Source organism: Bombina bombina, chromosome 2 (genome assembly GCF_027579735.1).
Source record: "Bombina bombina isolate aBomBom1 chromosome 2, aBomBom1.pri, whole genome shotgun sequence".
Taxonomy (NCBI): domain Eukaryota; kingdom Metazoa; phylum Chordata; class Amphibia; order Anura; family Bombinatoridae; genus Bombina; species Bombina bombina.
The window spans coordinates 147,716,906-148,000,652 of NC_069500.1; the positions used below are offsets into that span (position 1 = coordinate 147,716,906).

The window sequence follows — 283,747 nt, forward strand, 5'->3', positions numbered from 1 at the left end:
AATACTATCATGATCATACTTACATTATATACTTTACAGACATGTAGAGACCAACCAAAGTTACTCACGAGTCACGACACGATTACTGATGCACAGGTTGTTTCCGCTCGGTTCCCAAGAGGTACTTTAACTATGTGTTAAAGATATTTGGCTGTTGGAGCATGACAATGTCTATTTCTGCTTCTGTGTCTGGTACAAACCATCAGAAAGTTGTTCTAAAATACTGCAATATCAAGTACAAAGGGTTGGAGGACAAAACCTTCTGTCATGCTCTTTTCAGCCAATATTGATAAACAAAAATCATTTTTGGAATTGTACTGATTTTTGTATGTGGATAATACATGATTTAACTTGCAACAAATTGAGAAATACATAAAAAAAATTGTGTTTACCAAATATATATAAAAATGATTTAATCCTTATATAACTAAAGTCTTTTTTTGTAAAGACATAATACCTGAATGTGTGAGTACTATCTGAACTAGGGATGCACCGATACCGATACTAGTATCGGTATCGGTGCCGATACTGAGCATTTTCACAAGTACTTGTACTTGTTTACAATGCTCCGATGCCTCAGCCGATACTTTTTGAACCCTGTGGGGGAAGGAGGGAGCCTTGCGTGAGGAAGCTCCTGCTGTGCTAATACTGTACAATCAGAGAGAGCTACAGTAGAGACTGAGGGGCGGGACCGCGCTATTGCAGCAGGGAGCTAACACCTAACAAGGTAGACACTCAGAGATCGACGGCGTGTGGAGGAGTCAGACTGTATCAAGGTTAGGGGATTTTGCTTATGTGTGCATTATTTTATTATTTAAATATTGCAGCCAGCAGCCGTTACTAAAAGATAGCAGCCAGGTTAGGGGATATTTTTGCTTAAGCCATTATGTCTTGCAGGTCCGTTATTAACTGGAAACAGGGTTGAAAAACACAAACAGCGTTTGAACTGTTAGCTTAAGTTCAAACGCTGTTTGTGTTTTTCAACCCTGTTTCCAGTTAATAACGGACCTGCAAGACATAATGGCTTAAGCAAAAATATCCCCTAACCTGGCTGCTATCTTTTCAGCCATCAATCAAAATAATATATAAATACCCCCAATGTCTCTCTGCAATACGTAGTCCCAGGCTCCAGCTCATGCAGACCAACTCCCAATCAAGACACACACGTAATGCATACGAGTTGCGTGATGTGAATCCCTTCGTTCTCCACCCTGGTGTCAGACATAGTTTCAGAGCACTTTAACATAGTCCCAGGAGTTGGAGGTACTTAGTCTTGTTTATTAATGATGCATTAAAAACGCCTAAGCAGCGTAGCAGACATAGCAATTTTCACTGATTCTAACACCGGAGTGTGCCAGTACTTGTGATGCTTCTGGCTGCACACTCCGGTGTTAGAATCAGTGAAAATTGCTATGTCTGCTACGCTGCTTAGGCGTTTTTAATGCATCATTAATAAACAAGACTAAGTACCTCCAACTCCTGGGACTATGTTAAAGTGCTCTGAAACTATGTCTGACACCAGGGTGGAGAACGTAGGGAAAGCATTTTTGAAAAACGTTATACATTAGTATTTTTATTGTTACAGTACACAGAGAAGGGCACAGTGCATTGAAGTCACATAGTACAATAAAAATACTAATGTTTAACCTTTTTTCAAAAATGCTTTCTTGCTTAAATAAAAAACGTTTTAGTGAGCTTATTTTTCACTGCCCAGTAACACACTGTGCAGCATCTTCTCCCCTCCGTATGTGCTCCTCCCCTGTGCCTCTGCCCCATGTGACTTACGTGTCATACTGTGAGCCCAGACTGACTAGGAAGTGGAACAGGAACACAGTGCTGCTGTCTGCTGTTTAGGATTTCAAGGTAGAAGCCCCAATGTGTCCCACTGCATAATGTCTTCCCCCAATGTTCCCATCCAAATGTCTCACTGACTGGTCTGATTAGCTGATACAAAAGTGGCCAGGCATTTCTTCTAGTTAGACAAGGAGTTGACTATTAAACTTCTTTTTTAGACATTTGCCACAATAGAAAATAACTTTCTCCTCTCATCTGCACCACATGCTAGGGGTAGAACTCATTGTCCTCCAAGACAGTTTCAAATAATCCAATTGTTAACCCATTGACCACCAGAGGACTGCAGTGAATTGCTTTACACTTTACAGTGCATAGCAGCTTTTCTGGCAGCTATTTGGTTAACTGTATTTGTGTGTGTATTACTTGGAGCTGTCTTGGAGGACAATGAGTGAGTTCTACCCCTAGCATGTAGCTCAGAGGTGGAAAGGAGCTGCTTGGTGCTCAGTGCTGATGCTGTGATTTGCAAAAGAAGTGAGTCTGCAAAAATATATTTCTACTACACTACTTGTGTAAATGGAATGGTGTTCCTCAATCTACAGCACTTCATCAACCCCTGCACTAGTATAAGTTAAATTATATGGAACTGATTGTCATGAGATGCAGGACATATGCAGGACACAGCAATGATGGTACAACTCTATTTTATTACAGAGCATAACAATACACATCCAGACAGGTTGATTGTACTAAACTAACTGCGACACAGACACCGGACCTAAGCCCCGCCCACATGCTAGTGACATCACATCCTGCTATCATCACATCTTCCCCTTTTTCAAAGACAAAGCATACATTCGCATATATTAACTAACAAGGTACACCAACAGGGTATACAACAACATTTTGTTTTAGAACATTATAAAAACAGATAAATTAGAAAACATGAACAAATAAATTACATCCTGACTTGGACATCGGGGTAGACTACCCTAGTCCACAGTGACCATGGGATTATTCTGCCCATACTTCCGGTCACTGTTCTAGCTAAAGTCAGTCCCTGTATCGGGCCGGAAGCCTCACCACTCTTCCGCTTGATGTAACTTTGCATGAACTGTCCTCTGATACAGAAGATGGTGAACAAGAGTCTGCTGGAGGCAAAGATATATCCCCGCTATGATCTTGCTGAGGGGAAGGCACCTCTCTTAGAACAGGGGATCCCACCGGCGGTGGTATTGAGGTATCCGGTTCCAGACTCTCAGGTACAGGCTGAAGATGTCTTCGGTTACGGCGTGTAACCGTCCCTCCCTCTGTAAGGACTGTGTAAGACCTTGGTTCTGGAGAGCGGCCCACTACCGTAGCAGGCGTCTTCCATTTCTTCTCATCATCCAGTTTAATTCTGACACTTTGGCCCGCTTTCAGTTCCTGTAAAGGCCTGACAGAATGTCTCCTGTCGTAGAAGAAACGATAACCCTTTTTGGCCTCTTCATCCCTCCTAAGGACTTCGTCCCGAGGAACAGGGCCAGGCGGCTTGAAGACACCCACTGAGGGTAAAGTGGTGCGAATCTGGCGTCCTAGCATCAGCTGTGCCGGGCTAAACCCGGTGGCTTGAATGGGCGTCGCCCTGTATGACAAGAGGGCTAGGTACGGTTCAGATTGCTTTAGAATGAATTTTGTTGTTTGAACTGCCCTTTCAGCCATTCCGTTGGCCTGCGGATAATGTGGACTTGACGTGGAATGTACAAAATCATATTCCCTGCTGAAAGCACTGAACTCTGTAGAAGCGAACTGCATGCCATTATCACTCACCAGCTCCATTGGAATGCCCCAGCGGGCGAACAAGCTCTTCAGGCGAATGATAACGGCCTGACTTGTGATATCATTCAGGGGTGCTATTTCCAAGTACCTGGAATAGTAGTCGATAACAACAAGAAACTTTTTCCCGTGCAGTTCGCACAAATCAGCAGCTATTTTCTGCCACGGCCCCGCAGGCAGCGGAGTAGACATTAAGGGCTCCCTTCTCTGAGTAGGCCGGCGTTCCCGGCAAAAGGCACATTTAGACACGTGATTTGCAATGTCGGAGCTGATCCCAGGCCACCACACAGCTGTAGCTGCTCTTTCTCTGCACTTTGTAATGCCTAAGTGGCCATCGTGAATCCTGTTTAACATCTCCTTCCTCATGCTGACAGGAATTACAATACGGTCTTGGAACAGCACCAACCCCTCCAGCTCCGTGAGCTGCGACCTCTCTGGCTGGTAAGCATTTAAAGACATCCAGGCTGCCCGGCTCTCGGGCCAGCCATCTCTTATGTACCTTATAACTTCTTGCAGATCTGTGTCCAAATATGTCTCTTTCTTTATCTCTTCCAGTTTCCTTGAAGAAATGGACTTAGAGGCCAGAACTGAATCAACATACACTTTTACATCCGATTCTGTGGAGGATTCTTCAGCAGCAGCCAGCGGGAGCCTGGACAGTGTATCTGCCACAAACAGCTGCTTCCCCGGCACATGCACTGCCTGAACATTGAACCTGAGTAGTCTCATTAAAAGTCTCTGGCATCTCAAGGGTGTTTTGTCGATGTCATAAGAATTGATAAGAGGGACTAGCGGTTTGTGGTCAGTTTCCAGACTAAATTTCTCCAAACCCACTAGATAACGCTGAAAGCGTTCACAGGCCCAAACTGCAGCCAGGCACTCTTTCTCAATTTGAGCGTATTTTGACTCCGCAGCCGTCAGTGTGCGGGAACAGTAGGCAATGGGCTGTAGTTTGTTGTCATTCAGCTGCAGGAGTGCAGCCCCCAACCCATAACTGCTTGCATCAGCACTAACCACAGTCTTTTTTGAAGGGTCGTAGAACCCCAGCACTGGGGCAGACCCCAGCAGGGACTTAGCATGCAGGAACGCTTTTTCTTGTGAGGGTCCCCAGACCCAGGCAACATCTTTCTTAAGCAACTCTGTGATAGGGTGCAAAACTGTAGATAAATCTGGAAGAAACTTGCCCACGTAATTTACAAGGCCCAATATCTGTCTCAGCTCATGTACATCCGAAGGGCTTTTCATCTGTTCGATAGCCCGAATTTTCTCGGGGTCCGGCTTGATGCCATCCCCGTTGATGATATGCCCAAAGTAGCATAATTCAGTTTTCCTAAAATGACATTTTTCTTTATTCAGCTTCAGCCCAGACTCTTTGATAGCCTGCAGCACACAACTCAAACGCTGATCATGCTCTTCCACTGTAGACCCATACACTAGAATGTCGTCCATGACGACTGCTGTGCCCACGTGGCCACTCAGGAGAGAACTCATTTCCCTCTGAAAGATCTCAGGAGCGGAGGATATCCCAAAGGGAAGTCTGCAGAAGCAGAACCGACCTACCGGAGTGATGAAGGTAGTCAGTTTGCGGCACTTTGGATCCAGGGGGATCTGCCAAAAGCCGCTAGAAGCGTCTAATGTGGAAAAGAACTTCGCCCCAGCCAACTTCGAGGCTATATCTTCCAATGTCGGCAGCACAAATCTCTCCCTCTTCACTGCCTCATTCAACCTTTTCAGGTCCACACAGATGCGCACCTTTCCGTTTTTCTTTGCAACAGGAACAATGGGGGCACACCAATCAGTTGCTTCAACAACCTCTTCAATAACCCCCATAGACTTCATGCGCATGAGCTCTTTCTCCACTTGAGGCATGAGCGGGAACGGAATTCTACGAGGAGTAGAAATACTGTACGGGACTGCGTCACTTTTAAGTGCTATACGGACAGGTTTGCAGCTCAGTAGGCCCAACTCGCCAAACATATCTTCAGAGATCTCATTCACTCTGGCCACGAGGCCCAAGTCACAGGCTGCTTTTCTGCTCAATAAACTGTTAACACACTGACCTCGGATCACATGCACCCACATGGTGAACTTTTTTTGTTTGTACTCACAGCTGGCAAGAAATTTCCCCACACAATCAATGCGGCCACCAGGACTATGAACATTTGTAGTAACCTTCGCCAGCTGGGGCTGTCTAGGCAGTTTCATAAATTCAGCAAAAGACATTACAGTGATATCTGCTCCTGTGTCAATCTTAAAATCAACTTTGGCTCCCATTACAGTAAAAGTAACTTTCCAATCTTCCTCTGAGCTTGTCCGTTCCACAACAGACCCCACAAAAGACACTTCCTGACCCTCCTGGTCACTGTCCACCTGCATCTCCTTAATGTATTCAGTTTTACACACCACTTCAAAATGGCCTATTCTGTTACATTTTCTGCATCTTTTATCTCTGGCCGGGCATATAGCACTCTGATCATGAGCCCGGTAGCACCGTGTGCATCGGCCATGTTGCGCCCATCCACTTCTAGGCCTTTCCAATACTTTTGATCTACCGCTCACACTGTGCCTTTCACCAGTAATTTTTCTAGACTGTTGCACTTCATCCACAATACTCTCAGACCTCAGATCAGCACTTTGCTTTTTCACCAGTTCACTCTGGCGGGCCATCCTAATAGCCCCTTCTAACGTTAAATCAGGTTCTAACTGCAGCTTCAGGGAGACTTCAGCATCTGCAATTCCAATAACTATTCTGTCTCTGATTTGCTCTTCTTTAGCAACACCAAACTCACAGAATTCAGCTAATTCATACAGGCTGCGCACAAATGACTCCACAGATTCTCCCACACGCTGATTACGTTTGTGAAAACAAGCTCTCTCATGAATCACATTTCTTTTGGGCACAAAGTGGGCACTGAGTTTATCCATAACTATATCAAAGTTAACTTCTTCCCCTTCTTGAAAAGTAAAAGCATTGAACACTGGCTCTACATCTTTCCCCATGGAGTATAAAAGAGAATTAACTTGTACTTCACCACTCTCCTTGTTCAGTTTGGATGCAATCCTGAAGCGCTGAAACCGCTGACGCCATGTGGGCCAAGCTGCAGGCTGAGAAAAGTCAAAAGGCTCAGGTGGGGTAAACTTTGACATTGCAATCGATCAGGAACAGAAGCGCAGTCCAGAACTTCTGACACCATGTCATGAGATGCAGGACATATGCAGGACACAGCAATGATGGTACAACTCTATTTTATTACAGAGCATAACAATACACATCCAGACAGGTTGATTGTACTAAACTAACTGCGACACAGATAATGAGGAGGGGCCCAGGCGCCAACTAACGGAGGCTAGGTGTACTAAAGGATCTAGATATGATTTGTTACAATCAATGTGAAATTTATTACTTTCAAATAAAAACTTTTAAAATTATTCTTAGAAATCAGTGAATACATATACTCATGGATCCATGGTTGGTGACATACATAATAATATATCAACATTAAAACATGATTTAAAAACAATTGTGGATTTGTATGCTGGCTTGTATGATGTGACCTCTAACTAATAGTCTGTTCCAATAAGGTCTGCTGCGACCAGGGGATATCGAGGATAAATGTGATGAGAAAAATTGAGTGTCTCTTAGAAAAAAGTGATCACAAATTTCGGTGCTCCTATTTAGATCAAAAAGAGACCCAAAAAATGAATTAGTAATATGGGTGAAAAAAAGGAGTGAAAAAATGAAAAAATCAAACAGACGAAAAACTAAGAAACTTTCTGGTGTTTCAGATGAAACAATATGAATCAAATAAGATTCCCAAGAGATAGGTGATTATACATTTTAAGTACAAAAAACATATAAAGAAATAGTTGTTGCATATAAGGAAACAATTGTTGCAAAAGACGATCTGATTCCCAAAAAATAAACAATGTTATAGTCTGAGTGCAATAAAGAAACAATTGGTGTTGAAAAGTCTAATTGTGGTAAATCCAAATGAAAGCTGGACTGCTGGCTCCTTAGTGCAGCTAGATGAACAAAATGAGACAACGGTCTCAGGTGATAAAGAAAAACTCCCAAGTGTATAAAAGAAAAACTCCAAAGTGTATAAAAGAAATCGTCAATCCAACCTGTGAAAAAAGTCTGTGCTTTTTTCACAGGTTGGATTGACGATTTCTTTTATACACTTTGGAGTTTTTCTTTTATACACTTGGGAGTTTTTCTTTATCACCTGAGACCGTTGTCTCATTTTGTTCATCTAGCTGCACTAAGGAGCCAGCAGTCCAGCTTTCATTTGGATTTACCACAATTAGACTTTTCAACACCAATTGTTTCTTTATTGCACTCAGACTATAACATTGTTTATTTTTTGGGAATCAGATCGTCTTTTGCAACAATTGTTTCCTTATATGCAACAACTATTTCTTTATATGTTTTTTGTACTTAAAATGTATAATCACCTATCTCTTGGGAATCTTATTTGATTCATATTGTTTCATCTGAAACACCAGAAAGTTTCTTAGTTTTTCGTCTGTTTGATTTTTTCATTTTTTCACTCCTTTTTTTCACCCATATTACTAATTCATTTTTTGGGTCTCTTTTTGATCTAAATAGGAGCACCGAAATTTGTGATCACTTTTTTCTAAGAGACACTCAATTTTTCTCATCACATTTATCCTCGATATCCCCTGGTCGCAGCAGACCTTATTGGAACAGACTATTAGTTAGAGGTCACATCATACAAGCCAGCATACAAATCCACAATTGTTTTTAAATCATGTTTTAATGTTGATATATTATTATGTATGTCACCAACCATGGATCCATGAGTATATGTATTCACTGATTTTTAAGAATAATTTTAAAAGTTTTTATTTGAAAGTAATAAATTTCACATTGATTGTAACAAATCATATCTAGATCCTTTAGTACACCTAGCCTCCGTTAGTTGGCGCCTGGGCCCCTCCTCATTATCTTAATTCTCTTCAGGTGAGAGCTAGGTCTCACCTCTCCCAGGCAAACAGGTGCTTTGCCGGCGCTTTGAGCAATACCAATCACACAACTTTAACTGCGACACAGACACCGGACCTAAGCCCCGCCCACATGCTAGTGACATCACATCCTGCTATCATCACACTGATCCCTTTATATTTGTGTTTTAAGTTAAAATACAAATATCAAGTGATCAGTTCCATATAATTTAGCTTATACTAGTGCAGGGGTTGATGAAGTGCTGTAGATTGAGAAACACCATTCCATTTACACAAGTAGTGTAGTAAGATTTTAACAGAGAAGGGAGGAAAGTTAAAAAAAAAAGTATATAACAAAAGGCTGTGGCTTGGCCATTCTTCTAATATAGTCTGGTGATTTGTTTGTGCTCCTTCCCAGTGCATTACTGTGCATGTTTTATATCTTCTTGAAGAATGCTGTGGCCATCACAGACATTTCAACCTGCAAAAGCTCATTTCAGGGAGGTGGCTCCACCCGCTACTGCGCCGCCGCTACCCCTAGTGTTGCCACCTCAGCCATGTTTTCCTGGGCCCTTATGAGTTACACATGCTGCAGGGTGTGCAGGGAGGAAAATGTATTGTGTTTCTGGACAGCACACCCTGCAGCATGTGTAACTTATAAGTGTTCTATATTTTAAGGGACAGGTGGCAACCCTAGCCACCCCCCTCCCAGTTATATATTGGACACCTTGAAACCCTAAATAAGATAGAGACTTATCATTAAAGTAGCTTCCCACTAAAGTCACATTAAAAAAAAAGTAGCTTTATTGCACAACCACATACAACAAACCTATTTTCCAGTGATCGTATACTTGTTGAATGCTTAAATATTTTAGAATACGAAGTTTAATTACGTGCAGTAAATAAGGTAGTATTTGTGTTTTATTTTATTAGAATCAATGGGGGCTTGTTATATATTTATTTTTATGTTTGTTCTGTGAAATTTACTTGAGTTGTTACAACAAGCCAATAAAGCTGCCTTTTTTTATATATTTCATAATGTATTTTGAGTTACAGTTCTTCATACTTATAAAGAAGCTATCTTAAAACATTAGTTAGTCTGACTCTGTTGTAATGTGCTTGGGAAACTGTCACATGACAATAGAAAAGTATCGGTACTTGGTATCGGTGAGTACTTGAGAAAAAGTATCGGTACTTGTACTCGGTCTTAAAAAAATGGTATCGGTGCAACCCTAATCTGAACTGAAAGAGTCTGAATTCTAACATTAAGTTTGCTGTATACAATTATAACAATAGTGATCTGTTATTATACATTGCGGTAAATACTTCTGTGGTTGAGCCAATGGCAGTTCTAGGTTGTGCTGATGTTGCTAAACACCCCCAATACTTATAATAATAATAATAATAATATTAATCTAAAATCTCATAACTATCAAGTGCCCTGAGTTTGTCAGGAGGTCTCTTTTTTTTGTACCCAGGACAATGAGAGTTAAAGAAACCCCCTAAAAATTCCACAACATTGTACCATTCCAAAGTATTCTCCTAGCTTTATCTTTTTACTATTAGTGCAGCTGTGAACCACACTACAAGCTTCAGAGCGGACCCCACAACCAGTATCAATACCTATTGTTTGTTATATTGACCCTTTTTATGTATGATAATTGCATGAATAAGTGTTATGTATTTATAAACTCATGCTTATGTATGTAGCGCTAAAGAATACAATTGCTCTTTACCAACAAATTGCCTGTGCAATAAGATCATCATCACAGCAAAAATATAACACTACAAAACTATTTTATATTTTACAAATAAGTGCATACATAATATGTATTTTTTTCAATATATTTGCTTTTTAAATGGTATATATTTACCATTTATTTTTTGTCCCTGATCCCCAGGATGCACCTACTTAATGCTCTCATTTTCAGAGAGGTCTAACCCATGAGAAGGCTTCTGCACACCTCTTACAATCCCTCTGGAGCGTGTTCATTAGCTTAGCTGTCCTTACCTTACATTTTCAATATTAGAAAAAGTTTTGCTTGATTGTTTGACAAGGGTTTTTGAGTTCTGCTGATAACAGACAGCTAACTGTGTCCAAAAAGTATCCAGTGAATTACGTCGCTATCCACTATTTATATTGCTGTGTTAGCTGTTTGAGTGCAGAGACGCTGCATGTGCTGGTGTGAGAATAACAGGTCAAGTATCAATATTTCAAAGTAATAAGTGTTATTAAAATGTATGTAATCATAATCACCATTAATACCATGTCTGAAGTATAAGGAACCTGTATGATTACAACGTTAATAAGAGATTTGTAATAAATGTCACAACGATGACACTATAGTTGTGACAACTCTATTTTATGAGTTATGAGAATGTGAAGATACAACAATTTATATATAATGAAAAACCTATTTTGATATTTCATCATTGGTGGTTTAGTGAATAATATCACATAAACTCTAGAAAAAGTATTAGAGCAAAAAAAAAAAAGTGTATGGTTATTTAGAGTGACATCGCAATATCTATTCCATAGAAATGACCAAAGACAGGATTTAATAGAATTTGCAAGGTAAGGATAATATTCCACAAAGTTCTTTGGTTATTCAGTAATGCATTACACAGAGGATCTGTCCTAGCATGCTAAATTCATATTACGTTGGTGCACATACCTTTTTTAAGGGCTGGATTAGGTTTAGCAGAAGTTGCTTGTCTCACTAGAAGCAAAGTGTACAAAGTGTCTATTGACAGAGCGGGAGAGCAGCGTTCAGGCCGACAGCAAAGCCTTCGACTCAGGCGTGGTGCGCAGTGAGAGCGGAGATGACGTCACTCACAGCGTGTGTCTCCGGACTGAGTTGATTCAGACTGAGCTGCAGGTACACGCATCTGAGGATTTTCGCTAGTATATTATCTCCAATTTATTAAGGAGAATAATAAAACAGCATCATCAGGAATTCCTTAGTAATAAAGGAGTATTAGAAATAAAGTCAAAGTTATACTTCAATGCAGCTTAACGTTAGGCTTATTTATCTGTAGAAGTTAGAGAGACTGGAAGTGGTCTCCTAATTCTCTTTCAATAATCAAGCAATGATTTCTGGGAGAAGAGGTGTTTAAATAGGATTGAGATTGGGAGGAGAACTTGACTTAAAGGTATAGTGAGAGGCCAAATGTTGACAGATCCCCCCATTCAAGAGCCCCTCCCAGCAGCCCGAGGACCCGGTTTAGTGGGAAAGCGAATATGAAATTCCCTCAACAACTCAGGTGCATTTAAGTCACGTAAAAGAACCCAGGAGTTCTCCTCATCTCCATAATCTTTCCAATGCACTAGGTATTCAAGCTTCCTCCTACGAACTCTAGAGTCCAGGATCTCATCAACTTCATAATCCTGAGGATCAGTTAAAGGGAGATGAGTGGTGTCAGTAGAAGGAATTGTGGTACCCTTAAATGGTTTTAATAAAGATACATGGAATGAGGGGTGAATTCTCATGGTGGGAGGTAATTTTAGAGTCACCGCATTCTCATTGATTATCTTAAGAATCGGGAATGGACCAATGTACTGATCTGCTAGTTTTTTACTCGGCACTGGCAATTTGAGATTCTTCGTAGATAACCATACCATATCCTGAGGTTTGTATTCCGGAGATGGTAATCTTTTCTTGTCAAAGTATTTTTTCTGAGTTTCTTTAGCAGTAACCAGATGGTCCTGTAATGATTCCAAAATGTCTTTCAAAGATTCAGTATAATTGGAAACTGATGGAGAATGAGAACATGTTAGTGAGTTTGGATAAGTTCTGGGATGAAAGCCATAAGTAGCGTAAAATGGAGAGATTTTGGTTGATGTGTTTACTGAATTATTGTAAGCGAATTCAGCGCTAGGTAACCAATCATACCAATCATCTTGTTGAGATGAGATAAAACATCTCAAGTATTGTTCGAGAGTCTGGTTTAGACGTTCCGTTAGACCATTAGACTGAGGATGGAAAGCAGTTGTCAGTCTTAATGTGATCTGTAAGGTCTTGCATAAGAATTTCCAAAATTTTGAAGTAAATTGACTTCCTCGATCTGTTACAATGGATGCTGGCAATCCATGTAATTTAACAATATGACTATGGAAGACTTTTGCAGTTGTGTAAGCAGTTGGTGTTCTCTTTAATGGAATAAAATGAGCCAATTTAGTTAAATGGTCTACCACAACCATTATGGTATTGTGACCATTTGAGAAGTATGGGTAAAGGCATCAAAAGTCCAAAAGGCTTATGGTGTTCCTTCTTTTTCTTAGCGCAGGTTTGACAATTTATTATATAAGTTTGAATGGCACTTTTCATCTGTGGCCACCAATATTCCCTACTGACAAGTTCAGTAGTTTTTTCAATGCCTGGATGACCGGCTAAAGGGGAATCATGATGTTGTTGGATGATCTGGTTCCTTAGAGTTGGTGGAACATATATCAATCCATTATTCAAATATAGTCCAGTTTCAGAATCTGGAGTACAAATTGGTGGAATATCTGGTTCCAAATGCTGTGCTTGGAAAATGTCAGATGTCTCTAGGACTGTTACAGCAATGATTTTAATAGGCGGAATAATATAGGCATTAATTTGAGTGTCTTCAGTTGAATCAAAAGATCGAGATAGAGCATCTGCTGTTACATTCTTTGTACCTGGTATATGGGTAAGTAAGAAATTAAACCTATCTAAAAATAGAGCCCACCGTACCTGTCTAGAAGACAGAGTTTTATTTTTCTTCAGATACTGAAGATTTTTATGGTCTGTATAAACCTGGAAAGGGATTGTGGTTCCCTCTAAGAGATGTCGCCAATGCTCCATTGCTGATTTCATCTCTAGTAATTCCTTATCTCCTATTGAGTAGTTAGTCTCTGCAGGAGTTAGTCTTCGAGAAAAATAGGCGATAGGATGGAGATGATTATCTTGATTTCCAGGTTGTAAGAGTATAGCGCCAATTCCAACATTGGAAGCATCTACCTGTAAGGTGTAAGGCAAGTCTGGATCAGGTAATTTTAAAATAGGAGCTGTTGTAAATTTCTCCTTTAAAGTGTGAAAGGCTTGTTCAGCCTTGGTATCCCAAACAAATTTTTGTTTCCCTGTAAGTCGAGTTAAAGGTTGAACAATGGTTGAGTAATGATTTGTGAATTTCCTGTAAAAATTTGAGAAACCTAGAAATCGTTGAAGAGATTTCAAGGTAGTGGGTGTTTGCCAATTGATTATGGCTGTGACCTTTTCTTGATCCATCTGGATACCTTTGGGAGAGATTATATATCCCAAAAATTTTATGGTATCTTTGTGGAACTGGCATTTTTCCATTTTGGCGTATAACTGATGATCACGTAGAGTAGAGAGAACCCATCTTACATGTTTCCTATGTTCTTCTAGAGATTTGGAATAAACTAGAATATCATCCAAATAAACAATTACGCACACATCCATTAGTTCTTTGAAGATTTCATTTATAAAGAACTGGAATGTGGCGGGAGCGTTAGTCAGACCAAAGGGCATAACGTTATATTGAAATAGCCCATATCTTGTTTTGAAAGCTGTTTTCCACTCATCTCCGGATCTCATACGTATTAAATTGTATGCACCTTTTAGATCTAGTTTAGTGAATATGGTTGCACCAGTAAGACGTTCAATTATTTCCGGGATGAGTGGCAATGGGTATCTATTTTTTATGGTAACAGCGTTTAGAGCACGGTAATCAATTATGGGTCTGAGTGTGCCATCTTTGTTGGTGACAAAGAAGATTGCAGAAGCAACTGGTGAAGATGATGGGGATATAAAACCTTTTCTTAGGTTTTCATCCAAATAATCTCTTAGATGTTTCAATTCTTTTTGTGAAAGTGGAATTTTTTTTCCTGATGGTATCTCTACCCCAGGTTTGGTGTCAATCGGACAATCGAAATGCCTATGAGGCGGCAATGATTCAGCATTTTTTAAGTTAAACACATCATTAAAATCATAATATTCATGTGGTAATGCTGATCCTATGTGTCCTATATTTACATATGGATAACATGTTTTTAAGCAATATTGTGATCTGAAGGTGACTTTATTTTGGGACCAATCTATGGATGGGTTATGTTTTTGTAACCATGGTAAGCCAAGAACTATGGGATGAATTGAACTAGGAATAATATCATAAGATAGAAATTCTTTGTGTCCATCTGGTGAGATGGTTAACAATGGTATTGTGTGGTGAGTGATAGGTCCCTTTAAGATCTGAGTACCATCTATTACCCTTACAAAGACAGGAGAAGTTTTCTGCAGAATTGGTATTTTATTTTGTTTTACAATTGACTCAACAAGAAATATACCATCAGCACCGGAATCAATAATGGCTTCGTTCTGAAGTTGCTGATTGTCCCACTGTAAAGACAATGTTAATGATAAGTGTGAAGGGTGTTTTAGTTTTTCACATGCACAATTTAAAGTTAACTTACCCTTCTTCTGACGAGAAAGGACTGGACAGGAGGCAACATCGTGATCTTTGTTTGCGCAATAGAGGCATAGATTAGCTGATCTTCTCCTTTGTTTTTCTTCCTGAGTAAGAGGTCCGCGAATTGTGCCTATTTCCATTGGTATGGGATTTGAATAGGTTTTTTCTTGATAAGTATGATAAGATCTTTTGGGTGTTGTATCAAAAGTATGCTTTTCAGTCTTCCTTTCACGAAACCTCCTATCCATGGATATGCACAATTTAATTAATGCATCCAAGCTTTCAGGGAAATCGACTCTAGACAGTTAATCTTTTAAATATTCAGATAATCCTAGACGGAACTGAGTCTTCAAACTGACGGCGTTCCACTCTGAATCCGTGGCCCATAGCTGAAAATCCGCTATGTAATCTTATACTGGTCTTTTTCCCTGTTTAAGGGATCTTAATCTGTGTTCGGCAGTTTGTTGTTTGTTTATGTCATCGTAAAGTATGGCCATTGTTTGAAAGAAGTTCTCTAATGAATTCAAAATTGGATCCTCGCTCTCTAGGAATCTGTCTGCCCAAACTCTTGGCTCCCCAGATAGGTAGGAAAAAGCTGTGAAGACCTTGATCTTTTCTGTACGGTAGGTACGAGGTTTCAGAGTGAATAAAAGTATACAGGCATTCTTATATTCACGAAATTTCGTGTGGTCTCCTGCGAATGGAGTTGGGGGATTAACCTGTGGTTCAGGTGTCTCATTAGCCTTTTGGGTCACTAATTCATTTATAATTTGTTTTAAACTGCTATTCTCATTTTTTAATTCGGTTAAACCTTGAGCCAAAATTTCCACCTTTTGGTTTAATGTGGTGACTTGGTTTGCCATTTCTATGGGATCCATGTTGACCTATGAATATGTGTCTAGAATGAATATTAAATTTATTTTTTATGGCTTGATTATTCTGTGAGAATAACAGGTCAAGTATCAATATTTCAAAGTAATAAGTGTTATTAAAATGTATGTAATCATAATCACCATTAATACCATGTCTGAAGTATAAGGAACCTGTATGATTACAAAGTTAATAAGAGATTTGTGATAAATGTCACAACTATGTGACAACTCTATTTTATGAGTTATGAGAATGTGAAGATACAACAATTTATATATAATGAAAAACCTATTTTGATATTTCATCATTGGTGGTTTAGTGAATAATATCACATAAACTCTAGAAAAAGTATTAGAGCAAAAAATAAAAAGTGTATGGTTATTTAGAGTGACATCGCAATATCTATTCCATAGAAATGACCAAAGACAGGATTTAATAGAATTTGCAAGGTAAGGATAATATTACACAAAGTTCTTTGGTTATTCAGTAATGCATTACACAGAGGATCTGTCCTAGCATGCTAAATTCATATTACGTTGGTGCACATACCTTTTTTAAGGGCTGGATTAGGTTTAGCAGAAGTTGCTTGTCTCACTAGAAGCAAAGTGTTCAAAGTGTCTATTGACAGAGCGGGAGAGCAGCGTTCAGGCCGACAGCAAAGCCTTCGACTCAGGCGTGGTGCGCAGTGAGAGCGGAGATGACGTCACTCACAGCGTGTGTCTCCGGACTGAGTTGATTCAGACTGAGCTGCAGGTACACGCAGCTGAGGATTTTCGCTAGTATATTATCTCCAATTTATTAAGGAGAATAATAAAAGAGCATCATCAGGAATTCCTTAGTAATAAAGGAGTATTAGAAATAAAGTCAAAGTTATACTTCAATGCAGCTTAACGTTAGGCTTATTTATCTGTAGAAGTTAGAGAGACTGGAAGTGGTCTCCTAATTCTCTTTCAATAATCAAGCAATGATTTCTGGGAGAAGAGGTGTTTAAATAGGATTGAGATTGGGAGGAGAACTTGACTTAAAGGTATAGTGAGAGGCCAAATGTTGACAGCTGGAGACCTGCTTGAGAAAGACCCCGAACTGCAGGACCACGCAATAAGCTTTCACTATGGTGCGGCTGGTAGCAGTTTTATTGGCTAATTTTGCTAAATTGCGTAAAATAATAAAAAAAAACTACAAGAACCAAGGGGATCAGCTGGCAGAGGAAACAATAACTGCTAATCAAAGGCAACATTTGTTAACACTGAATAACAGAATATGATATATGTGCATAGCATATATAATTTACATGTGGAACGTTTTAGTTTTAAAAAAGAGACTAACAATAATAATCATCCGCTCATGCTTGGTTATATATAACCATATATCCATTTTAGCACTCCCGCACGTGAACACCCAAATTAAAAGGGAAAAAAAGAAAGAAAATAATTTTTTTGGCTGAATAAATATAATTTCTCCTATTGGAAAAATTATATTTATTCAGCCAAAAAATTTCTAGTCTGGCAAGTTTTAGTTTTATTAAAAAAAAAATGTTCTAGTCTGGCAAGTTTTATTAAAAAAAAAACCTTTTATATACCTCTATACTTCTCTACCACACGTGCGGTAGAGAAGTATAGCCTGCCATATTAATTTGCATATTTTTCCTATGAGCCGGCAGTGCAGCCCGTAACTGAGCCTATACTTCTCTTAATCGCACAATATTTAGTGTGCGGGTTGGGCTATTTTTTTTTGCTGGCTGTGATGATCGACTTCACAAGCCAGACAGGAACAGGAAGCAAGCTCAGTACACATCCAATAGCCAGTCAGTGGGTGATCTGGGGATAGTAAGCCCATGCTGAAGCCTGCAGGAGTATCTAGTGTCCCACTGCATGACCCGGGGACAGTGGTGTTACAAGCAGCATTGAGAAGGTAATACCTTACTAAGTAAGCTGAGCCAGGTCTAGAAGACAAGGTAGGTTCGAACAACCACGGTCGCAACAGTGGAGGTTAAACTGCTGTAATGTGCAGCCACAGGGGTTACTATTACTATCTCTGTCCTGCTCTGTGTGTCCACACTGGTAAGCAAATGTTTTACAGCCTGCACTCTGGATCTGTAGAGAGGGGTAGGCGGTAGTTGCACATCTGAGCCACAACTTTAATTTCAATCCTCAGTTTTAAGCACACCTGGCCTGCTCTAACAGGCAGCTGATAAAGTCTGTTCCGGAAAAGTTTGAAATTAAAGTTGCAGGTCAGATTCTGCAACTACCACCTAACCCTCTCTACAGAAGCCGGTGTGCAGGTTGTAAATACCCCACGTGCTGCTGTTATGTCCTGTCTGCTAATGAGTCTCTGCACTTACCCTGCGTTGTACCACTTAGAGACTCTGTCAGTCAGAGAGAGCCAGACTGAGTAAGTAGACTCACTTAACACACCCATAATATTCATAATCTGCAGGGGTTCTTACTGGATTTTCTCTGATGTATAGTCACAAACATAATGACAGGCAGCTAACTCTGCAAAGGTTCTTTTTTTTTTTTTTTTTTTTAAACCTAACCAACTCGCTCTCTCCCCCCAGTGTCAAACTGTAATGCTTTATTTTTGGAAAGGTGGAAAAGTTTTGGAAGCTGATCTCTCTGCAAAGCAGTACTATACAAGTATAGCAAGCTAAAGCACCATGCCTGGCCCCTCTGTCACCCCCCCCATCTCTCGGCAGACTCACTGAAATTTATGAAGCAGGTCCTGTGTGGCACAGTATAGAAGAAGGTAGGATCACGGGTGGCTGGCTTCTTTCTTTAGCTGATTGCCAGATTAGATACTTAGCATTGTGTGTCAAGTTATGTGTGCGCACATTTTTCTATACAATACTGTCAGGCTGGCAGCAAGGACCATTGTGTGTAGAGCAGCAGAAAGCAATAAACTTTACTAACTGCTCTGCTGTCCCGTCCACATGTGAAAACGGGGGAAGGTTAGAAACAGCTTATCAGGAGAAATAAATGCTAGTCAGGGTGTCACACAGAAGCACATGATAATATGCAGCCTTTAGAATCTCAACCATAACACTGTCACTGCACATATAGCTCAGAATCCCTTGGGAGAATAGGGTCTCTATTGCCCTCAATGCTGAAGCCCACAGCAACATAAAGATATTTTTTTTTTGTTTTTTTACTTTTAATTAATTTGAAGTTTCTCAGAATGTTACCTTAATGCTTACATTTTGTTGTCCACATTTTCTCTCATTTCTAGATTTTTATACTTATGTAAATGTGTGTGTATATTATAATAAATATGATAGTGAAAGACAGCACCTATTTTCCTTGTGGGGCACGGGAAAAGGGTTAGCCAGACCCCAATGTGTATCCAAGAAGAAGTGTTTTTCCAGCCACCAGTTGAATTTTAAAAAGACCTTTATTCATTTCTTACAGGGTCCATCATATCAACAACGTTTCAAACCTATGCCAGGTTCTTAATCATGTCTACTGAATAGTATACAGGTGTGTCTTTTATACCTGTCCAATTTCTATAAGATTGCACAATAGTGCCATCTTGTGGTTAAAATTTAAAATTGCATGTGACAAATTATCTAAAGAAATTTACTATAAATTCTTATGTTTTGAGTTAGTCTCTTCATTGTTTATGTATGTTTGTCACATGAAAATTTAAAACCAAATTTATATACATATAATTAAAACCTATACACATTATAATATCAGAATCAAATTTGCTACTACAGGTATATGCTATCATAGTCAAAAAAATAATGACCATTCAAAATCTTTATTTAAGCCTTCAGGTATCATTGTGTTTAATCTATTTATCCAAAACATCTCCCTTCTTTTGAGCATCTGGTCTCTGTCACCTCCCCTCCTGGGTCTGTCAACTTGTTCAATAACTTGAAATCTAAGTTGACTGATGTTATGACCCATGGAGAGGAAGTGACAGGAAACAGGAGCCTCCATATTTTTGTTTCTAATGTTGGATTTGTGTTCAGTGATTCTTGTTCTTACCTCCCTGCTCGTTTCTCCTATATAAATCCTGGCACACGGACATTTGATGAGATAAATAGCATATGTGCTTCTACATGTTAGATATTTCTTTATAGGGTATTTAGTTCCCTTGATGGGGTGAAGAAAATCTTTCCCTTTAATTATTGAACTACAGTGACTGCAATGAAGGCAGGGATAACACCCTCTATTATCAGACCCCAATGTGGTTTGTAAAGTCTTCCTATTGCTACCTATATCTGCTCTTACTAGTTCATCTCTCAAATTTTTGGTCTTTTTATAAGCTACCATAGGAATATTTTTGAAGTCCTCCACTTGGGGATTACAGTCTCTCAATATATGCCAGTGTCTATTTATGATGTGTGATATTTTTGTTCCTAGGGAGTTGTATTGGGTAACAAATATCATTCTGTTTTCTTTGGTTTTTTTAGTGTTATTAGTTTCCTTATTTTTAAAGTATTCCAACTGTTTTGTAATTAGTTCTTCTGGGTACCCTCTTCTTTTAAATTTATCTGCCATTTCATTTAGTCTTATGTCACATCTCTTTTCGTCAGTCACTATTCTTTTTACTCTTTTAAATTGACCTTGGGGTATTGCTTCTATTGTTTTTTTTGAATGGAAACTGTTATATTGTAATACTTTATTTTTGTCTGTGGGTTTCACATATAAGTCAGTTTTTAAGAAGCCTTGTTCTTTATATACAAAAGTGTCTAAGAATGCAACTCCTGTTTCCTCCATGTTAAGTGTAAATTTGAGACCAGCTACTGATGTATTAAGATGTTGAACAAATTGCAGTAGGCTACCAGTGTCTCCCCACCATATGCCAAATATGTCATCCACAAATCTCCACCATGCTGCGCCATATTTTAAAAATAATGGTTGTGAATATATGAATTTCTCTTCTATGTGGGACATAAAAATATTGGCATATGTTGGGGCTACACTGGAGCCCATTGCAGTGCCTTGCTTTTGTAGAAAAAAAGTGTCTTGAAATAAAAAATAATTGTGGTATAATATGACCGATAATAGATCTATAAGGAATTGTATTTCTTCTTCGTTGTATTTGTTATTGGTTTTCAATGTGTTAGTTACTGCTTCAATGCCACTGGTGTGTTTGATTGATGTATATAAGCTAGTGACGTCTAATGTATACAATATGCATTTATCTCCAATTTGTCCAATGTCTTTTAATTTAGCAAGAAAGTCATTAGTGTCTTTCAAATATGAAGAAGTGTCTAATAGATAGGGCTGTAATACTTTGTCTAAAAATATTGCAATTTTTGAAAAAATAGAATTAACTCCTGCCACTATTGGGCGTCCTGGTGGTTGATATTTATCTTTGTGTATTTTTGGTGAAATGTATATGACTGGTCTTATTGGGTTTTTTTCAATGAGACATTCTTTGAATTCATTTGTAATAATACCATTTTTGACTGCTGCATTGGTGATATGTTCTATTTCTTTCCCTATTTGAATTGTGGGATCTCTAATCAAGGCTTCATATACTGTGGTGTCATTTAGTTGTCTCTGTATCTCTTTCACATAATCAATTTTATTTAATAGCACCACTGCTCCGCCCTTATCTGCTTCCTTTATTATGATTTCATTGTTATTTTTTAACTTGTTAATAGTATCTTGTTGCTTCCTATCAATGTGTACTAGTTCTCTCTTTTTGTTTCTCTTTAAGAGATTTTTTACTTCTTTTTGTACTAATTTTGCAAATGTAGCTACACTGTGTTGTGTTGGTGGGTTGAATTTACTTTTACCTTTAATACCAAATGTTTTAGGATCATTAAACTTAATGTCCTTTTTCTTAGCATCATTCTTGCTAATTACTGGTGTCTCTGTCATGTCTTTTAGTGTAGAGAAATGAACTTTAAGTTTCAATTTCCTAAAAAATCTCTCTAAGTCTTGTTCTATGATGAATTCATCATGTGTGTTAGGTAGGCAGTATGATAAACCTTTATTCAGTATGTTATGTTATGTTTCTGATAGACTGTAATTGGAGATGTTGTGGACTAAATCATCTTCTATGTTTTCTGTATTACAATGCAATTCAGTGATTTTGCTTACCAAGGTATTAGAATTAGTATGTATTTCATTGGATTGGAAATGGTTAGTTTTATGTGTGGTGTTTGTTGTTGATTTGCTTTCTTTTAAACTCAAGTTGGTGGTATTTTCTTTATTTAAAGTGCTAGTGTGATTCACTAAAGTGCTATTTGTTTCTAAAGTGCATGTGTTAGTGGCACTGTTTTTTTTGTAAGTGTCCTCATAAATCATCATAGTGTCCAATTGTAAAGTGTATAGGTGTTCAACATTTAAAGTGCTTTCTTTGTTTAATTCTAAAGTGCATGTGTTTTCTACTTCATTACTTCCCAAAGTGCTATAGTTTACAGTACTTATTTCATTACTTTCCAAAGTGCTATAGTTTGCAGTGCTTATTTCATTATTGACATTCAAGGGGAAATTTAGCATTTTGGTGCCCTTATTACTACTACTAGTTTTTAAAAGTGTACAATGCTGTGAATTTTTAGTGACATTGTCCATTTCGTTATTTTGTCCATCATCTCTCTGGTAAATTGTACCTTTTGAAAGTTTATGCATAGTCTGTTTAAGTACATTTACTTTACCCAGATTTGCTGCTTCATCTTGTGTTCTGTTAGTGCTGTGTCCTATTTGTTGTTTATCCATGGGTAACGTAAAAGGTCTTAAATTTTCGGATCCCGTTTCTCCACCATTGTTATGCTGTCTTGTGAGTTCTTCTTGCTCTTTTTCTTCATCCTCTTTCTCTGATGTGTTGTAAGGCTCCACTCCGCTCAATGGCGGTAATACCCCCGCTGGTATCCTCCCGTTCGTCGGGCTCTCTGGCGCTCTGGTTGTGACGTCGAATGACGTGCGCCTTTTCCGGTGCTTGCGCCCGGCGCGGTGTGATCTACGTCTGAATCCTCGGTTAAAAAACCGGCAGACGATTCTGAACCACTACCGCTGATGTCATCCTGAGCCGGGCGTTTCCTTGACTCTCTCCTCCGATCTTTGATCTCTACGTTAGGGGGTCTTTGGCTGCTGTTTCTCTGTCGCCATTTGTACACATTACCGGAAGAATAATCCTGCTCATCTCGTATGAATTTTGTTCTCTTGCGGATCTCCAGATGTTTACGGTATTCTTGTGTCGATTTTTCCACTTCTTTGATTAATTTGTTATATTCATCCAGTGAGATGTTGTGAATTAGTTGTTCTTTCTGTTCATTTATAATCTCTTTATATTTGTTTATTTCTCTTTGAGCATATTCTACAGTCCATGTTATTATATCGTATGAGCATTTGTTGAGAATATTTTCAAATTTTTCACAATAATCTTTTCTGTCTGAAAATAGTGTTGGACAGGTGGACATCCTCAATCCTCTGGGTATCCTTTGTACTTTATGATATTCACTCAATGTTATGGCATGTAGTTCCAAAATCATTTTTCTCTTGTTATTTTTTTCAAAGTTCCTGCTTGTTGCTTCCCCAGATGATATTTGTAAAAAGTCTCTATTACCTGATACTGTAGCATATACCTGTTGAGCTGATTCCTCATCGTATGCAAATGTTTTAGGAACCACTTCACTTGTCTTTTCAGCATTTTTTTCAGCCATTTTGTTTGATTGATTCTCTGTAAGTGCAGGTACTTTCTAGGCTCCAAAGTCTAGTAAATATGATAGTGAAAGACAGCACCTATTTTCCTTGTGGGGCACAGGAAAAGGGTTAGCCAGACCCCAATGTGTATCCAAGAAGAAGTGTTTTTCCAGCCACCAGTTGAATTTTAAAAAGACCTTTATTCATTTCTTACAGGGTCCATCATATCAACAACGTTTCAAACCTATGCCAGGTTCTTAATCATGTCTACTGAATAGTATACAGGTGTGTCTTTTATACCTGTCCAATTTCTATAAGATTGCACAATAGTGTATATTATAAATAATTAATGATTATCAGTGCATTCCTTGGATCTGCTGCTCCTAAGGTCATTTCACTTTAAATGCTGGTAACAAAGAGGGACATCTTTGTTAAATTTATTTCACAAGCTTTTTTAACCCCTTATGACCAAATGGCATTTACAGTGCATTGTAACCCCCACACTGCCTACTGCTAGCAGGGGCTGGTTGTGGCCCTTTCTAGTTTTCAGGAAGTGTGTGTATTTATATATATTGGAGAGCAATCTGGGGGGTGGGGCTTTATTTCAATGGGGTGTGGTCAGGGGCGGGCCATGTGCACCTCCATCTTCATAATTCACCAGCCGCCACTGGTCAGGAAATATACATTTTCCGTAGTCACAGATCTTTCAAGACCTGCTATAGTTAAGTAAACAGCTTCCTCTCAGCTGTAAATACCTCAATCATCTGTTGTTCATCAGCTGCATAGCAGCGAGGTCACGCTCCACTCTCCAGCATCGCACTTCTCAGCTCAACTTGTCAAGAACACACAGAGCTCCTTTCTGGCTGCATGCCAAAACCTGCAGCTGCAACTTGTGAGAACTGCTCCTCAATTCCTACTCGCTCCAGTACCGGTAAGCTTGCTAGCTACAGCCATGTCATCTGGAAAATTACACTCTTGCTTATAAATTCTTATATCTGTTTGTCATTTATTGTCCAGATCTAGTTTTATTAAACTAAGCTAAATATTCATATAATTTTCTTGTCCTGTTGCAACATTATATTCCTAACAATTCAGCTGATTAATATAATTATATCAGTCTAATATCTTTCTTGGTGTAATCCTTGTTGCTTACCACTTTATAACCTCCAATAGAAATTTTATTAGACTTTATTTTGGTGCTTTAGATTTGTAATATAATGTTACAAATTTAAAGCTACAGTACCTGCTAAGTTAAACACAGCTCTGATTTATCATACCAGTGCTGTTAATTCACTCAGCTACACACTATTTATACTAGGCAAGTTAACTAGTTCTTTATATATTACTAGTTAGACATTGCAACTACTGACTTTAGATGGCGTTACAGATCTTGTCGTTTTAGGCTGTAATGATCGCTTTTTAGCCAGAACGCAAAACTTATTTTGGAGGAGAGCGGGAAATAGAAAATAGAATATAAATATATATATAGTCGAACGTGAGCGGATGATATGATCTCAAAAACTCTTGAGAAAGTTTGGTTAAGTAGATATAAAAAACGCGCAGAGGAGAAGAAATCAAGAGGAATATGAGCACACAGTGAGAAAGCAGAGAGAATAAACTGGACAGACGCAGCATGACCGGAACCAATGTGTTATATGGAACATGCAAAGACTGATAGTTTTTTTTTTATATGCTTACACTTGATTTTATAATGTAAATTAATTTTAAGGTGTCTTGTGTGTAATAAATATTTTTATTACTTTGAATTGAGGTTGCGCTTTGTGCTTTTATCGTTATTAAAAACAAGTTTTATTATGCAACGTGTTTCTTACTACAGTGACAGTTTTATCAGGCATAAATATAAATATAAGTAACAAAAAATGTTCTATATATACATCATTTCTAAAATCACGTGTGTATGATTGACTTATAAACAGTCTCCTCTAGGGAAGACATTATTCAAGCACTTTGAAGATAGTCATACAAATAAGACAAAGATGTTGTTATGGTAACATAAAAAACACATTCACTCATCTGGCACTTAATAATGGTCAAGTCCGCCCGCAATTAGAACTTTCCCAACTCCTAGGTCCCCCGTTCCATCTCTGGTTCCCCTACTTGCAGTTAAGGCATGCCATACTAAGCAGTCCCTTTACAGACTCCCTGACTAGACCTCTGTACCCCTTTGAAAAATTGTGTACAAACCCAGCCATGAGCAGGTCTCATATCTCTATCATCTATAAACTACTCAGAGGCTCGTTCCCAACCAAACGACCCTCGTACATTTCTAAATGGGAGGGGGAACTAGGTATCGCCCTAACAGACTCACAATGGAACCATATCTTTGTAGAAACCAAAAAATCGTCCCTTTCATTGGTGTTCGCAGAAATGAACTATAAGTTGCTGTCTAGGTGGTATCTCACTCCACACCGTCTCCACGGCATTTACCCCGGTTCTTCACCTCAGTGCTGGAGGAGATGCGGTGGTGTTGGAACCCTCTCCCACATCTGGTGGTCCTGCCCTCTTCTCCAAAAATACTGGGAAGATATCATTAACTGCACTAACACAACATTAGGACTTTCTGTCACGCTCTCTCATAGTATGGTTTTGCTGAATGACTCCCCCCCAATCCCTTGCCTATACCGGAGAAAATTATTCCGCTGCCTACTCAACTGTGCCAAACGACTAATACCCCGGTTTTGGAAATCAACACAAACACCTAACCTTTCCATGTGGTTGAAAGAGGTAGATTTTTTGTTATCTCTAGAAAAAATACACTACACCTTTGTGGGCAAACAAGATTTTATTGCAGATGTTTTATACATTTGGGAACAAAGGTCTCTGCAGTGATGCATTGGAAAACTAGATTTAGTATTCTCTATACTACTCACTCCACGCTGCGATCTGAAAATATAAACACTAATATAGATGCCTGTAAAGATATCAAGGGTCTTGATGTTATATAACTCTTCCTTATAATGGTGCCACTGAATGGAATTGATCTAACAGCTGCTTGTCTATTTCGTGTATAACGCTAGTGCTAGATAGAATTAATTAATGTCGAAGGACTTAGTGTTATTTTACCCAATGACCACCCTTCCATATATATATGTATGTGTATATTTGGATATATACGTGTATATTAGCAATATCACTACTGGAATGTGTCAAATTAGTTGTATAATTGTATAATTTGTACAATTGCATACCCTGTATATTTGTATGAAAACTCAATAAAACAGTTGAATTAAAAAAAAAAAAAAAAAAAACACATTCAATTCGAGAACAACAAATATAGCGATGGCAATATAAAAAATTAACTTCCCTTGAGTGCTAACGACGGCTCTGAGCAGTCGCAAAGTTTCCCTCTCGTGAGCTAACGATGGCTCAGAGCCGTCACTAGCACTCCCCCACCTTCATGGAGTTCTGGGGACCTCCATCCACTTCCACCCCAGCGATCTGGCCTGTAAAGTGACAGGCATGGTCGGGGCTTCACGTTTTGCGCAGTGATGTCATGCGCAATGGCGTAATGATGTCACTGTGCAACTTTATTTAAATCTGACAATTGTCAGTTATAGGGAAATGGGGGCATGCTGCTTAGATGCCTGTACAGACTCCAAGACCCACCATTGGAAAGGTAATCGTCTACTCTTTCCAATGATATAAGTCCTGGGGGTGTACAGTAAAAAATAAAAAAGTAAAAAAAAAAATATTAAAAAAAGTGAATAAAAAGGATTTGGGGGTCTCTAAAGGCACATAAATAAAGATCAAAATTGCCTAGAGACCCCCAAAATACATGTTCTAAAAATAAACTCGTTTTTTTTGAAAAATAAATATTGGTTTAAGTATTATAGCTAAATGATCGCTGTGGTAACCAGCATTACCGCAGTGATCACGTAGCTGAGAAATTTCGCATTTCCCTTTTTACAATACGGACCGATATTATTTTCGTTATCCCATGATCACCTAGATAATGTGGTTACAAATGAATAAATGGTAGAGGAATGCTATTTAAAAAAAAAATAATAATAATAATATTTTTATAATCAGTCTTTTAGCGTGCGTGGAAGATGAGTAAAACACCCTCTTTTTACGCAGCTCTCTCTTTCAAAACTTCTGTATTTTTTTTGCAAAGAAGCTTATTTTTTTTTTCTATATATTTTCTAGAGACAATTGCTTTAAAAATATATATTTATCGATCAGAGCTATACAAAAATAAAATGCCCATTATTTTGTATATTCGAACAAACTAGATAGATACTTAGCCCATAAACTACGGGAGAAGGTTCAAAACTTCTCTATCCCTGTATTATTAAAATCGGACGACACACGCACATCTAACCCCCAAGAGATAGCGGATATCTTTGCAGACTACTACACTACACTTTACAATGGCAAAAAAGTAGAACACACTACTCATACACATGATTTTCTTAAGAAATTATTGGCAAATGCTAATCTTAATAAATTAAGCAAACAGGATAGTGAGGAATTGAATGTGGTCATCACAAGGGGGGAGATTCTTCTGGCACTCAAAGACCTGAAAGTGGGCAAAGCCCTGGGACCTGATGGTTTCCCCGGCAAGTATTACAAAATATTTAAAGCAGAGTTAATACCCCATTTGCAGAGCTTTTGCAATGACCTTATACAGGGCAGGGCTATCCCACTGGAAATGCTGAGCACCAAAATTGTAGTGATCCCTAAGGTGGGTAAGAATCCCGAGAGGTGCCAGAGCTACCGGCCTATCTCCTTGATAAACCAGGATGTTAAAATCCTCACTAAAATTCTGGCTAATATGCTTAAGAAGATAGCCCCAACACTGGTCCACCTGGACCAGGTCGGCTTTATATCAGTCAGGGAAGAGCCAGATAATGTGAGGAGGACGGTACCCCTGATTGATTATTTAAGGGGAAAATAATTGCCTTCACTGCTCCATTCTTTGGATGCAGAGAAGGCATTTAATAGAATAGACTGGAGGTATATGACCTCAGTCCTGACAGAGATGGGTTTTGGAGGGACCTTTATGACGGCAATAAGAGGACTATATATTTATCGATCAGAGCTATACAAAAATAAAATGCCCATTATTTTGTATATTAGAACAAACTAGATAGATACTTAGCCCATAAACTACGGGAGAAGGTTCAAAACTTCTCTATCCCTGTATTATTAAAATCGGACGACACACGCACATCTAACCCCCAAGAGATAGCGGATATCTTTGCAGACTACTACACTACACTTTACAATGGCAAAAAAGTAGAACACACTACTCATACACATGATTTTCTTAAGAAATTATTGGCAAATGCTAATCTTAATAAATTAAGCAAACAGGATAGTGAGGAATTGAATGTGGTCATCACAAGGGGGGAGATTCTTCTGGCACTCAAAGACCTGAAAGTGGGCAAAGCCCTGGGACCTGATGGTTTCCCCGGCAAGTATTACAAAATATTTAAAGCAGAGTTAATACCCCATTTGCAGAGCTTTTGCAATGACCTTATACAGGGCAGGGCTATCCCACTGGAAATGCTGAGCACCAAAATTGTAGTGATCCCTAAGGTGGGTAAGAATCCCGAGAGGTGCCAGAGCTACCGGCCTATCTCCTTGATAAACCAGGATGTTAAAATCCTCACTAAAATTCTGGCTAATATGCTTAAGAAGATAGCCCCAACACTGGTCCACCTGGACCAGGTCGGCTTTATATCAGTCAGGGAAGAGCCAGATAATGTGAGGAGGACGGTGCCCCTGATTGATTATTTAAGGGGAAAATAATTGCCTTCACTGCTCCATTCTTTGGATGCAGAGAAGGCATTTAATAGAATAGACTGGAGGTATATGACTTCAGTCCTGACAGAGATGGGTTTTGGAGGGACCTTTATGACGGCAATAAGAGGACTATATTCTACAATGACAGTGGTCATTAGGGCAGCGGGATTCTAATCCAAGACTATAGATGAGATGCCCCCTGTCGCCAATACTCTTTGCCCTGTGTATGGAGTCACTGGCGGCGTGTATAAGAAATAACCTGGATATCTTGGGTGTGGTAGTTAAGGATTCAGAATATAAATTGTCGCTTTTTGCTGCTGATGTTCTGCTGACCCTGACTAGACCTTTAATATATTTACCCAACCTATATAAGATCCTACAGGACTTATGGGAGCAGAACTAAGAACTTGACCTCCCAAAAAATAAATGGGATTTGATTCTATTTAACTCAAGTAAGGGACTGATCAGTGCTGACCTCAAAGAGAACTGCATTAAGACGGTTTTCAGGTGGTATCTTAACCCAGAGAGAACATGCCATTTTACCCCAAATGGCTCCAACCAATGCTATAGGGGATGTGGGGCTAGGGGGCGATATACACATGTGGTGGAAGTGCCCAGTGATCAGACCTACTTGGGAGCAGCTTCAAGGGCTTTTGAGTGGCGTTTTGAGCGAGTCAGTTGCCCTGACGGTGGCTCAGTTGCTCCTAAATCACAGACTTAAACCATATAATAAAGCAATAAACACGTTCATTCGGACGCTATGTACCGCTACTAGGGTCTGTATCGCAAGACGCTGAAAGACGGGGGCACCAGCCTGGGCTAAGGTGCTAGATAAGATAGAACATATATACACCATGTCAGAGCTTCGGACTACATTCAGGGGACAAGGGAGCAATTTACTACAATATGATTCTATTGGATAATGCAAAAAAACGACAGGCTAGAGTGGTTTGTTGGAGGTCAAGTTCTACGGCGGGAAATGGTTTATGAAAATTAGAGAAATACCCATTTCAGACAATCTGGACTCATTCGTTACCCTTCATTAGCCTCAAGGAGAGAGCTGAGACTAGACAGTAATAAAATAGGGCGTAGGGCCTGCCAATAAGTGCCACATAATTGTTTGTTTGTTTTTGAACGTTGGTTTTGTTTTATAAGATGTTTAAATTTTTTTGAAGAATATGGTGGTCAACATGATAAAGAATGTACGATACTGGGATTTCAATGTAGTGTCTTACATGAATGGATAATGGATGAAGCTAGAGCTTTCTTTTTATAAAATTGTCTTTGATTATTGCACCATTCTAACCCTATGGAGGATTATATGTGAAAAAGTTGCTCTGTTGTATCCTAAATTCTTTGACTCTAATAAAGAAATATTTCAAGTAAAAATATATATTTATTACGTAAAAAAAAAATAGTCTTTCAACTGTACCGGGTTATATCTGCAATTAGACAGCTGTAGCCACCTGGGAAATTAAGATATATTAAATAAAAGTACACATTTTTGGAAAGTACACCCTTTGGCGCATCAAATGGGCTACATGTATTGCTAGCACAAAAATAGACAATGTAATAATAAGTAGAATATGGCTCTTTGCTACAAAATAGAATATTTTTTATGCAAAGCACCATATTCCATTAATTGTTGAGCACCTCAATTATGTGCTAAAGATACATGTAGCCCCTCATTTGATGCTCCAAAGGGTGCATTTTCTACAAATATGTGCTTGGTGTACAATATTTTAAGTGTCCAAGTGCTAGAACTGTTTATTTGCAGACATGGCAATTAACTTTTATGTCTGCAATCAGACAGCTGTAGAAACCTGGGAAAGTAAGATACATTAAATAAAGTACACATTTTCGAAAAGTACACCCCTAGGCACATCAAATGAGGGGCTACATGTATTGCTAGCACAAAAATAGACAATGTAATAACAAGTGGAATATAGTTCTTTGCTTAGAATTTGTTTTTAAGCAATGCAACTTATTCCATTAATTGTTGCTAACCCCAAATTCATGCTAGAAATACTTGTAGCCCCTCATTTGATGCATCAAGGGGTGTACTTTCTGCAAATGTGTGCTTTGTGTACCCCATTTTATTTTCTCAGGTGGCTAGAACTGTTTAATTGCTAAAAACAGTACTGTAAATTCTAAGATGCTGTTTTTGATAATTTATCAAATTGACATGCCTGCAATAAAACAGTGGGGGAAAAAAACAGTGAAATGTTCTTAATTTCTGCTTATTTCAGACAGGTTACCTACTACAAATATTTATCCACACAGGTTTTGATGATAGAGTTTAGAAAAATAAAATTACATACTATTATTTATTGAGTCAGGAGTAAAAAAATACACGCTTTTCACATTTTACGTGCTATTTTTTAAACCTGATGATACATACACTTATAATAATGGTACATTTTGAATCTGCTGGGTCTGCTGAAAAAAACAATATAGAGTTTGTATAGTTTATTCGCACAAACTTTACTTCTAAAAGTGTTTAAATGTGAACTGCAACAAAAAGCTCAAAACCAGCTTAGCACACAGGTGGGAAATGGCTTAGCAGCCAAAGGGTTAAAAGAATATATAATATATATAGTCACCCCAAGATAACAAACAACAGCCCATCTATACAAGTCTGGTGTGTAATGAAGTTGTCAAGTGACTTGCAGTGGTCCACATGTTGCTATAGTAACATATAAACATTGAGAATAGGAAAGCTCAAGTACAACAATATCATTAGTAACAACTTGCATAAAATATAAAAATACAATATGTGTGTTGACCTCAAATATATCCGCCGATATGTACCATGATATTAAAATATGATATCAGTGAGCCAAGTACCTGGGAAAAAGCAGTCCCTATATATCATAACAGGGTCACATGTCTCCTATTTGGATGCACATTACAATAAAGGTGTACAATGAATAAATATCAAAGCCCACAAATACAACACTATAATTACTAAACATCTAATTATAATAAAGTAAATATGTAAACTACATATCCTTTAAGTGTTAAAGTTATATAATAGTATATCTCAAAGCGACAATATATTAGTAAATTTGAATATTATTGGTGTATTATTGAGAGAGAAAGGAAAAAAAAAACTCTCACAAAATATGAAATTAGGATCCTTGGCAAAGGGCTATCTTATAGTCAACCTAACAAACATAACATGTTTGATTTATTTAGACATTAATACATGCATAAGAAAATTATCTCTACATATTCATATTCTTTGAACTACAAGAGTTAAACTCACAACTTTTTGAGAATGCTCTCCACACAGATTTTAAAAGGAAATCTAATTTATTTTCTCAGAGAGAAACAAATAGTAAAATGGAACTTTTTCAGACACTTGTCTTGGAGTATTTAGATTAATTGCCCTTTTTTAAAAAGTGAGATATCCTTTATATCCTTTATATATAAGTAAAGATATCCTTTATATCCTTTATATATAAGTAAAGGAGAGAGATATGCATTATATCATGTTGATGACATTACACAAATTGTGATTTGAGATGCGGACAAGGGGGTGGTCTAGTAATTCAGGACCTAAAGGATCATATTGCAGAGGCAAACAGGATCCTAGGAGTTCAAGAGTATTACAATATCCTAACTGGAGATCCCAATTGTCCTTTACATCCAACATTCAAAAAGACTGAATAGAGTTTTTGGATCTTGTTTTGAGTTGGGACAGTCTAGGCCATTTATCATATTGTACATATTTCAAACGAGTAGACAGTAATTGTTATCTTGATTTCACTAGCCATCGTTCTCCTAGTTGTAAATGTAATATATCTTTCAGTCACTTCATGAGAATTTGTAGAAATTGCTCAGATAATAGGATCTTTGTACAGCAAAGTGAGATAATTTACAACAGATTTCTAGATAAAGGTTATCCAGATACCCTTTTGGATAATAAATTAAAATAACCCAGAAGTCTACATAGAAGTCATCTACTACAAACAGGTTCTCAATATCCCAAAAAGAAGGCTACCATATCTAGAAATAGGAATACAAATAAATACACCAATTTCCAAAAAGAACAAGATCAAAGAGAGTTTAACTTAGGTTTTTCTACTCAATATAATATTCATGCCAATAAGATAAAGAAAATTATATACAAACACTGTCATATCCTAATTAGAGATCCAGTGCTAAGTAATATAATTGGCAAAAAACTAAAATTGTATTTAGAAGAGCTTCTGCCCTTTGAAACCAACTTACATCAAGTAAGATTGTTAAAAAAGGTACATCAGGATACGAAGAAACCAAGACAAAATTATTTGAGTCTAAAGCTAAAAAGCGCATATACTGTAAGTGTGCCAAAAAACCTGTAATGCATGTAAATAAATTTGTTTAGAAGCTAAGCATTGTTGTTCCTCTGTTACATCTGAAACTTTCCACATTTAATTTTTTTTTAATTGTAGTTTAACTTTTATCATTTATTTGATTGATTTCAAATGTGAGGTTCAGTACAAAGGGAGGACTAGCTGCCCCCTACACACAAGATGGGGCGAACATTATAGAAATGGAAAAAAGGGATTTATGAAGCAAAGTCTATCTAGACACTATGCCCTGGATCATCATAGCAATCCAGAGACTCTTCATATTACTCCCTTAGAACAGATATCCAAAAGTCATATGGATAATAGATTTACACGCTTGAGACGCCGAGAGATGTTTTGGATTTAAAAGCTTAGGACATTATTTCCCACTGGTTTAAATGAATATATAGATCTAGCTGCGTTTAATTAATATAATAATCCTTTATTCGTTTTTTTTCTTTACACACATCATTATAATTACATCAGTATTCTCTTATTGTTAGTCACAAATCTTTACTACTTTTATGTTATTTTAATTATCATATTCCTTTACTCCATTTACACATTTATACATCTTATGTCTCTATTCATATAGTCACATTTACACATCACATTCTCACTTTACATATTTCTTTTCCATTTTCTCAACATCACATTCACATCACACTTATTATTACACAATTTTTAATTTTTTTCTGTCACGTTTATACATCACATGTGACATTTTCAATTGAGACTTACTTCTTTCTTACAACAACCTCATAATCACCATATTCCTTTCGTTTTCACTAATCTTACACACTTTATTTTAGAAGTTTGATCAATCCATACAATAACATTCCCCATTTTGTTTATTTCTTTCTCTCTCAATAATACACTTGATTCCAAATACATCAATCCTATTCAAATTTACTATTATATTGTCCCTTTGATATATCTATTTAAATGTACTATTATATTACTTTAACATAGGATATGTAGTTTACATATTTACTTAATTCTATTTATGGTTTTAGTAATTATAGTGTTGTATATGTGGGATTTGATATGTATTAATTGTACACCTTTAATTTAATGTGCATCCAAATAGGAGACATGTGACTCCACTATGATATACAATGACCGCTTTTTACCAGGAACTGTGCTTATCAATTTCAGGTCATCACATGTATTATATTTTTATATTTTAGACCAATTGTTAATAATGACATTGTTGTACTTGAGGTTTCCTATTCCCAATATGTTTAGATGTTACTATAGCAACATGTGAACCACTACGAGTCACGTGACAACTTATGACACACCACAGCCATTCTATATTACATACTAAGATGACTTACACATCACACAATCAATATGATACAGACTGGTATAGATTGGATGGATGTTATCTTGGAGAGACTATAACTATTATATAGTCTTTTACGTTGACTTTTGATATCGTCGTCATCTTAATATTTGTAGCTCTCGAATTTTAATGTGTTTTTAATGTTACCATAAGACCATCTTTCTCTCATTTGTATGATGTATCTTCCAAGCAATTGAATAATGTTTTTCCTACAGAAGGAGACTGTTTTTAAGCCAATCATATGCACATGTGATTTTAAAAATTACGTACATACAGAATGCTTTTTGTTACTTTTATTTACGCCTGATGAGACAGCCAGCGTACCAAGAAACAGGTTTCATAATAAAACTTGGGTTTAGTACAGTTTGTCTCTGTGGCTTTATACAGAGCACTTAAGCAGTAGATTTGGTAGCTTTTTAATTAAGTTTATTTAGCTCCAATTGACTATTGCAGCAGCTGTCTACTCCGTTCTTCTCTCCATACGTGGAATATAAAATTGTGAATCCTTCCAGTGAGAGCCCGACTGAGATACAAATGTGGAGTAGTCGACATTAGTTGAGTCAGCTCAGAGTACCAACCGGCTTGAAAGGCACAACACTTTAACACTTATTGTCAGCTTACAAGATTAGCTATGTGGCGCCCCTCTATTTTTTGTATATTTAAAAAAAATATATACCACTGTTTACTGTTCCCAGCATTCTATTGTGTTAATTCCTTAGAAATATGTATCAGCATTATCTGGTATATAAGAGGTTAAACACCTCAAATACATAGATTATGCCTGGTATTAAAAGTCTATGGTAAAACAGAATAACCAGACAATGTTTAGCGTGGTCAAATCTCTTTAGCTCGCCCTATATTTGGATAGTATACATATGTATGTGCAAACACACATACATACAGTACATAAACATATATAGACATATTGTAAAAAAGAGAGAGCAAAAGGGAACCTAACCCAGCTGCTGATCTTGATTCTAGAGCTATATATTTATTTCTTTTTTGTATATAGAATGTTTTGTTCTCTTTGTCTACCACTTGCAAAACTCACCATTTCAGTTTAAAAAGCGCCTGGAAGCATTGTTTTTTAATGTGTTATTATATAGTGATGTTTAATTTTTACACTGGATTAGTAGTACGTTCTTCTGAGTTAAATATAAAAAAGGCATAAAACTGGAGCCAGGGCATGCTTTCAACATCGATTATTAAAAAGATGGTATACAATAAATTTGGTAATAGCAAGGTGTTTACAAGATTTTAACTTAGTGTAGTACTGTAGTTGTAATAGTATTCAAAATTTAGTAATTTGTCCTGAGCGTGTATTTTTCACTGAGGATAATGACTCGAGAGACCTAGAATCTAGACTATTAAGCTTAGAACTATATATTGTTTTCTCACAAAAAAAGCTATTTTTTTAACTTCTTATTGCATTAAAAAAAAAATCTCTCTAAAAATTTTTTTGAAAGAAATATTTTCATTATGATCTATTACAATTTTAGTCACTTGATATGCCCAAGCCAGTAAACTCATCAAGAGATTTTTTACATTTACCAATCTGTTTAGTGAAATTAATTCAGTCAATTTAGCTTCTACAGGGAGTGCAGAATTATTAGGCAAATGAGTATTTTGACCACATCATCCTCTTTATGCATGTTGTCTTACTCCAAGCTGTATAGGCTCAAAAGCCTACTACCAATTAAGCATATTAGGTGATGTGCATCTCTGTAATGAGAAGGGGTGTGGTCTAATGACATCAACACCCTATATCAGGTGTGCATAATTATTAGGCAACTTCCTTTCCTTTGGCAAAATGGGTCAAAAGAAGGACTTGACAGGCTCAGAAAAGTCAAAAATAGTGAGATATCTTGCAGAGGGATGCAGCACTCTTAAAATTGCAAAGCTTCTGAAGCGTGATCATCGAACAATCAAGCATTTCATTCAAAATAGTCAACAGGGTCGCAAGAAGAGTGTGGAAAAACCAAGGCGCAAAATAACTGCCCATGAACTGAGAAAAGTCAAGCGTGCAGCTGCCAAGATGCCACTTGCCGCCAGTTTGGCCATATTTCAGAGCTGCAACATCACTGGAGTGCCTAAAAGCACAAGGCGTGCAATACTCAGAGACATGGCCAAGGTAAGAAAGGCTGAAAGACGACCACCACTGAACAAGACACACAAGCTGAAACGTCAAGATTGGGCCAAGAAATATCTCAAGACTGATTTTTCTAAGGTTTTATGGACTGATGAAATGAGAGTGAGTCTTGATGGGCCAGATGGATGGGCCCGTGGCTGGATTGGTAAAGGGCAAAGAGCTCCAGTCCGACTCAGACGCCAGCAAGGTGGAGGTGGAGTACTGGTTTGGGCTGGTATCATCAAAGATGAGCTTGTGGGGCCTTTTCGGGTTGAGGATGGAGTCAAGCTCAACTCCCAGTCCTACTGCCAGTTTCTGGAAGACACCTTCTTCAAGCAGTGGTACAGGAAGAAGTCTGCATCCTTCAAGAAAAACATGATTTTCATGCAGGACAATGCTCCATCACACGTGTCCAAGTACTCCACAGCGTGGCTGGCAAGAAAGGGTATAAAAGAAGAAAATCTAATGACATGGCCTCCTTGTTCACCTGATCTGAACCCCATTGAGAACCTGTGGTCCATCATCAAATGGGAGATTTACAAGGAGGGAAAACAGTACACCTCTCTGAACATTGTCTGGGAGGCTGTGGTTGCTGCTGCACGCAATGTTGATGGTGAACAGATCAAAACACTGACAGAATCCATGGATGGCAGGCTTTTGAGTGTCCTTGCAAAGAAAGGTGGCTATATTGGTCACTGATTTGTTTTTGTTTTGTTTTTGAATGTCAGAAATGTATATTTGTGAATGTTGAGATGTTATATTGGTTTCACTGGTAAAAATAAATAATTGAAATGGGTATATATTTGTTTTTTGTTAAGTTGCCTAATAATTATGCACAGTAATAGTCACCTGCACACACAGATATCCCCATAAAATAGCTATAACTAAAAACAAACTAAAAACTACTTCCAAAACTATTCAGCTTTGATATTAATGAGTTTTTTGGGTTCATTGAGAACATGGTTGTTGTTCAATAATAAAATGAATCCTCAAAAATACAACTTGCCTAATAATTCTGCACTCCCTGTATTGTGTATCAACAAGAACAAGGAATTGCATTTATTTTTATTTTTTTATTTGTATTAAAGGCATAAATTAAAATAAAAAACAGGAAAAAGTCAGTGCGCTTTTATATAGTTTGGATCAACCCATTTAATTTAAAAGGTAATTAGTAATTATTTCACATGTTTTTGGCATGGAAGATCACAAAATAATAACTTATAAAAAGGATTAGCTTTTAAAAATATAGTGAAAGCCTAAATAATGTTTCTACTCAATGCAGATACAAACTCTTTACATTTCTTTCTCACAGACCTTGGACTGATATACACACACAACACTGTAAAAACATCTGCACGTTAGTCATTAGTGTCTAATGTATTGGGAGATTTCATAAGGCTTTCTGTTGTACTGAGCTCCTTCTGGCTTGGAATAGCTGGCAAAACACGTGTTGTCCTCAGAGGTTCTCTTCGTAAAACAGGTAGGAAAGAGTATAATGAGTGGCTCTGAGACTTAGAGATAATTAAAGGTGACAGAGTAGTTCCACTAGTAATGGAATTTAAAGGCAGAGACATTGACTTTTTGACACCCTGACAGATTTGCCCAGATGGCAACTGAACTGGAAAAAAATACAGAAAAGTAAGATTAGTATTTTTTACATTGATTTAATATAGATAATTAATTATTTGATGAAAAAAAATTGTACTTATTCTAAATAACATAAATTAGAAAAAATAACGGCTAGATTTAGAGTTTTGTCGGTAACGACCCGCGTAGCTAACGCTGGCTTTTTTTTTCCCCGCACCTTTTAAATACCGCTGGTATTTAGAGTTCACAGAATGGCTGCGTTAGGCTCCAAAAAGGGAGCGTAGAGCATAATTTACTGCCACTGCAACTCTCAATACCAGCGGTGCTTACGGACGCGGCCAGCTTCAAAAACGTGCTTGTGCACGATTCCCCCATAGGAAACAATGGGGCAGTTTGAGCTGAAAAAAAAAGCAGCATTCTGCTCCTAACGCAGCCCCATTGTTTCCTATGGGGAAACACTTCCTAAGTCTGCACCTAACACCCTAACATGTACCCCGAGTCTAAACACCCCTAACCTTACACTTATTAACCCCTAATCTGCCGCCCCCGCTATCGCTAACCCCTGCATATTTTTTAACCCCTAATCTGCCGCTCTGTACACCGGCGCAACCTACATTATCCCTATGAACCCCTAATCTGCTGCCCCTAACACCGCCGACCCCTATATTATATTTATTAACCCCTAATCTGCCGCCCCCAATGTCGTCTCCACCTACCTACAATTATTAACCCCTAATCTGCCGACCGGACCTCGCCGCTACTCTAATAAAGTTATTAACCCCTAAAGGTAAATCTAACCCTAACACTAACACCCCCCTAAGTTAAATATAATTTAAATCTAACGAAATAAATTAACTCTTATTAAATAAATTATTCCTATTTAAAGCTAAATACTTACCTGTGAAATAAATCCTAATATAGCTACAATATAAATTATAATTATATTGTAGCTATTTTAGGATTTATATTTATTTTATAGGCAACTTTTATTTATTTTAACCAGGTACAATAGCTATTAAATAGTTAATAACTATTTAATAGCTACCTAGTTAAAATAATTACAAAATTACCTGTAAAATAAATCCTAACCTAAGTTACAATTAAACCTAACACTACACTATCAATAAATTCATTAAATACAATACCTACAAATAAATACAATTAAATAAACTAACTAAAGTACAAAAAATAAAAAAAGAACTAAGTTACAAAAAATAAAAAAATATTTACAAACATTATAAAAATATTACAACAATTTTAAGCTAATTACACCTACTCTAAGCCCCCTAATAAAATAACAAAGCCCCCCAAAATAAAAAAATGCCCTACCCTATTCTAAAATAAAAATAGAAAAGCTCTTTTACCTTACCAGCCCTTAAAAGGGCCTTTTGCGGGGCATGCCCCAAAGAATTCAGCTCTTTTGCCTGATTAGGGGTTAATAATTGTAGGTAGGTGGAGGCGACGTTGGGGGCGGCAGATTAGGGGTTAATAAATATAATATAGGGGTCGGCGGTGTTAGGGGCAGCAGATTAGGGGTACATAGGGATAACGTAGGTGGCGGCGGTGTGCGGTCGGCAGATTAGGGGTTAAAAAATGTAATTAGAGTGGCGGCGATGTGGGGGGGCCTCGGTTTAGGGGTACATAGGTAGTTTATGGGTGTTAGTGTACTTTAGAGCAAAGTAGTTAAGAGCTTTATGAACCGGCGTTAGCCCAGAAAGCTCTTAACTCCTGGTTTTTTTCTGCGGCTGGAGTCTTGTTGTTAGATTTCTAACGCTCACTTCAGCCAAGACTCTAAATACCAGCGTTAGAAAGATCCCATTGAAAAGATAGGATACGCAAATGGTGTAGGGGGATCTGCGGTATGGAAAAGTCGCGGCTGCAAAGTGAGCGTTATACCCTTTCCTGACTGACTCTAAATACCAGCGGGCGGCCAAAACCAGCGTTTGGAGCCTCTAACGCTGGTTTTGACGGCTAACGCCAAACTCTAAATCTAGGCGTAAATATCTAATAAATCTAGAAATAGTTTTCTTCAAGCTGAGGGAGAACATGCAGAATAATATAAAAATTGTTATAATTCAGTTGGTGGGAAATTTCCCTTAAATGTTGCACTAAAATTAAATGAAACAGCCATGAATTATTTATTTGATATTTGCAGTTGTATTTGCGTGCATCTCTGTTATATTTGTTGTGAATACATTTTACACTGGCAAGCAGAATATAGACCAATGAATACAGCACTAAAATATTTACATAAATAAATGTTTTGTGGTTCTTACTTATTTATAAAATAAATTAAAAAATGCTGCCTAGTCTGCAGATTTCTATTTATAGCTGCCATAAAAATATAATTTTTTCAGTATAGTCTTTGGTTTATGTCATTTTTTTTTCTAGATTTTTTTCCCTAGATTTTCCCCATAGATTTTTAGACACCCTGACAGATTTTGCCCAGATGGCAACTGAACTGGACAAAAAAATACAGAAAAGTAAGATTAGTATTTTTTACATTGATAATAATTAATTATTTGATGACAATAGCAATTCATTTTGCAGTTACCATATAGAAAATATTTACTTTGGTCCCAATATGACAGTGATTAAATAATAGAAAACAGATTTGACCATAAAGCGAAACACAAGGGCCTAGATTACGAGTTTTGCGTTAGGGTTAAAAAGCAGCATTGAGAGGTCCCAACGCTGCTTTTTTCCTAACGCTGGTATTACGAGTCTTGCAGTTACTGGTGTATCACTCACTTTTTTTCCGCGACTCGAACATATCGCAAATCCACTTATGTAAATTGCTTATCCCATATTTTCAATGGTACTTGCATAACGCCGGTATTACGAGTCTTGGAAAAAGTGAGCGGTACAGCCTCTCCTGTCAAGACTCGTACCGCATTTAAAAGTCAGTAGTTAAGAGTTTTATGGGCTAACGCTGTAACATAAAACTCTTAACTAAAGTGCTAAAAAGTACACTAACACCCATAAACTACCTATTAACCCCTAAACCGAGCCCCCCCCCACATCGCAAACACTTAAATAAAATTATTAACCCCTAATCTGATGACCGGACATCGCCGCCACTTTAATAAAAATATTAACCCCTAAACCACCGCACTCCCGCCTCACCAACACTAGTTAAATTTTATTAACCCCTAATCTGCCACCCCCAATGTCGCCGCCACTATATTAACCCCTAAACCTAAGTCTAACCCTAACCCTAACCCCCCTAACTTAAATATAATTTAAATAAATCTAAATAAAATTACTACAATTAAATAAATTATTCCTATTTAAAACTAAATACTTACCTATAAAATAAACCCTAAGCTAGCTAAAATATAACTAATAGTTACCTCGTAGCTAGTTTAGAGTTTATTTTTATTTCACAGGTAACTTTGTATTTATTTTAACTAGGTAGAATAGTTATTAAATAGTTATTAACTATTTAATAGCTACCTAACTAAAATAAATACAAATTGACCTGTAAAATAAAAATAAACTTAAGTTACAATTACACCTAACACTACACTATAATTACATTAATTCCCTAAACAAACTACAATTAAATACAATTAAATACAATTATCTAAATTACGAAAAACAAACACTAAATTACAGAAAATAATAAAAAAATTTCAATTTTTTAAAACTAATTACACCTAATCTAATCCCCCTAATAAAATAAAAAAGTCCCCCAAAATAATAAAAAACTGTAGTTAGTTTAAGGAATTTAATTATAGTGTAGTGTTGGGTGTAATTGTAATTTAGGTTTATTTTTATTTTACAGGTCAATTTGTATTTATTTTAGCTAGGTAGCTATTAAACAGTTGATAACTATTTAATAACTATTGTACCTAGTTAAAATAAATACAAAGTTGCCTGTAAAATAAAAATAACCCCTAAGCTAGATACAATGTAACTATTAGTTATATTGTAGCTAGCTTAGGGTTTATTTTATAGGTAAGTATTTAGTTTTAAATAGGAATAATTTAGTTAATTAAAGTTATTTTATTTAGATTATTTTAAATTATATTTAAGTTAGGGGGGTGTTAGGGTTAGACTTAGGTTTAGGGGTTAATATATTTATTATAATGGCGGCGACGTTGGCGGCGGCAGATTAGACTATAAAGACTATAAAGACTATAGTCTTTTATTTATGTCATTTTTTTCTAGATTTTTTTTCTAGATTTCCCCCCCTGAATAAAACATAATTTCTGTTTCTGTTACAATTATCTCATACTTATTCTTAGGCTGTTTATAAAAAAATAAATAAAAATTATTTATTGTAGCCTTTTAGCTACAATCAAATATTTCTGATGAAAAGTAAAATGAAGTTTTATTTTAATATTTCTACTGCTGACACACCATAGCCAAATGGTTAACTGCACTTGAATAACCAGATACATTTTGGACAAAAGGCTATTGGAAATATATGTCTTAAAACTGGTAAATTATTATTTAATTAAGCTAAAGATTGATTGAATGGAGCTTGATGCCCCTGTTTCCACACGAGCCTTCAGACTCGCCAAAAACAGCAGCTAAAGACCGCTGCTCTATAACTTCTACGCCTGCTCTGAGGCTGCGTACATCAATCCACCCAATCCCCTGCTAGCAGCCAAATGGGCACGAATCTGCAGGGGGCGGCATTGCACAAGCATGTCAGCGGACGGACATGATACACTACATCGTATATATGTCCGCTCACACTTTCATAAATCGGCCCCTAAGGGTAAAGTTGTACTTAGCATATAATTTATTTACAGAAAAAAGCTCTGTATACTCAAGAGACTTGTATTACAAGAACAGTTGATATGGTGCCAGAAAGACAGAATGATTTCCTAATCTTCCTTGGAAGCAAACTAGGGGAAAACCAATTTTATAAAAAAAGAGTCGGACTGCATAAGAAATAAGTCAAATTTTAAAGCTAAATGGGAATCATATATATTTTATCGTGTTACTGTTTTTTTGTTTTAGCTATTTTGGACCAGATTACAAGTGGTGCTCTATATACAGACATAGGTATATGCAGACATATATAGAAATATGTATTAAATAAAAATTCATAGAAAATATTCCCCTATGTGAACATTGGAATGTAAAATATTTTTAAATATTTATATGAATAATTTTTATTATATTGTGTATATATGGGTGTAACACTTTATTTTAATGTAATTATGTAGTTTTTAATGCAACTTTTAATTTTGCCCTAAACCTTTACGTGAGGACTTCAGTCACGCTAACCAAATGAGCACAAATTAACGTGGGTGCAATATTTTAATTTTACTTGTAATCTGGCCCTTAATCTTTTAATTTGTACTAATCTGAAATAATAACTATTTGCCATACAACAATTAATTTATACTGTTTAACATAACTCCACAAAGCATTACAATTTAAAGGGACACTGTACCCAAATTTTTTCTTTTGTGATTCAGATAGAGCATGCAATTTGAAGCAACTTTCTAATGTACTCCTATTATCAAATTTTCTTCATTCTCTTGGTATGTTTATTTGAAAAGCAAGAATTTAAGATTAGATGCCGGCCCATTTTTGGTGAACAACCTGGGTTGTCCTTGCTGATTGGGCAGCACCAATAAACAATTGCTGTCCATGGTTCTGAACCACAAATTTGCTGGCTCCTCAGCTTAGATGCCTTCTTTTTCAAATAAAGATATCAAGAGAACGAAGAAAATTTGATAATAGAAGTAAATTAGAAAGTTGCTTAAAATTGCATGCTCTATCTGAATCATAAAAGAAAATTTTTGGGTACAGTGACCCTTTAATGGGAAACTATTGGCCAGATTACAAGTGAGCACTAAATGCTGACTGCAGAAATTTAATGTACCTGTGGGTATGGGAGTGGCTGATTGAGTTACCAGGGTATATATACCCGTATGTTTGAAATCATTTGTTACCTTGACAAAGTCCCAGACTGGGGCCAAAATGTTAGAAACCAATTAAAGTTCTAAAACTGAAGAGCTGAGTCATATGATGTAATATATGATGTGCAGTCACTAGAGGCAGGTGAGGCAGAGCTTCACCTCTCATATGGGCAAAAATATATATTTTTTTATTGGCTTTTAAAAAAAAAAATTGCAATTTTTTTTCCCCAGCATTTTTTTTTTCACAGCTACATGTTGTGCAATGGAGAGGCACAAGCAGGTCTGCCCACCATTACACAACATGCTGCGCCACCTACTGGATGAAAGTGGTTAAGATCATTGCATGGCCCATAACTGCTTATTTGAGGCAGTCCTATTTGGGCTGACCCAATCCAGTGAGAGGAATTAGTAAGTGGAACTTAAGGTTGGGGCTGGATGTTAAATGATATAAAACAAAAAAAAAAAAACGAAAAAAAAACCCTTTAATTTATTTTGTTGCTGTCCTGTGAAGCTGCCAGCTTTGCTAAAGTGAAAAAGAGAGTTCTGTACTACCCCTCCAAGTGCAGTGGAATGTGCCACTGTCACTTCCTTACAGAGCAGCCAGGAAGAGATACAGTGAGCAGTGTTTTAGCCACATTTTATTGAAGTAAGTTCTGTAACCTTAGATTTTGCTGAAAGGGATTCTGTTAGTGAAAATGATAATTTAATGAATGTGGTTTAGTTTTTAGTTTTTTTACTCTTTTACAGCAGTTTAAGGATCGTTTTTGTATTTTGTTTACTCAAAATTTACTAACCCTCTGTGTGTGATTGTGTTGATCTCTCTTTCTCTCTCTCTCTCTCTAACCCTCTGTGTGTGATTGTGTCTCTCTCTTTCTCTCTCTCTAACCCTCTGTGTGTGATTGTGTCTCTCTCTCTTTCTCTCTCTCTCGCTCTCTCTCTAACCCTCTGTGTGTGATTGTGTCCCTCTCTCTTTCTCTCTCTCTCTCTAACCCTCTGTGTATGATTGTGTCTCTCTCTCTTTCTCTCTCTCTAACCCTCTGTGTGTGATTGTGTGTCTCTCTCTCTCTCTCTAACCATCTGTGTATGATTGTGTCTCTCTCTCTTTCTAACACTCTGTGTGTGATTGTGTCTCTCTCTCTTTCTCTCTCTCTAACCCTCTGTGTGTGATTGTGTCTCTCTCTCTTTCTCTCTAACCCTCTGTGTCTCTCTCCCCCGTCTCTCTCTACCCCCGAGTGCTTTTCTTTATTTCTGTCTACCTTTTATTTATTTAATTAATGAATTGGTAGTGCCATCTGATGGTGTGGTTTTATTTAAAGGGGTAGGGTCAAGCGCCCCACCATCTTTAAATTTCACCAGCCGCCACTGGATCAAGACATTTTTATATTTACTGAATAATGAAAGAATCTATAAGCATAATTTGCAGCATTAAAGTAAAAAGTATGTTTTAAACATATTTTAATGGGTTTGGATTTCTAAATCTCATAATCAGAGCAAGCATTTTGTTATCTGGCAAGAGTTTCTGTTACAATCCTTTAGACTAAAATCAGATGTTTACTAAGTTGACCAGTTTTCCAAGACACCATTTAAAGGGACATGAAATCCATATGTTTTCTTTCATGATTTAGAAAGAGCATGCAATTTTAAATAACTTTCCAATTTACATCTAATATCTAATTTTCTTCATTCTTTTGATATCCTTTGTTGAAAATCATATCTAAATATGCTCAGTAGCTGCTGATTGGTGGCTGCACATAGATACCTCATGTGATTGGCTCACCCATGTGCATTGCTATTTCTTCAACAAAGGATATCTAAAGAATGAAGGCGTATCCTAGCCACTGCCTCACCAGCCTCTGACGTCACTGCACGTCACTGCGTCACTGATATATATCACAGGAATACAATTCGGATAGGATTATAAAAGACCAGCATTTTTTTTACTTTTATACTTATATATATGTATATGTATATGTATATATATATATGTATACACATAAATAGACATGTATACATACAGACACATATATATATATAAAAGTAATACAGACCGCACTTGCTGGATTTCATAAAGTGTTCATCAATCCTTTATCCTTAAATGAGTGCAGTCTGTATTACTTTTTTTACTATTGCCTTGCCAATCACCCTGGTTGTTGTCTACAGGATGTCAGTGAGAGTGCAAATCCATATCCACTGTGTTTTTATATATATATATATATATATATATATATATATATATATATATATATATATATATATATATATATATATAATATATACTGTACACAGTGCTCAGCATAAATGAGTACACCCCAACATATTTGTCAGAAAACCTTTACTTACCTTTTAGAAACAATATATTCTATAGGACACTATACAACAAAATACTCCCACAAATGTGGGTCATTGATTGCAACCAAGATTTGTTAATTTGCACCCACAACAAAGTATTTTTCCTAACAAATTCATTCAAGACCATGTTGCAAAAATTGAATACATCGCAATGAAGGTCATAGGGGAAAAGCTAAATGTCTGACAACAAATTCCTAATTAACAAGAATTCAACTACAGGTGAGTCTAATTATTCATTAAACAGGTGTCCAGCAGACAGAAGATTATTAAAGGGCATTACTTACCAAATAAAACCCCTTCCCATGTCATGCTGTCAGCAATGGCACCACATGGAAGAGAATTGTCACAAGGCCTGAGAAAGAAAATAATTTCTTTACACAAGAGAGGTGAAGGCTTCAAGAATATCAGCAAAGCTTTACTTATTAGTCAGAATACTGTAGCAAAAGTGGTGATACAAAAATGTAACAAAGATGGAACTGCAACCATCTCAAAGAGATGTCCAGGCCATCCACGGAAGCTAAAACCTCAAAAGGAGTGTCTTCTGATGAGAAGGGTTAAAGAAAATCCCCATGCAAGTTCACTGCAGTTAGCTAAAGAAGTAGAAAGCCAAACTGGGGTGATTGTTTCCCGTGACACAATACGGCTTACACTGCAGAGGAATGGCATGGATGGGTGTCGTCCAGGAAGGAAGCCTCTCCTAAAGCCCATGCACAAAGAAGCCCACCTAGAATTTGCCAGGACACATGCTGAAAAAGAAGAAGTCTACTGGGACTCTGTACTCTGGAGTGATGAGACCAAGATAAATGTTTTTGGAACTGATGGCTTCAAACCCGTCGCAAGGTGAGGAGAACAATGAAAAATGCATGGTGCCTACAGTGAAACATGGTGGTGGCAGTGTCCTTCTGTGGTGCTGCATGAGTGCTGCTGGTGTCAGGGAGCTGCACTTCATTGATGGTATCATGAATTCACAGATGTACTGCTCTATATTGAAAGAGAAGATGCCATCATCACTCTGGGCCCTTGGTCGTCGTGCAGTTTTCCAACATGACAATGATCCAAAACATACATCTTAGGCCCGTGTTGCATTTCTGAAGAAGAACGTGATGCAGTGGCCAAGTATGTCTCCTGATCTGAACCCAATCGAACACCTATGAGGAATTCTGAAGAGACAAGTTGAGCATCACTCTCCATCCAGCATCCAGGCTCTAAAAGAGGTCGTTCTTGAATAATGGAAAAAGATATATTGCCAACTTGTTCATTCCATGCCTAGAAGACTTGGAGGCCTATTTATCAAAGGTCTGTCGGACCTGATCCGACAGTTCGGATCAGGTCCGACAGACCTCGCTGAATGCCATCCCTAACATTGCTGACACCTACCTACATTTATTAACCCCTAATCTGCCACCCCCAATGTCGCCGCCACTATATTAACCCCTAAACCTAAGTCTAACCCTAACCCTAACCCCCCTAACTTAAATATAATTTAAATAAATCTAAATAAAATTACTACAATTAAATAAATTATTCCTATTTAAAACTAAATACTTACCTATAAAATAAACCCTAAGCTAGCTAAAATATAACTAATAGTTACCTCGTAGCTAGTTTAGAGTTTATTTTTATTTCACAGGTAACTTTGTATTTATTTTAACTAGGTAGAATAGTTATTAAATAGTTATTAACTATTTAATAGCTACCTAACTAAAATAAATACAAATTGACCTGTAAAATAAAAATAAACTTAAGTTACAATTACACCTAACACTACACTATAATTACATTAATTCCCTAAACAAACTACAATTAAATACAATTAAATACAATTATCTAAATTACGAAAAACAAACACTAAATTACAGAAAATAATAAAAAAATTTCAATTTTTTAAAACTAATTACACCTAATCTAATCCCCCTAATAAAATAAAAAAGTCCCCCAAAATAATAAAAAACTGTAGTTAGTTTAAGGAATTTAATTATAGTGTAGTGTTGGGTGTAATTGTAATTTAGGTTTATTTTTATTTTACAGGTCAATTTGTATTTATTTTAGCTAGGTAGCTATTAAACAGTTGATAACTATTTAATAACTATTGTACCTAGTTAAAATAAATACAAAGTTGCCTGTAAAATAAAAATAACCCCTAAGCTAGATACAATGTAACTATTAGTTATATTGTAGCTAGCTTAGGGTTTATTTTATAGGTAAGTATTTAGTTTTAAATAGGAATAATTTAGTTAATTAAAGTTATTTTATTTAGATTATTTTAAATTATATTTAAGTTAGGGGGGTGTTAGGGTTAGACTTAGGTTTAGGGGTTAATATATTTATTATAATGGCGGCGACGTTGGCGGCGGCAGATTAGACTATAAAGACTATAAAGACTATAGTCTTTTATTTATGTCATTTTTTTCTAGATTTTTTTTCTAGATTTCCCCCCCTGAATAAAACATAATTTCTGTTTCTGTTACAATTATCTCATACTTATTCTTAGGCTGTTTATAAAAAAATAAATAAAAATTATTTATTGTAGCCTTTTAGCTACAATCAAATATTTCTGATGAAAAGTAAAATGAAGTTTTATTTTAATATTTCTACTGCTGACACACCATAGCCAAATGGTTAACTGCACTTGAATAACCAGATACATTTTGGACAAAAGGCTATTGGAAATATATGTCTTAAAACTGGTAAATTATTATTTAATTAAGCTAAAGATTGATTGAATGGAGCTTGATGCCCCTGTTTCCACACGAGCCTTCAGACTCGCCAAAAACAGCAGCTAAAGACCGCTGCTCTATAACTTCTACGCCTGCTCTGAGGCTGCGTACATCAATCCACCCAATCCCCTGCTAGCAGCCAAATGGGCACGAATCTGCAGGGGGCGGCATTGCACAAGCATGTCAGCGGACGGACATGATACACTACATCGTATATATGTCCGCTCACACTTTCATAAATCGGCCCCTAAGGGTAAAGTTGTACTTAGCATATAATTTATTTACAGAAAAAAGCTCTGTATACTCAAGAGACTTGTATTACAAGAACAGTTGATATGGTGCCAGAAAGACAGAATGATTTCCTAATCTTCCTTGGAAGCAAACTAGGGGAAAACCAATTTTATAAAAAAAGAGTCGGACTGCATAAGAAATAAGTCAAATTTTAAAGCTAAATGGGAATCATATATATTTTATCGTGTTACTGTTTTTTTGTTTTAGCTATTTTGGACCAGATTACAAGTGGTGCTCTATATACAGACATAGGTATATGCAGACATATATAGAAATATGTATTAAATAAAAATTCATAGAAAATATTCCCCTATGTGAACATTGGAATGTAAAATATTTTTAAATATTTATATGAATAATTTTTATTATATTGTGTATATATGGGTGTAACACTTTATTTTAATGTAATTATGTAGTTTTTAATGCAACTTTTAATTTTGCCCTAAACCTTTACGTGAGGACTTCAGTCACGCTAACCAAATGAGCACAAATTAACGTGGGTGCAATATTTTAATTTTACTTGTAATCTGGCCCTTAATCTTTTAATTTGTACTAATCTGAAATAATAACTATTTGCCATACAACAATTAATTTATACTGTTTAACATAACTCCACAAAGCATTACAATTTAAAGGGACACTGTACCCAAATTTTTTCTTTTGTGATTCAGATAGAGCATGCAATTTGAAGCAACTTTCTAATGTACTCCTATTATCAAATTTTCTTCATTCTCTTGGTATGTTTATTTGAAAAGCAAGAATTTAAGATTAGATGCCGGCCCATTTTTGGTGAACAACCTGGGTTGTCCTTGCTGATTGGGCAGCACCAATAAACAATTGCTGTCCATGGTTCTGAACCACAAATTTGCTGGCTCCTCAGCTTAGATGCCTTCTTTTTCAAATAAAGATATCAAGAGAACGAAGAAAATTTGATAATAGAAGTAAATTAGAAAGTTGCTTAAAATTGCATGCTCTATCTGAATCATAAAAGAAAATTTTTGGGTACAGTGACCCTTTAATGGGAAACTATTGGCCAGATTACAAGTGAGCACTAAATGCTGACTGCAGAAATTTAATGTACCTGTGGGTATGGGAGTGGCTGATTGAGTTACCAGGGTATATATACCCGTATGTTTGAAATCATTTGTTACCTTGACAAAGTCCCAGACTGGGGCCAAAATGTTAGAAACCAATTAAAGTTCTAAAACTGAAGAGCTGAGTCATATGATGTAATATATGATGTGCAGTCACTAGAGGCAGGTGAGGCAGAGCTTCACCTCTCATATGGGCAAAAATATATATTTTTTTATTGGCTTTTAAAAAAAAAAATTGCAATTTTTTTTCCCCAGCATTTTTTTTTTCACAGCTACATGTTGTGCAATGGAGAGGCACAAGCAGGTCTGCCCACCATTACACAACATGCTGCGCCACCTACTGGATGAAAGTGGTTAAGATCATTGCATGGCCCATAACTGCTTATTTGAGGCAGTCCTATTTGGGCTGACCCAATCCAGTGAGAGGAATTAGTAAGTGGAACTTAAGGTTGGGGCTGGATGTTAAATGATATAAAACAAAAAAAAAAAAACAAAAAAAAACCCTTTAATTTATTTTGTTGCTGTCCTGTGAAGCTGCCAGCTTTGCTAAAGTGAAAAAGAGAGTTCTGTACTACCCCTCCAAGTGCAGTGGAATGTGCCACTGTCACTTCCTTACAGAGCAGCCAGGAAGAGATACAGTGAGCAGTGTTTTAGCCACATTTTATTGAAGTAAGTTCTGTAACCTTAGATTTTGCTGAAAGGGATTCTGTTAGTGAAAATGATAATTTAATGAATGTGGTTTAGTTTTTAGTTTTTTTACTCTTTTACAGCAGTTTAAGGATCGTTTTTGTATTTTGTTTACTCAAAATTTACTAACCCTCTGTGTGTGATTGTGTTGATCTCTCTTTCTCTCTCTCTCTCTCTCTCTAACCCTCTGTGTGTGATTGTGTCTCTCTCTTTCTCTCTCTCTAACCCTCTGTGTGTGATTGTGTCTCTCTCTCTTTCTCTCTCTCTCGCTCTCTCTCTAACCCTCTGTGTGTGATTGTGTCCCTCTCTCTTTCTCTCTCTCTCTCTAACCCTCTGTGTATGATTGTGTCTCTCTCTCTTTCTCTCTCTCTAACCCTCTGTGTGTGATTGTGTGTCTCTCTCTCTCTCTCTAACCATCTGTGTATGATTGTGTCTCTCTCTCTTTCTAACACTCTGTGTGTGATTGTGTCTCTCTCTCTTTCTCTCTCTCTAACCCTCTGTGTGTGATTGTGTCTCTCTCTCTTTCTCTCTAACCCTCTGTGTCTCTCTCCCCCGTCTCTCTCTACCCCCGAGTGCTTTTCTTTATTTCTGTCTACCTTTTATTTATTTAATTAATGAATTGGTAGTGCCATCTGATGGTGTGGTTTTATTTAAAGGGGTAGGGTCAAGCGCCCCACCATCTTTAAATTTCACCAGCCGCCACTGGATCAAGACATTTTTATATTTACTGAATAATGAAAGAATCTATAAGCATAATTTGCAGCATTAAAGTAAAAAGTATATTTTAAACATATTTTAATGGGTTTGGATTTCTAAATCTCATAATCAGAGCAAGCATTTTGTTATCTGGCAAGAGTTTCTGTTACAATCCTTTAGACTAAAATCAGATGTTTACTAAGTTGACCAGTTTTCCAAGACACCATTTAAAGGGACATGAAATCCATATGTTTTCTTTCATGATTTAGAAAGAGCATGCAATTTTAAATAACTTTCCAATTTACATCTAATATCTAATTTTCTTCATTCTTTTGATATCCTTTGTTGAAAATCATATCTAAATATGCTCAGTAGCTGCTGATTGGTGGCTGCACATAGATACCTCATGTGATTGGCTCACCCATGTGCATTGCTATTTCTTCAACAAAGGATATCTAAAGAATGAAGGCGTATCCTAGCCACTGCCTCACCAGCCTCTGACGTCACTGCACGTCACTGCGTCACTGATATATATCACAGGAATACAATTCGGATAGGATTATAAAAGACCAGCATTTTTTTTACTTTTATACTTATATATATGTATATGTATATGTATATATATATATGTATACACATAAATAGACATGTATACATACAGACACATATATATATATAAAAGTAATACAGACCGCACTTGCTGGATTTCATAAAGTGTTCATCAATCCTTTATCCTTAAATGAGTGCAGTCTGTATTACTTTTTTTACTATTGCCTTGCCAATCACCCTGGTTGTTGTCTACAGGATGTCAGTGAGAGTGCAAATCCATATCCACTGTGTGTTTATATATATATATATATATATATATATATATATATATATATATATATATATATATATATATATATATATATATATATATATATATATATATAATATATACTGTACACAGTGCTCAGCATAAATGAGTACACCCCAACATATTTGTCAGAAAACCTTTACTTACCTTTTAGAAACAATATATTCTATAGGACACTATACAACAAAATACTCCCACAAATGTGGGTCATTGATTGCAACCAAGATTTGTTAATTTGCACCCACAACAAAGTATTTTTCCTAACAAATTCATTCAAGACCATGTTGCAAAAATTGAATACATCGCAATGAAGGTCATAGGGGAAAAGCTAAATTCCTAATTAACAAGAATTCAACTACAGGTGAGTCTAATTATTCATTAAACAGGTGTCCAGCAGACAGAAGATTATTAAAGGGCATTACTTACCAAATAAAACCCCTTCCCATGTCATGCTGTCAGCAATGGCACCACATGGAAGAGAATTGTCACAAGGCCTGAGAAAGAAAATAATTTCTTTACACAAGAGAGGTGAAGGCTTCAAGAATATCAGCAAAGCTTTACTTATTAGTCAGAATACTGTAGCAAAAGTGGTGATACAAAAATGTAACAAAGATGGAACTGCAACCATCTCAAAGAGATGTCCAGGCCATCCACAGAAGCTAAAACCTCAAAAGGAGTGTCTTCTGATGAGAAGGGTTAAAGAAAATCCCCATGCAAGTTCACTGCAGTTAGCTAAAGAAGTAGAAAGCCAAACTGGGGTGATTGTTTCCCGTGACACAATACGGCTTACACTGCAGAGGAATGGCATGGATGGGTGTCGTCCAGGAAGGAAGCCTCTCCTAAAGCCCATGCACAAAGAAGCCCACCTAGAATTTGCCAGGACACATGCTGAAAAAGAAGAAGTCTACTGGGACTCTGTACTCTGGAGTGATGAGACCAAGATAAATGTTTTTGGAACTGATGGCTTCAAACCCGTCGCAAGGTGAGGAGAACAATGAAAAATGCATGGTGCCTACAGTGAAACATGGTGGTGGCAGTGTCCTTCTGTGGTGCTGCATGAGTGCTGCTGGTGTCAGGGAGCTGCACTTCATTGATGGTATCATGAATTCACAGATGTACTGCTCTATATTGAAAGAGAAGATGCCATCATCACTCTGGGCCCTTGGTCGTCGTGCAGTTTTCCAACATGACAATGATCCAAAACATACATCTTAGGCCCGTGTTGCATTTCTGAAGAAGAACGTGATGCAGTGGCCAAGTATGTCTCCTGATCTGAACCCAATCGAACACCTATGAGGAATTCTGAAGAGACAAGTTGAGCATCACTCTCCATCCAGCATCCAGGCTCTAAAAGAGGTCGTTCTTGAATAATGGAAAAAGATATATTGCCAACTTGTTCATTCCATGCCTAGAAGACTTGGAGGCCTATTTATCAAAGGTCTGTCGGACCTGATCCGACAGTTCGGATCAGGTCCGACAGACCTCGCTGAATGCGGAGAGCAGTACGCTCTCCATATTCAGCATTGCACCAGCAGCTCACAAGAGCTGCTGGTGCAACGCCGCCCCCTGCAGACTCGCGGCCAATCGGCCGCCAGCAGGGAGGTGTCAATCAACCCGATCGTACTCAATCGGGTTGAATTGTGGCGATTCCTGTCCGACTGCTCAGAGCAGACTGACAGGTTGCTGCTTCATAACTGCTGTATCTGGCGAGTCTTCAGACTCGCCAGAAACATGGGCCCACAAGCACCATACGGAACTTGATAAATGGGCCTCTTGGTGCTGTCCTTACAAATCATGGAGGTCATACAAAATACTAGATGTAGTAGTTTTTGTTGTGGGGTGTATTATTATCCTTACTTTCATGTAATGAGCTAAACAAATTTTCTATAAAACTCAGTTTTGTCAAAATTCTGGAAATTGTTATTGTGTTCATTGAGATATTGATTAAAATCTTACTTTTCAAAAGTGGTGTACTCATTTATGCTGAACACTGTATATATACTGTATATATACACACACATACATACACATTGATTGGAGCCCTTTCCAGTCAAACACTTTGCCATATACTTTTTTAACCCTTTTTAAAATCTTTTTATCAATATTAAAATTATATTTGTTAATACAAAAGTGTATATATGAAGCTAAAAGTTTATTTTAATATGTTTTGGTGTATATATATGAAGGTAAAAGTTTATTTTAATATGTTTTGGATATGTTTTGTGATTTTTATTTTTAACCCTTTCACTTCACTTTACTTCAGGTCTCAAGTAAAGTGAAATATTCTAGCACGTTTCCAATATCCTTTGAAAGTATAGGTTTCAAGGATGGATTGTGAGCAGGATCATGAGCTTATCTATTTTTATCTAAAGGGCCAGTCAACACCGAACACAACATTTCATATTTTTAAAACTCAAATGAAGATCCGCCTGCACTGCCTCCCTTCTCTATTACCTCTATCCTTCTTCAAGTAATCCTTTACCATACAAGCGTTAATCTGCTCGAATTATGGCCGCCTAACTCCCCTCACCGTTACGTATCTCCCTTCCCTTTCAAGCCATCAGCCAATCATAATTCAATCCTGGGTCAGAATCTTCAAGCTCGTTCATGGATTTTCGCGCATGAGCGATGCAATAGGAACCAAATAAGCGGAACTTTATTCTGCACAATTTTTGCTGACACCAAGCACACGAATTAACTGCTGCAAGTCCGATTTTAGAGTATGATCTGAATTATTTACAAATGCGCATGCACAATGACGTATGAAGAGCGTCATCAATACCTACATGGACGAGCCTGAAATGGCATAGAGATAGGGAAGAAGGATGAGGTGGAGGAGTTTGGCAGCCATATTTAGCATAGATTAAACGATGTATCGTGAATCATTACTAGGACAAGGATATATGTAATACAGAAGGGAGGCAGTGCAAGCGGATCTTTGTTTGGGTTTTAAATATATGAAATCATGTTGCGTTGGGTGTTGACTGTCCCTTTAAGGATCATGAGCTTGTCTGGGAGGTTGGTGGGCATGTCTGAGCGGTTTATGTTTGTGTCTTGGTGGTCTATGGATGGGGCTAAGGGAAATTGTTGAAAATTGGGAAACATGGCTGTCTCAGAGGGACAGAGCTCAGAATTATGGACTGTCCCTCTCAAATAAGGACAGTTGGGAGATCTGGGGTTATATAGGCAAATGGTTACTGCAGATGGGTAAATGTGATTGTTTCCTCTATGGTCAATATATCATACAATCATTCAATAAAGAACTTGATAATAATAACAACTGAATATGATTGGCCCTGCAATGCAGCTTGCAATATTTTATCTTGACGTGGTTTTATGTAGTTAAAGCAAGATATAATTTATGCTGCACATTATAATGAGTATATGTTGCTATACCACATGAATAAATGTGTCAGTGTTACAGAGACAAGAAACACAATACAATTTTAAAGCTGCCATTTTGTTATTGATTTGCAGAAGTATCTTTCTGACTAGCTTTAAATGAGTGTGTGCACTGCTCTAAGCAAATACATAGTTGGTTTAGGCTATTTGCTGCATTTTGGCCTCTCTATGGAGGGTGGGACACATACAACTTTTACAACAAAAGCAAGAGGTGTTTAATAAACCTTTAAAGGGCCATAATAGTTGAAAAATTATATGCTCTAATTCGAGTATATAATTTAAGGAATATCGACCTTTTGTGAGGGTTAAACACACAGTAAAAGTACTGCTCGCACATTTGGTGGTCTTGCCCTAAGTTGAGGCCCATCTGGAACAGGTGCTTCTTGACCTTGTTGCATATGGGTATTTCTCTCCCCTGCACCCCAGAAGTTGCCTTACTCCACGTGGGTACTTGCAAACTCCCCAGACACTATGCTTCATTAAGCATCTATCTCCTCTCAGCTGTCAAACTTAACATAGCCAAAGCTTGGAAAAGAATTAACCCCCCATCTTGGTCTGACATTACCCAAACCATGGCCTATATCTACACCATGGAAAAGCCTATCTATTACTCCAAAGATAGAGTTGACTTCTTTGAACTAATTTGGGCAGAATGGAAGAATAGGATTGACACAACATGGCTCCCTAGCTTTGAGACTTAAGTCAGAGTATCTTTACCCAGTAGAATCGGTACGCCATCCCACACCTACTCAGTTTTAACTAGCGTCCATTGTAGGTTCATATCCGTCTCCTTAGGACCTGCTTTCCCTCCCCCCCCTCTCCCCTTGGATGATCCCCCCCCCCTTTTTATCCCTCATTACTCATCATAGACTCAAGTGAACAATCTTGTTACTCCCTTATATCAGATACGGAGGTGTTCATGTTATTAAGATTTCTTGTCGCATGTTGTGTGATTACCTATGTATCCATTACTTATGTTTATCACTGGAATAGTACGCTTTGGCCGTACTAATGCTGTACTTGTTTATTCTATTTGAAAAACTAATAAAATATATCTTAAAAAAAAAAAAAAAAAAAGTACTGCTCGGGATCTGAAGAGAACTGCTGGTCTAGAGCAGATACTGCAGCTGATCTAATCATCAGCGCTAGTTACACATCTGAGTCATGCGAATATTGCTGCTTATTGGATCAGCGGCTGTTGTAGCTTGGGACCAGATGTGCTCTGCGGTGCCTGAGCGGGACTTCTCCTGTGTGTTTAAAGTAATCGTGGGGGTTAAACATGTAGTAGTGTTGGGTCTATAGTCATAAAATTATGTAAGAATGTATTTTTTTCTATTATGGCCCTTAAAGGTGTTCTTTGTTAGATGCTCTATAGTTATTTTTATTAAACACAGAAATTAAAAAGGAACAGTTGCTAATAGTGGATGTGAGTCTTTATAATATGTATTATCAAGGGAATGAAACAACACTTACTTTTCTTAACACAGTGATCCGGTATTGGAGATAAGATATTCCTAGTTAGTTGTAGTTCTTTCATTCTTGGCTTTTCCTGGGAGAATTGATTTGAGAGATGACCTAATATATATATTAAAACAAATTATAAGTCACAATATAAAATACAACTGTCCACTATTTAGCTTAGTAGTTTGTCAAAAAACTAAAAGACATTTATTTAACTGGACATTAAAGACATTTTTATTTTTTTGCATCAAAAACAAAACAGATTTTCTATTGCTTATTAAAACAAGATTCTGTGTTCTTGCTTGTGGAGGCACGTCCCAATCCAGTAACACAGCTGTGTGTGTGAGCTTTTCTTTGCCAGACAGTAAGCTATCTGCCCCTAGGAATTTCTTCTGCACAAATATATCTTGCTTGTTTTATTATCAGTTCAAACAGCTTTATATGTTTCATATTTTTAATGAAAAAAATATTATAAAGATGTTGTTAGTCTTTCATATACATCAGGGATGGCAAATGTTGTTAGTCTTTCATATAAATCAGGAATGGCCAATTGGCAATAGTTTGTGCAGCCCCCCAGGGGAAAGCAAAACTAAGAATCTTTGCTATAGTTTTGTGTCCCCATGCAAAAGCAAAACTAAAAATATGAGCTTTAGAGAATTCCGGTAATAGGTAAACAAATTGGCCACAACTGAAAATAGCCCTCTAAAGGGAAGAACAGCAGATAGAGGGCACCCTTACCACTAACAACACAGCAAATAAACTGTGAGGACAGAAGCTGCCTAGCTTTGATAGGAGGACCTGGTGCGGTCGGAGGTTTGTTCAGTGGTTTCTCTTTCTAGCTGCACACATTTGATTGGTACCCAAGATAGGCTGGGCAGTGGGCTGATCTTTCATTGCACAGGGCATGTACACAGTAATAGGAGTGCAAGGAGAGCTAAATGTGAAGGCTGCCTGGTGATGTATATATTGCATTTAGACAATCTGGTCAAGTTAAATCCTTGCAGGCTTTTTATTTGGGTGGTGTCTTACTATTTTTTATTTTTTTTAAAATGGTTGTCTCTTACCACCCCAGAGGCAGTATCATTTAAGACAGAGTGGTACTTTTTATTGATTATATGTCTGGAACAGAGGCTGGAGTATATTACATTGGACATGAGTACTGCCAGTGGCGGCTGGTGAATTTTTAAGATGGTGGTGCACAAGACCACGCCCCTTTGAGAAAGCCCCACCCCTCAAATGGCCCCACCCATTTGAACCAAAGTAGACACAAATTCTAAACTCTTGAACACTCCAAGTGTAATATAAATCAGCAAAGTAAGGGAGTCACTCACAGGGTCTTGTAGTTAAGAACAAAGTCTTTATTAATAAAGACTTTGTTCTTAACTACAAGACCCTGTGAGTGACTCCCTAACTTTGCTGATATATATATATATATATATATATATATATATATATATATATATAAAATAAAAGTTTAAAGTCATCTCTGTAACACAGTTCCAGGTAGGCAGAAGACTCTAGAGTTCTATATGCTATTGAAAGCAGAGGGCACCATAAAGAAAATCATTTGTGTGTGTGTGGATATATATATATATATATATATATATATATATATACAGGGAGTGCAGAATTATTAGGCAAATGAGTATTTTGACCACATCATCCTCTTTATGCATGTTGTCTTACTCCAAGCTGTATAGGCTCGAAAGCCTACTACCAATTAAGCATATTAGGTGATGTGCATCTCTGTAATGAGAAGGGGTGTGGTCTAATGACATCAACACCCTATATCAGGTGTGCATAATTATTAGGCAACTTCCTTTCCTTTGGCAAAATGGGTCAAAAGAAGGACTTGACAGGCTCAGAAAAGTAAAAAATAGTGAGATATCTTGCAGAGGGATGCAGCACTCTTAAAATTGCAAAGCTTCTGAAGCGTGATCATCGAACAATCAAGCGTTTCATTCAAAATAGTCAACAGGGTCGCAAGAAGCGTGTGGAAAAACCAAGGCGCAAAATAACTGCCCATGAACTGAGAAAAGTCAAGCGTGCAGCTGCCAAGATGCCACTTGACACCAGTTTGGCCATATTTCAGAGCTGCAACATCAGCAAGAAAGACGACCACCACTGAACAAGATACACAAGCTGAAACGTCAAGACTGGGCCAAGAAATATCTCAAGACTGATTTTTCTAAGGTTTTATGGACTGATGAAATGAGAGTGAGTCTTGATGGGCCAGATGGATGGGCCCGTAGCTGGATTGGTAAAGGGCAGAGAGCTCCAGTCCGACTCAGATGCCAGCAAGGTGGAGGTGGAGTACTGGTTTGGGCTGGTATCATCAAAGATGAGCTTGTTGGGCCATTTCGGGTTGAGGATGGAGTCAAGCTCAACTCCCAGTCCTACTGCCAGTTTCTGGAAGACACCTTCTTCAAGCAGTGGTACAGGAAGAAGTCTGCATCCTTCAAGAAAAACATGATTTTCATGCAGGACAATGTTCCATCACACGCGTCCAAGTACTCCACAGTGTGGCTGGCAAGAAAGGGTATAAAAGAAGAAAATCTAATGACATGGCCTCTTTGTTCACCTGATCTGAACCCCATTGAGAACCTGTGGTCCATCATCAAATGTGAGATTTACAAGGAGGGAAAACAGTACACCTCTCTGAACAGTGTCTGGGAGGCTGTGGTTGCTGCTGCACGCAATGTTGATGGTGAACAGATCAAAACACTGACAGAATCCATGGATGGCAGGCTTTTGAGTGTCCTTGCAAAGAAAGGTGGCTATATTGGTCACTGATTTGTTTTTGTTTTGTTTTTGAATGTCAGAAATGTATATTTGTGAATGTTGAGATGTTATATTGGTTTCACTGGTAAAAATAAATAATTGAAATGGGTATATATTTGTTTTTTGTTAAGTTGCCTAATAATTATGCACAGTAATAGTCACCTGCACACACAGATATCCCCCTAAAATAGCTATAACTAAAAACAAACTAAAAACTACTTCCAAAACTATTCAGCTTTGATATTAATGAGTTTTTTGGGTTCATTGAGAACATGGTTGTTGTTCAATATTAAAATTAATCCTCAAAAATAAAACTTGCCTAATAATTCTGCACTCCCTGTATATATATATATATATATATATATATATATCACACACACACACACACACATATATATATATATATATATATATATATATATATATATATATATATATATATATATATATATATATATATACACATTTATTTTACACATCTTAGTTTATTTCATCTGTTATTTTTAAAATTGATAATTAAACAACCTTCAATGCTTAGGAATGTGAAAATACATCAGAGCTTACACTGACTACTGCAGACATCATTGCTAAGGGCTATAAATCAATAATACCAGACCATCCACATAACCTCCTCACCTCTTCAGAATTCTTAGGACAACATAACGTTTGGAGCACAGTTTAACCTCATGGCTGTTAAAAGGGCTGCAGTACACTACCCTGGAAAACACTGCAGCCCTCTCTTGCAGCCAAGGGGTTAAACTGAGATCTGGATGTTATCTTTTAACTCTCTGCAAGCAGTTGTTTGTATTGTTTCTGTTTCTCCAAGCGTAAACAAAGCTGCAGCTAATACGTAGCCTGCAAATTGTGTGCTTTTGTCTGTAAAGCAAGAAATAATTCAGAAAACCGGCAGCATCAAAGTTAAAGTGATCACAAATCACCCACACAAATATATTACCACAGCAGCTCGCTCTCACACTGTTGACCTCTCGGCAATATCAGATGTGTGAGTTATAGATTTGTGAGCACTTTAACTTTCATTTTGTGCTCTCTTTATCTGCCTGAGTGCCTGTTGCCCTGCAGCTAAACTTGAAATGACAGCCAGTAGTAGTACACAAGCTCCAAAATATGCAGCTAATTAAAAAAGCTCGTACTGGTCTGATAAACACTATTTATACATATCTTACTTACATATATAATATCTTTAAAACAGCAGCATGCTCTTACCTTACACCTCTTCTATTCTATTTCGATATTGCAAGTATGCGCAGAAAAAAGAGCAGTATGAGAGCGTGCTGCTGTAAAAAAATAGTGTGCATTACATTTTAATTTCCCAGTTAATGAGCCCACTTGCAGTTGCTAGTAACCCTGCTAGCAGTTTGGGGAGTTATCCGTTTTTACTGTACTTTTCTAATGTCCATTATTTCCAGCACAGACAGAGTGATAATTTTGTCCCATGTCTGCCTTCTTCAGAACTGCACCTGTCATATTGGTTAGTTGAGTAGTACTTACTGTGTAGTACTAGCAGAGCGCACAAACATTTTTTAAACTCCCTCCCCCTCAGGCAATCTAGCGCAAATTTTTTAAAAAAAAATTAAAAGAAAATACAACTATTGGGCTGTCAGCAGGCAGTGTACACTGAAAACTAAACTGTGCACTCAAAATAATAATAACACAAAAAATAAATAGATGGGCTTTTCTTTAGAACGAATGGTTCTTCTAGTGGTGCGGCAGTAGCGCCCCGGGTAATTGTTCGCCCCTAAAAACAGCCCTGCTATGCCTGCTGAGCAAAAGCTGCTTTTGTCTTCCTGATTGTGCTCAAAACAGGGCGGCCGCTCTGCTCCCTCACCTGCTCAGTCCCACTCTGTGCTGCTCAAGGCCCCAAGCAGGTCGCCGGCCTCTGCGCTCCATCACACTGTGACTGCCCAAAATGAGCTCATCTCAGCTCACGACTATCTCCACAATGAGATATTGTGCCATTGAGGATGAGCCTAGTGAAGTGTCATCACGTCACGTGGTATCCGGACTGGCTTAGCACACCACCTCACTGCTCACTCGCACAGGCTGAACTGTGCGATTAAGCCAGTATAGGGATGGGTTGGAGGGTGGGAGTGGCATCCAAAGTGTCTGCATTAAAAGCAATGACACAGGCATGTAGGCTCTACCGCATGCACGGTTCAATACAAAATTAATGGAAAAACTATTTTGCTTTAACTTTTTTAGGGGTATAACTTAAATATAATTTTTCCAATATGGGGGCTATTGGAAAAATTATATTTTCTTCAGAATTTTGTTTTCTTTTCTTCTTCTTTTGACTGGGGGTTTACGTGCGGGTGTGCACATATGGCGGAGCCTCCACTGAGTACTGCATCTGCTCTCTTATGTCCAGGTTTGGCAGTGAGGGATGAGTTGCATAGGTTTAACACCCACTTGATGGAGCAGAAGGGGTTAATCAGTCAAGTCTAGCTCAGGGGCAAGTCTGGATTTATTTGGAGCAGAGAGAGGCTTATGAATATTTAGGACACAAATCTCACATTCAGCCAACCCATCTAATTTAATATATAAATTCAATTAAAACTTTCCAGGATATCAGGTGCAAAGGAGGATTCACAAAAACAAAACTTCCTAAAATACAGCAAGAAGGCATTACCTATAGAACAACGCGGTCTTTTAGGTACATGAAACCAAACATTTTTCTTTTATGATTGAGATAGAGAATATACAATTTTTAAAAAGATTCCAATTTACTTCTAATATCGAATTTGCCTCGTTCTCATATTATTCTTTGTGGAAGACATATCTAAATTATGAAAGTGCTAAGTTACAAGGTTTACTCCATTGAAAGAATATAGATTACAATCTTGCCAAAAATTCACATTCTCACCTTACAGAATACGGTTTGTTTTTGCTGTATAACAACATTTTTCTTTTGTATTTAAAAAATAAAATAAAAAAAAATTAACAGCTTTGTAATATTTCTAGCACAACATGAGATTCTACATATGGGGGGAAAAATATATATATTTTTTAAAAATATGATTTTTGGACTTTTTAATAAAAATACCCTGTGTAAGAGATACTAAACTCCAACTAACAAAAAGGAATCCCATGATTAATATATCGGGGGATATGTATAAAGCTGTCAACTATGTTGCATTCGCCAGCATCAATACGCTCGCCTAACATTTTGACCGCGTATCTCAATATGCTCTCCTTATTTATGAAAAAAGCCAGCAAAAAGATGTGCATCAAGTACGGGGCAATGAGCATTGGGCTGTTATTAACTAGCAGTCATCGATCTTGCGTCTATTCGGCTTTTTCCCAACTTTATTTATACCCTGTCACTAAACGCCGCCACTATACTAAAATGTTTAACCCCTATCCCGCCGCTCCCCGACACTGCTGCTACCTAAATAAAGTTATTAACCCCTATCTTGCCACTCCCCAACACCGCCGCAACCTAAATAAAGTTATAATAAAGTAAACTATTTTAAACTATTAATTAACCTGCCCTAACTATTATCCTACAAATAGGGATGTTGTAATTTTAATTTAAAGTTAGCGGCTTGTTAGGTTTAGTGGTTAATAGCTTAATTTAGTTTATGGGGATGTGGGGGGCTGATGGTTTAGGGATTAATAGGTTTAGTTAGTGGTAGTGATGTGGGAGGCCAGAGGTTTAGGGGTTAATACATTTATTTAGTGGCTGCGGTGTCGGGGAGCAGTGGGATAGGGGTTAATACATTTTATTTAGGTTGCAGTGATGTCGGGGCGGCAGATTAGGGGTGTTTAGACTCAGGGTTTATGTTAGGTGTAAACGTTACTTGTTTTCTACCATAGAAATCAATGGGTTATATTTCTTTGTCTTGCAGCATCGAACATAAGCTTTCTCTGCTTTCAAACTCCCATTGATTTCTATGGCATCCGCGGCCTCCAGGGTGGCGGATTGAAAACCAGGTACGATGCGTCCGAATAGCCGCGAGCGTACCTGTTAAAAGTTTGATAATTTGGAAAAAGTGTCAGATAGAGCCAAATGTGTATTTGGAACATCTGTAATGACGTAAGCATTAATCTGCGTCAGATTGAGACCGGCGGATCATATGTTACGGTCTTGAGGCTTTGATAACTAGGTCGTGTCAATATATGGCCGGGTTATAACACAATATATTTAATAATTATTCTTTGAAATAAACCTACAATCAAATATGCATATACTAAGACAATAAAATTATTATAAATTCCTGAATTCTTTTTACTAGTTAATATCTATAGACACATTGAAATATATTTGTAGGAACAAGAATATGAATCAGTACTATACACTAAAACTATTAAAATATGCTATACAAATCTCATAAAAGTTGCCTTATTCAAGCCTCCCGAATCAGAATTGCATTTAAAGTATTACAATGAGACTAAGATATTAGCTACTACTGGTACAATCAACAGTGCTAAGTTAAACAATAGGACAATATACACTCTTGTTAAAACATCAGAAATTGTATATATTATCTGTGCAAACAACCAACTCCTATGTCTAAGTGGAAATACATTCTTAATTACCTTTAAAACTAATTCTAAGATATATATATATATATATATATATATATATATATATATATTTTTTTTTTTTTTTGCAAAGATAAACAACTTAAAATGTAGGATTAGTTTAAAATATACAGGCTATGAATATAAGCTAAAATACAAACTGCTCTCTTAAATCTATTACTTACAATTTGACTATGATCTTACCAATAACCTTTGTATACTTTACCCAGATAAAACAAATCGATATCCAATATTTCTCAACAGGTTCAATCTCACCTCAGAATACCAAAAATTGGAGTATTGTTGCATATGGAGAATAAAAGTAGCTGTTTGCTTATAATAACTGCAGCAGTTATTCGTCCAGGGTTCCAGCAGAACAGTTTACCAGCCAAAGTTAGCAATAGTTAGCCAGCAGCCTCCTTTCTCTCTCTATGCTTGGGGTTAAATCATCTGATCTCACCCCTCACCTTTTTTGATCAGTACCATCATTGGTGAGATTGGAAACGCCAAACGGAAGCTTGTCTCGGATTGGTTCTTTGAAACTGAACATGGATTGGTTCATCTGGGAAGTAACTTTTAACAGTCAAGTTTTCTTGGCTTTAATACCGGACCCCGGCCACCGGGGGGCAGCAGACAAACAAACAGACTCATTTAACCATTTCTAACATTTTTAACAATTTAATACATTTTTATAAAGTGATCATTTATCAGACCATAACTTTTTGCATCAATCACTTACAACCTAAATTACAGACAGGGTAGTATCATGTCAATTTCTTGATTACTTTAATATGAAACATCAAATTCTTTTTAATATAATATTACATCAAAATAATTTATACTGCTAACTATTCCAAAATTAATAGCATTTAAAATCCTGATATATATATTCATACAAATACAGCATGTTTTATATTTCATATTTCTAATAAATCCTGAATGCATGAATCTTGTCTATGGTCCATATTCATAGGACATCTTGTTATTATATGTCTGAAAAATATAGAGATACTGAGGTTATTATTCCATACAGATTAATATTTCATATCTGTATATATCTCTTTGAGAGGATAAAATACACAGGATATCATTTAAAATATCAATTAGATATGTACTTCTCAGATGCCTGGAATGAAAGAGATAATTGTTAGAATGCTCATTTTAAATCTTAAAACATTCTATGCTTCCATATATATATATATATATATATATATATATATATATATATATATATATATATATATATATATATATATATATATATATATATATATACAGGGAGTGCAGAATTATTAGGCAAGTTGTATTTTTGAGGATTAATTTTATTATTGAACAACAACCATGTTCTCAATGAACCCAAAAAACTCATTAATATCAAAGCTGAATAGTTTTGGAAGTAGTTTTTAGTTTGTTTTTAGTTATAGCTATTTTAGGGGGATATCCGTGTGTGCAGGTGACTATTACTGTGCATAATTATTAGGCAACTTAACAAAAAACAAATATATACCCATTTCAATTATTTATTTTTACCAGTGAAACCAATATAACATCTCAACATTCACAAATATACATTTCTGACATTCAAAAACAAAACAAAAACAAATCAGTGACCAATATAGCCACCTTTCTTTGCAAGGACACTTAAAAGCCTGCCATCCATGGATTCTGTCAGTGTTTTGATCTGTTCACCATCAACATTGCGTGCAGCAGCAACCACAGCCTCCCAGACACTGTTCAGAGAGGTGTACTGTTTTCCCTCCTTGTAAATCTCACATTTGATGATGGACCACAGGTTCTCAATGGGGTTCAGATCAGGTGAACAAGGAGGCCATGTCATTAGATTTTCTTCTTTTATACCCTTTCTTGCCAGCCACGCTGTGGAGTACTTGGACGCGTGTGATGGAGCATTGTCCTGCATGAAAATCATGTTTTTCTTGAAGGATGCAGACTTCTTCCTGTACCACTGCTTGAAGAAGGTGTCTTCCAGAAACTGGCAGTAGGACTGGGAGTTAAGATTGACTCCATCCTCAACCCGAAAAGGCCCCACAAGCTCATCTTTGATGATACCAGCCCAAACCAGTACTCCACCTCCACCTTGCTGGCGTCTGAGTCGGACTGAAGCTCTCTGCCCTTTACCAATCCAGCCACGGGCCCATCCATCTGGCCCATCAAGACTCACTCTCATTTCATCAGTCCATAAAACCTTAGAAAAATCAGTCTTGAGATATTTCTTGGCCCAATCTTGATGTTTCAGCTTGTGTGTCTTGTTCAGTCGTGGTCGTCTTTCAGCCTTTCTTACCTTGGCCATGTCTCTGAGTATTGCACACCTTGTGCTTTTGGGCACTCCAGTGATGTTACAGCTCTGAAATATGGCCAAACTGGTGGCAAGTGGCATCTTGGCAGCTGCACGCTTGACTTTTCTCAGTTCATGGGCAGTTATTTTGCGCCTTGGTTTTTCCACACGCTTCTTGCGACCCTGTTGACTATTTTGAATGAAACGCTTGATTGTTCGATGATCACGCTTCAGAAGCTTTGCAATTTTAAGAGTGCTGCATTCCTCTGCAAGATATCTCACTATTTTTGACATTTCTGAGCCTGTCAAGTCCTTCTTTTGACCCATTTTGCCAAAGGAAAGGAAGTTGCCTAATAATTATGCACACCTGATATAGGGTGTTGATGTCATTAGACCACACCCCTTCTCATTACAGAGATGCACATCACCTAATATGCTTAATTGGTAGTAGGCTTTCGAGCCTATACAGCTTGGAGTAAGACAACATGCATAAAGAGGATGATGTGGTCAAAATACTCATTTGCCTAATAATTCTGCACTCCCTTTATATATATATATATATATATATATATATATATATATATATATATATATATATATATATATATATATATATATATATATATACATACACACATTCATTTCTATGCAGTGTTTAAAATTATACAAAAATCCAACAGATTATACATTGTTATATAGTTATTTAAATTTTCATTAGATTTCTGGAAAACAGAGAGATTGTATTAATTTTGGAATAACTTAAACATTTTATATCTACTAATGCAGTTATTCATCTAATTCATTTCAATCTGAATTGCATTATAGACATGTAATACAGTCTAAGGTATATATATTAAATATTTTGTCTGAATATATGTACATACATATATATATATATACATGTATTAATTTCTATGCTGTCTTTTAACAGCGGGTTTAAGAGTATAATTTATAACGTGTTTTTAGCTGGTCAAACTTTTACTGCCTCAATACACAGGCAGGGACTAATTAACAAGTCTATGCTAATCACTATGTAGTCAGAATTGCACTTGTTTATCTTATTTTAGGCCCAGAATGTTGTCTCCATACATTCCAGGATGTGTTTGGCCATCGGTCCTTGTTTGCTAATTTGGTTGTTACCCCCTACAGGGCTGTGAGCTTCAAAAGCTATGTTAATCAGGAAAAAGTGTCTCCTATCTGATGTCAGATTCTGAGCATATAGCTAATATTATCTTTTGAGACAATTTGTCCTTCTTTGAAATGACTCAATGGTCCTATCCTATCTCAACAGTTTAAATATTTATAATTTTCTTTGAAATGACTGTTTAAATAGACCAAATGTCTCCTCTAAGATTACTTTGAAAACATTTCTTTGTTCTGCAAGTAATTTATTTGATGAGTGAAAGAGGGGGTTGGTTTACATACATTTTCCCTTTTGGTTCCCATAAACAAAATGAATTATTTGGTGTACACAGACATATTATTATTTCTAAGTATACATGTGTATATTATTTTATGATATTCTTATACCCTGACAGTCGGATCAATCTCGCAAAAATGTCGATGTGGAATTCCGGCGTATTTTAGGTTGACAGCTTGATAGATAGGCCCCAACAGGTTTAAAAACACAAAGTGCAGTAATTTAATATCACGACAATGCAAGTATGATTTTTTTATTTTATTTTAATAACATAATTGCTAAACAGTTGTAGGCTTCCTTGCTTTCCCTACAGATCTGGTTTGCTGTATGAGATATCACATTATATGTTGTGTATATATATATATATATATATATATATATTTTTTTTTTCTTCTTACATATGTAAATTTCAGGACTGCCCACTAGGGATAAAATACACAAGAGAGATGAAGAGGGGTTTAAGGATTCTAGACCATAAATTGATATTGCCAAATATGTCAAAAGGACAGTTTTGCATTTTATCAAGTGTCCTTAGCTTTTGAATTCAATAAGTGAAAAATGGTGTCAAAAAGCAGTTAAAAAGCATTGAGGTATTGAGACATTGGATTGTGATAAGAGTCTTTGGGGGGGTTGTAAAATGGCTGATTGTGTTTGGCTCAAATTAAACAAAATTGATTATAGGTGGCCAAAAACATGCAGAATAAGACTGGATGATAGAGTGTGATCAAAACCTTTGATGATTAGTTTGAGTTACTTATGAGGAATACATTTTTGCAATGACAGTATTCTACTTTGGATTACAAGATGATTTTGTTAAGGGTTGTGGTACTGTGCATATAAGGAGTACTGTTTTAAACAAGGAGTTTACTGTTGATCGAGTCCCACACATGTGATCAGAAGAATCAGTATAACACCTGAAGGTCTGTGAAGAACAAAGACGTTGACCTAATGTCACAGAATACCAGTATTGGAATTACTAATTTAATTAACTGATGATACCTAGCAATAATTAATTAGTTAGGAACCTGTATAGAATAATTTCTATACATAGAAGAATTTTAGAAAATGTGATTAATTACCTATTATTTGCATACAATCAGAAGCTATTTATTTAATCAGACATTTGCAATGAAATATAGATTGTTTCTGTAATACACAAAAAAAGAATGCATGCACAAAGAATAAATAGACATTAAACGCTGTTATTGTTTATCTGCATAGGTTAATTCTGTATTTTATGGAAATCAGTTTATCTTACCTGAATATGTATTTTCCATGTGAGGGGCATTTAGAGGACATAGAAGTTCTTTATGGTTAGTTTTTTTAGGTAGAACATGGTTGATGACCTTGTCTGGAGGAGGAGAAGTCCATGCTTTATGAGACAATATTTGGTTTGCAGCTATATTCCAAGGATTGTTTTTCAAAGCCTGACAACTAACTGGATGATCAAATAGATCATGCTCACTTTTACTTTTCTGAGATCTATGTGCAAAATGAAAAGAGTTATTTGGTGTGATGTTTGATGTGATGCTTTGTGATGCTGTTAAGAACGTATGTCCAAGAGTTATTGGTGGGAGACTTTGTGTTCTTATTGGTGGAAGACCTTTGCAGTTCTGCTTATTTTCTGGTAGCAAGTACTTTTGTGACTCCAAATTTCTTTTCTTGCAGTTCACTGAGGTCACTCTTTCATCTGTTAGATCTTTGCAATTTGTGTCCAGAATACAATCAAAAGTTGTGATAATGTCATCAACCTCTGAGGTCTCTTCTCTGTTATACCTGAGTTTGTCTTTTTGATGCATTTGTTCATCTATCTTTTTCTTCTTGCAAGAAAATATCTGATTTAGAACAGTGAGTCGCCCCTCTTTTCTCATTGCTTTAGTATCTGGTGATACAAATGGCTGGAATGGATCAGGCCTACTGGAAATATAGTAAATCAGTAAAAAGAAAAACAATTATATTTTTTGCCTTTTTTAAATCTAAATTGTTAGAACAAGACAAATACCCTTTAGAGGAAAATTGCTTTATAGATAAAATACAATTTAAATGAAATATAAATGTATAATATCCTCAAATTCTGACTTGTTGTGAGGCCGGGGACTGGATACCTTTGTCATAGATTGATTACATGATTCTTAAGTTTAACTAAGAAGAAGCATGATCATAGAAATGTCTCACAATAAAATAAAATGTATTGGACGGTAAAAGAGCTGAATGCCCTTTTAAGGGCAATGCACATACAAATGCTGTGGGTAGCAGGTTTTTTAGTGTTAGTTTTTTATTTTGGGGGGTTTGGTGGGTGGGGGTGTTTGCTGTTAGGGGGAACTTAGTTATTTAAAATGTAAAAGAGCTGTTTAACTTAGGGAAATGCCCTACAAAAGGCCCTCTTAAGGGCTAACGGTAGTTTAGTTTAGATTTGGCAAGGTTTTTATTTTGGGGGGCTTTTTTATTTTCATAGGGATTAGGTTTAATTTTTTTTATTTTTGATAATTTGGTTTATTGTTTTCTGTAATGTTAGACTTTTTTTTATTTTTTGTCATTTTCGATTAATTTAAACTTTATTTTTAAAATAATGTTAGGTTTTTTATTTTAATTGTAATTTAGGAATTTTTAATTTGAGGTAATTGGGGTTAATTTAGGGGATGTTAGGTTAGAGGGCTTAGTAATTTAATTAGTTATTTGTGTTGTTGGGGGTTGGCGATTTAGGAGTTAATAGCTTAATTAGGTTAATTGCGTTGTGGGGTGTTGGCGGCTTAGGGGTTAATATACTTTATTAGTTAGTTTGCGATGTGGGTGAATGGCAGATTAGGGGTTAATAGTTTAATTAGGCATATAGCGATGTGGGGGTTCGGCAGATTAGGGGTTAATATACTTTATTAGGTAGTTTGCGATGTGGGTGAATAGCGGATTAGGGGTTAATAGTTTAATTAGGCATATTGCGATGTGGGGTTTTGGCGGATTAGGGGTTAATATACTTTATTAGTTATTGCGGTGGGGGATTGCGGTTGACAGGTAGATATTGCGCATGCATTAGGTGTTAGTTTATATTTTCAGGGAGTTATGGGCATTAAGGTGCTCACATTTTCAGTGTAAGGCTTGCTGCACCTGCCTATGTGTGGCGAGGGGAAAATGGAGTAATATTTCTCCATTTTCACCACGTAAGTCCTTGCGCTGAATATGTGATACCAACTTGTGACGTGGTGGTTGTTAGCTTATGGGAGTAAAATTAGCGGGCAACGGGTGAAATATACTCGCTGCATTTAAATGCGGCGCCGTATATGTGATAGCAAAACCGGACTAAACACCGGCATCACCAACTTTTGCGGGCAAAGCTGCATATGTAATCTCACCCATAATACTTACTCAAAAGATTACAAATTGCTTTATTTTGAGCATACAGTCTCAGTATTGTCATGTGTTTAGTTACAATAATATGGACCTATTGTAATTCATGAGAATAAATGCACAAAGTTCTTCTAAGGTTGACATCAGTATTGGAGAGGATAGTCTGATTTTTAAGGCCGTAGAAAAAAATAAAATGTCTGTTTTTTCCTGTAGTACACTGCCTTTCAATAGTTCCTTGTGGCACATTCTACAGCTGCAAATGGGCATCAAAGTAAGGAGGGAAGGAAGGGAAGTTGTGTGGATGTTGTACTCAATTTTTGTTTAGCATGATTATCCCCTACACTTTAACAGAACAGCTTCAACTGTTTACTCAGCTGCATACTTGCTTAACTAAGAACCAGGTTGTGAGCCATAATATAGTTTCTTGTTTTTGTTATTTTCCCTGGCGACCTTGCTTAAACTATTTTTTTCAATTCTTGACAAGTGAGCTGTACAGCCAAAAGCAAACATACCACCCACACTATATATTGCTATAGCAACACCATCTCGTGTTGCAGATAACTTGACATATAGAACTACAACGATTATTCTATAGCCAGTTAGCACATTTAGGTAAGTATCCTTGCTTGACTTCCCTCAGAAGTGGCCTGTATATATTGTTCATGCAAGTGAAGCTTAATTCCAAGGAAAAACAATATTCATTTGTGTTATGGTATGGATACAACTGAGATTTATAAAAGTAAGAAACACAAAGATTTTTATATAGCTAATTAGCACATTTAGGCAATTCGATAAACAATGATCTTTGTGGTTCTTACTTTTATGAAATCGAGGCTTTGAATCTCAAAGTCTTATCTCCACCATAAATTTCAATAAATATTGCTTCCCCCCCCCTGGAAATAAGCTTCACTTAGCAGCAAATAAAAGCTTCTGCTAACGAGAGCTAATGAGCTTGAAACAGCTGCCGAAAATAGGTTTTGACTTTGCTGCCTTTACCTCATAAGGTGTGGTATTCTGAGCTTCGTATTTAAGTAAACAAGTATTTGCTCATTGGTTATAAAGGTTAGCTCTAAAATTAGAGCTTGTTGCTCTTTTTTGTAGTAATCAGAAAACAACTTCTATGTAGCCTGATTAAACAATATGAGACATTTAATATATGATGAATTTGTATATTAACTACTGACTTAAGTGTTAATAAATATAAGGAATATTTAATATAATATATATCTTATGTTCAAGATATATATATATAACCGGAGGCCACAGATGAAAAAGAAATACTGACAAGCTCAGAATCTGAATTGGTAGAAACAAATGATTCTTCTTACTTCACGCAATCACACACAGCCTAAAATATTTACAAGTTCAGACATTCCACAGATATACAATGTTTGTTCATATTGGATGTTGCAGGTAATAGGAGATGCCCAATAATTCAGTATGGTAACAAAAACAAGCAGGTAAGAAGTTTAAAGGCTTTAGCATTGTTCGTATACGTTACCACCTTGAGGACCGTGATATTTCTGTTACCGCATTGGAAGATCCGTGTTTGGAGAGGCAGCGTGTGTGAATGCGGCTTACTTCCGGGTAGCGGTGAAAAAGTAGATCCGGCCGTTGAATGATCCAAAGTCGGTAATGACAAAGTAACGATTTGAGCATAAGAGATTCAAGACGCAGCTAGAGTAAACAAAGTAAACCACCTTGCACAGGATACAAGCAATAGGAGACCTGAGATAAGGAAAGCTACACCAGAGTAGCTAAGACTTCAATAATCAGGCAGTAAATGAGTGTTACAGGTAGTCCTTATATAGGGTGGAGACCAAATAGGAGGGGTTATAGTTAAAGGTATACCACATCTCCCCCCCTTCAAGGAAGCACCCCAGGGGTTTCCAAACTAGGTTTCTCAGGATAGCGGCGATGAAAATTTCGTAGAAGACGGGGAGTGCGAAGATCAGAATGAAGCTGCCAAGAGTTATCCTCCGAACCATAACCTTTCCATTTCACAAGATACTCTAACCTCTTCCTACGGATCCTAGAATCCAATACAGCTTCAACTTCATACTCCTCTCGATCATCAACGAGTATTGGAGGTGGTCGAGACAAGGAGAGAGACTGAGGTGAAGGAAGATATGGCTTTAACAGAGAGACATGAAAAGAGGGGTGAATCTTAAAATCCTGGGGAAGCTCTAATCTCACAGCATTGAGGTTGATTATTTTAGAAATCTTAAAAGGACCCAAATATTGATTTGCCAACTTTTTGCTAGGAACTGACAGTTTGAGATTCTTTGTCGAGAGTAGTACCAAATCTCCAATCTGATAAGCCGGGCTAGCAGTGTGATGGGTATCATATAACCTTTTTTGATAATCTTTAGCTTCCGAAAGATGTTTTTTCAGGATGTTAAGTCTTTCTTGTAGGGTAGTTGCGAAATCCAATGCTGAGGGAGAGTTCACTTGTTGAGAGGACAATGAAATAGTAGTAGGATGATATCCATAAGTAACGAAGAATGGGGATAGTTTAGTAGATGTAGAAGTAGTATTGTTATAACAGAATTCAGCCAAAGGTAAATAGGATGACCAGTCATCCTGCAGATGAGATATATAACAACGAAGATATTGCTCAAGGGTTTGGTTGAGTCGTTCTGTAAGGCCATTTGTCTGAGGGTGAAAAGCAGTCGAGTATCTAGAATCAATTTTGATTAACTTACATAGGGATCTCCAAAAATTAGAGGTAAACTGTGTACCACGATCAGTTATTATAACTTTGGGCAGTCCATGTAAGTGAACTATGTTGTCTAGGAAAACGTGAGCTGTAGTGAAAGCTGTAGGGAGACCTTTTAGGGGAATGTAATGAGCCAGTCTTGTTAAATGATCAATGACAACTAAAATAGTATTGTAATGGTGGGATTCAGGTAACTCGACAATAAAGTCCATTGATATGGTACTCCAGGGTTTGTCAGGAATAGGCAGAGGAGATAAAAGACCTGATGGTCTTTTGTGTGTTAACTTGTTTCTGGCACAGGTATCACAATGTTTTACATAGTTTGTAATATAGGTATCCATGAGTGGCCACCAATAATTTCTCCTGGTTAGGTCTATAGTTTTAGAAATACCTGGATGGCCTGCTAGTGTCCCGTCATGGGTTTGTTTAAGAATAGAAGATCTAATTTGTTTGGGGATATATAGTTTAGAATTATGATAGAAAAGACCAGTCTTGGAATCTTTTTGACAGTCTATTCCATGTGGTGGTTCATGTTTTAATTCTTTTAAGATCTCCTCTTCTAAAGGTGTTAATAAACCTATAATTTTTTCTTTTGGAATGATTTGGTAAATTTGATTATGAGTGTCTTGTTCATGTAATCTAGAGAGGGCATCGGCTTTGGTATTTAAATGTCCTGGTCTGTAGGTTAAGAGAAAATCGAAACGATCAAAAAATATAGACCATCTTGCTTGTCTTGCAGACAAGGTCTTACTTGTTTTTAGAAATTCAAGATTTTTATGGTCAGTATAAATCTTAAAAGGTAGCTTAGAACCTTCTAATAAATGTCTCCAATGATCTAGAGCACGTTTTATAGCTAGAAGTTCTTTATCTCCTATGCTATAGTTTTTCTCAGCACTAGTTAACATTTTTGAATAGAAAGCAATAGGATGAATCTCAGTCTTGTTCTTATCTTGTTGTGATAAAACTGCACCGATACCTGAGTCGGATGCATCTACTTCAAGGATAAATTCTGAATCAAAATCTGGCATAACTAGAATGGGAGCTGTAGTAAAATTTTCTTTCAATTTATTAAAGGCAAGACTAGCGGATTCGGTCCACTTAAATCTTTGTTTTTCACTAGTGAGTGTTGTTAATGGTTTAACGATTGAAGAGAAATTTTTTATAAACTTCCTATAAAAATTCGCAAAACCAATGAATCGTTGTACAGATTTTGTGGAAGTAGGAGTAGGCCAATTTAGAATTGCTGATACCTTCTCCGGATCCATTTGAATTTTGTTGGGACTGATGATGTAACCCAAGAATTTTATTTCTGTGACATGAAAGGAACATTTTTCCAGTTTAGCATATAGTTTGTGTTCTTTTAAACGAGTTAATACCCAGCGTACATGTTTTTCATGCTCTTGAGGTGTTCTAGAATAAATTAATATGTCGTCAAGGTATATTATGACACAAACGTCTATCAGGTCACGAAAGATCTCATTTATAAAAAACTGAAAAGTTGCCGGAGCATTACTCAGACCAAAAGGCATTACATTATATTGGAAAAGGCCATATCTGGTCCTGAATGCCGTTTTCCATTCGTGACCTTCTTTAATTCTAATCAAATTATAAGCTCCCTTTAAATCTAATTTGGTGTAAATAGTTGCACCAGTTAGACGTTCCAAAAGTTCAGGTATTAAAGGTAACGGGTATCTGTTTTTTATTGTGATGTTATTTAAAGCTCTATAATCAATAATAGGTCTTATGGTACCATCCTTGTTTCTTACTAGAAACATACCTGCAGCTGCAGGGGATGTGGAGTGTGAAATAAATCCCTTACGTAAATTTTCGTCTAAGTAGTTTCTTATATACTGGAGTTCCTCTTGAGAGAGGGGATAGATCTTACCATGAGGGATTTTGGAACCAGGTATTATATCGATAGGACAGTCAAACTCCCTATGAGGTGGAAGGTTTTCTGCCTCTTTTAAATTAAATACATCTGCCAAATCCTGATAACACGAGGGTAAACCAATATCAAGTGACGCTATGGTTTGATGTGGATAACAAGTTTGGGAACAAAAAGCAGAATCTAATGTTACCTTATTTGAAACCCAATTTATGTGAGGGTTGTGTTTCTTCAACCAAGGATAGCCTAGGATGAGAGTATGCTGATGAATGGTTATGAGATCAAAAGATAAATATTCAGTGTGTCCCTGCAATGATGTTACAAGCAGGGGAATAGTATGATGTGTAATAGGTCCTTGTTCTATTAATGAACCATCTATCAGCTTAATAGATACAGGATTTTGTTTACAAATAGTAGGTATTCGATTTTTATTTACATAAGTGGAATCAATGTAATTTCCGGATGCTCCTGAATCAATTAATGCCTTGGTTTGGATATTTTTCTGGTCCCACTGTAAAGAAATAGACAAAGTCATGTGTGTATCATTAGCTATGCTGTAAATAAAGTCACTGGTTTTTTTCTTACCATTCTTTTGTTTTTTCAACAAAGGACAAGTAGATACTACATGTTCTTTTTGAGCACAATATAAACAGAGATTTTCCAACCTCCTTCTAATTTTTTCCTCTGGTGGCAGAGGTCCTCTAAGTACACCAATCTCCATAGGGGTAGCACTGCCATGATCTTTGTCATGACTTGTTGTGACTTGGTAAGGTCTTCTATATGAGGTATCATTAGAGGCCTTTTCTGCCCTCCTTTCTCTCAAACGACGATCTAAAGATGTACTTAATTTAATAAGACCATCAAGGGTATCTGGGATCTCAAGACGTGAAAGTTCATCTTTGAGTGTTTCAGATAAACCTAAACGATATTGATTTTTCAAACTGATTTCATTCCACTGAGAGTCCTCTGCCCACATCTGAAACTCAGTGGTATAATCCTCCACATTTCTCTTACCTTGTTTTAAAGACCTCAATCTCATTTCAGCATTTATTTGAGAATTTGAGTCTTGATATAGACTAGTTAAAGCAGAAAAAAAATCTTGTAATGAATCCAGGATATTGTTATTGTTTTCAAAAAACCTATTAGCCCAAGTCCTGGGTTCACCTTGTAGGAAAGATATTGTGGTACAAACTTTAATCCGCTCAGTATGATAAGTCTTAGGTCTAAGAGAAAATAATAAATTACAGGCATTCTTAAATTCCCTGAACTCAGAACGTTTCCCTGAAAAAGGTTGTGGATAATTAATATGAGGTTCAGGTGGGTCATGAGGCTTTTGTGTAACAAAATCTTTAACTATAGTTTTCAGTGCAGCATTTTCAGTCTGCACTTCTGTCACAGCTCTTGCTAAATAATCAAGTTTAAGGTAAACATTATTAAACTCCTTTTTTATTTCATTAGGATCCATAATGTTTAATTAATTCAAAATTCGGTTTTTTAGGCCTGATTATTATGTGGTATTCTGAGCTTCGTATTTAAGTAAACAAGTATTTGCTCATTGGTTATAAAGGTTAGCTCTAAAATTAGAGCTTGTTGCTCTTTTTTGTAGTAATCAGAAAACAACTTCTATGTAGCCTGATTAAACAATATGAGACATTTAATATATGATGAATTTGTATATTAACTACTGACTTAAGTGTTAATAAATATAAGGAATATTTAATATAATATATATCTTATGTTCAAGATATATATATATAACCGGAGGCCACAGATGAAAAAGAAATACTGACAAGCTCAGAATCTGAATTGGTAGAAACAAATGATTCTTCTTACTTCACGCAATCACACACAGCCTAAAATATTTACAAGTTCAGACATTCCACAGATATACAATGTTTGTTCATATTGGATGTTGCAGGTAATAGGAGATGCCCAATAATTCAGTATGGTAACAAAAACAAGCAGGTAAGAAGTTTAAAGGCTTTAGCATTGTTCGTATACGTTACCACCTTGAGGACCGTGATATTTCTGTTACCGCATTGGAAGATCCGTGTTTGGAGAGGCAGCGTGTGTGAATGCGGCTTACTTCCGGGTAGCGGTGAAAAAGTAGATCCGGCCGTTGAATGATCCAAAGTCGGTAATGACAAAGTAACGATTTGAGCATAAGAGATTCAAGACGCAGCTAGAGTAAACAAAGTAAACCACCTTGCACAGGATACAAGCAATAGGAGACCTGAGATAAGGAAAGCTACACCAGAGTAGCTAAGACTTCAATAATCAGGCAGTAAATGAGTGTTACAGGTAGTCCTTATATAGGGTGGAGACCAAATAGGAGGGGTTATAGTTAAAGGTATACCACATAAGGGGATTCTGTGGTTATATGGAGTATGGAATTATAAACTGTAAGATATAGTACATCTCATTTGCATATCGTACCCAGAGTTCACTGGTGCATTGGTAACATTATATACAGAACACTTCTGTGGGAGGGCAAGTGGGGATACTTGCCTGGGTGGGCTAATTGGCTGCACAATATTCTTTGTGATTCTTACTTTTATGAAATGGAGGATTTTAATCTCACAGTTTTATCTCCACCATAATTTAAATTACTATATTATTTGTAAGGCAGTCCCTTTTTACACACCCTTTTGTCATTTACCTGTTTTCCTGCGATAACAGTTTGATGCACAACGTATGTCCACAGTACATAGCATATGTTAGAGGTGTATTTTCATTGATGTCTCTAGGATTAAGATCAACACCTAGTTTCAGGAGTGTCTGAACACAATCAGATTTTCCTGCTGCTGCGGCCCAGTGTAAAGGAGTCCTGAAAAAAGATATAATACAAACAAACTAATGTAAAAGGATTTCCTACATTCAAACACAATTCTCAAACACTCGCTGGCATGGAGAGAAATCATCAGCTTATTTTACTGAGCATTATAATGTAAGTCTCCCTCCTTCCTATAAACAATATTAGGGATGAGATACACAATCTACAGAGTAAAAAATGCCTTTAAATAAAACCTGCATGTCCTTGTGGTACTGACAAGGCAAGCAGGGGCTAACTTACCATTGGTGCAGTGGCACCAGGGCTGAGTGCTGGAGGGCTGTTAGCAGCCAAACGTGCAGAATGTGAACAATAATATTGCAGGGGAGCCTTTTGTTAGTGCAGGGTGTCTGTCTGTCCATCTATCTAGCTGTCTGTCCATCTATCTATCTATCTATCTATCTATCTATCTATCTATCTATCTATCTATCTATCTATCGATCTATCCTCAAAATCATTATACAGAGCAGCATGTAAATTATTACTATTACTTACTACCATGGGGGGGCGGCATATATTTTATTCACCAAGGCCCTCTATTAAGTAAATCCGCTACTGAAGGCACGATATAGAATCTTGCTAGACCAAAAAGCTTTAGAGAATCGGGCTCATAGACTCAATTCTTAAAATGAATTACATTGCTGGTAAACACCTATTTGTCGGCTAGATTACGAGCTGTGCGTTAGGGTAAAAAATCAGCGTTAAGAGGTCCTAACACTGCTTTTATACGCCCACTGGTATTACGAGTCTTGAAGGTTTAGGGGCACCGCACACTTATTTGGCCTTACCGCAAAACGACTTACGTAAACTTCGTAAAGTCTTTTTTCTATGGGACTTCCATAGCGCCGGTATTACGAGTCTGTTCTGGGAGGCCAAAAAGTGAGCGGTACACCCTCTCCTGTCAAGATCCCTAACGCATTTAAAAGTCAGTAGTTAAGAGTTTTATGGTACAATGCCGTAGCATAAAACTCATAACTAAAGTGCTAAAAAGTATACTAACACCCATAAACTACCTATTAACCCCTAAACCGAGGCCCTCCCGCATAGCAAATACTAAAATAAAAATTTGAACCCCTAATCTGCTGCTCCGGACACCGCCACCACCTACATTACATTTATTAACCCCTAATCTGCCGCCCCCAACGTCGCGGACACTATATTAAAGTTATTAACCCCTAAACCTAAGTCTAACCCTAAACCTAACACCCACTAATTAAATATAATTTAAATAAATCTAAATTAATATTCCTATCATTAACTAAATTATTCCTATTTAAAACTAAATACTTACCTGGAAAATAAAACCTAAGCTAGCTACAATATAACTAATAGTTACATTGTAGCTAGCTTAGGATTTATTTTTATTTTACAGACAAGTTTGTATTTATTTTAACTAGGTAGATAGTTAACTATTTAATAACTACCTAGCTAAAATAAATACAAATTTACCTGTAAAATAAAACCTAACCTAAGTTACACTAACACCTAACACTATACTATAATTAAATAAATTAACTAAATTAAATACAATTGAATAAATTACATACAATTTGCTAAATTAAATTAGTACAAAAAAAACACTAAATCACAGAAAATAATAAACAAATTACAGAAATTTAAACTAATTACACCTAATCTAATAGCCCAATTAAAATAAAAAAGCCCCCCCAAAATAAAAAAACCCTAGCCTAAACTAAGCTACCAATGGCCCTTAAAAGGGCCTTTTGCTGGGCATTGCCCCAAAGTAATCAGCTCTTTTACCTGTAAAAAAAATACAAATAACCCCCCCAACAGTAAAACCCACCACCCACACAACCAACCCCCCAAATAAAATACTATCTAAAAAAACCTAAGCTCCCCATTGCCCTGAAAAGGGCATTTGGATGGGCATTGCCCTTAAAAGGGCAGTTAGCTCTTTTACCACCCAAACCCTAATTTAAAAAATAAAACCTTCCCAATACACCCTTAAAAAAACCTAACACTAACACCCTGAAGATCGACTTACCGGGAGACATCTTCATCCAAGCCGGGCGAAGTGGTCCTCCAGACGGTCAGAAGTCTTCATTCAAGCCGGGCAAAAGTGGTCCTCCAGACGGGCAGAAGTCTTCATCCAACCCGGGAAGATGTGGTCCTCCATATGGTCAGATTTCTGTAATTTAGTGTTTTTTTTTTTTTACTAATTGTATTTAGTTTAGTTAATTTATTTAATTATAGTGTAGTGTTAGGTGTTAGTGTAACTTAGGTTAGGTTTTATTTTACAGGTAAATTTGTATTTATTTTAGCTAGGTAGTTATTAAATAGTTAATAACTATTTAATAACTATTCTACCTAGTTAAAATAAATACAAACTTGCCTGTAAAATAAATATAAATCCTAAACTACATACAATGTAACTATTAGTTAAATTGTAGCTAGCTTAGGGTTTATTTTATAGGTAAGTATTTAATTTTAAATAGGAATTATTTAGTTAATGATAGGAATATTTATTTAGATTTATTTAAATTATATTTAAGTTAGTGGGTGTTAGGTTTAGGGTTAGACTTTAATATAGTGAGGGCGATGTTGGGGGCGGCAGATTAGAGGTTAATAAATGTAGGTAGGTGGCGGCGATGTTAGGGATGGCAGATTAGGGGTTAATAATATTTAACTAATGTTTGCAAGGCGGGAGTGCGGCGGTTTAGGGGTTAATATGTTTATTATAGTGGCGGCGATGTTGGGGGTGGCAGATTAGGGGTTAATAAGTGTAGGTAGGTGGCGGCAACATTGGGGGCGGCAGATTAGGGGTTAATAAATATAATGTAGGTGGCGGCGATGTTGGGGGCAGCAGATTCGGGGTTAATAAGTATAATATAGGTGTCTGCGATGTCGGGGGCGGCAGATTAGGGGTTAATAAGTGTAAGATTAGGGGTGTTTAGACTCGGGGTTCATGTTAGGGTGTTAGGTGTAAACATAAATTTTATTTCCCCATAGGAATCAATGGGGCTGCGTTAAGGAGTTTTACGCTGCTTTTTTGCAGGTTTTAGACTTTTTTTTCCAGCTGGCTCTTCCCGTTGATTCCTATGGGGATATCGTGCACGACCACTTTACACCAGCTCACCGCTGACTTAAGCAGCGTTGGTATTGGACTGCGGTAATGAGCAAAATTTTGCTCAACGCTCACTTCTTGTCTTTTAACGACGGGTTTGTAAAAACTTGTAATACCAGCGCTGTAGGTAAGTGAGCGGTGAGGGAAAACTGCTCGTTAGCACCGCACAGCCTCTAATGCAAATTATTGATTAAATGTCGAGTGAACATGATTCGCTGTAGGGAATCATGTCCGCTCGACATCGCTAAATGCATACAGCATACGCTAGTGAAATGCTTGTGCAATGTCGCCCGCTGCTCACTGGCGGCTAATTGGTCACTAGCAGGGGGTGTCAATCATTCCGATCGAATCGGATCAGGATCATTACGACCGCTGCTTCTTAACTTCCGTTTCAGGTGAGCCTGAAACAATGGGCCTGTGAAGCATCATCCGCTGGTTAATAAATTGAGTCCCTAATTCTATGTAGATCCGGAACATCGCTAATTTTGTTGGGATTTTATTTCTCTAATAAGATTTTGTCACCTTTTTAATTTTATTAGGGGGATTAGATTAGGTGTAATTAGTTTAATAAAATTGTAATTATTTTATTATTTTCTGTAATTTAGATTTTTTTTTTCATACTTTAGTTTATTTAATTTAATTGTAATTAATTGTAGTTAATTTCGTTAATTTATTTAATGATAGTGTAGTGTTAGGTGTAATTGTAACATAGGTTAGGTTTTATTTTACAGGTAAATTTGTACTTATTTTAGCTAGGTGGTTATTAAATAGCTAATAACTATTTAATAACTATTGTACCTAGTTAAAATAAATACAAAGTTGCCTGTAAAATAAAAATAAACCCTAAGATAGCTACATTGTAACTATTAGTTATATTGTAGCTAGCTTAGGGTTTATTTTATTGGTAAGTATTTAGTTTTAAATAGGAATAATTTAGTTAATTGTAGTAATTTTATTTAGATTATTTTAAATTATATTTAAATTAGGGGGGTGTTAGGGTTAGATTTAGGGGATAATACATTTAATATAGTTGTGGCGACGTTGGGGGCAGCAGATTAGGGGTTAATAAATGTAGGTAGGTGTCGGCGATGTTAGGGATGGCAGATTAGGGGTTAATAAAATTTAACTAATGTTTGGGAGGCGGGAGTGCGGCGGTTTAGGGGTTAATATATTTATTGAAGTGGCGGCGATGTCCGGTCGGCAGATTAGGGGTTAAAAAAATGTATTTAAGTGTTTGCGATGTGGGGGGGGGGGCTCGGTTTAGGGGTTAATAGGTAGTTTATGGGTGTTAGTGTACTTTTTAGCACTTTAGTTAAGAGTCTTATATTACAGCGTTAGCCCATAAAACGCTTAACTACTGACTTTTAAATGCGGTAGGAGTCTTGATAGGAGAGGGTCTACCGCTCACTTTTTCCAAGACTCATAATACCGGCGTTAGGCAAATCCCATTAAAAAGATAGGATATGCAATTTACGTAAGTGGATTTGCGGTATGCTCGAGTCGCAGAAAAAAAGTGAGCGGTACACCTGTACCTGCCAGACTCATAATACCAGCGGGCGTTAAAAAGCAGCGTTGGGACCTCTCAACGCTGCTTTTTAACCCTAACGCAAGACTCGTAATCTAGGCGATAGTGTGTGCAAAATTATATTTCAGCAAATTTAAAGAATATTTGGCATATGAAGATTAAATCGCATTGAATTTACTACAAGGTAATACAGATAGAAGGTTGCTTTGGCTACAGATTATGTACTGGAAATATTACATAAATTATCAGATTATATTTATGACCTTCTATAGGTAAAGGTATCATTACAAATTCATTATATAATTATTTGTGGAAAAAACATCCTAGGTACCGAATCGATATTCTCAGATATATCTACATTTCTTTAAATTATTTTAAATCCAGTAGTAAAAATCCAGAAATCTTTCTTGAAGGATACTAATTATTTTTAGAGAACATTAAATATGTAAAAATTCAGTGAGTTTATTTCCGTTTATTCTTCATAAATCAGGTTTGGAACCTGTAGAGGATTTGCTGAAGAGAAGTGACCAATATAATATACAGCAATATGATTTGTTGGATGATCTTTTAAGGATAATTCTCTGTCATGTATTTATTTTCTTTTGAAGGATACATTTTATATGCAAAAAAGAGGGTCAGCCATGGTCTCCAACAGAGCCCCCTCGCACACCAATTATTATATCAGCATTTCTGAAGAAAAAAATGTATCTATGTGAATGATATCTTCAAGACCAATTACTAGGTTTGGCTATGATACATAGATGATATTTTTGGTGTGTAGAGGGGCAAGTTGAAGTAATTAGTTTAATGTGTGGGTATGGTTAATTCAGAGACTATTATAAAAGTGATATTATTTTTTTGGATACAAAGGTCTATAAACAGAAAGATAGACACTTAACAGATTGTTATCTTAAACCAATTAATAGACAAATGTAACAATGTAAACGTTTTCACTCAGAAAATGTTTTTAGGTCCATACCTAAAAGTCAAATGTTACTCACTAGAAATATAATGCAGGACAGGAGGAAACTTCCACAGAGGTTGAAAAAAATGGGGAAGACATTTTTAGATAGGAGTTGTAATGAGATGCAGGACACAGCATAAAAGGTACAACACTATTTTATTGCAGAGCATAGAAGTATATATACATCTGGTACAATACATCTCACTTTCTAACTGCGACATAGACACTAACGGCCTCAGGCCACACCCCCATCCGGTGAAGTCACCTCCCACTCTCATCACATCTTCCCCCTTTTCAAAGGATAAAGCATACATTTTTTTTCGAATACATCAAATAACAAGGTGTACAACAAAGAACAAGTTAAAGAGAATATATATATATATAAACAATATGAAATACAATCCTGACTTGAACATCGGGGTAGACTACCCTAGTCCACAGTGACCATGGGATTATTCTGCCCATACTTCCAGTCACTGCTCTAACTAAAGCTAATCCCGATATCGGGCGGGAAGTTTCACCACCCTTCCACTTGATTTCATTTTACACGAACTGTCCTCTGATACAGAAGAAGGTGATTGAGAGTCTGCTGGAAGCAAAGAAGTATCGTGTATGAAGAAGAGGCTGCACAACATATCCTAATAAACAATATTTAGGTTTATTCTGTAGATACAACCTAGACAGACATGGACAAGTAAGATAGTCTGATGCGTTTCACGCCCTCTAGTGGCACTTCATCAGAGACTGAACTATTGTGTAAACAACCATCTTTAAATAGGGCTACCCTTGCCCTCACAATTTGCCCATACATGACAAAATAATAAGTATACAGGGAGTGCAGAATTATTAGGCAAATGAGTATTTTGACCACATCATCCTCTTTATGCATGTTGTCTTACTCCAAGCTGTATAGGCTCGAAAGCCTACTACAAATTAAGCATATTAGGTGATGTGCATCTCTGTAATGAGAAGGGGTGTGGTCTAATGACATCAACACCCTATATCAGGTGTGCATAATTATTAGGCAACTTCCTTTCCTTTGGCAAAATGGGTCAAAAGAAGGACTTGACAGGCTCAGAAAAGTCAAAAATAGTGAGATATCTTGCAGAGGGATGCAGCACTCTTAAAATTGCAAAGCTTCTGAAGCGTGATCATCGAACAATCAAGCGTTTCATTCAAAATAGTCAACAGGGTCGCAAGAAGCGTGTGGAAAAACCAAGGCGCAAAATAACTGCCCATGAACTGAGAAAAGTCAAGCGTGCAGCTGCCAAGATGCCACTTGCCACCAGTTTAGCCATATTTCAGAGCTGCAACATCACTGGAGTGCCCAAAAGCACAAGGTGTGCAATACTCAGAGACATGGCCAAGGTAAGAAAGGCTGAAAGACGACCACCACTGAACAAGACACACAAGCTGAAACGTCAAGACTGGGCCAAGAAATATCTCAAGACTGATTTTTCTAAGGTTTTATGGACTGATGAAATGAGAGTGAGTCTTGATGGGCCAGATGGATGGGCCCGTGGCTGGATTGGTAAAGGGCAGAGAGCTCCAGTCCGACTCAGACGCCAGCAAGGTGGAGGTGGAGTACTGGTTTGGGCTGGTATCATCAAAGATGAGCTTGTGGGGCCTTTTCGGGTTGAGGATGGAGTCAAGCTCAACTCCCAGTCCTACTGCCAGTTTCTGGAAGACACCTTCTTCAAGCAGTGGTACAGGAAGAAGTCTGCATCCTTCAAGAAAAACATGATTTTCATGCAGGACAATGCTCCATCACACGCGTCCAAGTACTCCACAGCGTGGCTGGCAAGAAAGGGTATAAAAGAAGAAAATCTAATGACATGGCCTCCTTGTTCACCTGATCTGAACCCCATTGAGAACCTGTGGTCCATCATCAAATGTGAGATTTACAAGGAGGGAAAACAGTACACCTCTCTGAACAGTGTCTGGGAGGCTGTGGTTGCTGCTGCACGCAATGTTGATGGTGAACAGATCAAAACACTGACAGAATCCATGATTGGCAGGCTTTTGAGTGTCCTTGCAAAGAAAGGTGGCTATATTGGTCACTGATTTGTTTTTGTTTTGTTTTTGAATGTCAGAAATGTATATTTGTGAATGTTGAGATGTTATATTGGTTTCACTGGTAAAAATAATTAATTGAAATGGGTATATATTTGTTTTTTGTTAAGTTGCCTAATAATTATGCACAGTAATAGTCACCTGCACACACAGATATCCCCCTAAAATAGCTATAACTAAAAACAAACTAAAAACTACTTCCAAAACGATTCGGCTTTGATATTAATGAGTTTTTTGGGTTCATTGAGAACATGGTTGTTGTTCAATAATAAAATGAATCATCAAAAATACAACTTGCCTAATAATTCTGCACTCCCTGTATACAGACAATTATTTAAAAACATTAAGTAATACACAACATGTACAGTGTCATCTGTTTCAATAATGCTGAAGGCTATGTTTAAAGTAATAAGGCAATCAATTACTCAACTCTTAGATATCTTAATTCAAGAAGGAAAAAGCTAGCTAAATTACGGGTGTGATAATTATGATAAGTTATTATAAATTTTAAAGGTTAGAACCTCTAAGGACTGTGTCCTATTATGTTTATATACACACTAGATATACATTCAATTAGTTAAACAATATTTATAATTTTCTCTCACATAATTCCGACTAAATGTCCCATTCCCACATTTTATATGGCAACTCTATACCTTAAAATTGAAAAAATTATGTTATACCAATCCAATATATTACCTCATAAAAGTTAGTGTGAAAATACATACCCTATGACGGTGTTTGCAATGGATATAAACACATGTACAAAATTCTCAATATGTTTTAACATATGAGTTATCTCAATATTCCAACTTAATAGACAATCCCATAAGATAGATCTAGACAAAATAACTTATGTCCCATTCTTTGTTCAAACCTAGTGGGACTCTCGTTTTTAATTTAAAGATCCAATAAAGTTCTTTTTTTTATCTAGTATCTTATATTTATTGCCTCGTCTGATCGGCATCTGTGCTACATCTATAGCTTTAATTGAGAATTTTCCCACATTAGTTAGGTGTACACTATTGAAGTGTTGAGCCACACTTGAATCCTTATTGCAATTTTTGACATAATTAAAGTGTTCACGTGCTCTCATGCCCAACTGTCTTGTTGTCTTACCAGCATACTGACTGTGGAAAATTATACACTCCAATAGGTACACCACAAAGGTGGTTTTGCAGTTTGCATAAAAATCTATACTATATGTATGATTATCCACTGACAATCTAAACTCACTACCTACTTCTATCATATTACAAGTAAGACAACCTCTGCCCCCAGATTTGAAATTGCCAATTGTATTTAACCAAGTCCTTGAATTTTTTTACCTTAATACCATACTGGGTGCTAATGTAGTAGCTAGATTGACTGATTTTTTAGATACAAACTTACAAGAACCTATAGATTCTTTTAATATGTCATCAGTAGATAGTATAGATAAGTTATTCTTGAGTATTTGTACAATTTGTGGGAATTGTTTAGTATATTCAGTTGTGAATAGTATATCACCTTGCTGTATCCCTTTACTCTTAGTTTTAATTTGGTGTGTGTATTCTTGTGAAAAAAGAAAGAAGAAGGTTGGCGCTTACCACTTCCAGGGTTCCGTGCCTTCAGGCTGCGTTCGCTTCAGCGTAGGCACATATCCTTCGTCCGGTGATGCTTCCTGGAGCTCTGGTCCTAACGCCTCCGCTTCCGGCATACACTTGTGACGTATATACAAAACAAAGGAACCTAGCTAACAGAAAGGAGACTCCACAAATCTTCACCAACCTCTCGGTCCAGGGACATCCATAAAGGGAGAACACACACCGGTCAGTAAACTTAAAACAGGATCTTTATTGGAGTGGATAAAAACAAAGTTGGAGACAAGGCTCCATTAAACAGGAAAAAAAGGCTACAGCGTAACTGACTGCAGACATGTTTCGCGTGTGTCCACACGCTTGTTCACTGCTGTCTGTCAGCTGTACAATTTGCCTCTATCTAAAGAGGCCTGTCTCAATTAAAATCAAATTTGCAGTTAACCCTTTCCTTTCTAATTTGATTGATGGTACACAAAATCAGATGAAAAACAAAGTCAGTTACTAAGATCATATACATATTAATATTAATAGTTAACACTGGAAAGACTAAGAAAACTCTATATAAATTGACATTTTATGTTTCAAAACTTTATGAGATAAGAAAGCTCTTTATATTTTCTACAGATATACCTTACTGTTGGTTTCTTACTTAGATTTATTAAATAAATAGATTAACATCGCTCTCCTTATTGATACCATTAGGGTGACTAGTTTTTAACTCAAAAATCCACTTTGCTTCTTTGAAATTGAGTCTATATTCTCTGTCTCCCCCTCTTTTATGTTTCATTACATAATCAATTGCCTGTATGCAAAGCAATGAGGCATCCCCCTGATGCATGTTTTTAAAGTGTCTTGAGACAGATGTATCCCTATCTGGGTCCTCAATGTCTCGTATATGTTCTAGAGCCCTATCTTTGACACAACGTTTTGTTCTACCAACATATTGGATCTGGCACCCCCTACAGGTCAAGAGATATATGACATGTGTTGATTTGCAATTTAGATTAAATTTAATGTCATATTCACGACCTGTTACTGTAGACTTAAATTTGGTTCCCTCTTTTACATGGTCGCATGTTTTGCATCTCTGTGCTTTGCATTTGAAGAACCCTAATCTGTTAGGTAACCATGTTTTCTTATGTACAAGGGGTAAATCAGACGGGGCTACCATGTTTCCAATGGTAAGACCCTTTCTTGATACAAATTTGCAACCTTCTCTTGTGATCTCTTCTAAACCTGAGTCTACAGCTAAGATAGGTAAACTTTCCTTTATAATGCTGCAAATTTTATTAAACTCCAGGCTGTAGGGGGTGCTAAAGACAATTTTATTTTTTGTAGGAATTTGATGGTGGTCTTGTTATACTCTGCTGTGAATTTTAAATTCATATCATTGGAATTAATATTCCCAATGAAGTTTTGTATGGATGTTTCATCTCCATTCCACACCACCAACAAGTCGTCAATGTACCTTCCATAGTATACAAAATGTTCTTTTAGGGGATTGCCATCTCCATAGACGTGGCAGGCCTCCCACCAACCCATAAACAGGTTGGCATAGGAGGGGGCAAATTTTGCCCCCATGGCAGTGCCACGCCTCTGGAGATAGCAGTCCCCCTCAAAGATAAAAAAATTATGTTGAAGCAAAAATTCTATAGCAGTAAGTAAAAAGTAAATAATATCTTTGCTATAGTTAGAAAAATTATTCAGAAAATAAGATACTGCCGTCAGACCTAGGTGGTGTGGAATGGATTTGTACAAAGATGTAACATCAATTGTAAGAAACCTATAGGATTCCTGCCACTTAATTTGATTTACTTTATTTAATACCTGGGTTGAGTCTCTGATGTAGCTCATTAATGTCCCCACTAATGGTTGTAGGTAACAATCAACCAATTCAGATAATGGTTCCAGAAGGGAGCCCACCCCCGATATGATGGGTCTACCGGGGGGATTTAAGTTGTCCTTATGTAATTTAGGAACAAAATAGAAAATGGGCGTAAGTGGAGTAGACGGAAGTAAAGTGTCAAAATAAGTTTCCCTGAATGCACCTACTTGTTTGCCTAGTTGTAAGATATCTTCCAATTTAGCTCTAAATTTTTGTGTGGGATTAAAGGTTAGTTTGGTATAAATTTGCCCCCTCCAATGCCAACCTGTTTATGGGTTGGTGGGAGGCCTGCCACGTCTATGGAGATGGCAATCCCCTAAAAGAACATTTTGTATACTATGGAAGGTACATTGACGACTTGTTGGTGGTGTGGAATGGAGATGAAACATCCATACAAAATTTCATTGGGAATATTAATTCCAATGATATGAATTTAAAATTCACAGCAGAGTATAACAAGACCACCATCAAATTCCTGGATTTGGAGTTGGTGGTGGATCCAGAAGTAAATGTAATAAATACTACAGTATATAGGAAACCCACAGGTGGCAATACAATTTTAAATTATAAATCGTGTCACCCTGGACACGTTAAGAAGGCAATTCCAAAAGGTCAGTTCCTGAGAACCAGACGAATATGTTCCAATGAACAAAACTATGATACTCAATGCAAAATCTTGGAAAATCGATTATTAGAAAGAGGGTACCCAGAGCCACTATTAAAAAGAACAAAAGAGGAGGTAGATTGTATACCTAGTGCAAATCTTTTAAAATATAAAAACCAGCATGGAGACAAATACAAAAAGGAAAAAACTACAAAAAATAAAATTGTCTTTAGCACCCCCTACAGCCTGGAGTTTAATAAAATTTGCAGCATTATAAAGGAAAGTTTACCTATCTTAGCTGTAGACTCAGGTTTAGAAGAGATCACAAGAGAAGGTTGCAAATTTGTATCAAGAAAGGGTCTTACCATTGGAAACATGGTAGCCCCGTCTGATTTACCCCTTGTACATAAGAAAACATGGTTACCTAACAGATTAGGGTTCTTCAAATGCAAAGGACAGAGATGCAAAACATGCGACCATGTAAAAGAGGGAACCAAATTTAAGTCTACAGTAACAGGTCGTGAATATGACATTAAATTTAATCTAAATTGCAAATCAACACATGTCATATATCTCTTGACCTGTAGGGGGTGCCAGATCCAATATGTTGGTAGAACAAAACGTTGTGTCAAAGATAGGGCTCTAGAACATATACGAGACCTTGAGGACCCAGATAGGGATACACCTGTCTCAAGACACTTTAAAAACATGCATCAGGGGGATGCCTCATTGCTTTGCATACAGGCAATTGATTATGTGATGAAACATAAAAGAGGGGGAGACAGAGAATATAGACTCAATTTCAAAGAAGCAAAGTGGATTTTTGAGTTAAAAACTAGTCACCCTAATGGTATCAATAAGGAGAGCGATGTTAATCTATTTATTTAATAAATCTAAGTAAGAAACCATCAGTAAGGTATATCTGTAGAAAATATAAAGAGCTTTCTTATCTCATAAAGTTTTGAAACATAAAATGTCAATTTATATAGAGTTTTCTTAGTCTTTCCAGTGTTAACTATTAATATTAATATGTATATGATCTTAGTAACTGACTTTGTTTTTCATCTGATTTTGTGTACCATCAATCAAATTAGAAAGGAAAGGGTTAACTGCAAATTTGATTTTAATTGAGACAGGCCTCTTTAGATAGAGGCAAATTGTACAGCTGACAGACAGCAGTGAACAAGCGTGTGGACACACGCGAAACATGTCTGCAGTCAGTTACGCTGTAGCCTTTTTTCCTGTTTAATGGAGCCTTGTCTCCAACTTTGTTTTTATCCACTCCAATAAAGATCCTGTTTTAAGTTTACTGACCGGTGTGTGTTCTCCCTTTATGGATGTCCCTGGACCGAGAGGTTGGTGAAGATTTGTGGAGTCTCCTTTCTGTTAGCCAGGTTCCTTTGTTTTGTGTATTCTTGTGACTGACCAATTTCTATTCTTGCCGAATTCAATAATTCTGGATTGTAGCCTCTGGCTTCCAACCTCATACATAATTCCAAGGACTGTTCCAAATAAACATCATGATTTTTAGTGTTCCTCTTTAACCTGATGAGCTGACCCCTGGGTATGGCACGGATTAGGTGACGTGGATGACAGGATTTTGCATGTAAAACGGTGTTCCCTGCACTTAATTTTCTAAAAGTACGTGATACAATCACATTATTCCCCACGTCACCCTCCAATGGCACATCCAAGAAATCAACCCCATGGTTACTATGTGTCTCCACAAATTTGAGTCTCATATCATTATTATTTAGAAATGCTGTGAATCTCTCAAATCCTTTATCCCCAAGAGGTCCACTGATGATTAAAATGACATCATCAATGAACCTCCTGTAGAATAATATGTTGGCTGAAAATGGATTATGGGCGTCATAAATATAATTAAGCTCCCAAAAACCAACATAAAGATTTGCAAAAGAGGGGGCATATTTTGCCCCCATTGCAGTTCCACAGCTTTGCAAATAATAAGAACCATCAAATAGAAAGAAATTGGGTGTTAAAAGGAATTCCAATGCTAAACCTATAAAGGAAATGATGTCAGTGCTAAAGCTTGTAAACTTAGTTAGGAAATACTTTACTGCTAAGATGCCATTAGAATGTGGGATAACTTTGTACAAAGACATGATATCCGCTACCACCCACGTGTGCTCCTCCATCCAAGTCACCCTATCCAGACATTCCAACAAGTGTTTAGAGTCCCTAAGGTAAGAATACAAGCCCTTTACTATCGGCTGTAATATATCATCCATCTACTCAGACATTGGCTCCAAAATCCTGTCATCCAAGTCACCTAATCCGTGCCATACCCAGGGGTCAGCTCCTCAGGTTAAAGAGGAACACTAAAAATCATGATGTTTATTTTGAACAGTCCTTGGAATTATGTAAGAGGTTGGAAGCCAGAGGCTACAATCCAGAATTATTGAATTCGGCAAGAATAGAAATTGATCAGTCACAAGAATACACACACCAAATTAAAACTAAGAGTAAAGGGGTACAGCAAGGGGATATACTATTCACAACTGAATATACAGAACAATTCCCACAAATTGTACAAATACTCAAGAATAACTTATCTATACTAACTACTGATGACATAGTAAAATAATCTATAGGTTCTTGTAAGTTTGTATCTAAAAAACAGGACTTGGTTAAATACAATTGGCAATTTCAAATGTGGGGGCAGAGGTTGTCTTACTTGTGATATGATAGAAGTAGGTAGTGAGTTTAGATCGTCAGTGGATAATCATACATATAGTATAGATTTTTATGCAAACTGCAAAACCACCTTTGTGGTGTACCTATTGGAGTGTATAATTTGCCACATTCAGTATGTTGGTAAGACAACAAGACAGTTGGGCACGAGAGCACGTGAACACTTTAATGATGTCAAAAATTTCAATAAGGATTCAAGTGTGGCTCAACACTTCAATAGTGTAACCTAACTAATGTGGGAACATTCACAATCAAAGCTATAGATGTAGCACAGATACCAATCAGAAGAGGCAATAAATATAAGATACTAGATAAAAAAGAATTTTATTGGATCTTTAAATTAAAAACGAGAGTCCCACTAGGTTTGAACAAAGAATGGGACATAAGTTATTTTGTGTAGATCTATCTTATGGGATTGTCTATTAAGTTGGAATATTGAGATAACTCATATGTTAAAACATATTGAGAATTTTGTACATGTGTTTATATCCATTACAAACACCGTCATAGGGTATCTATTTTCACACCAACTTTTATGAGGTAATATATTGGATTGGTTTAACATAATTTTTTCAATTTTAAGGTATAGAGTTGCCATATAAAATGTGGGAATGGGACATTTAGTCGCAATTATATGAGAGAAAATTATAAATATTGTTTAACTAATTTAATGTATATCTAGTGTGTATATAAACATAATAGGACTCAGTCCTTAGAGGTTCTAACCTTTAATATTTATAATAACTTACCATAATTATCACACCCGTAATTTAGCTAGCTTTTTCCTTCTTGAATTAAGATATCTAAGAGTTAAGTAATTGATTGCCTTATTACTTTAAACATAGCCTTCAGCATTATTGAATAACAGATGACACTGTACATGTGTATTACTTAATGTTTTTAAATAATTGTCTGTATGTACTTATTATTTTGTCATGAATGGGCAAATTGTGAGGGCAAGGGTAGCGCTATTTAAAGATGGTTGTTTTACACAATAGTTGAGTCTCTGATGAAGCGCCACTAGAGGGCGTGAAATGTGTCAGACTATCTTACTTGTCCATGTCTGTCTAGGTTGTATCTACAGAATAAACCTGAATATTGTTTATTTTGATACGTTGTGCAGCCTCTTTTTCATACACGTTGCTACCGGAGGTTGGTTCCCGCATCCATGGCTTTGCACCTTGCTCGAGGATTGCTTATTGACAGGTGACGTCATCACTCCTCAACAACGCATGTACCAAGTGACCGCAAGCAAAGAAGTATCCCCGCTGTGATCTTGCTGAGAAGAAGGCACCACTCTTAAAACAGGGGATCCCACTGGTGGTGGTACTGAGGCATCCAGTCCCAAACTCTCAGGTACTGGCAGTAGATGTTTTCGATTCTGACATGTGACTGTCTCTCCATCAGTAAGGACTACGTAAGACCTTGGTTCTGGAGAGCATCCAATTACCGTAGCAGACGTCTTCCATTTCTTCTCATCATGCAGTCTAACTCTGACACTTCTCCACACATTCAGCTCCTGCAAGGGCCTCACAGAGTGTTTCCTGTCGTAGAAGAATCGATAGCCTCTTTTAGCGCCTCTTCATCCCTCTTCATCCCTCCTAAGGACCTCGTCCCGAGGAACAGAGCTAGATGGCTGGAAGACACCCACAGAGGGTAAAGTGGTGCGAATCTGATGTCCTAGCATAAGCTGTGCCAGGCCAAAACCCGTGGCTTGAATGGGGGTCGCCCTTTAGGACAAGAGCACTAGGTACGGCTCAGATTGCTTCAACATGAACTTTGATATTTGAATTGCCGTTTCAGCCATTCCATTAGCCTCCGGCTAATGCAGACTCAATGTAGTATGGCCAAAATCATATTCTCTGCTGAAAGAATTGAACTCTGTGGAAGCAAACTGCATTCCGTTATCACTCACCAACTCCATTTGTATGCCCCACTGGGCGAACAAGCTCTTGAGACGAGTGATAACGGCTTGACTTGTGATTTCATTCAAGGGTGCAATCTCCGAATACCTGGAATAGTAGTCAATCACGACTAGGTACTTTTTCCCATGCAGTTCGCACAAATCAGCAGCTATTTTCTGCCATGGGCCTGCAGGCAGTGGAGTGGAAATCAAGGGCTCCCTTCTCTGAGTAGCCTGGCATTCCCTGGCAAAAGGCACATTTTGACACATGGCTTGCAATGTCGGAACTGATCCCAGGCCACCATACTGCCATAGCTGCCCTTTCTCTGCACTTTGTAATGCCCAAGTGGCCATCATGAATCCTAAAAAAGAAAAAATGGAAGCACCTGGTAGTGGCCGTTTCAAAGTATTTAATGAACAGGGTAACAAAATGTAGCATAAATTGTTACAAAGAATACACAGGGAAAAATCCCTTATTAAAATGCAAACCCAATACAGAGAAGGTGGAAGGACAAATATCAAGAGCTAGTGACAGAAACGATGGCTAACGCGTTTCAGCATGAGCCTTACTCATAGCCTCATCATCATGAATCCTGCTTAACATCTCCTGCCGCATGCTAACAGGAATAACAATGCTGTCCTGGAACAGCACCAACCCATCCAGCTTTGTGAGCTGCGACCTTTCTGACTGGTAAGAACTTAAAGACATCCAGGCTGCCCGGCTCTCGAGCCAACCTTCTTTTATGTACTGAATAACTTCTTGAAGATCGGTATCTAAATATGTCTCCTTTCTTATTTGCTCTAGCTTCCCTGACGAAATGGATTTGGATGCCAGAACTGAATCTACATACACTTTCACATCTGATTTTGTTGAAGATTCTTCAGCAGCAGCCAGCGGGAGCCTGGAAAGTGTATCTGCCACTACCAGTTGTTTCCCCGGCACATGCACTGCCTGAACATTGAACCGGAGCAGCCTCATCAGAAGTCTCTGGCATCTTAGGGGTGTTTTGTCAATATCATAGGAGTTGATTAGAGGGACTAGCGGTTTATGGTCAGTTTCCAGACTAAATTTCTCTAAACCTACTAGGTAACGCTGGAAGCGCTCACAGGCCCAAACTGCAGCCAGGCACTCTTTCTCAATTTGGGCGTATTTTGACTCAGCAGCCGTCAGTGTACGGAAACAGTAGGCAAAGGTCTGTAGTTTGTTCTCATTCATTTGCAGGAGGGCGGCCCCTAACCCATAACTGCTCACATCAGCACTGACCACAGTCTTTTTAGAAGGGTCGTAGAACTCCAACACTGGGGCAGACCCCAGCAGGGACTTGACCTGCACAAAAGATTCTTCCTGTAAAGGTCCCAAGACCCAAGCAACATCTTTCTTTAACAACTCTGTAATAGGGTGTAGTATTATGGATAAATCTGGAAGGAACCTGCCCACATAATTCACAAGGCCCAGTATTTGTCTCAGCTCATGTACATCGAAAGGACTTTTCATCTGTTCAATAGCAAGGATTTTGTCAGGGTCCGGCTTGATGCCATCCCTATTTATAATATGCCCGAAGTAGCATAACTCAGCTTTCCTAAAATGGCATTTCTCCTTATTTAATTTCAGCCTGGACTCTCTAATGGTCTGCAGCACACAGCTCAATCGCTGATCATGTTCTTCCAATGAAGACCCATACACTAAGATGTCATCCATCCGTTCCGTCGTGGTCCCTTAGGAGAGAATTCATCTCTCTTTGAAAGATTTCCGGAGCAGAGGATATCCCGAAGGGGAGTCTGCAGAAGCAAAACCAACCTACTGGTGTAATGAAGGTAGTCAGTTTGCGGCACTTTATATCTAGAGGTATCTGCCAGAAGCCGCTGGAAGCATCCAGTGTAGAGAAGAACTTTGCCCTAGCCAATTTCAGAGCTATGTCTTCAAGTGTCGGCAGCACATATCTCTCTCTCTTTACTGCCTCATTCAGCCTTTTCAAGTCTACACAGATGCGTACCTTCCCGTTTTTTCTTTGCAACAGGCACAATGGGGGCACACCAGTCACTTGCGTCAACAACCTCTTTAATAACTGCCCTATTCTTCATAAGCAGAAGTTCCTTCTCCACTTGAGGCATGAGTGGGAATGGAATTCTACGTGGAGTGGTAATGCTGTATGGGACTGCGTCACTTTTAAGTGATATTCGGATTGGGTTGCAATTCAGTAGGCCCAATTCACCAAACATATCTTCTGAAATCTCATTCACTCTGACTACTAGGCCCAAACCACAGGCTGCTTTTCTGCTCAGTAGGTTGTTAACACACTGTCCTCTAATCACATGCACCCACATGGTGAATTTCCTCTGCTTGTACTCACAGCTGGCAAGAAATTTCCCTGCACAATCAATGCGGCCACCGGGACTATGAACTTTTGTTGTAACTTTTGCCAGCTGAGGCTGTCGAGGCAGCTTTATGAATGCTGCAAGGGACATAACAGTGATGTCTGCTCCTGTGTCAATCTTAAAGCCAATTTTGGCTCCCATTACAGTAAGAGTAACTCTCCAATCTTCATCTGAACCAGGCTGTTCAACAACAGACCCTACAAAGGACACTTCTTGACCCTCCTGGTCGCTATCCACCTGCATCTCCTTAATGTATTCAATTTTACACACCACTTCAAAATGGCCCATTTGGTTGCATATTCTACATCTTTTGTCTTTAGCAGGGCATATGACACTCTGATCATGGGTACGGTTGCACCATGTGCAGCGAGCATGCTGCACCCATCCGCTTCTGGGCCTATCTGTTGCCCTTGGTCTACAGCTCACACTGTGCCTTTCACTAGCAGCTCTCCTGAACTGCTGCACTTCATCCACAATACTCTCAGACCTCAGATCAGCACTTTGCTTTTTCACCAGTTCACTCTGGCGAGCCATCCTAATAGCCCCATCCAAAGTTAAATCTGCCTCTAACTGTAGCTTCAGTGAGACTTCAGCATCTGCAATTCCTATGACTATTCTATAGATACACTAAAACACACAACAAGACTGTTCAGCGCTAGGTTTTGATTTTACACCCAAAAAAATGCAAAGTAGTGATATGTGAAATAACAAATTGAATCAAAAATAATTATAATGAATCAAAAATAATTATAATGAATCAAAAATAATTATAATATAAATAAAAATAAAATATAAATGATAAATGAATCTTCCAAAGTTAGAAGCGACAAAGTCCTCCACAGGAGTGGATATATTTATAGTCAATCTTTTGCCAAACAGTACCTTTAGCTCTCAAGTATAGAGCAGTATTGCTTCTGTTAAAATTTATGCTGTCAGCTTCCAATGCCTTTCTTTTTCTTCTCTCTGCTGCTCCTTTAAATCCCTTCTTTCTCAAGGGATTATTGTTCTCTCTCTTTGCGCTTTGTTTTCTTGGCAAATCCTATGACTATTCTGTCTCTGATTTGCTCCTCTTTAGCAACACCAAACTCACAGAATTCAGCTAGTTCATACAGGCTGCGCACAAATGACTCCACAGATTCTCCCACATGCTGGGCACGTTTGTGAAAACAAGCCCTCTCATGAATCACATTTCTTTTGGGCACAAAGTGGGCACTGAGTTTGTTCCTAACTGTTTCAAAGTCAAATTCTTCCCCTTCTTGGAAAGTAAAGGCATTGAACACTGGCTCCACATCTTTCCCCATAGAGTATAAAAGAGAATTAACTTGTACTTCACCACTCTCCTTGTCCAGCTTGGAAGCAATCCTGAAGCGCTGAAACCGCTGACACCATGTGGGCCAAACTGCAGGCTGAGAGAAATCAAAAGGCTCAGGTGGGGTGAACTTCGACATCATCATCAATCAGGAAACAGAAGCACAGTCAAGAACTTCTGACACCATGTCATGAGATGCAGGACACAACATAAAAGGTACATTGCTATTTTATTGCAGAGCATAGAAGTATACATCTGGTACAATACATCTCACTTACTAACTGCGACATAGACACTAACGGCCCCAGGCCATGCCCCCATCTGGTGACATCACCTCCCACTCTCATCACAGGGGTTACCTTGTGAGGGAGATTAATAATGCTTTAGAAAACGTCCTTAGAAATACTGAGGTAGAAGTTATTGAGAAGGGTGTTCTGACATGTGAAAGAGTTAATTTTACCTCAGAGAATAGTGACAAAAGTAAGGATATTTATTTATCATATTATATATAGTTATCAAAATATAATCCAGAGATGGACATTTTTAAAGACATAGCTCTTCCAGTAGCTGCACATTTTGTACAAATGGGATATTCGGTAAGTCAATTTAGGTTCCAGGGGATAGATCACACAAGCTTATGCAGGGTGGAGATAGAGAGTTAAAATTGAAACAAAAAGAAGTGTGGTGGATTAATACTTAAAGGGACATAATACTCATATGCTAAATCACTTGAAACTGATGCAGTATAACTGTAGAAAGCTGACAGGAAAATATCACCTGAGCATCTCTATGTAAAAAAAAAGAAGATATTTTACCTCACAATCTCCTCAGCTCAGCAGAGTAAGTTCTGTGTAAAAAGTTATACTTCACCTGCTCCCAGCTGCAGGTAAAAAAAAAAAAAAAAATGAAGAAATGAACAGCAGCCCATCAGCATTAGCAGTGCTGAGGTCATGAACTCTTACTGTGATCTCATGAGATTTGACTTAACTCTCATGAGATTTCTTAGTAAGCTTCCTTTACCTGATTGGTAAAATAATATGAGAGTTCACGAGGCTCATCCTTTCAGCTGTCCCAGGACAGACACACTAAAATGCTGCTTAGAAATCATTTACAATGGGAGGTGGCTACTGAGGAACTTTTGAGGTAAAATATCTTTCTTTTTTACATAGAGATGTTCAGGAGATATTTTCTAGTCAGCTTTTTACAGCTATGCTGCATCACTTTCAAGTGTTTAAACATTTGGGTATTATGGCCCTTTAATTACTTAATTAATACTTTTTATATACATGGTCTGAATAAGGATTATGATTTGCACGTTTAAAAGAAAAAATTTGCTTTGGAGAATTATTGTTGTAATGATGTTTTTGTACCACTAGATATCAGTATTATATTGTGTGTTTTTTTAGTAATGTAGGTGTGTTTGAGCAAATAGCTTGGTAATTTTAGGGTTACATTTCAGGGATTGAGAATGCAATGTGATTGGATAAGGCACAATATTTAAATATAAATATAACACCTGTTAATATAGGTTTGATTAAAGGGACAGTATACTATACAACTGTTTTTCCCTAAATGTGTTTCCAATTACTTTTTTTACGAACTGCACAGTATGAAATTTATGAGAATTAGCTTTTTAAGGTTTATTTGTGTATATGAATGAGCTGATTTTATGTTTTGAAGCCACAACCTAATAAAATGTGTTAAGGTATAATCAGATCTCATTACTGTATCACATTGTGTACATATACATGCTTTTTTTTTATCTTATATCTGTCCATAAACCAATCACCAATACTTAGACAGAACAATAGAAAATTAAAATGTTATTACCTTATCTCTTCTATACCCCACTGGAAGTGTAATTTCTTCTACTGGCTTAAGGCCAAAAACATTCAGGATAGGTGGGGATATCACACGCTAAATCAACTATTTCAAATGCCAATATAAGGGTAATGGAAACACTTGTAAACATTTTAATACTCTCCAGCAGGTAAAGTGGATCATTGGGAACAAATTAAAGGGGAGACAGTTTTTGAATTAATTGTCCCTTTAAGGACCATATAGGTCCAAAAAGTGTATTGTAGAAGTGCTGGCCTTTTTTTACCAAAATAAATTAGCCTAATTTGCTTTGGGAAATCGAAGTATACCAATTCAATTTTAATGCAATGAAATTAATCACATAAACTGTATATGAACTTTAATAAGCTATAGATTGGTGTTATGGGATATTTTTTTAAACATATAAGGCATATAATCACATTTATGCAGACACATACAAAACACGAAAGTTACCTTCTCTAACCATGGTCCAGATTACAAGTAGCGCACTAATGCTAGGGTGTTTTATATGTGTAAATATGTATGTGCACACATACATATACACACACATATATACAGTATATATACACATACACACACACACACATATATATATATATACACATATACACACAGTTATACACTTATGTATATACACACATAATTATAGCAATTGATTGTATGTTTTTTCTTGTTTTAATCAGATTAGACTATATAGTAAGAGTCTGTTTAATTGTCCTGTATGTTACATAATGTTTTTCTGATATGTTAAAAAGGCTGTTCTAAACAGACTTTCATTTCTTCATATACAGGGGTTAATAGTTAGTGCAAGATTATATAATTTATGCTATCTTATCGAACTGAGGTCTTACCTCAAGTAGCATACTGCTTATATGTTTTTGCCATACACTTACATTGATCAATGGCAATGCAGTTAATAGGCAATTGGAATATTACTGCAAATTGGTGTATAATACTATTTGTTTATAATTATGTGACGTACAGATACAGCTGCTGATACATATAACTTGTGTATTCTACATATAGGTTACCTATTTGTCAATAATAGGTTTAACAGTTCTGTCCAGATCTGCATAACTATATTTTGCCCCTTTTATAATCCATTTTCGAGGCTGGAGGATTGCTCTTATACTGCTTATACCCCTTACACATAAGAAAGCTATAATATGTGCCGTTAATTACTTATAGTACTTGAATTATTTTTTAATATTCTTTCTATAGGTATGGAATTGGTTAAGATATAGAATTTAGTTGTTTTGAGCATTATGCATATGTAGCCCTTTGCAAATGATTTGCCTGTATGATATGTATTATGGGAAATATATTTTAACAACCTCAAAGTTATATATCTTTGCTAGTGTTTAGGTGAGCATGGTGTCTTCAGGGGTGTTAAACTCTTTAGTGTGACAACTTTGTTATATGTATTCCAACTATTATCTGACTAATGCTGATCCTTTAAGCAATTGTGCTTCTTTATGTGTATATATGAAATCATACACCGAGATGACGAGTTTTGCAGTAACAGGGGTGCATTGCTAACGAGCCTTTTGTTCCCACCGCTCCCTTAAGATAACGCTGGTATTACAGGTTTTTTTAAACCTGGGGTTAGCCGCAAAAAGGTGAGCGTAGAGCAGAATTTAGCTCCACATCTCACCTCAGTACCAGCGTTGCTTACGGTAGCGGTAAGCTGGCTAAAAATGCTTGTGCGCGATTTCCCAATAGGAAACAATGGGGCTGAGCTGGCTGAAAAAAACCCTAATACCTGCAAAAAAGCAGCGTCCAGCTTCTAACGCAGCCCCATTGTTTCCTATGGGGAAAATAAATCTATGTCTACACCTAACATGAACCCCGAGTCTAAACACCCCTAATCTTACACTTATTAACCCCTAATCTGCCGACCCCGCTATCGCTGACAACTACATTATATTATTAACCCCTAATCTGCCGCTCCGGACACCGCTGCCACCTACATTATCCCTATGAACCCCTAATCTACTGCCCCCAACATCACCGCCACCTACATTATAGTTATTAACCCCTAATCTGCCCCCCAACGTCACCGCAACTATATTACATTTATTAACCCCTAATCTTCCGACCCCAACGTCGCCGCTACTATATTAAATTTATTAACCCCTAAACCTAAGTCTAACCCTAAGTCTAACACCTCCCTAACTTAAATATAATTTAAATTAAATTAAATACATTTTAACATAATTAAATAAATTAATCCTATTTAAAACTAAATACTTACCTATAAAATAAACCCTAAGCTAGCTACAATATAACTAATAGTTACATTGTAGGTACGTTTGGGATAGTGATTAGACTGTAAGTAAGGAGGGGATCAATGCACACCTTATAAAACTTTATCCCAATGTTTTATAGAAATGAGCTGAGGTGAGGGTAGGTGGCGCAAACCAATGCTGATTCCCTGCAATGATGTGTTACTATCTCAATGTTGGTTGGAAATATCTTTATATTCTTCGTTATGCGAGTGTCGCTGTGAATTCGATTTAGCCCAAATTGCTAAGCTTTAATTACTACAATTACTACTAATTGTGAGTATTCTATTTGCGTGACTATGTATTAATAATATACTCCTTACATAAATAAAAGCCAATATGCTGGTTATGTAAAAAACAATTTTATTTAATCATAAAATATATATATATATGTATACACTTTTCATACTATTGACACCGGTGTCTAATGATACTTTTGGATTCTTAAAAGAAAATATAAAGTTAAAAGTTAATAGAATGATGATAAAAAGATATTAAAACGTTAGGTATATACGTTAAGAGTTGCTTGTTTCCACAGTAAAGGCCAATTTACATTGGTAGGTTACAATATTATTGACATTCAATCTGTATATATTTTAGCAATGTGCTTCAAATAGTTCAGGTTTTCTAAATGCTTTAACCTTACAGTTTTGGCCGGGTATACGTGATGGTTCACTGTATTATATTAGTGCTGTTAGTGCTGTATTTATTGTGCTATAAAGTACCTTAAAGTGTATCCGTCTGATGACACTTTTTACGTTGGAGAATACTGCGGTTAAATATATGCCGCTGTTTGATTCCCTTTAGTGACTGAGTTTGCTAGGTGAGTCGTGATGTTAGATCTCTCTGGCGGTTAATAGTTACATTGTAGCTAGCTTAGGATTTATATTTATTTTACAGGCAACTTTGTATTTATTTTAACTAGGTACAATAGTTATTGACTATTTAATTTCTACCTAGCTAAAATAAGTACAAAATTACCTGTAAAATAAACCCTAACCTAAGTTACAATTACACCTAACACTACACTATCATTAAATAAATTACCTAAACTACCTACAATTAAATACAATTAAATTAAATAAACTAAATTAGGAAAAAAAAAACACTAAATTACAGAAAATAAAAAAAGAATTACAAGATTTTTAAACTAATTACACCTAATCTAGTCCCCCTAATAAAATAAAAAATCCCCCCAAAATAATAAAATTCCCTACCATATACTAAATTGCAAATAGCCCTTTAAAGGGCTTTTTGCGGGCCATTGCCCCAAAGTAATCAGCTCTTTCACCTGTAAAAAAAAATACAATACCCCCCCAACATTAAAACCCACCACCCACACACCAAAAACCCTACTCTAAAACCCCCCCAATCCCCCCTTCAAAAAACCTAACACTACCCCCTGAAGATCTCCCTACCTTGAGCCGTCTTCACCCAGCCGGGCACAAGTGGACCTCCAGAGGTGCAGAAGTCTTCATCCGATCCGGGCAGAAGAGGTCCTCCAAGCGGCAGAAGTCTTCATCCAAGCTGCATCTTCTATCTTCATCCATCCGGAGCGGAGCGGGTCCATCTTCAATCCAGCCGACGAGGAGCCATCCTCTTCAAATGACGTCCTAACACTGAATGAAGGTTCCTTTAAATGACGTCATCCAAAATGGCATCCCTTGAATTTCCGATTGGCTAATAGGATTCTATCAGCCAATCGGAATTAAGGTAGGAAAAATCCTACTGGCTGATCCAATCAGCCAATAGGATTGAGCTTGCATTCTATTGGCTGATTGGAACAGCCAATATAATGCGAGCTCAATCCTATTGGCTGCTGCTTGGAGGACCTCTTCTGTCCGGATCGGATGAAGACTTCTGCCCCTCTGGATGACCAATTGTGCCCGGCTGGGTGAAGACGGCTCAAGGTAGGGAGATCTTCCTTGCAAGTCTGTCAAAAGAACTGAAATAAGGGGTCAGTCTGCAGAGGCTTAGATAAAAAGTAATTACAGAAGTAAAAAGTATATTAATATAACCGTGTTGGTTGTGCAAAATCTGGGAATGGGTAATAAAGAGATTATCTTTTTTTTTTTTTTTTTAAATGATTTTTATTGAAGTCATAAACAAATACAGGATATAGGGTATGCCCCAAAACATTTACAGATCAATGTATACACAGTATAATTAGCAATGTAATGCATTCCAATGTCTCAAGCGTTGTTATAAAATGTGGGCTCTCTCATAAAGAGACTTCAGTTTTATTATAGAGATTTATAAATGCAATATAAACAAGAATGGTCCTCTCCCAGCTGTATAAGGAGAAGAGTAAGGTTTCTATTCAGATAAGGGTTGGGCTAGGGAGGAGGTAGCTCTATAGTTTTATGGGGAAGGGGGATGCAGCGGGCAAGAGCCGCTCAAAATAGAGTAGGGGGGGTGGAGGGCGGAGCTAGTTAGTATGTCAGATTTGTAAATGCGCTGAGAACTCAGATCTTTAAAGTACACTACTAGATATAATTACCCTCTATTTACATTGTGAGTAAAATTAAGCTGGGGTATGTAAAAATAAGGGTAATTTCCTAGGAAGGATACCAACAGGGGGGGGGGGATAACTGAGTATATGAAAAACAGAGACCAATAAAGCACCCACCTAATCAGATACCTTAAACACCATATATCCTGTTAGTTACTACATATATGCCCCAAACCAAGATCATTAATTTATCTGATTTGCCGAGCTGTGCTTTCCCAGTTAACACAGCCCAGCAGCAGCCGTTATAACATATATTGAGAGATCACAGTAGAACTAAAGTAGGCTCTCGAGCTGAAAAGTATTGTTTGGAAACATCTAAGTAGTGTGTTTTTCAACCAAGAACAAACAAACTCAACCTCAAAAATAGGTTTAAATATTTAGGATAGCCACAGGGTATATACTATAATAAAACTGATTTGTGTCTGTTAACAGGTTGTACTGTAACTAAGTTAAGGAATGCGTCATGGATCCATCCAGGACATTAAACCAAACACTAAAGATATAGCAAAGATAAGGAAACAGATTTAAACATGGCTATATTTCAAACATTGAGGGATGGAAGTAGAAACTGGTTGCTAGTCTCTTATATAGATAGGAGGGAGCAGTTATAATGTTCAGTTCTCTATTGGGGGCTATATGAGTACTCAAGAGGCAAGCTATGTAAGTCTAGGGGGTCTAGTATAATGGTTAAATTGTAACAGGTGCTCGTGTGATGGCATTCAAAATACCTTTAACTATAATCATAATCTAGTGCGAATGGAATTTAATTCTGTTCAGAACAGTATGAAATCTAAGCTCCTGAATTGGAACAGTTAGTATTAAAATGGGTAAATGAATCGTGGGTATCAAACTTATATATACAGTTCAGCCTACATCAAACATTGCAGAACAGTGAGCCCTGAACAAGGGGAACAATAGTAGTGTTCGTGTTTTATAAATGTTATGCGTAACCAAGAACAATAGCATGAACAGCCTAAATGTCTCTAGCTTTGCCTAATAAGGGGAATAGATGCTGTAATAAGGCAAAGATAAAGTAATATTAAGAGCACAACAAGTACTGGGTTCATGGTTAAAGACTCAGCCTGGCTAACTATGTTCCATTAGGACAAAATAAGCAGAAATACATAACCAGGAGCATTTGCACAATTTCAGACCCATAGTTAAATGTCTCCTAGAACGCACAGCTTCTAAAGTGTATATAAACATAAGTAGGAGTGTCTCTTGATAAACAGCTAAATATCTGTGACCTGGCCAGGGTCGCTAATATTGTGTTATATCTACCCAAATGTATGAACATTCAGGGTCAGCATACCTATTATAGTAGATCATATCTGTTACGTATGGGAAGAATAAGAGTACCCAAAGTATTATAGTAGGAGTCTAGCTTCAATTAAATATTGCCAGCAATGCTTTATGCATAATGTAAACCTAGATAGATATATAGGGTATATAGGGGAGGTAGATCTGCAAAATAAATTAAATAGGGGGGTAGTTATCTTACACTTCTGCAGATGGAGTTTGACATATAGAGGCATAGCATATACGCAAAGAGATATCACTGTGGCAAAAACATGCTGGGCAGTGCATTATACCCGGATAATTTGATGTAGCAAGTGACCCTAAATGAGAATGTTACTCAAAGTATTATAGTAGGAGTCTAGCTTCAATTAGATATTGCCAGCAATGCTTTGTGTAAAATCAACTCTAGGTTAAATTTCACTGAAAAGTGGAAAATTAGGAAGTGCTGGCAAAACTGTTAAATGGGACTGTTCTGTGTGTGGAAAAGTACTAAGCTATCTAGCTCATGTGAAGATTGTGGGGGATAAAAGCATCCTTAAGTTATCCAGCTAACTGAAGGCCCCAAGGAAAAAAGACAGTTTCACAATATTTAGAAAATGTGGGCTATCTACAGAGGGCTAACTATGAGCTTGAACGTCGCAAGTGGATACCTGCAGCTTTCAATTATAGATAGACAAGTATGTAACCAGTTATACCCGTGACCAGCTAAAAAGAGAACCCTGTCCCAATGCACACCACAAATTTAGACATCCACCATTACAATAACGGTATCATAAACATATGTGAGGCCTATTAGGAAACATAAATAATAATGGGCTAATCCTTTTTAACATGTACAATAAGGAGACCAACATACAGTGCAAACTGTTTTACAAACTTTTCTCTGGAATACACCATATGTCTATAACTGAACGGTCATGTCCAGTCCTGAAAGGTATCAGCATACCAATTGCAATTCAGCTGATCTCTTAGCCGACACCAGATCTTTTAGTTGCACTAGCTGTGAGGTAAACCGGAGAGTCTCCATGACAAATAGGGAAACAAGTCACCCTGTTAGGCTGAAAAAGTTAGGGCTACTGCAACCGGAGCTCCTCTTGAGTAATATCATAAACCTGGGAAAAACATAATACTAACACATTGTTCAGGAAACATCCAACTTTTTAGCTAGGGGTCATAAAACAGAAGCATATGAGGCCTATAGGTATATTTGCGCCTTCTATCCGACACCGATGACAGGGAGGCCAAAGTAGAGGACAGTGCTCTGGGTACAAGGAGAGCTCATTATGGTTGAAATACGCTCAGGAACTTGCAGAGGGGAGCAGACTAATAGGATTCCGCTAGCATGGAGCGACTCCCCCGATCTCAACAATCTGTCACCTCTAGTGCTACCTCTCTGCATATAACAGACGTACTCTGTAGCGATGTACTCTAGCCCCAACTCTGAAGCCTTAGATCTAGCAGCCGGGAAGAGATCCATGACACCTCCGCAATTACTGTGATCTGCAAGGTCGGCTGTAACCTTCAATATAGCAGGACGCTCTGTAGTGCTGTAGCAGGAGTTCAGCTTCCCCACCTCGGCTGAGTGCTGCAGAAACAAGATATCTCCTGTTAGGGTAGCCTGGTGATTGTCCCCTAAAGAGCAGTCAGTGTCGCATTCGGCTCCAGGGCTTTGTAATGGGGAGGAGGATGTATCGGTAGGAGTATGATCTATATATTGTACATCCCATGAGCCGGATCCAAGTTCCTCTTCAACAGGGTGTCGTTCAGGGTTGAGTTCTCCATGCAGTAAGAGGAAGTGGTAGTCCATCCTAGCCTCTAGTTGTCGCAGAAGTTGTAGTATCAGCACCATTTTAAGTAGGCATTAATTCTGCTCTGGTTCAGTGAGTCTCCTCAGTGCTTCTCCCTGAGATTCTCTATCTAACGTTTTATTGCTGTGCCAAATAGTATAAATACACAAAGATCAGGCCACTACTTCTCATGAGCTAAGATGTCGTTAGCCGCTCTAATCAATAATGTAGGATGCCTGGTGGTTGTCTCCCATCAGAGAAACTGAACCTTCTCAATATTTGTGTACCTCCATCAGTCCCTCAGCTCTGTGGTCACTGTTCTCCACTCCATAGCTTAAGTCTTGAGGTGTTTGGCTTGAAATTGTAGAAATAATAGCTGTAATAGAATGTATATAGCTAGGATCTTCACAGGGACACGTCTTGCTCCCTTGATGGCTAGCTCCGCCCCCCGAGATTATCTTTTTAAATAATAAAAATTCTGGAGTAGACTGTACCTTTAAGTTCACTTTTCGGCATCTGTTTAATTTCTATAATGTGACTCTTAAATCTATATGAGGGACCTCTGATGTTCATTTTTCTCAACACAATGGGGCCTAGTTATCAAGCCGTCAACCTCAAATACGCTGGAATTCCGCAGCGTATTTGTGGCGAGGCTGATACGCCTTAGTTATCAAAGGCTCGAGACCGGCAAAAGTAGAATTTTGTGACGTAAGCATCGATCCACCGGACTCAGTCCGACACAGATCGATTCTTACGTCACTCCAGATGTTCCGCACACAAGTGCGGCACATTCTCACTACTTTTGCTAGTTATCAAAAAACTAGCAGGTACTCTCTGCACTTTTACGGCCCAGCGTACCTGGTTTTCAATCCGCCACCCCTGGAGGCGGCGGATCCCATAGGAATCAATGGGAGTCTGACCATAGCGAAAGTACAAGTTCGCTGCTGACAGACATCCCATTGATTTCTATGGGAGCTGTCTACACCTAACACCCTAACATGTACCCCGAGTATAAACACCACTAATCTGTCCCCCCTACACCGCCGCAACTAAATAAATGTATTACCCCCTAAACCGCCGCTCCCGGAGCCCACCGCAACTATAATAAATGTATTAACCCCTAAACCGCCGCTCCGGGAGCCCACCGCAAGCTACTCTATACATATGAACCCCTAAACCGCCGCTCCCGGAGCCCACCGCAACTATAATAAATGTATTAACCCCTAAACCGTCGCTCCCTGAACCCGCCGCAACCTATATTAAATGTATTAACCCCTATCCTGCCCCCCCTACACCGTCGCCACCTATAATAAATTTATTAACCCCTAATCTGCCCCCCCTACACTGTCGCCACCTATAATAAATTTATTAACCCCTATCCTGCCCCCCACTACGCCGCCGCCACTGTAATAAAATTATTAACCCCTAAACCTAAGTCTAACCCTAACGCCCCCCTAACTTAAATATTAATTAATTAAATAAATCTAAATAAATTAACTCTTATTAACTAAATGAATCCTATTTAAAACTAAATACTTACCTTTAAAATAAACCCTAATATAGCTACAATATAAATAATAATTATATTCTAGCTGTCTTAGGATTTATTTGTATTTTACAGGCAACTTTCAATTTATTTTAACCAGGTACAATAGCTATTAAATAGTTATTAACTATTTAATAGCTTACCTAGCTAAAATAAAGAGAAATGTACCTGTTAAATAAATCCTAACCTAAGTTACAATTACACCTAACACTACACTATACTTACATAAACTAACTAAAGTACAAAAAATAAAAAAAGCTAAGTTACAAAAAATAAAAAAATAAGTTACAAACATGTTAAAAATATTACAACAATTTTAAGCTACTTACACCTAATCTAAGCCCCCTAATAAAATAATAAACCCCCCCAAAATAAAAAAATGCCCTACCCTATTCTAAATTAAATACATTTCAAAGCTCTTTTACCTTACCAGCCCTTAAAAGGGCCATTTGTGGGGGCATGCCCCAAAGAAAACAGCTCTTTTGCCTGTAAAAGAAAAATACAACCCCCCCAACATTAAAACCCACCACCCACATACCCCTAATCTAACCCAAACCCCCCTTACAAAAACGTAACACTAATCCCCTGAAGATCATCCTACCTTTAGTTGTCTTCACTCAGCCGAGCCACCGATGGAACTGAAGAGGACATCCGGAGCGGAAGAAGTTAATCCTCCAAGCGGCGCTGAAGAAATCTTCCATCCGATGAAGTCATCATCCAGGCGGCGCTGAAGAAAAGTCTTCGATCCGGCCGATGTCATCTTCAAAGAGGCGCTGAAGAGGTCTTCTATCCGGGCGAAGTCATCTTCCAAGCCGGGTCTTGAATCTTCCTTCCGCCGACGCGGAACCACCTTCTTCACCGACGGACTACGACGAATGACGGCTCCTTTAAGGGACGTCATCCAAGATGGCGTCCCCTCAATTCCGATTGGATGATAGGATTCTATCAGCCAATCGGAATTAAGGTAGGAAAAATCAATCAGATTGAGCTTGCATTCTATTGGCTTTTCCGATCAGCCAATAGAATGCAAGCTCAATCTGATTGGCTGATTGGATCAGCCAATCGGATTGAACTTGAATCTGATTGGCTGATTCCATCAGCCAATCAGAATTTTCCTACCTTAATTCCGATTGGCTGATAGAATCCTATCAGCCAATCGGAATTGAGGGGATGCCATCTTGGATGACGTCCCTTAAAGGAGCCGTCATTCGTCGTAGTCCGTCGGTGAAGAAGGTGGTTCCGCGTCGGCGGAAGGAAGATTCAAGACCCGGCTTGGAAGATGACTTCGCCCGGATAGAAGACCTCTTCAGCGCCTCTTTGAAGATGACATCGGCCGGATCGAAGACTTTTCTTCAGCGCCACCTGGATGATGACTTCATCGGATGGAAGATTTCTTCAGCGCCGCTTGGAGGATTAACTTCTTCCGCTCCGGATGTCCTCTTCAGTTCCATCGGTGGCTCGGCTGAGTGAAGACAACTAAAGGTAGGATGATCTTCAGGGGATTAGTGTTAGGTTTTTGTAAGGGGGGTTTGGGTTAGATTAGGGATATGTGGGTGGTGGGTTTTAATGTTGGGGGGGGGTTGTATTTTTCTTTTACAGGCAAAAGAGCTGTTTTCTTTGGGGCATGCCCCCACAAATGGCCCTTTTAAGGGCTGGTAAGGTAAAAGAGCTTTGAAATGTATTTAATTTAGAATAGGGTAGGGCATTTTTTTATTTTGGGGGGGTTTGTTATTTTATTAGGGGGCTTAGATTAGGTGTAAGTAGCTTAAAATTGTTGCAATATTTTTAACATGTTTGTAACTTATTTTTTTATTTTTTGTAACTTAGCTTTTTTTATTTTTTGTACTTTAGTTAGTTTATGTAATTGTATTTAATTGTAGTTATTTGTAGGTAGTTTATTTAATTAATTTAATGATAGTGTAGTATTAGGTTTAATTGTAACTTAAGTTAGGATTTATTTTACAGGTAATTTTGTATTTCTTTTAGCTAGGTAGTTATTAAATAGTTAATAACTATTTAATAACTATTCTAACTAGCTAAAATAAATACAAAGTTACTTGTAAAATAAATATAAATCCTAAGATAGCTATAATATAATTATTAATTATATTGTAGCTATCTTAGGGTTTATTTTACAGGTAAGTATTTATTTTTAAATAGGAATAATTTATTAAAGTATAGTGTAGTGTTAGGTGTAATTGTAACTTAGGTTAGGATTTATTTAACAGGTACATTTCTCTTTATTTTAGCTAGGTAAGCTATTAAATAGTTAATAACTATTTAATAGCTATTGTACCTGGTTAAAATAAATTGAAAGTTGCCTGTAAAATACAAATAAATCCTAAGATAGCTAGAATATAATTATTATTTATATTGTAGCTATATTAGGGTTTATTTTAAAGATAAGTATTTAGTTTTAAATAGGATTCATTTAGTTAATAAGAGTTAATTTATTTAGATTTATTTAATTAATATTTAAGTTAGGGGGGCGTTAGGGTTAGACTTAGGTTTAGGGGTTAATAATTTTATTACAGTGGCGGCGGTGTAGTGGGGGGCAGATTAGGGGTTAATAAATTTATTATAGGTGGCGACGGTGTAGGGGGGCAGATTAGGGGTTATTAAATTTATTATAGGTGGCGACGGTGTAGGGGGGGCAGGATAGGGGTTAATAGGTTTAATATAGGTTGCGGCGGGTTCAGGGAGCGGCGGTTTAGGGGTTAAACTATTTATTTAGTTGCGGAGAGGTGCGGGATCAGCAGGATAGGGGTTAATAATTTTATAATAGAGGGCGACGGTGTAGGGGGGGCAGGATAGGGGTTACTAGGTATACTGTAGGTGGCAGCGGTGTCCGGGAGCGGCGGTTTAGGGGTTAATACATTTATCAGAGTTGTGAGAGGGTCTAGGAGCGGCGGTTTAGGGGTTAATAACTTGATTTAGTTGCGGGGGCTCCGGGGGCGCCGGTATAGGGATAGAACAGTGTAGTTTAGTGTGAGTGCTTAGTGACAGGCTAGCAATAAAGCTGGGAAAAAGCCGAAGGGCAGCGAGATCGGATGAGTGATAACTGTCACAGTCCGCTGCTCATCGCCCCGCGGCTTTTTGACAGCTTTATTTGATAACTTAGGCGTACTTTTTCAGGTCCGCTGCGGCGATGTGAGGCGAGCTTAGGCGAGCGTATTGGGCCGGCGAAGCCAGAAAAGTAGACGGCTTGATAACTACCCCCCAATATGTGAATACTAATGTTTTTATTAATACTTTACTGTTGTTATTTTTGATATTTGAGGATAGGTAGTTCTTGTGAGACCCAAAACTTACTTGACAAAATACCTTCTGGCAGTGTGAATCTTTTATGAGAATTAGAGGTCTAAGAGTGGCCTCTCACTTAATGCAGGTCAATAGTGAATTACAAGTGAAAATGAGGCACATTATTTCTTACTATCTTGCTGCAAATAATCTGTTTTACGTTTGTTAAATGTGGTTTATTCTTACACTGTTAAGTGTTCTTTGTATTCTGTTTCTGATATGCTATGCTGTCTGTATATCTTTAATTTGACCTCCATAAAAATAATTTTAAAAAAAGACACTTTTCATAAATCCAACCATAACCAACGAGGTTCCCTTAGGGAACAACTAAGGGATATATTACAAGTAAATTGCTAATTTCTTTCATGTAATTGGCAAGAGCCCATCAGCTAGTAACGTATGGGATATACAATCCTACCAGGAGGGGCAAAGTTTCCCAAACCTCAAAATGCCTATAAATACACCCCTCACCACACCCACAATTCAGTTTTACAAACTTTGCCTCCTATGGAGGTGGGGAAGTAAATTTGTGCTTGATTTCTATGATTTTTTCTATGATAAGCGCTTCTAAGCATTTTGAAGCCCAGTTTTTCTCAGAGTACAGTGTTTGTCAGAGGAATGTGAAGAGAGTATCGCCTATTGATTTTATGGTTTTCCTCGCTGGAAATCTTTTCAAAGGTTCTCTGTTATCGGTCGTAGGAATTCATCTCCTACCTCCCTTTTCAGATCAACGATATACTCTTATATACCATTACCTCTGCTGATACTTTTTTAGTACTGGTTTGACTATCTGACTGCTATATGTGGATGGGTGTCTTTCGGTAAGTATGTTTTTCTTATTTAAGAAACTCTCAGCTATGGTTTGGTACTTTATGTATTAATATAAAGTTTTAAATATATGTATTTTACTTATATTTGCCATGAGTCAGGTCTATGTATATTTCCTTTTGCAGACTGTCAGTTTCAGTTTGGGAAGCATGTGTAGGAAGTTATTTGTCTTACCTGGGGTATAGTCTTTTTTTTTTTTTAATTGACTGTTTTTTTCTTTTAATTTCACAGGCAAAGGTAGGCTTGCAAGGGCGCAAAATACTGTTATTTATTGCGTCATTCTTCAGAGTAAGACCTCCTGTGAGAAGATTCTTTCTCTCTCACGTTCCAGCAAATCTGGTGAAGGCTCAGGCTTTTCAGAAGTGTGTTTCAGATCTAGAGCTTTCAGGGGTAATAATACCAGTTCCGTTTCAGGAACAGGGTCTGGGGTTTTATTCAAATCTATTCATTGTCCCAAAAAAGAAAATTCATTTAGGCCAGTTCTGGATCTGAAGTTTTTGAATCGTTTTGTAAGAGTCCCAACTTTCAAGATGGTGACTATGAGGACTATTTTGCCTTTTGTTCAGCAAGGTCATTATATGTCCATGATAGACTTACAGGATGCATATCTTCACATTCAGATTCATCCAGACCACTATCTATCTATCGGTTTCTGAGATTCTCTTTTCTAGACAAGCATTACCAATGTGTCGCTCTTCCATTTGGCCTAGCAACAGCTCCAAGGATCTTTTCAAAGGTTCTCAGTGCCCTTCTATCTGTAATCAGAGAACAGGGTATTGCAGTGTTTCCTTATTTGAACAATATCTTGGTACTAGCTCAGTCTTTACATTTAGCTGAATCTCACACAAATCAACCAGTGTTGTTTCTTCAAAGACATGGTTGGAGGATCAATTTACCAAAGAGTTTCTTGATTCCTCAGACAAGGGTCACCATTTTAGGTTTCCAGATAGATTCAGTGTCCATGACTCTGTCCTTAACAGACAAGAGTTGAATGAAATTGGTTTCAGTTTGTCGAAACCTTCAGTCTCAATCATTCCCTTCAGTGGCTATGTGAATGGAAGTTTTAGGTCTCATGACTGCAGCATCGGATGCGATCCCCTTTGCTTGTTTTCACATGAGACCTCTACAGCTTTGTATGCTGAATCAATGGTGCAGGGATTATACTCATATATCACAATTGATATACTTAAATCTCAACATTCAACTCTCTCTGACTTGGTGGTTAGACCATCATCGTTTAATTCAGGGGGCCTCTTTTGTTTGTCCTACCTGGACTGTGATCACAACAGATGCAAGTCTTTCAGGTTGGGGAGCTGTCTATGGATCTCTGACAGCCTAAGGGGTTTGGAAACCTCAAGAGGCGAGGTTACCAATCAATATTTTAGATTTTTGTGCTATTTTCAGGGCTCTTCAGGTTTGGCCTCTATTAAAGAGAGAACCATTCATTTTTTTTCAGACAGACAATATCACAACTGTGGCATATGTCAATCATCAGGGTGGGACTCACAGTCCCCTAGCTATGAAAGAAGTATCTCAGATACATTCTTGGGCAGAATCCAGCTCTTGTCTAATTTCTGCGGTGCATATCCCAGGAGTAGACAATTGGGAAGCGGATTACCTCAGCCGTCAGACCTTACAGCTGGGGGAGTGGTCTCTCCATTCAGATGTAATTTGTCAGATTGTACAGATGTGGGGTCTTCCAGAAACAGATCTGATGGCTTCTCATCTAAACAAGAAACTTCCCAGGTACCTGTCCAGGTCCAGGGATCCTCAGGCAGAGATGTTGGATGCTTTAGCAGTTCCTTGGTTTTACTAATCTGCTTATATCTTTCCGCTTCTAGTTCTTCTTCCAAGAGTGATCTCCAAGATCATTATGGAACAATCATATGTGTTTCTGATAGCACCATTGTGGCCTCACAGGTTTTGGTATGCCGATCTTGTTCGGATGTCCAGTTGCAAGCCTTGGCCACTTCCTCTAAGACCAGACCTTCTGTCTCAAGGGCCGTTTTTTCCATCAGAATCTTAAATCGTTAAATTTGAAGGTATGGAAATTGAATGCTCAGTGCTTAGTCATAGAGGTTTCTCTGACTCAGTGATTAATACTATGCTACAGGCTCGTAAGTCTGTTTCAAGGAAGATTTATTATCGAATTTGGAAGACCTATCATTCATGGTGTTCTTCTCATAAATTCTCCTGGCATTCTTTTAGAATTCCTAGAATTTTACAGTTTCTTCAGGATGGTTTGGATAAAGGTTTGTCTGCAAGTACTTTGAAGGGACAATCTCTTCTCTTTCTGTTTTATTTCATAGAAAGATTGCTAAGCTTCCTGATATTCACTGTTTTGTTCAGTCTTTTGTTGACATCAAGCCTGTTATTAAATCAGTCTCTCCTCCTTGGAGTCTTAATTTGGTTTTGAAGACTTTGCAGGCTCCTCCTTTTGAGCCTATGCATTATTTGGATATTAAACTTCTTTCTAGGAAAGTGTTGTTTCTTTTGCTATCTCTTCAGCTAGAAGAGTTTCCGAATTGTCTGCTCTCTCTTGTGAGTCTTCTTTTCTGATTTTCCATCAGGATAAGACTGTTTTGTGGACTTCCTTTAAATTTCTTCCTAAGGTTGTGAATTCTAACAACATTAGTAGGGAAATTGTTGTTCCTTCCTTGTGTCCTAATCCCAAGAATCCTCTTGAAAGATTTTTGCATTCTTTGGATGTTGTAAGAGCTTTGAAATATTATGTTGAAGCTACTAAAGATTTCAGGAAGACTTCTAGTCTATTTGTTGTCTTCTCTGGTTCTAGGAAAGGTCAGAAAGCTTCTGCCTTTTCTTTGGCATCTTGATTGAAGCTTTTGATTCATAAAGCTTATTTGGAGGTGGGACAGTCCCCACCTCAGAGGATCACAGCTCATTCTACTAGATCCCAAGAAGAGCACAGCACAGAGGAATGGGTGCACAGGAGACCAAGGGCACTGCCACGGCCCTCCAACAATCAGCAAACACAAAATGGAACTCCAGCACTCCAAAGGTTAAAAAGGCAATGTTTATTCAAAGAGCAACGTTTCGGGGTCACAGCCCCTTCCTCATGCTATATATCACGAGGAAGGGGCTGTGACCCCGAAACGTTGCTCTTTGAATAAGCAATGTCAACGCGAGGTTGCGTTCGCATTGCACCTAACTTGTAATACCAGCGCACATTTGCATGCGTTGGTATTACTAAGTGGAGCACAAATATTGTTTTCGCAAAAGCAATTTTTTGCACTCCACTTATAATCTAGCCCTAAATGGAATGCTTTTTTGAAGTCAAATGTCCTTTAAGTACCTGTTGTTTATGTGGCACCAAACATTTATTGAGACTTTTGGAACCTATAGTGCTGGAAGTCAGTTACCATCTTGTCTTGACATATGTAAATTCTTTGGGCCCGATCCGATATAAATCGTCGCCCGCAAAAGCCTGCAACGCCAAAATTTGCGCTGGTTTGGTATCACATATACGGCGTAACATAGAAGTTACGCTCGTATATTTCTGACTTCGGCCGTAGTTTTTTGGCCCATAGACAGGTATACCAAACCAGCGCAGTTTGGTATCCAATATACAGCGTAAGGACTTACGTGGCGAAAATGGAGAAATCTCACTCCATTTTCACCTCGCCACAAATTGCAGGCATAGTAAGCCTTTCGCTGTGTATTGGAGCCCCGTAGCTCCCTAAACTGGCTGCAAAACACCTAACGCATGCGCAATGTCTATCTACCTGTCAACCGCGATCCCCCGCCGCGTCCCTAATAAAGTGTTTAACCCCTAAACCGCCGCTCCCAGACCCCGCCGCCACCTACATTAAATGTCTAACCCCAATCAGCCAATAGAATTACAGTAGCTCTTATTCTATTGGCTATTCAAATCAGCCAATAGAATTAAAGTAGCTCGCATCCGATTGGCTGATTTGAATTTGAAAGCTCAAATCATCCAATAGGAATTCAAGGGACACCATTTTTAATCGCGTACCTTGAATTCCTATTCAGTGTACGGTGGCGATCGTATGAAGAGTATCCTCCACGCTCCGGCTCCGGTCTTCAGTTCCAGCGGTCTTCAGTTCCAGCGTCGCCGATCTTCAGTTCCAGCATTGCCGGTCTTCAGTTCCAGAAGGACGGTCTTCAGCTCCGCGATCATCGGTCTTCAACTCCTCCGCTCCGCGCCGGCTGGATCGTGGAAGAAGAAGAGGTTGCCGCCTGGAAGAAGACTTCTCCTCCTGGAACAGGACCTTCTCCGCCGGTCTTCAGGACAGGTAAGGAGCACTTGGGGGTTAGACTTAGGTGTTTTAAGGGGGGATTGGGTGGGTTAGAGTAGGGGTATGTGGGTTGCAATGGGGGTGTTGTTGTTTTTTTACAGGTAAAAGAGCTGATTACTTTGGGGCAATGCCCCACAAAAGGCCATTTTAAGGGCTGGTAATAGAGCTGATTACTTTTGTAATTTAGATTAGGGTAGGGAATTTTTTTTTATTTTGGGGGGCTTTGTTATTTTATTAGGGGGCTTAGAATAGGTGTAATTAGCTTAAAAATCTTGTAATCTTTTTTTATTTTTTGTAATCTAGTGTTTGTTTTTTGTAATTTAGTTTAGTGTATTTAATTGTATTTTAGTTTAGATATTTGTAGTTTATTTAATTAATTTATTGATAGTGTAGGTGTATTTGTAACTTAGGTTAGGATTTATTTTACAGTTAAATTGGTAATTATTTTAACTAGGTAGCTATTAAATAGTTATTAACTATTTAATAGCTATTGTACCTAGTTAAAATAAATACCAAGTTACCTGTAAAATAAATATAAACCCTAAAATAGCTACAATGTAATTATTAATTATATTGTAGCTATCTTAGGGTTTATTTTATAGGTAAGTATTTAGTTTTAAATAGGAATAATTTAGTTAATATTATTAATATTATTTAGATTTATTTTAATAATAATTAAGTTAGGGGTGTTAGAGTTAGATAGGGTTAATATAGTTAATATATATAATATAATAACTATATTAACCCTAATATAATTAGGGTTAATATAGTTAATATAGGTGGCGGCGGTGTAGGGGGGTCAGATTAGGGGTTAATATATTTAATATAGGTGGCAGCGGTGTAGGGGGATTAGATTAGGGGGTAATACATTTATTATAGATGGCGGCGGTGTAGGGGGATTAGATTACAGGCAAAAGAGCTGATTACTTTGTGTCAATGCCCCGCAAAAAGCCCTTTTAAGGGCTGGTAATAGAGCTGGTTACTTTGGGGCAATGCCCCGCAAAAGGCCCTTTTAAGGGCTGGTAATAGAGCTGGTTACTTTGGGGCAATGTCACACAAAAGGCCCTTTTGAGGGCTATTTGTAGGGTTAGATTTAGGTTTAGTGGTAGGGAAATTTTAGTATTTTAAGGGTTAATAAATTTAATATAGGTGGCGGCGGTGTAGGGGGATCATATTAGGGGGTAATATAGTTTAAATAGGTGGCGGCGGTGTAGGGGGATTAGATTACAGGCAAAAGAGCTGATTACTTTGTGTCAATGCCCCGCAAAAAGCCCTTTTAAGGGCTGGTAATACAGCTGGTTACTTTGGGGCAATGCTCCGCAAAAGGCCCTTTTAAGGGCTGGTAATAGAGCTGGTTACTTTGGGGCAATGTCACGCAAAAAGCCCTTTTCAGGGCTATTTTTAATTTAGTTTAGGGTAGGGACATTTTAGTATTTTAGGGGGTAATATATTTATTATAGGTGGCGGCGGTGTAGGGGGATTAAATTAGGGGTTAATAAATTTAATATATGTGGCGGCGGTGTAGGGGGATTAGATTAGGGGGTAATATAGTTAAAATAGATGGCGGCGGTGTAGGGGGCTCACATTTGGGGGTAATAATTTTAATATAGATGGCGGCGGTGTAAGGGGCTCACATTAGGGGGTAATAATTTTAATATAGATGGCAGCGGTGTAGGGGGATTACATTAGGGGTTAATATAGTTTAAATAGGTGGCGGCGGTGTAGGGGGATCACATTAGGGGGTTAATATAGTTTAAATAGGTGGCGGCGGTGTAGGGGGATCACATTAGGGGTTAATATAGTTTAAATAGGTGGCGGCGGTGTAGGGGGATCATATTAGGGGGTAAAACATTTAATGTAGCTAGCGGCGGTGTAGGGGGGGTCAGATTAGGGGGTAATACATATAATATAGGTGGCGGCGGGGTCCGGGAGCTGTGGTTTAGGGGTTAATATATTTATTATTAGGAGTGAGAGGGGGGATTGCGGATAGAGGGGTATACGTGTCGGGCTTTGTTTGGGAGGCGTGTTAGACAGTACGGGTGATTATATAACTTAGTCAGTTTTTTTATGCGGCGGCAGTTTCTGAAAGTGCCGTAAGTCACTGGCGACTCCAGAAATTTGTACTTATGCAGATTTCTGGACATCGCTAGTTTGTCAGACTTACGGCACTTTAGCATCTGACGGTGCCGTATATGAGATAGCTTGAGTTGCGAGCTGAAACTACAGGCGGCGCAGGTTTCCACGCTTGTACCGAAACCTGTGCCGTATATCGGATTGCGCCCTTTATATTAATGTAATCCCTTACCTAGCTATTATTATAACATACATTGTCATTCATAACAAGACTAAATACCAATGATGATAAGTTAATTATTTTTTATTGGATGCTGTTTCCTTTTTTACTCATTCATAACTATTTTTCTCACAGTGTGGAAAGTCAACTTCTAGTGTGCAGCTCTCTAAAATGGCGTCAATTCTTTACAACCCGGAGAAAAGACTCCTTACTTATTGTACTGCACCTGCCATCTGCATCTCTCTTGACAAGTGAAGTGTCTGGTAACTTATAGCAGACAGGAGAAAAGCCATCCCTTCTTAGCCAGAGGACTTTCTGTATCATTAAGTATTACGTAGTGTCGCCTCTCCCCATACAGAAAACCTCTGCATACCTTGTGAATCATGACGGCCAGAGCGACTATTGTTAATGAGCTATCAGCAATGCTGATGGCTGCACTGGATAATCGTATTCGTAAATGTGAGCTCCTGCAAGTGGAAGTAGGGGAGGCGGTAAACAGCACACTATGGAAGCTTACACAGGAACAATGTTTTCACCACATGTTACTACACTGCTCATTCCTGTACATTATTATATCAATGAGAAGCCAGCTTCCATTACTTTATGTGTTTCCCACCATTCTACCTCCTCCAGCATAGGGGATAGTGGATGGAGATCACTAACTGTTTGAATATGTGCTGATTAAAGAGGGTGTATGAGTGGAAGAAAGGGGAGCGAGCCATAGGGATCAAGTCAGTCTACAGTCCACGTGTTGACTTATAGTTTATTTATACTTTCTATTATACTATTACATTTATACTTTCTCAGAGTGCTAATGGTATGTGGACTTATCATTCTAAAAGAGAAGTCAGCTAAGAAACTTTTAATCTGTTTTAACGGGTTATCTGCCACAGACTTGTAAGCCCCGAAAGAATGATGGTTATGCACAAACAGTGTCTATACTGATTAGATCCTTTGTCCCATGTGGAGAAGGACTTCATTTTAAACAATGTGTTCAAATTAATATTGGTTGGAGGACAGATTATATGGACTCTAAAGTCTATTGCTCCCTCATTTATCCCTCATTTGATGGCTCACAGTTTTTAGCCATTGAACTTTTAGTTATTGTAAGTGTATTAAACCAGCCTATAACGGCATATATTTACCTTACCTTTGACTTTCCCTTCTTTGCTGTCTACACCTGAAAAAAAATCTCCTCATACAGAAAACAAAGTGAGTACTGATGCATGTTAATATGTGTAATCAGATTTGGCAGAGCCAGGATGAGCAGGTCATGGTCGGTCAATTGTTTAAGCTCTGCCGGTTCACATGTATTTAATAACGTGTGGCTTGGACAATATCCTCACTGATCTAGATGTTACTGCTCCCCTTGATCCATTTATGGAGATATGAAAATGTAAAACTCTACATAGAGTCACTGTAGATAAGTAGTATGATCTACACTAAAACATGATCTAAAGGGTTTATCGCAGGCGCTTGTGTGCATTAGAAGTAGCTCTCGTGTTACAAGCTGAAAGTAAACCCGTGTGCACAAGCGCAATTGAATTTAAGTGCTCTCAGTGCTTTGGTTAACTGTTACACTCAAATAAAATGTGTCACAAAAACATACACTTCACAGTACAGTTACACTCATGATAAAAATGATTAAAAACAATATTGCAATTAAAAGTTATAATGGCTCAAAGATATGAGGTCTTAGGTGTTATAAAAAAAAAGGCTGCAAAGGGCTTTAACATAGAGATACATACATTTAAATGTCTAAATATGTATATGTGTATATGTATATACAGTATATATATATATATATATATATATATATATATATATATATATATATCAGAGATAAAAGACTTTATAAAGCACAGTACTTGTAGAAACAGGCAACTGAGCTGGAGGCGCACAGTTGTGTAGGTAGTAGAGAGAAGCTGCTGGAATAAACAATATATAGTGTAAAGAGATTGCCCTCTAAACTCTAAACACAAGAGGAGAAATACGTGGAGAAGATTTGGTAAATTCTACAGCGCTAATCCCTGTTTTATTAAGGAATTTAGTTAAACCTATTTTAATAGGACCAATAATAACAACAGGTGTGTAGTGTTAAAATGCAGCCTATACACACATTCTGAATACAAGAAGTTTATATATAAAATTTCATTCCAATATTTAGAACAAAAATATATCAGTAGCACTTCTAATGGGGAATCCTTAAGCGGTCTCTTACTTCTGTGTCCTCAGAAAACCTCATCAACTTTTAAAGTTCCGTATTTTCTTTTTAATTGAAATGTTTAATTTTAGCTATTTTATCAATAAGCAAATTATGGCCTAGATTTAGAGTTTGGCGGCAGCCGTGAAAACCAGCGTTAGAGGCTCCTAACGCTGGTTTTAGGCTACCGCCAGTATTTGGAGTCAGTCAGGAAAGGGTCTAAAGCTCACTTTTCAGCCGCGACTTTTCCATACCGCAGATCCCCTTACGTCAATTGCGTATCCTATCTTTTCAATGGGATCTTTCTAACTCCGGTATTTAGAGTCGTGGCTGAAGTGAGCGTTAGAAATCTAACGACAAAACTCCAGCCGCAGAAAAAAGTCAGTAGTTAAGAGCTTTCTGGGCTAACGCCGGTTTATAAAGCTCCTAACTACTGTACTCTAAAGTACACTAACACCCATAAACTACCTATGTACCCCTAAACCGAGGCCCCCCCACATCGCCACCACTCGATTAAATTTTTTTAACCCCTAATCTGCCGACCGCCACCTACGTTATACTTATGTACCCCTAATCTGCTGCCCCTAACACCGCCGACCCCTATATTATATTTATTAACCCCTAACCTGCCCCCCACAATGTCGCCGCCAGCTACCTACAATAATTAACCCCTAATCTGCCGACCGCAAAGCGCCGCTACTTACGTTATCCTTATGTACCCCTAATCTGCTGCCCCTAACATCGCCGACCCCTATATTATATTTATTAACCCCTAACCTGCCCCCCTCAACGTCGCCTCCACCTGCCTACACTTATTAACCCCTAATCTGCCGAGCGGATCTCACCGCTACTATAATAAAGTTATTAACCCCTAATCCGCCTCACTCCCGCCTCAATAACCCTATAATAAATAGTATTAACCCCTAATCTGCCCTCCCTAACATCGCCGACACCTAACTTCAAGTATTAACCCCTAATCTGCCGATCGGAGCTCACCGATACTCTAATAAATTTTTTAACCCCTAAAACTAATTTTAACCCTAACCCTAACACCCCCCAAGTTAAATATAATTTTATTCTTACAAAATAAATTAACTCTTATTAAATAAATTATTCCTATTTAAAGCTAAATACTTACCTGTAAAATAAACCCTAATATAGCTACAACATAAATTATAATTATATTATAGCTATTTTAGGATTAATATTTATTTTACAGGCAACTTTGTATTTATTTTAACCAGGTACAATAGCTATTAAATAGTTAAGAACTATTTAATAGCTAAAATAGTTAAAATAATTACAAAATTACCTGTAAAATAAATCCTAACCTAAGTTACAATTAAACCTAACACTACACTATCAATAAATTAATTAAATAAACTACCTACAATTATCTACAATTAAACCTAACACTACACTATCAATAAATTAATTAAATACAATACCTACAATTATCTACAATTAAACCTAACACTACACTATCAATAAATTATTTAAATAAAATATCTACAAATAACTACAATAAAATAAACTAACTAAAGTACACAAAATAAAAAAGAACTAAGTTACAAAAAATGAAACAATATTTACAGACATTAGAAAAATATTGCAACAATTTTAAACTAATTACACCTACTCTAAGCCCCCTAATAAAATAACAAAGCCCCCCAAAATAAAAAATGCCCTACCCTATTCTAAATTAAAAAAGTTCAAAGCTCTTTTACCTTACCAGCCCTGAACAGGGCCCTTTGCGGGGCATGCTCCAAGAAATTCAGCTCTTTTGCCTGTAAAAAAAACACATACAATACCCCCCCCCCAACATTACAACCCACCACCCACATACTCCTAATTTAACCCAAACCCCCCTTAAATAAACCTAACACTAAGCCCCTGAAGATCTTCCTACCTTATCTTCACCATACCAGGTTCACCGATCGGTCCTCGGAAGTGTTGATCCAAGCCCAAGCGGGGGGCTGAAGAGTGACGTCCATCCTCGGGCTGAAGTCTGGATCCAAGCGGCGGCTGAAGAAATCCATCATCGGGCTGAAGTCGGAAGTCCATCATCGGGAAGAAGTCTTCTATCAAGCCACATCTTCAATCTTCTTTCTTCTGGAGCGGAGCGGAACCATCTTCTTCCAAGCCGACGCAGAACATCCTCTTCAACCGACGACTAGACGACGAATGACGGTTCCTTTAAATGACCTCATCCAAGATGGTGTCCCTCGAATTCCGATTGGCTGATAGGATTCTATCAGCCAATCAGAATTAAGGTAGGAATATTCTGATTGGCTGATGGAATCAGCCAATCAGAATCAAGTTCAATCCGATTGGCTGATCCAATCAGCCAATCAGATTGAGCTTGCATTCTATTGGCTGATCGGAACAGCCAATAGAATGTGAGCTCAATCTGATTGGCTGATTGGAGCTTTGTTTTATTAGGGGGCTTAGAGTATGTGTAATTAGTTTAAAATTGTTGTAATATTTTTCTAATGTTTGTAAATATTTTTTTATTTTTTGTAACTTAGTTCTTTTTTATTTTTTGTACTTTAGTTAGTTTATTTCATTGTAGTTATTTGTAGATATTGTATTTAAATAATTTATTGATAGTGTAGTGTTAGGTTTAATTGTAGATAATTGTTGGTATTTTATTTAATTAATTTATTGATAGTGTAGTGTTAGGTTTAATTGTAACTTAGGTTAGGATTTATTTTACAGGTAATTTTGTAATTATTATTTTTTTTTTTTTTTTAATATTTTTATTGAGGGAAAAATGTCGGCAAACAAGTCAAACAATTGAACAATATACAGTCACCTGCAAAGAGAAACAATAACAAGGTATCTTATATAGTATACATTATAGGCTGCAAAAACCAAGGTTAATAATATCAATTGTACTATTGAAAGACAAAGTAGGTAGATGCCAATGATAATCGAAACCTTCTCTGCAAAAATATGAGGCCTCTCTTGGGCCTCTAACCATGAAAAGAAAAAATAAACATTTGTAGAAGGCTACTTAAAATAGGAGAGATCACTTATGGATCCCTTAACATTCACCTCAGATTTTACATTTTCATGATGTTATAGCTGGTAACTAATAATATAGTAAAACAATTTTTAAGGGGTATGAATAGGATGAACTTTAAATTGAGTAGGTTTAAGACTGGGAGAGTTGTTAGATTTAAAACTTTTAACTCAATTTGTAAGTGAAGCTGATCATTTTGATTATGCTAAAAAAAAGAGGGATAAAGTCAACACTGTGGGAAAATGAAAAGCTGCAAGCATAAAGGTAGTGATGGTTGCGGTACTATGTCTAATGGAATTTATGATAAAGTATATTATTGTTATTAAGTATATGGAAATGCTATGTATAAAAATATGTGGTAGAACTGGTAACACCAACATAGTAAAATAATTAAGTAGGAATAAACAGGATACGACATAGGCAAGATAAGTCGTGTAGTTAGATCTCCTAAATTAGGAGGTACATTATTATGGGGTGGGGGGGGAGGTGGGCAGTTAGGTATGGGAGATATGATAGAAGGAACTCTATGCTATTGAAATAATTGGTTAGGGCAAATAACAATAAGGAAGTATGTCTCCGGTTATAATAAGGGCCTAGGAACACCTACTCTGGGCTGGGGCGAACCAAACTTCAAGGATATGTACCAGAGCAAGGTAAAGGAGACTGTCCGCAATAAAGGGATATAGCAAGCCCCTAGCGGGACAAGCTAAGCTTGATTATATAAATGGATGACTTCCATTTCTGTCAGGACATCCGGTATGGGGAGGGTAGATGAGTCAGTCATATGTAGTAGCTCTGTTTATATGACAATTACCAAAAGTTAATGGCAACATGTAGTTAAAACTAAAATACATCTATATAGCCACACACTTATAAGAAGCATGCGCCCACTGCTTCGGCCGCTAGCAGGGGAGCTTCCAAATCAAAGGCTGCACCATATTACTAGGAGTGTGTCTGTTACAATAGAGATTTCCCTAGAATTGGAGGGTACATGTAGGGGCTAAGGTCCAGCCTTAGCCAAACAGGCATGGGAATGAAATAAAGATATCACCATGTAATAGTGCTATTTATCCCTCAGAGTGTGTGACTAACATGAGAGGAGTTTGAGAGTGCAGAATGACCTACATACATACACCTACAGTGATCATACCAAATGTAATAGGAGCTTGCAATCATTGACTATATATAAATATACAATAAGACCGGACTTATCCTAACAAATAAATCTTTGGACTAAAGGGAACAACTTCTAAATGTTTAAAAAGTTATATCTAACATGAAAAGCAGTTAAACAAAGAAGCTGGAACCTCTATGAATTAAAGAAGCAGTAGACAGTTGGTTATCTCGGTAGAATATGTGACATCCTAGGTCATTAATATTTTAAGCAGAAATCTCACACCTAGCTAATTACACCTGTGGGAGCATAATCATGGGGAGCAACATACAGCTTGATATAAAAACTAGAGCGTTGTATAAGCGACAATTAGAAATACACATAAGGGCATCTCTCTTTGTAAATAATGCAAAACCAGCTTAGTAATTGTATACAGAGGTTACTTAAACTAAAACGCAATGAGGAAACTGCTCATAAGGTACATAAATAGACAGAGAATGTGTGGTTGGACATATTAATCTACAGTCATCTACATGGAGAAAAGTGACAATGTAATTAACAGTGACACACGCACGTAACTGAGTAAAATAGGCTCAACTAACAAACAGGCAAACATATATTAAACTGAGGTGAACCAGTATTTTCCAACTATCAAGCTGGGCTTATGACATCGATGGGTCTGAAACTCAGAAGTTGACAATAGGAAGTCCCAGAAATAAGAGGTTACAAAATATAAAATGTCCAGCCCGTATCTTAACGTGATAGTTAACACGGCTTGCAATGAAGTGCCTATTATAAAGCGTATCTGGCCTAACGTAAGAGGTCCACATATTATCGTATGTATAAGTGTTCCCCTTAGATGACAGCATAATCCAAAAAACAAGATCGCACATTCAGTCCTCTGATTCACCGGTAATTATCGCATGCCGTACCCCAGAGCAAGCTTAACAGTAGAATGATCCGGTAAGATGTAAACATGGCTGTCCCAGAGTATGTCTCAGACTATATTACCACTGTATAGGACCAGCCGGGAGAGTGTGTTCTAGCCGATACCGGCTTTAAAAGGGGATGGTGGAGATCCCTGCAGCGCAAGTTTCTGGAGCGGTATGTGCTGAGGGGAGATCAGCGCCATTGCCGACCCCCAACTCAGATCAGCAGAACACATAGTAGGGCGCTCAACCTGAATGTTAGCACTCCCGGAACGATCCCCACTCATTGATAGTTGCTGAGGTCGCAGCAAAGCCCGCTCCGGGTCTTTAGACTGTTGATCAGCAATCTGTCCCTCGGAAAGGCAGAGGCCTCCAGCCTCCCGTATGGAAGGTGAGATCTCGTTCAGGAGTGTGCTGCTGAGTTGCAGAGGATCACAAGAGCGCGTATCCTCCAATTTGCCGGCAGACTGGGTTTTAACATCTGGGTTAGGTAGGTTCACAATAGATTGCATAGATTCAGTGAAGCGGAGTTGATATTGCTTTAGAAGGGCCCCGATGTCCTTCAAGAGGCAGCAAGCGAATGCCATGGTGATCTTAGAAAGGTTTTTTGTGGATTATCCTTCACGTGTAGATTAAAGATGGCTGCTCAAAAAAGGCCTCAACTTGTTCCTCCGACAAAACAGTCAGGCCAGCCTAACTTCTCATTGTCCTTCAGATTCCAAATTTCTGAATGATGCTCAGTGAGCAATTAGGAACTTTATGAGTGTTAGATTTGCTGAGTACAAAGGCAATATATGCATTTTTTGGAAAGTATACAGCAGAGATGTGGCAACATGCGACCTTTCTTTCTCAGAGTTGGCTCCGCCCCCCATTTTGTAATTATTTTAACTATTTTAGCTATTAAATAGTTCTTAACTATTTAATAGCTATTGTACCTGGTTAAAATAAATACAAAGTTGCCTGTAAAATAAATATTAATCCTAAAATAGCTATAATATAATTATAATTTATGTTGTAGCTATATTAGGGTTTATTTTACAGGTAAGTATTTAGCTTTAAATAGGAATAATTTAGTTAATTAATTTCGTTAGATGTAAATTATATTTAACTTAGGGGGGTGTTAGTGTTAGGGTTAGACTTAGCTTTAGGGGTTAATACATTTATTAGAATAGCGGTGAGCTCCAGTCGGCAGATTAGGGGTTAATGTTTGAAGTTAGGTGTCGGCGATGTTAGGGAGGGCAGATTAGGGATTAATACTATTTATTATAGGGTTAGTGAGGCGGATTAGGGGTTAATAACTTTATTATAATATCGGTGCGGTCCGCTCGGCAGATTAGGGGTTAATAAGTGTAGTTAGGTGGAGGCGACATTGTGGGGGTCAGATTAGGGGTTAATAAATATAATATAGGGGTCGGCAGTGTTAGGGACAGCAGATTAGGGGTACATAGGGATAATGTAAGTAGCGGCGGTTTACGGAGCGGCAGATTAGGGGTTAATAATAATATGCAGGTGTCAGCGATAGCGGGGGCGGCAGAATAGGGGTTAATAAGTGTAAGGTTAGGGGTGTTTAGACTCGGGTTCATGTTAGGGTGTTAGGTGCAGACGTAGGAAGTGTTTCCCCATAGCAAACAATGGGGCTGCGTTAGGAGCTGAACGCGGCTTTTTTGCAGGTGTTAGGTTTTTTTCCAGCTCAAACAGCCCCATTGTTTTCTATGGGGGAATCGTGCACGAGCACGTTTTTGAAGCTGGCCGCGTCCGTAAGCAACTCTGGTATCAAGAGTTGCAGTGGCGTTAAATATGCCTGTATGCTCCCTTTTTGGAGCCTAACGCAGCCATTCTGTGAACTCTCAATACCAGAGGTATTTAAATGGTGCGGCCAGAAAAAAGCCAGCGTTAGCTACGCGGGTCGTTACCGACAAAACTCTAAATCTAGCCGTTAGTGTATATGAAAATATATAACTTTCATATATATATAACTTTTCAAATAGGTTTACCTAAATTCCTTAATAAAACAGGGATTAGCGCTGTAGAATTTACCAAATCTTCTCCACGTATATATATATATATATATATATATATATATATATATATATATATATATATATATATATATATACAGTATATATATATATAAAATTCCAATATAAAGCGCACTCTCACCTAAAGAGCAGCTACCAGGGTGCAGGGGGTGGGGTTTACACCTGTTATAATCACCTCTGTTTGTTCACTTGTTCACTTGGTCTGATGAAGGGGTGATTGATCCCCAAAACGTTACCTGTTTGAAGTGCCAATAAAGCACCTTTTTTTGCACAAATTCAGTGAGTGCATACCTTTCTTCAATTATATATATATATATTTGTATGTGTGTGTGCGCACATATTTATTTATGTATTTCTATGTTTTACTGTATATTTATTGTACATATTTCACATTCCAATGTTCTTCACTTATGAGATAATGCCCTTTTTATTCTTAAATACATATTTCTATTTATATGTGTATAAACCTATACCTGCATATCTATTCCTATAGATATATAGGTAAATATATGTGTATTTTAGATGAACAGTATCAGAAATATATATCTAACAGTAAAAAGTACATAATTTTTGCATTTCTCAATTTAGATCTTAAAGGAGTTGGGTTAGCACATATGAGAGCTTAGGATTCTTAAGGCGTGTTATTGAAATATTACATATAAAATATTTTAATTTTAATGTATGTCTGATATATTTTCAAATTATGAAAATATTTGGTCCAGAAAATCTGTATGAAGATCATATAATATTTTTTTTAAGTTAATTGGTGGTCTAGTTAGCATACTAAGATGTCCTTGAAGGATAACTAGAACGTCACAGGGAAGGAGAACTATTTATGTTTGTGATGACTTTTTCTAGACCCTCCCCCAGTTTGTAATTTGGTGTAATAATACGATTTTTAGAAAGAGATAAAGATCTAAAGAATATTTTGCGAAATGGTTGTTTCTTTGTTTTAAGAAAAACAAAAACTATAGGTGAGAATATTAGAAAAAAACTTCTGCAAAGAGCAAAAAGGTGTCACTTGTTAGCTTAGTAAAACTGCTTCATTTTATGAATGTATGGATCAATAACAGAGGAATAAAAATTAAAACTTTTAATCTGTAAATCAGGATATGTGGTTTATTTCGTCACATGGAAAGTGTGTGTCAATACGTGGGCTACACAATATGTCCCCTGAAAGAGCGTATACAAGATTGTATGTATGTATGTATTGGGTACTTGTAAAGCGCGGCTAATCACCCGTAAGATTGTTTGTTATCTTCAGATTGTGATCATCCAAAAACATCAATTGCCAGACATTTTAGAAAATATGATAATTGTCCAGGTATTGCTTCTTTTTTCATAATTTTTAGTTTAAAGGGACATTGTACAATAGATTTTTCTTTGCATAATTGTTTTGTAGATAATCCATTTATATAGCCCGTCTGGGAGTGTTTTTGTAAAAGTGTATGGTTTTGCTTCTTTTTAAATAACATTCAGCCAGATTACGAGTTTGGTGTTATGTGTGAAAAAGCATCGTTATGGCCCATAACAATGCTTTTTCCCTACTGCTGCTATTACAAGTCTTGTCAGAATAGCTGTAACGCACACTTTTTTGGCTGTCACGCAACGTAAGTACCGCACTTTTAAAAAAGTCCTTTTTCAATGGGACTTCCATAGCGCCGGGATTACAAGTTTTGCAGGGAGGCCAAAAAGTGAGCGGTACAGCCTAAAATGACAAACTCTGTACCGCCATCTGTACCGCTAAAGTCAGTAGTTATGAGTTTTACATTACAAATTTGTAGCATAAAACCCATAACTAAACTGTCACAAAGTACACTAACACCCATAAACTACCTATTAACCCTTAAACCAAGGCCCTCCTGCATCGCAAATAATAAAATAAAATTATTAACCCCTAATCTGCCGCTACGGACATCGCCGCCACTTAAAAAACAGAATTTATGCTTACCTGATAAATTACTTTCTCTTACGGTGTATCCAGTCCACGGATTCATCCTTACTTGTGGGATATTCTCATTCGCTACTTCCTGTAGGGAATGAGAATATCCCACAATAAAGGATGAATCCGTGGACTGGATACACCTTGTAAGAGAAAATGTATTAACCCCTATTCCGCCACTCCCCGACATCATTGCCACTATAATAAAATTAATAACCCCTAAACCACCACCCTCCCTCATCAAAAACACTATTTAAATATAATTAACCCCTAATCTGTCGTCCGCCCACTCCACCGCTATAATAAGCCTATTAACCCCTAAACCTAACCCTAACGTAATCCTAACCATAAAACCCCCTAACTTAAAAATAATTAAAATAAATCTAAATAAAAACCTACTATTATTACTAAATATTTCCTATTTAAAACTAAATATTAACTTACCTGTAAAATAAACCCTATGCTAGCTACAAAATAACTAATAGTTACATTGTAGTTAGCTTAGGTGTTATTTTTTTTTTTAAACTTTTATTTATATCCAACAATGTATACAATTGTATAAGTCACGTGTCTTTGCGCCACGCAGGGCAGAATATAATTTAGCATGCTTAGGGACAAATAACAGACGCAATTAGATCCATATCCACATTATGTAAATCATGCTGGTTCCATATCACTTGTAGAAAATTTGTATTTGTACACATCGCTGGGGTTTTAACATTTTAAACATAATAAACTAAACAATAATAAACTAAAACAAACTACAGCTAGTCGTTAGGGTATCTTACAAATATTACACAAGACGCCTGTGTGCTATCCCCTAAAGTTCAGAAATATTCCTTAGAAGGATTGCAAACCTCCTAACTAAATATATTGCAGAAATATTAGCTAAAGACTAGTTCTTGCAGGATGCGTCAGTGTTACACCTTATTGTCTCCTCACCATGGTGTGGAAGGCTAGTATGCTCTTATTCAATATCAAGATGGCCTCTCTAGATTAGTTTGATATAGAGAGTTATAATATAGACAATACCCACACTATCGTACAGTATTGGTTTATTAGCTCTTATTTGACCTATAAGGTATGAAAGTATTTCCCGACCGGACACAGTATGAGCGTATATCGATTAGAGTGGGTATTAGTGAACATGTTTTGAAAGGATGGAGTGTGTCATGTAGGGGCACTGTGCAAATATATGTATCCCAAATTACAGTGTGGGGGATTTAGCAATAGGTTTGGGGATATTGCAATGAGGGTTGTTTTGTTTTTTTTGTTTTTTCCTTCCTTGTCTCTTTTTTTTTCCCCTCTAGTCATGTACATTGTGGTGAGTCAGGGGAAGATATGCTAGGAATACTAATTAAATTATGGGAATGTAATTGAAATGGAATATCAGTGCCATATCAATCTTATAGCAATAGTGTTATTCTAGGGTCTAGCATCGTGCATTTGGAAGGCCTCTGCAAAGTAGGAGATGGTAGTGAGTTTGAGTGGGGTGGCCGGGGTGTAGATTGAGTGTTATGCCTTTGGTGATGCAAAGATTACCTCTTCTGAGGTAGATTTGGAGGCATAGTGAGTAGGCCAGCATCTTCTTTTGTAAAAGGTGGCATAGAACATGATATTTCTAGATACTGCCTATTTTAGATGCTTAAAAAATATTTTGCTTCATGAGATTAAGTGCTAGTAAAGTAAAAAATATATATATATATATACACACATAAACTAAGGGTTATAACTAGAAATATAGCTTCAATATTAAACATTGCAAATTTTTCAAAGTAAATCCAGGAGCAAACAAACCTTAGGAACAATGTTATTGCTACTGAACCATTTAGCACTCTGCGTAAGTAAATCTGTGTCCCTTTTACATAGACTTAATTAAACTCTGCTTATATTAAAACAGATGCAGCATGATAATTAATAACAAAATTATGTCTATTTGCACCAAGATTAAAGACATGCATTTTCTGAAATGTTCTCTTTTAGATGAAACCCAAGTGAGCTACAACTAATGATGATATTTAAATAACAATAGCTAACAGGGCTAAGACAGACAGTATGCGGTTCCAAAGCAATTCTGTCAAACATGAGCAGGGGAGTTCACAAGGGCTCTGTGCATGCAGGAGCAAGAATCTCACACAGCCTGCGATGCGCAGACCTTTCTATCAGGTGTTACACAACCACTGCTGTGCAGGGTTCCAGGGCAGCGTCCCATCAAAGCGGAGTCTCACACACACAGTAACAAGAGGCCAACAGGGCCACAAAAATAACGGGATGCAGTTCACTTTCTTGGGTTAGTAGACTGGTTCACAGCAATTGCTATATAGTAGTATGAGTACTGCAAGAAGCCTTGCAAAATTTTTCTAACAGTGAGCATAGTAGGAATAAATGAACCAGGCTGCGTTTATTGTTCAAAACGTTTGCTTAAGTCAGACAATCAGGAGAGCAGCCAACACCTTTCCACCACAACAAACTCAGCCAATACCTCTCCTGTGCCGCTGTGCGGATCCAGCTCTCAGTAAGTACAAATTAGCAACCGGTCTTGAGAGCGGTGGGAATGAGGAATGTAAGTCCCATAGCATGAGTCCCTCGGCGTCTGCAAACAGCTCTATACCTGTTTCCTGCAACAGCTGAGTCGCCAGCAACAACCATCCTCTGTGTGATATTTTACTATACTGACAGTATACAGCATGGGGAATTGCATCGTTCAGGAGTTGATGGGCAGAAAAATAAATGCCATGATCCCACTGCAGCTTAGATGTATTGCCAGTAGTCATGGCGATCGGCATTGTGTCCCCAACGGCTGTAATAGCTTCTTTTCCCTTGATGCTCACTGTGAGCTGAGTGGCACGTCGGGCAGCCAGCATTTTAGATAGGCTTGAATACTGGTCTTGTCGGTCTCCGCCATCAGCGGTGGGGAGATATTGTGTGCTGAAGATGCTGCTAGCTGGATTTGCAAGATCACTGGTACAATAGTGAGCCTGTTCTTTACTGCTTGGTCTTGCTGAAATTAACCCCAGTGCAGGTGGCAGGGACAGCAGTAAGGCTGGATCGGTAGATAAATCAGCGGCCCGTAGGACTGAGGGAGGGTCCAAAGTCTGCAGTGTCTCCACTGGAGCTGCAACATGCGTGCAAGCGGAATTTGTCAAGCCCCTCGCTATCTCTTGCGGGCGAGGTGTAGCATCAATTGTGATGTTTAGCGAAGCATGACCACAGTGGCCTGAGACATTTCTTTCCAGCAGAAGAGATTGTTTCTTTGGTTGTATTTCTGCGCAGAGATCTGTGCAGGCTGTCAGAAGGTGGTCCAACTTAGGTATAAAAACGGCTTTAAATTCAGCGAGTATCTGTGTGGCCATGTCCAATCTACCAGTGGTAAATGTTTCCATTGTGAGGGGGTAACTATATACACCTTGGCGGTACAAAGCCCGCCACAGCGCCAAACGTCCTTTTCTTCTTTAACTTGCTTCTCGGTGGCCAAGGGGTGAAATTCCTTGATCCAATTTAGTTCCCGGGCACAAATTTTGCCAAGGGATGCCTGGATGGTTAAATATATGGTCACTTTTCTCCCAAAGTCCACAGAGCCTCAGGATTCAGTGGCCATCTTTAAACACCGCCTACCGGAAGTCTTAGGTGTTATTTTTATTTCACAGGTAAGTTTGTATTTATTTTAACTAGGTAGAATAGTTAGTAAATAGTTATTAACTATTTACTAGCTACCTAGTTAAAATAAATACAAATTTACCTGTAAAATAAAACCTGAGTTACACTAACACCTAACATTACAATACAATTTAATAAATAAAATTAACAAAATACAATTATCTAAATTACAAAAAAATAAACACTAAATTACACAAAATAAAAAAAGAAATGATCAAAAATAACGAATTACTCCTAATCTAATAGCCCTATCAAAATAAAAAACCCTAGCCTACACTAAACTGCCAATGGCCCTTGAAAGGGCCTTTTGCGGGGCATTGTCCCAAAGAAATCAGCTCTTTTACCTGTAAAAAAAAATACAAACACCCCCCAACAGTAAAACCCACCAGCCAATAGGCTTGAGCTTTCATCCTATTGGCTGATCCAATCAGCCAATAGGATTGAGCTTGCATTCTATTGGCTGATTCGAATAGCCAATAGAATGCGAGCTCAATCCTATTGGCTGATTGGATCAGCTAATAGGATGAAAGCTCAATCCTATTGGCTGATTGCAACAGCCAATAGGATTTTCCCCCCTTAATTCCTATTGGCTGATAGAATTCCATCTTGGATGACGTCATTTAAAGGGAAACTTCATTCTTCAGCAACCATCGTAAGAAGAGGATGCTCCGTGCCGGATGTCTTGAAGATGGATCCTCTCCGCACCGGATGGATGAAGATAGAAGATGCCATCTGGATGAAGACTTCTGCCCGCTTGGATGAAGACTTCTGCCGGCTTCAAGGAGGTCTTCTGCCCGCTTGGATGAAAACTTCTGCCGGTTTTGATGAGGACTTCTGACGCCTGGATGAGGATGGATGTCCGGTCTTCAAAAACTGTAAGTGGATCGTCTGAGGTTAGTGTTAGTTTTTTTTTAAGGGTTTATTGGGTGGGTTTAATTTTTAGCTTAGGGTTTTGGGCAATGTAAAAAAGGCTAAATGCCCTTTTCAGGGCAATGGGAAGCTTAGTTTTTTTTAGATAGGTTTTTATTTGGGGGGTTTGGTTGTGTGGGTGGTGGGTTTTACTGTTGGGGGGTGTTTGTATTTTTTTTTTACACATAAAAGAGCTGATTTCTTTGGGGCAATGCCCCGCAAAAGACCCTTTTAAGGGCCATTGGCAGTTTAGTGTAGGCTAGGATTTTTTTTTATTTTGGGAGGCTTTTTATTTTGATAGGGCTATTAGATTAGGAGTAATTTGTTTTTATTTTTGATCATTTCTTTTTTTATTCTGTGTAATTTAAGGCTAGATTTAGAGTTCTGCGGCCAAAGGGGTGCGTTAGCTACGCATGCTTTTTTTCTCCCGCACCTTTTAAATACCGCTGGTATTTAGAGTTCACAGAAGGGCTGCGTTAGGCTCCAAAAAATGGAGCGTATAGCATATTTACCGCTACTTCAACTCTCGATACCAGCGGTGCTTACGGACGCGGCCAGCTTAAAAAACGTGCTCGTGCACGATTCCCCCATAGGAAACAATGGGACAGTTTGAGCTGAAAAAAAAACACCTGCAAAAAAGCAGCGTTCAGCTCCTAACGCAGCCCCATTGTTTCCTATGGGGAAACACTTCCTAAGTCTGCACCTAACACCCTAACATGTACCCGAGTCTAAACACCCCTAACCTTACACTTATTAACCCCTAATCTGCCACCCCCGCTATCGCTGACCCCTGCATATTATTATTAACCCCTAATCTGCCGCTCCGTACACCGCCGCAACCTACATTATCCCTATGTACCCCTAATCTGCTGCCCCTAACACCGCCGACCCCTATATTAAGGTAGGAAAATTCTGATTGGCTGATGGAATCAGCAAATCAGATTCAAGTTCAATCCGATTGGCTGATTGGATCAGCCAATCAGATTGAGCTCGCATTCTATTGGCTGATCGGAACAGCCAATAGAATGCAAGCTCAATCTGATTGGCTGATTGGATCAGCCAATCGGATTGAACTTGAATCTGATTGGCTGATTCCATCAGCCAATCAGAATTTTCCTACCTTAATTCCGATTGGCTGATAGAATCCTATCAGCCAATCGGAATTCGAGGGACGCCATCTTGGATGACGTCCCTTAAAGGAACCTTCATTCTTCAGTTGGACGTCGAACGAAGAGGATGGATCCGCACTGGAGGTCTTCAAGATCAGCCACTCGTCATCGGATGGAACAACATAGAAGATGCGGCTTCGATGAAGATGTTTGCCAGTCCGGATGTCCTCTTCTGCCCGGATAGGATGAAGATTTCTTCCCGAAGATGGACTTCTTCATTTGCCGCTTGGATCCAGACTTCAGCCGGAGGATCGACGTCACTCTTCAGCCCCCGCTTTGGCTTGGATGAAGATTTTGGAGGCTCTTCTGGACAGATCGGGACCCGGTGTGGTGAAGACAAGGTAGGGAGATCTTCAGGGTCTTAGTGTTAGGTTTATTTAAGGGGGGTTTGGGTTAGATTAGGGGTATGTGGGTGGTGGGTTGTAATGTTGGGGGGGGTATTGTATGTTTTTTTTTTTTACAGGCAAAAGAGCTGAATTCTTTGGGGCATGCCCCGCAAATGGTCCTTTTCAGGGCTTTTCAGGACTTTTTTAATTTAGAATAGGGTAGGGCATTTTTTTTATTTTGGGGGGCTTTGTTATTTTATTAGGGGGCTTAGAGTAGGTGTAATTAGTTTAAAATTGTTGTAATATTTTTCTAATGTTTGTAAATATTTTTTTATTTTTTGTAACTTAGTTATTTTTATTTTTTGTACTTTAGTTAGTTTATTTAATTGTATTTATTTGTAGGTATTGTATTTAATTAATTTATTGATAGTGTAGTGTTAGGTTTAATTGTAGATAATTGTAGGTATTTTATTTAATTCATTTATTGATAGTGTAGTGTTAGGTTTAATTGTAACTTAGGTTAGGATGTATTTTACAGGTAATTTTGTAATTATTTTAACTAGGTAGCTATTAAATAGTAAATAACTATTTAATAGCTATTGTACCTGGTTAAAATAAATACAAAGTTGCCTGTAAAATAAATATTAATCCTAAAATAGCTACAATATAATTATAATTTATATTGTAGCTATATTAGGGTTTATTTTACAGGTAAGTATTTAGCTTTAAATAGGATTAATTTATTTAATAAGAGTTAATTTATTTAGTTAGATTTAAATTATATTTAAGTTAGGGGGGTGTTAGTGTTAGGGTTAGACTTAGCTTTAGGGGTTAATACATTTATTATAGTAGCGGTGTGGTCCGGTCTGCAGATTAGGGGTTAATAATTGTAGGTAGGTGGAGGCGACGTTGGGGGCGGAAGATTAGGGGTCAATAAATATAATATAGGGGTCGGCTGTGTTAGGGGCAGCAGATTAGGGGTACATAGGTATAATGTAGGTTGCGGCGGTGTACGGAGCGGCAGATTAGGGGTTAAAAAAATATGCAGGTGTCAGCGATAACGGGGGCAGCAGATTAGGGGTTAATAAATATTATGTAGGTGTCGGCGGTATTAGGGGCAGCAGATTAGGGGTACATAGGGATAAAGTAGGTGGCGGCGGTGTGCGGTCGGCAGATTGGGGTTAAAATTTTTTAATAGAGTGGCGGCGATGTGGGGGGGGCCTCGGTTTAGGGGTACATAGGTAGTTTATGGGTGTTAGTGTTCTTTAGAGCACAGTAGTTAAGATCTTTATAAACCGGCGTTAGCCCAGAAAGCTCTTAACTACTGACTTTTTTCTGCGGCTGGAGTTTTGTCGTTAGATTTCTAACGCTCACTTCAGCAACGACTCTAAATACCAGCGTTAGGAAGATCCCATTGAAAAGATAGGATACGCAAATGGCATAGGGGGATCTGAGGTATGGAAAAGTTGCGGCTGGAAAGTGAGCGTTAGACCCTTTCCTTACTGACTCTAAATACCGGCGGTAGCCTAAAACCAGCGTTAGGAGCCTCTAACGCTGGTTTTGACGGCTAACGCCAAACTCTAAATCTAGCCGTTAGTGTTTATTTTTTTGTAATTTAGATAATTGTATTTTGTTAATTTTATTTATTTAATTTTATTGTAATGTTAGGTGTTAGTGTAACTCAGGTTAGGTTTTATTTTACAGGTAAATTTGTATTTATTTTAACTAGGTAGCTAGTAAATAGTTAATCACTATTTACTAACTAGTCTACCTAGTTAAAATAAATACAAACTTACCTGTGAAATACAAATAACACCTAAGCTAACTACAATGTACCTATTAGTTATATTGTAGCTAGCTTAGGGTTTATTTTTACAGGTAAGTATTTAGTTTTAAATAGGAATTATTTAGTTATCAATAGTAAGTTTTATTTAGAATTATTTTAATTAGGTTAAAGTTAGGGGATGTTAGGGTTACGTTAGGGTTATACTTAGGGCTACGTTAGGGGTTAATATATTTATTTAGTGTTAGTAATGTGGGAGGCCAGAGGTTAGGGGTTAATAACTTTAGTATAGTGGCGGATGCGACATTGGGGGTTGCAGATTAGGGGTTAATAGTGTAGGTAGGTTGCGGCGACATTGGGGCGGCAGATTAGGGGTTAATAAGTGTAGATAGGTGGTGACGACATTGGGGGCGGCAGATTAGGGGTTAATAAGTGTAGGTAGGTGGCAGCGACATTGGGGACGGCAGATTAGGGGTTAATAAGTTTAATGTAGGTGTCGGCGATGTCAGGGGCAGCAGATTAGGGGTGTTTACACTCAGGGTTTATGTTAGGGTGTTAGGTTTAAACATACATTTTTTTCCCCCATAGACATCAATGGGGCTGCGTTACAGAGCTTTTTTTTTAGCCGGCTCTCCCAATTGATGTCTATGGGGAAATCGTGCACGAACACGTCAAAGCAGCGCTTGTATTTCGGTAACGTATGGAGCTCAACGCAACCATATCGCCCGCACAAGCCGGTTTTTACAAAACCTGTAATAGCAGCCCTATGAAAGGTGAGCGGGGAAAATAACTTACAAGTAATTAGCGAGCAAGCCATAACGCAAAACTCGTAATCTGGCTGTGAGTTCTTATTTTCAGACTCCAACCCCAAAGTTTTAGATGTATACTGATGTCTACATACTCCTGATAAATCCTGTTTGTGTAATCTGTGTTTTCATAGGAAGGGGAGGGGGGAGGGTCTGCTCTTTCTAAGCCTCTTTCACTGGGTGTCCCAGTCTAACCTCATCAACAGTGCTAAATTAGGATTGTCGAAGTATATTTTTTAAAAAGTTTTATACTAGATTTTTTAATATATTTTTATATTAGTATCTGTGTATATTATTCTTTATAGTAGTATCTATTACATGCAGTTATATGAAAATTAGTGTATACTGTCCCTTTAAAACAGGTAGACACATAGGAGTCAATACAATATTTGGGACTTATACAGAGTCCTGATTTGTCACAATAAAAAAAAAACTAAAGTAGTACATTTTCCCCATGTTACACAGTTATATTGTAAGCCAAGTTAATAAAAAATGGTGTAGAGTGATCAACTTTTTTTGGGGAAAAGAATGTTTTGAATTCCTTTTTTGTATTTTTCTCAATCTTTGAATCAATTTAATTATGTGTAAGTATTTTTTGTACAATTTATTAAAATACTAACCGTTTCTTTATTTGATATTAGATCACTTTGCACGATTAAATAATGTTGAAATAGTTAATGTGCGGAATAAGATTTCAAGTTACATAGGGACAATGTAATAACAATAGGAATATAATGAGTCAAAAAATCAAAGGATTCCTGGACACAACCAGTGGACTTTATCTAATAATAAAACATTTATATTCATCTTAATGGTGTTTGTGAATTGTCTCATTTTTCTCTGTATTGCCTTTTGTTGCCTCAATAAAAATCTATTAAATAAAAAAAGATCAAAGTATTCTTTTAGTAACTAATTTTAAAAAGATGTGGAAGAGTGTTAGGATGAAATAAGTGATTTATTATTGACCTTGTTGTAAAATAGCATGAGAACAGAAAATAATAAAAAAAAAGTCGGTTTGTTGTAACAGGAAATTGAGTTTTTTTAAAAAGCAAAGAAGCAGAACCAAAATTAACTCTGGAGTATAACTTTTCAATATAAAAACTCATCAAATGATAATACCATTGGACAGTTGATTGCCTTCCATTGTTAATTTACCATACACTAACAATGTTTAGACAAGTATAAAAGTTTGCTGTATATTCTATCTTGTGTAAAATACAAATAAACAAAAGATAGCATTTCGGTAAGCACATTCTAAAATGATCCATGATAATTTAAAAGTATATATATGACACTTTTTTCATATATGTTTTAGTCAAGATCTTGTTAAAGATCAATAATATTTACATATTCTGGATTGGGGGCCGTTAATAGTAATATTATAACTAAATGGGTACATGATAATGAAACGTTTGATGAACATTGGTATAACAAAACTATTCCTAGATTACAAGTGGAGCACAAAAATATTAGCGCTATTAAAGTCACAGGACACCCCAACATTTTATTTCATGATTTGGATAGAACATACAATTTTAAACAACTTTCCAATTTGCTTCTATTATCATATTTGCTTCATTATCTTGTTATCCTTTGTTGAAGGAACAGCACTGCATTACTGGCAGCTAGCTGAACACATCCAGTTAGCCAATCACAAGAGACAAATGTGTGCAGGCACCAATCAGCAACTAGCTGCCACTAGTGTAGGATATGTGCATATTCAATTTCAACAAGGGATATCAAGAGAACAAAGCACATTTGCCATTAAAAGTGAATGTAAAAGTGTCTTAAAATTACATGCTCTATTTGAATCATGCAAGTTTAATTTTGACTGTCCTATCCCTTTAAGTGCGAACTCCACTCAAGTTAAATCAATAGCAATCCTATTCTTGCCCTCACATTACAAGTTATAAGTAAAATGTTAACAAGTGTAGTAACATCTGAAGAACGTACAGTGCGGCCGCACCAACTCCCTATCCCCATAGACTTTTATGGAGCGTGCAACAATACGCTCTTTTGGCTTTCGCTTGTGTGCTAAACCAGTGTGCTAGGACAACTGCGCTAATGCTGAACATGCGTTAAGAAATACTTAAAATACCTATGTTCTTCACTTAGAATAAAATGTTATTTTTATTTTTAAAAAAATAAATATAATATATAAATGTATGTACATGCAAACAGGTGTATAATATGTATTAATACTTTCCCCTTCTGGTGAACCGCAGCCGTCCCACAGTGGTAAATGTATGTGTATCTATCTATCTATCTATCTATCTATCTATCTATCTATCTATATATGAATACATGAGTACATGAATACATACACACACACACATATATATATATATATATATATATATATATATATATATATATATATATATATATATATATATATATATATATACAATATATATATATATATATATATATATAAAGAACATTTTCTTCTACGTAAAGAAGATAGGTATTTCAAGTATTATTTCTATTAAAGAAACATAAAAACATTCAATTTGTTTAAAATTTTTGTTGGATATTTTAGGGTGTTTGACTGGGAAGGGCTCAAAAGAATATAAATATACATATATATTTACACATATAAACACATAAATATACATGTATATACTTATATACAGAAGTATACATGCAAAGATATAGACATATATATATATATATATATATATATATATATATATATATATATATATATATATACTGTATATGTTTGAAAACTCCTGCAATATATATAGACTTTTAAGCTCTTAGCAGTCAAACACCTTAATATGTACCATATCCCTTTTTAACACTTTTTATACATTTATTTTAATATTAAACTTAGATTTTATATTAAATATGTATACAGTATATTGGTGTAATACTTTTTTTTAAATGTGTTTTACATGTGTTTTGTAAATCTTTTATTCTATCCCTTACACTTTACTTCAGGTCTCAAGTCGAGTTTTCTAGCCGTCTTATGTGTTTTGCTTGAGCGCCATGCATAACTTTCAACTTTTAATATGAGCGATGTTTAGTGCAGTTGTGATATCAATTTAAAGCATAGGGGAAGCTAAAGGAATGTCGGCCGTGCAAAATATTCTCTGGTAATTCTTCTTTACCATGGACTTGTATAATAATATCAATTTGCGTGCTAATCCTAGTAAAGTCCAGCGATATTAAAAGCGCACCTTGCACTCTCAAGTTATCAATTGTGCAAGGACTTGTTAATCATCCCGATCAGATCAATTAACAAATTGAGCTTAATGTATTACTTCACTTAAAAAATTCATACGAAAGATTTGCCTCAATTAGTTGTTATAGAAAATTAAAAAATATATATTCATTGTTTATTTTGTTGTTATTTTCATTAAAAAGGGATAGGATTGGAAAGCCCAAATTAAACTTGAAAGTTTCTGCAGGGGTTTTCAAACCTGTCCTCAGACCTCACTAACGGGACAGATTTTCAATTTTATATATCTGAACTGGAGCGTATGTGCAAAAATCAGCTGAGAAGTAATCATGGTTTGTAATCTGCTCTCACCCAATCAGGTAATCCTGAAAATCTTGCCTGATAGGGAGGCATAAGGACAGATTTGAAAACTCCTGCGATAGAGCATGCAATTTTAAGACATTTCTATTTTCAAATTTACTTTTTTTCTCTTGCTGTCCTTTCTTGAAAAAAATATGTACATAACCTACAATACTAGAAATAAGCTGGTGATTGGTAGTAACACACTTAGATTATAACTAGAGTGATTAATATCGCTTTCATGAAAGCGATATTTGCGCTCCACTGTGTAAAACCAGCGCATGCTAATGTAAGCTGGAATTACAAGTTGTCAGCAATGCAAACGCAAAAAAAAATAGGCTTTTGGTTCACATTGTAATTATTACTACATATAATTCCTGTGTATGTCTATAAATGGTACTAGTGGTAAATAAAATGCAATTTAACAATACCATATGCAATGTTACCTGTCATCAACATCAAGCGCCTGTAAGTTGCACTCGGGGACTCTGGCAAGTTCACAGATAATATCGCTGTAGCCTGCGGCGGCTGCTATGTGCATACACGTCTTTCCATTTTCATCATCATAGTTGATTGTGGACTGACCCTGGTGATGATCTAGAATAATTGAACACAGAGTCCTGTTTCCACTCTAAAATCAAAGTAAAAATATAATGAGCTGTAAATACAGCAGAGAGATGCTTTTGAGAGAATCAGTGTACAACTGAAATAGTAAATAGACATTATTGCAAGTACAATTGGAGTAATAAATTACATTATTTTGAACAGAATGTTTCACTTTAAACAATAAGAACATTTAGGGCTAGATTACGAGTGGTGTGAAAAGTGTTGCGCGCGAGTGAAAAAGGGTTTATCACGGCTCTGCTCACATTGGATGTAACACGCGTATTACAAGTTGAAAGTAAACGCGTTCGCTTGAGCGCAATTGAATTTAACATGCGTTAAAATTAAATGTAAAAGTACAGTTACACTTATAATAACAATATCTGATAAAAATTATTTTAAGAAAATGCACAAAAAAGTTATAAGGGTTCAAAGATATGAGGTCTCAGGTCTTAGAAAAAAAAGAACTGCAAAGGGCTTTAACATAGAGATACAAACATGCACGTCTAAATATGTGTGTGTATATATATAATTTTTTTTTATATGTTTAGTAGTGTGTACATATGTATTTATGTATTAATATGTGTATATATGTATTTATGTATTTATATGTGTACATATGTATTTATGTATTTATATGTGTATATATGTATTTTTGTATTATATGTGTATATATGTATTTATGAATTTATATGTGTATATATGTATTTATGTATTTATATGTGTATATATGTATTTATGTATTTATATGTGTACATATGTATTTATATGTGTATATATGTATTTATGTATTTATATGTGTACATATGTATTTATGTATTTATATGTGTATATATGTATTTATGTATTTACATGTGTATATATGTATTTATGTATTTATATGTGTATATATGTATTTATGTATTTATATGTGTATATATGTATTTATGTATTTATATGTGTATATATGTATTTATATGTAAACATGTAAGCTTTACCAATGCTCTGTTCACATTTCCAACTCCATAGCCTTTAATGGAGTAGGACGTGTAATGAGATCATTGGTAAAGCTTACCAGTCAAATGTAATCTAGCCCATAGTGTTGTTCACCATGATTAAACAGTATTCTGTTCTATTTTTTACTGTATGGCACTTTTGGTTGGTTGCAATTTTATATTTGTTATTTATTGTTGTTGCTAATATATTTTATTGTAATATTTTTATTTCTAAACATGTTCTGTGAACTTTGTGACAAATAAAACCTGTTTTATGATTTCATAATGTCTTTTGAGCTACAGTCCTTCATAATTATAAAGAAGGAATCTTAAATAATTAGTCTGTATTGTGCTTGGTAAACTGTCCCATTACATAAAAAAAAGTATCAGTAATTGGTATCGGCGAGTATTTGAAAACAACTATCGGTACTTGTACTCGGTCTTAAAAAAATGGTATCGGTGCAACCCTAATATATATATATATATATATATATATATATATATATATATATATATATATATATATATATATATATATATTTGTATATAGATATTCATAGAACCTAGGGCTATAGAAAAGAAAAGCGCAGAAAGAAATATACAAGCACTGATACCGAAATCATCTTGCATCACCTCCCTCATCATAAGCATATGGGATATATTTATTAAAGGGTCACTAAAGTAAAATTTAATAATAGAGATTCAGCACAGTCTTTTTATCACTCTCTAAGGTACCAGCTTCCACTGAGCATGTGCAAGATTTCACAGTATATAAGTATATGTGTTTGTGATTGGCTGATGGCTGTCATGTGATTAAAGGAGCAAGGAAAGTGGATGAAGCTAACTTTGTCAGAAAAAAATCTACTATTCATATGAAATTCAGACTAATTGTTATTGCATTGTGTTTTTATTATGCATTTGTTGAATATGCAATTCTCTGTATTTTATGTAACTGCAATGAACCTGTGCGCATATATTGTTTTGGAGGGCTGTGGCAAAACGTTTCAAAGAGGACACAAAGAATGAAATAGAAAACAACGTTATCAATAAGTTTAAAGGGACATGAAACTCATTTTTTAAATTTCATTAACCGGATAGAACATACTATTTTAAACAACTTTTTCAATTTACTTCTACTATCAAGTATGCTTCATTTTCTGGGTATCCTTTGCTGAAGGAACAGCAATGCACCACTGGGAGCTAGCTGAACACATTGAGTAAGCCAATGACAAGAGGCAATTATGTGCCACCACCAATCAGAAGCTAGCTCCCAGTAGTTTATTGCTGCTTCTGATACTACCTAGCTATGCCTTTTCAACAAAGGGTACCAAAAGAACAAAACAATTTAAATAATTGAAGTAAATTGGAAGTTTATTTAAAATTTTATGCTCGTTCTGAATTATGAAAGAAAACTTTTGTGTCTCCTGTTCATTTAATTTAACTTTTCTACTCATACACTATTTAAGCACATAAGGAAAAAAAACCACAATAATTTATTCTCTAAATTTTTATATAGTTTATCATCTAAATTGTTTTAGCATTTAAATTAAATACATGAACAATAGAAATCATCAAATACCTGAACTGCCCAGTGAAGTGCGGTTTTGAAGTCCTTGTCTACGAGGGTAGGATCCGCTCCCTTCTGCAGTAGGTTTTGTGCATGTTGTGGTCGATTATGGAATGCAGCCCAATGGAGTGAAGTCATCCCCTACCATGGAGATCAGTACAAAAATATTCAAGCAAAATTTAAGACTTTAAAAACAAACAACAGAAAAAAATTATCTCATGTTGATATCTTATCATACAAATGGTTTGTGATACTGTGTTTTATGTTGTATCTGTATGAGATGTTCCTGTTATGTTTCTGTAATTAAATGTTACAATCTGACACAAAGTGATCGTGATCAAATATTAAGTTGCAGAATTTTGTGTTCATATTTTTATGCTCCTGGAAGAAACTAAAGCTAGACCTTACTGTAACTGTCATTAGTGTAGGGAATTTTGGTGCTTTTAGTTTGTTTTTTTTACTTCTAGGAATTATAATCTAGCAACAGGAAGAGAGTGTGTAGGTGTTGACATTACAGGAAGAGAGTGTGTAGGTGTTGACATTACAGGAAGAGAGTGTGTAGGTGTTGACATTACAGGAAGAGAGTGTGTAAGTGTTGACATTAGGTGTTACATGGACCCCTAAGGGTGTTGAAGAAGTCCTCTTTTTTGGTATATTGTTAAAAGGAGTCATGTAGGGGTTTATTTGGTTTTAGGGTATTTGTTGTGAGGATGCACATATAGAAGTGGGTACGTAGAGTGGTATTATAGTGGGGAAGTGGTTTGTAGTGTAATAGTGCCACTGTGTTAAACTCCACTGACATTAGATTTTTTCTTTAGCACCATTTTAATTACAAGCATATAATCTAGCCCTACACCTGGATTAACTGCTGCATCCCATTAGGGTTTTCTATCAAATATACATTTGTAACAACAAAAATGGTTTATATGTTTGCCTTGATCACAGCTTTTCTGTGTACTATAAAAAACTATACAATCCTTACCTCATTGTCCTGATGGTTAATTTCACTAAGTGTTGACTGTTGTAGAAGTACAGTTAAAAGTCTACAAAAGAACAAAGAATGCTTTTAATGCAAAATACATTCAGTAGGACATTGATAGCCATTTAGATATATTATGTACGGTATATATATATATATATATATATATATATATATATATATACACATATATAAACAAACACAGAAATATGTGTCTTATGGAAATTAGAAACAGCCTGTGTCACCCTTGTGTGAATCACAGTGTGTTTGGTTGAAGTTTTGCATTATGTGGCTGTAGGTTAGGGGCCCATTGAGATAGAGACCTTGTCATGGTCCTGGGCATATATATAATTATATATATATATATATATATATATATATATATATATATATATATATATATATATATATAAAAATATATATATATATATATATATACATATATATATATATAAAAATATTTGTGTATATAAAACACAATCGGCGAGATTCCGAGTTTTGCGTTAGAAGCTGTGCGGTGCTAACGAGCAGTTTTTTCTCACCGCTGACTTACCTGCAGCGCTGGTATTACGGGTTTTTACAAACCCGGCGTTAAAAGGCAAGAAGTGAGCGTTGAGCAAAATTGTGCTCCATACCGCACTCCAATACCAGCGCTGCTTAAGTCAGCGTTGAGCTGGTTGTACGTGCTCGTGCACGATTTCCCCATAGACATCAATGGGGAGAGCCGGCTGAGAAAAAGTCTAACACCTGCCAAAAAGCAGAGTAAATCTCAGTAATGCAGCCCCATTGATTCCTATGGGGAAACACATTTTATGTTTACACCTAACACCCTAACATGAACCCCGAGTCTAAACACCCCTAATCTTACACTTATTAACCCCTAATCTGCTGCCCCCAACATCACCGACACCTACATTATATTTATTAACCCCCTAATCTGCCGCCCCCAATGTCACCGCAACCTACCTACACTTATTAACCCTAATCTGCCACCCCCAACGTCGCAGCCACTATATTAAATGTATTAACCCCTAAATCTAAGTCTAACCCTAACACCCCCTAACTTAAATATAATTTAAATAAATCTAAATAAAATTACTATAATTAACTAAATTATTCCTATTTAAAACTAAATACTTACCTATAAAATAAACCCTAAGCTACCTACAATATAACTAATAGTTACATTGTAGCTAGCTTAGGTTTTATTTTTATTTTACAGGCAAATTTGTATTTATTTTAACTAGGTAGAATAGTTACTAAATAGTTATTAACTATTTACTAACTACCTTGCTAAAATAAATACAAATTTACCTGTAAAATAAAACCTAACCTTAGTTAAAATAACACCTAACACTACACTACAATTAAATAAATTACCTACATTAAATACAATTAAATAAATTAAATTAAATTAGCTAAATCACAAAAAAACCCACTAAATTACAGAAAATAAAAAACAAATTACAGATCTTTAAATTAATTACACCTAATCTAATAGCCCTATCAAAATAAAAAAAGCCCCCCCAAAATAAAAAAAAACCCCTAGCCTAAACTAAACTATCAATAGCCCTTAAAAGGGCCTTTTGTGGGGAATTGCCCCAAAGTAATCAGCTCTTTTACCTGTAAAAAAAAAATACAAACAACCCCCCCCAACAGTAAAACCCACCACCCACACAACCAACCCCCCAAATAAAAGCCTAACTAAAAAAACCTAAGCTCCTCATTGCCCTGAAAAGGGCCTTTGGATGGGCATTGCCCTTAAAAGGGCATTTAGCTCTATTGCAGGCCCAAAGTCCTAACCTAAAAATAAAACCCACCCAATACACCCTTAAAAAAATCCTAACACTAACCCCCGAAGATTCACTTACCGGGGGAAGTCTTCATCCAAGCAGCAAGATGTCCTCAAGGAAGCAGGCAGAAGTGGTCCTCCAGATGGGCAGAAGTGGTCATCCAGACGGGCAGAAGTCTTCATCCAGACGGCATCTTCTATCTTCATCCTTCCAACGCAGAGCAGCTCCATCTTCAAGACATCCGGCGCGGAGCATCCTCTTCAAACGACGGCTTCTTCGGAATGAATATCCCTTTAAGTAACGTCATCCAAGATTGTGTCCCTTAGATTCCGATTGGCTGATAGAATTCTATCAGCCAATCGGAATTAAGGTAGAAGAAATCCTATTGGCTGATGCAATCAGCCAATAGGATTGAACTTCAATCCTATTGGCTGTTCCAATCAGTCAATAGGATTGAGCTCGCATTCTATTGGCTGATTGGAACAGCTAATAGAATGCCAGGTCAATCCTATTGGTTGATTGCATCAGCCAATAGGATTTTTTCTACCTTAATTCTGATTGGCTGATAGAATTCTATCAGCCAATCGGAATCTAAAGGACGCCATCTTGGATGACTTCACTTAAAGTGATATTCATTCTGAAGAAGCTGTCGTTTGAAGATGGAGCCGCTCTGCGTCGGAAGGATGAAGATAGAAGATGCCGTCCGGATGAAGACTTCTGCCCGTCTGGAGGACCACTTCTGCCCGTCTGGAGGACCACTTCTGCCGGGTTCCTTGAGGACATCTTGCAGCTTTGATGAAGACTTCTCACGGTAGAGCTAAATGTCCTTTTAAGGGCAATGCCCATCCAAATGCCTTTTTCAGGGCAATGGGGAGCTTAGTATTTTTTAGTTAGACTTTTATTTGGGGGGTTGGTTGTGTGGGTGGTGGGTTTTACTGTTGGGGGGGTTGTTTGTATTATTATTTTTACAGGTAAAAGAGCTGATTACTTTGGGGCAATGCCCCGCAAAAGGCCCTTTTAAGGGCTATTGATAGTTTAGTTTAGGCTAGGGTTTTTTATTTTGAGGGGGGCTTTTTTATTTTGATAGGGCTATTAGATTAGGTGTAATTAGTTTAAAGATCTGTAATTTGTTTTTTATTTTCTGTAATTTAGTGTTTTTTTGTGATTTAGCTAATTTAATTTAATTTATTTAATTGTATTTAATGTAGGTAATTTATTTAATTGTAGTGTAGTGTTAGGTGTTATTGTAACTTAGGTTAGGTTTTATTTTACAGGTAAATTTGTATTTATTTTAGCTAGGTAGTTATTAAATAGTTAATAACTATTTAGTAACTATTCTACCTAGTTAAAATAAATACAAACCTGCCTGTAAAATAAAAGTAAACCCTAAGCTAGCTACAATGTAACTATTAGTTATATTGTAGCTAGCTTAGGGTTTATTTTATAGGTAAGTATTTAGTTTTAAATAGGAATAATTTAGTTAATTATAGTAATTTTATTTAGATTGACTTCAATTATATTTAAGTTAGGGGGTGTTAGGGTTAGATTTAGATTTAGGGGTTAATACATTTAATATAGTGGCGGCGACGTTGGGGGCAGCAGATTAGGGGTTAATAAATGTAGGTAGGTGGCGGCGATGTTGGGGTCAGCAGATTAGGGGTTACTAAATATAATGTAGGTTGCGGCAATGTCTGGAGCGGCAGATTAGGGGTTACATTTTTTATTATATGTTTGCGATGCGGGAGGGCCTCGGTTTAGGGATTAATAGGTAGTTTATGGGTGTTTAGTGTACTTTTTAGCACTTTAGTTATGAGTTTTATGCTACAGCATTGTAGCATAAAACTCATAACTACTGACTTTAGAATGCGTTAGGAATCTTGGCGCTAGAGGGTGTACCGCTCACTTTTTGGCCTCCCAGGACAGACTCGTAATACCGGCGCTATATAAGTCCCATAGAAAAAAGGGTTTACAAAGTTTACGTAAGTCGGTTTGCGGTAAGGCCAAAAAAGTGTGCAGTGCCCCTAAACCTGCAAGACTCGTAATACCAGCGGTAGGGAAAAAGCAGCGTTAGGACCTGTTAACGCTGCTGTTTCAGCTTACCGCAAAACTCGTAATCTAGCCAAATGTTTTTAGCATTGTTGTCTTGACAAAGTAAACTATGAGCCCAGTTGTGTGTTTGAATAAAAATGTTGGCTTTGCCTTTAGTTGGGTATTTATTATGAAATTATCTGTCACTAAATTCATTGTCAATCTACTTATATTTTCTGTAGTGAAAAACAGGCATCAACAATAGAAGATTATATCAAAATCACAATTTTTAGAAAGATTATCAAAGCAAGAAGGTTACTCTTCTCTTGAAAAAAAAAGGGAATGCATCACTCTTTATGTACTTTAAGATCTTTATTACAATCCATTATAATCCAAAGTTTTGTACCTTTTCAATACTCATTGTGACATAAATGAATCAAGCCTAAAAAACAAAGTGATAAATCTTGCTGCTTAATAGTCAAGCAAGTGAGGATGCTGTAGGAAACTATCCACTTCTGACAGCCAAAAAAGCCCCAAGTTTAAGGGACAAACTAGTGAGTAGTAGATATGAAAAGAGTCTATTGACAGCTGACTGGTTAAGAAAGAACAGGGGCCTTAAAATTAACTTCCCTTGCGGCAAACGTGTATATTGCCCGTTCATGGAAAAGGGCCAAAAATTCATAGGAAATGCAGAGAATGAACATAGAATAAAATTATTTTTTAATTGTGACTCCGTGGGGGTAGTATACCTTTTACACTGTAGTTGCCCCCGTTACTATGTCGGTAAAACCAAGAGAGTTTTTAAAGACAGGATTCAGGAACACAGGGACAACATCATATATAACAGAGATACAAGTGTTGCAAGGCATTTTTGTGAACATCATGATGGTGACCCTGTGTCCCTGAGATTTATATTTATGGGCATAGACAAGGGGGACCCATATAGTAGAGGTGGGGACATAGACAAATCTCTTCTTCAAAAAGAGGCGAGACGGATTTACAACCTCAGGACAAGATGACCATTAGGCCTAAATGAAAAGAATGACTATGCATGTTTGTTGTAATGGCCAAAATGAAAAGAATGATTATGCATGTTTCTTGTAATGGCTCATGACAATGACTGGATCTAATAATTGCTTAGAATAACAGCAAATGCAATTATAAGGAGGTACCTCAGCCAAAATAGTCCCTTTTGAAGCAGGCCATTTATAACACATAGCCTCATAGTGTAATGTATGTAAATAATAATAATAAAATGTTATATATTTTTTTTTTTTTAAATAATAATTTTTATTGAGATTTTCATAACATACAACGGTAGGTAAAATTTTGGAAACATAAATAAATACATATACAACATGTTACTTTAGAGCAATATATAGGGCTACATATCCATCTTAGTTTGAATTGAAAACAATCATGGCCCTATTACACAAACAAGGGTATAGCCATTTCTAAGTGTCCAAACCAACATATCGGTATTACAAGTCATACCGTCAGAACACATCGTGACAGGAGGAAAAGAAAAAAAAAAAAAAAAAAAAAAAAAAAAAAAAAAAAAAACCCTAAACAAAAACCAAAACAAAAAGGAAAAACAAAACAAAAATAAAGAACAAAAAAGAAAAAGGCATTCATTAACATCACTGTCTTGATATATATAATCATACAATTGTCTCTAGTATTTGCCGTAGAGTAAACCAAAGTTATGACATTTATATAAAGCTGAGTAAGAAGAGACTGAAGGGAAAAATGCGATAGAAGGGGGTAGAGGAGGATGATATATATTGGGAGAGGGTGAGAACCAAGGGTGATAAGAAGAAAAGGACTCCTTACTGGAAACATCTATTGTGTGTGAGTCATTTATCTGTAGTACCTAAGAAAGAGTCCCAATAAAATTTGATATCATAAAATCTAGTCAGGGTTCCCCGTCTATAATAGACATATTCCTCGTGGGACAGCAAGGTAGTTGTGTTTTGTATCCAGTCATTCCTAGAGGGGATCCGAGAAGACTTCCAATTTCTAGCTATCAAATTCCTGGCGCTATTAAGTCCTATCAACAATAGGTTCCATCGAATTTTGCAAATGTTTTTTGGTTTATAATTTAGAATTGCTGTCAAAGGGGACAGTACAAAAGCGTCTCCTATTATTATTTGAAAGTCCTTCTCAATCTGTGTCCAAAGTGGTCTAAGCCTGTCACATTGCCACCATATGTGGGACATGTTACCTTTCATGCTACATCCCCTCCAACATCTGTCGTCTGCGCTAGAGTAAATATGTTTTAAACGATTAGGGGTCATGTACCATCTAGTCAGTATTTTGTGGTTCAGTTCTAGTGTCTTTGGTGAAGCTGATGACTTATGGGTATTATGAAATATGTTCTCCCATTCTTCCTCTGAAATGGAAATCTCCAGTTCTCTCTGCCACCCTAAAGTGTAAGGTGGGAGTGCCTTAGTTATGGTGTCCTCTAGTAACTGCTTGGTTAAAGATAAAGTTCCTGACATAGGTACCTCCAATAAGCATAATTTTTCAAATCTTGTAGGGGGTCTAAGTAATTCTGACTTGTGTTTAGAATTATGAACTAAATGGCGCAATTGCTCATGTTTTAGCCATGTAGAGTAGTTTCCACCTGCTATCTCCCCCATTTCATGTCTATGTCTCAATCTACCGTTAATGGTCAATTTAACGAACGGGATCGTATATCCCAGATCGCCTTGGGTATTTGTTTTAGGTTCTATTCCACCTAGAAATTCTGCGTTATATGATATAGGTGAAAGAGGCGATACCCCAGATGAAATGCCTATTTTAGAATCTCTTAAGGTATCCCAGCTGTCGAAAATATGTGTATATAGTAAGGAGGTTCTAGCTAACGGAGGTCTTATGTGATGTGGAACCCAGCATAGAGCCCCTAACGATGTTGCCTGTAACAGATGGGAGTCAATTGTGGGCCATGCTTTGTTTTCATTATTACCGTGCCAATTCAAAACACGTTGGAGTGTCACAGCGTTGTAGTATCTTTCTATGATCGGTACCCCTATACCCCCTTTACCTAGAGGTCTGTGCATGGTGGCTTTGTTTATCCGTGGTCTAACTTTTCCCCAAATAAATGCATTAATTTCTGACTGTAGCTGTGATAAAAACGATTTATTAAGGTGTATAGGAACTGTTTGGAGTATGTATAAAATCTGTGGGAGCGTGGTCATTTTGATGGCCTGAATTCTACCCCACCAGGACAAAGGTTTGTCTTGCCAGAGCCGAAAGTCATTTTTTAACCTATTTAGCAGAGGGATATAGTTGTGTTGAAAGAGCATGTTGGACTTTGGTGTTAGGTCAATACCTAAATATTTAAGCTTACTATGTTGAAGTTTATACGGGCATAAGTCTTTCAACTTCTTAAATAGATCACTGGGCATATTAATGTTGAGGATTTCGGACTTCTGAGGGTTTATTAGAAAATTAGAAAGTTTACCGAACGTGACAAATTCAGCTAGTAGGTGTGGTAGGGATTTGTCCGGTGAAGTCATGGATATAAGGACATCGTCAGCATATAGTGTAAGCTTATATTCGTTTGGTCCGATTTTGAGTCCTTGGATATCGTCATTGTTTCTGATGTGTGCTGCTAGAGTCTCTATAGACAGTGTGAACAGGAGTGGAGACAAGGGGCACCCCTGTCTCGTACCGTTATGGATTTGGAAAGTGTTAGAAAGAATACCGTTAACCCTAACCCTTGCTGAAGGGCTGTTGTAGACACTAAAAATTCTCTCAACCATTTTGTGGCCAAAACCAAATCTGAACAGACAGGCTTTAAGGAACCCCCAGTCTAAGCGGTCAAACGCTTTTTCAGCATCTGTTGAAATAAGAACTGTGGGCTCCCCCGTCCTATTCACATGTTCAATGAGGTGTAGGGTTCTGATGGTATTATCCCGTGCCTCGCGACCCGGGACAAACCCTGATTGGTCTACGTGTATTAACTTGGGGAGTACTGAATTCAGTCTGTTGGCTAACACCTTCGTGTATATCTTAAGGTCAGTGTTAAGTAGGGAGATGGGTCTATAGTTCTCCACCTTCGTGTTGTCCTTCCCTGGCTTTGGAAGAACAGATATATGTGCCTCCAAGACGTGTGTAGGCCACTTTGTGTCGTCATCTATTGCTTGGAACATGGTAGTAAGGTGTGGTGCAAGGATATGTTTAAACTGTTTATAATAGGCGTTGGAAAATCCATCTGGCCCAGGACTTTTGTGAGATGGTAAATTTTTAATCACCGCCAGCACTTCTTGCTGAGTGATGGGGTCTTCCAATTGTTTTGATAGTTCTGTTGGAATTGTGGGGAGATCTATTTCGTTTAGATATGTAGTAATTGCATTAGGTGTGTCCGTCGAAGTCGGGGGAGGAAGGTTATATAAGTTTTGGTAATACATTTTGAAAGTGTCAGCTATCTTAACAGATTCTTGGGAGTAGTTTCCGTCAGTATTCTGCATCTTATGTATATAGGAGTTGGTTCGTTTTGTTCGCAACATTCTTGCCAGGAGGGTACCTGTTCTATTTGATTCTGCATAATACAGTTTTTTAAGATAAAATGCTTTATCTTGTGCTTCTTTATATAATATGTGATTCAAGTCATTTCTGGCTGTTTGCAATTGTTTACTAATGTTGAGATCCCGAGGATTTGCTTTATGTATAGATTCAATCTTATGTAGGGTATTTATTGCGGCGTTATAAGCCGTCAAATATTGTTTACGCATGATAGATTTATGTTTGATAAGTTCTCCCCTCATCACAGCCTTATGTGCTTCCCAGGTGGTAGAAGGGGAGGTTAGGTGTGGAGGGTTAAGGCTAAAGAACTCTTGTAAAGCTAGTGTGGTTTTGTTCAGAATCAAAGGTTTTTTAAGAAGTGTTTCGTCTAACCTCCATACATATGGGGAGAGCGGTTTACCCATCCCTTTTAGATCTACGCTTATGGCTGCATGGTCAGACCAGCTAATGTGTTGGATGTCTGAATCCGTTACTAAGCTGTAGGAAAGTTGGTCAATGAAAATGTAGTCAATGCGGGAGTATAACTTATGTGGGTAAGAGTAGAAGGTAAAATTTTTCTGACTGGGGTGTTTTGTTCTCCATGCGTCAATTAAGGAGAGCTTTCTAAGGTTGGCACTGATTTTACGTAATGAAGATGAGGTAACTGAGCTCTGCCCTGTAGAGCAGTCTAATTCTGGTTCCAGCGCCACATTAAAGTCGCCAGACACTATTAGTGCGCCTTTTTGTATGGACAGTATTTTGTTTGTTAGTTTCTGGAAGAATTTGTATTGATTAATATTCGGCGCGTAGACATTAACTAGCGTGATAAGTTGGTGATGCAGGTGGCCTACCAGTATGATCCATCTACCCTCGTTATCTTCTATTCTATGCTGCAACTGAAATGGGGTTGATCTACTAAACAATATTCCCACTCCATTTTTTTTCTGCGTGTGAGATGCAAAATAGCCTACAGGAAACTCTCTATTGTGGAATTGGGGCATCTTATCCCTAGGAAAATGTGTCTCTTGTATGAAAATGATATTCCCTAACATCTTTTTGAAACTAGATAGGGCGACTGACCTTTTTGTAGGGGAGTTTAGTCCCTTGGCGTTTTGAGAAACTAATTTGATTTGGTTGTCAGCCATAGTTAGTGTTGAAGGAGCAACTATCATTCTCTATTCTAGGCCTATTATGTTGATTAGTACTCTTTTTGTGATTGTTAGTCTGAGGGTTTACCTTGGTTCTGTTCACCCTTGGGTATGGAGAGAGAAGTAAAGATGAGACTAAGGAGAAAGGTGAAGATACGGCAATACAAAACTCACAGGATCTCTGAAATAATAAAAAGACAGTATTAGATTCAACGATAGCATGTTCGTTAACAGTCAAAAACATTGAGATTAATATAAAAATTAAAAAACAGTAGGGATACAACATGGAGTCCCCTGTAATAGGGGGTCCTTGTAAAATAACATTGGGGGGGGTGGGTTCTCGTCACACAGTAGTGTGACTCAGCAACCTGTAGAATTGAGATATCCTATATGGGTTTAAAGTTAAAAATTAACACTAACAAAGAATTCAATATATCATGTTGTTCGAGTAGGGGGACAATTCTAATTGTAGCTTTGACATAGCATCTGTCTATGTTTTAGTCTAAGGACAAATTAAAAGATGGGTCTATCAGTCAAAACTAAGCAATTCTTATATTCATGTCCATCTTTGACATTAATTCGGTAATACTTTAACCTTGAACTGAGCAGCTAAGGCCCAATTATGAACTGTTCATTCTGGGAGTTGCAAAAGGTCTGAAGTCTGATTTTTAGATTTCCTTTTCTTAGTTATTTTATTCCAGCCGGACTCTCGTGATTTTGATGGGCCATTTTCGTTATCAGCATGTTCTTCTCCTTTATTCGATATGCTAGGCATTTTTGGCTTTGAAATGCCCAGTTGTGAGCAGAAGAAGTCCATGTCATCAGGTGATTTATAGATAGCTGTGACATTTCCTTTGATCACTCTCAAACAAAATGGGAAGCCCCATCTGTATGGGATCCCCAAATCTCTCAAATGTGAGGTTAGATGTCTGGCCTCCTTCCTTTTATTCAGGGTCATGGGGCTAAGATCAGCAAAGACTGAGAGGGAATTGTCCTCAAATGAGATTGGATGTTTTTTCCTGGCCGCTGTTAGAATGTTTTCTTTATCCCTGAAGCTGGAAAATTTAATAATGACATCTCGAGGTGGTGCTTTATCTTTAGGGGTAGGTCTCAGCGCCCTGTGATATCTATCCATGGGAAATTCTATATCTTCTTCTGTGTCCAAGATAGTGTTAAACAGTCTATTTAAGTATGAGAGAAGGTGTCCTGTCTGTACCGTCTCAGGGATGCCTCTTATCCTAAGATTCTGGCGACGGCCTCTGTTATCAAGGTCTTCCACTTGATCTTGCAGTTGTTCTATTAAATTTTGATGCAGGGTTGATTGTCTGGCTTGGGTGTCTAGAAATCTATTGGTTTGTTCTGCATCCTCTTCCAGGAGTTCTATCCTGTTACCAATTTCATTAATGTCCTTTTTCACCTCTGCGAGGCTAGATTTAATGATCTTGCTTACATGTGTGATTAGGGACGTGAAATCCTCCTTGGAGGGTAAAGCTTGTAAGTCAGCTCTTGTTAATGGAGCCTGTTTATCAGGATCAGATGTAGTATCAGTAGTGTCACTTATGATATCTTCCACCTCAGTTGCCCCCTCAGTCGCAATCTCAGCAGTTTTAAAAAAATTATGCAATTTGTGCGTTGGGGTATTTAAGCCTCTGGGTGGCTTATCCGATTTAGTGCGTTTTGATGTCATATTCATGTGATGATGGGGTTCTGTGCTTATGTATAGTCCGATATTTTATTGAGGTGCAATATGGGCTGTATACGCAGTCAATTGTGATATAGCGTGTGGCTTTTCAATTTTGTGAATACTTGTACTGCGTATTATATGATGGCATTGACCCCCCTCTCAAGTGATCTCAGATGAGTAATATGCAATTATTTGCTGTTATATCAGGTTGAGACTGCATGTGAGTGCTTGTTGATCTGTCGCTAGCACTGTGAGCACCACGTAATATATAAATTAGGCCGGTGCGTGTAATAAGGAGTCTGGCTTATCCTTGCAAGTAAAAAAGTTCATATAGAAAGTTATGAGCCCATCGGTACCTGTTTAAACCAGTCGTGTGGTAAGCTGAACAGTGATCATTGCGGTCTGAGCGGTAGTTAGTGAAATCGCTGCACTGACATGCTGCTGTAATTATTCCTTGCTACTGCAGTGGATGGCAAACGCCATGCGGCTAGGCCTCTGTCGTCGGCATGTTCCAAGAAGTGTGTTGAAAGTCGACTTAATCCGCAATGCGGTATATTACCCAATGTCTCCGGAGTTTCTGTACCCGATATTTTGGGTTTAGGTCTGCTTTTAGTCGATTTTCACTCCTAGATTAGCTCTATTTGGTTGCTGGTCTCACGGAGCTTAAGCTTCACACGACCATCTTGGCTGCTGGTCGGCTCCGCCCCCCAATGTTATATATTTTTAAATATATTTTTCTTTTTTTGAAAATAAAGCTTTTCCACTTAGATAAGTGGGATTCGGGGAAACCAGAGCACAGTCTGGACTCTGGGAACGTGTATATTTTGTAGTCAAGTTTTTAATTAGGGGTGTAAATGAATGTGTAATAGTCCTTTTAAAACGGAATAATTACCTTTTAAGAAAAAAGCGTCTGCATTTGGTGAAACACAGAAGAGTAGAACAATGTTCTTGTGATTAAACAAATGGTATATATAACACATGCTGTATAAATTAAGGGTTTTGTGAAGCACATAGGTAACAAGGGAGGTGTTTTGGAGAAAATATCCCTTTAAGAAAATGGATATCAATTAAGTAGGATGTGCCTAAACAATACAAAAGCATGAAAGGAATAGCAAAGATGTGAGCCCTGACGAAGCCCCAGAATGATATACACAAAGGGGGGTGAAACGTATATGTCGTTGGCAGTACTATGAATAATTGAACTCCACTTTTGCTGCAGGAGCTAAGCTCTTTTGAGAGTAACAGAACATATCTGGAACAGCCTAACAAGCCAAGGGCGGGGCTTTCCACCAAAGAACTTTTTTGCTTTCCTGACACTAAAACAGTGTATCTACAGTGGAAAAAGGAAACAAAATAATCAGAGAATTAGGTGTAATCCCTACACGCTACCTAAACACTATCAAGCTAAGGAGGCACACACTCGTATGCAAACGAGCTCCCGTCAATGAAGACATAGCAAGAGCTTGATGAACAGACCTTGCTAAAGATGGCAAACAAGAAAGGTACTATGTATTTCTTTTTTCCTTTTTAACCCGGATATACCTAAAGAGCGTTTGTTGGATACCGCGGTCACTTAACAGTGCAAACAAACAGCTCATGGAGCACATATAGAGGGACTGCAGCCCTTTACTTGTCCGGACTGGAGAGTGCTAACTGAGCGAGTATTCTGCTCTCCTATGGCAGGACTTTATGCAAGGGGAATTTATGTATAATGTGCTTCATGTCTTAGAAAAACACCATATGATATGATTGATCTGTTTGTTTATAGGTCATTGTATTCCGTGCTGGGTAGAATTTAGGATGTATGTTTTGTTTAGATTATTTGCTGAGTAAACCTAGGATGAATGTTCTGATAGGTTAATCTCTCACTTGCTTGACTCTTAAGAAGCAGGATTAATCACTTTGTTTGTTTTTTTCGGCTTGATTAATTTATGTCACAATGAGTAATTGAAAAGGTACAAAACTTTGGATTATAATAGATTGTAATAAAGATCTTAAAGTATGTAAATAGTTCTGTATTCACTTTCTTTTTCAAGGGAAGAGTAACCTTCTTCCTTTGATAATCTTTCTAAAAATTGTGACTTTGGAAAAGGTCACCACAGACTTGGAAAAGGTCACTTAAATCATAATTATTTATCAAAAATGTAAAGATTATAAAGCTTATCCTCTCTCTACTTTTAACGTATACAATAGAAGATTATAACTTCCCTGAACATAAAAATCAATGTTTCATTCTTTATCTGTGTAAGTATAATGTGAAATACCACTTCCTATAACAAATTATCGCCACTTATGTCCCTCATTACTTGCACAGATTTTGTAACCTTTTGGTCTTTTGGTTTGTAGGGACATCCTTATGTGTCCTTCAACCAGTGAATGAGAATCCCTAATATAAAAATAATGTATCAATTAGAACAGAAAGATATTAAATAAAGAGCACTTACCTGACATCTGCTTCAGCAGTGGCTGCATGTAAAGGAAGCCGTCCATTTTTATCAGGTATGTTCTGTTTGGCACCATTCCTGAGCAGACTAACACAACCCTCTAGCCATCCCTAAATATAATTCAAAATGTATTAATTTTTATGGAAGTTTGAGATGTTTATGCCAAATATTCATTTAATGCATGTTATTGTCTGCCATAGTGGGAAAAGTAAAAAAAAAAACAAATCTATGTTATTGTTCACAAATAGCTGATCTGCATATTACTGGCATACAAATGGTAATATAACTAACCTGTGTGTGTAACTGACAGCTGATGAGGAATTACAACTTCATGTGTGCCACTGGCAGGTTGTGGGGAGTTTGGCTATTAAAAAGCAGTTGCTGTAAATATATGAGGTAAATAGTAACTTGTGTTGAAACTAGTATAATAATGCTAGAGAGAGGAGATTGGTATATTATTATAACACCAACAGATACTGTGTATTTAAAGGGACACTGAACCCAAATTTTTAATTTCATGATTCAGATAGAGCATGCAATTTTCTAATTTACTCCTATTATTAATTTTTCTTCGTTCTCTTGCTATCTTTACTTTAAAAAATAAGGCATCGAAGCAAAGGAGCCAACACATTTTTGGACCAGAACCATGGACAGCACTTGTTTATTGGTGCTGGTCAATCAGCAAGGACAACCCAGGTTGTTCACCAAAAATGGTCCGGCATCTAAATTTACATTCTTTCTTTTTAAATAAACATACCAAGAGAATGAAGAAAATTTGATAATAGAAGTAAATTAGAAAGTTGCTTAAAAGTCTATGCTCTATCTGAATCATGAAAGAAAAAAATTGGGTTCAGTGTCCCTTTAAGTACTTTTGATCTATCGCTCAGCGTATATATTATCAGCTGTGTTATATGACTTTTTTTCACAACAACACTAACAGTGTCACCACTCCTAGAGAATACCAATAAGTATACCAAACTCTAGCGAAGATTATATTACAATAACTATTAAAGCTAGTTCAACATTTAGCATCTAATTTTTTAACAACAACTGGAGGGCAATTTAAAATACAAAGAATCCTCTGACGAGATTGCGTTTCACATACGCTTCCTCAGAGGGGTATGTGTGGCTCCAAGGTGAGCTCTTTTATGACATGGTAGGTTCATGCCTCCTAATGTTGATAGGTTGCCAGCTTCTGTGTTGATAGGCTACTAGAGATGTCAGTCAAGAATGTTATGATGCCACTTTGCCAAAATGTTAGTTGCAAAGAAAAATAGCATCTATTCCTTATTTTTCAGCTCTCAAATAGGGAATTTAAGTGTATTAGAAAAAACTATTCAAATCTATAATCGTCACTTGTGATTCTTGGCTAGGAGGCCTATTTATCAAGCCGTCAACTGCAAATACGCTGGAATTCCAAAGCGTAATTGTGGCGAGCCTGATTCGCCTCATTTATCAAAGCCTACAGACAGGCAAAAGTTGAAATTTGTGACGTAATATAAGATCCGCCTGTCTCAATCCGACACAGATCGATGCTTACGTCATTATAGACAAAGTCGGCACTATCTGACAACTTTTGCTAGTTAACAAATATCTAACAGGTACGCTGGCCACTATTCTGGCCCAGCCTACCTGGTTTTCAATCTGCCACCCTGGAATCAATCTGAAAGCAGCAAAAGCTTATGTTTGCTGCTGCCCGATATCCCATTGATTTCTATGGTATAATAAAAGTTACGTTTACACCTAACACCCTAACATAAGCCCCGAGTCTAAACACCCCTAATCTGCCACCCCTGACATCGCCGCATCCTACATAATGTTATTAACCCCTATCCCACTGCTCCCTGACACCGCTACAGCTAAATAAATCAATTAACCCCTATCCCGCTGCTCCCAGACCTCGCCGCCACCTACATAATGTTATTAACCCCTATCCCACTGCTCCCGGACCCGGCCGCAACAAATTTTTTTATTAACCCCTAAACCCCTGGCCTCCCACATCACTACCGCTTACTAAACCTATTAACCCCTAAACAGCCAGCTCCCCACATAGCCATAAACTAAATTAAGCTAAACCCCTAAACCTAACAACCCGCTAACTTTACGTTAAATATTAACTCATTCCTATCTTATAATAAATTAAAACTTACCTTTAGAATTAAAATAAACTATATTAAACTACTAATTAACCTACCCTAACTATCATTCTAAAATTACATTGAACTATATTAAACTATTAATTAACCTACCCCTTTTATACTAAAATTACATTAAACTAACAATTAAATTAACTATATTACATATATAAAAAAATAAAACCCTACTCAAGTTATTTAAATCTACTATAAAAAAATTACTTAGAAAAATTAAAAAACACGAAGTTAAACAAAATAAAAAATCTAACACCTAATCTAATAGCCCTATCAAAATACCCCCCCCCCCCCAAAAAAAATAAATAAACCCTAGCATACAATAAACTACCAATTGCCCTTAAAAGGGCCTTTTGCGGGGCATTGCCCCAAAGAAATCAGCTCTTTTACCTGTAAATAAAAATACAAACACCAAACAGTAAAACCCACCACCCACACAACCAAGCACCCAAATAAAAACCTACCTAAAAAACCTAAGCTCCCCATTGCCCTGAAAATGGCATTTGTATGGGCATTGCCCTTAAAATGTCATTTAGCTCTTTTTCCGCCCAAGGTCTCTAACCTAAAAATAAAACCCACCCAATAAACCCTTAAAAAAACCTAAGACTAACCCTGAAGATCCACTTACAGTTTTTGAAGACCGGACATCCATCCTCAACAAAGCAGCAGAAGTCCTCAGCAAAGCCGGCAGAAGTCTTACTCCAAGCAGGCCAAAGTCTTCATCCAAGGCGGCAGAAGTCTTCATCCAGACGGCATCTTCTATCTTCATCCATCCGGCGCGGAGCGGCTCCATCTTCAAGACATCCGGCATGGAGCATCCTCTTCTTACGACGTCTTCTGAAGAATGAAGTCTCCCTTTAAATGACGTCACCCAAGATGGCGTCCCTTACATTCCAATTGGCTGATAGAATTCTATCAGCCAATCAGAATTAAGGTGGAAAAAATAGAATGCGAGCTCAATCCAATTGGCTGATTGGATCAGCCAATAGGATGAAAGCTCAATCCTATTGGCTGATTGCAACAGCCAATAGGATTTTTTCCACCTTAATTCCAATTGGCTGATAGAATTCTATCAGCCAATCGGAATGTAAGGGACACCATCTTGGATGACTTCATTTAAAGGGAAACTTCATTCTTCAGAAGATGTCATAAGAAGAGAATGCTCCGCGCCGGATGTCTTGAAGATGGAGCCGCTCCACGCCGGATGGATGAAATAGAAGATGCCGTCTGGATGAAGACTTCTGCCAGCTTGGATGAAGACTTCGGCCCGCTTTGATGAAGACTTCTGCCGCTTCGTTGAGGATGGATGTCTGGCCTTCAAAAACTGTAAGTGGATCTTCGGGGGTTAGTGTTAGGTTTTTTTTTAAGGGTTTATTGGGTGGGTTTTATTTTTAGGTTAGGGACTTTGGGCAGAAAAAGAGCTAAATGCCCTTTTAAGGGCAATGCCCATCCAAATGCCCTTTTCAGGGCAATGGAGAGCTTAGGTTTTTTAGATAGGTTTTTATTTGGGGGGTTTGGTTGTGTCGGTGGTGGGTTTTACTGTTGGAGGGGGTGTTTGTATTATATTTTACAGGTAAAAGAGTTGATTTATTTGGGTCAATGCCCCGCAAAAAGCCCTTTTAAGGGCCATTGGTAGTTTATTGTAGGCTAGGGTTTTTTTATTTTGGGGGGCTTTTTTATTTTGATAGGGCTATTAGATTAGGTGTAATTAGTTTAAATATTTGATAATTTATTTTTTATTTTGTGTAACTTTGTGTTTTTTATTTTTTTGTAACTTAGTTGTTATTTCTTTGTAACTTAGTAATTTATTATAGGAGATTTAAATAACTTGAGTAGGGTTAGGTTTTTAAATATGTAATATAGTTAATTTAATTGTTATTTTAATGTAATTTTAGTATAATAGTTAGGGTAGGGTTAATTAATAGTTTATTATAGTTTAATATAATTTTAGTATAATAGCTAGGGTAGGTTAAAGGATTCCAAAACTTTGTTTTTTTTACTCCAATTAACACCCTAAAATCTATTGTCAACAACTTATCAAGTAAAAATTACCTTATTGCAATCTCAAACGAGTATTTCTTGCCTTAGAAAACGATATATAAAAATCCTTGCAATCGCGTCACCGCTGCCAAACCCCCTTTTTTCAGTGACGAAATTAGAATAGACTTTGTCCAATCGCAGTGCTCTATCGTGCATATAATTATCCAAATCGATCGTCATCGCGCGCATGCGCAAATCATTTAGCAACTTATCGCATGCGCATATTGAACATCTGATTCCAAACGCCATTACGTGATCTACTGGCATAACGCATGCGCATTACAAAAACTATATCCATGACATCGGTATTTGATTCAATTGCGGCTAAGTCTGTTTTACGAACAAAGAAAGTTAAATGACTTATAAATTCTTATCTCTGTCTCTAATTTATGGGTGTTTTCTGCATGTCTCTTCTCAACCCACTAACTTGATAAGCAAGCTATTGTTTGTAATTTTGTATTTATTCCGTTACAAGCTTGCTGCATTGAGTTCGTGTGTTGCAGGAGACATCATTGTACAGGTAAAATCTGTATTTATTTGCTTTTATATTGAACGCTATTTATTATTATTTCTTTTTAATTAAAAATTATAATTAAATAATGAATATAGTTAAATCGATTTATGTTTTAATTCCAACATCTCAATGTGACAACTATGTATATGATTATACAAAGTCTAAAATAATTATATGCGAATACATTCTAATTAAAAAATAGATACCATTGCTATTACAACTGTGCATTTATGAATTATATTCTAAAGATTACACATTCACTTTTTTTTATAACATTCTCCATCAATCAGCACTTATGAATTTTTTTTTTTTTTTAGCGCAAAAGTGTATTCAACGGTATTCAGTAATATTTGCTCATAATACCACAAATTTACTATTTATCTATTATAATTGCACACATATTCAGATACATTCATAGAAGTCCACACACGCAACGATAAAGATATAATAAATCGTCACTAAATAATCATCGATCCTGAATACATGCATCAATACAAACATTTTACATAGTCTACATTCATAACTAATAAACATCAAATCATACATTTGGAGCGTTACATTTTTTTTACAGATTACACATTAGTACATACTTCGGTTTCATATATACCAAATGTACATACATGCACACATAAATATCATATATACATACATAACTATTATACATACAGATTTTAAAAATGTACATTCAGGACAACATGCATATTTATTTTACAGTAATAATGATTAGAATTACATATCTACTTTACATACGTTTTTAATGTTAATCGATAAATAAAAACTTTATGAAATCATATACACATTCTACATCAATATATCAATATCTACTCATTTTATATATTTAAATACATATCTAAAGTATAGACATACATACAATCACACAGAACATAAATACATACATATTGTCCCAAAATGGATTTATAAATACACATCTATTGTATATATATACATGATATAGACACACATTATCCATATAAATACATATGACACATAAATTCATGCATAACAACTCTACATACATAGTTACATGTCTGAACATACATTCATAAATACATTACATATTTATAGATATAAAATTGACATACATTAACTAATTAATTAATTGACATGCATATATTTATATTGTACACACATGCATACATACTTACAGAATGGACATACATGCATACATACAGACCAACTTAACATAAATCAATAATTTTTATAAATATATACTCATTTATTTTCATGATATACATATACCTACTGTACATGCATAAATTGTAATTCATTTAGCATACATATATCTATATATAAAGTACATACATACATTTTGAATGCACACCAATTATTATCTAAAGTAGCTACATAAATAATTTAATTACATAACGATAAAACTTAAAATAATCATTATAAAACAGACATTCAAAACTACAAACATATAACATTTAAGTAGATATTTTAAACATCAACATCATGTTCACATAACGTCTATAAATACTTTACATCACAATATATATTATTGTATATAGTTTATATGTTTATTTTTAAAACATTAAATATAAATTAGATACATAAAAATCTATTTTATATATTTATATCATACATCCCAACCGAATTTTAAAAATTAAATATCAATATAATGAATTTTCATACATGTAAACTATAATTATCAAAATAAATATTGTACATACATGCATACATAAAGAAATATCAACAATATATATATATATACATAATAAATAGATATATTATTCGGATACATACATATCAAAGTAAATTTTTTAAATACATTAATAATCTAATTAACATAGATACATATCGACTGAAATTAGATATCTACATTTAAATAAAAATGTATTATTTGCATACATATATACTTTTCAAAATTACACATATACTAAGGACCATATATAGAATATATCGTATTAAAAAAAAAAAATTTGTTCAAATAGATTTTTGTAATAACATATACATATATATATTAACTGTACATACATACCAAAATAGCTATTTTGAATAAAGCTATAAATAAATACATACTGTAAAGACAAAAATATATAGTGAAATAACATATATTTTGTATTTAATAATGATTTATAAATACATAAAAAATGTAATTACATAACAATGTATTGCACATATATATATAAATACATAAATATATTTTGTATAATCAAAAATACATATATACTTTATATACTAACATATAAACTGTACATATACACATGCTATCATACCAAAAAGGATATCGATTCATAATATATACATACTTTACATACTTATATATATATACACAAATCTGATATATAACATACATACATAACGATTTAATTTAAATACTAAAATCAATAATTTACATATAAACCGAACTAAGTAAAATATTGTAAATACAAACATACATATATAAATCATTTACTTACATATATTTGCACTAGAAAATGTATATACAAAAATAATGTCAATAAATATAAAACCAACTAAATATAGGTTTATCCATATAAAAAGATTTTAACAATTTAAATATTTTGTGTACATACATAGATCCATACTGTACGTACCAAACAAATTATTGTACGTATATACAGACAAAATAGATTTACATTGATAGAAAATTAAATTACACACATAGCCTATATAGAAATCAGCTAGCATAACATTCATCAACAATATCAACAATTTAAATAATAATTAAATTATTAATTGATTATAATTACAGGTTTTGTGTTTTATCATACACATTTTAATTTTTTTTTTCTCTCTTTAAATAAATTATATATCTGTAACTTCAATAGACATATATTGTTTACATCAGTGATTGCAAACCTTTATTTATTCACGTATGAGAAATTTCATTAAAAAAAAATGTGTAACAACTCCATACATTATTGTTAAATAATCTTAAAAATTTTAAAAATGTATTTTATATATAAATAAATATAAAATATATATTTATAATAAGACTCACTGTACTGTGCTGTCATGACATGCTTCCAAAAAATTATACATGTCATATTGACATTCATTATCAAAAAATCATAATAATTGTCTATGAATTAATGTCAAATGCATGGTTGTAAAAGATGCCTGCTTATCCTTTCATCTACCTTCAAATATTAATATATTTTAAATATGTAGACCCAATCACAGTAGTCAGTCTGACGTGGCACAACTGATGATCTATAAATGCACACTAGTTGGCCACGTCACAGAGAATGTCAAACATTGTTTTAGAGTATAATATATTATAAATATTGAATATGTAATATATGTCATATAATCCATTTACATTTTCAAAAATATATAACTTAAATATTTAATCTATTTATCTAACAAGGTTTATTTATAATAAAATTTTACAGAATAAAAAGAAAAGCGATGGCCAGTGGATCAGATGATAGCAATAATTCTCAAAATATAGAGATATTGGAGAGAAGAAAAAGAATGGTAATATATATATATATTTTTTTTTTTTATTTAACTGATTTTTAGTGTTGTATTTTTCATTAAAATATATAACTTTATAATTTACAAAATTTTTATATTTTTTTTTATATAGAGAGAAGAATATGATAATGAAAGGAATAATAGAGCACTTCCAATGGATCCCAATCTTTTACATCTATGGGATCCAATAGTGGTTCCAGCACAATTTTCACCATCACCATCAACTTCAGATAGCAGTTCATCTGATACATCGGATAGAATTGGAAACACTAATTGGTGTCAATGTGGAAATTGTAACATTATGCCCACTGCTTTAGAGTCAAGATGTTGTAAGGAAATAGAGAACATTGCAACTCGGATTTCAGAGGATTTAAATTGCATTCCGAAGACGAATATTTTAACAGACTTAAAGATCGTCAATTTTTGATCGATCTTCACCGTTACCGGGCTGCTGATCGCAGGACACGTCAGAGACGCGTCCAAGATCTGCAAGAGAGGTTAGTTCTTTTTTTTATTTATTTTTTATTTTTTTTATTTTAATAATTAAAATTAAATTTTTTTTTTTGATTATTATCGATAAATTTGTAAATTTTCTTGGTAAAAATTATATTTAAAATATCTTTATATATAATATTTACTTATTTGTAATCAATAATTTTTTAATTATTTAATTTTTTCTAATAATTTTTTATTCTTTCTAATAAATGTAATAATAATTAAAATTTTTAATTATAAATCTAAAATTATTTACATAATTTCAATAAGTATAATCACAATATTTATAACATATCCTTATTTAAAAATAACATTTTATTTTTTAAATTTCATTAATTTTTGAATTTTTAATACAATAATTGATAAAAAAATAAATAAAATAAATATATTATGAAGACCACGATTATTAAATGATTTTCTAATTTCAATGATGTTCAATTCATCTAAAAAATATACATTATTATATAAAAATATATGACTTTGAAAATATTTTAATTTTGATTATTTATTTTATTTATATTTTACAAATATATTAAATTGAAATGTAATATTTTTTAGATTAAAATAATGTTAATTAATATATTTATTTTTTTTTTTAACAAAATTAATTTTCAAAATAATTTTTAAATTTATTTGATCTTAAGATTTAACTTTAATATTAAAAAATTTAATGTAATTTATTAAATTATCTTAATAAAAACATTTTTTTATGTTAATTAGTTTATTTTTAAAATTATATTTATTTCAAATTTAATAAATAATATTATTTTAAAAATTGAGTTGATTATTTTTTTTTTATTAATTATTTTTTTTATTTTTTTTAAGGGACTACAGGAAAATTGCCTACCGGCAATTTACATTATGGATTCATGGATATCTTGGGCCTTTCAATCGCAGACCCATACCTTCCTGCGTAGTAAATACCATACATCAACAATTTCCAGCACCAGATAGAATCTACATGGGATTTTATAGGGTTGAATTTGATGGTCCTGCGGGAAGAAATGTTTTTTGACTAATGTTATTAATTTTTTTTATTAATGTTTCAGTTATTTTTATTTATTATATTATATAATATTTTGTTTGTTAATATAATTAAACATTTAGAAAAATTTTAGAATATTTTAATATTGCTGTTTATTTAGTTTATGTGTAAATAGTTTTTATATTTATGTTTATTTTTTTGTTTTTATCTAATTATACTATTTAAGTTGTGGGTACATTTTCATATTTAATAATTTTTTAAAAATTTTAAAATTGTTATATTCTCAATAAAGAATTCTATTATTTAAATAATATTTATTTTTTTGAATTATTAATGATCGTACTACTTCTTTTTTTAATTTTTTTAATTTTTAATAATCAGCTTTAAAAATAATATTTATAAAGGCACACTGAAAAATAAATATTTTACTAACACTCTTATAATAAAAATAAAATAAACTGATTAATTTATAAATATTATAAAATTGATTTTTCGAATATAAACTTCAAATTTTTTTTTAATTACATTTTATGGTAAGTAGCAGTGACATTTTTTTAATAATATAGATGATGCTATTTTTTTTTTTTTTTTTAAATAATTAAATTGAGAGACAATGTTGATGAACATAAAATGTGCTGGATGATGAGATTTACATTGTATCATTTTAAAATTAAGATCCTAAATATATCGACATAAAAAGGATAATTAAAATAGTTTAAACATTTTTTACAAATTGATATAAAAACAATAATTGTTTAAAAATTTTTGTTTATTCACATTACAACAAAAAAATAAAATATTTATTTTTAATAACACAGTAAATATACACAACAAAATAGAAATTAAAACTTTGAAATAATTTTTTGGTGATAAAATATACCAAAAAATTAAATTTTTGAAAACATAAAAAATTGAAAGGTATATAGTATGTTATCATTTATTAAACCCCAAAGTAAAAAAAAAGGATATTTGAACTAGAACATTAATTATCATTTCCTCTGAAAAGCCTTTTTCTTGATAGTCGAGAACGATGTGAATCAATTAATTGCGATGTTGTCGGGTCTTTGCACATGTGCTATATTCGGTGGTAAACGTGCAACTTGTGAATGAAAGTCATATTTCAATTCGCCATTGACTATCTGTAAAATGTCAAACATGATTGGCTGAATGAATCATTGTTTGTATTTTCATACACCGCTTTAACGTGCCACTGCTTACTTCATTTTTGAGTAAAAGGGTTTGAATCTTTCTTCTCCTTTTTCCCGACTTGCTCTTGTTGGTCTTTTAACAACAGCTTGAGGACGATCCACATTTGCGTTATGTGACATGACTGCCAACTGTGTTCTAGCATTCATCCCATCCATTGAAAAATGCACACCCTCTTGGGACGATATTTCAGGACCATACTGTGAAATACTTCTATCTCTCCAGTATGACAGTAGTCCTTCAGGTAAACAAGATCTTTTTCAATGAGTGGGTCCTCAATGAATTTACACAGTTCTGCATATGCCATAGATTTTTTGTCAAGCCATGGACGCTCTGCAATTTCTTCAGGTGTAAGTTCCTTGTGAAGACATTTCTTAACAACGGTTTCATTGTCCCAAGAGTGAACATTTAGAACATGATGTAATACAGACCGCCAAAGTTCACTTAATATTATTTTGTCCCCTTTGCAGTATGCAGCACTATACCAGAGATGTTTGGAAATTAGAGGAACCCCAATGTTGTAGTGATTTGTTTTCTCTTGTTTTTGCTAAAGAAAACAATTTTTTTTTCAGACTTTTGTTATAATGCCACAAATCAAATTGGTGACGGATTTCTTTGTAGTCTTCTCTCAGGATTTTTCGAATTGAGACGTGACGGGTCAGTGGCAATTGTCTTTACTTCTAGACCTTGTGCGATAACATTGGTTACAACTTCTTCGGAATGCTTTTGCTTCCATTGCAACCGATGACGTTGTTTCGGACACCTGTATGATGTTGAAATCGATTATTTTTCGGGTAGTATCCTCCATTAAAGTATACGTACAGTACTTGGCTGAAAAACCCGGACTGTCGCATTGGCCGTCACCCATCACTGTCACATATTTCCCTTTAAAACTGTTTATTATATCTTGTCTCTGCAGTATCCACGCTCTTTCTATAGCTGGAAAGAAGTAACTATTTTGAAATTTGTAGTAACTTGTTTCGGATAGGAATGGAATGTTCATTATGTTGAAAAATTCAGCAATTTTACTGTAATGGTTGCCAGACAGTAGTATTGTTGCACAAGTCATAATATTCCCAATGGCTTTTTTTCCAAAATGTGGCTGGCTGTCCCAAAATTTGAATTTATGTCCAGCAGTGCATTCTGTGTATAAAGTAATGTTTGTTCCAGTCACTGTTTTTAGAATTTGTTCTAAAGGCGAATTGCAATTCCCACCATAGGGAGCACTTTATCAACTTTAAAAGTTCGTCAAGACATGATTCGAACACAATAAATTTGCGTTCTGTTTGTGCTTTTTTCGATATGTCAGAATTGAGATTTTTTTCTTCTTCTGAAGACGGTGATGAATCTGATTTAGGAACATAGGAAGTGTCTTTATCGTCAACATGTTCTGAAGTTGCAGATTCTTCCAATGGATTTATACTTTCACCTAATGCACTGGTATCTAGTAATTGAAATTCTTCTTCCATGCTGTGGCTTAAAATAGGTGATGGTTGTTCAGGTATTATTATTCTGGGTATTCTAGATTCCACTACATTGATCGGTGTGAGAGTTGACCTCAAGTACTGTTTTGTGATTTGCCTTGGTGTGGACATAATTGGTAATGTCGAAATCGATTCCTCTTCCTCAAAAATTTTTTATATGAGGCAATTTCAGACATAAAAAAGTCATAAGTACCGGTCCATGTACCTATTGACCGAGTTTGTATTAAATTTTTTGTTGTAGTTTCCGACATTATGTTTAATTCCTTTGTCTTTCTTCTTTATCATTCTAGGCGAACGTCTTAACATCTGCTGATCCATTACATGACTTTCCTTTTCCTACAATAATTTTTGATGGTGTTTTTGGAAGAATTTTGGCAACATAGTACGTGACTTTGGTAACAAATGAGGATTTTCATCTTGAATTTGAAGTGCAGTAGATGCACGTTCTATGGAAAGTATCATGTCTCTGAATATGTGACATTACAGATAAATCAGTTTCAAAGCTATCCATACTAGACAGTGTGCTACTATAATGGTGATCAACTTGCCAAGATGGAAGCAATGGTTTCAGGAGTTTGTGTCCATTATTTCTTCACTGTCGCTTGGGATTACATCGACACGTGAAGATGAGACATTTACTGTTTCTCTACTGAACATTGAAGTTGACGGTTGTTCATTATCGACTATTACATTCGATGTTGTTAACACATGTACTTGCAAACTCGGAACAGCGTCCTTTTGAGTGTTTTTCTTGAACCCGATCATCATATAACTGTCAGTTGTAAAATGTTTAAGAACAGATACGATAATTAACAGTACTTTTTGGCATCATAATCTTTTGTACTATTGTTTCTGGATTTGGTAATGCTTGTCCTGAAATTTCTAGCCATTTCTTATCCTATTGGGTGAGTCTAGGAAAACAATGTAGACTGACGTCTGGTGTTTTTCGATCGATTGTCATGTTTTGATGAACATCCCTTTACAAAACATTTAGGCATCTATAAAAAAATAAAAAGGAATATTAAAATAGTTATTATTATAATTTAAATATATTAAAAAATTTAAAAATTATTTTTTTAAAACGAAATTTTTTTTAAAAAAAATTAATTATTATTCATATATCTATAAATAAATAATTTAAAAAAAAAATAAAAAAAAAAAATATTTTGACAATGCAAAATGAAAATTAATATACATTGTGTATTTGAAAATAATAATTTTATATGTAAAAAATTATTGATAATCATTGGTACATATTTTTATTTTATTATAAAAAAAATATATAATGTTCTTTAAAAAAAAAAAAAATTTTCGCATATAAAAAAAATACTTATATAAATATGTAATGTGCAAATTTGTTTATAAACATTATTTAACATGTAAAAAAAAAATTCAATGATATTTGTAAAAATAATTACCTTGTAAATTCGGGACGTGATCAGGATTTTCAAACAAAAGACAATGAAATTTTGAAAAATTTCGATTTATTCTGAATAAAAAAAGGAAATACAATTTAAGATATATTGGAGAAACAATTTAATAAAAAATTTTAATAATCTGATTTTGAAAATTAAATAATCAATATTATTTTAATAATTTTTTCAAGATGGTTTGTAATGCATTTGTGTGTATGTGTATGTGTGTGTGATGGTGTGTCTTATTATTTCTTAATTATTTGGAATTATGTATGTTTGGAATTATTTATGTGAATTATTAAATGTTTGATTTTTAAAATTTTTAATACTATATATGAAATATGATATTTTGAATTTTATAAAAAAAATTTTAAAAGATAAATTTTTTTTTAATAAATAAAATAATTTTTAAATGTAATAAGAGTATAAATTATATATTAATGCTCAAAAATAATTATTTTTATATATATAATTTTTTAAATTTAGAAATTAATTTATAATTTGTTATATATGTGGGTGTGTTTATTAGAAATGATACTTTTAAACCGTCGATAGTCTATTAAATTTTTTAAAAGAAGCTAGTTTTACTCCAATTGAAGCATTTTAAATAGATGATTTAGCCTTTGTTTTATCTACACCTACATTGCAACAATTAAATACTGATGTATAGGCTATTGAATATATTTTAAGTTTATTTCATTTTTAAGATTATACTCTTCATAATAAAATTTATAGTCTATAATTATTTAAAAAAAAAAAAATGAAGTGAAGTTAAAAATTAAGGGAGACAATAACAAATAACAAATAAAAATCCGTACTTATTTTAATATATAATTATTAGAAATTATTAAAATTAATGACATTTAAATTAATGCCACATTTTGTTAATTTTTCAATTTTGAATTGTAATTATACTAATGAACACGTGTAATAATAATTGTTTATTCATTTGTGAATCTAGGATTTTTGTAACATGATAATTTTATGATTTTGAGATTGGATGATGGCTATCGCAGTGGTACAAAGGCAGTGTATAAAGACTCAACTTCAAAAAATGAAAAACAAAATTTTTATTAAAAAAAAAATTGGTATAGCATTTTCTAGTTTTTTTTTAATCGGTTATTCTTTATTAATACTGTATTGAAATTTCAATCAAACAATAATCGAAATTTGATTTATGTAATTGAAAACGATATTTAAATAAAATAATTTTTTGAGATTGAAAATTATAGCTTGAAACATTGTTGAATGCCTCTTTAATTCTATGTAAAATGAAACCGAAAAACATGAATTATATGTATTTACAAAGAATAAAAATCAATTTATTTAACCATTTATATGTTTTAAAAAATCAACAGTTATAATGTTAGACTTTCAATATTTGTAATTATATATGTTAAAAAATTGTGCTGACTGACCCTTAAAGGGACACTGAACCCCATTTTTTTTTTTCAAGATTAAGATATAGCATGATATTTTAAGCAACTTTCTAATTTACTCCTATTATCAAATTTTCTTCATTCTCTTGATATCTTTATTTTAAAAGAAGGAAGGTAAATCTAAGCAGCCAGCCCATTTTTGGTTCAGTACCCACGGATAGCGCTTGGTATTTGGAGGATTACATTTAACCACCAATAAACAAGCATAACCTAGGTTCTCAACCAAAAATGGGCCTGCTCCTATGCACCCGTTTCCTGCATTTTAAATAAAGATAGCAAGAGAACAAAGAAAAATTGATAATAGGAGTAGATGATACATTTTCTTCAAATTGCATGCTCTATCTGAATCATGAAATAAAAAAATTGGGTTTAGTGTCCATTTAAAATAATTTTATAGACTAAATTTAAAATTATAAACAATGTTTGTTTAATTAGATCTTTATATAGCCCATGTTTTTTTAGAAAATAGGAAAAAAGAAAAGTTTATTGAAATGTAAACATAACAATTTTCTAATTATAGGAATACTAAAAAAAAATATTTGATGTGAATACAGTTTCTCTACATTTTAAAGCATGATCCTGTATTTTTAAAATGTATTAGCAATATCAACATAAGGTCAAGGGTGGAGTGTCTTATTTGACACTTGAATTTTACTTTAAAACTAACCTTTTCAAATAATCAGAAATAAAACCTTAGAATTTATTTTATAATTATCTTTAAAATTTAATTTTATATGAATATTTTTGAATTGTAGTATTTATTGTAGTGTATATTACATGCAGATATATGTAAATGAGTGTATAATGTGCGTTAAATTCATTGAATTTTAAAAAAAATTAATTCTAATAAATCATTCCTCAATACTGGTTGAGTTTAACTGAATGAGATCAATGCTATCTACATGAAACATGAGAACTAATAGCCTATAGTGTTCTAAATTTATTGAGTTGATAGTCATTCTTGAAGTTATATAAAATTACCATATGAACATATTAGTTTTATATTTCAAATAATAATAAAAAGATAAAGAGAAATAGTTTAAAAAAAACCTATTGTTAATATGAATTTAATTGCATGCCCTTTTACAAGTTGAAAATAAGATTAGTACTTGACTCTTCCCTTTAAAAATAACAAAGCTCTATTTCAAACTAATCTACTCTTGGAATTCATTAAAAAGATTGTCTAATCAGGTTTTAATTTTGACCTTTTCAAAGAATATAATCAAGAATTAAACTAAGGAGCCTACAGTTACAACAGTGTTACCATGACTACTATTTGCAAAAGACAGAGGTGGGGAGGCCACTAGAGTGAATGAAAAGCTAATCAATAGATTGTGTGATAAGATGTTTTACAAATGAAAGAAATGTAACAAACAAAATAACCATTTAAAAGCTGAAAACAGACAAAGGAGATCAAAGTGAAAGAAAAATAGAAAGCTTTAGAAAAATAGACTTTGAAAAAAAAAAATAGAAACATTTATAATTTTAGAATCAGATATATATATATAATCCATTGATAATTATTTACAAATGTTTTTTTTTAATTTGCAGATACAATTTTTAAAATGTAGTTATTATTACTTATAAATAAGATATTAATATGACATTTAATAATGGTGAATATTAAACGTGCTTTAAATAAAAAGTATCAGTTCAAATTGTATGACTATATTTTTTTGAAATGGAACAAGGATTAAATAAAAATTGAATAGTTTTCTTTGATTATTTATAATTTAAAATATTATTTTCGATTTCTGTTTTGAATGGGTAACTCAGTTTTGATAACAGTCAACATACAATAGTGGCCATTGCATTGCATTTTTTAATTACAAATCAAAGAAGACTGTAATAATATAAATCTAAAAATTGAACTGTTTTAGATACCACAAAAAATAAGATTATACGTATATCAAAAGTTTATTTTAAAATAACAATAATCAGACTAAATTTTAATTTAATGTAGATTCGCTTTCATAATATAACATAGTGAATACAGTGTTTGAAAAATATATACGCTTTTTATTTACATGGGATCTCGCATTGTGAGAACCGTGACTATGTGTCATTCTTTTTAAAATTTTCTATATGATAATTAAAGAATTTAAACCTACACAGTAAAATATATTAATTTTGAATATGAGTTTCTTTCAACAAATGTTTTAAAAACATGTAAAAATATTAATTCAGAATGCTCGTTACTTCAAGGGAATTATTTGCTAGTAGCCCTCGGTATCTATTAGTTATTTCAAGTTGTAAAATAGATGTTTTAAGATATTTAGATGCGTGATAATTCTATATATGCTCGTTATTACTAGGGGTATTATCGCTGCTAAGCGCTCACATCTGACCTGCTAGAACACGCTTGCACTTCTGTCACAATACAACTCTGTATGATACCCTCAACTTTCCAATTAGACGTGATCTCCATAATTTATTTTTAAATAACAATAAGCATACTTGTTGTAATTAAAAGTAGATCTCTATAAATATAATATAGTGAATAAAGATGTTTGCCAAAGATATACTCTTTATTTACAGGAACCGCATTGTGAGAATCGTGACTATGTGTCATTCTTTTAAACATTTAGATCCGATATTGCATGAAATTTAAACAACATTGTTTAATATATTATATTTGAATATGAGTTTCTTTCATCAAATGTTGTCAAAATGTACAAATATTAATTCATAATGCTCGCTACTTCAAGGGGAATTATTTGCTAGTAGCCTCGGTATCTATTAGTTTATTTCAAGTTGTAAATAGATGTTTTTAAGATATTTAGATGCGTGATAAATTCTATATATGCTCGTTATTACTAGGGGTATTATCGCTGCTAAGCGCCTCACATCTGACCTGCTAGAACAACGCTGCACTTCTGTCACAATACAACACTGTATGATACCCTCAACTTTCCAATTAGACGTGATCTCCATAATTTTATTTTTAAATAACAATAAGCATACTTGTTGTAATTAAAAGTAGATCTCTATAAAATATAATATAGTGAATAAAGATGTTTGCCAAAGATATACTCTTATTTACAGGGAACCGCATTGTGAGAATCGTGACTATGTGTCATTCTTTTAAACATTTAGATCCGATATTGCATGAAATTTAAAACAACATTGTATAATATATTAAATTTGAATATGAGTTTCTTTCATCAAATGTTGTCAATAATGTACAAATATTAATTCATAATGCTCGCTACTTCAAGGGGGATTATTTGCTAGTAGCCTCGGTATCTATTAGTTATTTCAAATTCAGAATAGATGATATTAAAATATTTATATGCGTGATAAATTCTATATATGCTCGTTATTACTAAGGGGTATTAATCGCTGCTAAGCGCTCACATCTGAACTGCTAGAAAACGCTTGCACTTCGGTCACAATAGAACTCTGTATGATACCCTCAACTTTCCAATTAGAACGTGATCTCCATAATTTATTTTTAAATAACAATAAGCATAATTATTGTAATTAGAAAGTAGATCTCTATCAAATATAATATAGTGAATAAAGATTTTGCCAAAGATATACTCTTTTATTTACAGGAAACCGCATTGTGAGAACAGTGACTAAGTGTCATTCTTTTTAAACATTTATATCCGATATTGCATGAAATTTAAAACAACATTGTATAATATATTAAATTTGAATATGAGTTTCTTCATCAAATGTTGTCAAAATGTTCATATATTAATTAATATTGCTACGTTACTTCAAGGGTGATTATTTGCTAGTTGCCTCGCTATTTTATTAGTTATTTCAATTTCAAAATCGACGCTATTCAGATATTTTGATGCGTGAGTTATTCAATATATGCTCGTTCTTACTAAGGGGGTATTATCGCTGCTAAGCAACTCACCATCTTACCTGCTCGAGAACGCTGAAACATCTGTTGAGAATGCTCGATTACGGAGGTCTGTAGATTAAATGGATGGTGACGTTTTCGATGACGCGCAGAAATATAAGCGCATGCGCAGTACGGCGGATTACGGCCATATTGATAAACGCAGGTTATCAGGCACTATTGGTAACGGGGATCAAAAGAAGTAAGTGTGGGTTTGGAATTATATTAATTTTTGATCATGAATATATAGTAAACCGTGAATAATAGTTAATTAAAGCATATTGCGAATATTATTTATTAATAGTTTATTATAGTTTCAAATACAGTTTTTTTCAAAGGTTTAGTGTCCCTTTAATTAGTAGTTTAAATATAGTTTATTTTTAATTCTAAAGGGTAAAGATTTAATTTATTATAAGATAGGGATGATTTAATATTTAATGTAAAGTTAGCGGGTTGTTAGGTTTAGGGGGGTTAATAGTTTAGTAAGCAGTAGTCATCGTGTGAGGCCAGGGTTTAGGGGTTAATAATTTTTTTTAGTTGCGGAGGACTCCGAGAGTGGCAGGATAGGGGTTAATACCTTTATTAAAGTTTGCGGTGGGGCTCCAGGAGCACGGGGATAGGGGTTAATAACATTGTTAAAGTTGCAACAGGGGGGTTAAACATTTAGTATAGTGGCGGTGTTTAGTGACAGGGTATAAATAAAGTTGGGAAAAAGCCGAATAGCAGCGCGATCGATGACTGTTAGTTAATAACAGTCCGCTGCTCATCGCCCCCCATACTTGGTGTGCAGCTTTTTGGCAGCTTTTTTATAAATATGGAGAACGTATTCAGGTCTGGCGCCCGCGATGTTAGGCAATGTTAGGCGAGCGTATTGGTGCCTGGCAAATGCAGCAGAGTTGACCGGCTTGATAAATAGGCCTCTAGATCCGCATGTTTCTATGCATAACGCTTTACTGAAACGCCCACTCTATTTACATGTTGCGAATCTTTGTTCATAATTGGTGAAAGGGCCAAACTGTATCAGCCTATCATTGCCTTGTATTGCACACGCCTCTTTTGAGTTATCTGAATATATCATCTTTGTCCAAGGCATTGCTTAACGGAAGAAGATATTACTTGAATACTAACTATGTGCTTGTAAAAGATGATGATGCTTTATCATACGTTATTTGTAGAAATATGGTTGTTTTAGAAAAACTGTATAAATTATAGTGTGTAAAAGTACTAAAAAAAATATAGTGATCTTGGTAAATAACTCTCTACTTAATCACCTAATAGGATATTGTATGTTTATACAAATAATGTTTTAATGATCTGAATCACATATTAGTGATACAACAACTTGTCTATACATAGTGCGTGTGTGTGCAGTGTTAACCAGTGTTCATAATCATTGTAGTGAACATGAACTAAACTACATTATAAAAGTAATTTACTCTCCATTGTGGAGAATAAATACATATACTGGGTGTGTAAAAAATGAAAAAAATGTGAATGGTGAAACTTATCTAAATGTGAAAGCAAACTCTCCCTTGGGAATAGCTTTAAGGGTGCTGGGATCATGAGCACTAGTATGATGTAGTAAGGGTGTTAGTAGCAGTTGCTTTTCTACCAGATATGTTGCTAGAGAGAGGGCCTTGTCCTTCCACAGGCATCTTGGGTATTTATATTTGCTCCCATCTTCAGTAGTAATTTCACTGTATCAAACTTGACGACCTGAAACAGCATGCATCAGGGGTGTGCAGCCTGGAAAAAAACAGTAATATATCATTACAATACACTTAGGATGATTTGGAATATTAAATCATAACCATTTAAAATCAAATATCTAATTATTTAAAGAAAACAAAAGTGCTTGAAATATAATTATAAGTTTAAATAACTGGGCATTTCATTACATTTATTTAAACAAAAAATGTTTTTTATTACAATTTAAAAACTTTCTGACAGCAGATAAGAACTATAGACCCAAGAAGTCTGCCCGGAATTTCCTAAAAGTGTAAATTATTTAGATCCTAGGACAGCCTCTTGTTTAGCCCAGGCATTCTTGAAGTCCCTCACAGTGTTTGTACTTACCACCTCTAATCAAAGTTTAATTACAAGATATGTCTGTTGTATTGCTGGTAGAATAACATATCAGCCAAGCCTAATGTTTTTAAAACAAATTAACCTCCTTTTTACTGCAAATATTCTTTCAATAGTCAAACGTCCGCCCACTATTGCCTTATGTGGGCTTTAGTCCACAAACAAGGCTAGCCCCTTCGTTAAAGGGACACTCAAGTCAAAATTAAACTTTCATGATTCAGAACAGAGACAGGCAAATTTTGCCAGCTGATCAGCTTAAACGTCAATATAATAGCCGAGTTTATACAGCAAAACGGTTGTATTTTATGTAGGGTGCAACAAGAACAATGGGAGGGCTCAGTATCAAACCGGTATCAAACCCAGATTATTTCACGGAGGCTCAAGGAGCGGTAAGTGATTACGCTACAGCCTAGTACGGCAACTCCGTCAGTCTGGACTGGGTTCAGAGGGCTCTTTCCTTCATGTGCAGGCCAGAGTGTGGCATACAGATCCTTTCCGCACATCAGCATCTCCGTCACAGACTCCTCCGTCTCCTACCTTTCCAGATGCCTCCATAGCTCTATGACACTTCTCCCTCTGGTAAGTTTGAACCGGGATCCTTCAATCAATTCTGGTTATCGTGCTCCAACTGACACAATTAAAAGTAATGCGGTATCAGCAAGCCCGCCCCGACCCGCGTAGACCTCCAACTCTTATTCGGGACAAGACCATGCCGCAAACCCACCAGAACCCGGGTAGCAGTTCCAGAAAGATGGTGATGAGTGGGGGAGCGATGTTAGCACTCAGCAACAAATGCAGGACAAGAACGTGCTTCTGCAAGCTCCACCCCCTAGCGGAAGTCTTCTGCACAGTCTTTTTATATTTACACTTTTTGAGTCACCAGATCCTACTGAGCATGTGCAAGAGTTCACAGAATATACGTTATATGCATTTGTGATTGGCTGATTGCGGTCACATGATACAGGGGAAGTGGAAATATACATAACGTTGAAACATGTCAGATTAAAATCTACTACTTATTTTGAAGTTCATACTAAGTGCTATAGCATTGTCTTGTTATCTATTTTTTGATTCTGCAAATCTACTGTAATTACTGGTCCTTTAAGTTAGTATAAAATGCATTGCTATGCAGTTGTTATCTGATAAGCCAATTAGGTACAGATATATAGCAGAGTCAGTCTTGAGAAATCAGCAGGGTGCATTTCAAGTTTTTAGAAATTGCTAAATTTTCCAGAGCCTAGATTTAATGAAAATGGAGTGAAATAAATAATGACAATATATTACAGAGTGGTTTCATTACTCATATCTAAATATTTTATATAAAAATCTCAATGTGTTGGGGGGCAGAGCTGACCATGGAGTCGGCAGGACGTGCATTACAGGAGCTCTTTCATAATTTCTGGTCTAAATGTATTTAATATATATTTCTGAGAAAATATCACTTTTATTGGACTACTTATGACAAACTTGTCCAGGAATATATTTAATAAGTTTGTGAGCTTTTGATGTGACTCCGTTCCTGACCTATGCTATCCAGTGTGTCCCTAAGGATGCTGATATACTTACGCCATAGCTGAAGCCACAGTAACTTTCATAATAATATCCAGCTAACTTTGGAGCCTAGGCTGCTGTTTCCTCCCCCCACCCATATTAATGGGAGAAGCTAAGATAAGCTTTATCATGGAGGATCTTTCTACAATGCTACTTACCCTCTTTGTAGATTTTGAGGAATCGTTTGTACAGAAGTTTGCTAACATCCTACAGTGTGCCAGCCAGAAGATACATCATGCCAGATGCAGCAAGCGGCGAGAGAACTATGTGCAACCAGAGATCTCAGCTAATTTTTCCACACTATACACATAATCCAGATGATCCGTTGAACTCTCCATTAGCTCCATGCAGCTTGGAAGACTTTGACCTACCTTTAATTACTTGCTTCCTGGGAGATGCGGCCGAACTCTAAAAGCGGGTATTAATCTACCACGGGGCCAATGGAGAAGCCCTACAAAGATCGGTATTAGCAGCAGCAGAAGCCAAGTCGGGGGCGAATCGTGATGATGTTTGTTGTGTGCTGTGCTTAGGACCGAGAGGGAATATGAAAATCCCTGTCTACTTGCCTGTCGAGATATAGCAGCATGAGATCCGATCTGGCTTTGTGACAGGTTATACTACTGGGTTTTAGGCGGTCAAAAGTCAGATGGAATGGAGAGAGTGGGGGACAAAACCTCGATTGTATTTAAGCAATTTTACACTTTACCTTTTACTTTACCTGGACTGTGACTGCTAACAGAATCCTCTAAAATGGGGAGAACAGAATTGGGTAATAATTATTGTCTTTGCATCTAGCATAAAGGATCAATCCCGGTGAAAGGACATGTGATATACTATATATTCTCTATGACAGCCTGCTAGTCTGCCTGACAGATTATATACCTGTAAACTTTCACAAATCCCGTAACTATCACATAATGTGACAGAAAACATAGTTAATGATAGTATGGTAAAGCTTATGATTTTCTCACTGCAGTAAGATATTATTAGCTTGATTTCATGTTTCAATTTCTGAACTGTTGAAAAGCATTGATATTACTCCGTTTGCCCGCTATGTAGTGAACGTTTACCTGCTATATTAGTCTGGCCCATAACCTCATGGTTTTTTTTACATATATTGTCTATCCAACTTACATCTAATCCTATTACACTTAACAGCACTGACTATACTAAGTTCCATGTATTTTCTAATGGGATAGGCTACCATGAAACTACATCATTATTATTCAAGGACAGTAATCATCTCTCAGTATTCTAAGTATAACCACCCACTGGGCAGAATCTTTTAGTCTCAGACTATTGCCTTACTTAAAGCTATTTATTTTGATTTATTGTTTTGTGTCTTCCCAAACCTAGCTGGATCAAAGTCTTAAATTCCACCTATTATTATTAGAGCTATTATAGCCATTAACATTGAAGGGGAAAGGGTATGCCCCAACTATATTGGTCACTAAGCTATTTTTTATTTAATGGAAAACTCCCTACCACACATTATGGTGAACACTTTTTCATATATCATATTGGTGGTTTACTCCTATTCAAATGCTTGCCTTCGATAGATGCTAGCCCTGGTAAATTTTATGTAACTATTACAATACTACTAGAACTTTCCAGACTATTAGTCTCTCCATTAAAAATCAGTTTGAATAAAACTGAAATGATAAGTTCCTCATACTCTACTAGAATTGTACTATGATCCTCCGGTGATTATCTCCTTACACTATATCTTAAAAGTGTTAATTTTATTTCCACTATGTTTATATTTATGTATATATGTTCATAGTTGATATATACCAATAGTATTTTTGATGTTGTTCTCAATATATTTATAATAAAGTAAAAACAGAAAACAAGGTTTTTCAGTTGAGTTCCAAAGTGGTCTCCTTAGTTGTTTTTTTACCTCCAATAACTACTTCATCTAGAGTGGAGGTTCCAAAAGTGGCCCTCATCTATCATTTTGGAGGGTATATAAAAGATTTGGGTATGCTACCTACATATTGTGTCTTTTTCTTTGTACCTTTCTGTGGAATGCATATAACAGATCACAATAGTGTCTCTTATGTTGTCTTTATTCCAAATTTTTTCTATGGTGTCAATGTATTGCATATTCCATGTATACCTTATGTTAAACCTCAAAATAAAAATAATTAAAACAAAATGTCAGTGGTGTTTACTGTTCCTTTTAAGTGGCTTGCGCCAAAAAAAAAGTTTGATTTCAGGGGCCTACACATAGGCAAATCAGCAATACACTTATCTCTATATGCTGATGATATAGTTGATGTTTATTCTAAATGTTCATCCTAACCTATAATCATGAAACTTATACAAGATTTTGGGCAAATCTCAGGCTATCAAATGACTGGAGATGAATCGGGTTGCTATGACTACATACTGGCCGCGTTCAGTCTGATAGAGGGGTATCCCACGAGCATTATTTATACTTGGGCCATGGAGCCAGATGAGGTGGCACGAGCTGTTTATCTTCAGGAACAGATGTTGAGAACCCATACCACACAGTTGCAGAATATGGATTCCAAAACTGGAGGCTATTACCGCTCAACTCTCATTACTGGTTACATCGAGGATACCGCTCCTGTTGTTTCACCGCCAGTCCCTACTCCTAGTACTGTGACTTCTTCCTCTGCTTCTGGAAGTATAACCCTGGATACCTTTGCCTGACAAGTATGAAGGTACTACGGATTGCAGGGGTTTCCTTAACCAATGCAGGTTGCACTTCCGCAATGATCCTCACACCTTTCAGTCTCATCAGTCAAGGGTCACCTTTATCATTTCCTTGCTGAAAGACAAGGCCCTAGCTTGGGGTCTCTCCTCTTTTGGAACAGAATGCTTCACTCCTCCATGATGCTGATGATTTCATTGCTGCTTTATCCTTTGTGTTTGGAACTTCTGGCCGTTACCTCTGCTGTGGAGTAATTCTCTCCTGGATCTTCACCAGGGCAATAGAACTGTGGCACAGTTTGCCATCGAGTTTTGCACCTTGGCACTTGAAACCACTTGGATGGCAGTGCTCTGAAGGTTAGCCTTTAGGAGGGGTCAGCATGAACGCATCAAAGATGAACTGACTTATCATGATATTCCTTCTTCTTTGGATGACTTTATAATGCTTTGTATCAGTCTGGACTCTCGCTTTCAGGAAAGACAAGCCGAGAGAGACAGAACATCCTCCTGTTTGCCAGGTCCGGCAGCATCCGCTACCCCTTCAGCAGCTTCAGTTACCTCAGTGAAGGAATCCATTAATCTCTCCTCCTTTAAATCTTCAGAGTCTGATAGACAGAGAAGACGAAGATTGAGACTATGCTTTTATTTGAGAAAAAAGCAGCCAACGTGCTGCCACCCCCACCGTCCTTATGACTGCAAGATTGACCTCTTTCTCGTAGCCCCACTTCCTAAAGGGACGACATATCCACTCTCCAAGGCTGAAAACCAAATCCATGGAGGAGTACATTCAAGAGAACCTAGCTAAAGGTTTTATTCGCCCTTCCTCCTCTCCTGCTGGGGGCAGGCTTCTTTTCGTCAGTAAGAAGAATGGTGGGCTCTGACCCTGCATCGACTACAGTGTCTTGAAAGCATAACTATCAAGAATCACTATCCCATTCCATTGATCACTGAACTCCAGGATACTCACTTTTTTACAAGTTGGACTTACATAGGGCATACAATCTGATACATATCTTTCCAGGACACAATGGAAGATTGCCCTTCAACACAAGAAGTGTAACGCCCCTGCAGTCTTCCAGGAATTTGTCACAATGTCTTCTGTGACCTCCTCAACCGCACTGTCATTGTCTATCTGGATGACATCTTTGTTTTCTCTTCACTTTAGAGGAGCATCATAGACATGTGAGACAGGTGCCTCTATGCCTAAGAGACAATTCTTTGGTAGCCAAGCTAGAAAAATGTGAGTTTGATCAAGTTTCAGATCCAATTCCTTAGTTATGTCATCTCGAAGGGAGGGTTTTGCCATGGATCCTGCTAAACTCACCTGCAGTTCTAGAATGGCCTCAACCTACATCTTTAAAGGAATTACAGAGGTTCTTGGGGATTCTCCAAATATTACCGCAAGTTATAAAGAACTTTTCTCAAACTGTAGCTTCTCTCACTGAATTGACAAAACGGAACAAAGACTGTAAACATTGGTCTCCCGAATCCCTAAATGCCTTCTCTTGTCTGAAAAAGGCCTTCTGTTCAGCTCCTGTGCTTCTACCATCCTGATCCTGACCTACAGTTCACTTTAGAGGTTTATGCCTCCGATATAGGGGCTGGAGCAGTTTTAACCCAAAGGGATCCTTTGACTTCCAAGTCACACCCTGTAGCCTTTTTCTCTAAATGCTTTACTCCTGCTGAGAGGAATTACGAAGTGGGTAATCATGAACTCCTAGCCATTAAGATGACTTTGACTTAATGGCGTCATTGGTAGAGGGCACCGCCAAATCCCATTCAGATACTCACTGACTACAAGAATCTGACTTACCTAGAGACTGCTCATCAACTCAACCCTCGACAGGCCAGTTGGCCTTGTTCTTTTTCTCGTTTTAACTTTGTGGGTCTCTTATCTTCCTGGGACCAAGAGTAAGAAGGCGATGCCCTTTCCTGTCAGTTCCCTCACTCAAATGACTCCTCTGAAGTTCCTATTGAACACATTATACCCCCCTCCTGTGTGGTTGCTCAACTAAATACCACCCTTCTGCAAAGGTTGCAATGTGGCCCAGTCTAGTAAACCTCCTGGAGCCCCCGTGGCCATCCGATATCCTCTTTGTACCTCTGAACTTACACACCCCTGTGCTAGCCTGGGTTCATTATGGCAAATTCTCAGGACATCCTGGTTGGATTAGGACTTTCAAGGCGTCTTTCCAACATGTATGTGGCCTACTATGAATCTGATGCTCAGGATTAGGTTAAAGCATGCAAAACTTGTGCTGTCAACAAAACCCCCCCGATCCTTGCCTCCTGGGCTTGCTCCCAACCATTGTCCATTCCCAAACAACCATGGACACAGATAACAATGAACTTCATTGTGGACCTTCCTCCTTCTGACAACCATACAGTTATCTGGGTTGTGGTGGATCGCTTTTCCAGACTGGCTCATTCATATACCTAACCAAACTGCATTCTGCCCAAGAACTATCGTCTCTTTTTCTCTTGCAGGTGGTACGACTTCATGGCATTCCTGTGAATCTCATTTCCGAAAGAGGCCCACAGTTTTCTCTCTACCTTTGGGAGAGCCCTTCTGCAGTTGATCGGGAACCACTGTTTCTTTGTCTTCTGGCTACCATCCTCAGACCAATGAACTAACTGAGAGGGTAAACCAGGATCTTGAAGCCTACCTTAGAGCCTTTGTCAACACTCCGCCATACCAACTGGTCTGAGTTGTTACCCCTAGTGGAGCTGGCAAGAAACACTCATTGGCACTCTTCTCTTCAATGTTCTCCATTTCAAGCAGCAGCAGGGTATCAACCTTGTGTCTTTCCTCTTTCTGCTCAGTCCACTGGTGCAGACCGACACATCATGACTCGACTCACCACTCATTGGCAACGTATTCGCTCTCAGCTACGTTCAGCTGTCTCTAGATATAAAAGTTTGCTGATTGTCATAGAGATTCTGTACATGCCATCCCAGTGGGGTGAACGTGTTTGGATCTCTACTCGAGATATTAGTTTATGTCAACCCTTTCACAAATTGGGGCCTGGGGTTTATCGGCCCTTACAAGGTCTTGAAAAGACTGTCTCCTGTTGCCTATAAAGTGGCCTTGCCCAAAACCCTGTGCATACACCCAGTCTTCCACATTTCGTTACCAAGCCTTACATCAAAAAACAGATATACTCAGCTCCAAACTCCTCCACCTCTGCTCCTGGTCCGTGGTGATCCTGAATATGAGTGGCTAAGATCCTGTACTCCAAATACTGGCACAGACGACTGCAGTATCTGATACACTGGAAGGATTACTCAGTGGCAGATCGTTCCTTGGTTCCTGCCCGTGATGTGCATGCTCCATCTTTGGTCTCCAGATTCCATGCTGCTCATCCTTTGAGGCCAACTCTGGTTCCCGGAGGGAACCCTTGAGAAGGGGGCTATGTCACGCCGCACTGCTCGACGCCGTTGCTAGGGGTGCAGCATCTTCTTCCCCTGCCTCGGTGCCAGGGGCTGTGTCGGGTCCGGAGGCTACGTGCTATGCTGACGTCATCGCCACACACTCCTCTCTGGTCCTGATGCCTGGGGCGGCGAATCCTGCACCTATTTGAATCACTTCTTCTCGATCTATCACTGCCCAAGTATAGGTGTTTAGTTTGTGTACTCCTGGGGAGTGATAGATCATTTTAGTCTTTGCCTTGCTGTGTTTGAACCCTGCCTGTCTGATTACTCTGCCTGCCATAGCCCTGAATTGTTGGACTGATATATATTGCTGCTGAACCTGTCTGTCTGACTACTCTACCTGTTTAACCCCTGAATTGCTGGACTGATATATATTGCTGCTGAACCTGTCTGTCTGACTACTCTACCTGTTTTAACCCCTGAATTACTGGACTGATCTTTGTTGCTGATCCCTACCTGCCTGACCATTCTAGTTGGTGTTTCCTTGGACTGATTTACTGTTTCCAAACCCTGCCTGACCATTCTAGTGGTTTGTCCTTGACTTCTTTACTGTTGCCGAATCCTGCCTGTCTGACCATTCCAGTGATTTGCCTTGCCCTATTCTGCCATTGCCACTGGGGACTGTCCTGCCTGTGATGAGTGCCGCTTTCCTCATTTTACTAACTTCTCTGCTCTGGGATATTCCCTATCATTCCAGCTCGACGCCGGATAACAAGTAGGGATGGCGAATGTGTTTATATTCAAATTCGAATGTTAGAATGAATGTTATTGTAGAAATTTGATTTACATAATAGAATGTTGATAAGAACGAATATTCTTAAAAAATTTGATTTTCGAATGTTATTTTACAGTTTTCGAATGTCACATTTCGAATTCGAATGTCACATTTGAATTTGAATGTCACTTTCAAATTTTAATATTACATTATAAAACACAATTGTAGACTAGAAACACTATTTTGAATTCGAATGTCACATTCGAATCGAATATCACATTCAGATCGAATATCACATTCGAATTTGAATATTAGCATTTATAAAATACAGTATTAGACTAGAAAATACTTTTTCGAATTTTGAATGTCACATCAAATCGGAATATCACATTCGAATCGAATATCACATTCCAATCGAATATCACATTCCAATCGAATATCACATTTATTAAACACAGTTGTAAACTAGAAATACTATTTCGAATTTGAATGTCACATTCGAATTCGAATGTCACATTCAAATTTTAATATTACATTTTAAAAACACAGTATTAGACTAGAAATACTATTTTCAAATTCGAAAATGAGATTCGAATGTAGCATTCGAATTCGAATATTACATTTATAAACAAGAGTTGTAGGCTAGAAATACTATTTCGAATTGAATGTCACATTCGAATTCGAATATTACATTTCGAAAATGGGAATGAATGCATAGCTAAACATTCTATTATTCCTAACGAATATTTTTCAAATTTTATTGAAAAATTTGAAAATGAAAATTCGAAAATAGAATGTTGGAATGTTATATAAACATTCGAAATTCGATTCGTACGAACGTATAATTTGTTTTAAATTTCGAATTTTTATAAACATTCGCCCAGCCCTAATAACAAGACTACTGGCCGAGTTTCGGTTCAGATAGAGGGGAATTCCACGAGCATTACACATGTCTATTCACATGTATATCTAGACTATTTGGTCATGCTTGTTTTTGTATGTATGTACACATATATATACATCTATATGTGTTGATGTGCTTTATACATGTTGATTTGTATTATCTTTGCCACAGCTTATGCTTTTTAGGCTTTTCTGTAATATAAACATTTAAGTGGGAATTGATATACAAACGTCATATGCACCTTTTATATGTTGTTCAGGGCAATATTTATATTTTTGGATATGGTGCACACATATATATGTGAAGGTTCATATGTATGCAGTTTAATACAGGTATATATATATAGTATATATAGATATATATATATATATATATATTCACATCTGCATAACGTTGAGAGGCTCCATATGGGCTCTTATGCATTCTTTTGCATATAATTTATATTTGCATTGTAATGTGCATTGTTTTTTACTCTATTATATTTTGTATCCTGGTGTCTCACTTAATCTATGATCTTCTCTACCATCTTGTCTCTTACTAGTTACATTTAATTACTATGGGGCCTATTTAAGAAAGTGCGAGTGACATGATCCGATATTGCGGATCATGTCCGCCGCACATCGATAAATGCCGACAGCATACACTGTCAGCATTTATCATTGCACCAGCAGTTCTTGTGAACTGCTGGTGCATACGCTGCCCCCCTGCAAATTTGCGGCTAATCGGCTGCTAGCAGGGGGTGGTCAATCAACCCGAGCAGGCGGACAGGGTTATGGAGCAGCGATCTTTCGACTGCTGCTTCATAACTTGTGTTTCTGGCGAGCCTGAAGGACTCACAGAAACACAGGGCTTCAAGGTACATACGGAGCTTGATAAATATGTCCCCTAAGGGTTAAAGAGATTTGTTAAGTAACCACCAATAGGATGGGTTATTTGCTTTTAAAAATTGCACCCCTGTGATCCTTTTTCTATGTCTATGATTCTGGTCTGTGAGTCCAGACTCTTTGTTCCTCTCTTCTCTTTGTTTGGAGTCTGCTTTCCATTTTAATATGCCAAAATAAAATTTGTTTTTTATTTGTATCCAAGAAGAAGAATTTCTGGCATTATTTTTGAACTGCTATGAACTATTATTATATTACAGAGTTGTTTCATTACGCATAACTAAACATTTTATATAAAAATCTCAATGTCTTTACTGTTCCTTTAAAGTGGTTAACGCCAAAAAAAGTTGATTTCAGGGGCCTACACATAGGCAAATCAGCAATACACTTATTTCTCTATGCTGATTATATAGTGCTGTTTATTCTAAATGTCCAGCATAACCTATAATCATGAAATTTATAACAGACTTTGGGCAAATCTCAGGCGTATCAAAAGATAAATCAGGGCTGCTGATGACTGCCTCATGAACACTAATTTATGTCAACCTAGCATTGTTTTAAGTCAATAACACATAGTTTCAAATATCTTGACATTAGCAAGAGACCGAACCTTGTGGTATAGTTTTAATTATCGGCCACACATCAAGAAGATATTAGAACATCTGTCTAACTAGTAGGGCCTCCCTCTGTCACTATTGGCTCTAGAAGCATAATCAAAAGGATGATCTTTCCAAAATATTTATATGCATTCCAAATGCATCTGGTTGCTTGCTACCACAAAAAAAGATCTACAACTCTTAAAATCCAGAATAATCAGCTTCTTATGAGTTGAAAAGTAAACTGTGTAAGCAATAGAACAATAACAAGCTTTTTGTTAAAGGGTTACTGACATGAAGAATTTTAGTGGGTACAAGATAATTTACAGTCACAGAATAAGAATAAGCTTTTATAAACCCCTGTTTATTACCATGCTACCCTCAAATGACTGCTTGCAAAAATAAGTGGAGGAGGTGCCCCACTCCTGTGATCCGCTCAGAGCTTAGAGAAAGCTATGTAGATGGTTGTGTGTGTCACATTTAAGAACAAATGTTCCCTCACTGCAGCGAAATCCAAAGTTTCCCACAGCATTTGCACCCAAAGATTTAACCCAGTGGCGAGAGATGGGGTCTTGGTTATATACACAATCTACGAGGAGAAGGGACAGGTACATTGCATTCTAATACTACACATAGAGTATTCACTGTCAAAAATCATTATTTGCACATCTACAACTCAAACACTACATTCCTAAGCGCCAACAAGAGATAGATCTGAGCAACAGAACCAGTATACTCCCATGTGACCAATCTATAACCTCTTAAAAATCACAAACAAATCTAAAATTTTAGAACATAGTATTGTATGGACCAATATCTTACAAGCACAACCATCAGACCAACATATGGAAACTAGCTTAAAGACAAATAGAAGGTCCCACATTATCAGTAGACTTGAGAGAAGCTCACTTTTAAATTGCTTCACAATGCTTATATTACACAGCTGTTGTATCATAAGTGGGTAGATAAGGTACCCAATGCATGTGGTTAGTATATATTATCAAACCCAAGCATAGTCCAACTGATTGGGCAGTGTACCAGACTAACCAGGTTCTATACTATGCAAAAAAAAACTTTTTAAATTGAGGATTGAGGTTGTCATATTTCCTACACATGCCAGATGACATAAAGAAACACACCTCATTTATTTTTAACACCATCCTAATAGCATGACGACTTACTTTCAAGGCTTGGCTAAGTAGAAATTCATCAATATTCCACAAGCTCAAACAAGGCCTCACACAGGAATTAAACAATAGAACAATTATATATATTAGGGTATTCACAACATAGAGTTAACACCTTTACAAATAATTGGGGGATATTTATCTTCACTTTTGCCTATTCAGTTCCAGAAGAAATTAGTTTACTCTTTTAGGAATTCAGATTATATACTGAATGCCCAGCTAAGTGGCATATGGTGCTTATATTTCTCAAACTAGATATATTGTCCTCTATTTATTATGGTGTAGATGTTAAGGTTTCCAATTCAAAGCTGCACCAAAGGAGCAATCAAACCTGCATCCACAGCTTAATAAATGAAGGCCAGGGTGTACAGGTGTCAAAAGACTGGTTTATTACCAATACATTTTCAAATACCCATTAAGGTGTAGGGGAATGGTTTTCTTTCATGTATTTATCTATTTTTTTTTACCTTTAATTGGTTTATTCTAATAACATTAAAAATGAGCAAACGATGAGGACTTAATTGAAGAACCAGGAGCAATGACTGTCAAAGCAAAGATCATGAAAGACTGTTGATAAAGATTTAACAGAACATTTCTATGCTTTGTAGCCACATAGAATTAAGTTGGACTAACCTTCACAATGTTATATCTATATTGGCCTAAAAAACAACTCTTCTATTTCTGCTTTATATAACAAGATCAAAATAAAACCTTAGCGCTGAAGCGAGGGTGTGCTAACTCCCTCACAATCCACAGACTTCTAAGGGACATGCTGAAAAAACTCATTACTGGCTATCGCTCATGTTAGGCCAAAGGTCAAATAGTGGAGTTCTTCAATAATCTTAAAACTATAATTTTCTATGTGTATATATTATATATATATATATATGTATGTGTGTACATAGGTATGTATATGTATGTACTATATGTTTGCACACAGTGGCGTCACTAGGGGGGTGATTTCAATTTATTGAAATTCAAAGAAATACAATGTAGAGATGCATAGATATTTTTATTAGAGGGGCCAGCATTTGTGAACATTAGTGGGACTGGGGAAGTTGTAGACACTTCCATTTTTTTTGCCCCTTGAGCTCAGCGCTGCAATTTCCACAAATAGTTTTTCCCAGCTGCTTTTGCTTGTTTGTACTTTGCTCCTCCTCTGCCCAATTTCACTATGAATGTTGTGGGTGTGCCCTGGGGCTTGCAAAGTTGCGCTGCTAGCCTAAACCTGCCTGCCTATCTGTGCTCACTGCTCAGTGACGTGTGGAGCAGTGGAGTCATTCACTGCTGTGCTGTCTCTCTAAACGGGAACTGGGAAATCATGAGGGGGATGCTTTGGCACCTGACCGACTGTTTTTGTGTGTGTGTGTCTGAGTGCTTTTGTGTGTGTGTCTGAGTGTTTTTGTGTGTGTGCCTGAGTGTTTTTGTGAGTGTGTGTGTGTCTGAGTGTTTGTGTGTGTGCCTGAGTGTTTTTTGTGTGTGTGTGTGTGTGTGTGTGTGTCTGAGTGCTTGTGTGTGTGCCTGAGTGTTTTTGTGTGTGTGACTAAGTGTTTTTGTGTGTGTCTGAGTATGTTTCAAAGTGTGTCTGAGTGTATCAGAGTGTTTGTATGTGGTGTGTGCCTGTGTTTTTGTGTTGTGTGTGTCTGCTTTCTGGGGGGGGTGAAACCATAGGTTACCGCACCGGGTGACACCAACCCTAGTGACGCCACTGTGTGTCACAATACATATACATCTACACACATACAAATACACTCCAACAACTTGTCTTGTACCATATCCATTTAAATCACTGTTTAAAACATTGTTCTCAATAATAAACCTATATATTACATTTAATATGTATATACAGTATATATATGAGTTAAATAATTTATTTAATTATATTAAATGTCTTTTGTTTTACATTTATTCTAGATTAACACTTTACTTCAGACCGCTAAGCTCGCTAAATTTTTCAGCACAATCATGAGTTGATCTCGAGTGCAACACATTAACCCACCACTTTTTAAAAATGAACAATGATATCGCACCCTGTGCTATCTATTAAAAGTATAGAATGCACTAACAAAATATCAGCAGTGTTAAGATTCTCTAAGTAAAATTTTACTGTTCACGTTGTAATACCAGATTGTGTGCCATTTAGTATATGGATAGCACACCCTACTCTATCGATTTTGCTTTACTTGTAATCTAGGCAATTGAGCCTACTGTCTGTCCCTCTTAACAGTTCTATAAATAACGTTTTTGTTTTTTTTTTTAAAAAGGGGGGATATCAGGTGTTTATCAGTTTATATCACAGGTGGTAAGGCCCTGTATGTTGACTGATCACTTTTGGGTTCTGATGTTCAATAAAATTTTATTTTTTATGAATTCTAAAAATGGGTCCTCTAAAGCCTAAAGGATTTCACAGCAGTTTTATTGAATCAAACCCATTGTTCATACAGAGTGACCAAAAAATTTATTTTAATAGAATTAGAAAGTTGAACACAATGCTGCCCTCTAATAAACAAAAATATCTGTCTATCTATCTATCTATCTATCTATCTATCTATCTATCCACACTTTCCTCTTAAAAGTAAAATCTTGTTGCCAATAAATATGAAGCAATTTTTTAAAATGTACTTAACTTTCAACACTGATGGTGATATAATCAATACTTTGGTTAGGCTTTAGTACTTTCATTCTTTGGATGTCAAATGACTCATATAGAAAAGTGGTAGCTTACGTGGTGCAGAAAATCTAAGAATAGTTATTATATGCAATAGAACAACACTTTGAATTTAATAGACCATAAATATAGTTTGTCAGACAAAACTTTGACAACAGACAAAGCAAACTACTGAGCTAAAAATATCAACATTATTGACTGTATATATTTTGTGGAAATAAAGTACTTGGCTAATTAATAATTTCAAAATATTTTTTGTCTCAAAATTCTGAAACATAGAACTGTTCAACCTGGAGGATTCTGTCATTTCTGGTACATCTGTCTCACAATATTTATATTTTTTTTGTTTTAAAGTATATAATTTATCTCTCAGACAGCATATGTGAAAGTATCCCCAAGCCAAAACACAATAGAAAACATTTCTGAGAGAACTAATCTAAAATTACAACATTACTCAAATAAAAATAAATTTGTCAGCTGTGACATGCAATTTATTTCAATACATATTATGAAGAAGCCTATAATTTCTGAAGAGAAATTCTTACATTTTTTATGGTATTCCTTAACTAGTCCATGATTTAATATTATACAAACAATTTGAGATTTTAAAAGGATTATATCTATTTGATGTGTACAATTAACATTATTAGGACAGCACTGAAATGCGTATTTAATTTAAATATGCATTTCAGTATTTAAAGGGATATGAAAACCCAAAAAATGTATTTTGTGATTCAGACAGAACATACCATTTAAAAAAGGTTTCCATTTACTTATCAAATTTGCTTCATTCCCTTAATATTTTTGTGTTGAAGAGATACCTAGGTAGGCATCTGGAGAATTACATGGCAGGAAATAGTGCTGTTATCTAGTACTCTTGTGAATGGATAACATTCTTGCACAACTGCTTCTACATACAGTAGCTCTTCAGAAATGGGCTGGTTCCTAAGCATACGTGGGTAGAATGCTGGCTTAAAGATAGACGACAGAGGGTTTTTAATTAATTGAGTACATTCAAATGAGGCATTCAGTTACTAGTGGTGTTCCCCAAGGGTCAGTTCTTGGCCTGTTTTGTTTAAACACTGTTCATAAGTGATATTGGAAGTGGGCTAAGGGGGAAGGGTTTGTTTGTTTGCTGATTGATACAAAAATTTGTAACAGGGTAGATGTTCCAGGAGGGGTTGATCAAATGACCAGTGATATTAAAAAAACTAGAGGACTGGTCAAATAAATGGGATCTGAAATTTAATATTACCAAGAGCAAAAGTTTTGCATATAGGGATCCAAAAACCCATAGGCCAATTATAGTCTCAATGGTACATTTACTGTCTGTAACATAAGAAGAAAGGGACTTGGGAATTATTATTTTAGATGATTTAAAATTTGGTACACAATGCAGCAGTGCAGCCAGTCAAGGGCCAGTCGAATACTTAGTAGCATTGGAATAAGTATTAGTAGCAGAAATAGCAAGATTCTTATTGCCACTTTACAGATCATTAGTTAGGCCAAACCTGGAATACTGTTTACAGTTCTGGAGACCATGGGGGCCGAATTATCATTTTTCTCGAGCGGACATGATCCGATATTGCGGATCATGTCTGCTGCACATCGATTAAATGGCAGACAGCATACGCTACCGACATTTATCATTGCACCAGCAGTTTTGGTGAACTGCTGTTGCAATACCACGCCCCTGCAGATTCGCGGCCAGTCGGCCGCTAGCAGGGGGGTGTCAATCAAACCCGATCGATTAGATCGGGTTGATTTCTGTCGACTTCTGTTTGCTGCCTCAGAGCAGGCGGACAGGATATGGAACAGCTGGTCTTTAGAAACACGGAGCAACAAGCTCCATATGAAGGCTTGATAAATAGGCCCCCATATCTTCAGAAAGATATAAATAAACTAGAAGCTGTCCAAAGGAGGGCTACTAATAATGGTACATGGTCTAAAATATAAAACGTACAAAGAAAGGCTCTATGATCTAAATATGTATAGTTTAAGAGGATAGAAGGGGAAGAGGTGACATGATAGAAACCTTCAAATATATGAAGGGACTTTTCACAAAAAAATAAATGACAAAACAAGGGGTCACAATCTAAAGTTAGAGGGGTAGCAGATTCAGGAGAAATTTGAGGAAGTTTTTTTTTACAGAAAGGGTGGTGGATTCATGAATAAACTTCTATTTGAGGTGGTAAAACACAAAGGCCTAGATTACGAGTTGTGCGTTTAGGGTTCAAAAGCAGCGTTAAGAGGGTCCTAACGCTGCTTTTTAAATGCCCGCTGGTATTACGAGCCTTGCAGGTACAGGTGTACCGCTCACTTTTTTGGGCCAGACTCGGAAAGATACCACAAATCCACTTACATCAATTGCGTATCCTATATTTTCAATGGGACTTTGCATAGCGCCGGTATTACGAGTCTGACCAAAAGTGAGCCGTAGATCCTCTCCTGTCAAGCCTGGGTACCGCATTTATAAGTCAGTAGTTAAGAGTTTTACACTACAATGCCGTAGCATAAAACTCTTAACTAAAGTGCTAAAAAGTACACTAACACCCATAAACTACCTATAACCCCTAAACCGAGGCCCCCCACATCGCAAACACTAAAATAAATATTTTAACCCCTAATCTGCCGAACCAGACATCGCCGCCACTATAATAAACATATTAACCCCTAAACCGCCACACTCCCCGCTTCGCAAACACTAGTTAAATATTATTAACCCCTAATATCTGCTGTCCCTAACATCGCTGCCACCTACCTACATTTATTAACCCCTAATCTGCCGCCCCCAATGTCGCCGCCACTATATTAAATGTATTAACCCCTAAACCTAAGTCTAACCCTATCCCTACCCCCCTAACTTAAATATAATTACAATAAATCTAAATAAAATTACTACAATTAGCTAAATTATTCCTATTTAAAACTAAATACTTACCTATAAAATAAACCATAAGCTAACTACAAATATAACTAATTGTTACATTGTAGCTAACTTAGGGTTTATTTTAATTTTACAGGCAACTTTGTAGTTATTTTAACTAGGTACAATAGTTATTAAATATTGAATAACCACATAGTTAAAATAAAGACAAATTTACCTGTAAAATAAAAACCTAACCTAAGTTACAATTACACCTAATGTCACGCTCAGCTGCTGGAAGCTCTGCAGTCCTCTCTGTGTGCTGGATTGACAGGTGTCTGAGCCACCCCTTCCTGATGATGTCACAACCAGGCTTTTTATTCTGGCTTCCTGTTTCTCCAGTGTCCGTTTGTTGTAACTTTGAGGCTTCTGTTAGGATTTCGCTGAGGAATCTCTCTAACTGCTGCTTCTTCTCGTTGCCAATCTCTTCAAGGACTTACTATGCTGGATTAACCTTCAACCTCCTGAATACCTGTCTCCAAACAATGCAAGTACTGTTTGTTTTGTGAAACTTTCAAACTTCCTGTTTACCTGCTGCAAACCCTGCATATTCAGGCTACTCTGTGTAGTGCATACTATTCAAATACTGTTATTTCTGTGAATCCCTTCAATCTGCATGTTTACCTGTTTCCAAACTCTGCAAATACTATTATTCAGTGTAAACCTTCAAACTGCTGGATATCCTGTTGCCAATCTCCACAAGTACTGATTAATCTGTGTTAACCTTCAAACTACCAGCTTACCTGTTGCTATCACTGCAAGTTCTGACAACACAGTGTTAACCTTCAAACTACCTGATTACATGTTATTAATTCTGCAAGTTCTGACTACACAGTGTTTACCCTCAAACTGCCTGATTACCTGTTGCATACTCTGCAAAGGACTGTCTACACAGTGTTAACTCTCAAACTGCCTGATTACCTGTTGCATACTCTGCAAAGACTGTCTACTCAGTGTTAAACCCTCAAAACTGCCTGATTACCTGTTGCATATTCTGCAAAGACTGTCTACACAGTGTTAACCTTCAGACTGCCTGATAACAAATGACCTACTCCTGCATTATTAACTGTTTCCTGTTTTACCCTTTTTCTGTCTGAGTATAAGTGACTATCCCTGCTCTCCTGATTCTGTGGAAGGCAATTTCCTGAACCAGTTCCTTATTCAGAAGTCTATCTGGCTGATATCATGAATTACTTTGGCACAGGCTAACCCTGCTCCATATTGTGAGTACTTTGTTTTTTGGAGGTTGTCGTGGGATCACGTCCTGGATTAAACTCAGAGTGCAAGGGTGTTGTTTAAGTTCGCCCTTGCATTTGGGTTTACTTCTGGAGATTTCCTAACCTGACAGTACAAACGGACCATAATATGGACCCTGACGAGTTATCCAGGGCTGTGGCTCTACAAGGGCAACTTCTAGGAAATCATTCTGCTCATTTGCAATCTTTGGATTCCAAGCTTGACCAGATTACTGCTCTGCTACATAACCTCTCCGCTCCTTCTCAAGCGACGGTGACTCCTGCTGCCAATGCTACTAGCACCAATGCTGTCTTTAATCCACCTCAAACTGTTGGACAGAATATACCACGAATCCCACTTCCAGATAAATAAGACGGTAATCCTGAAGAATGCCGTGGATTCCTTAATTCAGTGTCGTTTACCACTTCAGAAAACAATCCTCAAGTTTTTTCCATTTCTACTTCCAAATCACCTTTATTATTTCTCTCTTGAAGGGTAAGGCTCTAGCCTGGGTGTCCCCTCTTTTAGAGAAGAATGATCTGTTTACTACAGGATGTGGAATTATTTGTGTCCATTTTTTCTTCTGTTTTTGACAAGCCTGGGAGGTCTGCAGCTGCTGAGGCAGGATTGTTGGATCTGAGACAGGGATCCCTTTCGGTAGCTCAATATGCTATTGAATTCAGGACTTTAGCCGCAGAAACTGATTGGAACCATGGAGCCTTACGGGCAGCCTTTCGCAAAGGACTTTGCGAACGCATTAAGGATTAACTAGTATTTCGGGAACTCCCCGATTCATTGGAGGGTCTATCAATTTATGTATTACTCTTGACGCCCGGCATTCTGAACGTCTTCAGGAGAGAGATAGGAATCGGAGATCCTTTGTTAAATCTTCATTTCGTCCTCCTATTCGAACCTCAAGTCTTTCTAATAATAATTCCCAATCTCCTGAGTCTGTGGAACCCATGGAAGTAGGAGCTATTAAATTGTCAGAAGCTGAACGCCATAGAAGGCGTACTCTTGGGTTATGTCTGTATTGTGGTACCAAAGGACATTTACTGAAGGACTGTCCTATCCGGCCAGTAAAAGCCAAGGCTTAACTTTTGATAGAGGGACAGAGTTAAGCCAGAATCCCATGTCTTCCCTCAATTCTAAACTTTTTGTTCCTGTAACTATCTCTTTTGGAAACACCAAGTTTCGAGCTCAAGCTCTCATCGATTCTGGAGCTGCTGGAGTATTCATTGATTCAAACTTTTCTGACTCTCTCAGGATTCCGCTTCAAGCCAAGAAACAGTTAATTAAGGTAACTAACTGTCAGTGGACAGCCTCTAGGTACTGGTATCATAAAACATTCTACCATTCCTCTTCTTTTGACTGTGGGCATACTTCAATTCTGAAATTATTCGTTTTGATGTCATCTCTTCTCCCCACATACCATTGATTCTGGGGTTTACCTTGGTTGCAGCTTCATGATCCAGTTTTCTCATGGTCTAAAAGGAGAACTTATATCCTGGGGAACTACCTGTTTCAAACATTGCCTGCAAAATCCCCTCTAAACCATCCTGTCCTGTCGTAAGCTATGGTGGAAGTTCCTGAATCATTGCCCCAATTCACTATCATGCCTTTAGTGATGTGTTTTCTAAAAAGAGGCTGAGACGTTACCTCCACACCGGATATTTGACTGTCCTATCGAATTGTATTCAGGGGCTCCTCTACCTAAGGGAAGGACCTATCCCCTCTCTCGTCAAGAAAATGTCTCTCTTGAGGAATACATAAAGGACAACTTAGCCAGAGTATTCATTCGTCCTTCCTCTTCACCTGTGGGTGCAGGTTTTTTTTCTTCATTGGGAAAAAAGATGGAGGTCTTCGTCCCTGTATTGATTATCGAGCCTTGAATCAGATTACTGTCAAAAACAGCTATCCTTTGCCGCTCATTTCTGAGTTATTCGATCGCCTTCAAGGTGCTTCTATTTTTTCCAAGTTAGATCTCCGTGGGGCCTACAATCTGGTCAGAATTCGTAAGGAGACGAATGGAAGACGGCATTTAACACTAGATTTGGTCACTATGAGTATCTAGTAATGCCATTTGGATTGTGCAATGCACCAGCAGTATTTCAGCACTTTGGTTAACAAAATCTTCAGAGATTATCTAAATCAATTTGTTATCATTTACCTCGATGACATTCTAATCTATTCAAAAACATTACAGGAACATGTACATCATGTAAGACTGGTTCTTCAGAGGTTACGAGACAATTCCCTGTTCGCTAAATTGGAGAAATGCTCTTTTCATCAGAGTTCCATCCCCTTTTTGGGGTATATCATTTCTGAATCAGTTTTGAGATGGATCCTGCTAAACTGTCGGCTATCAAGGACTGGCCCAGACCAACTACTCTCAAATCCCTGCAGAGGTTTCTTGGCTTTGCCAATTACTATAGAAAGTTTATAAAGAACTTTGCTGACATCACGTCTCCACTCACTTCTCTTACTAAGAAAGGGCAAAATTGTAAGAACTGGTCCTCTTCGGCAGTACAGGCTTTTGAAACGCTAAAATCAGCATTTTCTTCTGCACCTCTTCTCAGTCATCCCAATTCCTGATTTCCAGTTTATTTTGGAGGTTGACACTTCCTCTATAGCAGCTGGAGCTGTTCTCTCCCAACGTGATCCGACTACCAGCAAGATACATCCTGTGGCGTTCTTTTCGAAAAAATTCAATCCTGCCGAGTTAAATTTTGATGTGGGCAATAAGGAGCTTTTGGCTATAAAATTAGCTTTGATGAATGGAGCATTGGTTAGAGGGTACCAGTCAACCTTTTTTCATTCTGACAGATCACAAGAATCTTTTTATACCTCCAAACAGCTACACGTCTCAATCCTCGTCAGGCTCGGTGGGCCTTGTTCTTCTCACAGGTTTAATTTTGTACTTTCCTATGTTCCTGGTTCAAAAAATTCCAAGGCAGTGCTTTATCTAGGCAGTTCCAATCTTCTGAACCTTCTCCATTGGATTCAGAACCTATACTACGTCCAGTCAAAGTTTTTGGCTCAAGTATCCTCTTTTCCAGTACAGGGCTTTACATGCTGCTCAAGTCCGGGTACCATCTTCTTGCAAACTACCTTCTGGTATCCTGTATGTACCCAAAGGATTACGTCTTCAGCTTCTACGTTGGGCTCATGACAACATTTCAGCAGGTCATCCGGGAATAACCAATACATTGTGGAAACTGAAGCAGCATGTTTGGTGGTTCCTCTATGAGGAGGGATGTTAATGGATTATAATGCTGCTTGTAGTTCTTGTGCTTTCGAACAAACAATCTTCTCATCGACCGCTTGGTCTATTACACCCTCTTCCTATTCCTCATTATCCTTGGTCTCACTTTCCATGGACTTTGTTACAGATCTTCCTGTTTCTGCTGGAAATACGCCATATGGGTAGTGGTGGATCGGTTCTCCAAGTCTGCTCACTTCATACCTCTTCCCAGGCTTGCCTACAGCTCAAAGACTTTCTGAACTCTTTGTTCTACATATATCTCGTTTACACTGGTTTTCCCACTGACATAGTCTCAGATCGTGGAGTCCAATTTGTTTCCCAAATTTTGGAGGTCTTTTTTGTAAACCACTTCAGAATCAACATATCACTTTCTACTGCACACCATCCTCAATCCAACGGACCAGACTGAGCGTGTAATCAAGCCTTGGAATCTTTTATAAGACGATTATGTAGACCATCACCACTCCAACTGGTCTCAGTTATTGCTTTGGCGGAATTAGCTCACAACTCACGTCTATAACGCCTCATTACAAACCTCTCCCGTTAAGGCAGCTTATGGATTTGAACCTAGAACCTTTCCTATGATTACCAGTTCTACTGAAGTCCCTGGAGCAGATCGATAGTGAAAAATCTCAGTAATCACTGGCAACTCATTCGTTCAAAATCTACTCTCTTCTTCCTTAAGACATAAGAAATATGCTGATCGCAGAGGTGCAAGGCTCCTTTAATTCGTACTGGAGACAGAGTATTTTTATCCACCAGATTCATACGTCTAAAACAAACCTTGTACCAAGTTGGGTCCTAAGTACATTGGACCTTTTCAAATTGTTTCCAGAGTTTGTTCTTTCTGCATACCGCCTGGCCTTACCCAAGACTCTCAAGATCCATCCAGTGTTTCATGTCTCCCTACTCAAGCCAGTCATCTACAATCGGTACTCTATCAAGAGTAAACCACCTCCTCCACTTTCCGTAGAGGGAACTTCTGAGTTTGAAGTCAGCCAGATTCTCGATTCCAAGCTACGGGGCAATCGGCTGTACCACCTGGTCCATTGGAAGGGTTATCCTATCTCTGAATGATCTTGGGAACCGGCCTCTCATGTTCATGCTCCAGCCCGGTCGGGTCCCCCGGAGGGGTCCTTGAGGAGGGGGCACTGTCACGCTCAGCTGCTGGGAAGCTCTGCAGTCCTCTCTGGGTGCTTGATTGACAGGTGTCTGAGCCACCCCTTCCTGATGATGTCACAACCAGGCTTTTTATTCTGGCTTCCTGTTTCTCCAGTGTCCGTTTGTTTGTTAACTTTGAGGCTTCTGTTAGGATTTCGCTGAGGAATCTCTCTAACTGCTGCTTTTCTGTTGCCAATCTCTTCAAGGACTTACTATGCTGGATTAACCTTCAACCTCCTGAATACCTGTCTCCAAACAATGCAAGTACTGTTTGTTTTGTGAAACTTTCAAACTTCCTGTTTACCTGCTGCAAACCCTGCATATTCAGACTACTCTGTGTAGTGCATACTATTCAAATACTGTTATTTCTGTGAATCCTTCAATCTGCATGTTTACCTGTTTCCAAACTCTGCAAATACTATTATTCAGTGTAAACCTTCAAACTGCTGGATTATCTGTGTTAACCTTCAAACTACCCAGCTTACCTGTTGCTATCACTGCAAGTTCTGACAACACAGTGTTAACCTTCAAACTACCTGATTACATGTTATTAATTCTGCAAGTTCTGACCTACACAGTGTTTACCCTCAAACTGCCTGATTACCTGTTGCATACTCTGCAAAGACTGTCTACACAGTGTTAACTCTCAAACTGCCTGATTACCTGTTGCATACTCTGCAAAGACTGTCTACTCAGTGTTAACCCTCAAACTGCCTGATTAACTGTTGCATATTCTGCAAAGACTGTCTACACAGTGTTAACCTTCAGACTGCCTGATAACAAATGACCTACTCCTGCATTATTAACTGTTTCCTGTTTTACCCTTCTTCTGTCTGAGTATAAGTGACTATCCCTGCTCTCCTGATTCTGTGGAAGGCATTTCCTGAAACCAGTTCCTTATTCAGAAGTCTATCTGGCTGATATCATGAATTACTTTGGCACAGGCTAACCCTGCTCCATATCGTGAGTACTTTGTTTTTTGGAGGTTGTCGTGTGGTCACGTCCTGGATTAAACTCAGAGTGCAAGGGTGTTGTTTAAGTTCGCCCTTGCATTTGGGTCTACTTCTGGATATTTCCTAACCTGACACCTAACACTACACTATAATTAAATTAATTACCTAAATTAAATACAATTAATTACAATTAAATAAAATTATCTAAAGTACGAAACCCCCCCACTAAATTACAGAAAATAATAAAGAAATTACAAGATTTTTAAACTAATTACACCTACTCTAATCCCCCTAACAAAATAAAAAAGTCCCCCAAAATAAAAAAGTCCCTACCCTACACTAAATTACAAATAGCCCTTAAAAGGGCCTTTTGCAGGGCATTGCCCCAAAGTAATCAGCTCTTTTACCTGTAAAAAAAAAGTACAAATACTCCCCCCAACATTAAAACCCACCACCCACACAACCAACCCTACTATAAAACCCACCCCAATTCCCCCTTAAAAAAACCTAACACTAACCCCTTGAAGATCACCTTACCGGGAGACGTCTTAACCCAACCGGGCAGAAGTGGTCTTCCAGACGGGCAGAAGTATAGGCTCAATGACCTAAATATGTATAGCTTAGAGGAGAGAAGGGAAAGAGGTGATATGATAGCAACTTTCAAGTACATTAAAGGGTTTAGTAAAACTGAGGCTGTGGGTATTTTACATAAAATGGAAAATTCAAGAACAAGGGGTCATGAGCTCAAGCTAAAGGGTAGTAGATTCAGGAGTAATTTGAGGAAGCACTTCTTTACAGAAAGAGTGATTGATTTATGGAATAAACTTCCTCAAGAGGTAGTAGCAACAAACACTGTGGGGGACTTTAAAAATGCATGGGACAAGCATAGGGCTATCCTACGAACTAGATAAGTTTATACTGTTAGGTAAGGTGGGGCAGACTTGCTGGGCCTATGGCTCTTATCTGCCGTCAATATCTATGTTTCTATGTTTCTATGTTTCTAAGTCTTCATCCACGGCATCTTCTATCTTCATCCATCCGGCGTGGAGCAGGTCCATCTTCAAGACATCCAACACGGAGCATCCCTCTTCTGTCACGGCCGACGACTGAATGAAGGTTCCTTTAAATGACGTCATCCAAGATGGCGTCCCCTTCAATTCCGATTGGCTGATAGAAGTCTATCAGCCAATCGAACTTAAGGTAGAAAAATCCTAATGGCTGATGCAATCAGCCAATAGGCTTGAACTTCAATCCTATTGGCTGAATCCCATCAGCCAATAGAATTGAGCTAGCATTCTATTGGCTGTTCCAATCAGCCAATAGAATGCCAGTTCACATCCTATTGGTGATTGCATCAGCCAATAGGATTTTTTTACCTTAATTCCGATTGGGCTGATAAAATTCTATCAGCCAATCGGAATTGAAGGGACGCCATCTTGGATGACATCATTTTAAAGGAACCTTCTATTCAGTCGTCGGCCGTGAGACCAGAAGAGGATGCTCCGCGTCGGTCGGATGTCTTGAAGATGGACCCGTTCCATGCCGGATGGATGAAGATAGAAGCATGCCTCGTCTGGACGACCACTTCTGCCCGGTTGATGAAGACTTCCTGCCCCGTTCTGGAAGTCCACTTCTGCCCGGTTGGGAAGACGTCTCCCGGTATAAGGTGATCTTCAAGAGGTTAGTGTTAGGTTTTTTTAAGGTGGGATTGGGTGGGTTTTAGAGTAGGGTGTGTGGGTGGTGGTTTTAATGTTGGGGGGGTATTTGTACTTTTTTTTTACAGGTAAAAAGAGCTGACTTACTTTGGGGCAATGCCCCCGCAAAAGGCCCTTTTAAGGGCTATTTGTAATTTAGTTTAGGTTAGGGCTTTTTTTATTTTTGGGGGCTTTTTTATTTTGTTAGGGGGATTAGAGTAGGTGTAATTAGTTTAAAAATCTTGTAATTTCTTTATTATTTTCTGTAATTTAGTGTTTTTTTTCTGTACTTTAGATAATTTTATTTAATTTTAACTAATTGTATTTAATTTAGGTAATTAATTTAATTGTAGAGTAAGTGTTAGGTGTAATTGTAACTTATGTTAGGTTTTAATTTTACAGGTAAATTTGTCTTTATTTTAACTAGGAGTTATTAAATAGTTACTAACTATTTAATAACTATCGTACCCTAGTTAAAATAAATACCAAAGTTGGCCTGTAAAATAAAAATAAACCTAAGCTAGCTACAATGTAAACTATTGGTTATCTTGTAGCTAGCTTAGGGTTTATTTTATAGGTAAGTATTTAGTTTTAAAATAGGAATTATTTAGTTAATTGTAGTAATTTTATTTAAATTTATTTAAATTATATTCAAGTTAGGGGGTGTTAGGGTCTAGGGTTAGACTTAGGTTTAGTGGTTAATAACTTTATTATAGTTGGTGGCGACGTTGGGGGCGGCAGATTAGGGGTTAATAAATGTAGGTAGGTTGCGGCGACCATAGGGGGCAGCAGATTAGGGGTTAATAAATAAAAATGTAGGATGTCGGCGATGTTGGGGGGCCGGCAGATTAGGGGTTCATAAGTATAATGTAGGTTGTGGCGGTGTCCGGACCGCGGCTGATTAGGGGTTAAAATATAATGCAGGTGTCGGTGATGTGGGGGGCAGCAAATTAGGGGTTAATAAGTGTAAAATTAGGGGTGTTTAGACTCGGGGTTCATGTCTAGGGTGTTAGGTGTAGACATAAAATGTGTGTTTCCCCCTTAGGAATCAATGGGGCTGTGTTAGGAGCTTTACGCTGCTTTTTTGCAGGTGTTAGTTTTTTGTTTCTGACGGTTCTCTCCCATTGATTCCTATGGGGAAATCGTGCACAAGCACGTTTCTACCAGCTCAGCGCTAACGTAAGCAGCGCTGGTATTGAGGTGAGATGTGGAGCTAAATTTTTGCTCTACGCTCACTTTTTTGCGGCTAACGCCGGGTTGTAAAAGCCCGTAATACCAGCGCTGTCTGTAAGTGAGCGGTGAGCATAAACTGCTTGTTAGCACCGAACAGCTTCTACGCAAAACTCGTAATCAAGGCGAAAGATTTAAAGGAATTCAAAAATGCCTGGGACATGCATAAGGCTATCCTATGGAAAAAGTAACATGTAATATGGGTAGACTTGATGGGCCTCTTTGGTTCTTATCTACCGTCAAATTCTATGTTTCTATGTTCCTGTTTTTCAACTAACTATACCAAAAGAATGAAAATAATTGAAAATAGAAAGTTGTTTAGAATCACATGCTCTATCTGAATCATGAAATAAAAAATTTGGGTTTCATATCCCTTTAATGCATTATCAGCCCATGCTGATTTGGTGGTCTGATCCACCACTCCATGCTTGGCCCCTTACAAAGTACATACTCGTCTGACCCATAAACTCTTCTAAAGTCATTTGATTTGTCATTAACACTTCTATATGCATGCTAAATCCATGCCTAATGCTCTGGAGAAAGAAATTTTGAAATGTATCCTGCCAGGACACCATCTGACCATTAACCTATGAAGTACTGGCACTAATAACATATATTTCTCCAAATGTTCTTTGTTAAGACCACATACGTTTCCTATCTACAAAACCAGTTTCCTTTTTGAGCGGGTAATATTCTATAGCATGCTCTGAAGCAAGGATGGCAAACTGGTGGCCCGAGTGCTACATGTGGCCCTTGACACTAAATTTTAAGGCCCTTCAGGAAAAGCAGAACTGCTGTGTGCCATAGTTTTTTGGCTCTAGGAAAAATGGAACTAAAATGTGAGCTGTAAAAATGACCACAATTAAAAGAGCCGTTGGAGGAAAGAATATCCGACAGAGGATAATCTGAAGGACTTACCAAAATCTAGGCCCTGCGCCACTGAACATTTTTGTTTCATATATTATTTGTTTCTTTAATAAACCATACATCATTTATGTGCTGCCCCTTAAGGATTCTAAAATATAGATCTGCGGCCCCCCATGTGCTAGGAAGTTGGCCATCACTGCGCAAACGCGATCGCAAGGTTTGCAATATTTTTAAAACTAGAACCCACAATACAAGCCGGATCCCAGTCGCTACAATGCAAACTTACAGTTTTGCATGAATGGTAGAAATGGCGCCCATTTTACAAAACACAATTAACAGTGTGAGAAATGTTTAAAAACTCATTATTGTAGATGTGAAGAGTCCACCAGCCATTTATTTAATGCAATATATTAATATCTCGTACTGGTAATCATGTTTTTAGACCAAAACTAAAAAAAAATTTTTAGAAAATTTTTTTTTTTTTTACAAAATAAATGAAGTTGGAAAAAATGTATAACTAACATTTGTATAGTAGGATCCATATAAATAACACATCGTACACACATATATACTGTAACAAGCTCAAATCAAAAAGAGAAAAATATTTAGTAAACTTTATCCAGCAACCCCATATTAAGCCTTAATAAAAAAAGATAATAAGAACTACCAGAATCTCAAGAACACACAAACACGGATGCTTGATGAGCAATAATAAACATAAATGAATTAAAGTATGTGTACAGTGTGCAAAAAGAAGAATGACTTAACTAAAGAAAAAAATATACAATTATTGGTCTAAGGTTACAGTACATAGCATATGCGAATCATTCATTACGCAATAGCTATACAGGGATGCCCGTTAGTATAAACACACAGCAAGAAAGCTAAAAATATAGCTATAGGATAATCCCAATGTCATGGATCCTTAAGTAAATAGTCTTTAAATCTGGACAGTTGCTGATAATTTTGAAATGCAAAAACCAATTGCTGGGGTCTCCTATTATCACCCTTGATCATACTAGTAGAAAATATAGTTTAGTAAGTAACACAATTTACTTGTAATGATCAGTGTCTGTTAGAGCCTATGGAGTAAATTTATCATGCTGACTGTATCAATTATCCCATTGGTTGTACTTACGGCTTGCAAGCTGCCGGAGTGAGTGGTTTGGGATGAAGCGCAGGGTTAAGTGATAATCCATTTGCCCTAATATGTTTGGTCCAGTGAGTCGTATCTCTAGGCGGGACCGGAGCCCGCTTGAACAATAACTTTTTTGCCACATAGGAGCAAGGTGATAATCAGGAGGACCCAGCCAGTTTGGTTTTGGCAATTCAATATTAACAGCAAACTGTCCAGATTTAAGGACTATTTACTTAAGGATCCATGACATTGGGATTACCCTATAACTATATTTTTATATGCACCTTGGTACCCACGTCAACAGTGGGTACAGTTTTACAATTTTTGTAAATATAAATATATATATAGAGAGAGAGATAGACCTTCTATATGCACTAATAAACCCCCTGCATTAGGATTGTACACATTCTGCACATGCCTATGTATAGATTGGATACTATGGGCCCTTAGCACTTGGGTCCAGGTGCTACTGTACATGCTGCGCCAATGGTAGTTCCGCTCCTGGCTAGGCCTGCTTAATTGCGAATGTATTAGTAATTTGCATTTGTATAATGCGCAACTGGTAGGTTTCTGGTAACTTCACAATGGGAATCACAGTTTATTTTCTACTTTGATTTTTACTTTCACGTTCTAATATGTACACAGAGATGCCTGTGGTACACTCGCAGTATGAATTTCTCTCTAGAAATCTTGTGCACAATTCCACTCCATTTGTAATCTAGGCCTTTGTGTTGATCCCTGCAAATTGGTTAAACACAAAGGTAATGTATCACCTATTTGTTGCTAATATTGCAACTCAAGCAGGAACCACTGGTGATTTACAGCTACATGTGACAACTGATGCTGATTGGCTTATAGCCTGTTCTGTTCCGGAGGTAGAATGGAAATAGCTCCCAGATGGGATGCTACCTATGTGTTTAACCCTTTTGTAAACCTCAAACACAATGCTTTTTGGCCTCTTAGGAAGCTGGGGACAAGCAGAATATGTGCACAAAAGCAAGAAGGGTTTAATGACCTTTTGGGTGGGGGGTTTGACAGTTCAGCGTTCCTATATCTGTTATCTGATAAAAAAAACAATAACAACCATATCCTAATGCTGAGTCTCAACTGTATCTCCAAAATTATTTTTCATTCTTTCTTTTCTTTCAAAATAAGCACACTTTGTATTAAATATGTTCTCCCAGAAATAAGTGCTGCAGACTATACAAAGATAAAACCACAGGCAATGCGTGTACTTATGGCCACTTGGCGCAGCTGACACAACCTTTTATTAAACTGCTTTGTGAGTCATCTGGTTCTCAAAAAAACCCCCATGTACATACAGTATATAAAATCTAAATAAAAAAAATAACTGTTGTGACAGACCTGCTGTGAGGAAAAACACAAAAGGAAATTACATTCCTATTGATAAAATAAAATAGTGTTGAAATATTACACACAGTGCACAAACGATACAATTATCAAACCAATAGAAACTTAAATTGGATTCAATTAGTCCTTTTATTCAGTTCATCAGAATCTTCAATCCTCAAAAAGAGGAACAGAAACAAAGGATCTTGGGGCAATTATTTACACAATGTATCAATATATCAATGTGACGTAGACGTAATTGCGCTATGATCCTTTGTTTTCATTTCTCTCTTTGAGGATTGAAGATTCTGATAAACTGAATAAAAAGACTCATTGAATCCAATTTAAAGGGACACTGAACCCCAATTTTTTCTTTCGTGATTCAGATAGAGGATGCAATTTTAAGCAACTTTCTAATTTACTCCTATTATCATTTTTTCTTCGTTCTCTTGCTACTTTATTTGAAAAAGAATGCATCTAAGCTTTTTCTTTAGTTCAGCACTTTGGATACCACTTTTTTATTGGTGGATGAATTTATCCACCAATCAGCAAGAACAACCCAGGTTGTTCACCAAAAATGAGCCGGCATCTAAACTTACATTCTTATATTTCAAATAAAGATACCAAGAGAATGAAGAAAATGTGATAATAAGAGTAAATTAGAAAGTGGCTTAACATTTCATGCTCTATCTGAATCACGAAAGAAAAAATTTGGGTTCAGTGTCCCTTTAAGTTTATATTGGTTTGGTCATTTTACATGGAAGGTATGGTATCTATAGTGGAAGTGAGAGGTTTACTAATGTATATTAGTAAACACATTCTCACCACCTTTAAAGGGACAGTCAAGTAAAAAAAACTTTCATGATTTAAATAGGGCATGTAATTTTAAACAACTTTCCAATTTACTTTTATTACCAATTTTGATTTGTTCTCTTGGTATTCTTAGTTGAAAGCTAAACCTAGGAGGTTTATATGCTAATTTCTTAGACCTTGAAGGTCGCCTCTAATCTGAAAGCATTTTGACAGTTTTTCACCACGAGAGGGCGCTAGTTCATGTGTTTCACATAGATAACATTGAGCTCAGGCACGTGAAGCTCCTAGGAGTCAGCACTGATTGGCTAGAAATGCAAGTCTGTCAAAAGAACTGAAATAAGGGGGCAGTTTGCAGAGGCATAGATACAAGGTAATCACAGAGGTAAAAAGTATATTATTATAACTGTGTTGGTTATGCAAAACTGGGGAGTGGGTAATAAAGGGATTATCTACCCTTTTAAACAACACATTTTCTGGTGTTTACTGTCGCTTTAAGTTTGTGGTAACAAAACAGTGAGACTTGCATGGAAAACCCATTTCCCAGACTCCAATTCAAGACACCTTATAAACCCTGAGGAAGCGTTAAAAAAACTGTTGAAAATGTTCAATTTATACAGGAATGGGAAAATAGTTTACCTTGAATCGAAGCCAATAGTAAAAACTATTAAAACTGTTATTATCCTTACTGTAGTTAAGTGCTCCAGTTCCAAACACATTCCCCTGCCTCTGTATGCCAACCCATTCTATAGCTGTAAATGCTACTGGGATATGCAACAGCAACCTCTGCTAAATTGGAGAAGCAACGGCAGCAAATTGTGTGGAATGTTAAGTTGGTTCTTGTTGTTTACACACTGGGACAAAAAAATTTGAACTGGCTGACCAAATTTAGGACTGTTCTTAACAACAACAATAAAATATGGACACACTGCCCACATTTAGGTCTGTCTTTAAAAAATATGGATATCTGGTCACCTTTACCCAATCTGCTGCCCCTGACATCACCGACACCTACATTACACTTATTAACCCCTTATCTGCCGCCTGACATCGCCGACACCTACACTTATTAACCCCTAATCTGCCGCCCCCAATATCGCCACCACCTACCTACACTTATTAACCCCTAATCTGCTCCCGACATCGCCGACACCTACATTACACTTATTAACCCCTAATCTGCCGCCCCCAATAACGCTGCCGCAACTATGCTAAAGTTATTAACCCCCTAAACCTCTGGCCTCCCACATCACTAACACTAAATAAATATATTAACCCCTAACATAACCCTAACCCTAAGTTTAACCTTAACTTAACCCTAACAACCCCTAACTTTAACATAATTAAAACAATTCTAAATAAAACATACTACTAATAACTAAATAATTCCTATTTAAAACTAAATACTTACCTGTAAAATAAACCCTAAGTTAGCTACAATATAACTAATAGGTACATTGTAGTTAGCTTAAGTGTTATTTTTATTTCACAGGTAAGTTTGTATTTATTTTAACTAGGTAGACTAGTTAGTAAATAGTTATTAACTATTTACTAGCTAACTAGTTAAAATAAATACAAATTTACATGTAAAATAAAACCTAACCTGAGTTACACTAACATCTAACATTACAATAAATTAAATAAATTAAATTAACAAAATACAGTTATTAAAATTACAAAAAAATAAACACTAAATTACACAAAATAAAAAAAGAAATTATCAAAAATAAAAACGAATTACTCCTAATCTATTAGCCCTATCAAAATAAAAAAGCCCCCCTAAAATAAAAAAAAACCCTAGCCTACACTAAACTGCCAATGGCCCTTAAAAGGGCCTTTTGCGGGGCATTGCCCCAAAGAATTCAGCTCTTTTACCTGTAAAAAAAATACAAACAACCCCCCAACAGTAAAACCCACCACCCACACAACCAAACCACCCAAATAAAACCCTATCTAAATAAACCTAAGCTCCCCATTGCCCTGAAAAGGGCATTTGGATGGGCATTGCTCTTAAAAGGGCATTTAGCTCTTTTACATTGCCCAAAACCCTAAGCTAAAAATAAAACCCACCCAATAAACCCTTAAAAAAACCTAACACTAACCTCCGACGATCGACTTACAGTTTTTGAAGACCGGACATCCATCCTCATCCAGGCGGCAGAAGTTCTCATCAAAGCCAGCAGAAGTCTTCGTCCAAACAGGCAGAAGTCCTCCTCGAAGCCGGCAGAAGTCTTCATCCAAGCGGGCAGAAGTCTTCATCCAGACGGTTGCTTTTTTACCTGCTTGATGAAACGACCGCTGTTGGTCGAGAAACGCGTTGTATTATAATAAAGCATTTACTATTTTAACCTTTGTGGGAGTTGTCAGCCTGTCCATTTGCTGCCCCAGCTTTAACAGCTGTTGGATCATTACAAGCCGCTTCCTGAGACGCCAAGGAACAGTTCACTAGCCGCTGGTAAGAGCTAGACTGCTTGAGAGCACTGGTCATAGAACAGTTCAACTGACTCCGGTAAGCCTTTATTACCATTTACGAACACCCACATTGAAGGGACATATTACACTATGAGGCGCCCTCTTTCTGTTTCAATCCTATAGATTTACCTTACACCGGGACAAGGGAAGCTGCCTCAATCATCTATTCATACATTGAAAATGAGCAGAGTTAATTACAGTCACACCAGACCTGCTGTTTCATGCTGAATGTGAACTATATACGAACACTTTTGTTTTTAAGAAAATATTCTTTGTTTATGTGTTAGAGAGTGCACCTCTTTCCAGACCCCCTTCTGGGTTCTGTTCTTTGCTCATTGTATTTTTTGGTGTTAGGGTTAGGTTTAGGGGTTAATAGGTTTATTATAGCGGTGGAGTGGGTGGACGGCAGATTAGGGGTTAATTATATTAAAATAGTGTTTTTGATGCGGGAGGGCGGTGGTTTAGGGGTTAATATTTTTATTATAGTGGTGACGATGTCGGGGAGCAGCGGAATGGGGTTAATACATTTTTTAAGTGGCGGCGATAACGGGAGCGGCAGATTAGGGGTTAATAAGTTTAATATAGTATTTGCGATGCAAGAGGGCCTTGGTTTAGGGGTTAATAGGTAGTTTATGGGTGTTAGTGTACTTTGTGACAGTTTAGTTATGAGTTTTATGGTACAGCTTTGTAACGTAAAACTCATAACTACTGACTCTCATTTTAGGTTGTATTGCTCACTTTTTGGCCTCACAGCAAAACTTGTAATACCGGCGCTATAGAAGTCCCATTGAAAAAGGACTTTTTCAAAAGTGCGGTACTGACGTTGAGTGACGACGTGCGGTACAGCTATTCTGACAAGACTTGTAATAGCAGTGGTAGGGAAAAAACATAATTTATGTAAGAACTTACCTGATAAATTCATTTCTTTCATATTAACAAGAGTCCATGAGCTAGTGACGTATGGGATATACATTTCTACCAGGAGGGGCAAAGTTTCCCAAACCTCAAAATGCCTATAAATACACCCCTCAACACACCCACAAATCAGTTTAACGAATAGCCAAGAAGTGGGGTGATAAAAAAAAAGTGCGAAGCATAAATATAAGGAATTGGAATAATTGTGCTTTATATAAAAAAATCATAACCACCACAAAAAAAGGGTGGGCCTCATGGACTCTTGCTAATATGAAAGAAATTAATTTATCAGGTAAGTTCTTACATAAATTATGTTTTCTTTCATGTAATTAGCAAGAGTCCATGAGCTAGTGACGTATGGGATAATGACTACCCAAGATGTGGATCTTCCACGCAAGAGTCACAAGAGAGGGAGGGATAAAATAAAGACAGCCAATTCCGCTGAAAAAAATCCACACCCAAAAATAAAGTTTAAATCTTATAAAGAAAAAAACTGAAAATATAAGCATAAGCAAGATTCAAACTGAAAAAGCTGCCTGAAGTACTTTTCTACCAAAGACAGCTTCAGAAGAAGAAAACACATCAAAATGGTAGAATTTAGTAAAAGTATGCAAAGAAGACCAAGTTGCTGCTTTGCAAATCTGATCAACCGAAGCTTCATTCCTAAACGCCCAGGAAGTAGAAACTGACCTAGTAGAATGAGCTGTAATCCTTTGAGGCGGAGTTTTACCCGACTCGACATAAGCATGATGAATTAAAGATTTCAACCAAGATGCCAAAGAAATGGCAGAGGCCTTCTGACCTTTCCTAGAACCGGAAAAGATAACAAATAGACTAGAAGTCTTTCGGAAATTCTTAGTAGCTTCAACATAATATTTCAAAGCTCTAACTACATCCAAAGAATGCAATGATTTCTCCTTAGAATTCTTAGGATTAGGACATAATGAAGGAACCACAATTTCTCTACTAATGTTGTTGGAATTCACAACCTTAGGAACAAATTTAAAAGAAGTTCGCAACACCACCTTATCCTGGTGAAAAATCAGAAAAGGAGACTCACAAGAAAGAGCAGATAATTCAGAAACTCTTCTGGCAGAAGAGATGGCCAAAAGGAACAAAACTTTCCAAGAAAGTAATTTAATGTCCAATGAATGCATAGGTTCAAACGGAGGAGCTTGAAGAGCCCTCAGAACCAAATTCAAACTCCAAGGAGGAGAAATTGACTTAATGACAGGTTTTATACGAACCAAAGCTTGTACAAAACAATGAATATCAGGAAGATTAGCAATCTTTCTGTGAAAAAGAACAGAAAGAGCAGAGATTTGTCCTTTCAAGGAACTTGCAGACAAACCTTTATCCAAACCATCCTGAAGAAACTGTAAAATTCTCGGAATTCTAAAAGAATGCCAGGAAAAATGATGAGAAAGACACCAAGAAATATAAGTCTTCCAGACTCTATAATATATTTCCCTAGATACAGATTTAGGAGCCTGTAACATAGTATTAATCACAGAGTCAGAGAAACCTCTTTGACTAAGAATCAAGCGTTCAATCTCCATACCTTTAAATTTAAGGATTTGAGATCCTGATGGAAAAAAGGACCTTGCGACAGAAGGTCTGGCCTTAACGGAAGAGTCCACGGTTGGCAAGAGGCCATCCGGACAAGATCCGCATACCAAAACCTGTGAGGCCATGCTGGAGCTACCAGCAGAACAAACGAGCATTCCTTCAGAATCTTGGAGATTACTCTTGGAAGAAGAACTAGAGGCGGAAAGATATAGGCAGGATGATACTTCCAAGGAAGTGACAATGCATCCACTGCTACCACTTGAGGATCCCTGGATCTGGACAGATACCTGGGAAGTTTCTTGTTTAGATGAGAGGCCATCAAATCTATTTCTGGAAGTCCCCACATTTGAACAATCTGAAGAAATACCTCTGGGTGAAGAGACCATTCGCCCGGATGTAACGTTTGGCGACTGAGATAATCCGCTTCCCAATTGTCTATACCTGGGATATGAACCGCAGAAACTAGACAGGAGCTGGATTCCACCCATACCAGAATTCGAGATACTTCTTTCATAGCCAGAGGACTGTGAGTCCCTTCTTGATGATTGATGTATGCCACAGTTGTGACATTGTCTGCCTGAAAACAAATGAACGATTCTCTCTTTAGAAGAGGCCAAGACTGAAGAGCTCTGAAAATTGCACGGAGTTCCAAAATATTGATCGGTAATCTCACCTCCTTGTGCTGTCAGAGACCCCCACACAGCTCCCCAACCTGTAAGACTTGCATCTGTTGAAATTTTTGAATTGAAAATATTTGAAATTACAGTCCAGGTCGGAAGAACAAAAGAAGCCCCCTGAACTAAACGATTGGTATCTGTCCACCACATCAGAGAGTGTCGTACAATTGGTTTTAAAGATATTAATTGAGATATCTTTGTGTAATCCCTGCACCACTGGTGCAGCATACAGAGCTGAAGAGGCCGCATGTGAAAACGAGCAAAGGGGATCGCGTCCGATGCAGCAGTCATAAGACCTAGAATTTCCATGCATAAGGCTACCGAAGGGAATGATTGTGACTGAAGGTTTCGACAAGCTGATATCAATTTTAGACGTCTCTTGTCTGTCAAAGATAGAGTCATGGGCATTGAATCTATCTGGAAACCTAAAAAGGTTACCTGTGTCTGAAGAATCAATGAACTTTTTGGTAAATTGATCCTCCAACCATGATGTTGAAGAAACAACACAAGTCGATTCGTATGAGATTCTGCTAAATGTGAAGACTGAGCAAGTACCAAGATATCGTCCAAATAAGGAAATACCACAATACCCTGTTCTCTGATTACAGACAGAAGGGCACCGAGAACCTTCGTAAAAATTCTTGGAGCTGTAGCTAGGCCAAACGGCAGAGCCACAAACTGGTAATGCTTGTCTAGGAAAGAGAATCTCAGAAACTGATAGTGATCTGGATGAATCGGAATATGCAGATATGCATCCTGTAAATCTATTGTAGACATATAATGCCCTTGCTGAACAAAAGGCAGGATAGTCCTTACAGTTACCATTTTGAATGTTGGTATCCTTACATAACGATTCAATATTTTTAGATCCAGAACTGGTCTGAAGGAATTCTCCTTCTTTGGTACAATGAAGAGATTTGACTAAAACCCCAGTCCCTGTTCCAGAACTGGAACTGGCATAATTACTCCAGCCAACTCTAGATCTGAAACACATTTCAGAAATGCTTGAGCCTTCGCTGGGTTTACTGGGACACGGGAAAGAAAAAATCTCTTTGCAGGAGGCCTTATCTTGAAGCCAATTCTGTACCCTTCTGAAACAATGTTCTGAATCCAAAGATTGTGAACGGAATTGATCCAAATTTCTTTGAAAAAACGTAATCTGCCCCCTACCAGCTGAGCTGGAATGAGGGCCGCACCTTCATGTGGACTTAGGAGCTGGCTTTGATTTTCTAAAAGGCTTGGATTTATTCCAGACTGGAGATGGTTTCCAAACTGATACTGCTCCTGAGGATGAAGGATCAGGTTTTTGTTCCTTGTTGTGACGAAAGGAACGAAAACGATTATTAGACCTAAATTTACCTTTAGATTTTTTATCCTGTGGTAAAAAAGTTCCTTTTCCTCCAGTAACAGTTGAGATAATAGAATCCAACTGAGAACCAAACAATTTATTACCCTGGAAAGAAAGGTAAAGCAGAGTAGACTTAGAAGACATATCAGCATTCCAAGTTTTAAGCCATAAAGCTCTTCTAGCTAAAATAGCTAGAGACATATACCTGACATCAACTCTAATGATATCAAAGATGGCATCACAAATAAAATTATTAGCATGTTGAAGAAGAATAATAATGCTATGAGAATTATGATCTGTTACTTGTTGCGCTAAAGCTTCTAACCAAAAAGTTGAAGCTGCAGCAACATCCGCTAAAGATATAGCAGGTCTAAGAAGATTACCTGAACACAAGTAAGCTTTTCTTAGAAAGGATTCAATTTTCCTATCTAAAGGATCCTTAAAGGAAGTACCATCTGCCGTAGGAATAGTAGTACGCTTAGCAAGAGTAGAGACAGCCCCATCAACCTTAGGGATTTTGTCCCAAAACTCTAATCTGTCAGATGGCACAGGATATAATTGCTTAAAACGTTTAGAAGGAGTAAATGAATTACCCAAATTATTCCATTCCCTGGAAATTACTTCAGAAATAGCATCAGGGACAGGAAAAACTTCTGGAATAACTACAGGAGATTTAAAAACCTTATTTAAACGTTTAGATTTAGTATCAAGAGGACCAGAATCCTCTATTTCTAATGCAATTAAGACTTCTTTAAGTAAAGAACGAATAAATTCCATTTTAAATAAATATGAAGATTTATCAGCATCAACCTCTGAGAAAGAATCCTCTGAACCAGAAGAACCATTATCAGAATCAGAATGATGATGTTCATTTAAAAATTCATCTGAAAAATGAGAAGTTTTAAAAGACTTTTTACGTTTACTAGAAGGAGGAATAACAGACATAGCCTTCTTAATGGATTTAGAAACAAAATCTCTTATGTTATCAGGAACACTCTGAGTATTAGATGTTGACGGAACAGCAACAGGTAATGTAACAGTACTAAAGGAAATATTATCTGCATTAACAAGTTTGTCATGACAAACAGTACAAACAACAGCTGGAGGAACAGATACCATAAGTTTACAGCAGATACACTTAGCTTTGGTAGCTCCAGCACCACGCAGCGATTTTCCAGAAGTATCTTCTGACTCAGCTTCAACATGGGACATCTTGCAATATGTAATAGAAAAAACAACATATAAAGCAAAATTGATCAAATTCCTTAAATGACAGTTTCAGGAATGGGAAAAAATTTCCAGTGAACAAGCTTCTAGCAACCAGAAGCAATAAATAATGAGACTTAAATAATGTGGAGACAATAGTGACGCCCATATTTTTTTAGCGCCAAAAATGACGCCCACATTATTTGGCGCCTAAATGCTTTTGGCGCCAAAAATGACGCCACATCCGGAACGCCGACACTTTTGGCGCAAAAAAACGTAAAAAATGACGCAACTTCCGGCGACACGTATGACGCCGGAAACAGAAAAAAAAATTTGCGCCAAAAAAGTCTGCGCCAAGAATGACGCAAAAAAATGAAGCATTTTCAGCCCCCGCGAGCCTAACAGCCCACAGGGAAAAAGTCAAATTTAAGGTAAGAAAAAAATTGATTTATTCATATGCACTATCCCAAATATGAAACTGACTGTCTGAAATAAGGAATGTTGAACATCCTGAGTCAAGGCAAATAAATGTTTGAATACATATACTTAGAACTTTATAAAAAAGTGCCCAACCATAGCTTAGAGTGTCACAGAAAATAAGACTTACTTACCCCAGGACACTCATCTACATGTTGTAGAAAGCCAAACCAGTACTGAAACGAAAATCAGCAGAGGTAATGGTATATATAAGAGTATATCGTCGATCTGAAAAGGGAGGTAAGAGATGAATCTCTACGACCGATAACAGAGAACCTATTAAATAGACCCCGTAGAAGGAGATCATTGAATTCAAATAGGCAATACTCTCCTCACATCCCTCTGACATTCACTGCACGCTGAGAGGAAAACCGGCTCCCAACCTGCTGCGGAGCGCATATCAACGTAGAATCTAGCACAAACTTACTTCACCACCTCCATAGGAGGCAAAGTTTTGTAAAAAACTGATTTGTGGGTGTGGTGAGGGGTGTATTTATAAGGCATTTTGAGTTTGGGAACTTTGCCCCTCCTGGTAGGAATGTATATCCCATACGTCACTAGCTCATGGACTCTTGCTAATTACATGAAAGAAAGTATCGTTATGGGCCATAACAATGCTTTTCACTCATAACGCCAAACTCGTAATCTGGCTTTTATTTTAGCAAGCCTATATTCTTCTTTATTTCAATATGTTGCCAGAAAGTTGGGATATAAATTGCTTCCTCATATTCTGTCTATAATTTGTGTCTGTAGAGATTGCAGTTCTTCGTGTGCAGTTTCAGCATATTTCAATTAGTGAGAGCATAGTGAATTCTCTGTCAAATCACAAAACTGAGTTCACTCAAAGAATTTTAGAAAGGCAAATTTAACTTTGAGAATTGTTTAGTCTCACAAGGCAGAGTTTAACACAATGTCACCATACCTTTTAATTTTGTGGAAAAAACAATGAGACCTGCTGGGGAAATTTTTTACAGAATGCTCAACAACTAATTAAAGGGATACTAAACTCAAAATTAGTATAGTTTCATGATTCAGACAGAGCATGGAAATTTTAAGCAACTTTCTTATTTACCCCTTGTATAATTGTTTTCTTTGTTCTTATGCTATCTTTTTTTGAAAAAGCTGGAATGTAAGACTTAAGAGTCAGCCCATTTTTGGTTCAGCACTGGGTAGTGCTTTGCTGATTGGTGGCTAAATTAATTATAGGCCTACAAGAACTTGCATATTAACCCTTATCAAAACCATCCTGCAAAAATTACAAAATCTTAGGAATTTTAAAAGAATGCCAGGAAAAACCTAGATCTATACACCAAGAAATAAAGGCCCCCAAGACCTTAAGATAAGTCTTCCTGATTACAGGCTTACCGGCCTTAATAACACCCAATTAATTCAAATCTACTAATCACAGGGATGGTCTGCCTGGAGAGTGTCCATCTCGTGATGAGTGAAAGTGTACGCCCATTATTACTCATAGCAACCTGAAATCGAACGGGGGGGGGGGGGGGAATTAATTGCATCAGCAAACCTCCTGAGTACCTCATGCTCAGCCACAAATGTTGGGGGTTATTATTTAACAGTTCCAATAATAGTTATGTTTTAACTTTTCTAAATCCAGTGAGTGCTCAATATAAAGATAAAAATATCTATTTAAAAATAAAAAAAGAAAATATGAGATTTTAAGTGTTCCTACACACTTTTGGCTTTAGTGCAGTTGTCTAGCACAGTTTCGGGGTTAGCACGGTAGCGATAAATAAATAAGGCTTTCTTTTTTGCTTTTCACTTGTAATACCAGTCCTAACCTGGTTTAATTTTTTTACCTGAATGCGGTTAGCACTTATGAGCACTAAAAATCTATTGTTCCACTTGTAATCTAGGCCAATATCAAATCAATTTAATTATGCACATTATACAGGGAGTGCAGAATTATTAGGCAAATGAGTATTTTGACCACATCATCCTCTTTATGCATGTTGTCTTACTCCAAGCTGTATAGGCTCGAAAGCCTACTACCAATTAAGCATATTAGGTGATGTGTATCTCTGTAATTAGAAGGGGTGTGGTCTAATGACATCAACACCCTATATCAGGTGTGCATAATTATTAGGCAACTTCCTTTCCTTTGGCAAAATGGGTCATAAGAAGGACTTGACAGGCTCAGAAAAGTCAAAAATAGTGAGATATCTTGCAGAGGGATGCAGCACTCTTAAAATTGCAAAGCTTCTGAAGCGTGATTATCGAACAATCAAGCGTTTCATTCAAAATGTCAACAGGGTCGCAAGAAGCGTGTGGAAAAACCAAGGCGCAAAATAACTGCCCATGAACTGAGAAAAGTCAAGCGTGCAGCTGCCAAGATGCCACTTGCCACCAGTTTGGCCATATTTCAGAGCTGCAACATCACTGGAGTGCCCAAAAGCACAAGGTGTGCAATACTCAGAGACATGGCCAAGGTAAGAAAGGCTGAAAGACGACCACCACTGAACAAGACACACAAGCTGAAACTTCAAGACTGGACCAAGAAATATCTCAAGACTGATTTTTCTAAGGTTTTATGGACTGATGAAATGAGAGTGAGTCTTGATGGGCCAGATGGATGGGCCCGTGGCTGGATTGGTAAAGGGCAGAGAGCTCCAGTCCGACTCAGACGCCAGCAAGGTGGAGGTGGAGTACTGGTTTGGGCTGGTATCATCAAAGATGAGCTTGTGGGGCCTTTTCGGGTTGAAGATGGAGTCAAGCTCAACTCCCAGTCCTACTGCCAGTTTCTGGAAGACACCTTCTTCAAGCAGTGGTACAGGAAGAAGTCTGCATCCTTCAAGAAAAACATGATTTTCATGCAGGACAATGCTCCATCACACGCGTCCAAGTACTCCACAGCGTGGCTGGCAAGAAAGGGTATAAAAGAAGAAAATCTAATGATATGGCCTCCTTGTTCACCTGATCTGAACCCCATTGAGAACCTGTGGTCCATCATCAAATGTGAGATTTACAAGGAGGGAAAACAGTACACCTCTCTGAACAGTGTCTGGGAGGCTGTGGTTGCTGCTGCACGCAATGTTGATGGTGAACAGATCAAAACACTGACAGAATCCATGGATGGCAGGCTTTTGAGTGTCCTTGCAAAGAAAGGTGGCTATATTGGTCACTGATTTGTTTTTGTTTTGTTTTTGAATGTCAGAAATGTATATTTGTGAATGTTGAGATGTTATATTGGTTTCACTGGTAAAAATAAATACTTGAAATGGGTATATATTTGTTTTTTGTTAAGTTGCCTAATTATTATGCACAGTAATAGTCACCTGCACACACAGATATCCCCCTAAAATAGCTAAAACTAAAAACAAACTAAAAACTACTTCCAAAAATATTCAGCTTTGATATTAATGAGTTTTTTGGGTTCATTGAGAACATGGTTGTTGTTCAATAATAAAATTAATCCTCAAAAATACAACTTGCCTAATAATTCTGCACTCCCTGTATTACACATTTAACTATTTAGGTATAAATACATACCTAAAGTGAATACGGCATAAAACATTTTGAGTGTTATATATTAACAGTTATTAGAATCACAACTAATTAATGTAAGTATAAAAAGTAAATTGAAAACAATTTTTTTACGCTGATAAAGGAACAGTAAAATAATATTATCCATACATAAGTATAGTGAATCAACTAAGATTGAATACTGTGAACTAAATGTATATAAAAAATAATAACTTTAGTAGGCAATCAAACAAATTCTTTCGGCTACAACTTTACTCTTTTTCTGTGTCACAGTTGGTGTTGTTTGTTCATCTTCTAAAAGGCTTAAAGTTGTAGTAAAAATACTGAAACTTATTATGTTTGTTCAGTGATTGCCTAATAAACCACCTAGATTACGGAGTTTCGCGTTCCGGTTTTAACACTGAAAAAATGGCCATTTCGAGCATAAAAAACTGAACTCAGCCATTTACTAGTCTTGACGGTATAGCTATACCGCAAGCATTTTAACCGGTAACGCAACGTCAATCCCGCACTCAAATAAATTATGTTTTTGTGTGGAATTTCCATAGCGCTGCCATTACAAGTTGGTGCGGTGAGGCTAAAATGCTTGCGTTCCAGTATACCGACACGATCTGTTCCGCAATCTGAGACCAGTAGTTATGAGTTTTGCGCCACAAAACTGTTACACAAAACTTATAAGCTAAACTGTTACAAAGTACAACTACAACCCATAAACTACCTATTAACCCTTATTCTGCCGCCCTCCCCGCATCGCAAACACTATATTAAACTTATAACCGCAAATCTGCCGCTCCCAACATCGCCATCACTAATTAAATTTTTTTACCCCTATTCCGCCACTCTCCGACATTGCCGCCACTATAATAAAGTTATTAACCCCTATTTCCCCGCACCCCCAACATCGCCCACACTATAATAAAGATATTAACCCCTATTACCGCCACTCCCCGACAAAAATAAAATCTACAATTACAAAAAAATAAAAAAAACTAGATTACAAAAAAAATAACTAACCCTAAATTACAAAAAAACACAAAAAACTAAATTACGAAAAATAGCAAACGAAATTATCCAAAAATAAAAACAATTACACCTAATCTAATAGCCCTATAAAAAAGCCACCCAAAATAAAAAAAACCTAGCCTATAATAAACTACCAATAGCCCTTAAAAGAGCCTTTTGTAGGTCATTGCCCTAAAAGAAATCAGCTCTTTTCCATGTAAAAAAAATACAAAAGACCCTCCCCCAACAGTAAAACCTACCACCCAAACCAACCCCCCAAGAATAAAAAACCTAACTCTAACAAAAACCTAAGCTGACCCATTGCCCTGAAAAGTGCATTTGTATGGCCTTACCCTTAAAAGGGCATCCAGCTCTTTTCCATTGCCCTGAAAAGGGCATTTAAGCTCTTTTAAGATAGTCCAAACCCTATATCTAAAAAAAAAACACCCCAAAAAGTTAAAAAAACCATACCACTAAGTCCCTGACGAGTCCACTTATAGTTTTTGAAGTCCGCACATCCAGGCGGCGAGGTCTTCATCCATCCAGGCAGACGTCTTCTATATTCATTCAGACAGCATCTGTCTATCTTCATCCCAGTGGCGCAAGCGGGGTCCATCCTTGAAGACATCGCGTGGAGCGTCCTCTTGGAGCTGTTTCAAAATGGCGTCCCTTGCACTCCTATTGGCTGATTTGATTTTTGAAATTCAAATCAGCCAATAGGATGAGAGCTACTGAAGAATCCTATTGGGCTGTTCAAATCACCAAAAGGATGAGAGCTACTGTAAATACTATTGGCTAATTCAAATAGACTCCTTGCTCATTGCACTTATATATTTATGTGAAATATATATCTACCCATTTGTCTATCTATCTATCTATCTATCTATCTATCTATCTATCTATCTATCTATCTATATACACACACACACACACACACACACACACACACACATATATATATATATATATATATATATATATATATATATATATATATATATATATATATATATATATATATATATATATATATACACACATATATACAGCTCTGGGAATAATAAGAGTAGTATCTCATTTTTTTTCTTAAAACGGCATCTCTATATTTATGGTTGAATTCCAACACAGGCACACCTCATTCTATTTAATGAGGTACTGATTAGGTGATCACATGAACCAAATCGTATTTAATGAGGAAAAGTATAAAAAACACTGCTGTGGTCATCACTATACTCTTACTATAGGACCAGCTGGATGGCAAAAGAGTTGAAAAGAAAAGTTTTGAGTGAGGAAAAGAAGGGTTCAAATCTGGGTTTACTGGCAGAGGGATACAGTGAGCATTAGGTTGCTTCCATACTTAAAATCTCAAAGACGGCAGTTCATAAGGCCAAGGTCAAGCAGCAGACATTGGGGACAACAAAGCTACAGACTGACAGAGGGTGGAAATGACTCCCCACTGCCCGGGATGACCATAGACTAATTTGAATGTCACTCAATAACCATAGGATGACATTAAGTGACCTACAAAAAATGGCAAATGGCCGCTGGGGTAAAGTGCACTTTCGGGGTGATGATTTGAAACAGGCTCCTAGGGGCAGGGATGAAGAAGTGCAAAGCTAGACAGAAGCCCTTCATCAATGAGAAGCAAAGAAGAGCCAGACTGAGGCTTGCAAAAGTCCATAAGGATTGGCCCATAGAACACTGGAGTAAGGTCATCTTCTCAGATTAGTCCAATTTTCAGCTTTGCCCAACACCTGGTTGTCTAATGGTTAGATAGAGACCTGAAGAGGCGTACAAGCCAAAGTGTCTCGCACCCACTGTGAAGTTTGGTGGAGCATCAGTGATGATCTGGGGGTGCTTAAGCAAGGCTGGAATCAGCCAGATTTATCTTTGTGAAAGTGCTTGAATCAAGCAATGTACTAGGTTACCCTGGATGAAATCTTCTTTCCTTCTGCTCTGACATTGTTCCCCAATCGGAGGATTGTTTTTTCCAGCAGGATAATGCTCTATGCCATGCAGCAAGGTCAATCAAGGTATGGATGGAGGACCACTAGTTCAAGACCCTGTCATGGCCAGCCCAATCTCCAGACCTGAACTCTATTGAAAAGCTCTAGAATGTGAGAACGATGAATGGTCACAAGCCATAAAACAAACCTGAGCTGCTTGAATATTTGCGCCAGGAGTAACATAAAGTGACCCAACAGAAGTGTGAAAGACTGGTGGAGAGCATGCCAAGAAGCATGAAAGCTGTAATTGAAAATTAGGGTTATTCCACAAAATATTGATTGCTGGACTCTTCCTAAATTAGAACATTAGTATTGTGATGTTTAAAAATCAATATGAATTTGTTTTCTTTGCATTATTTGAGGTCTGAAAACACTGCATCGTTTTTGTTATTTTGACCAGTTGTCATTTTCTGCAAATAAATGCTCTAAATGACAATATTTTTATCTAGGATTTGGGAGAAATTTCCAGTAGTTTATAGAATTGAACAAAAATGTTAATTTTACTCAAACACGTACCTATAAATAGTAAAACAAGAGAAATTGATAATTTTGCAAGTGATTATTATTTTCTTACAGAGCTTTATATATATATATATATATATATATATATATATATATATATATATATATATATATATATATATATATATATATATATATGCAGTTATGGCCAAAAATATAGGCACCCCTGCACCACTTCGACCAGAAAATTGTTGTAATTACAAATGTTTAGACATTCTCATGTTTATTTATTTTGTTTGTATTGGTATGACACAAAAAAGGGGAGAATAAAAGCCAAATCTAACACATTCCACGCAAAACTCCAAAAATGGACTGGACAAAATTATTGGCACCTTCTCAAAATTGTAAGAAATAATTGCATTCCAAGTTTTTGATGCCCCTGTAATTTCTAATTAAACCGACCTGTATAAATTAAAAGACGCTGACAATATAGAAATCACACTGGCAACCAGTTAAAATGGTGAAAAATGTACTCAATCTTTCTGTTGTGTTTCTCTGTGTGCCACACTGAGCATGGAGAAGAGAAAGAGCAGCAAAGAATTGTCTGAGGATTTTAGAACAAAAATTGTGGAAAAGCATGGACAATCTCAAGGTTACAAGTCCATTTCCAGAGATCTTAATGTTCCTGTGTCCACTGTGCGCAACATTGTCAAGAAGTTTTCAGCTCATGCACTGTAGTTAATCTCCCTGGATGTGGATCAAAGAGATCATTTGAACAAAGATTGCTATGAAGGATTGTTCGAATAGTTGATAAAGAACCTCGACCAACTTCCAGACAACTTCCAGACAAATTCAAGCTGACCTTCAGGCACAGGGTACAAATGTGTCAGCTCTCGCTATACGTCACCATCTGATTGAAAAGGGACGCTATTTTTGTGCATGACTGTATATATATATATATATATATATATATATATATATATACTCACAAAGCACTCACTGGACTTGATCAATAGTGAAAATGTATTTATTCATAACTTCTTCACTTTGCTTATGAATTAATAAGTTTGCACTATTGATCAAGTCCAGTGAGTGCTTTGCTGCTTGTTGCATATTGGATTTCCTATAGCACCTTGGTTCAGGATTATTATTGCAGTTTGTGGGAGTGCATCCAGCTTGCTTCTTTATATATACTGTATGTCAGAGTATTGGTGAGTAATATTCAAAAAATATATATATATATATATATATATATATATATATATATATATATATATATATATATATATATATATATATATATATATATATATATCTATATATATATATATATATATATATATATATATATGTATTGATGAACAGAGGCAGCACTCACTGGTCTTTTTTAAAAAATTTGTAATTTATTTTGTGACGTTTCGGGGACCGCATCCCCTTCAAATGAAATGAAGGACTTAATGTAGACTCTGGCTTTCTCACACACTACCATAACTTTCTATAATCTCTCATCTTATTGTCCTATATTGGTCTCTTTTTTTTTTTTAAATAAATTTTTTATTGAGGCATTGAGTATAAACATAGAGGATATATCCAGGCACAAAAGAGAAGCAAAAAAGAAATGTATACATTTCACAAATGAAAATAGACAAGGATTGGAACATTGGTGTACCAATGTAGCATTTGGTATCACAATATCTAATCCATAGTAGTGCCATATTTATAGAGAAGTAAGAGTCAGTGTCATGAAATATAGCTAGATCAATAACAGAAGAATAACAGATGATATAAGTTATAGTAGCACCTTTGTAATCTTGAGTATAAAATGTGAAACTGTATGTATAAAACATGTGTGACTGGAACACATAGGAATGAAACCTCGATTTTTAAAACTGGTAACTAGTGGTCCCTACCCCAAGATAAGAGGTATTCTATAAGCTAAAAATAGTGAGAGGTAGGGAGTTGGCTTTTGTCAGGCCTCCCGTAGGCCTGAGTGTATGGGGGGGGGGAGCAGTGGGCAAGAGCCGCTCATAATGGAGGGGAGAGGTGAGGGCGGAGCCAGTTAAAATATTATGAAGGTACAGACTACAGGGCTATTTAACTTTATGTTGTAAAGAGCTCCAAGATGGAGGATGTATGTCAAGAGTGTTGTGGTCAGTACCCATGTGAAACTGGGAGATGTACCCCTGGGCTAGCTACCATGAAGAAATATCATTTTAATAACAGTGAACTAGTTCTGAGGGCACAAGGATCACACTAATGAAACGTAAATATGAATCAATTTGAATATGATGAGTAATAGGGTATAGGCTGCTTACAGTCACATGAAGGGTAGCAGTGAAAACTATATCAAAGTCTATATTGGTCTCTTTTCCCTTTTGTTTTTCCTCTCATCTGGCCTTTTTACTCTCCTCTGTTTATTTATTCTTTCTGGCTATTCTCAGCTATTTTCTCCTTCAGACACATTCTCTGCTTTTATGACGCCCCTCTCACCCCCTCCCTCCCTTCCATTTGTTGTATGTGATGTGTATCTATATCAGAATAATTAGTATTGCTTCAGACCTGAGGAAGAGAGGAAAACTCTAGAAAAGCTTGTCTTTTAAATATTATGTTAGTCCAATAAAAAGGTATCAGTGCATACTGCAATACTTTGTTTTTTGAGCATCTATCTATCTATCTATCTATCTATCTATCTATCATATATATATATATATATATATATCTCAACAGATAATATGTGTTGTATTTCAATATTTATGAAATGCCCTGAGCATTGCTAAATGTAAATCCATTTGTCAAGATTTGGAAGCTAAACTCAGAAATAAACCCCCCTTTTTCTGGTTACACATCAGAGAACAAAGGAGCAGACATTTGTATAGATAAAACTGATGGGCCACTTCAAAGTTATTTTAGCACATGGAACTCTCATATTTGTGTGACCATATAAGGACTTCCTGCCTAAGATGTGTAATAAAATTACACATTCCCCTGCACGCAGCCTTGATGTCTACAGTGTGGAAGAGAGCTCAGGATAGACAACAAATTTAAATATCTATTATCCGGGTGTTAATTGTCCCATGCTGAGCTCCATTACACAAACTCCAGAGGTTGTGTTAGCACCAAATGCCCTTGGTGATATAAGGAAGTTGAAAGCATCAAAATTGAGATTTTAAAGTACAACTTATGTCTAATTTTCAGTTATTGTGTAATCAGCATTATGTATAAATAATATTTGTAAGTCTAGGAAATGTGTCTAACGCCTAATATACCCTTAAATCTAAAGTGAATTAAATATAAATTATAGCTACCTTGAATTTAAATTGAGCGCAATCGAAAAATTTAGTTTGCTTAATTTCTTTTCGATTCGGGCCGTAAAAAAAAATTTGGTTCTGGACATTCGTAACAATTTGGTATGTGTCAGTAATTCGGTTTCGGAATTTATTCGTGTAGTTCCGAATTTAATGTTGGACCGAATCTTTATTACGGACCGTATCGTTATTTCTAGCTAATGTTCCGGCGATTACCGAAACAAAATTATGTTAAATCACCGCCGCCGCCGCCGCCACCCACACTGCCACTAAATAAAGCTATTAACCCCTAAATCGCTGTCCCCTCACATCACTAACACTACCTAAACCTATTAACCCCTAAACCTCACCCCCCCACATCGCCAACACTAACTAAATAACGAAATAAACCTATTAACCCACATCACAAAAACCTAAATTAAACTATATTAACCCCTAAACCTAACACCCCCTAACCTTAACCCTAACCCTAAACCTAACACCCCCTAACTTTATTATATTAACTAAATAATACCTATTTAAATCTAAATACAAAGTAACTTAACTGTGAAATAAAACCTAAGCTAGCTACAATATAACTAATAGCTTAGGTTTTATTTTTATTTTACAGGTAAGTTATTTATTTTAACTAGGTAGACTAGTTAGTAAAAAATAGTTATTACCTATTTACTAACTACCTAGTTCAAATAAATACAAACTTACCTGTGAAATAAAAATAAAACCTAACATTACAAAAATAAAAATCTAACATTGCAAAAAATAAAAAACACTAAAATTACAAAAAATAAAAAAAACTACCATTACAAAAAATAACTAACGAAATTATCCAAAACAATAACATTTATTCCTATTCGAATACCCTTAAAAAAAACAATAAAAAAAAACAAAAAAACCCTAATATATAATAAACTACCATGGGCCCTTAAAAGGGCCCTTTGTAGGGAATTGCCCTAAGGTTAACAGCTTTTTTGCTACAAAACAAAACAAACACCCCCTAACAGTATACAAACCCCCACCCCCCAAACCTACAAAATAAAAATAAAGTAAAACCTAATCTACCCATTGCCCTGAAAAGGACATTTGTATGGGCATTGCCCTTAAAAGGGCATTTAGCTCTTTTACTGCCCAAGCCCTAATCTAAAAATAAAAACCCACCCCAAAACAAAAAAAATACATTACACAAAATAACAAATTATCAAAAATAACAAAAATGATTCTTATTCTAATACGCATTTAAAAAAAACACCCCAAAATAAAAAAACTAATCTAGAATAAACTACCAATAGCCCTTAAAAGGGCCTTTTGTAGGGCAATGCCCTAAGTTAAACAACTCTTTTACCTGAATTTTTTTTTACAAAGACCCACTAACATTACAAACCCCCACCCCCCCAAACCCACAAAATAAAAAAAACGATATAAAAAACCTAATTTACCCATTGCCCTGAAAAGGGCATTTGTATGGGCATTGCCCTTAAAAGGGCATTTTAGTTATTTTGCTGCCCAAACCCTAATCTAAAAAAAAACCACCCAAAAAACACTTAAAAAAACCTAACACTAACCCCGAAGATCCACTTATAGTTTATGAAGTCCCGCTTAAACGATCTTCATCCAGGCGGCAAGAAGTCTTCATCCAGACGGCCTCTTCTATCTTCATCCAGGCGGTGAAGTCCTCATCCAGGCGGCGAGAAGTCTTTATCCAGGTGGCCTCTTCTATCTTCATTCAGGCGGCATCTTCTATCTTGATCCCGGTGGCGCGAAGCAGGTCCATCCTGAAGACATCCGTCATGGAGCATCCTCTTCATATGGTCGCCACCGTACACTGAATCTTCAATGCAAGGTACGCGATTCAAGATGGCATCCCTTGCATTCCTATTGGCTGAAAAATTTGAATCAGCCAATAGGAATTTAAGCTGCTAAAATCCTATTGGCTGTTCAAATCAGCCAATAGAATTTAAGCAGCTCTCATTCTTTCGGATGATGAATCATCCAATAGAATGAGAGCTGCTTGAATCCTATTGGCTGATTTAAACAGCCAAAAGGATTTTAGCAGCCCTAATTCCTATTGTCTCAAATTTTTCAGCCAAAAGGAATGCAATGGTACCCCAGTATAAAAGGGGTACCGGACGATGGCATGAAGAGGACCTCCACATCAGAAAGATGGACCTCCGCCTCGACCTCCGCATTGGACCTTTGCCTGGACCTCTGCCTGGACCTTCAACTCTGCGCATCGCCGCTCCGCCTCCGCAGGGATGAAGAAGATGCTGGTCCCGCGATGGATGAAGATGGAGCCACCAGGATGAAGATCGTTCAAGCAGGACTTCAACAACTGTGAGTAAATAAAGAGGGGTTAGTGTTAGGTTTTGTTAAGGATTTTTAGGGTGGTGTATGCCCTTTTCAGGGCAATGCCCATACAAATACCCTTTTCAGGGTAATGGGTAGATTACGTTTTTTTGATAGTTTTTTTGTGGGTTTGGGGGGCTGGGGGTTGTAATGTTAGTGGGTCTTTGTATTTATTTCTGAGCAAAAGAGCCAATCAGATTGAGCTCGCATTCTATTGGCTGTTCCGATCAGCCAATTGAATGCAAGCTCAATCTGATTGGCTGATTGGATCAGCCAATCGGATTGAACTTGAATCTGATTGGCTGGTTCCATCAGCCAATCAGAATTTTCCTACCTTAATTCTGATTGGCTGATAGAATCCTATCAGCCAATCGGAATTTGAGGGACGCCATCTTGGATGACGTCATTTAAAGGAACCGTCATTCGTCGGGAAGTTATCGGGCAGGATGGATGTTCTGCGTCGGCGGGATGAAGATGGATCCAGAAGAAAGAAGATTGAAGATGCCGCTTGATAGAAGACTTCAGCCCGATGATGGACCTCTTCAGCCGCTGCTTGGATCAAGACTTCAGCCCGATGATGGACCTCTTCAGCCCGATGATGGATCTCTTCAGCCCCCGCTTGGGCTTGGATGAAGACTTCGGAGGCTCCTCTGGACCAATCGGTGATACCCAGCGTGGTGAAGACAAGGTAGGAAGATCTTCAGTTGCTTAGTGTTAGGTTTATTTAAGGGGGTTTGGGTTAGATTAGGGGTATGTGGGTGGGGGGTTGTAATGTTGGGGGGGGGGGTATTGTATGTTTTTTTTTCCAGGCAAAAGAGCTGAATTCTTTGGGGCATGCCCCGCAAAAGGCCCTTTTAAGGGCTGGTAAGGTAATTAATATTGTAACCTAGGTTATATCTAACAGATATAATAGTATCTATATATATATATATCTATATATATTTATATATTTGGCAGCACTTTGCAAATAAGTGATGATAAATATTAATAATACTAATAGCAATAAAAGGAAAATCATTTAATGGATATGCTCATTAATACAATTTTCTTCTATTGCTAAATTTTCTTCTTGGTAAGTTGTGTAAAATTGCATGCTCTATCAGTATATTAAAAGATGACTTTTTACTTTACTGTCCCTTTAAGAAAGTGTCTATTTACATTCTGACTGGAGGAGTACTTTCTCAATATTTCCCAGAAATGTTTATTGAAGAACTAAAATCAAAATAATTTATATTGTGAAGTTTTTGGAAATGTCAAGCTTTGCTGGTCAATGTCTTGTCTTCTAAAAATGTCTCTCTTTGCATTTTTAATATTGTTTATAAGTTCTATAATCCACTTATAGAGAGGACTGCAAATAAAGCTTTTTCCAGCCTTTGGATTTTGTAATGATGAGTTAGTACAGAGATTGGAAAACATCAGATTGCTCTCTGAAACTGATTAAAGTTCTAATTAATCAAAATAAATCAGAACTGGAAAAATATGAAGTAGAGATTTAAACAATGTAATGAGAAATTAAAGCCATCTGAACAGAATCAGAAAAATTATCAACACAAAGTTAATAGACTTGAAGAACATATATACAAAATAAAAAATGTACAATTCCAGAAGGATGGTGAAGATTATCAACATCACATCCTATATTATAAAAGGCCAGGTATGTTTGTCCAATTCAGTCAGGTGCAGTAAAGACTGCAGCACGAGACAAACATACCTGGCCGTAAGGAAGGATCTGTCAAGGCCATGAGGATCAGACAGCAGAGAGGGTAGGCGGGGGTGGGGCTTGGCGGGACATGAAGGGGGCGTGACAGGGGCGTGGTTGGGCGGGGCGCAGATGGGGCCTGTTTACACAGGCTTTAGTAATAGTAGTTTATAAATGGCAAAATTCTAACTTTCAGAGAAACATATAATCTGAGGCAAGATACAGAATATTCAGGCAACGATTCATCACATATAGTACATTTTATAGCTTATGTCATTTTGAAAAAGGTATATCGAGTATATTAACTTGTTGAAGATGTAAAAAGCATGAGTAAATGTAAAATATATATACATTTGCAGTATTACTAAAATGCTTCTAGGGGAACATGAATATATTTTACTTGTGCTAAGTGTACGATTTGTATTTTGTTTGAAGCTGACAAGGGCGCATTAGAACTCAAGTGGCCCCAGGGCAAAGTCTCCGGTAGGCTCCTCCTTATTTCAACAGCACTCTTTCCAAAGCACCACTATCTCTTAATAGTTATATTGTAACACCATAAAACATTTTATATAATTATTATACCTGAATAATAACAGATACCATAACCCATTATGGGCCAGATTACGAGTGGCGCATTAGTTGCATTAGTGTATAGCTCATATTAAAGTAAACGTGATCGCATGAGTGCAATTGAAGTTAAAGAGCATCGGGATAGCGTGTCCTCAGAGCTCTGGTTAACTGTTTTGCAAACCAATAAAGTGTCACAGAACACAAAAATACATTGCAAAGTACAGTTAAACTCATAATAACACTAATAAAAATTATCAAAATAAATTGCGCAAAAAAAGTTACAAGGCTCAAAGATATGAGGTCTCAGGTGTTAGAAAAAAAGGGCAAGCAAAAGGTTTTATCATAGAGATACTGTACATATATATATATATATATATATATATATACACACACACGTCTAAAGATGTACATCTATGTATAGATATATATGTGTGTACATATATATTTATGTATTTATATGTGTATATATGTACTTATATACCTTATGTACCTATATGTACTTATGTATATGTGTATATACAGGGAGTGCAGAATTATTAGGCAAATGAGTATTTTGACCACATCATCCTCTTTATGCATGTTGTCTTACTCCAAGCTGTATAGGCTCGAAAGCCTACTACCAATTAAGCATATTAGGTGATGTGCATCTCTGTAATGAGAAGGGGTGTGGTCTAATGACATCAACACCCTATATCAGGTGTGCATAATTATTAGGCAACTTCCTTTCCTTTGGCAAAATGGGTCAAAAGAAGGACTTGACAGGCTCAGAAAAGTCAAAAATAGTGAGATATCTTGCAGAGGGATGCAGCACTCTTAAAATTGCAAAGCTTCTGAAGCGTGATCATCGAACAATCAAGCGTTTCATTCAAAATAGTCAACAGGGTTGCAAGAAGTGTGTGGAAAAACCAAGGCGCAAAATAACTGCCCATGAACTGAGAAAAGTCAAGCGTGCAGCTGCCAAGATGCCACTTGCCACCAGTTTGGCCATATTTCAGAGCTGCAACATCACTGGAGTGCCCAAAAGCACAAGGTGTGCAATACTCAGAGACATGGCCAAGGTAAGAAAGGCTGAAAGACGACCACCACTGAACAAGACACACAAGCTGAAACGTCAAGACTGGGCCAAGAAATATCTCAAGACTGATTTTTCTAAGGTTTTATGGACTGATGAAATGAGAGTGAGTCTTGATGGGCCAGATGGATGGGCCCGTGGCTGGATTGGTAAAGGGCAGAGAGCTCCAGTCCGACTCAGACGCCAGCAAGGTGGAGGTGGAGTACTGGTTTGGGCTGGTATCATCAAAGATGAGCTTGTGGGGCCTTTTCGGGTTGAGGATGGAGTCAAGCTCAACTCCCAGTCCTACTGCCAGTTTCTGGAAGACACCTTCTTCAAGCAGTAATACAGGAAGAAGTCTGCATCCTTCAAGAAAAACATGATTTTCATGCAGGACAATGCTCCATCACACGCGTCCAAGTACTCCACAGCGTGGCTGGCAAGAAAGGGTATAAAAGAAGAAAATCTAATGACATGGCCGCCTTGTTCACCTGATCTGAACCCCATTGAGAACCTGTGGTCCATCATCAAATGTGAGATTTACAAGGAGGGAAAACAGTACACCTCTCTGAACAGTGTCTGGGAGGCTGTGGTTGCTGCTGCACGCAATGTTGATGGTGAACAGATCAAAACACTGACAGAATCCATGGATGGCAGGCTTTTGAGTGTCCTTGCAAAGAAAGGTGGCTATATTGGTCACTGATTTGTTTTTGTTTTGTTTTTGAATGTCAGAAATGTATATTTGTGAATGTTGAGATGTTATATTGGTTTCACTGGTAAAAATAAATAATTGAAATGGGTATATATATTTGTTTTTTGTTAAGTTGCCTAAAAATTATGCACAGCTATTACTAAAAACAAACTAAAAACTACTTCCAAAACTATTCAGCTTTGATATTAATGAGTTTTTTGGGTTCATTGAGAACATGGTTGTTGTTCAATAATAAAATTAATCCTCAAAAATACAACTTGCCTAAGAATTCTGCACTCCCTGTATGTACTTATATATAAGTGCATTGGAGCCCTTTATACTGTGTATTTACTGTAAATATTTCACACTCCAATGTTCTGCACATAGCAGAATATGTTCTTTGTATTTTTAAATAGATATTCCTATATATATATCTGTATATATCTATACCTTTAATCATATATATATATATATATATATATATATATATATATATATATATATATAGGTATAGATATACTGTATATTGTACCAAAATACCATCAGATATATGTAGAAATATGCATTTATGAATAAACGGAACATATTCTGCTGGAATGTGAAATTTTTATATTTGCATTTCGGGTTAGCGCATATATGTGATCGGCTTTGCACGTGAGTAGGGTTTTAGTTTTTTTTCCACTTGTTTTGCTCCATTGACTTCTATAGCAAAATAAGTTAGCATGGTTACAATATCCTAACTTTGGCTTTTTGTGCACATCGGGTAAGTGCGCGAACAAAAAAAAAACGGTTTACTTGTAACTTGTAAAACAAGTGCTACCTGATTTGCGCAAAGGAATGACTTTTAGTGGAGTAAGCGCGAGCGGGAGTGCTAAATACAGCTCCACTTGTAATTTCGCCCCCTAGAAGACCCTTTCTCAGCTAAAACCCCTGGAGTTACGCTCCTGATAACTGACATAATACACATCACTACTGTTAAACTATTATGATCCTTTTAAACTAATTTATATTATTGTAAAGTCACTTTCAAGAAAATATGGAGCTAATAGCTAATCCAAATAAAGTAACATTCATACATAATCTCATATTTCTACTCAGAGAGCATTTTCTTATCTGTGTTAACATAAATCTATGGAAAAACAAATAACATTGTAGAATGTTTTAGAACAATTTGCATTAATTAATGCCACATTTTCTTAAGTGGACCCCATGTTTATCAGACGCGTTGTGGGGAGAACCAAAATCCTGAACTTTGGAGCAAACATTGTTATGAGTCATCATACTTTTCTGTTGCCTGAGGAACTTTTTTTTATCTTGTTTTTTGTGGCAAAAATAATTCAGGCCTAGCTTTTGATATTGAATCCTCACTAGGCCTTGTAAGCCTCCTCTATTTCAACTCCTCCTCTTGCTTCTGCATTTTTGTCTATTTTCTGCTTGACTATAAGCTTCAATATTTTTTAACCTCTTTTGCTGACTCATCCTGGTCAGTGACAGTCTCCCAACCCTCTCGATTTTTGTCCTTTTGTTAACCCTCCCCCCCGGTATAAGCAACATTTAGATATTCATGCTCCCCCTCATTAATCCCCTCTTAGTCCCACTGTCATGTCATCCTTTCCTAACCCACCCCTCAAATTCCCTACTCCTCATTCATCGTTCTCCTTGTTGTGCCCATATCATAACAACTGTCATCCTTTATCCCCCAATTTCTCACTCTCCCTTCAGGAAAATCAGACCCAAGAACTGCTTGTGGCAATAATAGAATGCCGACAGCGTATCATGTCCGTCCGCACTTTTAATAAATCGGCCCCTTAGTGTCTAGTTCTATCTATTTTCTTATCTATCTATCTATCTATGTTTCTATCTGTCTGACTGTCTGTTCTATCTAACTATACTAGTGATTATACTTGTCTATTTTACAGTTCTAAAACAGTAAGCAATACTTTGACATTTGTTCCCCAAAGTTAAAATGTATTCTCTGAAGCGTCTCATGTCAGTCCTTACCTTCATTGTCACAGTATTCTAAATATAGAAGGATCTTCACGGATCACTGCAGTTAGTGTGTTGACATCACCATTAGCTGCTGCCTGATGAACCACACTCAAGTCAATCTCTTCAGCTGAATCACCTTGAAAAACAAAGGGACACATATAGTTGCAGACAAATACAATATACATCATGTGTTTGAAAGAAAAAAAAACAAAACATTTAAAGGGACAATCTAACTCCGGAATTTGTAGTATTTTAAATGATAGATAAACCCTTTTATTATCCATTCCCCAGTTTTGTGTAACCAACACGGTTATATTAATATACTTTTTACATCTGAAATTACCTTGTATCTAAGCCTCTACAGACTACCCTCTTATTTCAGTTCTTTTTGACAGACAAGTATTTTTAGCCAATCCAGTGCTGACTCTTAGGTAACTCCATGAGAATGAGGCGCTATGTTATATATATATGGTACTCATGAACGAATGCCCTCCTAGCTGTGAAAAACTGTCAAATGCATTCAGATAAGCGGCCTTCAAGGGATTAGAAATTAGCATATGAACCTATCTAGGTTTAGCTTCAACAAAGAATACATGAGAAAAAAGCAAATTTAATGAAAAAATTTAATTGGAAAATTGTTTTAAAATTGCATACCCTACCTGAATCATGAAAGTTTCATTTTGACTAGACTGTCCCTTTAATTAAATATAAACAAAATAAACGTATTTCCCAGTGGCGTATTTAGGTTTTGTGCTGCCTAAGTTTATATAAAAGGGGTTTAAAATCTGAATGAAATAGCTGCCGCATAGGATGAGTATATCCAGGAAGGCCAGAGAGCATGGGGGTCGATTGATCAAGCTCCGTATGGAGCTTGATTGCCCCTTTATAACCGTGCGAGCCTTCAGGGTCGCCGGAAAACAGAAGTTATGAAGCAGTGGTCTAAAGACCGCTGCTCCGTAACTTGTCCACCTCTGCTCCGAGGCCGTCTGACAGAAATCAACCCAATCAAATACGATCGGGTTGATTGATTACCCCCTGCTAGCGGCTGATGGCCGCAAATCTGCAGGGGGGGCGGCATTGCACCAGCAGTTCACAAGAACTGCTGGAGCAATTATACGCTGTCGGCATTTACCGATGTGCAGCGGACATGATAGGCTACATTGTATCATGTCCGCTCGCACTATGATAAATCTATCCCATAGCAGGTAAAGAGGACAGACCATTTACACCTCATTGAATTGCTTTTTCACTTTATTGGCTTCACAGATATTGCCTACTTTTACAAATTGAAGGTTTGGGGCAATCCTGTGTCAAGCAAGTCTATCGGCACCATTTTTCTAATACATAAATACACAAGAATGCATATATATAGAGTATACACACATATACACAACCTATATGTACTCACCACCAGCAAAAAGATTGATGATGATGATGATGATTATCATTTGTTAGCATCAAAGTATGTTTTAGTTAAGCTATGTACTTAATAGATTAAAGTATTGTGTAAATATAACATTTAAATGCACTGGGAAACAAAAAAATAATGAGTGTTGCTCACTTATTGCTATATTCCCTTTATTGCGATGGTCTGAACCGAACCCGCATTATCTCCGAGGTACGCCTGAATAGGTGATCACAATTTTTTTGACTCACATCCTAACATCTGGCTTTGCTCCTGGATGACACATTCACATTCATGCAGTCAGCCAGAGCATCACATCAGGACCACAAATCTCAGTGCTGCACTTCCCACCATGCAAATTCAAATACAAGGTTTAGCACTTAATAAACACACACACAGAGCACTATCCAGCTGTGACTATAGTGATAACTATATTTATACAATACTGGCTTGAGTAAATCAGCTTGATCTGTATCATCATACACAGCCGTCGGCTTAAAGAGAAAGGAACATGCTCCTTACTGCGCATAGACGTCTCTTGTTGTGTTAAAGCCGTTAGTTAATCTATTTATGTATTGCAACATTTTCAGTCATACCAGTGCTCATGTGTTCATCTCTTTAAAGTTGCCAAGATAATATTTAAAACCCATTGTACCTATATACAATTTTTTTAGATTTTGTTAGGATCTAAACAAGCAATGTGTAAAATGTAGCAAATGCAGACAACTTGCAAGTTTTAGGTAATTAATAAATAAATTAATTAATTAAATAATTAATTCATGCAAACTAAAGTTAAACAAAAGTGTCTAATCATTTATCAGACTGACATCATTTGTACATTTTGTCATTAACGCGGGCAAAAATGAAACGTTGTAGCTAAGAATAAAATAACTTTATAGGTTAGTTAGTAGGATCTAAGCAACCACTGTGTAGAATGCATTACATTCAGACAATTTGCAGGATTTTGAGATAATTTATAGCAAAAACAAGCAAAAATAATGCACCTTTCAGAATAAATGTTAAAATTGGAAATCCTTTGTTGAAAATAAGTGGGGGTCTGACTGTATTTATTTACAGAGATAGTTTAATGCTGACATTTCATATCAGCAGCTATATCTATTTCATAATACACAAATAATAATAATATTGTTTCCGAGTATAGGTCACTCCTAATCATAAGTCGCACCCATAAAGTTGGTGCCATTTTAAAGAAATTACAATTTTTACTTTTTTTAACTTAAAGAAAATACACACATTAATAGAACAGTAAAACAGTATTTTATTTAATGAATAGGAACACATGTACTGGCATTATTAACACTTTTGGTTTGCTTTATAATGTACTTACAGAAATATTGAAAACTATTTTGTAGTTATACTGTAAATAAAGAAGGGAAAAGGAATGGACAACAAGTAAGCTCATGGGAACAGTCCTCACCCTCTCCCCTGCACAACAATCAAAAACATTAGCAAATGTTCTTAAGTCATCCCCTTGAAAAATTGTTGTCACGTTCACTGCCTGTCTCTTCACCAATACCGGTATTTCTGCTCAGGTTTTCATCACTACTTCCAATGCTTTCTACATCGCTCTCACTATTTTCTTATTTATTCTCCTGATCAACTTCTCTCTGATCTTCCCACAATACATCATCTGAACTACTATCCAATGCATTTGACAGGCAACATTTGAATCCTTTTATGATTGAATCTGAAGATATCATTGCCCATGCAGAAATAATCCACTGACACAGCAAAGCCACTGATGGTTTCTTAATTTTGCCGTTTGATGTGAGGGCATGGTCTTCAGCCACAAGCCATTCAGAATACTGCTGCCATAGATTATCTTTAAATGGCTTGTTGACCACAACATCAAGCACTTGGAGTTGGGATGTCATACCCCCTGGTATTACAACCAGATCTGATTGCAATGATGCAGGGGGCCTATTCTATTTAACATGATGCGAGCGGACATGATCTGATATTGCGGATCATGTCCGCTGCACATCGATAAATGCCGACAGCATACGCTCTCAGCATTTATAATTGCACCAGCAGTTTTGGTGAACTGCTGGCGCAATACTGCCCCCCCTGCAGATTGAGGCCAATCAGCTGCTAGAAGGGGGTGTCAATCAACCCGATCGTATTGGATCGGGTTGAATTCCGGCGATGTCTGTCCGCCGCCTCAGAGCAGGCGGACAGGTTATGGAGCAGCGCTCTTTAGGCTGGCAAGAAACACGGAGCATCAAGCTCCATTCGGAGCTTGATAATTCGGTTCCCAGGTGTTAAATGTCCTTTAAATGCATCCAATACCAGCATTGCTTTTTTTTGAAAGAAGAGCACCAGGGCTATTCTTCCAAACAACTGATAGCCAATCATTAATTAGCTCCTTGCTCATCCATCCCTTTTCATGACATCTGACAATTAAGCCTCTAGGAAGACTTTCTTTCTGCATAGTTTTCCTTTTTAGGATCACATAAGGTGTCATCTTATGACCATCAGCTGTAACAGCTAACATTGCTGTGATACATAATTTTTATTCCCTGTGGTTCTCATAAGAATGGATTTTGCTCCTTTTTAAACCACACTTTTATTACTTGGCATATCAAAGAAAACGGGAGTGTTTCATCTGCATTTCCAATTTGGCTCAATGGATTCCTGGGCTCTAGGACATACCATTGGAATGCAAGCAGCTTTCCATTGAAGTCAACAGGTAATCTTTGTGCAAGTGTTGTCCTGCGTCTAAGAGAGAGGCCATTTCTGAGCAAAAATCTATAGCACCATCCAAGGCTTGCTTTAAATTCATGCCTGGGTATTTTTAATTTACTAGCAATTTCTAATGCCTTCAATTGTATGATTTTTCAGGTGGTCAGGAATTCCATTTTTTTCTATGCTCCTGAATGAAGGAAGCACAGCTGCATCAACTTCACAATGCCTGCTTTCCCTCCCTCAGTGACAGTCTCCTTACACCACAGCCCCCCTCATTACCCTCACAGACTGCCTCCTCTTAACCAACTCAGCCTCCTTCCCTCACACAGTGCCACAACTCACCCTATTACCTGTAACTCCCTCCCCTCAGCCCTCCTCTCAGCCCCCTTGCTCCCTCACACATAGATCCCCTCCCTCCATGGCAGATACCGTAAGTCTCCTTACCCTCCCCCCCCACACACACAGCCCCCTCATAACCACAGCTACCTCCTCTTAACCCACTCAGCCTCTTCCCTCACACAGTAACCACTACTCACCCTGTTACTGTAACTATTGGCACCTTCCCTCAGCCTGTCCTCACCCTCTTAGTACTCTTCATCAATCAACCCCCTCCTCAACACATACCTTCTCACACTCAGCACACACACATAAGGCGACACCTGTTATCTCTCACGCTGTGTCACAGATAAACCTCTCCCACTCCCATCTTGCATGCCTCACATGCATCCTGGGCAGCAGTGGTTGCTGGCGTGATAGCTTGGTCTATAAGAGTAGGGGGCGCCCTAAATTACAATTGTAACAATGGTAAGGTGTAATACTATAAGGTATAATACTCTAGTATACAATTTTCTAGCAATCAGATCAGAATAATCAAATGTCAAATACAATAAAGGAGAAAAAAAAAAAAAAAAAAAAAAAAAAAAAAAAAGAATTAAATGATAAATAAAGATTTATAATGCCACAAGAAATCGTGTGACACTCTATTCAACAAGTGAGCAACACTTGATATTAATTGTAACAGTTCAGGTTACTTAGTAGAAAGTCACTGTGTGGAGAACAGATATTATAGAGGCAGCAATCTGTAAAGAATCCGGCCGGGATCCCAAGAAGATGATCTACAAAACATAAAAAAGACAGATGCGCCACATGGCCCAATATTGTATGTTCAACGGGGTAGGTATATTCTAGTGGTGTCAATATTAACTCACAATCTATGGAGCACTTCAATTAGTGCAGCAGGAGCAGTCTGGGATCAATCACAGTCACCCAGCAGACCGACCTCTAGGGCAAAAAAGTATGGTTCTGTAGTGGAGATACAAGCAAAAACAAAAAGTGCCTATATGGCCTAGTACTGTTTGAACCAGAGGATGGTGTTCTGTATATTTGAAAATATACTCACAATTTGTATAGCATCTTCATTGATGCTAATCAGGCAGGAAGGGATCAATGCAGTCACCCAACAGACTATGGCAGGTTTTCACAGCAGGCAGAGCCGCAGAGCTCTCAAGAATCAGGTTAGGTCCAAATGATACACAATAGCAAGTGTTTAAATAAAAAGTTGGTACTTTACTAGATAAAACCAATAAAAACAAGCGACCGCGTTTCTCAGTCACAGACTGTTTCCTCAGGCTTAATAAAATAGTTACAAACACTTGCTTTATATACCTAACCAAACTAATTACCACAATTGACACCACTTGTTGTGGGTGTGGTCTATGACATCATTAGTATCCTAGCTGCAGAAATATTTTGACAACAACAATGTCTACATATACCCAATTTGTATGTTCTAAATCACACAATATAAATATACATTGTAACATACAATACATAAATTCATTACAGATGGTTTATACAATACAAATATATATAAAAACAATTTGCATGTTTTTTTGTGAAGCAGACCAAAAACAATTGTAACTTGTGATGGATGAATTAGTCATAAATCATAATTCATTATATACAATGTATAAGCTAAACGTATATAGATTAAACACTTTAGTTATTTCTACACAGTTCCTTATTTTGTTATTTCTAACAGATCATTCTCAAACGGCATTGCCCCATTGTGAACCCTAGTAGAGAAGTGATACACTTTGTGTTAATAGTACTCAAACAGGCATTAGTATTAAGGCCATTGATTTATCTTAATCTAAATTACAGATGCAATGACATTACCCTTTTGTAATGAGGAATATTCCTACTAGGGAGTGAATCGAGATAAACCCAGCTTGTACGTTGATTTCAAAGCTAGATCGCTTACTTTATTCAAACCGTCAGTTTGACTTTCTAAATGGCGTGCATGTGAAGCTAGTGCGCATTATCCGTAGCGTTACCATAGGTACCCGGAGACCTATTCGGCTCCACGCTAAGCGCAAGTGAATGTGATTGCGTGATAGGATAATGTAATCCTATGAGTGAGAGTAGCTATTGGCTGGGTTCCATCTAGGGGCGTTGGTTATACCAATCGCTCTGAGCATTGTCAACACTAGCGCAAAAAATATTCAACCTATAATTAATGATCACAATATTGTCATGTTGATGATTATTGTTATTTGCTATTATATCATACACAAAATGTATTATATAGAATTAAGGTGTATATATATTATATTACTAGATAAAGTGATAACATAGTAGTTGACATGATATGTGGGGATTATATGTCGGCGTTTCTTAATGCAGTCAGCGCATGCGTGTGCGCTCGTCTATAGGTCATTACATAGCGAGAGCGCATGCGTATGAAAGAGTAGGCACATTGGATCTAGCCAATGAAAGAGAGTAAAGCCTTGGGCCAATCAAATGGTGGTTTCCCATCATGTGATGTGCCCGATTTCGTCACTAGAATGTATGTTATAGATCGGAGCTGCGAGTAGCAGGTACAATCCATAACATTGGAGGCGAAACTGTTAAAGACAGTCTGCTAGATAATAGTTAATAATAAAGTCAGTGCGTTCGTGTAGGGCTAGATGTACAGGTCAAAGAAGTATAATCATTGATCATAAGCGACTACTGTATTTATCGAGTCACTGATCCCATAACAAACTCATAATAGGCACCATTCAGCAATATTATAACCAATCAAATTAATAAATAACTATTGTATATCGGTAGGGAACAGAGTCTGTGAAGAGGTGTAAAATGTTATTAATATAAATATTAGAGAGCGACACACGCTCACTGTAGGCTACAAATTATTGGGCATAATAAAGTGTTAAATTAGCATGTTTGTTCATAACCATCAAACTCCATGTAGACAATAATGGCAGTTTAGTTCTTAAAATCCAGATTGCTATTAAACTATGGTGGACGTGAGTGAAGTGAAGTGTGTAATGTATGTTTTTAGCAAGTAAAAATCATAATTTAAATGACCTTTCCTAAATAAATACATAACATTTTAATATTCCCTAAATAGTGAACTGCATTTATTGAAATCGTAAAAGACATATTAAAACAGAGTTGTTTAATTAGTAAGTATAAACATATTATAAGGAATGTTATAAAAATGGGTTATTCTTAATAGATGTTAAAAACACTGAAGTGATAGTAACTAAACAGAATCATATAAATTATCATGGTGCGACTCATTAGTATGTCCTTACACTATCGCACCATGATAATTTATATGATTCTGTTTAGTTACTATCACTTCAGTGTTTTTAACATCTATTAAGAATAACCCATTTTTATAACATTCCTTATAATATGTTTATACTTACTAATTAAACAACTCTGTTTTAATATGTCTTTTACGATTTCAATAAATGCAGTTCACTATTTAGGGAATATTAAAATGTTATGTATTTATTTAGGAAAGGTCATTTAAATTATGATTTTTACTTGCTAAAAACATACATTACACACTTCACTTCACTCACGTCCACCATAGTTTAATAGCAATCTGGATTTTAAGAACTAAACTGCCATTATTGTCTACATGGAGTTTGATGGTTATGAACAAACATGCTAATTTAACACTTTATTATGCCCAATAATTGTAGCCTACAGTGAGCGTGTGTCGCTCTCTAATATTTATATTAATAACATTTTACACCTCTTCACAGACTCTGTTCCCTACCGATATACAATAGTTATTTATTAATTTGATTGGTTATAATATTGCTGAATGGTGCCTATTATGAGTTTGTTATGGGATCAGTGACTCGATAAATACAGTAGTCGCTTATGATCAATGATTATACTTCTTTGACCTGTACATCTAGCCCTACACGAACGCACTGACTTTATTATTAACTATTATCTAGCAGACTGTCTTTAACAGTTTCGCCTCCAATGTTATGGATTGTACCTGCTACTCGCAGCTCCGATCTATAACATACATTCTAGTGACGAAATCGGGCACATCACATGATGGGAAACCACCATTTGATTGGCCCAAGGCTTTACTCTCTTTCATTGGCTAGATCCAATGTGCCTACTCTTTCATACGCATGCGCTCTCGCTATGTAATGACCTATAGATGAGCGCACACGCATGCGCTGACTGCATTAAGAAACGCCGACATATAATCCCCACATATCATGTCAACTACTATGTTATCACTTTATCTAGTAATATAATATATATACACTTAATTCTATATAATACATTTTGTGTATGATATAATAGCAAATAACAATAATCATCAACATGACAATATTGTGATCATTAATTATAGGTTGAATATTTTTTGCGCTAGTGTTGACAATGCTCAGAGCGATTGGTATAACCAACGCCCCTAGATGGAACCCAGCCAATAGCTACTCTCACTCATAGGATTACATTATCCTATCACGCAATCACATTCACTTGCGCTTAGCGTGGAGCCGAATAGGTCTCCGGGTACCTATGGTAACGCTACGGATATGCGCACTAGCTTCACATGCACGCCATTTAGAAAGTCAAACTGACGGTTTGAATAAAGTAAGCGATCTAGCTTTGAAATCAACGTACAAGCTGGGTTTATCTCGATTCACTCCCTAGTAGGAATATTCCTCATTACAAAAGGGTAATGTCATTGCATCTGTAATTTAGATTAAGATAAATCAATGGCCTTAATACTAATGCCTGTTTGAGTACTATTAACACAAAGTGTATCACTTCTCTACTAGGGTTCACAATGGGGCAATGCCGTTTGAGAATGATCTGTTAGAAATAACAAAATAAGGAACTGTGTAGAAATAACTAAAGTGTTTAATCTATATACGTTTAGCTTATACATTGTATATAATGAATTATGATTTATGACTAATTCATCCATCACAAGTTACAATTGTTTTTGGTCTGCTTCACAAAAAAACATGCAAATTGTTTTTATATATATTTGTATTGTATAAACCATCTGTAATGAATTTATGTATTGTATGTTACAATGTATATTTATATTGTGTGATTTAGAACATACAAATTGGGTATATGTAGACATTGTTGTTGTCAAAATATTTCTGCAGCTAGGATACTAATGATGTCATAGACCACACCCACAACAAGTGGTGTCAATTGTGGTAATTAGTTTGGTTAGGTATATAAAGCAAGTGTTTGTAAACTATTTTATTAAGCCTGAGGAAACAGTCTGAGACTGAGAAACGCGTCGCTTGTTTTTATTGGTTTTATCTAGTAAAGTACCAACTTTTTATTTAAACACTTGCTATTGTGTATCATTTGGACCTAACCTGATTCTTGAGAGCTCTGCGGCTCTGCCTGCTGTGAAAACCTGCCATAGTCTGTTGGGTGACTGCATTGATCCCTTCCTGCCTGATTAGCATCAATGAAGATGCTATACAAATTGTGAGTATATTTTCAAATATACAGAACACCATCCTCTGGTTCAAACAGTACTAGGCCATATAGGCACTTTTTGTTTTTGCTTGTATCTCCACTACAGAACCATACTTTTTTGCCCTAGAGGTCGGTCTGCTGGGTGACTGTGATTGATCCCAGACTGCTCCTGCTGCACTAATTGAAGTGCTCCATAGATTGTGAGTTAATATTGACACCACTAGAATATACCTACCCCGTTGAACATACAATATTGGGCCATGTGGCGCATCTGTCTTTTTATGTTTTGTGATAGCTTGGTGTCTCTCCTGTCCGGCTGTGCCCCAGATCTGTATTTGCTCTGTCGAAGTGAAACTCGCTGCTCCTGAGTGTGCTTTGAGTCGGGAGTCATGAATATTGTGCCTGCGGTGGCTTTGGTTATCGGCGGCGGCCGGCAGAGTCTCCCTTAAACAAAAAGAGCACTTCCGCCTGACCTGGACTGTTCTGTATACCGGTATATTTATTATTGTTTTTTTTTGCAACATCTCGAGTATAGGCTGCACCCCTAATTTAAAGACTTGCATGAGGGGAAAAAAGGGCGGCCTATACTGGGGACAATACGGTAATAGTTTGTATACAAGAAACCCATATTAAATTAAATTATTCGGCATGATTAATATATATATATATATATATATATACACACACACATAATTCTAACAACACACCTGCTTCAAATGTTTAATAACATAACATATAGACATTATCTTTACATAAGTGAAAAATCCAAATAAACAGAATATAATGTGGCAAGAAAAGGTGTAAGAGTTACATCTATCAAATTAGCATCACTAAGCCTAAAAAAGTAACTTTTTTACTGATAAAGAAGTGATACTACAAATGACCGCTAGAGGTCATCAGGGCCAAACAGCAATCAAGGGCCCGATCCGATATGCAGCGTCGCCCGCAAAAGCCGGCGACGCCAAATTTTGCGCTGGTTTGGTATCCTATATACGGTGTAACCTAGAGGTTATGCTCGTATATTTCTGCCTTCGGCCATAGTTTTTTGGCCCATAGACAGGTATACCAAACCAGCGCAGTTTGGTATCCAATATACAGCGTAAGGACTTACGTGGCGAAAATGGAGAAATCTTACTCCATTTTCACCTCGCCACAAAATGCAGGCGTAGTAAGCCTTACACTGAGTATTGGAGCCCCGTAGCTCCCTAAACTAGCTGCAAAATAAAACCTAACACCTAACGCATGCACAATGTCTATCTACCTGTCAACCGCGATCCCCGCCGCATCCCTAATAAAGTATTTAACCCCTAAACCGCGCTCCCGGACCCCGCCACCACCTACATTAAATGTCTAACCCCCTAATGTGATCCCCCTACACCGCCGCCACCTACATTAAAATTATTAACCCCTAATGTAATCCCCTACACCGCCGCCATCTATATTAAAATTATTACCCCCTGTGAGCCCCCTACCCCGCCGCCACCTATTTTAACTATATTACCCCCTAATCTAATCCCCTTACACCGCCACCACCTATATTAAAATGATTAACCCCTAATCTAATCCCCCTACACCGCCGCCACCTATATTAAATGTATTAACCCCTAATCTAATCCCCCTACACCGCCGCCACCTATAATAAATGTATTAACCCCTAAAATACTAAAATGTCCCTACCCTAAACTAAATTACAAATAGCCCTGAAAAGGGCCCTTTTGCGTGGCATTGCCCCAAAGCAACCAGCTCTATTACAAGCCCTTAAAAGGGCCTTTTGCGGGGCATTGCCCCAAAGTAACCAGCTCTATTACCAGCCCTAAAAAGGGCCTTTTGTGGGGCATTGTCACAAAGTAATCAGCTCTTTTACCTGTAATCTGACCCCCCTACACCGCTGCCACCTATATTAAATATATTAACCCCTAATCTAATCCCCCTACACCGCCGCCACCTATATTAAATATATTAACCCCTAATCTGACCCCCCTACACTGCCGCCACCTATATTAACTATATTAACCCTAATTATATTAGGGTTAATATAGTTATTATATTATATATATTAACTATATTAACCCTATCTAACTCTAACACCCCTAACCTAATTATTATTAAAATAAATCTAAATAATATTAATAATATAAACTAAATTATTCCTATTTAAAACTAAACACTTACCTATAAAATAAACCCTAAGATACCTACAATATAATTATTAATTACATTGTAGCTATTTTAGGGTTTATATTTATTTTACAGGTAACTTGGTATTTATTTTAACTAGGTACAATAGCTATTAAATAGTTAATAACTATTTAATATCTACCTAGTTAAAATAATTACGAAATTACTTGTAAAATAAATCCTAACCTAAGTTACAAATACACCTACACTATCAATAAATTAATTAAATAAACTACAAACATCTAAACTAAAATCTAAATAAAACTTACTATCATTACCTAACTAATTCCTATTTAAAACTAAATACTTACCTATAAAATACACCCTAAGCTAGCTACAATATAACTAATAGTTACTTTGTAGCTATCTTAGGTTTTATTTTTATTTCACAGCTAAGTTTGTATTTATTTTAACTAGGTAGATTAGCTAGTAAATAATTATTAACTATTTACTAACTACCTAGTTAAAATAAATACAAATTTACATGTCAAATAATACCTAACCTGTCTTACACTAACACCTAACATTAGACTACAATTAAATAAATTACATTAATTAAATACAATTAACTAAATTACAAAAAAATAAACACTAAATTACACAAAATAAAAAAGAAATGATCAAATATTTAAACTAATTACACCTAATCTAATAGCCATATCAAAATAAAAAAGCCCCCCCAAAATAAAAAAAACCTAGCCTAAACTAAACTGTCAATAGCCCTTAAAAGGGCCTTTTGCGGGGCATTGCCCCAAAGAAATCAGATCTTTTACCTGTAAAAAAAAAAAAAAAACCCCAACAGTAAAACCCACCACCCACACAGCCAAACCCCCAAAATAAAATCCTATCTAAAAAATCTAAGCTTCCCATTGCCCGGAAAAGGGCTTTTGGATGGGCATTGCCCTTTAAAGGGCATTTAGCTCTTTTCCTTTGCCCAAACCCCTAATCTAAAAATAAAACCCACCCAATAAACCCTTAATAAAACCTAACAATTTGGGGGATTAGTGTTAGGTTTTATTAAGGGTTTATTGGGTGGGTTTTATTTTTAGATTAGGGGTTTGGGCAAAGAAAAAGAGCTAAATGCCCTTCTAAGGGCAATGCCCATCCAAATGCCCTTTCCAGGGCAATGGGGACTTTTGTTTTTTTAGATAGGATTTTATTTGGGGGTTTGGTTGTGTGGGTGGTGGGTTTTACTGTTGGGGGGTTGATTGTATTTTTTTTACAGGTAAAAGAGCTGACTTTTTTGGGGCAATGACCCACAAAAGGCCCTTTTAAGGGCTATTGGCAGTTTAGTTTAGGCTAGGGGGGTTTTATTTGTGGGGGGGGGGGGCTTTTTATTTTGATAGGGCTATTAGATTAGGTGTGATTAGTTTAAATATTTGATCATTTCTTTTTTATTTTGTGTAATTTAGTGTTTATTTTTTGTAATTTAGTTAATTGTATTTAATTAATGTAATTTATTTAATTTTAGTGTAATGTTAGGTGTTAGTGTAACTCAGGTTAGGTTTTATTTTACAGGTAAATTTGTATTTATTTTAACTATTTACTAACTAGTCTACCTAGTTAAAATAAATACAAACTTAGCTGTGAAATAAAAATAAAACCTAATATAGCTACATTGTAACTATTAGTTATATTGTAGCTAGCTTAGGGTTTATTTTACAGGTAAGTATTTAGTTTTAAATAGGAATTATTTAGTTAAAGGGACACTGAACCCAATTTTTTTCTTTTGTGATTCAGATAGAGCATGCAATTTTAAGCAACTTTCTCTTGCAAGATGTATCGAGTCCACGGATTCATCCATACCTGTGGGATATTCTCCTTCCCAACAGGAAGTGGCAAAGAGAGCACCCACAGCAGAGCTGTCTATATAGCTCCTCCCTTAGCCCCACCCCCAATCATTCTCTTTGCTGGCTCTAAGCAATAGGAAGGGTAAAGTGAGTGTGGTGACAAAAATGTTAGTTTTTATTTTCTCAAGCAAAAATTTGTTATTTTAAATGGTACCGGTGTGTACTATTCACTCTCTAGCAGAAAAGGGATGAAGATTTCTGGGATGAAGATTTTTGCAAGGAGGATGATGATCTTAGCACTTTGTAACTAAGATCCACTGCTGTTCCCACAGGGGCTGAGGAGTACAGGAAAACGTCAGTTGGGGGAACGGTTTGCAGGCTAAACTGCATTGAGGTATGTTCAGTCAATTTTTTTCTAGACAGACTGTGATATTTCTAGAAAAGGCTGACAGTATCCCCATGAGGGAAGGGTAAGCTGTATTCAGAGACTTAGTATGGAATCCCAGCTTGCATAAAGGGCCAAGTTGTTACTGGTGACACTTATAGGAAACGTTTTTTATTACAAGATTAACGTTTTTGAGGGACTTTTTGAGGGGTCATTATGGATTATTTCAGGGTTATTAACCCACATGGCTAGTTTAAAAACACTTTGGTGTGTTTCTTTTAGGCCCCAATAACATAGAGTAAGGTGGGAGGGGCCTATTTTTGCGCCTCAGTTGCGCAGTTTCTTTCACACACAAGACATCCAGCTGCTTCTCCGGAGGGTCCTGCTGTTCTTGAGGGCCTAGAGGAAGCTTTTCCCCCACAAATCTATCTCTAAGGGCAGGTAGGCGCCATAGCAGAGCTGTGGCAAGGTGCTGAACGTTTTTATACCGGATTTTGACGTTTTGTCAATCCGGTTTATCCATTAAGGGGTTAATAGTTTATTTGACTGGTGGTGCAATTTTACTAAGGCTTTATGATTCCACTGTAAACATTTCAATAAAGTTTACTCCTGTTTTGCAGAGTTTGTGCATCTTTTTTTCTCTTAAAGGCACAGTACCGTTTTTTTTTCTTCTAAGTATTATATTACTTTGAATAAAGTGTTTTCCAAGCTTGCTTGTTTCATTACTAGCCTGTTAACATGTCTGACATCAAGGAAACTCCTTGTTCAATGTGTTTAGAAGCCATTGTGGAACCCCCTCTTAGAATGTGTACCACTTGCAATGATATGTCTATAAATTTTAAAGATCATATTATAGCACTTAAAGATATATCGCTAGATAATTCTCAGACAGAAGGAAATGAGGTTATGCCATCTAGCTCTCCCCAAGTGTCACAACCAGCAACGCCCGCACAAATGACACCAAGTACCTCTAGTGCGTCGACTTCGTTTACTTTACAAGACATGGTCACAGTTATGAATACAACCCTCACAGAGGTTTTATCTAAACTGCCTGGGTTACAAGGGAAGCGTGACAGCTCTGGGTTAAGAATAACTGCTGAGCCTTCTGACGCTTTAGTAGCCATATCCGATATACCCTCACAATGTTCTGAAGTAGGGGTAAGGGATTTACTATCTGAGGGAGAGATTTCTGATTCAGGGTAGACGCTCCCACAGACAGATTCTGATATGACGACCTTTAAATTTAAGCTTGAACACCTCCGCTTGTTGCTCAGGGAGGTATTAGCGACTCTGGATGATTGTGACCCTATAGTGGTCCCAGAGAAATTGTGTAAAATGGACAAATACTTAGAGGTTCCTGTTTACACTGATGTTTTTCCAGTCCCTAAGAGGATTGTGAACATTGTTACTAAGGAGTGGGATAGACCAGGTATACCGTTCGCTCCCCCTCCTGTTTTTAAGAAAATGTTTCCTCATCTGGTTGCCAGAATCAAGCAGGAGAGAGCTTCGGTGATTTTGATAGCACCTGCGGGGCCATGCAGGACTTGGTATGCAGACCTGGTGGACATGTCATCTGTTCCACTGTGTTCTCTGCCGATGAGGCAGGACCTTCTAATCCAAGTTCCATTCAAGCATCCAAATCTAATTTCTCTGCGTCTGACTGCTTGGAGATTGAATGCCTGATTTTATCAAAGTGTGGTTTCTCTGAGTCGGTCATTGATACCCTGATTAAAGCTAGAAAGCCTGTCACCAGGAAAATCTATCATAAGATATGGCGCAAATATCTTTATTGGTGTGAATCCAAGGGTTACTCATGGAGTAAGATTAGGATTCCTAGAATATTGTCTTTTCTCCAAGAAGGATTGGAGAAGGGATTATCAGCTAGCTCCTTAAAAGGACAGATATCTGCTTTGTCTATTATTTTACACAAATGTCTGGCAGATGTCCCAGACGTTCAGGCGTTTAGTCAGGCTTTAGTCAGAATCAAGCCTGTATTTAAACCCGTTGCTCCGCCATGGAGCCTAAACTTAGTTCTTAAAGTTCTTCAAGGGGTTCCGTTTGAACCTATGCATTCCATAGATATTAAGCTCCTATCTTGGAAAGTTCTGTTTTTAGTAGCTATCTCTTCAGCTCGAAGAGTTTCTGAGTTATCTGCTTTACAGTGTGACTCATCTTATCTTGTTTTCCATGCAGATAAGGTGGTTTTGCGTACCAAACCTGGATTCCTTCCTAAGGTTGTTTCTAATAGGAATATCAATCAGGAAATTGTTGTTCCTTCGCTGTGTCCTAATCCTTCTTAAAAGAAGGAACGTCTGTTGCACAATCTTGATGTGGTTCGTGCTTTAAAGTTCTACTTACAAGCAACTAAAGATTTCTGTCAAACATCTTCATTATTTGTTGTTTATTCTGGTAAGCGGAGAGGTCAAAAGGCTATGGCTACCTCTCTTTCTTTTTGGCTGAAAAGCATCATCTGTTTGGCTTATGAGACTGCTGGCCAGCAGCCTCCTGAAAGGCTTACTGCTCATTCTACTAGAGCAGTGGCTTCCACATGGGCTTTTAAAAATGAGGCTTCTGTTGAACAGATTTGTAAGGCGGCGACTTGGTCTTCGCTTCACACTTTTTCCAAATTTTACAAATTCGATACTTTTGCTTCTTCTGAGGCTATTTTTGGGAGAAAGGTTCTACAAGCAGTGGTGCCTTCCGTTTAAGGTACCTGTCTTGTCCCTCCCTTCATCCGTGTCCTAAAACTTTGGTATTGGTATCCCACAAGTATGAATGAATCCGTGGACTTGATACATATTGCAAGAGAAAACAGAATTTATGCTTACCTGATAAATTTCTTTCTCTTGCGATGTATCGAGTCCACGGCCCGCCCTGTCTATTTAAGACAGGTAGTATATTTTTATTTTAAAAACTTCAGTTGCCTCTGAACCCTATAAGTTTCTCCTTTTTCTTCCTAACCTTCGGTCAAATGACTGGGGGGTGGAGCTAAGGGAGGAGCTATATAGACAGCTCTGCTGTGGGTGCTCTCTTTGCCATTTCCTGTTGGGAAGGAGAATATCCCACAAGTATGGATGAATCCGTGGACTCGATACATCGCAAGAGAAAGAAAGTTATCAGGTAAGCATAAATTCTGTTTTCTAATTTACTCCTATTATCAATTTTTCTTCATTCTCTTGCTATCTTTATTTGAAAAAGAAGGCAGCTAAACTTTTTTTGGGTTCAGAACTCTGGATAGCACATTTTTATTGGTGGATGAATTTATCCACCAATCAGCAAGGACAACCCAGGTTGTTCACCAAAAATAGGCCGGCATCTAAACTTACATTCTTGCATTTCAAATAAAGATACCAAGAGAATGAAGAACATTTGATAATAGGAGTAAATTAGAAAGTTGCTTAAAATGTCATGCTCTATCTGAATCACAAAAGAAAAAATTTGAGTTCAGTGTCCCTTTAATGATAGTAATTTTTATTTAGATTTATTTTAACTATATTAAAGTTAGGGGTGTTAGGGTTAGACTTAGAGTTATGGTTAGGTTTAGGGGTTAATAACTTTAGTATGGTGGTGGGAGTGACGTTGGGGGCAGCAGATTAGGGGTTAATAATATTCAACTAGTGTTTGGGGTTAATATTTTTATTTTAGTGTTTGCGATGCGGGAGGGCCTCGGTTTAGCGGTTAATAGTTAGTTTATGGGTGTTAGTGTACTTTTTAGCACTTTAGTTATGAGTTTTATGCTACAGCTTTGTAGCGTAAAACCCATAACTTCTGACTTTAGATGGCGGTACAAATCTTGTCGGTATAGGCTGTACCGCTCACTTTTTGGCCTCCCAGACAAAACTCGTAATACCAGCGCTATCGAAGTCTGATTGAAAAAGGACTTTTTGAAAGGTGCGGTAGTTACGTTGCGTTACGGCCAAAAAAGTGTGCGGTACAGCTATACCTACAAGACTCGTAATAGCAGCGGTACTGAAAAAGCAGCGTTAAGAGCAATAACGCAAAACTCGTAATCTGGCCGATAGACTGTTGTAATTGTTTTGTTGTCATCTTTGTGTGTATGTATGTATGTGTGTATGTATGTGTGTATGTATGTACTGTATATATGAGTGTGTCTGTGTGTATGTATTTGTGTATGTATGTGTGTATGTATAATGTGTGTATGTTTGAATGTACGTGTATGTATGTGTGTGCATGTATATATGAGTGTGTGTGTGTCTGTGTGCGTATGTATTTGTGTGTGTGTGTCTGTGTCTGTGTGTGTGTGTATGTATGTGTTTTTTCAGTGGTATGATTTAGTGGGGAAAATTATTAGTGCCCCCCCCCCCCCAGTTTTGACTGTGGTATCTTATGTGCCCCCTATATATTGTTCCTAGAGTCGCCACTGGTCACAATTGATAAGTTTAATAGTGTAATTGTAATATCTACAGGTTGCCTGTACAATAAAATAAGTGATAGCTTTACTAGAATCTTTTTTTATTTTATAAAATAAGCATTTTGCAAAAAAATGCATCTAATCACAACTGAAATTAAATTATTTTAATTTTGACTAGAATGCCCCTTTAAATAGATAGTCATGGATATGAAAGATTTTTTCTTGCGTAGCTTGTTGCCGTCTCATACATTGTTATTGTTGGACTCGCTCACCTTTAAATAGTACTTATTACTTGTTTTCCAGCAAGCTGATGCCTGATTGATTCAAAGAGATGCAATTAAGCGAAAAGTGAGTGACCATATTTGACATGCCTGTTTTATAGAGTGTACTGAGCTGTAATGTTCATAAACTCGGTCAGGCAGGAACTAATATAAACACAAATTAAAAGGTCCAAAGAGACTGGGAGAAAAATAAGAGCAACATTTTTAAACACGTATAAATGATATGCAGCACTAGTTAAAGGGACACTAAAACCCCATTTTTTCGTTCATGATTCGGAAGAAGCATGCAATATTAAGCAACTTTCTAATTTACACCTACTATCAATTTTTCTTCGTTCTCTTGGTATTTTTATTTGCAAAGCAGGAATGAAAGCTTAGGAGTTGGCTTATTTTAGGTTCAGCACCTGGATAGCGCTTTCTGATTGGTGGCTAAATGAAAGAAAAATTGATAATAGGATTAAATTAGAAAGTTACTTAAAATTGCATGCTCTATCCGAATCATAAAAGAAAAAAAATTGGGCTTAGTATCCCTTTAAATTCCTCTCCCAACTCTATAACTAACTCAAAGGACCTATGTATAATGATTAAAGTAAAATATGGATATTCTGCTTTTCTTTAATTAGTCACACAGTATGTCAAAGTTCTTTGATATATTTCAGAGGTATTTGATATTGCCTATGGGAATGCTAATATAGGCACTGCAAGATAGTTCATGTCATAGCAACAATGTGTACTATTGTTAGTATCCCACAAGGAGGAGTGATTATTTTAACTGTAAAGTGAGCTATGAGTGAGGAACTAAAGACATAGGGGCCGATTTATCACGGCTCGAATGGGGCCATATACACCTGTTCGCCGTAAACAGGAGTTAAGAAGCAGCGTTATTAAGACCGCTGCTCCTTAATTTGTCTGCTACCTCTGAGGCGGCGGATAGCAATCCGCCCAATTGCATATGATCAGGTTGATTGACACCCCCTGATTGGCCGCGAATGTGCACGGGGCAGCATTGCATAAGCATTTCACAAGCGTATGCTGTCGGTATTTATCAATGTGCGGTGGACATGATCTCTACAGCGAAAAAAAATGGCCCCTAAAGCGATGGTATTACAAGTTGAAAGTAAATTTGATCATGCAATCACATTTAAAGGATCAAACTTTTACTTAACTTTAAAGGTCGCATAAAGAGTTTGTCCAGATTAAACAGTTACACTAAACTACACTAATCACCCATGAAACCGCCATCCCCCCACATCGCAAAGTACCTAAATATACTATTAACCCCTAAACCGCCATCCCCCCCACATTGCAAACAACCTAAATATACTATTAAACCCTAAACCGCCATCCCCCCACATTGTAAACAACCTAAATATACTATTAAACCCTAAACCACCATCCCCCACATCACAAATTACCTATGTATACTATTAAACCCTAAACCTCCACCCCCCACCATCGCAATCACTTATCAAAACTGTTAACCGCCATCCACTAACATGTGCACTGTTGACTTGTTCCCAGTTTGTTTAAATGAGAGCTTGCATTGTTTAGCTGTTTTAGGGACCCAGGCTTTCGGAGAAACCTTGACATGGTACCTAGGCTTGTCCCATTTGGCTAGATGCAGTAACTAACTCTTCCAGTTTTGCTTTTAATCTTAGCTGAGAGCTTGTAAATGAATGCTGGACTTCCTCTGTGTGCTGTATTAATTTGTTTTGTAATTTTCCCTATGGCCTTGCACCCAGACCTGTCTTGGGTTAACTGCCTGTGACATTGGGGACAGTGCAGCTGCCTGAGAGTGCTTTTGAGCACCCAGGGCTGTGCATTTTGCAGGGTCATAGGATGTGTACCCAGTCCATTCTGAGAGTGCAGTCCCCTGCAGTGTTTTATATATATATATATATATATATATATATATATATATATATATATATATATATATATATATATATTATATATTATATACATAAATATGTATTTATGAATATGTGAAGAACATTGTAATGTGAAAAATTAATATTTTCATTTCGAGTTAGCGCACTTGTAAATATGCAATTGGTGATATTCTAACTTTGGCTTTTTGCGTGCATCGGGTAAGCGCACATGCAAAAACTCTTTACTTTCAACTTGTTACACGAGTACTACACGACAAGCAAATAGCTTACTTCTAGTGGAGTTAGCACAGGAGTGGGAGCGTTAAATACTGCTCCACTTGTAATCTGACCCTGAATATTTAGTTAGAGAGTAAGGAAGAAAGCCACAAGAGAGTTGTGGCACAAATACAAAAGAATTAAAGGCTTTGGAACAAAAGAAAGTGTTAGAAGATAATTCATAGGAAAATTTCCATTAGCAGGATATTTGTTATTTTGGTGGCTAATGTCCATATGAAAGGAGGGGGAACAAAGTTAATTTGCATAAAGGTAAAACATTGAAATGTGAACAGCATTGCATAAACAAACGTTTCAAGAAGTCTTAAGGTGAGAGGAAATTGAAAGTTAAAAAGGAAGTTGGACAGGATTGATCGGTGAAGAGAATTTTTCCTAAAGGGATAGTAAAATATCATTCATATGAGAAAGCATTACTTGAAAATGGGTTAAGTTAAAGCTGGTTATTTTGAAGCTAACAGGAAGTGCATATCTGTATACAACTGAAGATTAAGGACATTTTGCTTTATTTTTATTGGTGGACAGTAATACAACTTACAATTAAAAAACCCCAATAAAGTCTTAATTGTTCTCAGTACAATAACATCCATTAACAAAACAAACAAATTTGTAATACATTTTAGATTCAACAAATAAGAAAATCACTTTTGACCCCTTTTAGGATTGGTTTGTTTAATATATGTTTAACGGGCAATGGAAATGTATCCAACTTTCCAATTTACTTTTATCACCAATTGTGCTTTGTTCTCTTGGCATTCTTAGTTGAAAGCTAAACCTAGGTAAGCTCATATGCTAATTTCTAAACCCTTGAAGGCCACCTCTGATCACATGCTTTTTTATTTGCTTTCCACAACAGGGGAGAGCTAGTTCATGTAAACCGTATAGATAACATTGTAATCAAGGCTTGTGGCAGACACTGCACTAATTGGCTAAAATGAAAGTCAATAGATAATAAATAAAATGTGATCAGGGGGCTGTCAGAAGATGCTTAGATACAAGTTAATCAGAGGTAAAAAGTATATTAATATAACAGTGTTGGTTATGCAAAACTGTGGATTGGGTAATAAAGGGATTATCTATCTATTAAAACAAAAAAAATCCGATGTTGACTGTCCCTTTAAGAGAGCTTAAATGTACAGATAAAGATTGATATATGTGCAGTTGAAAGAGAGCAGCAATAATTGATTAATAACATCAATAACATAGAAAGATTGGAGGATGATAAAAAGGCAGATATCTCATCCTCTAGGTTTGTGGATGAAGGTATGGTGACACCAGGTGCTTTCTATCTTTTGTGTGGATGTTGCTTGTATGATGTGGATGTTAGTTCAAATGTGAAATTGTTAATTAATTTCCTTTTTCTTTTTCTTTAATGTAATAAGCAAAGTCTTCTCCTTAAAATAATGTTGTAATAGGATGAGAGGTGAGAAAAGGAGAGCATTAAAGAGTGGATAATACAATTTTGAGTTAGATGGCAGACTTGATATGGGAGTTGAAAAGTAATTCTGCTTAGAAAAATCAAGGGCAATATAGGAATGTAGTATAAACAGTCAATCAGTTGAGATTTATGGTTATAGATTGTGCCTAGAAAAAAATGATGGTTAGGGATAGGATCAGAGATTTACTTCATACTATGTTTCCTAAAGGTCTCAGCAGGGAATTTGCATCCACTGATGTAGATTTTATTTAGGTCTTCCTGCAATATTCTTTTAGTGTCATGTATTGTCCTTATATTTGTACTATATTTAGGGCAATGCCCCTTCATAATTGTTTTTCATTTGGTGTTCCAATCATACCAGACAGGTTAGGTTTAAAACTGTTTTAAAACAAATAGTTTATGATGTAAGAAAGACATACACCCTTTTGATGTCTGGTGATTGGACACCTATTGTGATGAGAGTGGGAGGTGATGTAACCGGGTGGGGGCGTGGCATATAGCCATCATTGTCTGTGTCGCAGTTACTAAGTTAGATGTGTTGTACAAACGGTATACTTCTATAGGGAACACGTGTTATAGCAAATCCGGTTCTAATTATTTCACCAGTGCGAAGGTACATCTAAGAGAGTTACTTAACATGCTTAGAATTACACATCGCACAACACAGATCGTGGAACACACTTAAGCTGTCAGACTCCGTTTATGAGTCACGCTCATTAGTTATGCAATGTCATTATTTGCCTACCAATCATGATACACACAAATTATATACGCCCATGAACTAGCTATAAACAGCATAGATAGGTCCTATGGAGGACATTTTCCAGTACAGCACCATGATTGGAGGATGCAGGTTCTTGAACCGTATTTAAAAGGGTGGCATTTGGGGCTTTGGCTTGTTACCACTCACATTGAAAAAGGCCACTATCCAGGCCGAAATTAGTTTGTGTAAATTTATAGTGGTATTTCATGTTTATCACCCCTGGTACGTGATGCAGGCGACTGCAGCTATCGGCCAGGAAACAGGGGGGGGAATGCATGTATTTTATTATAGTATAGTTTTGGTTGGTGAAGCTCATTTCATAATATAGAGGTTGTATCCTCATTTTTTAATACCTATTATTAATAGTTATCTTTTATAGAATTACTTCTTATACTAGGAAAGAGTGCTCACTAAACCCTAATATCTTTATTCTCTTCAATTATTGTTATCTCATGACATGGTATCAGAAGTACTTGCCTGCGCTTCTGTTTCCTGAGTAATGACGATGTCGAAGTTCACCCCACCTGAGATTTTTGTTTTCTCTCAGCCTGCAACTTGGCCCACATGGCGTCAGCAGTTTCAATGATTGCTTCCAAGCTGGACAAGGAGAGTGGTGAAGTACAAGTTCATTCTCTTTTATACTCTATGGGGAAAAATGTGGAGCCAGTGTTCAATGCCTTTACTTTCCAAGAAGGAGAAGAATTTGACTTTGAAATAGTTATGAACAAATGCAGTGCTCACTTTGTGCCCAAAAGAAATGTGATTCATGAGAGGGCTTGTTTTCACAAACGTAATCAGCGTGTGGGAGAATCTGTGGAGTCATTTGTGCGCAGCCTGTATGAATTAGCTGAATTCTGTGAGTTTGGTGTTGCTAAAGAAGAGCAAATCAGAGACAGAATAGTCATAGGAATTGCAGATGCTGAGGTTTCACTGAAGCTACAGTTGCAGGCTGAATTAACATTAGATGGGGCTATTAGGATGGCCCACCAGAGTGAACTCGTGAAAAAGCAAAGTGCTGATCTGAGGTCTGAGAGAAATGCGGATGAAGTGCAGCAGTTCAGGACAGCTGCAGGTGAAAGGCACAGTGTGAACGGTAGACCAAGGGCAACAGATAGGCCCAGTGGATACATGTAATTAGAGATCAGTGTGTTAACAACCTATTGAGCAGGAAAGCAGCCTGTGGTTTGGTCCTTGTCGCCATAGTGAATGAGATTTTGGAAGACATGTTTGGTGAATTGGGCCTACTGAATTGCAACCCAGTCTGTATATCACTTAAAAGTGATGTAGTCCCATACAGCATTACCACTCCTTGTAGAATTCCGTTCCCGCTCATGCCTCAAGTGGAGAAGGAACTTCTGCGTAGGAAGAATATGGGAGTTATTGAAGAAGTTGTTGAAGCAACTGACTGATGTGCCCCCATTGTGCCTGTTGCGAAGAAAAACGGGAAGGTACGCATCTGCGTAGACTTGAAAAGGCTGAATGAGGCAGTGAAGAGAGAGAGAGATATGTGCTGCCGACACTTGAAGACATAGCTCCGAAACTGGCTGGGGCAAAGTTCTTCTCTATACTGGATGCTTCCAGCGGCTTCTGGCAGATACCTCTAGATCCACAGTGCCGCAAACTGACTACATTCATTACACTGGTAGGTCGTTTTACTTCTGCAGGCTCCCCTTTGGGATATCCTCTGCTCCTTAAATCTTTCAAAGAGAGATGAGTTCCTTCCTAAGGGACCACGAGGGCACGGCAGTCGTCATGGATGACATTTTAGTGTATGGGTCTACATTGGAAGAACATGATCAGTGATTGAGCTGTGTGCTGCAGACCACTAGAGAGTCCGGGCTGAAATTAAATAAAGAGAAATGCCATTTTAGAAAATCTAAGTTATGTTACTTTGGGCATATCATCAATGGAGATGGTATCAAGATGGACCCTGATAAAATCCTTGCTATTGAACAGATGAAAAGTCCTTCTGATGTACACGAGCTGAGACAAATATTGGGCCTTGTTAATTATGTGGGCAGGTTCCTTCCAGATTTATCCACAGTACTACACCCTATCACAGAGTTGTTGAAGAAAGATGTTTCCTGATCTGGGGTCCTTCACAGGAAGAAGCTTTTGTACAAGTCCTTGCTGGGGTCAGCCCCAGTGTTAGGGTTCTATGACCCTTCTAAAAAGACTGTGGTTAATGCTGATGTGAGCATTTATATTGGCTAGGGGCCACCCTTCTGCAGCTGAATGAGAACAGCCCATTGCCTGCTGTTCCCGTACACTGATGGCTGCTGAGTTGAAATACGCCCAAATTGAAAAAAAGAGTGTCTGACTGCAGTTTAGTGGGATTAGAGAAATTTAGTCTAGAGACTAACCATAAACCACTAGTCCCTCTAATTAACTCCTATGATATTGACAAAACACCCCTAAGATGCCAGAGACTTCTGATGAGGCTGCTCAGGTTCAACGTTCAGGCAGTGCATGTGCTGGGGAAACTTGTAGTGACAGATACACTTCCAGGCTCCTGCTGGCTGCTGCTGAATAATCTTCAACAGAATCAGATGTGAAAGTGTATGTGGATTCAGTTCTGGCATCCAAATCCATTTAGTCAGGGAAGCTAGAGCAAATAAGAAAGGAGACACGTTTAGATACAGACCTTCAAGAAATTATTAAGTATGCACCTTTGAATGAGATCACCATTCAAGCCGTTATCACTCGTCTCAAGAGCTTGTTCGCCCGGTGGGGCATACCAATGGAATTAGTGAGTGATAACGGAATGCAGTTTGCTTCCATGGAGTTCAGTTCTTTCAGCAGTGAATATAATTTCATCCATTCTAAGTCAAGTCCACATTACCCGCAGGCCAATGGAATGGCTGAAAGGGCAGTTCAAACAACAAAGTTCATTTTGAAGCAAACTGAGCCGTACCTAGCTCTCTTGTCCTATAGGGCGACTCCAATCCAAAGCCATGGGTTTTAGCCCGGCACAGCTGATACTAGGACGTCAGATTCGCACCACTTTACCCTCTGTGTTTGTCTTCCAGCCAACCAGCTCTGTTCCTCTGGACGACGTCCTTAGAAAGGATGAAGAGGCTAAAAGGGGTTATCGCTTCTTTTACGACAGAAAGGATCTGAATGTGGGACAAAGTATCAGAGTTAAACTGGATGATGAGAAGAAATGGAAGACGCCTGCTATGGTAATTGGACGCTCTTCAGAACCAAAGTCTTATGTAGTCCTTACTGATGGAGGGACAGTCACACGTCCAAATAGAAGACATCTTCAGCCAGTACCTGAGAGTTTGGGACTGGATGCCTCAGAGTCACCGCTGGTGAGACCCCCTGTTTTAAGAGGGGTGCCTTCCACATTTTGCTTCCAGCAGACTCTCAATCACCTTCTTCTATATCAGAGGACAGTTAGAGCAGTGACTGGAAGAATGGGCAGTATAATCCCATGGTCACTGTGGACTAGGGTAGTCTACCCCAATGTTCAAGTCAGGATTGTATTTCTTGTTGTTCCTATTTTTGGTCTTTAACTTGATATTTGTTATACACTAAACAAAACTATTTTTGTATGCTTCTTGTATACCTTGTTATTTGATGTACTCTAAAAAAATGTATGCTTTGACTTTTGAAAAAGGGGAAGATGTGATGAGAGTGGGAGGTGATGTCACCGGATGGGGGCGTGGCATATAGCCGTTATTGTCTGTGTCGCAGTTACTAAGTTAGAGGTGCTGTACAAGCTGTATACTTCTATGCTCTGTAACAAAATATCGTTGTGCGGCACTTACCTCATTCTGATTGAGGTATTTTATTGTAAGTAGGAAGTTCATCTATTACTATGGGTGTTTGGGCACACCAACTAACCCCAAATTTGGACTCGAATTACCTTCACTTGGATTTTTTGCGAACTGCTTTATTTTACCTCACTTATTGGGACTCTGAGTGTTTTCTCTTTTTAATAAGCCTAAAAAGCTGTGGAGTAATAACACTGACAAGATTGTCATGTACATATGTTTATTACAATTTTTCTAGGAACCTCTTAATTAGAAAATAAGTATTATCTCTTGACATTTGGCGATATTTACTAAAATCTAATTAAATATTGGATGTACATACACCTACCTTTGTACAATTAACTACTTGATTTTTTATATATATATATATATATATTGATTACTCTTCAATTTTGGGACTTAAGGCTGGTCTGGTCCTTCGCCTGTGATCAATCTTTTTAGCCATTTTTTTCCCTGTTTGACAGTACACCTGTAGTGGTGGGGACCCTTTTGGTGTTCTGTCAGGTTTTTGGGCAGCATCACGTGACAGCCTTGAGTCTTATATTGATTTATAGGGACTTTTTCTAACTCCACTAAGCACTGCATATGTTCTTCTTTTAATATATATATATATATATATATATATATATATATATATATATATATATATATATATATATATATATATATATATATATACATGATTATATATAGATATATGCATATTCTGCTATGTGCATAACATTGGAATGTGAAATATTTTCAGTAAATACATACTATAACATGTGTAATATGAGTATTGCATAAATATGCTTTTATATGTTTAGGAGCTGGCCCATTTTTGGTTTAGAGCCTGGCTTACACATGCTTATTGGTGGCTAAATGTAAAATAAGCAAGTGATATCCAGGGTGCTGAACCTAAAATGGGCTGGCTACCAAGCTTTACATTCCTACTTTTTGAATAAAGATAGCAAAAGAATGAAGAAAAATTATAATAGGAGTCAATTAGAAAGTTGCTTACAATTGCATGCTCTATCTGAATCATGAAAAATACATTTGGGTTTAGTATCCCTTTAAGAAGCAGTGTTCATCAGACTGCTGCTTTTTAAACCACTATGTGGCATATGTCAGTCCCCCCTTACTCTTCTGCCTGGGGAGATTGTCAGCTTCTGCTCATGTGTGATTAACTGCATTTGAGCAAAGGGCGGCATTGCACACTTTGATTGGTGTGCAATAATAATTTGCAGACACAAGCCAGGGTGGACAGGAGCAAAGATGTATGCCCCTGTCCATCCGATCTTTAATAAATCCATCTAATACCAGTGAATTCTCCTGCTGCACCTCACTGACCCAGTCCAAAGGAGACCGAAACGATAGTCTGGGGTTACCATTTCTCTTGTTCAGAGGAGAATAGCCTGTTTTTTCAGTGCTAGACTGACCTTGTTTGGCAGGATCAGACGTATATACTTCAGGAAAGTTTTCCTCTGTGTAGCTAAACGAAGCTACTTCCAGACGGTAACCAGGCCAAAGAACAAGCCACTGAGCTGTTGTTAATTTCTGGCATATCGATTCTCTTTTTTTATATGTATTTGTATTATGGTCATAGGGAAACTCTCCCTAAGGGTGATGGAGGAAACCAGACATGGAGTCCTTGCCCAGCGTGCCTAGAGGAATATGTCTGCACCTCACTTTTCCTTGTTCAGAAGAGAATAGCCTGGCATTTCAGGGCTGGACTGACCTTGCTAGGCAGGATCAGACTGATATATTTCATGAGAGTTCTCCTCTGTGAAAAGCGCAATTGGGCTACAATAAGCTACCAGTGATAACTGGGCCCTAGAGCAAGCTACTGAGCTGTTGTTCATTCCTGGAAGACTGCTTCTCTTGTTGTTTGTATTAATATATATAATATGCATAGTAAATGGGACATAAAAGCATACTATTCCAAACCTGCACAGTGCATAAAAAGGGTTCTTTATCCTTTGTATAATTTTATCAGCACCACTTGCATGCACCTGATGCACAGTCCATGGAGCATACTTTGCAATCAGTGCTGTGTTTTTAATCTTGCTTTGCAACTGCTACATCTATTTACAGTTAATTCTGTACAATATAACATTATTTTTCCTGTATATCTCATAGATTAGCATGTGTTGCTATATAAGTTTGTTTAGTATGATCTTTATTAGGTATGAAAGACACTGCAAATAATGGAACACAAAGGTTCATTAGAAACATGATCATTTAACACAGATATCACAAGAGACATTCCAATGTTTTTCTTTCTATAATGTTTGCATGCTGAGTTTCCACTAATGCTGATTTAATTATCTTACCTCTTTCCAGGAACAGCTTATCTGTTGTCAATGCTAACTTCTTTATGCAGCTGGTGTTTGAATTCAATTAGTTTTTTTTACTGCATCTTGTATTACTTAATGTACTTGTTTGAAAATTATCCATATCCATAAGTAAGAGTTAGCAGAAGCGATTCACATAATAACACCCTATTTGCATGCAATTACTTTTACAGTCATTATTATTTAAATTATTTACAAAAGTCCTCCAAAAATGCAATTATAAACATACATTTATTGAAATGTAAATATGAATGATATGAAAATAAAACAAGGTACTTGTGGATATGTGGATGAAAAGGAAAGACAAGAAAGAAATGGCAAAACAAACATCTCTAAATTGGTATGAAAATGTTAGCAGTGTTATCCAACAGTGTGTAACTACTCCTGACAGGGTGATGATATGCATAACACATGAAGGTCCACTTCCATTTTTACTACTTTCCTCTGCTGCCTCCAAGACTTCTCATGCACTCGAGCGCAATTGAATTTTACATGCATTGGGTTAGCGTGACCTCAGAGTTCTGGTTAAAGGGACAGTATACTGAAAAATAGTTTTTCGCTTAATGTGTTTACAATTGCTTTTTTACCAACTGCAGAGAAAAAAAATGTATGAAAAATAGCTTTTTATGTTTTTTTGTGTATATTAAACCTCTGATTTTGTGTTTTGAAGCCACAACCTAATAAAATGGGTTGAACTTGTAGGTATAATCAGATCTCATTACTGTATCGCATTGCGCACATATACCTGCTTCTTTATCTTATATCTGTCCATAAAACAATCACCAGTACTTGGAGAGAACAATGGAAAATCAACATTGTATTACCTTATCTCTGCTATATCCCACTGGGAGTGTAATTTCTTCTGCTGGCTGTGTTTACAAAGCTTATCTATAGCTGGGACCTGCGGCCACAAACTTTCAGAATAGGTGGGGATACCAGATGCTAAATCAGCTATTTCAAATGCCAATATAAGGGTAAAGGAGCTACTTGTAAACAATTTAATACACTCCAGCAGGTAAAGTGAATCATTGGGAACAAATTAAAGGGGAGACATTTTTTGAGTAAACTGTCCCTTTAACTGTTACGCCTGATTAAAAAGTTGCACAAAAACATTACAAATACATTTCCTTGTAATAACACCATCTACTAATTTTTTTTTTTTAAATTGCAATAAAAAGATATAAGGTCTCAAGGATATAAGGTCTCAGGTGTTAGAAAAGGGTTTTAACATAGAGATACATACATACACATATCTAAATAAAATATGTGTATGTATGTATATATATATATATATATATATATATATATATATATATATATATATATATATATATATATATATATGTAAAACAAATGTAATAGTGCACAAAAAGCAAAAGGATAAATGAATAACGTCCCAGGGTAGGTAATCACGGTGGTTATTTGCAGGTGAACCTCAGAGAGAAAAGGAAAAACACATAGTGAAGTCCTGTGGTTTTTCAAATATTTAAAAAGGCAAAGAACGGTACTCACATTCTAGAGCTTCAAAATCAAGCTCTAGATGTTAGGGCACAGGAAAACTCCAAATAGGAGAAAAAGGCAAAGATCGATATCCCAGCTGGTTTGAAACTCCACATGGAATGAATCAGAAGTGGATAAAAGAATATAACAATTTATTTAAAAACAAGTTAGTCACAAGGCATACATATTAGACTGTCCCAGTCAGAGACCACTGCAAACAAAGACCGTGTTTTCACAACGTCTACTGAATGCTGTTCAGAATGATTTAATAAAATTAAAAAAGACACATAAACTAAATTTAAAACAATCTGAATTCCTAGAACAACTTGAGAAAGATGAAAATTTGGTAATAAAACCTGCCAATAAAGGTGGAGGCATTGTCATCATGAATAAAGAAAATTATATTAATGAATACTACAGACAATTACATGATGTCAAAACATATGAGAAATTAAAGAGTAATCTTCTGACACTGGATACATTTCTGTATATAAACAAAATTCATGGATATGATTGCTAGTAAATGAGTCACCTTTTAGTGGGGTTATTTAAGCTTAACTGGAGCTTTTTGTAACTATTTTAGATTTGTATAGGTTGATCTTGATGGACTTCAGTCTTTTTTCAACCTTATCTACTATGTTACTATGTTACTTTTTAAAGATATATTTACCAATTTCCTCAATAAGGGATTAGAGTTAACTATATTAAACAAAAGGGAATTTGACTTTATAAATATATTACATACAAAGATTCCAACTTTTTATATACTGCCAAAAGTACATAAAGATCCTGTACATCCCCCTGAGAGACCAATTGCCCCTGGGAGACCAATTGGGAACAAGTGAAGGATGCACAGGCTTATGTAATCACCCCAGTCATATACAAAACACGGAAGGGCACTGAACTCCTAGACCGGACCAGGTACACATCCCATGACCCTGCAACATGCTCAGCCCTGGGTGATCAGTGGCACCCACAAGAAACTGTGCTGTCCCCAGAGTCCCAGGCAGTTAACCCTAGACAGGTCTGGGTGCAAGAACCATAGGGGAAATTACAAAACAAATACTTGTTCCCAGTTTGCTTAGATTGAGAGCTTGCATTGTGTGGCTGTTTTAGGGTCCCAGGTTTTTGGAAAGGACCTTGACGTGGTACCTGGGCTTGTCCCATTTGGTCAGATGCGGTAACTAACCTTTCCATTTTTGCTTTTACTCTTAGTTGAGAGCTTGCTAGTGAGTGCAGGGTTTTCTCTGTGTGTTGTATTAATTTATTTGTTTTGTAATTCCTCCTATGGTTCTTGCACCCAGACCTGTCTGGGTTTAACTGCCTGTGACTCTAGGGACAGCACAACTTCTTGTGAGTGCCACTGAGCACCCAGGGCTGAGCATGTTGCAGGGTCATTGGATGTGTACCCAGTCCGGTCTAGGAGTGCAGTCCCCTTCCGTGTTTTGTATATGACTGATTACATAAGCCTGTGCACCCTTCATTTGTTCCCAGTTTGTTTGGATTGAGAGCTTGCATTGTGTGGCTGTTTTAGGGTCCCAGGTTTTTGTAAAGGACCTTGACTTGGTACCTGGGCTTGTCCCATTTGGCCAGATGCGGTAACTAACCTTTCCATTTTTGCTTTTAATCTTAGCTGAGAGCTTGCTAGTGAGTGCAGGGTTTTCTCTGTGTGTTGTATTAATTTATTTGTTTTGTAATTTCCCCTATGGTTCTTGCAACCAGACCTGTCTGGGGTTAACTGCCTGTGACTCTGGGGACAGCACAGATTCCTGTGAGTGCTACTGAGCACCCAGGGCCGGTATTTAGAGTCTTGGCTGAAGTGAGCATTAGAGCCTCTACCGACAAGACTCCAGCCGCAAAAAAAAGTCAGTAGTTAAGATCTTTATGGGCTAACGCCAATTTATAAAGCTCTTAACTACTGTGCTCTAAAGTACACTAACACCCATAAACTACCTATGTACCCCAAAACCGAGGTCCCCCCACATCGCCGCCACTATAATAAATATTTTTAACCCTAATCTGCCGACCGCACATCGCCGCAACCTACATTATCCCTATGAACCCCTAATCTGCTGCCACTAACATCGCCGACACCTACATAATATTTATTAACCCCTAATCTGCCCCCCCAACGTCGGCGCTACCTTACCTACACTTATTAACCCATAAACTGCCGACGGACCTCGGCGCTACTCTAATAAATGTATTAACCCCTAAAGCTAAGTCTAACCCTAACCCTAACACCCCCCTAAATTAAATATAATTTTAATCTAACAAAATAAATTAAATCTTATTAACTAAAGTATTCCTATTTAAAGTGAAATACTTACCTGTAAAATAAACCCTAATATAGCTACAATATAATGAATAATTATATTGTAGCTATTTTAGGATTTATATTTATTTTACAGGCAACTTTGTATTTATTTTAACTAGCTACAATAGCTATTAAATAGTTATTTACTATTCAATAGCTACCTAGTTAAAATAATTACAAAATTACCTGTAAAATAAATCCTAACCTAAGTTACAATTAAACCTAACACTACACTATCAATAAATAAATTAAATCAATTAACTACAATTACCTACAATTAAATAAACTAAACTAAATTACAAAAAACAAACAAACACTAAATTACAAAAAATAAAAAAAGATTACAAGAATTTTAAGCTAATTACACCTACTCTTAGCCCCCTAATAAAATAACAAAGCCCCCCAAAATAAAAAAAAATCCCTACCCTAATCTAAATTAAAAAAGTTAACAGCTCTATTACCTTACCAGCCCTTAAAAGGGCTTTTTTTTGCGGGGCATGCCCCAAAGAAATCAGCTCTTTTGCCTGTAAAAAAACCCATAATACCACTCCCCAACATTACAACCCACCACCCACATACCCCTACTCTAACCCAAACCCCCCTTAAATAAACCTAACACTACCCCCTTGGAGATCTCCCTACCTTGAGTCGTCTTCTCCCAGCCGGGCACCGATGGACCAAAAGAAGACATCCGGAGCGGCAGAAGTCTTCATCCTATCCGGGCAGAAGAGGACATCCAGACCGGTAGACATCTTCATCCAAGCGGCATCTTCTATCTTCATCCATCCAGAGCGGAACAGCCAATAGAATGCGAGCTCAATCTGATTGGCTGATTGGATCAGCCAATCCGATTGAACTTGAATCTGATTGGCTGATTCAATCAGCCAATCAGATTTTTCCTACCTTAATTTCGATTGGATGATAGAATCCTATCAGCCAATCGGAATTCGAGGGTCGCCATTTTGGATGACGTCATTTAAAGGAACCTTCATTCGGCGAGTAGGCGTCGTGGAAGAAGATGGCTCCGCTCCGCTCCGGATGGATGAAGATAGAAGATGCCGCTTGGATGAAGATGTCTACCGGTCCGGATGTCCTCTTCTGCCCGGATAGGATGAAGACTTCTGCTGCTCCGGATGTCTTCTTTTGGTCCATCGGTGCCCGGCTGGGTGAAGACGACTCAAGGTAGGGAGATCTGCAGGGGGGTAGTGTTAGGTTTATTAAAAGGGGGTTTGGGTTAGAGTAGGGGTATGTGGGTGGTGGGTTGTAATGTTGGGGGGTGGTATAGTTTATTTAATTGTAGGTAATTGTAGTTAATTGATTTAATTTTTTTATTGATAGTGTAGTGTTAGGTTTAATTATAACTTAGGTTAGGATTTATTTTACAGGTAATGTTGTAATTATTTTAACTAGGTAGCTATTAAATAGTTATTAACTATTTAATAGCTATTGTAGCTAGTTAAAATAAATACAAATTTGCCTATAAAATAAATATAAATCCCAAAATAGCTACAATATAATTATTCGTTATATTGTAGCTATATTAGAGTTTATTTTACAGGTAAGTATTTAGCTTTAAATAGAAATACTTTAGTTAATAAGATTTAATTTATTTTGTTAGATTAAAATTATATTTAACTTAGGGGGGTGTTAGGGTTAGACTTAGCTTTAGGGGTTAATACATTTATTAGAGTAGCGGCGAGGTCCGGTCGGCAGATTAGGGGCTAATAAGTGTAGGTAAGGTAGCTGCGACGTGGGGGGCAGATTAGGGGGTAATAAATATAATATAGGTGTCGCCGATGTTAGGGACAGCAGATTAGGGGTACATAGCTATAATGTAGGTTGCGGTGGTGTACGCAGCGGCAGATTAGGGGTTAATAATATAATGCAGGTGTCAGTGATAGTGGGGGCGGCAGATTAGGGGTTAATAAGTGTAAGGTTAGGGGTGTTTAGACTCAGGGTTCAAGTTAGGGTGTTAGGTGCAGACTTAGAAACTGTTTCCCCATAGGAAACAATGGGGCTGCGTTAGGAGCTTAACACTGCTTTTTTGCAGGTGTTAGGTTTTTCTCAGCCCAAACTGCCCCATTGTTTCCTATGGGGGAATCGTGCATGAGCACGTTTTTCCAGCTAGCCGCTACCGTAAGCAACGCTGGTATTGAGAGTTGAAGTGGCGGTAAATTATGCTCTACGCTCCCTTTTTGGAGCCCAACGCAGCCCTTCAGAGAACTCTAAATACCAGCGTTGTTTAGAAGCAGCGCTAGAAAAAAAAGACGCGTAGCTAACGCACCCCTTTGGCCGCAAAACGCTAAATCTAGATGTTTGTCTCTTTTCATGTACTTTAATACTGAAAATGGTGGGTTTTCCAAAAATTAAAGACTCCAGGTTTAACACTGCTATATTCCACATGGTTGTTAGTTGCACACTTTATTGACCCATTTATAATTATTCCTAATTGGTGTCAGCAGAGAAAGAAGCATAGGTTACACCATATCAGCACCCAATCCTTGATGGACACTAAAACTTCACTCTTATTTTTTCCAATATTTAAATATGTAATATAATTTAAAAAAATACATCTGCATATTATTCTCAGGCTACTATATGCTTTGAATACATAATTCTGTCTACTTAGGCCTAGATTACAAGTGGAGCTAAAAAACACCACTCAAGTTAAATCAATAGCGCTCCGATTCTTGAGCTTATATTGAAAGTAAAAAGTTATTGCTCAAGTGAAAGCCTCCATTTTGTTAAGGTCTGAAGGTCTTATAGTGCGACAGCACTTGTTCCCTTTTCCCATAGACTTCTACGTGGCATGCTACACTAGCCTGTTTTAGATTTTGCCGTAACAAGAAGGTGTGCTAAGCCATCTGCGCTAAAGCCGAAGGTGCGCAATGCAATCTAAAGGTAAATTATGTAATTTTTCATACTTTTGTATATATTGTACCCTGAGAATGATAGTACAGTACTGTAGTTAATACTTACAGACAGGGAAAAATAGCAATTTTTGATAAGTGTATTTAAAAAACAAAAATAATTAAAAAGTTAGGATTTCAAAATAAGTTTGGATTTTAGATTTCTGGATTTGTGGATTTGTCTAATAAACACTTGTTACAAGTTTCATGAGTGTAGATGCCTGGCATACTTTAATATCTAAGAAATTGATCCTGACACCCTGGCAGTTGCTGATTTAAGTGAAAATCCTGCTCTTGGAAATGTTGATATATAAATATACACTATATATATTTATATATATACAGGTGGCCCTCGTTTTACAACGGTTCAATTTACACCGTTTCAGAATAACAACCTTTTTTTTTTTAGTCATGTGACTGCTATTGAAAAGCATTGAGAAGCAGTGCATTTATTAAAATAGCCAGTAGGTGGAGCTGTCCTCTTGTGTTGCAGCAAAGCCAAGCAAGATGAAAGTAATCAGTTTAACCAGACCTGAGCTATCGAGCAGATTTCAAAGGAACAATATATTCCTGTCTATAGATCAGTCCAGATTGGAATGCATAGAAAGAACTGTTTGCAGAAAAATGCAAGTGAAGTCTGTGTTGTGAGCTTATTTTATTAGGTTTATAATGCTGTTTAGCAAATGTTTTTGTTCATTTAACTTAGTTTAATTATATATTCTGTGTTGTGTGATTATTTTATTAGGTTTATAATGCTGTTTAGCATTTAAAGTCTTCATTTCAAAGCTTTAAAAATAATGTATAAGGTGTTACTTATGAAAATTTTGAGAGGGGCCTGGAACCTATCTCCCTCACTTCCCATTGACTTACATTATAAACTGGGTTTTAATTTATAACGGTTTCGATTTACAACCATTCCTTCTGGAACCTTACCCCGGCGTAAACTGAGGGCTACCTGTATATATATATATATATATATATATATATATATATATATTCATTACATTTTGAAATGAAACGTTAAAAAGTTGGAAATTAAACTCCCTGACTTTGGGAACTTTGCATAACATCACTGAAGACATCACACATAACATTGTTGATGATATTATCAATTATATCACTTGTGACATCACAGATTAAATAATCAATGGCATCACTAGTGACATCACCAATGATATCATCCTACAGTCAGACAATATATATATATATATATATATATATATATATATATATATATATATATATATATATATAATATAATATATATATATATATATATATATATATATATATATATATATATATATATATATATATATATATATATATATAAATAACACACAGAGAAAGTCCAGCACTCACTTACAAGCTCTCAGCTAAGATTTAAAAGCAAAAATGGAAAGGTTAGTTAATGCATTTGGCCAAATAGGACAAGTCAAAAAAATGGACTATGAGTACGGCTCTCCTAGCCGAAACGCGTTAGTCTGCTTTTTTGGGGGGTTCCCCCACATTCTCTCTCTCTTTTTGTATTAATATTTTTTAATGGAATACCAATAAAGTGCAATTTTATACTAATCATTTTTCGGGTGCCTGGCATGTTTCCTTTTTTTTTGATTTGCAACTATTACCACAAGCCAGCACCGTCTGCAAAGCCTGCCGGAATTACCCTCTGTGAGGAGAAAGTACGTTTACCCTCCTCAGATATGCCTATATAATTATATACTTTTTTCTTTTGGAATACCTTTAACCCCTGCCTGAGCGTGTATAGCAGAGCCCTATTACATACAATTTTATTTTTTCCTTGAGGCAAGTGTGTATACGGTTAAAAGTTTTCAACTAACAGATGGAGTATCGTATATGGAGACAGAACCCTGGTTTGTCATTGAACCCTGCTAATACGCCCATTTTGCTTGTCAGCAAATGACATACTGAACACAGTATCTTGCCGAGCAGCCATTGGATTGACAGAGTGAGTGACACGCTGAATACGTCACTATATCGCCCCCATTGGATATCTGGACGATACCCGGAACTGGAATTACTGCCGAAGGAGAAGCCCGGCTTGTGGAGTGCTCGTTCCGCTATAGTGGACAGGCTGGAGCCTGGGAGAGCACACTATCCTAAGATGGTGAGAAAAGTTGTTTATTTACTCCATTATACCATGTGCATTTGGGAAGTGCTGTAAGTGAGTGTAACAACAAGTGGCATTATAAAGAAGAGGCTGTTCACTTATACATTTTGCTTCAGTGACTGTTGGGCTGTTATACTTATTTAATTATCCAGGAAGGATTTTGTTTACTCCTAGACAGACTGTTTACAAGCTAACACGCTGAGTTTATCAGCCAGGCATTGGTTTTATTAAGGGGAAACCGGATGACAGTGTACAAGTTATAATTGAACACAGATATACACAAATGAATGCAGAGACTTAATAGATATCTTGATATATTCCAGAGGGTAATACAAGAATGTTTGCTTTCCGGGTTTAAAGCATAGCGGGCTATTTCTTAAGGACTAGTTGGGATTCTCCTTTTTGTTTGCAAATAGGACAAGCCCAGGTACCACATCAAGGTCCTTTCCAATACCTGGGACCCTAAAACAGCCACACAATGCAAGCTCTCAAATCCAAACAAACTGGGAACAAGGGAAGGGTGCACAGGCGTATGTAATCACCCTAGACAAATACAAAACATGGAAGGGGACTGCACTTTCATACCGGACCGGGTACACATCCCATGACCCTGTAACATGCTCAGCCCTGGGTGCTCACAGGCACTCACAGGAAGCTGTGCTGTCCCTAGAGTCACAGGCAGTTAACCCCAGACAGGTCTGGGTGCAAGAACCATAGGGAAATTACAGAACAAATAATACAACACACAGAGAAAGTCCAGCACTCACTTACAAGCTCTCAGCTAAGATTTAAAAGCAAAAATGGAAAGGTTAGTTACCGCATTTGGCCAAATGGGACAAGCCCAGGTGCCACATCAAGGTCCTTTCCAATACCTGGGACCCTAAAACAACAACACAATGCAAGCTCTCAAATACAAACAAACTGGGAACAAGGGAAGGGTGCACAGGCTTATGTAATCACCCTAGACATATACAAAACATGGAAGGGGACTGCACTCTCATCCCGGACCAGGTACACATCCCATGACCTTGCAACATGCTCAGCCCTGGGTGCTCACGGGCACTCAGAGGAAGCTGTGCTGTCCCCAGAGTCACAGGCAGTTAACCCCAGACAGGTCTGGATACAAGAACCATAGGGAAATTACAAAACAAATTAATACAACACACAGAGAAAGTGCAGCACACACTTACAAGCTCTCAGCTAAGATTTAAACGCAAAAAGGGAAAGGTTAGTTACTGCATTTGGCCAAATGGGACAAGCCCAGGTACCACATCAAAGTACTTTCCAATACCTGGGACCCTAAAACAGCCACACAATGCAAGCTCTCAAATCCAAACAAACTGAGAACAAGGGAAGGGTGCACAGGCTTATGTAATCACCCTAGACAAATACAAAACAAGGAAGGGGACTACACTCTCATACCGGACCGGGTACACATCCCATGACCCTGTAACATGCTCAGCCCTGGGTGCTCACAGGCACTCATAGGAAGCTGTGCTGTCCCCAGAGTCACAGGCAGTTAACCCCAGACAGGTCTGGGTGCAAGAACCATAGGGAAATTACAAAACAAATTAATACAACACACAGAGAAAGTCCAGCACTCACTTACAAGCTCTAAGCTAAGATTTAAAAGCAAACATGGAAAGGTTAGTTACCTAAGCTAGTTACTGCGGTAACTAACCTTTTCATTTTTGCTTTTAAATCTTAGCTGAGAGCTTGTAAGTGAGTGCTGGACTTTCTCTGTGTGTTGTATTAATTTGTTTTGTAATTTCCCTATGGTTCTTGCACCCAGACCTGTCTGGTGTTAACTGCCTGTGCCTCTGGGGACAGCACAGCTTACTGTGAGTGCCGTGAGCACCCAGGGCTGAGCATGTTACAGGGTCATGGGATGTGTACCCGGTCTGGTATGAGAGTGCAGTCCCCTTCCGTGTTTTATATATATATATATATATATATATATATATTTGTAGGAGGACTGTATATGATACAACTGCCATTTTAAGCCATAGGCACACCTAAGCTGCTTCACTACCATGCCTTAACACAGATATAAGCCAACAGAAGTAGGATGAATAATTAACATCTTTTTTATTGCAATTATTTTTCAATAGCCAATGATGCAAGCCACTCTCATAAAGTTAGTATAAAATGAATTGTTTTGCAATTGTTATCTGATAAAGCCAGGGATATATATGTAGCAGAGCTAGCTTTGGAAAGTCAGCAGGGGGCATTACAAGTTTTGAGATTCATAAATTGCATGAAAAGGGGCCATAAAAATAATGAAAGAAAATTTAAGTTGTTTAATCACACACAACTAAATATTTTACATTAAAATCTCAAGGTGTTCACTGTCCATTTAACTCATCAGTTGTATGCAGGTGAATTTTATTCAAAGTTTACAATATACTTATTTACCTAACATAAAAGTAATGTTACTAAACTAGAAGCAAATACAATTAAATGTATAGAAAAAAACATTTCAGTTTAATTTGTATTTCCTGAAAACTAAGAATAAATATAGCGTGATATTCACTATACCAGAAAATTTAATTACTTTCTATCACATAGATTACGAGTTTTGCGTTAGAGGCTATGCGGTGCTAACGAGCAGTTTTGGATATATATAAAGTAATAGATATATACAGTACACACACACACATATATATATATATATATATATATATATATATATGAATATCTATTTATAAATATATAGAACATATTCCCCCATGTGAAGAACATTGGAATGTAACATATTTACAGTAAATACATAATTTAAACCATTATAAAATATTAATATTGCATTAAAATGATTTTCATGTTTTCAGCTTCTTGATTGCAAAGGGCTC

At 37.0% G+C, this 283,747-nt stretch overlaps 1 protein-coding gene across 1 annotated transcript; it reads right to left on the reverse strand.

Moving 5' to 3' along the window:
* Positions 1-38,432: 38,432 nt before the first annotated feature.
* On the reverse strand, positions 38,433-242,856 carry ANKRD55 (ankyrin repeat domain 55). Its single transcript, XM_053699692.1, is given in 13 exon segments — positions 38,433-38,692; positions 58,115-58,216; positions 70,397-71,055; positions 79,744-79,911; positions 145,774-145,958; positions 148,484-148,612; positions 149,454-149,514; positions 163,057-163,166; positions 183,676-183,699; positions 183,702-183,767; positions 183,769-183,809; positions 242,684-242,705; positions 242,707-242,856. Coding segments are annotated over 13 exon segments (1,977 nt in total).
* Between the last annotated feature and the right edge of the window lie 40,891 nt (positions 242,857-283,747).